Here is a 264,212-nt window from a genome sequence, read left to right as displayed (position 1 = left end):
TGCTGCTAAATGTTCAGTTTTTCAAGGTCTTATTGTAATAGTAGCTCATCAAACCAGGTCTTGATGGAACTGTCCAAAGCAGTAGTTTTTGTGAGTACCAGGTCAGTGAGAAAGAGGACTGTCACAAGAAAAAGCATGTGAATCATTGGGAATTCCCACATTAATTAGACATATGTGGTTGTCAAATGTGATCAGATCTTCATGCTGTCACAATCCCGCTATCTGTCTGTTTGCTGTATTGCAATTTTGTTTCCTTAGTCTTTCTTTCTTTCTTTCTTTGTGACCCTGTCCTGTTTCGTAAGTTAAGTTTAGGTGCTCTTAAGTTTCAGGTCAAGCTTTCTTGAGAAAAGAAAACGCCAGTCTAGCGTGTGTTTTTTCGCAGGGCAGGTAGCTTTAACTAACACCTCGTATTTCATTACATTGATTGGCGTCTATGTTCGCAGACACTGGAAACCAATTAACTCTTTGAGAGGTTATCAACCTTAAGATTTGTACACTTTTTTCCACTAAATGTTTACATGACTGCATTAAAGTTATGAAAAAAAATTTGTGTGAGCCGAGTTTGTCTACCGTTGGGACTTGCGTAAATGCACACATTACATTTTCTGACCAATTTCTGCAGAAAGAAAAATGTCAATTCAAAGTGTCAACTCTTTGCTCTTGCACTCTGTACAGGTGAATAGTCAAACTACCCAGTCCAAAAGCAAATGTAAGATCCATCCATCCGTTTTTCTATACCACTCACTTGTCCTTAAGAATGTCACGGCTGCATTATAGAAAATGGATGGATGGGATTTAAATTAGAACAGATGCGCGTTATCATCTGTGCCAACCCAAAATTACTGCAAGACCTCTGTTTGCAACTTGAGAAGCATTCAAGTGGCTGTCTCAGGCTGTTTGCAAAATGTAACGCTCTGTGAATTAAACCAGAGGACATGAATTCAAATTGCAGTTTGATCGACACATTTAAGTTCTGTTTTTCTCTTAGTAGAAAGGTTTGTGGACATTTAAAAGGAGCAGGGGGGGGGGGGGGGGGGGGTGGAGGCACTCTTCTATGTATGAACACAAAATTCAACTTGACAGAACGGTTGTTTTGGAGTGTGGGAGACTGGGAAAAACTGTAATATTTTTGACATTTCTATCTCTAACTTTGAGTTCTTTGACCTAGGGTGTTCAAACTGCTATGAAAACTAGCTTCAAGTGTCTACTAATAAATGGAGTGGAAAATGCCCGTGGAACACAAACAGATAGCACATGATGTAATCTGACATACTAGACGTGGAATGTTGTAATCGACCCCATGGCTCGGCGCAGTTCTAATCAGAGGTGAGCAATTTACCAATTTCTGCTTGTCCATCTTCCATCCTCCACCCACGACCTGGGCACCATTCCGTCATTGTTGGTCCGTCCTTATTCGTAGTGTAATCATCCCTCCCTGTGTTTTTTGTTTTTTTTATAAGCGCTTCTGTCATCACTTCCGCCATCACGTCCGTCATCGCTTCTGTCATCACTTCCGTCATCAATCCGTCCCTCCATCGTCAATCCATAAAAACAAGTCATAGTCCAACAGATGAGAAACCAAATTTGATTAAAATGGTGGAGTCCATATGTCAGATTAACGGTGTCTAACAAAGAGTTTATAAAGCAAATATAGTTGGTGACCCCTCTAGATTGGAGCGTCAAACCTCAGAACTGTGATGCAGTCGTGCCAAACCTTTTGGCTGTGTGCATGCCTAAGAGTTTGATTGGATTTGAAATGTTGAAGCTAAGAGCTCAACACATTCAGTCATAAAGCAATCTTTGTAGCTGCTGATCGCTGTACTATAATGCTCAAGGACAGAACACACTTAACTATAAACGGCCAAGTACAAGAGACCAATATAGAAGTAGCCTGCAGTTCCATAAAACATACACACTACATGTCGCCTTGACACAAACAGAGGCTGCTGGTCTTGCCTGAAAGATGTACACATTAGAGAGTACTCGACTAATATGTGCAATATGGACTAAATGGCAACAGCAGCTGTAGAAAACTGTTCTTACAATAGATGATGGTTAAAAACAACATGCTGATGTCAGCTAATGTTGCCCTTTAGGCGAGAGCAGCTCACTGTTTTACTTCCTCAGTGATGGCCTGTGTGGTTGGTAAACAAGAAACACAAACAGTTCTATTCGTCTCAACTAACATGATGATCAAATAAAATGCAATGATGTCAACTAGATCAAATGCGCTAAAAGTAGGGCATCATTTAAGGATTCAATATTTACTGTCATTTTAATTAAAAAGTGTATGTAAATTTCTGTTTGTAAATGTTTTAAAAATTATATGAAACTCATGAACTCAGATGTGGAGTTAAGGCTATTGCATAAATAAAATAAAAAAAAAAGATCATTATTCCATGCTGGCAAAGGTTCAAACTGACCAGTGTTATAGATCGACTGTGTATTATACCGCACCATGCACAGCTTGTAGGAGTGTTATTTTGCTGTAGCAATATCCACTCTGAGCTCAGATCCACTAGCGTGTCTTTTGCTAAACAGGTGGCTACCTGCGTTGGCAGCCATGCTTGGCAGTGGCAGCAGTCTGCTCTGCCCCTTTCTTGGCTTTGATGAGCTGGCAGGCGAGGAACTGCAATAGCAGTAGCAGACTAGCCTATTTTATGCGAGAGCTCCAGTTTAGCAAGCAATAATTTTCAGATCATTTTGATTGTTGATGTCATCATGATGGCAAAGCCTGAATGAATTATCGATCAGCACTACTGCACTTGCATGCATAATGAATGCAAAACTATTAGCGCGGTAAAAAGGGATCATGGCATCACATGGAAGATTTCAGAGAGAATGATTGAAACAGTGAAGCGCTCCAATCACATTGTCTTTGCATTTTTTAACACCACTTTTCTGTTGACTGACTCAAAAAGTAGGCTGCTTCACTTGATGATGCCTGCATTTGAGTCAGTCTTGTTCTTTGGGACTACTGAAAAGGGATGATATATATTGTAATCAATCAAAATTTAATTATTGCTACACATTGTCGTGAATTTAGTAGACAAAATAGCTGCTGTAGTATCAAAGTGTGTGTTTGATTTGACCTATCATATCCAACCTTTTTCTAACCCTAACTCAAATGAGAATGGTATAATGAGGCCACACTGATTCTGGCATCACAATGTTTTGCATGGTTTTGTAATTTAAAAACATCATTAAAATTATCCCCAATACTCTGAAAGGATAAATTCATCTAATGGCAAAGGCTATTTGTGGGTTTTTGCCAATTTGCTTCGTTTCTTTGTGTTGAGCACCACTAACAACCCCCTCTCATGAAGAATCATTAACAACAACAACAAAATGGTAGCATGATGCCCCCTTCACATTTTCGCCTGACCCCTCACGTATGCCAGCTTAGAACCGGCCTTGGATTTGACATGACCCATGATCGCCCTACCTACTAGAAAGTCTGCATTGGCTCCTGGTTAAGCCATGCATATAGTAGAAAATTTCACTCCTCACTTTCAAAGCAATTCCTAACCATATATATCAGACCTTATCAATATCACTTCTTACTCACGATCACTGAGACCCATCTGCCTCCATACACCTGTCTGTTCCCGTCAGACAGGGGGGGGGGGGGGGCGCTCAGTGGCTCTAGATGGAATGCACTACCTCCTGATTTAAGAAATTCTGGTGCTATTTTCCATTTTAATTCAGGTCTCCAAACAAACTACAAATGTTTATTCGCCTTCATTTTATTTGATTTGATCTTGTTTTATTTTATACGATCTCCCAATGTTCTTATTTTATTGCTATATTGTTATATATTAACCCATGTAAGTTAACCTTGAGTGTTAGAAAGGCGCCATCAAATGAAATGTATTATTATTATAAAGGCATACAAAGAAACAACAATGACATAAATATGTTGTGTCTTAATCTTTTAACATCCTTTGCAATTTCAGTGATTCAAGTATTTTCTTGCAAAGAACAGCAAAAGTAATCTACAGAATCATCTTAAAACTTGCTGGCACCTGCACAAAAGGTGATTTAGTGTAGAATGGTAATATGATGCATTTAGCGTGAATTCTTTAATTTTAAGTCATGCCACAGCAGGTGGGATGATGAACAGAGGATTAAGGAAGACAAGATTAAATAAAGCCTGATCGGAAGTTCAACAGTGAAAAGCAGAATTCATCCTTGCAGTGGTGCTGGGCTGTTTAAAAACATAAATTGGCAGAGACAGCTTTTAGCTTAATCTACTGTAGCTTCTAATGTCAACTGAGATCTGACTTAAAACCTAGAAAACAACTCTAACCAGTATGTTACAGAAACGAGTTAGGGAGAAATCCTACAAAAACACTGTATAGAAAATGGGTTTTATGTGAATACTAATATTCTGATTCAGAAATGAGCTGTTGCCTAGCAACACATGCTGTGAGTGGAGGAAGTAATGGAGAACATCTGTTGAACAGTTTTTTCTTTTTAAAGTACGTGGATGGAATCTATGCAATATTAAGAACATTATATTTCTTCCTGTATTTTTTTACACGGCTAACAACATTGGTTTTGTTTCAGAAAATGATAAGATGGATGTAAAATGAAAGGCATGAAAAGTACTCTGAAGTACATAAGTGCATTAGTCAGTAGTCCTGAGGGCGATTTCACCATTTTTGCATGGGCTAAGGATACAACAATGATGATGAGTAATGTTTAGCTGGCCAATGTTAACATGATACAATGGAACATTTTTATAAATTCAATATATGCATACAAAAATAAAAAAATCTATGCATATTAAAATAATAAATAAAAAAAAAGGTTAGTGGTGCATTTGAGACCTTGGCCTTCATTGAAGAGTTTAGTGACCCAATCAACTTCTTAATACCACCTCTATCACACTAATATTCTGCTAATTAAAATATTAAGATAAGATAATAGAAGATTTGGCATCCATCCATCCATCATTTGGGGCGGAATCAAATGAACTCTTCGAGCCTCCACTGAACACCCACACTGTGCTGGGGTCTGTCACAAGAGTCCACGAATGGCCAAGTCTCAGCCACTGGTTTTGCAGCAACGTCACAAATTATAGTCCACCAAAGGGAATTTAATTGATGGATGATGCCTCATTTTTTCATCAAGGCTATTCGCCAACTTGACCAGATGTATGACAAAAGTTTAAAATAAATGAGTGCATTTAATATATTTTATTTTTCCAAATACAGTTCCTAAAGCAGGTATAAAAATCATTGCACGTATAAAAGATATCCAACAACAAAGGTTTAGAAGCAAAAACCATAAATCATAAATTACCATTCACAAAGAGTACAGAGCCTTTGAACAGCGACCCAACATTAAGTGCAAGAACTCACTCTGTTTTGTGCATTTTTTCACAAGAATTATTTCACTCAAAACTTTAATATTACTCCCTTCGTCCTGCATGTTATTCTAAATACAACCTAAACCTGGTTGTGAGGAAAAGTTGTAACCACATGGCCTCAAAGTTTAATGGAAAAGCAATTTCAAGTAGAACTGGTACAATGGACAAGGGGCTTTATATAGCCTGGGGAGAACATAACGATTTTGGAGTGGTTCTTGAAAGAGCACCAGAGGTTGTTGTTTTGATTTTTATTTCTTGACCCATCAACTTCATGGAATGAATTTAAAGACTTACAGCAAATCCAAGAAAAGTAGGGCTCGCCAATTCTCTATGGCCTGATTTTATTGTAAGTCAGCAGTGCAAACAATCACAAGCAACAACTTGTCTTTAGTGAACCCATCTCTGTCTGTCTGTCTGTCTGTCTGTCTGCGTCCGTCCGTCCGTCTCATGTATTTTCAATTCTTCATCTCACAAAGAAGACCACACAAGTCCACATATCTGTGGACCACAAATTTGGATGCCCTGGCCTATGTGAATGGGATGGCTTTTATTAGAGCGGAAATACATCACCAGGGATAGGGCTGAGTGAGGATTTGTAGTCACCTTAAGATGCTTTTGTTCTTAATTACACCCTCTGCCCCCTCGACACCCTTGGCAACGTGCTTTAAAGTGTGCTGCATTAAGTAAAATGGAACATGCCACTGAGGATATAGTGTACAGTGCTGCAAATCCATACTGATACCACGATAATCCTCTACGTGGGGCAGATAGAAGGAGAGTGAGTATACCGGAGAGCCGCAGTAACGGAGGAGGAGAGTGGGATCAGAACTCAGCATTCACCTCCAGAACTTGAAGTAAGCACTTTCCTTGCTTTAGATTCTGGAGTCCTGCCAAACCCTAGCCAAAGACCGTCTCACCTATTAAAAGGATTACATGCCTTGACATTTTGACACTTGTATTCATGGGGAAAAAAATTGCATCTTCCTTGCTTTCTTAGTAGGTTTGTTCCCTGGCAAATGAAATACCAGCTGAGGCTTTCCTAAGATCGCCAATGTACTCACAGCACTACTCTTACATCTGGGCCAAGCCTAGAAGCAAAATATTATCTGTGCAGCCATTAAAGTTTCCTAAAATAGAATTCATTGTAGTTTTAGTGCACTCGTTTGATTTCCTCCAGTAGTTGCAATGTCTTAAGGGTCTCTTTTTGTTTGGAGTTTGTCTGAAATTTGGAAAATAGACGCCACGTGCTTGACCGAAAGAAGGCTCTGTTTGGTCTGGATGGCGCTGCCACTTAATTAAGAGACTTGGATCTGGTCTTCTAAGCCCACCCCTCCCACCATCATCAATCAGATATTCCACCACGCTGCACAAGATAGCCTTGACGAGGCGTTGGACTCAGCTAACAGACCAGTGTTCTGCACTTAATATTGTACTGCAAAAAAATGATTGGACATGTGTGTGCTTGTATTAGATGAAGGTGCGTGCAGGTTCAGCAGTTTAATCTGTTTCGCATTACATTGACATGTGGACGGCATGTGCGCTGCGCACAGTGGCACACCAAATGTAATTTAAGATATTACGTTGGTCAACAGTTGGTATGCAGTTATTGTAGATCAGTGGCAAAGCAGCCTGTTTAAAGATTATTTGGATGCTAATTTTCCTAAAAATGATGGTGAATACAATGGAGTTTAAAGCCTTCTTAGTGAGATAATTATTTCTTAGCATGCTGCACACATCAGGGGTCATATCATTGGTGTAACTAAAACAATCTCACATGCTGTTTTCCTGCTGATGTGCGAAGAATCGAAATAATAAACTGTAGACAGGGATAATTACATTTTCTTGCCAGCAGCAAGACTGGCAAGTACGTTTTATTTATTTTTGTTCTTCTAATATTTGTTTTTGGACTCTTTGTGGCCATTAATGAGATTCCCAATTCAACTGTTTATCCCCTTTAGGGTTTTATAATTAAGTGCGTATACAAATGGAGACTTGAATAGCAGTAAATAAAGGCTCCTTGTCCAAAATCGATTTTTTTGAATGACTCAGATGAAATAATGCACAAAGGACCACAGCTAGTGAAAAGCCTTCCATACACACCAACACATGCAATTAACAAATGTGTTGTTGTTTTTCTCAAATCTCTGCTCATTATATTCCACCACACATCTATAACTAAAATAAAGATGTTCTAAATCACATTGAGTTATGGTAGTAGAGTTGAGTCTCCTGTCCTTGTTTTTAAAAGCTCGTCATGTGTACTTATTCAGATTGTATGTCCCTGTTGGTTCTCCACCAAGAACTAAGCAAGTTTCATTAAGGCATCTCTGTAAATAAACTATTGAATGTTATAGTGTTTTACTGACTTGGCCTATGCGTGTGATAAAAACAAGATGTCCAGATGTGTTTGTCAGAGTCATTTACTGCTTTATTTACCGTTGTAAGAACATCATCTGTAAATATTTAACTGCAAGGAAGTAATGCATTCTTGATACTTTTGTTGTTGTTGTCGTTGCATTAAATAATACCCAGAGGTTTGTTGAAATTTATTAGATGTGGCGCAGTCCTATAAAACTATCCACAAGACTCTGCAAAGTACTTTTCTATTTTATTTATTGTGCTCTCTGAACCACACACATCATGAACTGGCGAGACACTAAGATGCACAGTGATAAAACATTTGAACAAATAATGAATTTCACCCTGAATAACTCTGGATCATTTGGAAAAGTCACAATTGAGTGTTTTATAAATTAACGCTAACCTGGTTTGCATTTCTTTTCAACATAAGGGAAGACGCTTTAGAAAGGACACACACAAAATTTACAAGAAAATTTATCAATGATATTATTTAGGCTATCTTACTTGAGATTGTGAATATTAATATTTCGTAGCATGTGTTACATGTATAGCATATGTGTACATATCCATGGTGTGATTACATCACACGGCTTCTCCAACATAAACCTCATCCCTCTGCAGCACATTTTCATCTTAAAGTGGCACAAAATATATATATTTTTTCTAATAACTGGAAGCAAAGTAAAGAATATTTGCATTTGGTGTGCAATATGTCCAATGTAAATGAGCACTGTCTTGACATTTACAAAAGTACAAAACAATGTTGAGTGGGATGGAAAAATGTGTACTCTAAAAGAAGCAAACATTAGGCAGCAGCTCACCTCACTAAAGGTGAAAAATAAAAATAGAATGTTTGTGCGAGCTGAAATTCTCATGAGTAGCATTAAACTGAAACGCGACGAAAGAGTGAGTTGAGTGTTTTTGTTGTTGTTTTAAAGCCAGATGGACAGATGGTCATGACCCGAACAGAACGGGCTCCCATCTCTGAAAAAAATAAAAATAAATAAATAAATAATACATGTTGTCACAGTTAATGTCTTCTGTATTATTTAACACTGATTTCATAATGAATGTATTTATTTTAAAATGCTTGTTTAAGTTAATTATGTACAAGGAGACTTTCAACAATATTCAAACATAAACTTTTGGATCATTCTGTCTGCCCTAACCTGAACCTCTTGCCACACTCCAACTTGGTTGTTAATTATGTCACCATGTCCATAATTGAAGTAAGCAGTTCACTTGTATAATTGATGACAGCTTCTAAATTTTGCTACCTGAATGCTTTTTAACCTCTCCTTGAATCCTGTTAGGGATTAATTCCAAAGCAAGACTGCAATCAAAATAAAATATCAGTCGCAAGCATGTGAAACAGCTACAGTCTGATAAGTATTTGTTCCAAAATACTGTATTGGCCCGAATATAAGACAAGTTTTTTTTCATTGAAACAAAAAGGTGGGGTGGTCTTACATTCGGGGTCTAGACAAAGGCTTTTTTCAAACTTGAGTCTTGAAAAAGGGGGTCGTGTTATAATCGGGGTTGTCTTATATTCGGGCCAATACGGTAATAAAGTCAAAGTCTGCTTTATTGTCAATTTCTTCACATGTCAAGACACACAAAGAGATCGAAATTACGTTCCCACTACCCCACGGTGACAAGATATAGTACACAATATACATACAAGTAAACAACACAAAAAGTAAAAACAAGAAGGCACAAACAATGAATAAATAAGAGTGAGGAATAAATAATAAAAAAAAATAAATAAAAAAACATAATAAATAAAAGAGCAAAAACGTAACGCTCATTTAAGTGCATATTTACCAAATGTAGTGCACTAAAGTTTCTTGACAATCGCATGTTGCCTCTGCTAGAACAACTGAACTGGCACCACTCATAATAGCTCAATTAGGTTTTACTGGTTTGGACATTCCAAGAATGTAATAGGAAGCACACTGACAAAGTGGCAATGTGATATCAAACACCTTTGGCAGGTAGTTGAAGTTTGAAGAGCCAGACATACCTGCTGCCTAATTAGAGTGGCAGCGACATTACCGCTGTCTGTTTAAAGGCTGTTCGCCAGTTTGCCAATGTTTTCTTGTTCATCATTGCGCACGTTCCGGTCATCTGACAACATCTGTTGGGTTGGAAGAAGATTAGCTGCTTGATTTTCCCTTATTTATTTCTTTAGTGTCATTGGAGCCACCTGCATCCTATCAAATATGACTTTAACATAGTAGCTTAATGTTAGAGGGAACGTTAACCCCAATATTTTCTTTGTAATAATGTGTTCTGTGCAGTTCCGTGCAAAATCCACCTGTTTTCATCCATTTTGCCACTTGCTGTCATCTGAAAATGACATCACAGTTGCCTGGTCTCATCCAATCAGGGCTCACCAGTTTTCAGAAACTTGTCCAGAGCGCTTCCATCAAGCCAAGACTTATTATGTTCACGTGAGTGAGTGGTGCAAAACGTATCAAATTTACATTTTTTCTCCATCCTGTCTACTTTGTCTGAAGAATGATTCCGATTGTTTTGTTCACTGAGGGATGAAGCGTTATTCCATTACGTTTGACAAATATCTCCTGCACTTGATCACAACATGATAGAGTGAAGGCTCTCCAGGCTCTGTGAGCTAGGGGAACTTGTGCCAGGCGGGAAACGTTGTCTTGTCAGCACTAATTAAAGTCTTCAAAAGTGCAGCATTCCAGGAGTGCAGTGTCAATCGTTTTGAGGAGTGTCTGACAGGGTCAACTGACGTCTTATGCAGTATGTGCACTTTTGATGCTGCAGACTCACACAGGATGTGCCATTAGTGCAAACCGCCTAAATGTTCACAGGACCTGCCTGTGACTTCTGAATGTCACTTGGCATTCTTACTGTACTTTGTCTGCGTACTCAATAGAGAAAAGTCAAAATAGCGGGTGCATGCTTTGCTTTTGTTTGCTATGCAATCCCTCGAGCGTTGCCTGGAGCGCAGAAAAGGAGAGTAACAGAAGAAAAAAAGAGATTTGACATCATTAGTCAGTCTGTTTACCAGTGGTTGTGTTATGACTATCTTTGTTGACAGTTCAGCAGCTGAAAAGAGGTCAATGCACTCACCATCATCCAACTTCTTTTGCTCAGTCCCAGCAGCTATTGAAAGTTGACTGTCGTTTACCTCACACCGATCCTACATCGTAACATTAAAATGTTTCGCTTACGTTTGGTTCGACGGCAGCCTAGCAGGTCTACAATGCCCCTGATTCTGGGAATTCATACACCTATTCCTTATAGTCCAATGGAAAAAAAGTACCGTCAGTCTCACCCACTTAGCTATTTGAATACCATTTAATTTGGAGAATTCCTTGCAAGCACAATAGACACCCACACAGAAAATTATTGCAACAACACCAATTATGAGACACAGTTATTTATACATACTTATTACATTGAAAGATTGCTCTGTACTCAGTATACCTAGTAATTTCCAAGGATCAAATACATATGTGCACCTGCCCATCCTAATGCACATTCATCATCTTGACAGTTGACACATCAATTAAGAAGAATAGTTTTATGTCGTTGACCTTGGTAACCTTTTGTCTGTAGAGATTATCTGATTTACTGACTAACACCATTGCTTAATGGCAAAGTACCTCTCTCCACTGCTGCTACTGTACAAATTGTTATATTTAAGTGGGTCAACACAAAAACTTTGAGAACTCAAGTTACCAAAGGCTTAAAGCGACACACAGGCAAATAGGAAGGCAAACAGCTTACCCCCCCCCCCCCCCCCCTATCTTGCTTCACTCTCTCCCACACTGGATTAAAGGGAGATAGAGAAGTTAGTCATGGAAATGGAATGATTTATTTAAGACAGGTCGCTCTAGCAGGAGTGAGCACAGTCCCCGGGGACACTCTGTTTTCTGTGTGCTGCTCTCTCTCACTCTCATTGCACACATATTTTACATATGTATGTCCTAAGGAAAAAGCTAATAAAGATCTTATGTGCCGTGATGAATGTGTCTGAGGTGTTATTACTCATATCCGTCAGACTGATTTACTGTCATCATGACTCATTTTTGTCAATTGATGCACTGTTCACGTTTCATCTCTTTGAGCTTGTATTGTTTATAGGCTTATAATTGAAACGCAATATCTTTACGGGGAGAAGGTGTGCTGGACAGCGATTGCCTGGCAACCGGTCCAGAATGGACCCTGGACTGGGTAAATCAACTGAGATAGATTTCAGATTGCATGCAGCCCGAATGAGGAATAGCGCGAGAGAAAATGGATGAATGAAAGGTTTCCTGGAGTGTAATTTGTCAGAGATTTATCATGTCTACTCAGGGATTTTCATTCTATGATTTTTTTTCTCCTTTTTTAATGAACATGGCTGTTTTAAATACGTAAATCAAAACAGGGAAAGGTATGAAGCACTAACTTCAATGTCAAATATGACCCAGTTGTATTTTCACTGTCTTTATCAATGGATTCTTGAATTAAACCATGTTCATTTGAAGTTTGATGAAAGTATTAACTTGCATCATTACCAGTTTTGAATGGACTGGTACAAACTGGCAGAACACCTCCCCATCAATGTCAGCTCATCCATTGCCCCACAAAGTAAAAAAAAAGTAAGGTCATGCCATTAGCTTGCAAAGTTTGAAATGATCTGCCCTACTAAATCTGACCTTTGCTGTTTTATTTAATTTCCTTTATTTATTTATTTATTTATTTATTTATTTATTTATTTATTTATTTATTTATTTATTTATTTATTTATTTATTTATTTATTTATTTATTTATTTATTTACCCATTTTACCCTAATATGTGAGACACTTTTAGCATACAGGTTTGCAAATAGCATCCTTTACTTTGTGTCTCAATTGTTTTGTTTTTGGGTTCTGTTTTACATTTGGTTTATTTGGTTTTATGTCTTGCTTTGTTATGTTGGTATGATGGCTCGTAATGATGGGTATCATTTTTCCTAATGCCAAGGTCACCTAACTTTGTGGGCTATAATATTTATCCCTCCTACTAAGTACTGCACTTGTTCAAACAATACTCCAAAAGTGAACAGCCATTTATAACTTACTCTGACAAAAAGTCATTGTCTTAGATTATTTCTTTTAATTTGGTTGAAAACTTTCATTTGTCCTGCTATCTATTTGTTGTCATTGAAACATTTTTGGGAATATGACCACACGAAAACTTTTAATCATAGCTCATTGTTAATATAATTTTTATTTAATTCCAGGTTATCTAGAAATGTCATTTCACCCATTTCTTCCCCATTATCACATAACCTATGACCTTTTAACACATCCACTCACAAGTGCTGCCTTTGGCATCGTTATCACCACTGCGTAAGTAATTGTAGTGGAGATTTTGTGGCGTTTGCAGTCACAGATGTTAATTGGTTTATAGTACATATCTCGGAGAATATCCTGTTTTTCCTCGGAGTCTTAAAACCTTCTGCAGTACGCTCCTGATGTATGTTTGTGTGTCGTGTGTGAATTGTTTGTTTGAATGATTAAATTGACAAGTGTCGCTGGTGGCATATGATGTCAACTGCAGTTCATTATTGTTAATTGCATAAGTGATTTGATGACAAGATGTAATCAAACACCGCTAATGTCAAGTTTGTGTGCTCTTGCTGCCGGAGCCTGACAGAAATTATTTGGTGGCGGGAAAAGGTGAGAGTGGCACCTTAGCACCACTGTAAATTCATGCTCTCTCTAATCATACTGATGAAAGCTATTATGAAATTATTCTCCTAATCTTGAGGCGGTTGGATTCACAAGAATACTTCAACTGCGTGTTAGTGTTGGCTCGTGAGTGAACGATTTGTCCAACAGAACGATTCTTTTCAGTGAACAAGAGTGAACGAATCGCTTCCTAAAGTGATTGGTTCTTTTTTCATTTCATATGACTTCAACCAGAAGATGTCGGTAGTGCGCATTGAAGCTGGTGCCACCTCGCCGTAAAACAAAACGAAGAAGAAAATGACGTAACTTCCCGTTCACCAACTGAATGGAGCTGTGAGTGAATGAGTCAGTGAGTGAGTGATTTGGATTTCCAGTTCAAAGGGTCTGCAAAAGCATCAGAACTGATCACACTTTTTTACTGAAATGAAGACAAAAGAAGCATGGCTGACAGAAAGGAGAGAAAGGATGATCTCACTCACACCCCTGACTGACTCATACTGGCTGCTTGTCAAATTAGCACTATGTAGGTTACTCTTTTTCATGGTTGTCCATAATGGATGTGACAGACTTGCCAAGTGTGTGTCTATTTTTCTTTTGGTGCTTTCTCAGAGGAATTTGTGGGGGGAAAGAATTACCTTACAAATGACCTTGAGTAGTAGTCCATTTACATGTACAAAGTCAATGAACACCTCTAGAAAAATGCCATCAATAGATATTTTACGTAGTTTGTATTTTCACCAGCGCATTCATTAAATTGTGTCACTACATTAGAAGAATAACATATCTAATCTGGTTGCGTAATAGATTTTCTACTCGTTAGTAGGCATGGCTATTAGCATTTGAGCACAGCATTAATTGAAGTTAGAGCGTTGTCATTGTCAGCGATAGGTATTTCAACAACAACTCTTGCTATTTGGCTTGAGTCTTCCTCTAAATTGTTCCGGCAGCACTATCAGTCCACAAATTGATATTAGCCTCACTTTCTCTTCTTCTTATTGGCTGACATAAAGCTCCCTAGTTTACATCATAATGCCAGAGAAAATAGGGACTAGTGTCTATTGCTACAACCTTAAACTAGTTTACTAGCTATCGTATGTAGTTAATAATGAACTTGTTTTTTAACATTGTTGCAACCAACCTCCTTGGTCCGCGTTCCGCCGTCCCACTGCATTGAGTGGATTAAAATTACTCAAAGGAAACATCAAAGTTTTGATGTTGATCATTGATTATTGCAACTTGAAAAAAAAAGCATGACAGAGGTTCAGCTCCTTTCATTTTTTTTATTCCGCGCATAGTTTAGAGTTTGTCTATTATGTGTTCAAAAGAAATGTTTTTGTTTGTTTTAGCACTTACCCTAGTGCTTTAAAGAGCTATGGCGAATATAATTTTAAAGTGGTAAGGATGCACATGTTAAATGCTAATTAATTAATTAACATGTTAAATGTTAATCGTTAGAAGCTTGACGCCAACTCACAGCTTCAGCTTTCTCAATTAGAATCTCAGCTCTGACCTTCCTGTGTGCAATTTTTGTAAAATCATTTTTTTCCCCCGCAAACTTCCAACCTCCTCACACAGCCAAAAACGTGTAACATCTTTGAATACTAATCACTGCTGGGTAGTAAGAATGAGGAACAGCAGTAAGCCTGGTTCTTAAGCACAAGAGAAAAAGAAGATGGATGCTGGAAAATTGCCTGCACGCACTATCCCTGTCATTGCATGTGACAGAGAATTGGTTGAAGCAATGACAAGAAAAAGAAAATCTACAGCTGCAAAGGTAGCTATATAGTCAACCACTGAACAAAGCATTCTCTCTCTTCTGGCCCGATGCTGCTAAAACATCTGAAGATGAATCCTACTGTCAGAGGAACAAACAGAAAATATAGAATTAAGACTACAAATAAAAATCTATTTCATATCCTGGTGTTATATTGCGGGTGAGTCATAAGGTGTTGTTGTGAAGCACCTCTGATGCCTTATTTTAACTGTAGTCTTAACTCTTCATAGTGCATGTGCACAACACATGTTGTTTATAATGACTCACAGCAAAAGGGGATTGCTGGTGACCCGAGGGAAGCATCCTCTTCCAGTTCAGTGCTCCATCATCACCATTTTCAGCAGTGGCCATGGTGCTTGGTTCGTGCAGGCTATGTACATGTTTCCTCACAAACAGCTGTTTTCTGAAGAGTTTTTCAGCATGCAATTAGTTGTGGGTGTATTGCATTTCTGCCTGTGATACTGTTGGTTAAAAGTACACTAATTGCTTCACTGAGCTGAAGCTACCACAGAGTTGTTAGAGGATTAGAATCATCCTCAAAAAGGAGTCACTTTTGTACTACTGCAGCAAAGAAACTATAACAACGTTGATTCTGGCTAAAATAAAAGCGCACATAGTACCAGAGTCATAGTGTAGAATACTAATCAGATACAGATGAGGCAGCGCAATGGAGTTACAATGAATGCAACAGAGTCGGGTCGCGGGGTCAGCAGCTTCAAGGGGGACGCCCAGACTTCCCTCTCCCCAGCCACTTCGTCCAGCTCATCCCGGAGGATCCCAAAGCGTTCCCAGGCCTGCCGAGAGACATAGTCTCTCCAGCGCGTCCTGGGTTGTCCCCAGGGTCTCCTGCCGGTGGGACATGCCCGGAACACCTCCCCGGGGAGGCGTCCAGGTGGCATACACTGGTCGACTCAATAAGAAAGCCAGAAACATCAGTACTGATCTCACACACGCACATTGCATTTTGACCGCTCAAACGTAGAGACTTGATTAGTGTTTATTATTTAGTATTTTATTTTTGTCTTGCATTTTATCTATATTTTATACTGTCATATATACTATATGTATGTGCATGACCTGGCATGTGGAGCTGCCAAACTGATTTTCACACTTAACACTGCGTTAACAGTGACAATACAGGAATTCAATTCATCCTGATAAGATGCCCGAGCTACCTCATCTGGATCCTCTCAACGTGGAGGAGAAGCGGCTCAACTCCGAGTCCCTCCCGGATGACCGGGCTTCTCACCCTACTTCTAAGGGAGAGCCCGGACACTCTGCGGGGAACCTCATTTTGACCGCTTGTATTTGGGATCTTGTTCTTTCGGTCACGACCCATAGCTTGTGACCATAGGTGAGGGTAGGAGCGTAGAGTGAATACGTGTGTGTTGTTTGATGGTGCCTACTAGAGGGAAAGCGTTGGATCATCATAATAAAATCAATTAACAGCAATATTATTCATCCCAGTCATTTCACCATGCTCCAAATATATATACATATATATATAAAATGACACTGAAATGAACCCATGACATATATTTATATGTGGCTTTGACTATGTTTGTGCAATCACTGCTGTCCTAACTACTCATAAATCGTGTAGAGAGCTAACAAAGTGTTGACAGGTTGCAAAATGTGAGCTGCGAGTCGTCTAAATATGTGCTTTTACATTAAGTCTTTGATTTTTTTTCAGGCTGAGAGGTTTCTCAACGCTTTTTTGAAATAAATTTGGCCACAGCGACTCCCTGAGAATCTATCCTTCCCAGTCTTTCCTCTCTGTCATCTTACATGTCCTCCATGACAACAGATAAATCTCAGCATCAGACCAAGGCTTGTAAAAGATGTCACTGCTGTACAAAAATGCTACGTCTGCAACGTGGCCAGACCACAGGGATTTCACTGAACAAAGTCCAACATGCCTGTTTGTCCCACGAGCGTTAGCCTAACCTCTTGTTCATCGATCTTGAGGGTCAGATAACAGTGATGCAGAGAGTTGACAACAAAGGGCACTAATGCGCCAAGAGAGGAAAAAAGCCACAAGGGCGTGAGGCTTCGACATGTGAAAAGCGAAGAACTGTTTGGCTGCAGTGCCCTGTACTCACAGCAGCAGTAATAATGGAACATGAGTGCTCAGGGCCCAGGTGGTCGTGGAGCCTTAGCAGCAAACATCTCCAGGCGGCTCATGATGAAGAGGGACAGACAGCACAGGGATATTCATATGAGGGGCTGGGAATGCTAAGTGTCCTGGCATGGACACGCGTCTTACTGTGTTCTCATCTTTATTGCAATTCATTCAGAGTTGCTATAATGGTAAGAATATTTGACCTACGACAATTTTTTGGGGTATAAACAAAAAAGTACCCCCCCCAAAAAAAAGGGTGTGACCACCACAATTCTACTGTCAAACGATTGCATTGCAAAAATTAATAACTAGCGATTGCTCAAATCCTACAACTGGAGCCGAGAATAATCAGTGGTTAGGTTTCTTGTTTTAGTACTTTTGTGCACACCGACATTCATATTCATACCGTGGTTATGCAAGAGTTGGTATCCTGATGATCGCATGTTCCTCTCGAGCAAGGATGTGGGCCTCACCCCGAAGCTTTTAAGTTGCCCATCTCTACAGCCATGAGTCATCATGTTAAATACACGGACTGTACACACAGCGTTATACTTCTGCTTCTGGGGGAAACTACTACACCAACCTTACTTGTGCCTATATTATGCTATTTTCTCTGTGGTGTCATTTTATTCCGCTGAATTATTCGTTCTAAATATTGTAGTTGTCATTTTTGAAATGGTGAGGTTACACAAGAGAGGAAACCAACAAGAGATGCAGACAAAACTCCTCAGGTGGAATTATCAAGTTATTTTAAATCAGACTTCATAATATAGCTATCAAGATGATTGTCACTGTCATTGCCTGAATTTCAAAGTTATGTTAAGTTCAAGTTTGACTCTCCTTTTGTGTAATGGAAACCGATTTATTGAATGATACCGTATTCTCCTTTGTCCTATAATGACCATTGGTTTCAATTTATTATATAAGTAAACATATTCAGCAGCTTTTTAAAAATACAATACAAGTCACTCCTTAAGGGCATCGGCAGTAGCCTATACAGCATTTTTACAGCTTGTTTAAGGATAGACCACTGATTTCCTGCAAGGATGTGAATTTAAAATTACCTGGGCAAGCTTTTTTTGTGCTTTAGTCAGATTTCTCTTGGAAGTAGACCTGAGCTTAATAAGCAATGTAATAACCCGACGCATAATTACATACAAATGTAGTCAATTCAAAATGTCTTTTAATGGACATAGATATATACACTTAGTCCATCAAACTGCGCATTATCATGCTATGGATGAGTAAAAGGACAAACTTATTAATTTTTACTGTATTTCCTGGTCAACTTGGAACTTTGAAATACTTGGGCTCATATTTTGGCTCCCTCATATGACCTCAAAAGTATAATCATGTCACCAGTTGTTTTGTGAACATCGCCGGAAGTGTGTTTTTTTGTGCTTGTTATTTCATACCCACTAAGCTTGTTTGCTGTTTATCTATGCAGAAGCTGAATGTGCCCCAGAAGAATCAAAGATGGCCTAATGGAATGTATGCGGCATGGTCTTTGAACTATGGGACTTTCTATCTTGTTTTTTGTGTGTATGACATAAGACACTTTGGGACTGTATACTAAATGATGTATAAGTTCACTTCATTTACCATTTTAATCATATTTGTTGGACTACTACATGTTTTGTTTTTCCAGAGAGGTGTAATGACTCAATTCCATGCATCCATCCATCCATCCATCCATCCATCCATCCATCCATCCATCCATCCATCCATCCATCCATCCATCCATTTTCTATACCGCTTGTCCTCCCGGGGCATGCTGGAGCCTATCCCAGCAGTCATCGGGCAGTAGGCGAGGAACACCCTGAACTGGTTGCCAGCCAATCGCAGGGAACACGGAGACAATCATCCACACTCGCACTCACACCTACGGGCAATTTGGAGTGCTCAATCGGCCTACCAAGCATGTTTTTGGGATGTGGGAGGAAACCGGAGTGCTTGGAGAAAACCCTCATGGGCACGGGGAGAACATGCAAACTCCACGCAGGGAGGCTCGGAGGTGGAATCGAACGAGCACCCTCCTCACTGTGAGGCGGATGTGCTAACCAGTGCGCCACAGAGCTGCCCCGACTGATTCCATTCAGACGTAATTTGTAACTGTCATCAAGAAAAGCGAATTGGGATTCACAGTGTAATTCCAAGATGTACCATTAACATATTGGTTAATTTTCATTTATACCACGGGATGCTAAAATGTGGACCATAATTGCGCGCAGTTTGGACACCCGTGGTAAAACGCGTCAGTCGCTCTGTCCCGCACAGATTGATCACTACTCGCTGAGTTTCCAATCTTAACACTTGTGTTTTTGAGTGCTCCGTCACAAGAGGAAAAAAATGTTGGTGCATTTGTTTGTGTTGCTCGCAAGGGCGTGCCAACGTCAACGTTTACCGGCATTGTGTGAAGAGAATGTGAGACAAGATCACAAAAAAAGCCAAAAGCATCCCCCAGGGCATCACTCTAGTTTTCACCGGGCTCAGTGTGGAGGCGAGGTCTCTGCTTTTATGAAATGTCAGTGAACTAGACAACTGCTCATTCTATCAAAAGACTGGATGTACCAACAGTGAAGAGAAAGCTATTTGCACTGTAAGGACGGCATTCCAAATAGGATGCCCAAGCACAATATCAGACTTGGTGTTGTATCTTGACTCAGTTACAATGTGGGATTATGATTGTGTTTGAGTTTTAAGTATCTACTTGTATGGTGGGTTTCGATATCTAGTCACAAGAATAGATTAACTGCAAGTCAGGCAACACATTAGCCCTCAGGGGCTAAATATGCATGTGTTTTTTCAAATTTATTGATAGAAGGATTTTTTAACCATTTTTGCATTTTTTTATGTTTTTATTTTTGCCACTAAATAATCACCATTCATCCCGATTTCATTTCATGTATGGCTTTCACCTGACTTGTCAAAATGGGAATAGTTTGAAGCAATTCTGCTTATCTAGTCCCGCCACAATTTCATCCAAGGATTTACAATGCCTGACACAATAAGAACACTTTGATGAGATTTTCCTTTGTCTTTCCCATTATTGAATGTTCTTGAAGGTTATGAGATTGTCAGTGTCTTTTGTCTTTTCAGTCACGAAGTCTAGATTAGTAAGGGTTCATTTAGTTCAGGGTTCAGTCGTGGCCTGCGAGGACCCCGGCCGGCCCCAACTGCTCACAGCTCATCCTTCTCCATGCCTGCCACACATTGTTTGTCCATTTTCTTTTTAAGTTCATACACTATCTCCTGATAAAGCATGGACATCATTACTCTGGTCTCGCTATTGTCAGTCTTTAACTTTTTCATCAAGGCCAGAAGATCCTCGTTGCCAAGGAAACCAGTCACTATTTTTTCCTGTTTTCTGTATACTTACAGCACCGTGAGGGTCAAAGAGAGCAATCCGAAAATGATAATAGGGAAGACATATACATCTTCCACATCTTCTGTTTACAGCACACCAAGACACAAGACACACCATTTGCTATACTCATCCATTATGTAGCCTGCCAGAGATAAGGTCTGATCAATTGTGTGAAGGTCCTGCATTGAGTGATTGTTCGGCAGCGCTAGTGCCTATTCCCGCCCTCACAGAGCAGCTCCCAAGGAATTTCAGAGTTGCAGACATTTTTATTTCTGTGGTTAAGTTATTCCAGTATTTAACACCTGCCACTGATGGGCTTTGTATGGTGCTATTAATCATCAAATACATCAACATTCCTCCGAGAAGTTTTCTTGCCTTAGTTTGAATAAGTTCTGTACGTGCTGAGGCATTTGATTTTTGGGGAGTTTATACATGTTTATTAATGAAATATATTTACTAAAACCATGTAGTTTGAGTATTTCAGCATTCAGAAAGAGATCAATTGCGTTGAACTGTTAGGTTTACCGTGTTTATAATTTGTATTTTCAAGTGGCTTTGTCCAAATCACAGCATTGCGTCAACGTTCACGAACTCATACGTATGTTCCGTAAAATATTTTTGCCACCATTCCATTTGAAGCCTCATTCGCCGCAGCATCATCAGTCATTTTGGGATGATTAAAGAAATCATAAACCACACGAGTGTCTACCACAAATTAATGTTAAGTTAAAATCTCACATTTAGACATAATATAGCATCATACAGAGATGGTATTTGACAGTCTTTGAGGGCTGATTACTCGAAATTAGAACAAATGAATGACTGCAAGGACAGTACCAATTAAAACTAATAGATTAATCGCATCCCCTTCTGGAGGAACTCTAATGAGGGAATGGATGACTTGTGAAATTAAATAGTCAGCATCTAATCTCCACGTTTAAAGTCCAAATGCCAGACGCGAAACGATAGATGATAATGCAGCTAATGGATCACTATAAATACATTATTCCGTGAAATTTGCACTGCTCCTCATAAATATAGACCGCAAGTATGTTAAGTTGACAAAACATGGGAAAAAAAGCTGAAGTGATGAAGGAAATTTTGGAATGTGAAATATATTGAAGGCATTTCAGGTTCCAGAAAGAACATTTGTCTGTTTTTGATGAAGTATTTTTAACAATACTGATTCAAATATATCATGTAGGTGTTGTTTCTGTTTGTCTTTTCTTATGCTTTTCTCCTTCTTGCAGTGTTGGCGTACGGTGGCTGAACATTCACAGAGCTGCTTTAGGGCACACCTGATTCCCTTTGCCATACAACTCCTCCAGAAAAGCCTGACTCAGACTCACCACTCTGCCAGAAAATTCCTTTGAGTTCAGTAGTGCTTACATTTGTCTCCTTTCTGGTTTATCTCCAGTGAGCTATTTTTTATGTTGTTTTATTATTATTACAGTTTTGGCTACCTGCTGTCTCAGGGCTTGTCGGTTTGCCTACTGCTTCCTAACCCTCTACTGCTGTCTCCTGCAGAGACGTTTTCCTGCCTTCCTAGTTTACCTTGATTTTAGACTTCAACGATTTATCCTGTTTAATCTAATTGCTACAACCTTTGCTTTCATTTGGTCTGCTCGTTTTTTTCTCTGTAACAGCTTGCTGGGATCACAGTACTGAGTGACTGCTTTCTGATCTACAACAGAAAAAGCTGCAAATGAGTGCTGGCAAAAAAAAAAAGAAGTTGAATTTAACATTATACAAAATGTCTTGTCAGAATTATGACTTGTAAAGAGGTATAATAATTTGACACATGAAGCCGTCCTGTGTTGCAAGTGGTTTGAAAACGAAAGATGGATGACAAACAAATAATCCTTGATTTGTATTTTCTTAAGGTCCTTTTAATTATTCCCATCTGACCAAATGTCTATCTAATATATATCTATAGCTATCAATATATATATATATATATATATATATATGTGAGATATATATATATCTAAGGTATGATAAAAAAAGAAAATCTGGTGATATTCGCTAATAATTACTAAGAGCTTTAAAAAGGATCAGTTGAAAATAATTCCTTAGGGAGCGCTGACAATGGGAATGTACTTATTCAACACTCTTGAGCTGCAAGAGATCATCATGTATAAGATGTCATTCAAATCTGTATAGTTAATTTGCCATAAAGCACTAGTCTAGCAGAATGACTGAAAATTGCGATGAAAGCTCTGCAGTTGCAGTGGAGCAAAAACAAATCCTATTTTGTCGTCACATCGTGTAGACTGCACCTAACACCAAGTACAATTAATCCAATTAACACTCAACTATTAACATAGAACAAGAAAGCCAGTAAGAGGGCCAATAAAAGTGTGTAACTGGAAAAATGTATTATAGAAATGTTCTAAAAGACTTCAATCATCAGTATTATAAAAATGCACCACTAATGCTTTGCATAATTCTAAGTAGTGCTCAACCACTCATGCTTAAGCAGACCCAGAGTGACATTTTTTTTTTTAGGTAATGTAATGTGCATTTACTTCACGGTACACCTTTATACCGACTCCGCTCTGGACGGCGTTACAGAGCGCTGTACGCCAAAACCAGCAAACACAGCTTCGTCCCCCAGGCTGTCGCTCTGATGAACTCACACCACTCATGGAGACTCAGCAACATCACTGTGCAATAATATCCTGCTTTCGCCACTTAAATGTGGTTAGTTACCTGAATGTTGTCAGTCATTTAAATGTTGTACAGAGGCTGAGAGTCAAATTCCCTGTTTGGCATGCACAAACTTGGTCAATAAAGCTGATTCTGATTATGTTCCTTAATTAAGTTCCCAATCATGGTAGGCTAAGCACTAAAGTGGCAAGCGTTTCACTTCACTAGGTTCTTGTCGCTCGTGCATTGCTTTTCTTGAGAAATATCATTAATTAGCACCAAGAATGGCCAGCATTTTCTGCCACCTGAATGGCCTTCTAAATCCAGTGGAACAACAATCTTGATAGTTTTGTTAAGGGTGTGGTAATATAAAGTTTTCAACCAACCTTCCATGTGGCTCTTTTGGACATGTAATCGGTTGTATTAGTGTATTATTGTACGCAAATACAATATCAGCGTTTTCCTTTTAGATAACAAAGCCTCGAATGCTATTTGCTTTTGCTTCCACAGAGGATATTAAAGTACACAATCTGATAGAGATAGAAAAAAAAAATCTCTGATGAAGAGGCTTTGCCAATCATGTACAGCTTTGTTGTCTGGAAAAGACAAGCATCACTAGCCTCGAAGCACAATTAATTACCCCCTCATATTTTGTCCAGAGGGAAGAGCTTAAAATACATTTTGCTGTTCAGTACCGCTGATTTCTGGGGACCTTATTGGTTAAGCAAAGAGCAATTGAAGATTGACAGCCTCTGGTTGTACAAATCCCGTTAATATAAATGTTTCATTTACATATTGTCAATTTGAGCCATCTCTGGGGCTTTTCGTACCGGTTGCATAGTCTCCCGCTGCTTCTTTCCTGGTATACTTTGATTCCCTTTTGTACTTGAAAGCATGCATCTTTAAAGCGACATCTTGCTTTTTTTAATCATTTCAAATAGTTTCCGTGTGTCGTAATATGCTTCTGCAACATGTCTTGGTGTGAATACTCCAAGGATCGCCAATCACAATCCACTTTATAGCCCATTTTAAGCCTCCCTGTACTTTTCTATGAGGCAGCGGTCCATCCTGCCACTGTCGAAATCGGCTCTATCATGGACCAATGCGGAGAACCTATTTCTAAGATGTTTGCCGAGTTCGGGGATTGAATGAGGCAAGCAGCTTCGACTTGTGAAAGCGGAGCACTGAGTGTGGGAAATCAAAATGAGGACCCATTGAATATTCTTAAAAAGACTGCCATACATAGGTCCCAAGCAATAAGCTAAGAAATAATTAATAATTGGTGTTACTATCACTAAGGATGTATTCAGACCAGAAAAATATTTTAGTTTTAATTTAGTTTTAAGTTTTAATTGCTGATTACGCTGGGAAACATTGTGCTGATTCTGATTCTACCATTGTTTTCTTTGTTTACTAGTACATCAGGGTCTCATGATAATAAAAATAATAGAAACATGTACGTGTTTTGTCAGCATCAAAAATGCATTAAGGCAATATAAAGCCATCATTGATTAAAATTTGCTGTTCGCCACTGGTTTTGTCAGTTTCTGGACAAACACCAAATATTTTGACCTGACCCTGAGAGTTGTATTATTTATTTAAATCAGCATCAATAAACTGCTGTAACAATGTAGAAAGCTTCTCTAATCAAAACTAATCAAGCTTTAATGATGTATTCATGTAATGATGTATGCATTCCCTTAGTGACGGGTTTTAATTCTAGCAAATATAACCCAATCCCTTTGAAGATGTTGAACGCCAAGGGCATCATGAGGAGACAAAACTGCATCCATCACTTCCTCTGTCATAATCCGTCCCCCACATGTTTGAGGTTAAAGTGGATTTATACTCAAATTACATCCACCGCTATTCTCTCCATCTCCAGTCTGTGCATCGCCATTAGGGTAGCGCTGCTCGGCTCATATGCACGCTAAAAATGGATTTAAGCACCATTAGTTTATTAGGCGCAAAATGACATTATCTCCTCTCGATGTGAACTCCATTTGGAGATAAATTATGCCACGGCAACACCGCTTGATCTGTCAATCAATTCATTTATCAGTTTTTCTCCCCTGGGTATCACCCATTCATTTCATGATTTAAATGAGTGTAAGTGGCTAATCCAGTGCTTGGTGAGCCATCAATCTAAATCAGTTGGGGATTCTCAATTGTTGTAGAAATAGAGGTTAAATTCTGGTAGGGAGGTCCTATGGGCCAGTACTACTTGGTGTTTGATTTTTCAAAATGACCTTAACCCAAGGTGCCGTTTTCTATTTAGAACAAGTAGTTAACAAGAAACATTGTATTTCCATAGTTTGGGATTGGCAATTTATCATTGTCTGCAAATTTATGTTCATGAAAAATGAACTGTGTTCTTCAAGTATAAAGAGCTGGGGGTGCTTCTGGCTTGCTGTCACATTTAAAGCATTGTGTAAATTCTCTTTCCAGTAGCATATTTAGCACGGCTTTATATGATATATCAGCAACTTCCAGTGTGGCCGTGGCAGAATAAATTGGGAATGAAATAGTGTTTCTGAAGAGGTTTGCTCTACTCCAAATTGGAATCTCTTTTCTCATTGCTTCATTATTGCCATTTCCTCTTTGTGTCTGCTTGGAGGCTAATTAAAGGGGGACAGAGAGAGCTCGAGAAAAAGACGGCGCTGATGGAAAGCCAATGAGGTGGAGCGCAACATGAGAATAGAGGAATTATTAGTTGTTTTACAGTGCCCTTGATAAATACTGTAGTACTGTGCATAGTGCCTTCCTAAAATTGATAAAATATACATATATATATACTTGCCCTTGCGCCGCAGGATGACTAATATGAGTGTATGTAGATGGAATGCGGAGTGTGTTTGCATCTTAATGTGTATGATAGCATGTATGTTAAACTAACTAGAATTAATTATTTGACCCGTCTTTCAATTAACACATTGGGAATGCACTAAGTTTACGTATGTCTATAAAGCAACAGGATCTGCGATTTCTCCCACCATTTTTAACCAAGTCAATTACCTGTGACAAAGATATCCGATTTACAATCATGCTCACCATAATTATGATTTCACTTATCAGCCCAATGGCTTTCTGATGGATGAAACATTTTCTGGAAGTGAATGAGGGGGCTAAAATCATTGTAATAAATGTTTGAGTGTTACCACACATAGCTGGTATAAGTAATCATAAAGCTATTCCAAAACATGTTCACCTATAATAGATTCATTCCATCTTTTGTGTTGCCAATCTGGAGTTATGGACATTGTGGAAAATCCAGTTTAGTTAGTTTGAGGGCAGTTCCATTAACATTATTGTCGCAAAAACATTTTAAGTGTAGACAAGGACGTCTTCATTTGAAATTCGCCGTGATTGCCCAAACAAGTGTTACTTGTTTTTAAATTTACCCAAGTGAAGGAGACGCGACAATATTTTTATGGCAGTTTTATGAGATTTGGAAGGTGACTTTCAATAGCAATAAATCCAACAGTGATATATCAACGATTAAAACAGATGAAATTTACACGCTGTAATATTACTATGAGCGCTACTATTTTCAACACTTCTCCTTGGTATAATATGTACAAAATTAATAGACCCTTGTGGGTATTGACCAAGCATAATGATTTGTAAATAAGCAGATGAATAAATAAATAAATAAATAAATAATCTCTGAAAATAGTCTGGCAGGGAAGCTTTATTGACTAAAGTCATGGGTATGACAATAGACAGTAAGAGAACTTAGCATGACTTGGTTGGGAGACCAAAATTCCATGTTTCAGGGAAACAGGGCTTCCGTGGACGACAGGGACAAACGTGCAAACGTAGTATAATCAGCAGACGAGATTGAGGTAGAAGATGAATTAAAAAGGCCCTTGTACAAATCAACCAAAAAATGAAAGACTGTCCTCCTCGCAGCCATCAAACTCTTGACGCAACATCAAATCTTGTTATTGATCATCAATTAATCTACTAATTGAGGGCTGAGCATAGCATTCAATCAGTAGATTAATTGATTCAGAATGTGGTTGATTGTGTGGAATGGATTCTTGATTAATTCTGTCTTTATGCTATTGAGGTTAAATGTAATGCACTTTGCAATCAATAGATGCAATGTTTATTCAGTCCAAATATTGGAACATTACAATGGACCGGCCACATAGACTCTGTCCGGAAGAAGGCCTAGCAGAGGCTGTACTTCCTGAGACAGCTCAAGAAGTTCAACCTGCCTTCTACGCTGCCATCATCCAGTCTGTCCTCTGCACCTCCATCACTGGTTTGGATCGGCCTCCAAACAAGACAAGCACAGACTGCAACGGACAATCAGGACTGCAGAAAAGATAATTGGAATTAACCTCCCATCTATCCAAGACTTGTACCTGTCCAGGACCAGGAAACATGCAAGTAACATCTCTACAGACCCTTCTCACCCAGGTTGCAGTCTATCTGAACTACTCCCTTCCGGACGGCGTTTCGAGCTCTGTACGCCAAAACCAGCAGACACAGAGACAGCTTCTTCGCCAAGGTTGTTGCTCTGATGAACTCACACCACTCTTAGACTCTCAGAGTCATTTGCTGTGCAATAACATCCTGCTCTCCACACCTTTTTTGAATTGTCTACACTTTTTGTACTATGTGTCCTCTCTGCATCCATTGCAGCCTGGTCATCCTGGAAGAGGGACCCTCCCATCTGTGGTCTCTTCTCAAGGTTTCTCATTTGCCCAAGCTGGAGTTTTGAGTTTTTTTCTTGCCCTCTTGGGAGTTTGAGAATATTTTTCTGAGACTGTAACTTTAAACAGGATATGATGAAAACACTACTCAACAGCCAATTTCAATCAGAGATAGCTTTATGTAGCCCTGAATGCATTTGTGGTGCGGATTTTTTCTTGCACATTAGGAGAGATTTTCACTTTTTTGGGGGGGTTTTTAAGTGTGACCTATGAAAGCATGCGCAACATGGATTTTACCATGTGTTGTAACTTACCTATGGTCTTTTGGGAAGAAAATCCACCTGTTGCTGAACCTAACCCTTAATTCATAATACGTATTACTAAATATATTAACTGGATTTGCAATTTCTGAAAGTCTGTCTTCACGGGGCTCTCTTGCACATAACGGGGGAAATTAAGTGGCCATAACAGCTTTGAATGACTCATCGTTTATGGCCCGCTATATCGCAGATTTTTTGGTGAAACATATCCGTCTGTTGTGGAAATTCACACTGTACCAGGAATACTGCGGTTTTATAGTGCGTGTATTTTTTTTCGGTCGAGAATACTTACTTACTGTATTGCCCTCCCATGCAGTTTTCAGCCACTTATTGAATGTCGGGAGAGCAGTAAAACACAAACACAATGTGCACATTCCATCTTTTATACCGCTCATCCTCTCTTGGAGGGTTGGGACCTATTGCAGCTGACTTTGGGCAAGAGGTGGGGTACACACACAGTGCACATATAGACACATTAAAAAACAATTAAAAGGAGGAGTCACCGAGGTGGTTTAGCCTCCAAGAATCACAAGAAGCCGCGGGCCTTTTTCCAAAAATAGCCCACCAGTGATGGGCCATTGTGATTTTCCACGAATGTTGTAGACGTGATCGTTTGAAAATGCAAACAATGAAAAGGATTTATATGGAAAAAAGGGTTGTTTATTGGTATTATTCTGTTTACTATTGTGAAACAGGATTAACATTATTAATACCTTTAAATAAACGAGTGTCATTGAGTTAAAAATGAGAACTAGGGCGGTCACTAATAAATCTTATAATTAAACCATCCATTATTATCTATTACAATGGAAATCACCTCACCTCACATTTTGAAGCAAAATATTTTTCTCAACCAATTTTGGACTTGGTCAGCCATTTTGTTACCCAGCCCTAATAATATGCAAGAACAAATTATTAAACATAATTTGAGCAAATTTGTTATTTTAATGGTGGAAGGAAACTAGACTGCCTGGATGAAAACCTGCAAGCACGGGGAGAACATACAAACACCACGCATCAAAGCTGGAGGCTGTCATGTGTAGTCCAACCTCCAACATTAAAATTGTCAAATGGATGAAAGAGGCACTCGACCACCATGCCACCAAATTTACTGCAGCATGAACAGTGTTTGCATGCGTAGTTTATTAGCTGATGAACCATTCATGATGCAAGGATGTAAGCAACTTAGTTGATGAACCAACTTAGCTGATGAACCACTCATGATGCAAGGATGTAAGCAACTTAGGTACCAAAATATTAGTTGGTCTCCTTGAAAGATTCAATGTAAGACAAAAAACATGCATGTGAAATCATATTGCCTTACTACTACAACATATTGTTAAAAATACAGTTAACATGAATGTTCTAACTTTTTTTTTTTATTGTACTTGTACTGTGCAATCATATGACGGATTGATGTTGTTCACAAATCTATGCAATAAACAATCCTAGATGAATAGAATCCTATCATGTAGGGTTGCGAGTGTTAAGCACCGACAGCTTTTGCTCATGTTTACTGTATATTGTAAAATGTTCAAAGGTGGACTCGACAGTTTATACTGTCACGTGATTTACAAAGAGCTGTGTTGGCTGAAAAGAAAAACCAAAGAAATATGTTGTTAATACAAACACACACACACACACGGGCTGATGAAAAAAAACAAAGTAATATGCTGTTAATACAAACAGATGCACACACACATACACACACACAAACACACACAGAAGCACACTTAGTTACATAACCATGCAGCAAGCAAATAAAAAGAGCAGGTCAGGATTGGAATCAAGTTTCCCAGAAATATTTCAAACACAATGCATGTCCAGTTCAAACCAATAAAAATACAATTGACAACAAAGAATGAAGGGAGTAATTGTTAGAGAGAATGAAAAGATTCCATGATAGGGTTTAACTAGGAACAGTGCCTTTCACATGTTTTTTTATTCCTTACAGGGAAATATGTTGAATTTATGCAGATTAGTGTTGATGCCAAAGACAAGAATGGAATAAAAAGAACTCATGAAACAGCTTGCCAAGTGCAGAGCTAGGGAAATCTCATGTGATTCAGATCATTTAGGCTTGGAGACAGTTGCAGGTTTTTTTTTTTATCACTGCAAAGTTTGGAATGCATAGATTGCATAATGCTGAATACATAGCTGCAGATTAACAGGCAGGGCACTATAGGTAGATGTACAGAAACATTTAGTCAATATAATATTACTAGTTAGTAGTACGTAGTAGCAGTAATAATAAAAGTAATAGTAATGGGAAAATGTGTTTCAATTTTGCCTCATGGACCAGTTTTGTGTAAAAAAAATTTAACCCTCTTGATGGCATTCTACGACACAGGTCATTGCCATGTAAAAGAACCTTCTAAAACTCATTTGCCGGTCTCTCATGCAGTGAATAAATACCATGTTATTGTACAGTGGAGAAACTTGCCAGTTATCATCCATATACCTACGTTGCTAGTAAAACAAATTTGGTGTGTAGAATTGGTGGTAAAAAAAAAAATAGTATCCCATCTCAGTTCATTGCTGCATAATAGGTAAAGAGTCTTATTATTTCTTCATCATCATTCGGGAACTATTTACAAAATTGGCTCTGTACTGAGTTTGTAGGAATCTTTGCAATCTATTGCTTGAATTTCTTTTGGGAAAACAATTAATTAGTCTAATCACTCTCAAGCTTTACCAATACTATTCATGCATTGCTTGAAACTGTTATCAACTAAAAGGAAATTGCCTGCTATTTCCCTTTCGCTAACCAGTTTAATATCCTTAGTAGTGTGGCTGCCTCGTCATCATTTTATCCAACAAGAAAGAATGTCTGATTGCTTTGGGGCCAACAAAGTTCCACAAAGTGTCTCAGTTGTTGACTTTGGTAAGTCAACCTTTGACGCGCAAATCCTTCTCACCATCTTGTATTTGAAGTGTCAGCGGCTTCACTGATGACATATATTCAGCTCACAGTCCAGCAGACATTAATTCCTCTCAATCTTCACAGTCAATTTAGTCTTGAATGTTCCTGTCACTATGGCTAAGTATTGCAATATGCAGTGGCAAATTATACAAATAACCTCATATTAGCAGGCAGCGCCGAATTAAGGGAACCCACCAACCTAGTAGCAATTTGTGGTGTGAAAATTGATATGGAAGTGTAAGTTCAATTGGGGTCGTGCATGTGCTCAGTGAGTCTGGAGGGGGAATAAGCGTGAGGTTGCATGGCACCAACACATATTACATACATATCACACTTGGCACTATTTCATCTTAACGTAACAATCAACAAAACAAGTGAGAACATAATGCCTGCCTGCACCAGTAATAGTCTGCCCATCACTGTGACCTTTTACAAGATTCAAGTCATGGCAGCTATCAAAGTTGACAAAATGAATGACTTAAGAGAATGGTGACATTTTAATCCCTTCAGAAATTGCATGTGAATAGTGGAGATGATGAGCTCCAATCCTTGCATTGCTGTACATAGCTTTGCTCTTGATTGTCTTGCAGAAAAAGACCAGTGGAATATAACTGATATCTGAAGAATGTGTGGGCTGAGCAACATAATAGCTCCCCTGTCCCAAAAGAGACCAGTTCTGTTCTTTGATTGATTTCAAATCAGATTTGTGCCGCACTTACACGCGGTTACAACAGTACAATCCAACCTAAAAGGGGAAAATAATGTTTTATGCACAAGCGCATGACTGTAGATTCTTGCCCTGCAGAATTGTATCATATTTTGCTATGCAGCAGCTCTACCAAACATAGCTGAGCCTTTTCTTCCAGAACGAGATGTGAGCTAAATCTCAGAATCATTGATCTTTCCATTTCATTGATTGCATACTCTATAAATGTTTGTTGAACATGTTCAGACTGAATTATTTAACAGACTCAGATTCATGTTTGTAATATTGGCAGGCCATGGTGAAATGACCTTGAATTGCACTGTATTATAAAAAATAATTTCTAATGTTTTGGAAAAACCTTCCTTATTCCTATACTGCATTGCACAAGTCCAAGGCACCATTAAATGTGTTGTTTTAGCAATCCTATAATGACCATATGCCAAAGTCATCAGACCCCAAAAATGCCATGTTTGTTGAGTCATTGCATCGTCAAAGAGACGAGAGTCGTTCTCAATGCTTTAGATTGATCAATAATTTGTATAAACTCCTACACATGTGGACTGATCAATAGTTTAGAATCTAAACTTTAGATCCTTCCATCCATTTTCTGAACCTTTCTGAACCTCACGTTGAGAAACATTATGAAATTTGCCAAATTGTGACATAGGATACTCACTGAAAATGAACAATGAGATTCCTTTCAACAATCTTTATGTGTAATTGTGGGACCAGACTGTTTTTTGGGGGGCTGGAGAATAATTAATTAACGTATTTCCAAATGGTTGCTGTGAAAAAGCAAGTAAAAGTAAAAATTGTATCGCAACATAGAAGCTCATCATTGGCACACAGAGAACATAATTTTAATAATAATTGTTATTATGTGGGAAGGATACTCACTGAGCTCACACCTACTCTTCAATTGTACAGTATGATCAGAAAATTGAAGTCATTATGTTCCAGCATCTGCTATTTGATTGTATACTTGTATTCCGGGACCATTGTGAAAGAATGAATGCACATTTATAGCATAGGAATACAGCTGTCAACAAAGTTTGAAGTTTCACATGCGAGTCGGAAATGTTGAAGAGAGTGTCACAATATTTGTGCAAATGTGGTTGACTCTCATCGTGAGCGTATGACATAAACCATTTATATTTTGGGTTTGAGCAATTATGCCGTCCAAATGATCCTATTATCATTGCTCTTTGATTATTTTTAGACATTGGAATGCATTTGGAACAGTATAGCACAACAATGTAAACAAAACAAACAAAACTGTCTATGCTAATTAACAGGCAATTATGGTGACGCAGCCCATCATCCTATCACGTCAACTGAAAGATGTGAAGTGCATCTGTATTCATACTTTTGACTAGATATCAGAGTTAATAACAGTGTGCTCTACATGGAAATTGGATATGTAGAAGATCTGTCGCTATGTCCACTCTGCATAAATCAAGAAAAAGAACAAGGGTGCCCCAAAAAATGACCACTCGTTTGATGAATTATTCGCCGCAATGGACCTCTAATGTTTAACTTTTAATTGGAACGCTTCAAAGTGGGACCTCGTAAACTCACAGGGGGAATCTGGTCTAAAGTGCAGCAATAATACCAAAGAGCTGAATTGACTATGACATAAATTAGTAACCCTAGCCTCAAAAGAATCTACAAACATAAAATGATATTATGACATGACTAATGCATCTCTTGCACCAATCTTTGAATTTACAATTCACAACCATGGTGAATTTGTGGGTTGAGAAAAGACGTTTTCCCTCCCGTTCCAGCTGCCTATTGAGTTTAACTCAGTCAGTGCCATTGACGTCAAAGATATTAACTGGGTTGGCAGTGATTGAGTTAAGTTTCATACGAAAGGTCAATGCTATTATATACCATCAACTCCCCCCAAAACCCATTCATACATTCATTCATCTTCCATACCCCTCCTCCTCACGATGCAGCCTATCCCAGAAGTCCTCCACAGCTATCTCATAATTAAAAACCACCAAGAAAAGACAAAAGCACTTAAGAGTCCATATGAAACATGACATGATGCAACAGATGCGACAAACACCAAAAGACAGCGAAAGCCTCGAGGTTCTCCTAAATAGGAAGTGGGATTGATGCCCAGCGTGTGAAACAGACCACCTACGGGCTGGAAAAGAGGAGACATGGCCTCCTCCTCTAATCAATCGACGGAAGGAAGAAGAAAGAATCCAGACATAACAATTCACAACAAGCAGATGGTAACGTGTCGGCGTGAAATAAATAAACACAAACTAGGTAATCCAGCATCCTTTTAGATCTTAGAACAGAGACATAGGAGAGTGGATCAGTGATGTCGCTGTTTTAAAATACATCAGTCCTGAAAGTAGCTGCACTCAGTGCTTTCATTGAAGATGAGTAGTACCCAATTCAGTTCAAAAGAAGCACATTGAAAATACCACTAGTATGCTGCACAACCTCTTCGAGTTCCTCTCTCCAAGTATTCCCATTCCTCCAACAAGTATTGTGAGTGAGAAAGTTCATGCCTCAGAAAACTTCTAAGGATGGATTGTTCGGGGGACAATTCACCCTCCCAAAGTTGACAATGTAAGCGGAGAAAAGGGTAAGGGATTGGATATCCGTCTAATCAGAAGTGAGGCGCAATCATTTACGTATAAACTGTAGATAAAAATCAGGTGATATCTTTAAATGTGATTACAGCCTATAGGGAGAAAAATTTAATTGGGCATTAAGACTTGCCATGTAAATACAACCTTTCCAATTTCACTCGCAGGCCGGGATTTCAAAGCGTCTACGGGGAGAGGTGATTTCAGGTAGGATGACAGTTAGACCAGGAAGTATGGGCTCAGTGTGACAAAAATGCTCATGGAAGCACTATGGCCAAGGCGTTAAGTGCAAATCTTTCCACTGGGACACAGGATGGGTCAAATCCCCCCCACTCACCCGTGTGACATTGCTGCGTCCCTAATTAGGCGTTCTGACTGAAGCGCTAGACACAGTTGCATCTTTGCAGTCCTGGCAAGCTGTGAAGAGAAGGAGTCAAGCTCAGTGTGTGACCTCTGCTACTCATCCTGTCACTCCAGCTGTCAACGCCGGCCGCAGATGCCCCAACAGATATGATGCTGAAAGTAGCTGCCAAGCAAGGCGCCCTTGCTGCCATCGCATGCACATTTGCCACTGCAACTCACAAGAGACATTAAATAAAAGATCTAAGAGGTCGCCTCGGAGTACTGTATTAGCCATGAGTGAGGAGACGTCATGAAAAGATGTGGGAAAAAAACGAGGTTAAAGAGATGCCCTCTATATAAAAAGCTGAGTTCCGGTAACCGGGATCACCTCAGCATGCACAAAAGTAGCCACCTCCAAGGTAGCTCAACTCGGTTGGAGTGCTCTGATCCGCTGCGTGACTCGCAGCAGGTATCCGTGTCAGAGCTCACTGAACTTGTGGGGGGGAGGAGGTTCCTCCGTTTCCTGGTTAGTTTTTTTTAATTTATGTTTTTTTTAAATCACCTCTTTGTTGTGTATGCCAATATAAAGCTGGTGTTGCTATGAAAATCATTGTTAAAATAAAAGCCCAATCTTAAAATTTGGAGTTTGTCCTTTCCATTTTTCTATTCCAGCTTTAAACTCTTCATCTCATTCCTGTTTGTTATTTTTAATTTCAAAAATAAAAACTTAGAATAATCATCGTACTACAATTCTTTGAAAAATAGATCAAAATAGAATTTAAAGTACATACCAAACTAAACATTTCTTTATTTACGTTTCCCTTTTTAGTTCTGAAAGGCTCTTTTCGTTGTCAACAACAGTTGAAATAATTGTACAGGACAAGCCCACCTGGCCACAAAGCCTTCCTAAGTGCCATTGTCAGCAATTCCATTCGAAATTTCGGGTAGGAATTTTCAAAGTAGTACGTATTATTATTATTACAATAGCAAGACTGTTTGTGGACCAAAAGTAGTGTCTGAAACAATCATATTTTTTCTTCTTAAGTTTCATTCATAAATCAAGGTTCTATTGTACAGAATATTACCAATAATTGCGACTAGATTATGGTCAAGTGAGTCTTATTCTGAAGACTCTGGGCAGATCAGATCGACACAGCAGCGTGCAGAGGAAATGATGAAATCGAATTGGACAAAAAAAATCTCAACCACATACTATGTAGTGGAAGCAGTATAGCCAAGAGAAACGTTACAAAATTCTGAAAATAGAATACAAAGTGCTGAGAGTGGTGTTAAAGCCAGCAGAGGTCTTGCCTGCCCTGATCGGCCATTACCGAGATACTTTTTGAACGGTTTCTTCCTTCTCCCATCAAGTCAGTCAGATGCTTTTCTCAGTTGCTAAGGAAAAATGTATCACTGATTGACTGTTAAACTCAAGGTGGCAGTCAGGGCGGTGATTTAGGTCATTCAGTTTTGCACTGACTTGCACATAAATCAACTAATCTCAGAGGCAAAGCTTTGCATGGAGGCGGATAACAAAATATCAAGTCACCTGAAGGAATGTTAGTGCTGATTTCCTTTGTCTAGCTCCTCTGTGTTTAGTCGTAACATACAAGGCGCTCTTTTACGTCTTTGTAAGGCAGGCTGTAAATAAACTGCAGCATCTAACTCGTCAAATCAAAATGATTAAAGCAACCTTGAAAGGAGAACCTACTATGATTTCCGCTATGGTTTAATTTCCTAATAGCGTAAAACAATGATCACACCATGTACTGGATGACAAAGTGATTGCAGTCAAAACCTGAATATGTTCATAGAAAACATAAATGTGCATCCTAAATATTTAACTTTTGTAACCCTTAAACAAACATCACCTAATCAACTAACCAGTTACTGTTAATGTAAGCAGTAACACAACATGAGTGGTGTCTCGGGTGGTCCATCAATATTACAGATCAATGAAGTAGGTCTTCTGGAATCCCCCTAACAATGGCAGGAACACTGTTTTCTCCTTGTTAAAGCCCGTGTGCATTCAAAATGGTTCTAATGTCGTCATTTTATGGCAGAATTACAGCAGTCCAATATTGTTTTATGTGATGAGGTAGCAGTGCGTAGAGCTTAGCTGCAGGCAGGGTCTTGACTTGCCAGACAGACAGAGGAAGGTAAAACTTACAAGTCTGGACTGTGACAGCCTGGGGAATGAGGGATACATGAGACTACAAATAATTCCCATCACCTGTTAATGCACTGTAAATTGTTTGGCAAAGATCTACAGCAATATATGTTCCTTTTCCCGTGAGTCATACTAAACCAAGGACTGTGCTGGAACATGTAAGTATCATACGGAAGTGACAAAAAGAAATGAAACAAAATTTGGATTAGATAGCAACTGTCTGGTGTTTCTATTTTTTTTTTTCATTTTAATTGCAATTTGTCTTCCAACAGCAAAGCTATAAATCACACGGACAGCAGAAATCATTAATAGGATGAAATTATTGAGAAACTGGCTCCAATGTCTGTAACTGGTCACTTGAGGCAATGATGAGACGGCAGACACGACAGGATCTGTAAAGGTGAAATCAAGTCTAGAGAGAGATAAATAGATGGATGGATGGATGGATGGATGGATGGATGGATGGATGGATGGATGGATGGATGGATGGATGGATGGATGGATGGATGGATGGATGGATGGATGGATGGATGGATGGATGGATGGATGGATGGATGGATGGATGGATGGATGGATGGATGGATGGATGGATGGATGGATGGATGGATGGATGGATGGATGGATGCATAGATGGATGGATGGATGCATGGATGGATGGATGGATGCATGGATGCATGGATGGATGATGCATGGATGCATGGATGCACGGACGGACGGAGGGACTGACTGACTGACAGACAGATGGATCGATGGACCAATGGACTGACAGACTGACGGGTAAATGTATTTGTATGTGACAATCTTGTTTGGTGGTGTGTAAAGGCATATGTGCTGTGACCGCCACATAAACTTTACCTAAATTGATCAAGGGCTATGCTATATAAATAAATATCATAAAGAATAGGGAGCCTAATTCATCAATGTTAAAATGCAGTCAAGCTAGACTATTGCAGGAATTGTTGTAGTGACGTGTGCTTTCTGTTTAGAAGTGTATCAACAGTGCCACCACATGGAAAACCTTGAAAAATAGCTTGCTGGAGACTTCAAATTTCACACATTGCTTCATTCGATACCAACATAAAAGATTGTGTGAGGTCATTTATTTATTTATTTATTTATTTGTATATATTTTTTGTCTGACAAAGAACACAGCCCACCAGTGTGATGTAAATGTATTAAATGCAGTGTCAAATCCACAGGCAAAGCATTAGGAAAATTAAAGTTTCAGACATTTTATTAGGCATTTTATGACATCATATTTATAGGCCTATATATAAATATTAATTCACATTGATTAGTTCATTCCTTGTATGCAAGAAAGAGTTGGCGAACAGCAAACAATTACAAAGCCAACAACAAAAGAAACATTTGCCAGGAACTCTCTTCTGTCTGTCTTGTCCCTTAAGACTTCCATTTCTTCTGGAGGCGTACCCAATGCCACATTTGAAGAATGCTACCCTCGATGAACAACAGATGATACATGGGTGAAATCGGCACCATCTGTAGCCATAACAGACTCATGTGCAATTCCAAAATGCACGGAAACGTACAAGGTCAAATGCTCATCTGGTGCTCCTCCTCAGGCTTTCCAAGGTCTGCAGGAAGCAACGCTGGGCCTGATCCTCCTCCAAAGTGGAGCAGTCGTCGTCCTCCTCTTCTTTAATGATCCCACACTGTAGGCAGCGGAGGCGAGGTTCACGTTGTCCTGCCCTGCAGACACAAGCCGTGGCCAGAGGCTGGGGGAACTCTTCCATCACTAGAGGCAGCAGATGGGCAGGGATCGTATCCATGCGGGTCGCCATGGTGAACCGATATGCGGACAGCAAGCCTTTGCAAAAGCTGTTAGGGTCGCTGCTGTTGCTTTCAATCCTCAGTTTTGTGAGGCCAAAATGATGCAAGTAAGAAAAAAAAGGATGAATCTAATTGAGTCCAGGATGTGTTGTTGGTTGAAAGATGATTCTGTCCCCTTCTCTGAAAATTATGAAAATGGGATTTCTGGCAGCAATTTTGTGTGCATTTGAGAAAACTGTGTCCACGATTACCAATGAGCATCTCTTTATACACAGCTCTGCAAACCACCCATTTCTTCCTATGGGCATCCCCCCACGTACAACGCTTCTCTCACTCCTACATCCTCTGTGATGACACATTTCCGGCACTTTCCATCCCAGTGCGCCGGATATCGTCTCTCAGAAACTGTTGGCATGGGAACCACACAGCAACGCTTGAGAGGAATGAAGGAAAAGCAAATGATTTGTATGGACATTGGCAATGACGATGATAAGAAAAAGTCACTGAAAGGAATTACAAATGCTAAAAAGTAATTCTAACATCCTAACTAATCAAAGAATCAAGCAGCTGTATTGTAATTCTAAAATGTAATTATGATGAATTCTAAAAGCAGAGGGTTTGTGAAAATTATGAAAGGCTAATAAAAAAGTGTTGATTATTTCCATTTAATGGATGCCGTGTGTTTCACAGGTTGTTACGTGCAAACAGTTTCTCCTGTGTGTAGGTGTTAGATGAATACTGTAAGCGGCACAAATATCTGTTGTGACATAACTTTGAATGTGATGGAAATTCAAGAATTAGGAGTCACAAAAAACATTTGAACACAGTGAAACAGGCTAACTGAACCAGAGCGGCCTTTTATGTGAAATAACAAAAAGAGACAACTAACTCTCATCTTGTCATACATTTCAACATACTAATCAACAGCAAATTTGAACAGATATTTTGACCCTGATTTCAAAAATGTACTTTTTGTTGTTGTACATCAGGGTTTTGAGATATTTGTATTTTGCCTTTGACGTATAAAAGCTTGCGCAGTAGTTTCAGGCAAAAATCCACCACTGGCTGAACCTAACCCTTAATTCATAATTAAATATATTTCTATATTACTATTATTAGTGTTTTATTAGTTGTTATTATTAGCGTAGTGTATTATTATATATAAAAAACAAGGCCAGATTTGGGATCAGCCCCCCTTTCCCTAAAAACGCATCTAGAAAAAGTGACTCGGAAATCTCTGATTTACCAAAACAAAGGGTAGAAATATGATGACTAGTGTTATTGGTGAATCACTGCAAAATTGCATAAGTGAGATGATGATCTAATGTTCAAAATAAATGAGCACACGACACATTTGTTGCTTAGGGGTAGGGGGGACCGATAAAAAAGAGGCAAATCCTACTCTATAGACAGGAGATGGTTATTTGCAGCATGGGTGGGGGGAAAATGTATCAATGGTGTGATTTTCACTCACTGACATCAGACAAGAATGGTAGACCCATCTAAAAATGTATACGTAGCACTTCATCTTACATTGACAGAGTAAACATCTTTGGTGGATGCTTTAAGTCGTCCTGTATTATCTCAATAAACATCATGCCTGGAGATAGACACAAAGGTCGACCTTGGAAACGAGGAACCTCCTCACGACCAGCATTGACGGTCCTACAGAAATGTGTTCAGCTGCGGCTGAACCACATCTAGCCAAGCCTGTAACTAACTGCCTTGTAGCCACGATAAGAAGAAGAATTATCTCAATTTCTGGATCTGTGACATTTTAAAGGTCGCACTGCATTTTCAAGCAGGTTCTTTCAACTACTTTCTCCACAGAGAGAATAACATTCACGCTTGTTATTTGTCAAGCAACAAAACCCATCATATGGTCTCATATTTGTCCTGCCAGCTGGAATAAAATCCAGCGATGCCTTTTCCAACTGCTCTATTCCCACAGCAACAAAGCAGGGCCACAAAGAAAATCTGGCAATTTTCTGTAACAAATTATAAAACACACACACACAGAAACCACTAGCCTCTTTTTAGGAGTAGACTGTCATACATTTCTGCACAAATTTACCCAAAACCTTTACAGGATGTTGAGTGTTTTGGGTGTATAAGGAAATTAAAAACATGAATCCATTTCACCCAAATATTTTAATATTGACTTTAAAACTCACTCAAGTGCATAAGACATTGGTCCTTTTTTTTTTACAGGCCCAAAAGGTTACAACTCTCAGTCTGGCAGTTTTTAAATTTCCCCCAAACTGTGTAAGAAATTTCCACAATGGTTGCAAGTAATACTTTAAGTCCTATTATTTAGAACATGACTGTTGCCATGTCGTCAATGCAGGGAGAGACAACATACAGCATGTGTCTTTGGATGCGCCTTATTTTAATAAGACAGATAGTTTGTGTATCATGTAAGTAAAGCGTCTGTCCTCACAAAAACGTTTTGATTCAACCAATCAAAAATGTTTACTTTAAAGTGTATATTAGGCTACCTACTGTGGTGTAGCACCTCATTGCACCATATTGCAGCAATGTCAAGACTTGAGGAATTGTTGTTGTTTTTTTAATCAATCATTTGTATTAGATCTCATTAGATTGTGTACAAGTACCAACATTTGTTACTTGTTTTCATTGGTTTGTCAGATAAATACAAACCTAAATCAAACATCACATTTCAGGGCAGGAAGCAATCCTAGAGAGTCCGTAAGCAAAGTGGAAAAATAGCACAGCAAATTTGAGTCAGTGATAAGAAGCCTATGTGGAGGTCCACATCACAAAAGCAAATAAGTAGCAGAAAAACTCTCCTGATTACGTTTTCATTTTTAAGTGCTTTGTTGGGAATGTTGAGAATGTCAACATGAAGACATTTCAGTCCAAAATGTGAGTTACAACCTGTCATTATTAAGAGCGTTAAATATAGAGTTGTGTAAGCCAAGATGTAAATTCAAAACTATTTTCAATTGGTTGATTAAAGCTGAAAACTAATAATGCGCAGTGATAGGGCTGCCTTGCATTATCTATGACGTGCACTTTCTGAGGGCAAGGGAAAATCGTCTCCCCAGCAACTGTCATCTTTTCCTCTTCTTGGTCCATGGTGATGATGATGGGAGTCAGAGGAGGCATGAGCACAGCTGGTCCGCTCCCGGCCGCCACTAAGCTAGCCCTGCTTCTGCTTCTTGAGGTAACGAGCACGCTGAGACAAAGTCACTCCCATCATGTGTCTGCTGAGAATACTGGCAGGGAGCAGAGCTGTAGTCACCCAGCCCTGCAGAGAGAAATTACACAGTCAGCTGGTGGCATTTACAAATAACAAATTAACATTCATTAATGATTCTCAACCTACAGGAGGAACAACTGCTACAACAAGGGTACCTTTGTGAACGGAACTGAGGGCAAACTAAGACGGTCCATTTGTTTTTCCACTCCGGTAATCAATTGGGGGTAAAACAAGACATACTGCTGCTTGGTTGAGCAGATTTAGGTTTTACCTGAACAATTAAGATGCTCTTGGCTCACATTTGACTGGATTCAATTACTGCTTTCACCTTTTCTTTGCAGAACGAATTATTTTGTAATCCTGATCAAGTGAAACCAACAAATCTGAGACCAATGAGGCAACAATCCACTATAATAAATGCTAAGCGATCCAAATAATTTTGACGATTTAAAATGACATGATCTGTATACAGTAAAAATATTTAACTTAAAGTCAAACCAAAGGAAATTACGTTTGGATCAAGTCTTCTCAATCACGTACTGATTTGATGCCTTAAAGTGAATGACATTGGTGGGAGGAAGTACGATAACAATTTGTTAATTTTTTTTTTCAAATTGGCTGTACCATGATGGCATGAGGCAGGTAACCATTGGTTTGCGTCTGGAGGCCCACAGTGTTGAGCTCAGCGGCGACATAGCGCTCCGGACTCGGCTTGTCTAGGGTGGCCTTTCGGATTTTACTCAGCTTGGTTGCCACAAAAAATGGCAGAACACTCTGCAGAAAAGAAATTTTCAGGTTCAGAACAAATTACCAATGTCTTGTATCAAATCTGTTTTTATTTATCGTAAACATGAAACAACAACAATAAACAACTAAACAAACCTGGATGATGATCCCTTTGCTTTTGTACTCAGCTTGCAACCCTCGTGAAAAGAAGTCCACAAATGCCTATAAAACACAAATATAAACGGATTATAAATTATTACATATGGGGATAATATTGCTGTTTTTGTTGATAATTCATGAAATTTTACATAGGCCAACTGACAGATTAAGTGCTGCATGTCCCCTCTGGTCTAATTATTTTAAAACTTTACTAGGGGGAGCGTAATTTTGGTCCAGGCCTGCTTTATGAGTTGGTTCAATAATTCTGATGAACAACAGTTGAAAGGCTATGTTTGATTTGCATTGGTTAATTTTCATTACACAGGGTCTGACATTAAGTCTTTTTGGGTGATGGCCATGACAGTCCCTGGTGTAGAACAATACTTAACAAAATTCATAATCATATATGGATGTTTACCTATGGATGAAATAGTACAGCGTGTAGTTTCATTGGTCAAAATGTACACGAGATAAGAGGCCTGATTTAAGTGGACAGCACAAAACCTTTTACTATTAGAAAATAAAAGCATGAATGTATTGATTGTATCAATTTATTCAGGAAATTTCTACTGGTGGCCCAGTGGGTCAAGCAACAGCGAAGTGGCCCGAGAGTCATGTGGTGCACCGGGCCATCAATAACGTCGAGCTGTGTTGCATTTTTAATTTTTTTATTACTTTTGTCAGTTTCTAATGATTTCTGTGATCAGTGTTTTTTTATTTTATTTCTTTTTTTATTCCTAGCGGGGTACCAACAAGAAAATAAAATGCAAAATATGCTTTGAACCAGGTTGTGTAACTGATATTTTGAATGTGACCATACTGACAGTTTAATTCATCTACCCATTCCTTTTCTATGCCCTTTATTCTCATGCTTTTAATATGTGGTTATTATCACACCCACGTAACGTCCGAGCACGTACGTTTCATCCTGTTCTGATCTTAGTCTACATCAAAGAGTAAATCTTTTTCTCATCCTCAGGATAAGTGCGTGTTCTTCTTGTAAGTTATCTTGGAGTTGAGAAAAACAGGAACAGGACATATCCTGTTAAAAGTCTAGCAGCAAGACATTATAAATACAAGGTTGATTCTTGACTGTTGCTGTTCTGTCAAAAAGAAATGGTGTGAAAACTGGATGTCAAAATGTCTTATGCTCTATGCACAATCCCATCATTAGTTCAAACCCAGGGAGCCTGGAACCTTTCCCAACTGGCTTTGGGTGATAATTGGGCAATAATTGCTTCTAATACCTTTTGTGTCATTTTCTCCTGTTGACCTTGCAAGTACCAGGTACTCTTGTACTACCACACAGTACGTAGGATCCTCCCAATGCTGATCAAACCCCTGACAAGCCCCTTACTGTACTCTCTCCTACAGTCATGGAGGCATTAGTACGACTGCACACTGCCATTTTGACTTTTGTTCTTGGTTTAATGTAGTTGTAATAAAACATTGTTATATTGAGAATTTAAGCCACTACATTGGAATTTTGCAATAACTGCTTCACCTTGGATGCAGAGTAGACTGTCAGCAGAGGAACTGGATACATGCCACTGGCAGAAGAGATGTTGAGGATAGCGCCCTTCTTCCTGAAATCATACAATCAGTTCATGTTATTTAACTTTGAACCATAAAAAAAAAGTATACAAAATAATTGATACATGCAACAAACTCTTAAGAAAACAGAGGTCGTGTATGAGGGCTTGGCGATTAAGGAAAAAGAATGATTTTATTCAACTACCAAAACTCAACAAATCAGCACTACTATCGAAGCCTCACGCCCACTGAACACTTTATTTTAAACATTATTATTTTCTAGCTATCATGTGCAATTTAAGCCTAATGCATTGCATCTTTACACACATTAAAACTGAATAAGAATCTCCCCTATTTCTGTGGTATTGATTTATCTTAATTAGTCGTTCTATTTTTATTTTCACAAATATTGGGACTTACTGGGATAACCACTGATGAGAAGTTTGCAAAAAAAAAAAGATAGACGGACTAAGCCAGGAAGTGGGTTTTTATCCGTCTCTGTAATCGGCCCTAACCGGGTCAATTAGAGACTGACAGAAACACGGCCGGCTTGTCTTCCATGTGTAATCCGCCAAAGCAGACTAAATCTGACATATCACGACGCGCTGCGTGACTCGTGTGGTGTTTGTATGCGGGGGAGTGACTTTACTTGGCTTCAAGTTGACAAGAGGAGGAGCATTTTCCTCCGTCAAAGACACGGCCAGTCAATCTGGTAACCGACAGTGGTTGTGTTGGCAGCTAAATGCTATCTCGGCTGCCACTTAAGCAGTTGTAAACCATTCAATCCACTCTGATGATACTCCCAGCTGGTTAAGAAAGCTGGCTGTCACAGCAGTGTCTTATAAAAGTTTTCAAATAACCCGGAAGTGGGTCCTGTGAATAGTAAATTAGCCAGCTAATGAGGTTGAAAGCTTTATGGTTGTGTAAAATGAAACCTTGGAATTGATTGGGTTCGGATTATGACTTTGTTTTGTTGTTCTGCATTTTTTTTGGACTGACGATTGACAGACCGGTGAAGGACGCCCTATCCAATGGAGGCCCTATCCAATGACAAGGACGGACGGGGGACAACTATATAATGAATAAGGACGGCGGAAGGAGGGCGAAAGGGTGCTCAAGTCCTGGACGAAGGATGGAGGACGGACCGGCAAAATTCTGTCTCTGGTCCTTTCTGCGACAACCGTGCACGAGCATCCTGATTAGTTATTGTTATTTACAAACATGGAAAGGGGTCTGTAGTTTGGGAGCTGTCAGACTAAATGCACAAGACACGGTAAACAACGGCTACAGTGGCAAATGTCCATTTGTAAAATTGTTGGCTTGGGCAAAAAAACAAAGATCTCTCACCTCTCAGCCATTTGAGGGAGAACAAGTCTTGTCATCTGGTAGTGTGACAAAGAGAAAATAAAATGTCAACAAGTGAAAAAACCAGAAATACAAAAACAAGGATCAAAATGTGTTGGAGAAGTGCTTGTCCATTTGTCAGTGCATGTGTGGGTTGTGTGGTGAGACAAAGAGAATAGATGTGCAGGTAGTTTGAAGATTCACTAAATGACTGTTAGTGGACGTGTTAAGAGAGCAGGAGGGTTGTTGCTCTTGGAACAACCAAAAATGAACAAGAGAAATTGACAATGTGATTCAGTGAATCCTTTTTGCTTGAGTGTGTTAATGATTTCGAAGTGATTTTACTCAAATGTTGGACAGTCACCTCAAAGATAAAGAACAAAGACAGCTGACCAAACAAGCCATGACAAAGTATGACTTTTTTCAAACAAGATTTGACTTTTACAGCACTAACCTGGCACACTGATGTTATGTTGACATTCACCAGCGTGTCAATGAACTGGAAAAAGGATAACAGAGCAAGACATTAAATGTGTGCATTTGGACATAGAAACGTGGCATCCAGAGCAAATGATACAGAACCAAAGAGAACACACTGAAAATGAATGCTTCATATGCAAATTATGTCTGCAGTGTCAACAAAACTTTTGCTTCCATCATAGATGCATGAATCATTCATGGGTAACTAGAGACTAATGATTGGGACACTAACTTACAGTATCCAGACTGGGGACGCTGAGGAAGAATTCTGGGTAAGAATAGGATATTCCAACATTGTTCACTGTTGACATACAAAAAAAAGATTCAAGATTCAGTCGGTTTTTCCCCAATGCAACCAGAAGGGGGCAGCAGAAGACTAAAGAGGAAACATTTGCTGGCAACAGAATTATGGACAAAACATATTCATAAGAGCAGATGTTGATCCAAACTGTTCTAGACCGGAAGGTCGGATCTTACCCAACACTCCAATCTCCAGTCCTGCAAGTGCATCTTCAATCTCGGAGTAAATGTTGACTGAACTGAAATCTGCTGCGATGGTTTTTGTCTCCACACCACATTTGCTCTCTGTGGGTATGAATAAGCAAGTGCACGTTCAGAACTATAAATGTTAGGGACCACCATCACATTTATACCATGAGCAAGTGCGCCCAAAAATCTGACTGCTATTGTACAGTATGTGTGAGAATAAATGCATCAACGAGAAGCTAAAGAAATAGTTCTTAGTCTATGAGGAAAACTCTCCTAGAAGAGGCTGGGTAAATTGAAGCGTACATTTTGATGCCATTCTGTGAAAACTCTCTTTTAAATGACAGTACTCTATTTAGAACATTTATTTTCATTACTCATCTTTACTTTTGGTAAAAGTTCAATTTGTCAAGTTCCTTGGCTCAGACTATGTGGTCGTAACTAATAAATGCTGTGCAGCCAAAATATTTTGTTGCATTCCCCTAATTGAAATGTAAATGTATGTATTCCATTGGTAAATGAAACTGGATACTGCTGGGAAAAATATTAGTTGATCATTAGAAGAAATAAAAATATAAATTCATTTAATTTTTAGGAATATAAATGACTGCAGGTTTTATGGACTTACCAATTGCTTTGGAAACTTCATCCAGCTTCTCTTGAGAACGACTAATCAGCACAATGGAGAAGCCCCTGCGTGCCAGCTAAGAAAAGTACAGCATAAAAATTAGGCCTGGAAATCATACTACACATAGCATATATGTGCGTGTGTGTGCGCGTGCGTGTATACCTCCTCTGCGTAGGCTTTGCCGATACCATCTGTTGCTCCCGTCACAACTGAGAACAAAAATAATAATGTGACTTAGACCTCATTTCAAATCATTTTGTAAAGTCACATAACATGGAAAGAATGTACTCAATCTACAATAAAACTGCTCTTGGACATTATATTACAATAAAGCAGAGACTGAAACAGAGCCCATGTAATCTACTATTTTATTAACACAGTGCATTTTAGCGAGACATATGTACGTGTTTAATTTTACTTGCCTCTAGCAGCGTTCTAGATTCTACTGAGTAGCAGTTCACTTTTAGGATGAGAGAAATAAACATACTGTACATTGAATTTATGCCATGTAAAAAGATCCCACAGCTATTGTCTACTTTCAAGCTCACGTGGGCTTTTTGATTTACATTCACTGAAGAAAATAAATACCAAAACAGAAAGAAAATAGTATAGTTTGCCAAAATAAATCTGTTAATGCTGAAACACGAATGTGTAGGGGTCCGCCGTACTACCAACATCAGAGTGTAGCTATTTTTATTCTTATTGCTGCGGCTAAAACACAGAATTGCGTTCTTTACAATCCTCTCTTTTTTAACCACGACATAGCCTCGGTTGTTTCCATCTCTTGTCAGTGTGGTCGTTTAGAGTATAGATGGTGGCAAGCATTCTCCAGGGCTGCAGTGCGATCAAACATAAGCGAGAGAGGGGGACCGTGAAAGAGAAAATAACAAACATCAACACAGGAGATCCTAGGGGCAGCTAAAAATAGAACAGAGAAAAGGAGTGGGAGAGCGTCTGCAAGCGCAATGAAAGGGAAACAGACGATAGGTTATTTTAAGACGTTTTAAAAAATACAGTTACATGGATGGATGAGGGGAAACATTTTTTGGCAGCTGACTTTTTTTCTTGCTCCAACCCAAATTTAAATTAGATTAGCAAAAAAAAAAAAAAATTCAATAAGAAAGGCAACTGTGATATATATTTAATATTTAATCAGTTTAATCATTAATTCATGAATCAAATAATCCTTTAATCATCAAAACAATTAACATTGACTTCATAGAGCCAATTTTAGGAAGTCAGGTTGCAAGCTTGTATTACAACACCAAAAAATAATGCTATCATTGGTATTTATTTAACATTTCCTGATCTACGCAAGGCAAATGAGAACCAATATTCATTTGCAAGGCTGAATTGGTAGCAGATAGTAAAGTAAAACAAGAAAAAAAAATTTGCTCGACAGATTTGAAGGAAAATGTGTTTTATTACGTTCCACTGTCAGAGCAAAGATGTTTGGGGAAGTAATGGAATTTCTGTTGATAACAGAGGGAACGATTCAAATCGAAACCTCGAGTGAAGCATTGGCTGCATTGCATCAAACTGGACTCTCTACCAGGAACAGAAGCATCACTGTACTAAACTCCGTGCTCATGTTCAAGCCACTGCGCTGACACAATGTGAAACAATGGCGAGTGGTGTCACAACACACTCCACAAATGCAGCAGACGAGCTGCACCGATGTTGCAATTACGGGTGTGCAACTTTCAACAAAAGACAATTTGATAAACAAAAAAAAAATAAAAATAAGCCAGGTAAGTTTTGCAGAATACAGAGCTAAGAACTTTTAAAAATTCACTTCCAGAACAATTTGCCTGAATTTTCGTTTCCTTTTTTTTTTTATTTTTTTTTATTATGTCTAGAAGATGACAGTCAATTGGGATAGTCAGGATAAAAAAATTCTGCATGCTGTTCAATTGTACGACATTACTCTTGAAGCACAATTGGTAATAAATTATGGCTTCATTAGTTATCGTGGGGAGAGACGTGTAATACTTTTTATTACCAAGATGAGAGTATAAAAGCAATTAAAATGGTGAATTGTATTACATTTTGAATGCCCTAGTGAGGATAAGCGGTTTAGAGAATAAGCTAACCTAAATTCAAGGAACTGATGAACCAGGACGCCAAGGATCCAACCCATGATGTGAAACTTTATGAATGGCTCAATTCGTGTTACATAATAAAGCTGTCGGCTCAATCACAACCACTTGAGTCAGGCAAAGTTTGTGAATGAGGACGCAAACGAGGCTAACGGGCTACTTTGCCTCACTGCACACTGACTTGCAGCTCTGCATGCGTAATCAAAAATGTGAAAAAAGAAATTGCCACCTTCTATTTTTAGCCTCACAAAAAGAGATTAAAGTGGACCTCAACTCACACGCTCAAGATTGTCGGTTTCTCCAGCAGACTAATGTGCATTAAACAGATTGTTGATTGTAATATTCATCTTATTACATCAGCAATTTTTTTTTTAGATTTTTTACATTTAGTGGTCCGTTAGCGATATTTAGGTTTATGCACCACAGCAGGCCTTTCAAGGATCCTGCACCTTGTGGTTTGCGGGACTCCAGAGGCACCGGCAACTTCAAATACCTGTTTGCTGGTTTGTATTGGCATTGTAGCAGCTGCTCTCTTTGCCTGGCAGAAACGTTCCTCATTCTGCCCAAACCCATCTGTCCTCTGAATCAGCCACAAATATCTTTACAGTACGATGGTCACACTCATGTTTATGTGAAATAGCTATTGTTTTCATACCTTGTCCAAAGCATTGCACTATTTGATGATTTGCGGCAGCTGACTGATCCTTTTTCTTTCCCACGTTGCAAGAAACCTGTGGCCTGCTTAATAATATGGAACATCATCCTGGTCGTTTTCCTTTACTTGGTGCTTACCTGGCAAACTAATGATCAAAGGTGTCTGAGATTTATGATCATTCATCATTTCGATTTATATACTTCGGGTTATTGGGGTATTCAATCATCATAATTGGTATTTTTTCCACACGATTTATGTGACTGTTATTATTATAACCATTTATATTAAATCAAAGATCAAATGTTACACATGCATTCAAGAAATAAACCAAATAAATAAAACACACACAGACACACATGTGTCTACTACTCACCGGCCCATTCGCCAAGTTTAGCGGGTGATACCAGCTTCCCGTTGCCCAGCACCCACACCTTGACCCCGTCCAGCAGCCGATAAACGGAACACACCGACAGCCAGACCGCGGTCACAGCTCCGAGCCAGAACAGCGGCGTCTCCACGGCCCGAAACACATGTTCAGTAGGGATCATGCTTGCGCGAAAACGCAGACCGATTGTGCTTATTGATAAGTAAGCGTGTCTCGTAATGAACAAAGTGCAAGTATATTGACACGGGATGTAGTATTTAACTTCCGGGTTGGTCGTAATCGACGTGTGATTGGATATTGTTCTTCTTCTGATATTTATTCCAACATTATATACCAACAATTGTAAGCATCACTGCCCTCTGCTGCTCATTATGGTCTCCAGCCAAATGCGTAGTGTCAAAGTTAGAGATATTGCAAACATTTTTGTGAAATGTTACCAATTCATATGGGGTAGTTATACTCCACTTCCAGGGGACATCATGATTGATTTTTATACTGCTCATTGTTACATCAGAATTAATGGAAAGTGACCGAGTGGTATGGGAAATGGAAGGATGGTTGATTGAGTGGCTTATGTATTTCTACACTAATACAACAACACACAAAATACATACAAATTTGTTGAGCCACCCCTCCACCACATTCAACCTCTTGTATATGTGCAGTGTAGCACCTAAACTGGCAGGGATGATGTTACAGCCACAAGAGGGTAGTGCAGATCAAGTTTACATAGAAAGAAATCTTGAAACAGTGTTCTCTGAAAAATCTGCTGGCAAAAAGCAAAAAGATGCATTTGAAAGAAAAATCAACTAATATTACTGGTATTTATATTTATATATATATATATATATATATGGCCACTATCATATCAATTTAAAAAAATTAAATATTTTTAATCTAATTTTCCCCAAATTTTGGTAATGACAGGGTTTATTGACCCCAAGAAACCGTTTGACACCATAAACCACAAATCTTACTGGGGGGAAAATGGAAAAGTATAAAAGTACAGAATCATAGGGATGGAACTTCAGTGCTTGAAGAGTGACAGGAGCCAATTTGCACGCGTGGGTGAGGCCCCATCTCGTCCGACAGACAAAAACCTATAGGATTGCAGATAGGATTGTGTAACTCAGAATAAATTGTTGTTAAATTATGATACATTTCTCCCCTGCTGAAGCCACTCAAACAGATTTAAGTTGGGGGATTTGGAATTTGAAAGAGTGTATGAGAACCATTTTTTATGTGTAATACAACATAGTTGACAACAAACTATATTGGAAATCCAGATAAATCAAGTAAGAGAAAATGCAGAATTACTGTATTAATTAAGAGCATTGGTGTGTTAATAAATGTTCTTAACCATAGAACTATAAAAACCGTTTTATTGTGGATTTATTTTACTCTGTTTAACATATGTTGTGTTGCCAGCAAAAAAAAAAAAAGAGCTATACAAACAATGTTTGATCAAATGACCACAGCAATCCATAATTTATTAAGAAACGGCTATTAATGTTCTTGGATTTAGTGGATCTGAAAACAACACTAATCCTGTTCAAATCACAAAACAGCCTGCTTCATAAAAAGTCTTTTTAAACAAAGAGAGGGTGGTCTCAGAGGAGAATTTTAATTGGAAACAAAACAGAAGTAGCACAGTTCTGAAAATTACCGTTAAGTGTATTTCTGTCCAGGGACTGAAGGTATGGAATGTATTTTGGAATGGTTGAAGTATAGTACAGACACATCTCAACCGACAAAAGGTATAAAGAAACAATTATGGATAGGTATAAAATGGACTCAGACAAAAGTCAAAGAACAACATCATACGTGTTGCTCATACTCACAATTTGAAAAGACAAATAAATATAATTATTTACCGACTCTTGGTAGAAATGACTACAGTACACCAATGTACGCTATGCACAATGCAGCCAAGTAGAGCAGACAGCATGGCTCCATAATGTGTGCGAGAGCGTTATATAAGAGCATTGCTACTAAAAATAGAAATGCAGCAATGGTAAACAGGAGTCTAAACTGTTTGCCTCTGAGCTTTCAAAGGAAACCTGAATGAAAGTTAGATTAAAGCACCATCTCACCCACAAACAGAGCAGATGCTGATTATAACCGTCGGCGCTTGTAGGCACACACGAGAGGAGTGGTCCTCATTTCTCATGTGAGTGAGTGAGTGTGACTGATAAAGTCATCTTGGATTGCCCTGTGACTTTGACAAAACAACACAAGGTGTAAATTCCTAAAAGATGCATCAATTAACCAGAAGATAAGATAAACTATTCCTTTATTTGTCCCAGATGCGTAAAGCTGTAACATTGAGAAATTCAGCACAGTCAAGTTTTCTGTTTATTTGTTTGACTTGCTTCTTTATTTAATTTAATTTTTTTTAAGTAAGATTTCAAAGGGTTTTGGTTTAATTTTGTTACTGCATGGGCACCTCTGCATTATGTTAATACAGCTGAATAACACTCATCTTGAAACAAGAGATTTGGCTTAAAAAAATAAAATAAATAAAACAACACACAATGTATAAAGGCCTTTTGAAATCATTTTATTTCTATTACATGTTTGATGCATAATGGTAATCTTGTTTTTTACTTGCATTATCAAAAATCATCATACGTATAGAAAGACATTCCAAGGTGTGGACTTGCTTTAGCAAAAATACATGAAATTAAACTTAAAGCTCCAAACTATAGATATTGAACAAAAAAAAAACAAAATTAATTCAGCACAATTTAAGGCAGTTCAAAACTGGACAAAAACACTCATGGATTTTATAACCTTGCACCACACTGAAAATTCACATAGCCTGGACAGACTGCCAGTAAATATTTGTTTTTCCTCCTATGAAATGTGTTAGCTACCGTTTTACGCATGCCTGCCGAGCAAGGGTGCCATATGTAGGATTATGAATAATTATTATTTTACACACCAGCAACATGGCCATGACAAAAAAAGTATCAAAACAAGAATTCAAACTTGCAACATAAATTACAAATGCACACTGCACACACAAAACATATACTTAGTAAAACTTAATAACAAAATGTAAATGTAATGATACAGTATAAGTACAAATAAAATATAATGTTTCTTCCGACCAACTATTTATGGTATTTCTCATCTCAACTGTAGTACTTACCATACTGTGTTTCTATTCCAGCAGGGGAACTTCCGAATGTTTGTGCGTCACTCCTTTCCCTATTTCCGCTACTTCACAGAAACCTGTCCAACAAGTGCAAAAATATTGATAGTTCACGGCATAAACCTCAAATTTCCTATATATGGACGCAATGTCAAGAAATTATAGATGAGAGCCTTTGTGCCAAAGCTGCACTGCATCCTTTAATATGTGTGACCTTGGGAGTCAGATAAAAACAAATCTTATCAGTGAGGGATGCACAAAAAGTATTCACAGACAATTATTCTGCAATGTAAATTCCTTTGCCAAAAGCCAAACATACATATGAGACTCAAATAGGTCACACAGAAAAAAAAGGCGAAATGTTGAAAATGTTTTGAGCAGTTAGATGATGTCTATTTCAGAAGTGAGATAAACAACATAAAATCATCTGCTCTGTGTATGTACGTTAAAATAAGACAGCTAAACAATAGACGTTTTTAAATAGTGATTTGTCTCAAAAAAGACATATCCTCTTGAAAAGAGCCAGATGAGCTTTTTGCACTGTCTAGAAAGGATGATTTATATTTAATATGTAGCAAACATCAAGTTCTGTATCATATACATTTAGGAAGACGGGTTTGGCCCTTACGTTTGTTTTTGGAGCATTCCCATTTTGTGCTTCCGTGATTTGATCTGCATGAGTCGTCATCTCCACAACTGTGTGAACCTGTTTGACAAACAGTAAAATGTACATAAAATATTTGTGGATGAATAAAGAGAAACCAATTATGCACAGCTTTTATAGATTTAATAATGCATATGTCGTTCACAAAAAGCTTTTGACCAACTGAAATTTTGAGGTGGGAATAATATGCCACACTACAGTGCTGCACATATCCTTGTGTTTCGTTAAAAGGCCTGGGATCAAATCTGGAGTTATTCAGATTAATTTAAAGATGACTGGATCAAGAAGACACAGATGAGTGTTTTTCTATCCTAAATTCCCAATCATTTAATACTAAATTGAACAATAATATCAACACTTCTGGATCAATGTCACTGTACTGTACACAAATAATGAAAATCATTTCTTTACTAGTTGGTGAGTGGTGTACAATTGATTGAGTGGAATTGATGAACAAAGTGTAATTACGGTGATGTTTACAGTTACATTATTCGAAATAGACCACCTGTCCTACATCTGCTCTTCTATCAAATTACACCACAGCACAAACATAGAATTTGCAGGATTTGATACATTGTGCGCATTCGTGTGACAAGCATGACACGTGCACACAAAATTATTCCTATACGCTGCACTACAATATCTCTGAAAAGTACTGCTGACTTCTACGGTTAAGAAAATACCCACACCATCTTGGTCCTGGAAAGAGTATAAAAGGTGACTAGGACTAAGCAAGAACTAGTATTAAGTATGTCCATGGGGAACATTGGAGCCGATACCCCCATTCGTGTATAATGGTTGGTGTTACTATTAATTGTTTTCACAAGACACCCGGCACCAAGTGTGTGTGTGTGTCTGTGAGAGTGTGCGTGAATGTGTGTGTGCGTGTGTGTGTGAGTGAGAGAGAGACAAAGGGACAGACAGCTAAATAGTGAAAAGACAGACAGACACGTCACTCCCCAGGCCCAAACAGTGTTGTAAAACGAGGTTCACATCCTCCACAAATGCTTTTTGGGGTAAGGGCTTCCCATCTTCATATATGCACAGCAAGCCCAGACCGCAAAAAGATTCGTAAAGGACAACTCCCAGATCCACTTCTTGTCCACGACTCCTCTGGTCTTCATCATCACCGTCATTATTATTATTGTGGTTCTGGAGGGCGTGTGTGTGTGTGTGGTTGTGTGGGTGTGCGTGTGTGAGAGAGAGAAGCCCACTGGATCAGCACCGCTTTTCAGCCACGCAATGTTGTCATTAAAAAAAAGAAGCGTTGTGGACTTTCACATGCGGCTGAGGTTTTCCTGTGATTCCATTGGACGGAACCAATCGTCAACGACCAATTGGAATGCTGCAGAAAAGAGCACCTATTAGCAGATGCTATTAAATATACCTGATACGCATGAATTGTGTACTTATGAGTAACCATGTTGTTTTTAATGATAGGTTGGATCGTTTTTTACTATTTTTACCATTTTTATTTTTTACTATTGTGCAGAAACGCTTGACCCATAGTCCAAATTTTCTGTGTGTGTATAAATATTAACGGTGTATATTTTTTACTTCAAAACCTAGAGCAAAAATTGGCCCCACCCTCTGTCTCGGTTTCCACGGGAGTCGTCCAAGCGTTTTTCATGCGTGGACGAGTCTTTCAGCCGGTCACGATCCAACCCGCCCCACCACTACACCCCCCCCCCCCCCCCATCTGTCTCGAGCTCAACAGAGCCAGACGCCACTGACGCAGCACACGGCGTGCTCACTTTCAGCAGTCACGACTCAAGCCTCGACGCGCACAAAGAGACAAAAAACTGCAAATAAGGACTCAAATGTCACTATCGAGCTCTATTTGAGGCGGTGAGCAGATTTTTATTTGATTATTTCATTTCAGTTTTACCTAAAACACCATCAGAAGTCGGAGGGGTCTTTGTAATCACATTTGAATCAGAAAAAAAGAAAATCTATCAAAACAAATACACCCTAAATGTGTTTGGTGAAAAATGAAAGTGCACTGAATGTATTTGTAATCCCCGGAGTGGTGTATACGGACATTGTGGAAAAGAGCACTTCAGCACCACAATGAGAGGACAGCTCCCCACTCATAACACAAAAACATATGTATTTAAAGCTGTAATACCCGATCTTAATAGCTCATATTTCCATTAAAGAGCTAAAAGCAAACACCCTATTGCCAATGCATGCAATCATCACCACATCTACTCGTAGTATTCCTAATAGGGTGATTCCCTTTGTGGAAAAAGATCCCCCAAACAGTAACATTTACTTCTCAGCTACACAGAGCAATGGCATGAACCAAAACTGAAAATGACACAAATGATGCAAAACAGGAAGACGCAAGATAGAAGGGAAAGGTTCCACAATACTCACCACGCAAGCTTGAGGAGTGTCACCATGTAGGAAAATAAAAGACCAAATTAAACTGTTCTCTGCTTTAAAATGTGCTCGCGCTTTTCGGTTCTTCCTACTGTGCACACACTGTACTCTTGAATGGTGTGCCTTTTATAGGAGTGATGCCCCCTATCTATTTCTGGATCACGATCCAACCCTGTTTCTATTTTTAGCATGCGCGTGATGAAAAAAAAGAGGGAAAAAAAGAAAAGCTCACAGAGGTTCCTTGGAGGAATTTCGTGTGTGCAGCCTTCATCACCCCCCGCCCATTTACCCTCCTCAACCCCCATCCCACCCTCTCTCTCGTGCATGGTTATTGCGCGTGCACAGAGGCGTCTCCTCAACACACTGGGTGGAAATGCATGCTCATCTTCTGCAGATTCAAAATGAAGGCATGGCCAGTGCTTATTAAAATGTACAATTTGCCTCTAAAGCAAAGTAATCATAAATCACTCTAATCTCTACAAATGACATCCAACACAATTGTATCTATTGAACAAAATGTCAAGAAAAAAAAGTGACTTCCTTCTCTAGATGGCTGCGTCAGTGTTGACGTCAGGTGGAGAATCTCCCGCTTTGAAGATGGACGCAGGAGCATCCATGCACAGCTTCTGGGGCCATTGTGGATAAAAAAAAAAGAAAGAGAAAAAAAGGTGCACCAAATGCATGATTTTTTTCTTTTTAAAGGAGCGAGATGCCGTGAATAAAATAAAAGCCCCTCCTTCTCTGCCGTCACAATGGAAAGACCATTTTATTATTTGCGCACACCTCAGGCTTGCCTCAAGATTGGAAGCTCCACAGCGATAACGTAAAATGTTTGCAACATGCGCCTCAGCTGGTGATCATGAGGACAAATACTAAAGCCTTCAGGTTGGGTTTCCCCCTCCAGCAGAGCCATGCACAGGCTCCAGGTGTTGACCCCCTCCACGTGTGATGATGCAGAGCTACAGAAAGAGGTGGAGGGCTGCGGACCCCTCCACCTCAACCCCATCCCCCTGCCTCCCCCTGCACAGGGCAGAATGCTGAAACGCGTAGTAACGGAGCACCGCTTGGCCGACTGATGATGCTATTTTTAACTCCCATCCTCAACATGCCTGCCGCTGCGGCTTTCTCTGCTCAAGGTGGCCTACTACTGTACACAGGGCTGGTGCATGGTGAATGGTCAATAGCGCTGAAAGATGATCGGGTAAAATGACGATCCAACAGCGCATCCGGCGGCTTCCAGCCTTTGTTGCAAAATAGAAAAACACAAAACATGCAATTACTTTCAATAAGTGCTGAAAGAAAGAAAGAAAGAAAGAAAGAAAGAAAGAAAGAAAGAAAGAAAGAAAGAAAGAAAGAAAGAAAGAAAGAAAGAAAGAAAGAAAGAAAGAAAGAAAGAAAGAAAGAAAGAAAGAAAGAAAGAAAGAAAGAAAGAAAGAAAGAAAGAAAGAAAGAAAGAAAGAAAGAGAGAAAGAAAGAAAGAAAGAAAGAAAGAAAGAAAGAAAGAAAGAAAGAAAGAAAGAAAGAAAGAAGCGGCAGTTGCATATACAACAACGTTGAAATGGAACTATCCGTGGTGCTGAAGTCAATACTGCGTTTTCTCACCTTTGCATTTTTTTCCGGCCCATGAAAGGACCATTCAAGTCACAACCGCAAACAACCACGGCAAATTTCACTTGTTGGTTTTAGTAAGGTGAGAGCCAGCCACTGTAGTGTGATTCCCACTCTGTGATTGAAAAAGTGTGAGTGTGAATGCTTGGGCTCAATGTGCCTTGTGATTGCCTGGCGACGAGAGTTACGGGTGTAGTCTGCCTGTTCATCCACATGATGTGATATAAGATTCAGCTTTTTCAAAAATGTATTTACTTACTTACATTTCACTTGATTGTTTTTTATAATTCATGGCATTCCGTTATTTTTCATACTAAAAATGAAATAGTACACACGATCAATACTGTAGATAAAGTACTCATACAAGCAAATCCAATCATTTTGATCCTCTTAAAGTTCTTCTTACTTATACTGTGGAAGTTTCTCCTCCTGGTTATATTATGTAATGTTTTAGTGAATGAAGCAATGCACTCGTGTCATGTTCAGCTCAAATCAGGTCCTGCGCTGTTTTTCTGCAGCAACTATAAAAAGTCACTATCACTGAATTATGTAATACCTTGCAGCAATATCCGTTACTATACTGGGCAGTGCTGTGCTAAAAATACAAGCTCAGATGTGAGACGATGCATTGGAACACAATGATCATCAAAAGTTTAGTGTTGGAAGAAATGCCAAACTTTGGACAGGGGTTTGCCAATGACTTGAACAATGAATGAGGGATCATAACAGGCTCTCCCTTTTAAAAATGTACACTTTCATGTCAAAAATGAAACAACTTTAGAGTCCATGGACAACGTGTGCAAGGGATGCTGCTTGATGTTAATAGGTTACTAAATTCTTGTGAGAGTGCACATTTGTCTCACAAACGCAGTAAGCAAGCTACCTGCCCGAGTTACTCCAGCAGTGAATATACTACCAGTCCGAAAACACTCAATGGGTTCAGAGTCTCACACGCTCATTCAATGCAGTGGCGCTGTGGTGTGCCAAGTCACATGCCTATTACATAACAAGGCTCCTACTGCTGGGCTCAACGTCCCTAACAAATCCATGCATGCTTTGATGCACATGGGCTATTTATATACTGCATCTAAGATAGGGCTGGTCAAAAATACAACTGCGTTCAATTATTCATTCAGAAACATTTCCTTGCAGAGCTGGCACAGAGTTATGTTGGACAGGAATAGACCAAGGGGCTAACAATAAATAATGCACATTAGGAATGCAGGAGTCTGTTCAGAGGGTGGGGGTAAATAAACTTGCATGCATCGCGTTTGTATTTATAGCCCAGTGTGCATATGCTTCAGCCTCTCTGCAACCATCCTGTTCTTTTACTGGGTTCTAAAAATAGCAGACTGCACTGTGCTTGTGCCATTTTTAGGTCTTGTGATTTAAGTGTGTGGGGGTGGAGAGATGTAGCATGAAAGAAAAATGGTTCGCACTTGTGCTATGTAGTTGCACTTGTGTCTGTGAATGAATTCTTTCATTCAACCCAAAGCATTATATTGATCATTTGCTGCCAATTGTGTCTTGGTTTTTATTGCTATAAGAACCTACAATGCCTTACAGTAACGGTCAGTTTGAGGATATGACTGTTAGGTCACAAATAATCATGATGAATCAAAATAAGCAAATCAGCCAATCGTAATTCGGTATGTCTATCATGGGAATTGTAATCTGAAGCATTTCAGATTTTTATTATGACGCAAAATGTAGCATCTGATTTGATTAATGTGTAAGTGATTATGCTAAGTTAGAGGCACCAGGTAGATGGACTGCTAAAGCAGGTGTACTATTTCATGTTACTTGCCAACACTTGTAGCCAACGTTTAATAACTTTGGGAGGATGCAACAATTTGTGTTACCTAACCCTTTCAAAACTAATAGTTTCACCGAGGTCACATTTCAAGACCATTTATTCATCAATTATTTATGTATAGTATGTAATATGATGAGACAATTATATGGTTTCACAATTATAATGACCCTCTAATAGCAGACCAGACTGTGAGTTGTGTGATAGCTGATAACCTGGCAGCCCAAGAGGCCAGTAAAACGGATTTTTATTAAACAGACTCCACAACCTGATTGGCCACTGTGGCACTTTTGGACTAGTTTAAATCCCCCAGCAGAGATTGTTTCTTTGTAGGTATAGATATATGCTCTTTTTGAATACATACAATTGAATTCTTGCCCTAGGGGTGGTCATCAGGGGTGCGGCATCAGCTTCCACAGGTAGACAGATGACACAAAAGTGTCTCCTGATGATAGAATCCCAATTGATACCCTTCATCACTGAATTTTAGATACTATGTCATGCAGAGAATTTCCAAGAGTTTAACCAGGATAAAAAGAGGTCTTGACAAAGTGCAAATATGCTAACAGAAAACAAGAGTGAGTAATTGTATGACAATGTTAAGCTCGTGTTGCACCTAAACTCAAGTACAAACTATGTTGAAATAAATTGAAGCCAGATTGAACTTACATGTTCTGTTCAAACTGAATTTAGGTACTATGATTTAATCAAGGTCATCCAATCAATAAAGGTTCTTGTTTAAAAAGTCTTTATATTACAGCATTTTACAATATGCCAATTGTCTCTGTGCACGGCAAGCACAATTTTCAAGATGCGTCCTTGAAAATGTGCTAAATGTAGCACCAGAACCTTGAGTTATTTTTGAAGCATCTTGGACACTGAAGTAGATCCTCAGCAGGTTTCTGTGACGTAAAATCATTGGCATGCATCCGATGGAAATCACACTATTCAAGACAATTAGCTCATAATATCTACCATATGAGGTGACCTTGTAATAACAAAGACGGATTTGTTTAATGCGAGACCACAGGCGGCAAGCGCTAATGTTTCAAAATACAACTGGATCCGTCCTGGGTTTGAATCAAACAGCGGTTTCTTGAAAAAGTCTGACGGTGCCACCATGTGGTCAGTTCGACGCATACAAGCAGGCGTTCGGCTATAGAGGTAAGCTGTCAACCGGGGTGTTTATGCTTTTTATTTCCCAAAGAGAAATAAATGACGCACAAACATCAGTTGAAATCCACATACTGCCTTTAATATTGTACATTTAATACATATTCCACCTTCTATGGCCAGAAGGAAATCCATTTTTTTCTTTTGTCTGATTACCTTTAAAAGCAAACGCAGCAAAATTAAGTTTTTTTTTTTAACTTTTTCATTAAATTAGCTTTGAGCAAATCTTTTTTTTAGGTCCCATATAAATAGGAATGATGACAAAAGTGCGAAGATTACCGTCCATTTCATGAGCGGAAACGATGAGGGCATATATTGTTGAAAACTATCTGACTACTGAGATTTGAAGCACATTCCACATTCCATCTCAGCAATGGCTTGATGGACATACTACGGTGTTGTAACCCTTTCAATTAAAACTTATCATTAAAATAAATTGAAATCTCCTGCCCACATGGTGCACACATTTCGGTATTGCTGTATTTTGTAATTGTATGACAACTGTTATGGTCTTCCCTTTTATTTTTAATGCCAACTCTTGCATACATATTAAAAGGTCATAATCAATAGTAGGGCATATTTGCCAAATTTGACTTCCCCTCCACATTTTCAAACATTAAGTGTTAGAACTGTGCACTTACTGTAAGTCTTTAGAATACTGTAGCTGTTGTAGCACTTACAAGAGGCTGAATGGAAGTTTTTCCTTTTGCACAAGTTAACTGCAGGCTCTAACAAGAACATACGTGTGCTATTCATCTATTGTGGGTACGATGCTGACAACTTTGATTAAGGATGACGACGCTCTCTCTTGGTAAGAAGGTAACACTGAATGGTTCTCAGGCGGTCTTTGGCAGGGGCAAACTCTGGCTGCAGTTTCAACGTGGACTCATACCAGTGCATTGCTTTTTCAAACTCCTCCTGTCATAAAACAAAAACCAGAAAGAATGTGTCCATATGGGCTCACCCACTTCATTGATCCAAGTGGGGTGAAAATAATGATTGATTTACCATAGCAATGTAGACATTGGCAAGAGTGAAGTGGTTAACTACAAAGTGTGGAGTAATCTCAACAGCCATACGAGCAACTGTAAGAGCATCTTCCCACAGTCGAGCATTCTGAAAGATGTTGGCCAGGCTGATAAGGGGGACATCCTGGTTAAGAGTGGGGGGGAAAAACACATTAGGAACTACAAAACACCAAATGCATGTCAACTTGAAATACACGGATGCTGCCTGTGACTGGGACAACACAGAGTGTAGTTTCATTTTGCAGGGCAAGTACTTTGTTAGTACTGGAATACCACGCAATGGACCTTGAATTGAATTCCATGTTTTTTCAATAAATTTATTTTTCCCGCTACTCTGCGATTAAATACTACTTTCAAGAGAAAATGAATTCTCAGTATTCTAAGTAGGAGTGTTAGGCCAATCCTAATCACATGGATTTGCTGTGCATTTTTCAATTTTAGAGGTGTTGATTTAAGATTACTTTAATAACCAACAGATCTGTCAATTATTTATTCTACTAGTTGATAATTGAACTATGAAAAACGTTTTTTTCCAAATCACCATTGCTGTATTACATAAAAACAAGACATTAATTCAAACTGACTGAGCAGAAAATACACGCACATTTTATTATGATTTATGTTAAGATTAAGTTGCTGATAAGGTCCACAACATGATTGAAAAGAAAGCCAGCAAATTGTCTTGAATACTGTGTATCATGAGTACAACAGACAATTTGTGCATGAGAGGTGCAGTTATCATTTTTCTCCAGTTGGTGTCACCATTTTTGCATACAAAACAACACAATCGGACAAGCTTGGACATTGTTTCTACAACCTAAAGTTGACCCAGAAAGAAATTAATATGAATAAACACTCTGTACGGCCCCACAAAAATGTACTTTTCTTCTGTTTCACCTAAGGGGCTCAGCAGAACAACATTCAAAGTCAAGAGTTCAAACATTGAATTGTCTCCTCTTTTCAGTGCAAAGTCATCGTCATCTGACATGCTCAGCCATTCTCAGACATATGTGTAGGTATGGAAAATATCTATTGAAACATATTTTGATACTGACAATACTGTCAAGATCGCAACATTAAAAGTTAGGTACAATATGGCTTTTGGCAATTAGTTTTTCTCACTGCCTTTCTGAATACAGAGCCATTAAAAATCAATTTCAAGTTGATCCAATACTGCAGAGAGGAAGTTTCACACCACCACGAAGGACGAATGCGCTCATTGAAAAAAATCTGAGGGGAAAATATCTCATTGACTAATGCTAAAGGCAGAGGGATTACTTACCTTCATGTGATGGGGTGCGTAATTGAGGGCCTGTCGTAAGCAGTCAATTGCTCTCTTCCCTTGACCTTTCACTCTCCAATAAAGTGCAGCCATACTGGATAATACCCATGATGTCTGGTTCTAGAAAAGATCATATTCTCAGCAAAACATTTGATTTAAAAGCCCATAATGATCATATTATAGAGTTGTCGCAAAACTCAAATTTTGACTGACACTATACCAGCATATACCGCAATATAAATTCCGACTTACCTTCTCCAATACTTTAGCAATTCGAGTCCCCACCTGTTCAAAGGACTGAGGAGAGAATTCTTCTTTACCAAGGTTTTGCAGGACCTGAGGTCAGGGCCATCAAAATGATGTTACGATAATATACTTTGAGTATTTGATGATGATTTTTTTTTTTCCATTTGACCTGTTCTTTGGCCTACCTCACTGAGTTGGCTCTCTCCTGTGTAGTGGATGGTGGCTCGATTAGCCATGCCTGCGAGGTGGTCAAGGGTGTGCATACTGGCAGCGAGGTTTGCATTGCATAAAGGCTCGACAGCTGGCTCCTGAAGTGGGGTAGCAAAATCTATATGCTCTGTGATGCTGGGGGAAGGAAGCATTGAAAACATTGTCATAACACTAAACCATAGATGTATAGGTCATCCTCCGTTTACAATGGTAGAGCATACTACGGTTCAAGGTTATGAATGGTGTGCAATGAAGTAATTTACACTGCAGCATAAGAATACACTGTCACGTGGCACAGGAAAACACATGATTTGCTTGTTTTATATTCATGGCATATTTCATACACTTATGACATTTATGCCTTCAAACTGATGATCATTACCTTCATTGTTGGATAACGTGGAAATTTACCATCTAGATAACTTACTCGATGTTCTTGGCAGACACGGCGAGCCAAGTGCTCGCTGCAGTGGTGAGGTCAACCCTTCGTGTGCGCTGACACTCCTCTGGCCCTGGCCACCCAAGGCTTGTATAATCCCTCCAGCGGCCTGCCCAAAGAAGACGACGTAGATTTAGGAGTGCAGCACCTTTCAATACTTGTCCTCAATTCACACTGACTTAAGTCAATGGTACCTGGAGGACCTGCTGATGGGATAGTTGGTCCGCTAATCTCCAGAATAGAATGTCCTTCAGACGCTGGCTCCGCACCCTGGCTATCATCAGAGATGGCCACATTGTCAGACCCATCCGCCTTTGCCTTTCTTACTCTCTTTACTTGAAAGGTGATCTGATAATTAACATCAAAGATACAATCAAAAAGGCCAAATAATAGGTTTATTACTGCGGCTTATTTTACGTGGTCAAATTTTATGGGGTAGGAGTTTGAGCCATTACCCATTCTGAACCATCATCATCTTCACAGTTTCCAAAGCAGGGGCCTCCACCACCACGGGGCCCCATCACACGGTCATTCTTGAGCACCCGGATTCCTCGCAAGTCACCTCGTTTGCCACCGACATCCAAAGCCCCCTCAAAAGCTCCCATCAGGTCTTCTTTGAGCTGCCACTCCTCCTCACCTTCACCCCCTCCATCTGCGAGTGAGGGAGTTGTCCTTGAAGAAGGGTGAGCGGCCTGCCGTTTTCCCGCAGCCTCACCAGACCCATTTGTGTCCAAGATGACCTCTGCAGCAGAGAAACAGAAATTGCAATTAGGGAGGAACAAGTACCGATAGCAGGAAAAGGTAGGTATCTGTGCTGATACCACCTTTATTTCAAAGTATTGGTAATAGCGACAGCGGCTGATACCAATATCGGCCGCGCTTTTGTGACCTTTTGCAATTATCTGTCGTTGTTTTAGGAGGGAAATTGTAGGTATCAGAGGCACTAGTATTAGTATTGGTGTCTACTTGAGTACTTGAGTACTTGTACTGAAAAAAAAGTGGTATTGAACCTCGATAATTGCAATCATGTCAAATAACAATTAAGATGATGCCTTATTGGGATTTTAGATATTACTTTGATGAATCCTCACTATTTTCTATAGTTACTGACAGTGACTTGAGATAAAATCCATACTTTCAAAGAGCAGAGAGTCCTCTATGGTTGACATGGAAGTAGTCTGCTGTTTTTCTTCATCACCCCCCCACTCCTCCAGGTGGATGGCAAGTTCATCTTCAGCACCGCAAGCAGAACCCTCTGGACCAACACACATTGGGTCAAAGCCATTAGAAAAAACACTGACCTATCAATGGTCTAGTAACATGATAATATGATGATCTTATCTGCTTCAATAAGTTACCTAATTAGATGTAAAAAAAATAATAATAATAAATACAAATGGCGAGACCATTTGTATCAAAGTTACTCACGTGAGCAGGGTTGTTGGTTTGAAAGATTATAAAGGAAGGGATAAAACTGTAGACAACGCAAAAGAGGTATGCTGGCACGACACTGTTGACAGGCAGCAAAGGATGAGGAGGAAGTCAAGGAGGACACAGCTGTCATCAGTGTGTGGCGAAACAAGGCTAGAGCTCCTGTCACATTGCCCTGGGCCAACTGCAAGCTCACCAAGCTGAGGAGTGCATGGGGCTGGTGGAAGAAAAGTGAAGGTGTTCAAATACCAAAATGTAGTTTTGGTACTGAACACAAGTATGTCTATTTCGAACAGTGTAAATACACACATTAATACAGTGTTAACATGTTTCAGGTTATACACTGGCAATGTACTACTGATTAGTTGGCAGGTGCCAATTTGGTTTGCTGCAACTACAATATTTCAAGAAAGTGACAAACCCATGTGTAGTTACCTCAGTTGCATTGTAAGCCAGCGATTGCTCCACCAGTGTTTGCGATTGGGTGGTCAATCCATAATGTAGCATCAAATTAGCAGCATTCGTGAGGGGCAAATGGCGGTGGGCCGGTGGGGTTTTCATCCACACTTGCCGCAGGCATTGGAGGGCACGACTGCCATTTCCTTGGGCCCGCCAGAATAGAGATGCTTCATTGTAGAGCTGCCAGCTGTACAATTTGTCCTGACAAAGGTATGCATAAGGATAAGGTACATATTGTTAGATTAGCATATCAAAGTATTATGTGTGTTTTATGTTGCTTACTAATTTCATCATTTCAGCAATTCTGGAACCAATTTGTTCCAATGTCCAACCACCACTCCGGAGCTGTAATATCTGTAATCACACACAATGATGATGTTTCAGCTCTCTTTTACACAACTGCAAGATACAATGTTGCATCTAATAGTTTACTTGTGAATTAAACACAGAAAAAATACACATCAGCAGACACCTGGGAGGCATAGGGATCTGGAAGCATCCTGTCTTCCAGAAGCCAGTCTAGTGAAGAAGGCAACGGAGGGGAATGTACTTGGGCGAGAGAACCACACTCTGGCAGGGCCACTGTTTGAGGAGGACTATGAGTCCCATAAAGGAAAGATGCCACTGAGCTGGATGTGCACAGATAGAATACAATTAGTTGCATTACCAACCCATAAAATACACGCAGATCTTGAAAGTGCGTACTTGCCTGTGATTCTTAGTTTCAGACAAAAGGTGGTATGTTGGCAACAAATGTGCAGCGGGGACACTTGGGTATTCACTAATGCAGTATGACCTCTGAGGCCACAACAACTTCTGCATAGCCTACAAAATAAACATGAATTCATGAGGTAAAATCAATTTTACTGAACAACTCAAGACCAAGCTTAATGCAAAGTGGCAAATTTCAATTGAAAAATTCAAGAGGAGTGAATTGGTGAAAATTTACTTGGCTTGTAAAAAGTAAAAAAAAATAAAAAAGTAAAAATAGTTGAGTCTCCGGAGGGTTGGTCCAACTATGAAGTTAAACAAAGCCTGCATCCCTGATTATCTGTTGGCGAACACGTTGTTTTGCACGCCTCACCTTTATCTAGTAACAGGTGATATACTAATTTAAATATTAAGATGAGCAGCTAAGGTTGTAGCAATAAGGAAGCTCAGCTAAGTGATGACCGAGAGCCAATTTGAAGCACTGAACCAAACTGTCTAAAACACTATGTTACAGCTAAGAATACCTGCATTACGGTTTTGGGGGATGAACAGATTAGCTAAAAGTGTTTCGTTTCTAAAAGTGGCACTATAATTACTGTACATTTTTTAACGTACAATTACCTTTCAACTCTCAAAGGTATAGATCTTTATTCAAAGGTATTAGAATTTATCACGATAAAATATCTTCGACACAAAAAGAAATAAAAAATGTTCCAAACTCTGTTCTGCTTAAAGAAATACACATCAACCAATATTACCATAACACAAACACATACTATCTGTAAAATGTCTCTTTCACAATGTCACAATTTAAAGTGTGAAAAGAGAGTTTGCTGTAAACAGCAATCAACTGTAATGACTGTATCCATCTTGCCTGTGTGTCATCATGATGACTGCTCCAGAGGGCAGCAACAGGGTCCTGATCACCTGACACAGAAGGATGGAGCTGAGGGTTGCGTGTTGACTGGTTTGAACTCTGATCTGACACAAGTGCCACACTGGATGCCACTGATATCTCTTCGCCAAACTATGAAGACAGAAAAGCCAATAAGATCAGTCAGTGTTCTTTACTTGATTCGTTATTTTGCCAACAGTTTTTTTTTAATTTTAACCATAGCTTTTTTTGAACAAGTGGGGACATACAGTCAATGAGTGATGGTCATGAAGTTTTAAAAGTTTGTAAAAATACTGAAAGCAATCTACAGGTGCCAAACCACGAGTATGTGTAGCTCCACTGTATGTAATCAGTGACAGGACACATCCAAACTCTGACACGTTGAGAGAAACTGAACCTGTGTCACCTTAAAAACAAGTACACCTTGCCTAAAAAAATAATACTAATAATTAGGGCTGCACACTATATACACTATATATATATATATATATATATAGTGTATATATATATATATATATATATATATACACAAAACATACAAAAAAATCAATATCACAATATTGGCCAATGAAATACGCAGATTGCAAAGATATGCAATAAGTTTCTCACAAAATTTATTTCACTTCAATTTATACTTGACTAGTCAAACGCAAACTTTAATGTGCATCTTCATTCAATAGTTGAACATTATCTAGAATAATTAGAATTCAATAGCAAAGAATAAATTGAGCTTACTTATTTGCCACAACACTTTGTTCATTCGATAATACAAATTTAATTTCTTGAGGTACATGTCAAATACTGCTATATTCAACAACCATATCACATATGGCATGTTTTTCCAATACTGTGCAGCCCTACTGTCAATACTGACAACACTTACTTGGACAAAATGGACATGTTCAAACAGGTCACCACGGTGATAGCGCACAGGCAGATCAAACGGGCAGTGAAGGCTGAGCTGCTGTTGACCCAGGCGGCAAATTTGATGGTTCCCTGTGCCAATAAAATACTTCAGACTTTGATTAAATCAATTGTTGGATCTTTTGTTTTTTTCAAGTATGTTTGCTTACTAATATTATTACATCACTTTTAAAGCATTACATTCGCCTCCAATGTTTGATGTCCATCCATCTATTCTCAAAACCTCTTATCCTGTTCAGGGTTGCATGGGGGGCTGGAGCCTCTCCCAGCTGATATCGGGCAAAAGGCAAACTAAACCCTGAACTGGTTGCCAGCCAGTCACAGGGCACATATAGAGATAAACAACCAGCCACACCTACGTGCGCACGGCCACCGAGCAGGAATCAAATTTGTCAAGTGTACTCCTAAACTCATGTGCTTGATTAGTTATGAAAATTCATTTTAAATTTTTAAACACAAAATATGTCAATTTTGACACCATGATTGGCATTTTACCAAGTTGAGCTTCTTTGGCCATTTGGGTCTCATGGATAATGTTGTGCAGGATCTGCTCTTCCTGCAACAGCTTGTGTTTATCGAGCGCCTCCTGCTGGCGAAGGTAGTGGTCATGCTGCTTTTGGTATTCCTTGAGCTCATTCAGGGTTCTCTGCAGTGACCTATACATAGAGAACCATAATTAGAGCTACGTATACAATCATATAGAAAAAATGTTATCGCTTAACTGCATTATTGAGTTTCACATGATTGTATCAAGAAAAAGACAAGAGAATATCTGTGGTGAAAGTTGGGCAGTGTTTTAGTAATATAGTCATGTTTGCAGCATTTTGGTGGTTTACTGTTCGTAAAGATCGTCTTCACCCAAGACACATTTATGTCACAAACCATTTCAGGTAATCAAAAAACAGAACGAAACACAAAGCACCATTTAGAGGTAAAGCAGTAGCCTAATGAACTATTGCACTCGCAAACTAAAAGTATTACTCAAGTCAAAATCAAATGTAAGCAATTAAAAACAATCAGAGTACGCACTTCTTAAGTAGTTATGTTTAACGTTTGTTAAAATGGACACATGCAAGTTCCTACCTGTGCTGGGCTTCGAGGCGCTGCTCAAGCTTTTGCTGGCACAGCACGGCATGCTTCCTCCTCAAGGCCAACTCAAAGCCTGGCTGGGCCTGTAATGCCTGTTCATAACACAACACTGAGTGGTTGTATTCCCCAAGCATCTGGTAGGACAGAGAATGTCGGAACAAACAGATTTGTAGATTGCACATTGCTGGTTTTCGGTGAACAATAATTCTTAGTATGTAAAAACTGAGTTGTATTTCATCATTCCACTGACCGTAAAAAGAAAACACATTGGTTTGTGCGATATTTTGGGGGTGTAAATAATACTAAGGTAACCTTGTTGTTTTTAGATAAAACTGGCACTAATGCAGTAATGTGTGTCATTTCTAACTCACAGCATAAATGTTTCCCAAGGTGTAGTGACTGGTAAACAAGTCAGAGGGCAGGTCCAAGGCAGCGTGGGCTAGAACGGCAGCATCTGCTGAGAAATGAGCACGGTGCAGGATGTTGGCCATATTAACCAGGGCTATGTCTTTGTGAGGCCTAACGACACACAAAAGGGAGGGAATATGAACATACGTGGCTGCTCTCCAGCAAGCACACTCAATTGATGCATCATTGTGATGAGGTTGACAATACCTAAGGGAAAAGTGCAGAGCGCGCACCACACAATCCATTGCCCTTTGAGGCTCGTTCTTCATACGCCAAAAGAATGAAGCCATGTTGTACAGCACCCATGATGATGTATTCTGGAACATACGGACAGACATGATTACATTTTTGTGTTGGAATACTATTCTGACCTCTGGAGCTTCTTTCTTTTAATATTCCACACAGTTGATAGCTTGCAAACACAATCCAAAGAGCAAGGAGTTTTTCACAATATGTGCTTGTAAAAAAATGTCAAGCGCTTACCCTCAGTAATGCTTGCTGGATGCGATGGCCTACCACGTCTATACTGTGGCCCAGTTTATGTGACAAAGCATTATAAATTGGGTCCTCCTTGGAAAGTAATGGGGAGGTAAGGTTTGCCCTCTCTTGCACACCCTGCAATATACCAGTAAGAATACAGACATGTGAAGTCTGCTCACATTCATAGTCAGGTGCATATACCAAGACCTTCTTGCATAACACAGAATACGTGTTCCTTAACAGTACGACAATAAAGAATGCCATACAACTACAGTAATATTAGAGCTGCACGATTTTGGCCAGAATGGGAATCCTGATTATTTTGATCAATATTGGAATCACTGTCATTCATCACAATTATTCATAATGTTACAAAATCAGGTGTATTTTCAGTGCACTATTTTTCAGTAAAAGTTTATAAACAGTTTTGAGGGCCAATGACTTTTTGAATATTAATAAATATACAAGGAGGGTGCAAAAATATACACCTCATGGGTGAAATTAGTCACATTATATGACGAGTGTGTCTTTTTCAGATTTGATTTATATTATGTGTTTAAAAAGCATTGTGTGCTTTCCCTTTTTTCTTATTTTCTCTTTTCTTCATGCGTTCTCACCCACCTGTGCATATTGTTTAACCCAAAAATTTAACATAGCTTTTACGAACTCCAACACAAGCTTATTCTTTTAACTGATTTAAAAGAAATAAAACTACTTTCAAGAGATACTTAAACTGGACGGCAGCGAATGCAGATTCGTTTTACATCACAACTACTCTAAAATTGTGATATTCTGATGATAAGATGACCATAATACTCACCCTGAGATGCTGGAACGCATGGATGCTATAAGGTAGTTCTAACACTCTTGCACAGTCTGGCTCTTCTAGATCGGGAGGCAGAGCCGAGAGTAGATCCACATGGTCTTCGGGGCTACGCACAAGAGGGCAGAGGTACGATTCATTAAAAACATCTCATGACATCTCACATGTTTTTTTGGAAAGGAAGTGCAAGACTTACCGGATATCTTTACTCTCTAAGGAGACGTAAGTGCCATCATACAGGTCGAGGTCACCAAGAGGTACTTTGGCCATAATGCAATCTGCATCCTCTCTGTAGTGTCGCTGCTCTAGTCCTGTATCCCTGTCCTCATTTTCTTCAATGTGAATTTTTTGTGCCACTAGCAGCTTCTGCTCAAAATTAAGAAAAGGAACAGTCGCAGGTGGTAGAGAGATAATCGTATTCAACTTCAATAAATACAGCAATCCCTTGCAAATAAAGAGACTGTCCAAGTGCAAAGTAAAGCATAATTGACAATGGCTTAAACTAAATTTATTTATGGATTAAACGGCAAATAGACCACAAAGAAGCTACTCAAACAGTTAAAACAAATTCAAAACTTTCTTATATTGGTTACCCTTAAACATACAGTATTAATACAGTAAAAATAAAGTAAGAATTTTTCTTTTTTTAAATTCAGATTGAGTAAAACCTTGGAAGTACTCCTAACGTCCACTAACAACCCAGGCTAAACTTAATTAACACTTGCCAGGTATACAAAGCTTAGCTGTCAATGAAAAGCTATCGGGAAAACTCACTCACCTCCAGTTTCTTGAGGTAGTTAACACGAGACTCTTGTCTCATGAAAATTACCACGTCATGCGGATGCTTGAGATTCATAGGTGAATCAACCTACAAGTTTAGTACGGGGAAAGAAACCAAATATCAAACTTGAGGCAAAATAATCACACTAGTCTACACAGTTTCAATGCTCTCCATCCAAGACTCCCCCACAAGTTGTCACGTAAACAAATCGCAACTGTTAAGCTTATTAATCAATGATTTATAAGCAGCATATTGGGACGATGACAGCTGGTATGTTTTGGTCATCTTGACCTCAACCAACTCTGCGCTTTACTACACATCGTTGAGGCTTTGTCGGCAGGGAAACAGATCTGACATAGCTCAAGTGAGCCAACAAAACTACATGATTAAAACCCGAACAAAGTAAATTAATATACTATATGTTACTGGTAAAGCTAACAGAGATAGCATCTGGAGCTAGCAACAGAGAGGCTCAATGAGCTGTCATACTTGCTGTTGTATTTTTCCATCCTCGGTGACAACCCAGTGGGTCGTAGCGTCTCCGGCGTCCACTATGAGTATGCAGAGGAGAATGAAAAGCTTTCCCCGAAATGTTTTTCGCGAACAGCTGACTCGACAGGGAAAGGAGTCCAGACTGATTTCCTCGATGTCCGCCATTCTTCTGTCTCCTTAGCGCTGTGGCAACAGCTGAGCGACCTCCGACCGCATCGTGGCGCTCAACTCACTTAGCACCCCAAGAGACCGAAACAATGGGCTCTTTTAGCAAAGAAGCACAAATTGTTGTGTGCGTACTGGAAGAGAAATTTGATTGTTTCCATCCATACCTGCAAAAAGTTGCAGATGGTTTAGGGGTACACTTGCCTGTCTTGTGTGCCGATACCGTGAGTTCATTTCTCGCACATGATGCGATGCGAATGTGTGTCTGACAAATACAAGATGATACGAATCTGACACATTTAATATGGCCGCTTAGTTAACGTATAATTCATTAACCATTTTTGTGCGGCTGCGATCTCTATGTTCTGACGTATGATGACGTGTTAAGACAGGAAATTCTGTACAAAGATTAGTTTCCAACTTTCCAAGGTAACATTTTAACAAGGTATTTGTCTGATCTGTTCTGTGTTTCAGTGTGTTCGGAAGAGTTGGGTGCCATAACGTTTTTATTTGGTGTACATATTTGTTTTAAAAATGGTATTTGGATGAGACAGTCCAGACTGCAAAATTAAGTTCCGCATGTGGAAGTTCGGCTAGTCTCCTCAAACGTCTGTATGTTTCTATTGATTTAATGATTATAAGTATCCAACATGCATGTACATAATATTTATGCGAACCAATAGAAATGCTTAGTCATATTAGCCTACGAAACTAAGGTAAAAACAATAAACATGTGTTATAAACAACCGTGTTTCCAGTAAACCACTTCGCCGTTTGTATATTCATGAATAATGAATAATTGTTGTAGAATTCCTCAATAAGTCAAATTCCCCCTACGTCCAGTTATTTTAAAGTGTTTGTGAATGTACGTAAATGATTGGTCAGTTACCAAAATATTGCGCAATATCAGGAAGATGAAATGATTGTATGTCATTGCTCACCACTTGCTGCTTCATCTACCTCCAGATGTCTTGCTCTGGTAGTCACAAAGGGAGTCTGGAGGCGGTACGTTATGATGGAGCTTCTGGTGGTGAGCTGTCCAGTTGTGCCTTGGCAATGCTGGAACACGAATCCCTACAAAGTCCCTCAGAAAAGTCTGGTGCCTCTACTGTTCTCCCATCTACTGCCCTTGTGCAGGGCTACGATGTGGAGTTTGATCCACCACTTGAGAGAAAATATGAGTGTCCTATCTGCCTAATGGCTCTCAGGAATGCCATTCAAACACCATGTGGGCACCGTTTCTGCAAGAGCTGCATTGAGAAGTCAATTCGGTAGGCTTTTGTATTGCTTTGACATGCAACATTAATTTGCTTCATAATGAATTCATTCACTGCAGTCACTGTGTTAATTACACTGGTCAATAGCAAATTTGAATCAAAGATGGGTTTATATGTCCCTAAATGTATTATCGAGACTGATTTGAATTTTTTAAAAACTTTTTTCCCCTCCAATCACATCAGATAATTTCATTTTTTCTTTTTAAGTTTGACCCATAAAGGCTTGCGTAATACCGATTTTACCGTCATTTTTAGCTGACATCTCAGAAAAAAATAAACTTGTTGCTGAACCTAACAGTACTAAATATATTACATATTATATAGTTGTTATGAGCCTGCAACTAACAATTATTTTAATGTTATTTTGTCAATCAATGAGTAATTCTTTTTAAAAAATGTTTTAATTTCCACTCCTTTATTAAAAAATCTGACATTATTTCAAACTGATCAGTGCATACATTCAATTCAGAATGAGCGAAAAATGAATTGAAAACACATTTGCTAATTTCAATTATTTGTTCCACCGCTAAATGTTTATATCATTACTATGAAAACCTGATGCACTTGAGAGAAAAACAAAGGGCAAATTCAGAATCAGCACAAAACATTAATCAAAAAGTTAACTTGCATCTCTGATTAAAAATGTTGACTTGTATTATTTGTCATCAATAGCATGTACAGGTATATGATTGTGTAAATGAAGTGCCATATATTGTTTTCATGAAAATTTTTCTTCCTGAAATAAAGGGACACAGGACAGAGATGCCCGGTGGACAATGAAATGCTGTTAGAAGACCAACTCTTTCCTGATAACTTTGCCAAAAGGGAGATTCTTTCTCTCACTGTCCGCTGTCCAAATGCTGGGTGTACAGACAAAATGGAGCTCCGAAATTTAGAGGTGAGAAAATATCGACACTACATTAGGAAGCCAGCATAAAATAGAAATTCGCCTGATGTAATTCCTTTATGTGAGTTAGCAAGTGCTTTGGATTCAGGTTGTGGTCATTCCCATCAAACAATGAAGTTATGCCCTTTGGACGAGTGAGTGTTGCCTTCTCATTTGCAATTGGTATAACAAATAATCCTCAAGCGTTGATCTGGAGTTTAAGTCCAAACCACATCTTCATGTATGTGATTCTGTAGTGTTGAGGGCTGATGTGATTGTAACCTCTGCTGATCTGTTTGCGATTTCTTCCGCGATGATGAAATGAGCCTCATGAGGCATCGAACCGGTTGTGGTTCAAGAAAAGGTTAATTTCTCCAAGCTTCATGTGCACACAATACCACCTACAGGACATGTGTATAATTACAGGGATCTGGAGCTTAACCACACAAAGGGTCATGCATAGATTTTGACCAGTTCAGAATGTACCCCAGCTATGGCCTGAGGACAAGCTCCAGCATATCCCTGGAAAAGTGAATGGATATACAAAAGATGTTAAACTGGTTTCAGATCATTGTGGTAATGTTTACAGTCCAAGCCGTTACTATAGGGAATTGTAAACCTTTTTTAGCATTGGGCACCAATATTCACAGTTTTAGGCAAGACCTGGTCTATCCCCCCCAAAACAGCTCAAGATGACTGTAGATAACATGTACCCATTCTTGACTTTTCTGCTGTTTTCCTTTCAGAATCATTTGGCCCAATGTCCATTTGCGACTGTGCCCTGCCCACAGTGCCAAGAGGCCGTGAGAAAAAGTCACTTTGAGAACCACAAAACCATAGAGTGCCAAAGGAGACCCATGTCCTGTCCAGACTGCGTTGCGTGCTTTGTATACGAGGAGAGGGAGGTACTTTTTTCTCCCTTTCCTAACCGATTCTTTGAATAAAGTATAGCAACAGCAAAGATTTTTAACTTACTGTACATCATATACCTGTACGTTCATTTTCTTTCAATTTGTCCATTTTCGCTCAGCTTCATGAGCAGCAGTGTCCGTTTGCGAGCATCAAGTGTCAGTACTGTGAGCTGGATCTCATCAGAGACCAGGTACGTTAATCATTTCACAACCACACAAATGAGACTACATAGTTGGCACATAAAAATATTTCCAATCATTCACTTCCTGTCTCACTGTCAGCCTTGTTGATAGTGTTAGTAGCGATTACTATAATTCCCTTTTTTGGGGTCACCCTCACAAATCCCCGACCTAAACTCCAACTCCTTCGGAATTCAGTCGCTCGGGTCATAACAAGAACCCCTTCCTTCTACCACATCACCTGGAGAGATGAACCAATCATAAAATGTGTCCATCTGATTTGTTAACAATTAGGCTGTTAAAATTCTGTCTGAAAATGTTTTTCCATTGCTTTTGTTTCAGATGGAGTCTCATTGTGATACAGATTGTCCCAAAGCCCCTATTGCCTGTACCTTTAGCACTTTCGGATGTAAGGAAAGGGTAAGTGATGGAGTGTAAAACAAATCTTAAAACTTGGACATTCATTTGATATTCCACAGAACATAAATCTTTGCCGTTCTTTATAGATGCAGCGGCACAACCTGGCTCAGCATATGCAGGAATTTACGCAAATGCACATGCGCTACATGGCGGAGTTTGTGCGCTGTCTTAGCCTTAACGGCACCACACCAAAGTCACTTTGGGCTCTTGGACCATCTGTTTCATCTGATGATCAGTGTGCAGCATTTGCATCATCTTGTCGGGGAAGTCCAAGCGGTGGCAGCAGCTGTGGCCCATCCCACCCGAGCGAAGAAAAGCAGAGGATCCGGGATATGGATGGACGACTTGTAAAACAGGATCACCAGCTCCGTGAGCTTGTCATCTTAGAAGAGACTCGGGTATTTTCCTATTCCTTCCTACTTCTCCTCAAGCACAAATTCAGCCGGGATAGGCTATAGCTCACCCTCCACCCTGAACTAGGATTCAATTTAGAATATACGAGCTCATTGAATATATAAGCTCATGGTTGCCGTCTCATGGTTGCTGTTTCCTTTCAACAGGTAGCTCAGCTTGCACAGCTCCAGCAAAGAGTAGCTGTGCTAGAAGAAACAGTGAAGGAGCTGGAGGCTCAACAATGTCATGGCATCTTCATCTGGCGTCTCAGAAATTTCTCCGCCTACCTCCAGAACCAAGAAGCCGGCTTGCCGGTGGTCGAGCACAGCCCAGGCTTCTACACGGGTCAACCGGGCTACAAACTGTGTCTCCGCTTACAACTTCAAACACCCAATGCACCACGCTGTTCCAACTACATCTCCCTCTTTGTCCACACCATGCAAGGAGCTTTTGATGGACAGCTGAGCTGGCCTTTCCAGGGCACTATCCGTCTGGCCATTCTCGACCAGGGCCCTGAAGCTCAACATCATATGGAGGTGATGGAGACTAAACCGGACCTTCAAGCTTTCAAGAAACCCATCATTCAGCGTAACCCAAAGGGGTTTGGCTACGTGACTTTCCTGCACCTGCATCAATTGAGTCAGCGAGCTTATGTCAAGGATAACACCGTCCTCATCCGCTGTGAGGTAACGCCACGTTTTGACATGTTCCAACGTGAGGGACCAGCAATGCAGCCCAGGGGTCCCGAGGCCTCACGCGACTAACTTATACTGCATGTCAGTCATGCTTAGTTTTCTCAAGACTGCCTTGAATGTGCAAATATGCTGGTATTCATCACCAAGTTTCAAATATCTTTTAATGATTCTTACTTGTATGTAGTTTTATTTTAATCAGGTTAGAAATATCTTGCATGTATGCGCATCATTTAACAAGCATGTTCATTTAGTATGAATAGGTTTGGTGATTTTTATATGTAGATTTTCTGCCAGAAAACTGACTGTTACTACCACATAGCACAATAGTTGTTCGTTTGTTTGTCTGTCTGTTTTGCCAACCTTTTTTATTACCAGCACATGCAAAAAGGAAACGTGTACTTGTCAAGCCTCCTTCGCGCTCACACTAGCCGCTTGTGACTAGCGCTAGCTCTGCACAAGTAGTGAGTAGTGCATAAATAGAATAACAATTAGGATTATTGACTGAAAAGTATTATATTTAGGAGTGAAACTTTTTTTTATTATTTAAGTTTTATTCCCAAGTTAACACCAACAGTGTGATTAATTGCAAATGATGTATGTCTTTAAAATGTGCCTTTGCATTTATCTAGTTATTCTCCAACATTAGCAACCACAAAGTCGATTAGTCTATGGCGGTAATAAATAAGAAATAATTAATGATGTTTGCTATGGATGTGCCTTTTTTAATTTCAGTGCAATGTCTTATGTGTTTGAGATAATGTTGATAATCATTGAAATGTGAAATATTGCTCATGGTTTGTTTTGTTTTTTCCCAATAACCTGAAATAAAGATTCATGTCATCTACGTAGATGCATGGTACTTTAATGCAAATAATTTTTTTTACAATAATTAAATCTATCTAACGCCTCATCTAGCGTTGTGAATGGGTATAATGTCTAGACCCCGAATGTAAGACGACCCCCACTTTTTCAGACTTATTTCAATGCAAAAAACACTGTCTTATATATTCGGGCCAATACGGTACTAATTAGAGTCTTTTGGACCAATTTGTTTTCTCATGATTTATGACGGGCAGACATCATATGACAACATAACATTTTCAATGTGTCAAGCCAAGTCCATTTCATTTATACCATAGCTCTTAATCACAAGCATGTCTCAAAGGTCTTCACATCGCCACAGATGACAATTATTCTCAATATCCCCTGATGTGTCTTCAAACAAAGTATCAGTATCAATTTGTCTTCTACATTATCTTCATAAACACAGAAAAATATGGTTATAATTAGCCATCCTAATATCACTGATGACAATGCTTTATTTTTTTCTTTGGTAATGAAACGGTAAACTTAGCTCATTTGGTTTCTTTCTTGGGTTGACTTTGATGGGCATCATTGCTCGCCTTGCAGCCTGCCAAAGACAATGCCATTTGGGGGTCCATTAATTAATTCCATTAAAATGCTTCATTAAATGTGTGTAGTGGTATTATCGTTTTTTACAGAACGTTATTTTGATTGCACACTTGACTCACTTGGTGCAGTTGGAGCTTCTTTGCCACATTTTAGTGTACTCAGAGCAAAGCATTCTGCCATCCAAGACAACACTTCACCACAGTATCTGACCTAGATACAAATCCAGATGACACAAGTATTACACCCGGGCAGGTCACATACAAAATGGATTCCTATTTGAGACATGAATGTCAAGTGGAGGATAGGATAATGAGGGCCATTCACAAGGAATGAACCGTGACCGCTGAAAGCACCTTTGATTGTGCATCTTAATGTCCTCTTCACAAAGGATATTGTGCTACGATAAAACACACCCACAAAGTTTTGACAGCTGAGTGCGGTTTGCAACTAGCCCCGCCCCCAGAATAATTTCATGAATTTGCCCCTAGCTTGTCCAAACATACTTGAGCCTCCATGAATGCCAGACGTTTCTCCTGGTCCTTTATCCCACCGATAATCCTGAGCAAACTCTGAACCCTTGTCAGAAAGTAAAAAAACAAATTGTTGTCAAATTTGTTGTTTTCCAATGTCAGCTTAGTCAAGTTTTGACAACTACTTTGAGGATGTACTCTTGAGCCGCTCCTCGCTGCTCTCCCAATGTTGCCGCTCAAGTTTGGCCAGGTAGTTCTCTTTCTGTACAGTCTCCCATGTAATCAGCCTCTGGTCAAGCCCTGCAGGTAGCTCTCGCTCTAGCACCACACGAAAGAAAGCACAACCATGTAGTCTCAGCAATATATTCAATTTTAGCAATGAGGCCACCTTCGTTGCTTTAATTCATCTTACCGAGATGCTCCTGCTTGGACTCAGGCTGCTTGACGAGGCTGAGAAGGAACTGTGAGAGGTGGCTGATGATAATGAAAGGCGGAGCCAGTGCTGGGCGGCTGTGATACTCAACAATCAGGTTGTACCTTTGGAACTTCCAGAAAATATCAGTGTTGCCTTGTACAACCTGGAACGTGTAGCTGTGCGTCACAAAACACAAACAGCGTATTTTACAAGCAACAACTAAATAAGGTTGTCTGCTCCCGAGGATCGGTCTTGAAGCCAGATGCGTACGAACATCCATCAACCGATTGCTTTAATATGAATGAGATCCTGACCTAAACATGGCAATGAGCAGGTTAAGCAGAAGGACATTGGTCACAAGAAGGAAGATGACCAGAAGGAGGATGACGAGCCAGTTGGCATAGACACTCGGACATGGTGGCTGGAGACCCTTGATAATCTCCTCTGAGTCATTGGTGCAGTTCATTTCGGGCATCCGAGCAGCTGAAAGAAACAAATGGAGCTAATTGTAAAAGAAAATTTGTGTGACATGAGTGTTACAAACCAATATGTTTAATCACGTCTAATCCTAACATTATTGATTCATCCTAAAGTTATTTACCGTCGATTTCCTCTAAAGGAATCTGGCCAAAAATGTGCAGGTAGGGGCGATATAGGGCTCTGCGAAACACCCAGTCGATCCGTGGGTCATTAGGATGGAGGAGAGCCTGGGTAGCCACCCCGTATGCAATGAGCCACACACTCAGGAAGAAGAGGAAGAAAAAGACATCCTTCATCTGCAATGAAAATCATTGTACTGCTTGGAAATCGAAAGTCTTTCACATCTTCTATTTTGGTCACTCACGATTGCTCATTGGAATTTAATGAGACCTGATCCCATAGCTGGCAAGAAAAAGAAAGCGCTGTGACACATACAGTTTACACCTCCAGGACATTCATCCATCAATTTCTGCAGTGCTTGTCCTCATTAGAGTGAGCAGGAACCCAGTTGGCTTTGGGCGAGATACACCATGGTCTATGGACCAGTGAAACGTAGGCAGGGCAGACAAGCACTCATATTCACACCTTTGGACAGTCTTCAATTGCAAACCAACAAAATTGGTACATTATGTAAAAGATCATTAAACCAGAAGCTATCTAGAGACCCAGGTTGATCTAGCAGTGAGTGAATTAGGTCATTCATTCAACATCACAAGTTGAGATGTTTGCTTACCATTCTCTCCACAATGATGATCTTTGGCCCCAACTGCTTATGAATGGCAAAGATGTGGATCAGCCGCAGTGTAAATACCATGAAGTCTATTGCTAGAACAGTCCTTCCTGCCTCGTAAGTATCATCAAACATCCTGGCATACAAATAAACAAATATAGAGTTCTCCATTTTTCTTTTGTACTCGTGTGTTCTGTGTTATTTATACCTGCATGAAACTCCGACAACAAAAAGTGAAATGGCCACCATGTCACACTTGTTCCAGTTGTCCTCTACGTAGAGCTTAAACTTTTTTAAGATGTTCATCTCTTCATCTGAAAAGAAGCTCTGCGACACGACACACATTTTTTTTAAAATGAAACTAAAATTCCCTTCGTAAAACAAAACAGAGATGTGAGGAACGGTATTGTGCAATTTGGTCAAAATCAGTACATGTCATAATTGTCTTCAAAATATTATACGTTATGTTTTATTTTGTCAAAATTGACTTATTGAGGACATCTGATCAAAGACGCTTAAGGAAAGAGTGTTTTTGTCAAACTGATTCATGTTTTTGTGAGCTGAAAATTATAAGACTGATGTTAAACATACATGTACATGCATGTAACATGAAGTATTGCCAGTCTAAAAATACAATCATGTGCAAAGTAATAATGAATGAGAAATGGCATCTACTGTTATGAGAGTCACCTGTCGAAGTTCTTCCAGCACCAGGGTGAAAACCCAGAAGTAGAGCATTATCTCTGGCGCTCCAGGACCAAGCGGTGGCGGTGGAAGAAAGTCCAGCAGGAGCACGTAGGTGAACAGGAACAAGAAGGCAAAATACATGATGACGTTACCAAGGAACACAGTGACCGGAGCGCTCCAGAAGCGACGCCAACGACGAAGTAAGAAACGCCACCACACTGATGCACAGCTCTGGTCTGCTGGGCCAGCACCAGGTGAAGAGTTCCTTCAAAAAATACAGAGGACCGTTTGGATTTTATTCAAGTACTATAGGCCAGGTCTTATCCTAAAAACATGTTTGTCCAACTTTGTCCCAGTCAAAAACTATTTGAAATATCATGAATCATATTTTGAATCACATTTCATGTTATGAAAAGCATCACAATTCCTGCATATCAATGTCATCACAAACTTACCGTGGGCCATCTTCATCTGATAACAGTAAAACCTTTTCTGTTTCCAAACGGTCCAACTCCACAAATGGTTCCTCTCTGCTCTGATTATCCAACTCCTCATCACTACACAATTTCAGCCATAAGACACATTAAAGATACATCTTAGGGGAACAAAATTGTATGAAATCCAAATCATCTCACCAGAACTTTATTATATTGGTCCAAATGAGAGGTGGACAGAAGAAAGACACAACAAGCTTGGAGATGGATGTGTCTGTTCTCATTGCTCCCCACCAAATCTTTGTCAGCAGAGCCTGAAATATAAATAGACAAATAAATGCATACATTTTAAACTGTTTGAACATGCTAAATCTGGTACCTTTGAATTCTCCCACAAGGGGGCAGTGTAAACCATAACAAACATCTACCTTGCAGTCAGATTGCAATGTTCGTCCGTCTGTGCATGGATAGTCAAAATGCAAATTTTCACCATTAATCAAATTATACCGAGGTCTGTGGACCAGCATCCACTTTATCGCTGTGCAAATGCAACATAATTACTCAAATGAGCACCAAGTCTGTTAACATGGGCAGCGTGCTGCTGTAGGGTCAAAATATCAAATAACTAGTAGATTCATGGTGTCTTGTGTCAGTAGAATTCCCATTCTCTTGTGATGGGAAGGGTGAATTTTCCCTCTTTTCATTGAAATTTAGAAAATTCAGTGACATCCAAGCTTTTATACTCTCTGGGCAGGATATGAGTGGTCTTAAGGTGAACACATCTTTTTTGCTTTGCGGGACGTCGATCTGAGGGTCATCCTCAAAGAGTAGAATAAAAATGCCATATTTCCGTAGGACGGAACCTAGTGGGCGGCAAATTCTCAATCGCACCTGAATGTTGAATTGCAAATCAAATAATGAGTAACAGCGCATCCGTCAGTAATACACCAATCTGTGAAAATAGCAAATAACTTGCTCAACACATTGCTTTTTCCACACTGCTGGCTAAATTTTCCATTTCACAATCAAAACTACTCAAGTTGCCCTTCTGAACGTTACCGTAATTTTCGGACTATAAGTCGCACTGGAGTATAAATCGCACCAGCCATAAAATACCCAAAAAAGTGAAAAACAACAACATATATATGTATATAAGTCGCTCCTGAGTATAAGTCGCCCCCCAACCCAAACGATGAAAAAAAAAACGCGACTTATAGTCCGAAAATTATGGTATTTCAGAAAAACACTGCAAACACTTTTAAAAAATAAAGAACATGATTGTATGGTGCACACAAGCTAATTGATTAAAAGCACCAAGAATAATCACGTCTGTCTTTAGTTTAGGTGAGGCACTAGGCAGAGGAAAAAAGCAAAACAACCCCCTAAAAAAAGATGGAATTGTTCTGTTACCTGAACTCCATCGTGGGCAAAGAAGGACTTGGCATCAGCCTCAGTTGCCAAGTTGAGGACCGTCGATTTGCTCCAACATTGTGTTCTCCTCACTAACAAAGCATACGCCCTGTCTTCACTGTTGGAGTAACACTCTCCAAACACATCTGTTATCACACAGGAAGTACATATACAATGTCCGTTCTCCGAGGTCAGAAAATTAAATACATGCATCATTTCACTTTTTTTATTCCTGATCTTGACAGCAGAGTACTCACCAAGGGCAAACTGTTCATACTTGGCCTCCTTCATGCTACGTGCAGACTCAGCCTCAGATTCAAGTCTTGCCATCTCTTTCAGAATCTTGCACCCTGCCAAAGCTGCTGCCACTGCCTCGGGGCCCTAGATGAATGAAATAAATAAGAATCAAAGTTTGTAATCACATCATATATCTTGGTTTGTTGGTTTGCCTGACTTCTTTTTCTATTTATTAACTGGGTTAATTTGTTTGTGTTATAACAATATTGATTCACATTCATTCTTTATCAAACCTGCAGTGAAAGAGGAGCGTAATTGGAAAATAAACATAAACATAGCAAATGAGTCTTATATTAGCCTATCCTATTGGGCAAAATTCGCAATTTCATGAAACTCCCCAGCAGAGGATCGGTTTTCACGCGTCTCTTTTTGATCTGGAGTCGAACAGGATCATGAAACTACTACGTTGGGATGATTCTTGAAAGAGGACACTGAGCTACTGTTTTCTCATTGGGCTGTTATATTATAGGTGCATGAAAACTGAAATGGAATGAAACATCATACAGGCATAAGTTGATCTCTTACCTATAATAGAAATAAACGGCACTGTCAGTTCGACAGTATGTTAGTCATATTTTACTATAAATATAAAGAATATTTACTTTATAGTGTGCATTAAATCACGCAGTGTACATTCTATGAATGCATACGTATATATTAGCAAATTGTGCGACAGCGACTGACATATGCACATAAATAAGATGCAGTATATAGATGCTGCAAAGATAATTACAATATATATTAAAGCTTGCAACATGAGAGGTACTTCAAACGCTTAGAACTGTGCCCGTATGTCGATGGTGTGACCATTAGCTGTGGTGGAATGTGCACATTTTGAATGAAATTACCATAACTTCAGATAATGATTGAAATAAATGCAGGGAAGGAGCACACAGAGGTGACGACTCGAGGAGTGCAGTAATTGGTTACCTCGGTCCAGGAAAGGGCAATAACAAAAATCAAAGCTTCCTTAAGAAGATGCAGAAAACAGAGTTGTTTTAACATTGATTGGTGTCATTTAAACTCCCATGTTTGCCATTGATTCTGATTAAAAACATGAAAATGGGACTTACTGTAAGAGTAGCTGCACATGTCGAGCCCGCATCAAACACCTGACCCATGCTAGAGTATGTCCCCTACATCTCAGTTGCACTGAGCTGTTTCATTCCATGTTTTTGTTCAAATCGCATCACCAGGCGTACACTTGCAGAATGAACCACACGGTACTGATTGAAATGAAATGACAAGACATACCATGGCCCAAAAGTAGTTAGCCATCTGCTGTCGGTTCTGAAGCACAGCCCAGAGGAAAAGATCCCTCCAAGGATGTTGGCAACGCTCTTCCAATTCTGCCAGGTTCTTCTGACTATGGAACAGTCGACCCTTTGCAGGCTTTTCCTGGAGTCCAAACAACACCCAGATGTGGGGCATGAAGTTAGTATAACATTCAAGATTTTGTTTTCACTACTTGCTTTGGCGTATTTAATTCAACATGGGCTAAAGGGATGGTCGTAATATTTAGCCATGATAAATATCCTGTACTGTACAAAGTATAGGAGGACCTGTGTTGGATTGTTGAAACAACCTTTATATGAGCTTTTGTTAATAGTTGTAATATTTAGAGGTGTAATGTATTTCACAATATAGTGTTGTTAAAAAGAAGGTAAAATAATAACTGTCAAGCATGCCTTAAGAATAATGAACTGAATTAAAAAAAAATCATTGGATGATTATTCTTTTATTTCATAGTGGAAATATATTATGAAATAGCATAATCATGTTCTTTGTTTCTGCATTGTGTAGAAATTATGGGCTCTATTTTCTTGCCCAGCACAAGCCTAGTGTGGTGCGCTATCTAACGTGAGTATTTTAATTTTATTTATTTCCACTTGACATATTTCAAAAAGGGTGGTTTGGGCCGTTGAGGGCATGAATACACCCAATTTGATTGGTTGCAAATAAAATAGGCTCTTCATTCCCTTCAAATATGGTGCGGCAAGGAGTGTAATGATAGTAATTGAGTCTGGCAGGAAGTAAAAGCGCCAAAAGTAGGTTTAGAAGGAACTGCAAGCAGATCTCTTCATTTAAAGGTGACCTTGGAGTTTTAGAAAACGACTTTTATTTCTTGAGTGTACTTTTAAATGTGAAATGCTTTTTTTGTAAATGCTATTTAATGGGCTTTTAATTATGTGAAGTACATTGTTGTCTTTTTTTGTATTTTCTCATTTAGGCCTAAGATAAAGTATATCACTCACTGTGGCAATCTTCTGGTAAAAGCCTTTGCAGGCGTCATGAAGAAAGTCTTTGAGCACTTTGGCAACCTCATAAAGTGTGAAACGGGGTTTCCGTTCCCCCTGCTCAGAAATGTGCTGCCCGGGAGGCCCAGGTGTCCTTGCAGTACCAAGCAGACGCTGCTTTTCCTCGTATTTTTTTAGAAGTAGGTTATGCAGGAGACTCTTCTCGGACACGGACCAATACAGCTGCTGGAGACGTCCGTAGGTGAGGAACTCGCCCAGGTTAACACCGTTGTCGACAAATAAACGTACAAAGTCTGGTTTGTCATTGATAAGTGCATCCATCATCATTTCTTCAAGGTCACATGCCTGCACAGACAATGATGTGCAGTGATCCTCGATTAATTGTCAATTGTAACTGAAGACCTTGCATTCACTCACTATGACTAATCGCTTCTGTGCCGTGTTCATGTAAAATGCAGAACTCTACTTACACATTTGTTAAATACTCTGCAGATTTGTGAATTACCTGCCATCTTTAAGGACAATTGAAACAAATTGGGTCGCATAAAATAACAAATTGGGTAGCGTAAACTAACAAATTGGGTGGTGTAAAATAACTGTTTCTCTCACCTTCCACCCCACATCTCCGTTGAAGATCTCACTCTTGGCAATGTCCACTCGGTTCCAAGCCACAGCCAGCTTCAACTCATCAAGAAAATCTTGGGCTTCCTGACTTTGACTCTTGCAAGCTCACACATAAACACACACACAAAATGTCAGTAGTGTCACAACTTGGGAATGGCCGTTATTCTGAATCGCGTTTCTCATAAAAAAGTGCTGTACCTTTGACAAGAGCTTTGAGGATGACTGTGTCCAGCTCAGAGCTATCTTGCTCAGGGTCATGGACAGTGAGTAGATGCCCATGATCTAGTATTTTCTGGATCTGGTTGGTGGATGACAAACACATTTTAGACATTTGTTTTTGTCATACCCGAGTAGACAATTTCTGCTGATAAATGTTGTTTGTTGACTCTTTCACAAAATGAAATAAAACTGTTTTTGTTTTTCTCGTGTTATTCATAATTGGGACATCATGTCCAAATATGGATGAAGGGAATCCTATTTTAGCTGCTCTCTTTCCCATCTGTCCTATTTTTCAGGCAATGTTCAAGCCTCTTGACATTCATAACTGTATGTCTGCCTCTATGCTCAACACATCACCCTCACCAGCTTGACCCAGTTTCTTATGTCCGTGCTGTGGTAAGCATTTGGAAAGGTGTCCAACAGCAGCTCGTGAACACTGTCTGTATCCCAGCAGCCTCTGTTCATGAGTGTGACGAGGATGTCAGCCACTCCTCCCGAGCCTGCCAGAATAAGCCACGGTGTCGAATTGCCAATGCCTTTACAGATCCGCTGCAGAAAAGGACAAATTATTGTTCACAAACTCCTGGTTTGACCCCCATCTTAAAAGATTACCAAAAAAAAAAGGATTTTCTGGCATAATTTATGGCCCTAGTACAAATGGTTAACCTCCTCATTTAGGAATGTCCACATGCAAATAACTTTGTGGCATTTCCTGTCAAGAGACATCACGTCAGTAGAACGGAAAAAAAAAACCTGTAATATAATGTGTTTCTGAGTTGTCTTATGCAACTTCATAAGAGGACACAATCAAAATCCGTCACACGTTTAGCAACTCTTAAGAGCAAGATATGTCAAAATTAAGATAGCGGGAATCATATTTTTTTAAAAGCCCAAAGCAATAATTAACTAATGAGACCAACCTTTAGGATTCGAGGTTCACCGTGGATCAATAGACAGAGAACAGGGATCTCGAAACTTCCTGCACCTTTAAAACAAAATGAAAATTCACACAATAAACGATGAATGTCTACAGACAGCATGAGGTTCTGTGTGTCCTTATGAGTCTGCAGTGCTTTTACCACTCGAAATGAGATATTGTTATTGTGCATTTGTTTACCAATGTTTTTCCTCCCGCGCATTTACCTCCATAGCCTGTGCGCTGAAGAGAAATGTGTTTGAGCAGCTTCACTCTCATTTCACTTGTGGCTCCGGGTTTGTTTGGATCTTCCTCCACCAGGACAAAATGAGAGTGGTGGCTGTCTAGGGAATAAACTGACCCATGGGGCAAGTCCTGCGGCTTGTATACTGCTGGCGCACCCAACTTAAAGAGAAAAATAGACATGACATAAAAACATTATGTTAAGTTGCCAGTGAAATAGGTTCTTTTTTTTTTTTCTTCTCAGTTGTCTGTTGTGTGCACTTTGACACCTTGGCACCGAGTAGTGCTTCTCGGTTGTGGATCATGTTCCAGGGTGCGATGCCGATGGCTACTACACGAACTTTTGCAGAAGTGCTGGCCAGGGAGTGGTCTTGCACAGCCTGGCCCAAATGTTTGGTGATGCCAAATCGAAGACCGTTCGTCAAAATCCATGCCCCTGAACCATAGAGAGGTTATTGCATATGAGTCTCCAATTCATCAATAGTAAACATGTAGTGTATTGAGCGAGTGAAATAGAGATGAGAGAGAAACAAAAACAGGATTCCACTGTTTAAATTGTTTTACAGGACATCAAGTCAAGTGACATCACGTGGTAGTCTGTCGGTGAACTTAGGGACCCTGTCTCTCCATGACTGTAGGATTGATTGCAAGGATTTATACTTAAATTCATGCTTTTGCGACTTTGAAATTTGATTACACAATCCTATTTGATCTGATTTTGTCACAAATAAATAAATAAACGAACAAACAAATAAATGAACATAGTAAGTCACTTTTTCTGCAGCTTGTCCTAAATGCAGCAGGTTATCTGGTTTATCTGGGTCAAATGTGTATTAATATTTTTGACCTCGCTTCATCGGCTTCCTGTCCACAACAGAGCAGAGTTTAAAGTACTGCTTTTAACCTTCACATTTTTAAATGGTTTAGTACCAGTGAGCTTAGATGAACTTGCCGACATTTCTGTTCCCACACGGTCTCTGCTCTCAAAAGGGAGCAACCTGCTAATTGCTTCAAGAGCTGAGAAACTCTTTTGGGCACGAACCTTTTCTCTTCTTTCCAATGCTATGGAATGCTTTCACTGTTCACATTATGCAAGCCTGTTCAGTTGAAATTTTGAAAGGTAAAGAGTTTTACTGTGACATTTATCTCCGTAGATAATGGTTTCTTTTAATGGTGGGCTTATTCTTCTTGTCTCGTTACTGTTTTTATTTATTTGCTATCTACAGGCGCATACGCTCAGACACACACGCACACACACACACAGACACACATGCACGCACGCACGCACACACACACAGAGGTTATTATTTGTTAGTGCCAATTAAATATTGGCAGGTTTGGATCTCATTAGATGTGCAGGTGTTCGCTATGGCTGATGTGAAACTTGTTTGCAAATCAGTTATTTCTAGATTAATTGTGATTAAATCACTCATTAATTATATGAATCGGTCTGGTGCCTAGATCCTTAGGCTTAACACTTGTTTCGCTTTGGAATGCCCTACCGATAGATATTAGAACTGTTACCTCAGTAGAAACATTTAAGACATGATTAAAGACACATTTTTATGACATTGCCTTTCATTAACCCGTGATGGCCGATTCGGCTGGAGTTTGTGTTTTCGCGCCCCCCCCCCCCCTTACTTTTTATTTGGATTATTTTATATTATGTGTTCTATGTGCCCTCTCTGCATCCATTGCAGCCTGGTCATCCTGGAAGGGGGATCCTCCCATCTGTGGTCTCTTCTCAAGGTTTTTCATTTTCCCCCCAGTAAGGATTTTCTGAGTTTTTCCTTGCCCTCTTGGGAGTTTAAGATCAGGGGATGTTTGAGAATAATTGTGATTTTTTTGTACGCGTGAAGCCCTTTGAGACTTGCTAGTGATTTAGGGCTATATAAATAGACTTGACTTGGTCTGAGTCTCATACCTGTGCTTTGTGCTGCTTTCACAAGACCTTTTCTGAGAGTGTCCCTGAGCCAGGGTTTCATCTGAGCCAACTCATCTCCTCCAACTAAAGCAACCACCAGGTGAGGAGGAGCTAGTCCCCACTGCTCTGTCAGCATTTGGAAGACGTGCGCTGGGTCGGTATTGGCTTCCACTCTCATGAACTGGAAGAAAAGTGAAAAGGGTAAATCATTCTATTCATTCCCTAACATTATGATCTTATGGTATGTTCTTTACCTTTCCTTTTGTCTTGGAGGCGCCGATGAAATCAATGTCACCCACTCTTCCCGCTGGCCAGTGACTCTTCATTCTGCTGCTCTTCTCTCTTACATTCTGCAGTGTCTCATCCTGTGTAGAGCAGCATGAACAGCCCTGGAGGACACTGAAAATCGAGAGGATAGGGTTAGGGATGGATGGATGGATGGATGGATGGATGGATGGATGGATGGATGGATGGATGGATGGATGGGCGATAGTTTGACACACCGGGGCTCCTCTGACCATTCCAGCATGTCCCCACATCGTAGGCATTTTGTCTGCAGCTGTGGCCCCTACAAACAAGCAAACATGCCAACCTTAGATGGACTTCCCTAAGTTCACTCTAAACCAATTGTTATTTACATAACAAAATGTTCTTTGAGGCACTTGCGGTCAATGCAAAACTGCCAGAATTTCCATTCATGATCCCATATGCAAAGCTGCTCTTAGCATATGTTTGAACTCAAAATTCACAAAGCACCACTGCTCACTGTTGGATGCCACTCGTGTCTAAATCAAATCCCTAATCAATTCACAAAGTTAGTTTTGTTCAGTCATTTTATGAAGTTAGGTCTCATTTCAAATTACTGTCACAGATTGTTTCACATAAATATCAGATGACCCTTTTGGCTCAGTCTTATTTCCATATGTCAACATTTGTACGCTTAGAAAATGAATTAAAACACTCTTGGGTCCTTCCAATTATCAATGAGTAGGAATGAGCTTGTGGTTAAATAAAGAGCATTTGTTTTCAGTGTGTTGTTAAGTACAGACGCTGGCTGTGGTGGGAGATGGTATTTGACTACAGTTTTGACTCTGATGACCATTGGCTATGCAAATGATCTGATTTGCATGCAATCATATGGGACTATATGACCAGCCATGAGACACGCACACATACACATCTCTCTTCCTCAACATTTAAAACAACTATGGTGAAAGAATAAGAATAGTAGCCCATTAATATTCATGTCCATCTTGCCCTGAGGACAACATGAGTAGAACAAGGATTTGTTCTAAAAATTGCTTACCAGTGATGGGACATTGTCACGAACGAAGAAGAATTAAAACAGAGGAACAATGTTAACATTTATTTATTTAAACTTAACATCATATGTGTTTCTTCTCAACCAAATATGTAGTCTATATTTATTTATCAAATAAATTGTTTTCATGGCTGATACTGATTTTATTTGCCCAAATATTTAAAGAGCCGTAATTTTAATACCGTGACACCACAAAGGTTCTGCTCACAGTTCTCATACCAACCACCTGAATCCAATATCAGATACAGTATGTGAGAATATGAAAATATTGTTTGCATAACATGACAGCAAGACAGTAGATGTCATACTATGTACTTACAAGAAAATTGTCTCCTCTGCCCAGCATCCTTGAACAATCCTTTCCTGCTTAATCCCACTTGAGAAGGTCATAGAAGTTTCCCCTACAAGGATTGAGTGAGACACTAGAAAGTGATAAGGCTCTATCACTGCAACAAGACCAACAACACCACATTTGCCTACTCATTTGCAATGACAAGAGAGGTGACAAAGGACATACCAACAACCTTGCCGTTTTCATTGTGTTTGTTGCCCCTTGGTTCCGAAAACATGGCATTTCCTTCCATTGCAATGTGTGGACCACTCACGCCCTGCCAAGAAGACATTCTAAATTTCAATGTAAACAGAAATAATGTTTTTTGGCCCATGTACTATATCCCACCCTGTTGACTTGGGCTCCCTGGAGTCTTATCTAAACCCAACAGTTTTGAACTTGGGTTTTAAATTGGACAGTGATTTTAAATTGGACCGCCAAATCAGTGCTGTTAAATCCAGCTTCTTCCATCTTGGGTAGCTGGCAAGGCCTTCCTTTGTCAACAGCACTTAGAAACAGTAATTCATACCTTTGTTACATCTCGGCTAAATGAATGTATAATGCCATTTCAGTCCTCCATCAAGCATCACCAGTTGGTCCGAAATGAAACCACCCACCTCCTAACTGGACCTCGCAAGAGGGAGAACCCCAAACCCCAATTCTGGCCTCCCTTCACTGGCTCCCAATACATTTTAGAATGCATTTTATGAAACTTCTGTTTGTTTTCAAATTGTTAAACATATCTCTTTGAACTCATACACAATTGCCCTTGGGCTTGCGACAAGTCAGTTAAACACATTAGTTAATGACGTACATTGTTTACTAGTCACTTATATTCATCCACTTTAACTACAATTGTTACTTTCGGGCTGCTCGGAAATAAAAATAGAGATCTAAAGGGATCTGTTTTTCGAGATAACATGCAGACTCTTGAGACACTACACACTCCTGTCACCTTTCATCTTCCTGATCAAAATACACAACATAAACATTCTGTATGCAAGCAAAAAAAGCAAAGAAAACATTCTGTATGCAAACACATGCATAATAGCATCAAGTCGCAAACAATAAATGCAATCAGGACTACTTTATTTGAAAGCTTAACTATTTTTAGGCTTCAAGATAAAATAATGATCACTACAAATTTAAACAGTATGATTTGATTTGAAATAGCCATGCCATATTGCACTTTCTTGCGCCATATTGCACTTTATGGTGCTAATAATTATGCAAAGGCTTCCTATTGGCTCCGTGACCTATACGTCGCAGCAGCCAATAAGCGCTCTAGTTTTACTCTTTGGTCAACTGACCTTCACCGAAGATCAAAGGGTCAAAATAGATAAATATCCGCACGATGCATGAACTCGTCATAAGTACTGCAAAGGGAAGAAAAGCAACATAAAGAAATACGCGGAGAAAAATGGACTGCAACGTGCGTCGATGTCTCTTTGGCCCGGTGGATCGCGAGCAGCTACACCGAGATCTGAAGATGAATCACCATGAATTATTTCTAGAGGCCTGCCGGCGATGGAACTTCGACTTCCAGATCGACACTCCGCTTCCAGGGATGTTTGTGTGGGAGAAGATTTCCGGTGGCTGCACCGCCACCTTTTACCAAACCCAGCGCAAGTGCAGCGCTCCCGTCTTGGCCGCCGATGACCAAGACATGGAGGGATGGAGCGCCCAGGAGAACCGACCTGGCTTCTCCAACTATCCCGGCGAAGTAACGCCTGTCCGGGGGAAGAGGACTCGCCCCAAGTCCAAAGAAAATGCACAGGTAGGAAAGACTAACTGAAACAAGTATGAAAAGTATTGAGATGGTGGAATAATTGTCACCGTTTCTTTGCAGACCTTGCTGGAAAGAGGAGGACGTCTGCAGAAGGCAAACCCACAAACTTTTATTCCAAGCGCATCGAAGCAGCTTTGTGCAAATCAATAAGATGATCGGATCACACTTCTGGTGGAAAGCGTCTAAAACTGACCAGATAGTCAACCAGATGGTTCTTTCATGTTATTTCCTGTATTTTCTTTTTTGTTCAATTTCCTCACATTTCTTGCACTTTATTTTTGTGTTTTTTTTTATTTAACGTGTGCATTTTTCTTTTTGTGGTGAGCTTTAAAAGCATTCAAACGTTTTGTTTGTTGACATGGTTTCTATAAAATATTGATCGTTTTAACTTGATGACAGTATTGTACAGTTTTGTTGCCTACTGAGGTGCAGAGCAAGTGAAGTAGCAGATGCTTTTAAATTTAATAAATTGTTGCATCTAAAAATTAATATCTGTGTGTCATTGATGGAATGCTCTACTTGAGTATGAATAAATGTAATAGATGTTTGCACACACAAAATATATAGAAAATACTTTCTACATTTCCCTCAACTAATTGTATAATTTATATCGATTATAAAACTTTTAATAACCAAAATCCTCTTTTTTTTTTGGTAGAACATACAAAGGACTCCGTTTCCAGCATAACATTGTACTTTCTCAATATCATACCCATTATGCACTTTGTTACAACATTGGTGCACCATTTTCCCCTTAATGTACATTCTGTCTACTGTCCCACAATAAAATTAATTAGATCCACAGTACTTGCACTTAAACAGGGGGATGTAAACTTTTGATGTCCACCATAAAACAACTTGGTGAGCCTGTTGGACTGTTTAACAACTGAAAGCAAAATACTATAAGACCATTTGTTAAGGTTGAATTATCCATAATTTGTTATTTTATAATGCTTTTCTTTATCAATTAATATTTCACTGGAGTACATTTCTGCTTCCAAGGATATTCGGCCACCTTGATGGTGAACAGTAATTTGATGGATGATTGCAGTCTGCATGATTAAACATTGACAATAAAATACTTTTTAATCAGAAACACATAAAGAATCATATGAAATCGGCAACTTTCAAATTAGCCCATTGCAAGGCCAAGTTCCATTTGTTGGGTTTTCAGCAGTGGAGAATCCAAAAGGCCATCTGGCCAGAGAGCAGGACAATGACCACAAAGCAGAGTGTGCCATCTCTTTCATCTGCAAATCAGGTTTTGTTGCTCCTCAAACCCCCAAGATGGTCTTTCCTCAATTTTACTTTCACCCCCTTTTCCACCTTTCACATATATTATCGCAGACTTGTGCCGGGACATTTCTAAATGTTTGTACTTCATGTCTACTTGTATGTCACAGGAGATTAATCTTATTCATGTTTCAGTAATAAAAAAATCCAAAGTCTATTTGCGTCGTGTAGCTGTTTCAATTGTAAAGATGGTAAATATGAAGTTCTATAAGCAAGTGGATTCACTGAGAGTGAGTATACAATTTATTTGATGCACAGTCAGTAGGTTCCATATGGATCCCAAAGGTTTCCAGCCTCCCACTCACCTCCTTAAGTAAATCCATTTAGATATGTATGATACTCTGCAACTTGTGCAGTTCATCACCAGCGAATAACGCTTTCCTCAACAGTTCTGAGGTGTTTTGATGAAACCGCCATGTTGTGTTGTGTAAACATTTATCCTGAAGCATTTGTTAGACTTAAGTGAACATTGCATGTTCATTGGAGTATTATCCTAATTATAACAAGTAGCAACCACATTTTAAATACATTTTGTTGCTGCTGACAGTCATCCGTTAAATTGTTTCCATTAAATTGATTATTTTTATGATTGCTGTACCAATGATGCATTTCCTGTTTGAGATACCCAAATTGGCATCAATTACCAAGTTTGCAACCCCAATTTCTCTCTCTACTCATCACCCAGTCCAGTCACACTCAGCACACTTTATGTGGGTGTGGCCCATTGTTTCGGTCAACCGAGGCAGATGGTTGCTCACATTGGGCCTTCTCTCCACATGACCTCTTGTGTAAAGGAATCTCTGGACACCCCATGAACGACTTGTGAAGAGAAGGTCACCATCTGCTGCCCAGAGGTCTCTTTTCTAAAGACTAGGGTGTTCTGCATCCTTTAGTTATTTATATATAGTTTTTAGTTATTTGCACACTCCCTCCTTAGGCCACCACTTGATTATCATCTTAAAACATCATCACAAAAAGCAGAATTGTGGACGGAATCCTCTCACACAAGCTGTGAAGCTACCTAACATTTTAATATTGTACATGCTAAAACCCGGAAACAGGTGACAAACAAAAAATGGTATAATCAGCAACAAAAGCGAGTGATCAAGTCATCAATGTTTCCGCAGCACGTAATGATCCCAGTTGCACATGCGGCTGAAGCTGTACAGAAAATGCTGCTAGGCAACAGGACCAGCATCACTTTTTGTCACATTTGTCATCTTGCATGCCACAGATGAGAGCGACTTGATGTACCATAAAGCAAGCTTGTATTTAATATCTTGGAGTCTAGGAACAAATCTACAATGTCTTGTAGTGCCTGAACCAAATGCCAGAGTGGAAATTCTATGTGAATAAAGATGTACTGCATTGTAAACACGCAGGAACATTCAATCCTATGAATCAGATAAATACAAAAGCTGCACTATCACCATTTCTGATCAGACATTCTTGTCATTGTCAGTAAGATAATAATGCTGACAATTCACACTCAAGCTGTTACAACTTATTTTTCTTTTTACTGCACCTAATGGTACCCCAATGGTTTGAGCTCCTTCAAAGGAAAAATAATGTGCGTTTGGAGCAGATTTGATTTTACACAGTCCCAAAGCTTATCTGAACAGAAATACTGGGGTTTTTTTTCTGTGAAAAGCTCAAAGCCAAGGTGGACAGAAAGGTAATGGTGTGACAATGTTATGTTAGTGCCTGAAGCTCAAGGTGCTCTTCTGTTCCAGCAAGTGCTAAATCACATTGCTCTGATGTCGTGCCAACGATGCTTACATATAGAGAACGCATATTTGCTTAGTATCGAAGGATTCCTAGGTGATGCTTTCATGATGTTAAAATATCTGGTTATTTTCCACATTGTTTTAACTAGCTTTTAAGATGAGTAACAGCATCTCTCAGAATATATGCTAAGTTTATTAGGGAAAGCAGTTTGTAGTTGAAGAATATTCAATATGCTTAAATATTGTAGTGTATCATACTGAGTGGAGTTTTTCATCTTTTGTCTTTCTCCTCTCATGTGGCTTAATAAAAACACCTAATCATTACATACACTACCATTCAAAATTTTGGGGTCATTTAGAAATGTCCTCATCGCTATTTTTCCAATGCAGATAACATTAAACCAATTAGGAATACAATACAATAATACAATACAATAATTTCTGATAAATAATTAGGAAGACATATTGTTAATGTGGTAAATGATTATTCTAGCGCAGGGGTGGGCAAACTACGGCCCGCGGGCCACATCCGGCCCACGGGACCGTTTAATCCGGCCCGCCAACCCTGAACAAATTGTATTATTAAACTTTTTTTTTTTTTGGTCATTTTGCCTGCAATGACTGCGTTTCCCCAGTAGATGGCGAAGCGCTCGCCTGCGCATTTACTACCGGAAGCCGTGTCAGAAAGCTCGGTGTACACTCACAAGTGCGTGTACGTACTCAGTAGTACGGACTTGGCGCACTCTCGCTCTATTTGTATCAGTCCCGAATTTAGAGCGTGGGCTTTGACGACAGCATTCTTATAATTCGCGCGCTGAGCTTTCAGATGCAGTTTTGCGCTAAAGCCACCCACAAACCTTCCCCTGGAATCCTTCCATTAAAATGAGTTGCCCAAGGAAAAGCAAGGTGGACACAGTGCCAAGCGTTTAAAAGAGAGTGGCCAATTTGGCTCGACGTACGCGACGTGACGTTCAGCCACATCAACATCAACCCGTCACAGATCAAGGTAAACGGACCAACACCTCGGATCTCGCCTAAGAATTGCCACAACAAATTTTACTCCAGACTATGACGCACTAGCAAAAAAGGGAGACCAACAACACTGTTCCCACTGAAAATGAACGGGAGGCTCTCAAGTTTATTGTAAAAAAACGCATTTTGAATATGATTTGTACACATAGCAGGGATTGAAACTAGCGACCATTCTCATTTTCAAGCAATGCAGGATGCTCAAGGACATTGATGCACCACCTATTTGCGACTAATCTTAACCTGTAAAGTTCTTAAGGCTTACTTTAAGGAGGTGTTTCCCGTTTCCTCACCTCTGTTACCAGGTGTTTGCGAGTTAAAACTCTGCTCTGATTTTCAGATACCCCTCACCGTGTTGCTGTTTTGATTACTTTATTTGGATGTATGCTTTCACCGATTCTTCAAGATGATATATTTGGTCAGAATGTTTGCCGTTTGATGTGATCTCATAAGATAAATATCTTTCATTAATCTGACCTGCAGGCACTGAAGTGATGGACATTGTTATTCATAATAACAGTGTCGTATTTTATGAGAATCACTGATAGCAGTTTTTTAGTGAATTATTTTTTTTTTAATGCTGTTAATAAATGCATTTGTTTTCAAACAAATTGTTTGGAATATCCATGCTTTACTACCTACTAAAAGCCAAGATCTTTTATGCAATGACCTTTACAGGTCGCTTATATGACTTCACACAACGCCTACGTCCATCTGCTCCTGGTCCGGCCCTCCGGTCCAAATTTAGAACCCAGTTCGGCCCGCGAGTCAAAAAGTTTGCCCACCCCTGTTCTAGCGGCAAATGTCTGGTTTTTAATGCAATATCTACATGGGTGTATAAAGGCCCATTTCTAGCAACCATCCCTCCAGTTTTCTAATGTTCCATTGTATTTCCTAATCGTGTTAGAACGCTAATGGATGATTAAAAACCCTTTGAAAACCCTTGTGCAATTATGTCAGTGTTCATGGAAAACACTAAATTGCCTGGGAAATCATACTTTTGGAGTCATTTAGTTTAGCTTGTGACAAGGGTTGTGGCTGACTTTAGACTCATCGTCAGTTGCAGTTCCAATTATACCACAGGCCTAGAGCGTCCACTTGCGGTTTAGTGTAAAAGTAACATGTGAAATGATATAATGTGTTGACAATTTCACACATAAGTCGCTCCTGAGTATAAGTCGTACCCCCGGCCAAACTATGAAAAGAAAAAAAAACTGCGCCGTATCGTCCGGAGAATACGTTAGTATACGTAGTACGTATTGTGTATTACGTACACAACAAAATCCAAAGTAATATTTGACCCATGAGTTACAAAACATAGATCTGTGGTTCTGAATATGAGATAATATTTGATATTTGATTTACAGAACATTGATCAATAGATCAGTCGCTGTCTTGCAATTTTGATGACAGGTGCTCATAGCTTGGTAGACCATCGTGGCTAGGGTTGATATTGCTGCTGGGGCCAGACTGCGGTCCACCCTCCCGCTCGCCCCCATTGACATCTCTCCGGTCCGGCAGAATATTGAGAGAGTTTGCAATGTGGTTCAGCATTTGATCCATGTGTGTGATCTATGAGAAGTGAATGCAATGTATGAATTATGAATGAATCACGGTTAGGGAATACAACATTTTTACACCGAAGGCTCCTGTACATCTAGAACTGCGAGAGTGGATATGTGGTAAGCACTGTGTGGAATTTGTTCCTCCTCTTGCTTGCATGTTTTAGAAAATCTAAATTGGCGTGTAGTGAGTATCAGTGGTTATTTGTGTGCCCTATATTTAAAAAATAAATCAATGGTCTAAGTCAAAGAAGTCAACATTATACCAAAATAAATGATAAACTCTTACCTTGTCCTCCATCCTGCTGAGTCGGGCTCCAATGGAGTTGTTTCCCTTCTCTTTGGTTCGATCTGAAAACGAGAACAGCATTTCAAGACAATGGATATACTATAGGTGGTTCTGCTCCAACAATTAATGCATTCAATAGAGCAGTTAAATAATGAATTACCTGCTCCAGTCTGGAAAGAGGTGGTCTTCCCTAAAGACTGGTCCAGTCTGGAGGCATGAAATACAATGAGACATTCAACAATTTCTAATACGTACGTATATCACGTGTGGATGAGATCATTGTGGGTTCACATTTATTAAGGTTGTCAGAGTGCCGCATTTACCTTCTCTGTATTTCCTTGATCCGCACCATTAGATTGAGATGACCATGGGTGTATTGCTCAATCACATCTCGAACTTCATATGGTTTACGAGCTTGCTATTAAGATAAAGAAGATTGTCAGAGCTATGTTTTATCTGACTTTAACAAATAATATAATTGACCGCACAACACAGAGTTCATTAATGTACTGTAATATGTAATCCTGTGTCAATAGTCATATTTACATAAGAGTTTTTTTTGGTATTGAATAAATCAATGGTCGTATTTACAAAACAAATGTTTTTTGGTATTGAATCACACTCCATCACACTGAGCATTGCAATGCATGATTTTTGCAACCTCAAATTTAATGTCATGAAACAATTTACTTTGTATTCTAGTACACCACTGCAACTTCGAATATATAATGAAATGTATTCCGCTCTCAAAGTGCTGATGTAAATTTTTTTTTGAATATACAAACAATTTCCTACATGCAGGTGTTCTTCCTGTACTGACCTGGAACTTGCTCTTCGCCACAAAATAGCGCATTTTCTGGATCACACGGATAGCTTGTCTATGGGACTTGGTTAGTCTGTTAAAAATGAAAGCTTGTTCATATCGGAGGGAAAAAAAACCAATCAACTAGCCACATATTATTCATCAATGAAAATAAATCGTCGTAAAAATGTGTTTTATTAATGTAAAAAAATAAAATAAAATCATCAAACTTGAAGTTCCCACTTGTTCCAATATAAAATGTTGTCACTTAAAGCGCCACATTAGACATGAATGTGCTGATGGACAATTAAGGACAACAACAAAAAATACGCTTAAAAAAAATCCTGGTTTAAAAATAAAGAAACAGCAACTCAAGGTACAGTGAAATATTTCAGATTTAGCTGCTGTAAATAGAGAGCAACACAATTTTCCACCAGAGCCTCATTACACTGGAAAAACAAATGAATGGTTAAGTGGGAATAAGAGCATTGTGTATTTTATAATGGGGAGCACTTTTGGCTTCATCTGGAACTGCAGTCAACTGCCAAGCTAGAAATAGGATTAGGTTATGAATACTGTGCTTTGTATAATTGCATAATGTAAAAATAATGATGTTGAACACTGCATTGGAATAATATTTCATAATTATGTATCTATCTACTATCTATCATGCACAAAGAATTTAAGACTAATTCAATTGAGGCTTTACAAGAACAATAAGAACAATTTGCAGATACAGTAAATGTGTGTTCTTAGGAACTGAATAATAAAGCTGTACGCGTATTTATATCTGTCATTTATTTTCTTTTGAAAAACGTTTTTGTTTCGGTATAATCATGTTAACTAAGATACATGAGTGATTACAGTAAAGAACACTTTAACTGTTATACTTCTTCCTACTCCTTTTCAGACATGTGAATGTGACTTATGGTTCTTTCCCGGCTATATGTATATGTATGAATGTAGGTACGTCTGTATGTGTATATGCATGTATTTTGTCATGTCCTTTATTGTGTACAATAAGCTTATTCTTCTTTTTTCACATGTTTGAAATAAATAAACGAAACGAAACAATTCCTCCAAAATTTCTGTTCAAGAAATCTGATTAAGGGGATGCATTCACTAGACCTTGGTAGAGAAACTTAAGGCATTTAACACATTGTTTTTTATCATGAAACATTGATGAAATGTGCATAATTTAGTGTTCAATTTTATTGTTTCTTTTATTTGTACTCTGACAGCTGCTTGTTGTTAAGTTTCGAACATTGGTGGATAGTTTTATAAATTGGAGTCTGCACAGCAGTGATTTTTGCCATCAACACTGCTGCAAGCAATTGCAGCTCTGCATCATTACCCCACAATTTAGAAAGGAAGTCCCATGGGTCAAAACTCTAGACCTCATTTGTTTCAATTAATGTTAGATCCTTACATTATAGTGCAGTTACTTAGCAGTTATTTCCTTTGATAGATGCTCTGAAGCTTTCTTGTTCAAGTGCTTGAGCCACCTCACAAAAGTAGCACATTCCCTAATAAGCAGTTATTTCACAGCAACGCTTTTAGCATGACTACATCATATATGATAATTGGAGGACCAAATGCATTACAATTATATTCCATTAGGAACACACGTAGAATGAAAGGCGATACAATGTACGGCGGGGTCCGACATCAATAGCGGCCTGCTGGCCTTAGTAAGAGAGCAATATAGACTAAAAGCCAGTTTAGATAAATACATGGATCTGTACTTTTCCATATTCACAGGCAGCTAACTAGTACTTATTGCTTTTTATGAAGAAGAAAGTGTGGCTACTTTGAGAGACTGCCTTCTCCTTTATTCACTGAGTGTACACGGCACGCTAGGCACATCCCTCGCATGCGTTTGCGTGACAGAGACAGCACGCTTCACAACTTCATCCAAAGGTACATAATTAATTTTAAGTACAATAAAGTATTCTAAAACAGATTTACTGTCTATCCATTTTCTATACCGCTTGTCCCCACAGGGGTCGCGGGCGTGCTGGAGCCTATCCAAGCAGTAGGTGGGGGACTTATACTGTATAAATTGTATTTGGATGGCTTGGTGGCGGCAGGCTGGCTGTGTCTCATTATCTTAAAGCCCAGAAAGTTTTTTTTAAATTGTTTTTTTTATGTGGGAAAGCTCATGTGCATTTTGATTTGCTACCCGATTAAAATTTTGACTCATTACATAAGCACCATGGACCGCTATGCAAGAGTTCAGTCTGGTTCAGCCAGTAGACTTAAGGTAGACATTTTGCAGCGACACCAGTGTATCAACATTTAAAATATGGTCGTATCATGTGTTTATAAAAACCGACATACATCAAGTAGAATGATGGGCGTGACATTTTGTTGTTATTCAGCTCAATTACAACAGTCCATCTGATTGATCACTTACGGTATGTCACAATACATCAGGGGTGCCCAAACTCGGCACTGGAGGGCCGCTGTCCTGCCTTTTTTATATGCTACCCTGTTTCAACACACCTGATTGAAATGATCAGGATGGTTAGCAAGCTTCTTCAGAGCTTGCTCATAAGAGCTGAGCAGCCCTTAAGCGCTGGAGCTGAACCTGATTGCACAAACATGGCCTTTGATCTTCTTTTCTGAAGGTTTTCCAGTGTTTGTGATTGGGATGTCAAATATTAAATGAGATCTTGTTCTGCCCGAAAAAAAAAAAAAATACTAACATAGAAGTCATTATCTTAAGACAGGGGTCAGCATCTCCAGTCTTCAAGGGATCCTATTCACAATGTTTTAGATGCACCCCTCGTTTTAAAATGACCAGCTTGTCATCAAGCTCTGTACAAGGATCCTGATCATTTCAATCAGGGGTGTTGTAGGAGGGACGCATCTAAAACACTGCAGACAGGTACTCTGTAAAGAATTGACTATCGTATTTTTGCAGTTTTTTTCCATAGTTTGGCCAGGGGTGCGACTTATACACTGGAGCGACTTATGTGTGAAATTATTCACACATTATTATATAATTTGACGTTATTTTCACACTAAATCGCAAGAGGGCGCTCTAGGCTTGTGTTGGTAATTGTCTTGATAAGCAACGTAGAAGAGGAAGCACCACCGATCTCCGGCGTTAGCAAAGTTGTTTAAAAGTGACACAGAGGATGATTAAGGATTTAGTGATTTGGAGTGACACGGATGGTTTGGTAAACTTGTTCGCATGTTATTCATGCTATAGTTATCTGAATAACTCTTAATCTGTTATGTTAACATACCAGCCACATTCTAAGTTTGTTGTTTGTGTCATGTAAAGTTAGCATACCGTACAATTATTCAGCCTGTTGTTGCCTCTATTCTATTTTTTAAATTGCCTTTCAAGATGACATCTCTGTTCTTGGTGTTGGATTTTATCAAATACATTTTCCCCCAAAATGCGACTTATACTCCAGTGCGACTTATATATGTCTTTTCCTTCTTTATTACGCATTTTATGGCTGATGCGACTTGTACCCCGGAGCGACTTGTAGGCCGGAAAATACGGTACAACAAAATATGGATTAAAAATGAGCTCATATTGACCTTTAAAACACTAATTTCCACATTCTCACATGGAAATAACCGCAGTGTGACCAAGACTAAACTCACTGAGATGTGGAAGTAGCCGCAGTCAGTGCACAGTCTCGCTCCATCTCCTGATCCAGGTTGTCTGCTGAACTGCATTTTGTCTTGAGGCCAGTGGATGGATCAACATCCAAAAAGCCAAGATTTTTCTCTACAAATGAAAAGCACACACACCATGTTGTAAACTGGACTTTCCGACTTGTGAATGCCAGCTAATCAGGGGATGCAGCATAGTCATTATATAGCTCTTTTTTTTAAACAATTTCTTATTAGCGGTAAATGAGATGATCAACATCAAAAACGACCCTTGAGAAGTACATTGCTCTAATGGGATTGGCAAATGAGGATTGTCACACAAAAAAGAACTCTGTAGTGATGATTATAATAATAGCTCTGTTTTTTTACATTTTGTAAGGCTGAAAACAGTGTCATCATCTTTAATTGTCTAGGAATTTCGAGCGAGTAGCACATTAGGCAGGTGCCTTTTATCTGGGGCTGTATGCTCTCTGCTACAATTAGGACGGCATTTATCTTTTCAAGCAGACAAGATTAAGATAATTCTGCAACTACCATGTCTGCAACACAACTGAATGTCAAATTTAAACTGAAAAAAAAAAAATCTTCTATTACTTTTGCTGTACAAAAATATAAAAGTAACAATGAGTGCAGGAGCCTCTGTGGGATTTCATTTTGGATTTGGATGTGAATGCTCAAACCAAGAATATGAATTTCAGTCAATACGTTCTTCTTGTGTTATATAGATAACAGGTTTGATCAATATTTAAGAATAAACTCATAAAATATAGATATCGGTATGCTGGTAGGCCAGTTCCCAAATCATTCCCAAAGTGGCTTTAAAAAAATTAAGAAATGCTCAGTGAGGGAGTGCCATGGGTCTGTTTGTGCAAGTGTGTGGGATGTATGTGAAACAGGGAAAAAAAAATCTGAAGACGTGACTGGACTGAGAGTGGTGTGAAAAATCCAAATCTTACAAATATACTGTAAATTGCGTCACTGTATTTAAGTTTCAAATCTTTATAAAGACAATAATTAATATTATTTGTTCAAATTAAAGTGACAACAATGCGACAACAGGATTTTCTGGTTCTAAAGCTGATTCAGCCCAAAAATGACTGCTTAAATAGCCCAGTCAATGGGCAATATTTTAAACATAACACCAGCATTGTTAGATTTTTTCCTGGGGCACTTTTCATTTTCTCACCAGGTCCGTCAGCAAATATACTATTCTGTCTACTGCCTATTTGGCTTATCCTCACAAGGGTCACAGGCAACTTTGGGTGAGAGGTGGAGTAAAACCTGGAGTGGTTATGAACCAATCAGAGGGCACATAGAGCAAAATTACCATTGATTTAATTCAGTCTTCAATGAACCTAACATGCATATTGTTTGAAAATAAGAAAGCAGGCAGAGTACCTGCAGAAAACCTCACACAAGCATGGAGAGAACATAGAAACTTCACACAAGGACAATGGAACCAGGACCCAAAACCACAACCTCAAACCTGTCAGGTGCATGTGCAAAACCACTCACCCACGGCAAGTGCACAAGAGCGACTCATTAGAGATTGTCAGTGCATCGCAACTGCTGGTTCTAAAACACAATCACGGATACACAATGAGCTGCTGTGCTGTATTATGTGAACTCGTGGCAAACCAGAAGATTGGACTTGTTGAGCAATAAAAGCTTTCCAGCTTTGTGTTGTATGGATTGTACTCAGAAGAGCATTCGGAATGTATTATCCCCTTCTGATATTGTTCAGTATGTCCTTTCTTCTTTGAAACAGTCCTTTTTCAAGGCTTGAGGCATTGATTGTATTACTTTTTATGCACAGCATTTCAAGATAGAATAAAATGTTAAGAAGAAATGGATGACACTCTGTAAACTATAAACAATAAGAAACACGCAGCTGAACATGAAAAAATTAATGCTTACACGCAATTAAAAAAAAGGACAAAGGATGAAAAGCCTGATCTCATCCGCCACATAGTTTTCAGGCTGGGGCTCCATTTCACATTTTGTTTTCCTGTGTGGAATTTGCATGCTCTCCCTAAACTAGCTATCTTTGGGTATACATTACAAAACAAAGTATGTTAGTTTAATTGACGCTCTAAATGTGATGTCTGTCTATATGTGCCCTGTGGTTAGTTGGTGACCAGTTCAGGGTGTACCCAAAGCCAGCACTTCAGCAACCCAAAAAGTGGATAACCGGAAAAGAAAATGAATATATTGAAGGATGACTTAAGTCCAGGGTTGTGAGCAAGACATACTACGCATTCCCATGTCCAAATGACAAAATTGGGTTAAATGATTTACTTGTAAATGACTAATTGCATCACTGCAGTATATCCTGTGTAGAGTTTTGCAAGTTCAATTGTACAAACTCATTTTTGGTGTGCTTGACCATGTGTAATGTTGAGAATATGTCCCTGATTTCCCCAGATTCCCCAAACCATAATACATTTTACTTTCAGACTAAATGTGCAGTTTCCACTCAAAGGGAAAAGTTATTTAAGTTAACGATAAATCATTACAGAGACTTTTTGTTCACACTAGACTGGAGATATTCTGGGAGCATATGTTTGTACCTGTGTCCACTGTTTTGCATACATCAGAGCTCAAAACGTTGTTCTTCTGACTGCTCGGAATTGTGAGAAAATTTGGGGAAGAGTCTTTCTTTTCCTGGCAATGAAACACAAACATCTCAGCCCAAAAAATGTCCTTGGTAAATAGCATAGTATTGGCCATGTGCATGCAAAACACCCATAGGTGACCCACTCCAGAGTGGTAGGCATTCTAATAGATTCTGCATTTCATTCAACTGTATAAAATGTTCAGATAACAGAGGAAAAAGTCCAACATTTGACTCATCCACTTTCCTGCCACTTGTTCAACAGAAAATGTTACACTTTGTGATACAAAAATATAGCTTATATTAAAAAGTTTTTGGATAATACAGTCACACAGTGGTTAGCACGTCTGGGAAGTTTGCGTTTCCCCAATTTCCCATGGATTTTCATTCACGCACTTGGGCTACGTCCCAAAATTCCCAACCCAATATATTTAAGACTCTAAATTGTCTATGTGTGAGTGTGATTGGTTATTGTCTATCAGTGCCTTGCAATTGACAAACTTAATGCGCATCAAGCCCCAACATTGGTCGTGCAGAAACCAAAAAGGCCATATCAATTCGTCTTTTCCTCCATACACCCAAATCACTACCAAATTATTCATATTAGCTGCTAGTCATTCAATTTTGGTTGAGTCTAAACTAATCCGTTGGCAAAATTTGGTCTGGTAAAAACATAAACCCTTGTTAAAGAAGAAATTATTGATGTTAAAGAAGAATTTATCAAAACAATACCAACCAGTTTCGTAGCTGTTGTGGTCGACAGTGAGTTGAGGGTTTGTGATCTCTTTCTGAAAAACATCTTATATGTGGCTGAATCTGAATTTTCCAATGCAAAACATCTCCATGATGTCTGGGGAGGACAAACATTAGAGATATGATGGCTGGAACGCATTTAATGTACAGTGCCAGTTGTGCAAGGAAGAGCCACAGTCACACCATGTACCGTAATTTTCGGACTATAAGTCGCACCAGCCATGAAATGCAATAAAAGGGAAAAAAAAAACCATTTATATGTATATAAGTCGCTCCTGAGTATAAGTCGGCCCCCCACCCAAACTATGAAAAAAACGCGACTTATAGTCCGAAAATTACTGTAACTACAAATGATACTGGCTTGTTCATATTTTACGGCTGAATACCTGGATCACACTAGCAGCAGCGGGGATTTGTCTGTTGAAATGTTTCCGTCTTTGCTTCTGCTGCACCTGCAGCGCAAAGCCGGAGCCTAAAATTCCCTGTGAAGAAAATCAAAGCTTGTTAAAGTCCAACAGCACAATGGTGGGCTGCAGCGTTGCCCAAAATAGCTCATCCATGGCCAAAAATGTTTCTCTAACAAATAAGTAGCTCATCAGAAAGGTTGATTGAAAAGTTAATTGACTTGAATATAATCATTTTTCAAAAATAGGAATGAACTCCAGACCTAATAAACAAGACATTTGAGTGTTGCAGTGCCTGCTTCCACTTACTGCAGGAAGTGCAAAGAAGGATATGGCAAAGACCGAGAAACACGATGCAATCATTTTCCCAATCCACGTCTGAGGAACGAGGTCTCCATAGCCAACGGTCGTCACTGTTACCTGGTACATGAAATTGTTTCAGTTTTGTCAATCATATGATTAACAAAACAACTTAACTGAGCTCCAACTGCTAGCATGGTCAGACTCCAATAAGTGGACCACATTTTTTTTGCAACAATTTTAAACTGCACAACTACTACGTTATCATGATGCAAAAATCTCTGACACGGCAAACATTGGCCCGCAGGTCAAATCTGGCCCACAGTGTATTTATATTTATATTTGAAGACAAACTGTGACTTTGTGTAAATACTAAAATTACAAATTGTCTTTACTTTTAAAAATAGAGATGTTTCTAGCAATTTTTATTTCCATTCATCTTTTTAAAATTTTGATCAGTTCTTACTATTTCAAAACAACTGATTCAATAGTTTGTTGTGTAGCCTATACTGTATATAATATGAGACATTCATGTAGTATTTATTATATAGATATTTATTATTATATATATAATTGCCTTCCGAAGGAAGCTATGACTACGATACGGCCCGTGACAAAAATGAGTTTGACACCCCTGCTCTAACATATTCTTACCACTCCCCACCACAGAGCATCAGCGTATGTATCAAACGCGTTAACTTCTTTTTCTGCCAGGTAGACAAAGTACGAGGCGAAAATCAGGCACAGAAAGCCAATGTAGAGTGTTGTGATCAGCTCCTGAAATACACATTCACACAAAAAGGCAAAGGTTATTTGAAAAAAAAAAATGAAATTTAGCATTCAGTTATCGCCTTCGTGATTGACAAAAAACTTTACACTTATGTTTATTTCATCTAACTAGAAAAAAAGTCAGTTTCCCTTCCTTCATGGACAAGACGCCAATCTGGGTTTTAAACATATTTGGCAGGACACTTTAAAATATTTTCTTCAAAACGGGGAAGAGGGATGTTCCAGTCATGTGGAGTGCATTATGCAACACAGTATACACACTAGTGTGGTTAACAATTGAAAGCTTATGGACTTATTCTTTGTCAAGGAAAGGAACATAGCACCCAGGGGAGTAGCTTTAGCGTTCATCTGGCAATTCTTTTTTATGACAAATAATGCAACTACAATGCAATATAAACTATAATATGTAATACAATATGTAACGTAATACAAGTAATGTGAGCTATAGCGATTTCATAACATTTTGTGAACAAGATTAAGATCATTAAGAAATACGCAATACAAGAGATTCTTACTACTGTATGGGCTTAATAATGATGGCATTTTCAATGTGCTAGATCAGAAATGGAAGTAGTCATATAGTTAAAACGTAAAAGAAAAATCACCAAGGGGAACTCTTTATAATCAAATACGTAGAAGTTTAGGGTTTTGTCGAGTTCTGTATGATTGGCTGACAAGGTCCAACAAAGATTGGGCCATTCTCCCTAATTGCACTTTTAGCAATTAAAAAAAAAAACACTTCAAAGTAATGCTCTTTCTGCTTTCATATACTGTCTTAAAATTTCACAAGCATTGAGAGTTCTGCTCTTACTGAGTTGGAACCAAATCAGGAAATGGGACCACATGTTTTTACAGCCTGCCACAAAGGAGCAGAGGCAGGTCATTGCATAATGTCTTTTTTTCTTCCTGGCAAAGGTTGTGATGTTAGTAAAGAGTAGGAAACCTCCACCATCTCTAGTAGACCATTGGCATAAAATCTAATAATCCCTTTAAATTCAACTCTTTAATCTTTAATCTCCAGATATCTTTTATTGCATCCCTACATGTCTTCGAGGAGTCATTTCCAAACGTTTAGTCGAACTGGCGACTACATTTAAGAGGCAGTGCTTCCCATCTGCTCCTGAGCCAGTGAGGAGCAACGGTGCAAAATGTGTTTACAAGCCAGATGCATGCGAATGCTATTTAGTGTATATTTAAATTAGGTTATACAATTAGGACTGGATAGTTATTAGAGTTAATGAAACTGAACTGAATTTGAATTTGAACCCCCCCAGATGTTACAACAGAAGGGTGTTTGGCTAACTATTACTATAAAAACAAAATTGAGGATACACTGCAGCATGTCCACATAATAAAATTCAGTCTGTCTTCTGGTACTTATTGTGTGCTGGGGATGTGCAGCTATGGAAAACTAGTAAACCCTCCCACTACAGTGTGCTACTAGAGGAACGGCACAAAACGTGCACGTTCTAGACACATTTAGTATGAAAAATTCTCAATCACTCTTAAACTGGGTCAGTGTGACTATACAAGACTTTTACCTGAGGCTACATGTCCTTACAGAGTGGAATTAATGGCACAATGTGCAACAAATCAAAAGCAAGCACTGGATGGTCATAATATTGGATGCTACCTTGAATGACCATAGCAGTCAACAATCATATTTCATTATCTGTTTAATTTGCTACAATTTCTTTTTTTTTTTTTTTTGTCTTGCTCAACTGTTTATTTGTTTTTTATGCTTTGTCTTGGCAAAAACTTACAGCTATGGAGGCTTTAGCCTTACTTCTGAGACTTGAAGAAACATCTTATGGAGGAGAGTTTTGTCTCTTGGCCGTTGGACACAATGTCATGTAGCTTTGAGAGTGACTCAAAAGTGATATCACAAGCGTTTGTTAGCAAAGAAAAAAAACAAAAAAAAAAAAAACAGAGTGCATCAAATTGCACACTTGGCAACAAGGTGAACTATGCTTCTACATTAATGATGTTGGAGTAGATGTCCTTGATCAAATGGGAATTTAGTGAAAAGACCAAGCTTGCCATTGGTAATCTTTTATAATATCCTTGACCTGGCTGCCATAAATGTTTCAAGCTTGTTCCAGAAATGCATCAGTGAGATGTTGGAGATGCTCATAAAGGTTACCTGTGGTGTCTGTGAACCATAAGCAAAACAGCATGGCATTCTAAAAGCAGAGTGTCTTGGACTGGCTCTCAGCTGTCACAACACTTTGGAACATTCATATAATTTAATAGTTTTAATTGTTCAAGGTATAATAATGACACCAACCTATACTGAAAGCAAGATACATTTGTTATTATTTTTCCAGAGAAAATGTTTACAACTTTGTACTCGTAATTGCAGAAGATGTATGCTACATCAATTAAATAAATAAATATTGTAATTATAGGTTTCATTTGGTGACATGATCTGTTTTTACCTATTCCACCAATTTATTCTTAGATATGTTTAATAGAAATCAAATTTTATGCAAAAAATGGAGCAGTCAAAATGACTGCTATGGTCATGATAGTAGTTTGCTGGATTCTGCAACACAGGGTGTTAAAAGACTACAGGAGCAATTTGGGCATTAGCACTTTGCAAGCCCCGCGCTCAGCGGGAAGAAATGGACTATGTAAAGTGAAACTTCTGCGGTAAGAGCAGGAAATCATAGTCACGTATCTCTGCTGATTACTACTCAGAAGGAAGATGAAAATCTGAAGCCCTAAATATTCTCCACAGTAGCTTTTTTTTTTTTTTTAACCTTTCTTTCAATATTCTTGGCTGTGAAGTGTTTTCGCCCATTTTGCCAGTTCAAAGTGTGGTGATATAAGAGTGCCAAATAAGTAACATGTAAATTTGAAAACCCTAAGGGTTCTGGACTGAAAGGTAAAGTACCTGGTGATGGGCATAGACAACAGACCCCAGGATACGCCATGTACCTCCCTGGCGGTCTACGTGCAACATACGCAGTATTTGCAGGAAACGGATCGCCCTAGAATGACAACAGAGGGGAAACACACCGATTTTTTTTTCCCCACAGCAATTTGACTCAGGGTGGAGTCTTACCTCACAGCAGAGGTTGCAAACACCTGCCCATTGGAACCAACTGCTAGCACGAATATTGAGGAAACGACAACAATCAGATCTGTGCAAAGAAGAATGAAAGGCTTGAATAATTATGACCCTGCCAAATGTACAAAAACATACCTTGCTGTACAAACATACAAAAAAAAAAGTACATTATAATGACAGTTGGTATTTGGACTGACTGAACTAAGAATGAAATACGGGAAAGTTCATAAAGAATACTTTAAAATAAAAAAGGTTTTTTGAAATAATAAATCAACGTAAAATGAAATACACAACATAGCCATCAAATTCTTTTTTTACTTAAATAATTAAATTAATATTGTATTACAATAACATTACAATTACAGAATCATTTTATGACATTAAGAGATAAATAGATGACAGATAGACAGATACTTTATTGATCCCAGAGGGAATCTTCTTTTTTCGATAGAAATCGCACTGCACTATTTTCTTGGTTTTGTGTGCCACATTGTGTGTGTGCGCGCACGCGCATTTGCATGCATGCATGTATGCGTATGAACTTCATACCTATGATGATTATTGGCTTCCTTGCGAATCGTAGTCGTCCACAGAAGCCAACATATATACTGCGACAACCTGCTGACCAAAGCCGGACAATATATTCCAACCCTAAGAAAACCACAACAAAAATTTCCTAGAAAGGGAGGAAGAAAATTAGATTAAAAAGGACAGAAAATGTTGAACAAAAATATGACTGTACTTGTTGTCCTCTTTTAGACATTTCTATATTTAATTCCACAAAATATTTTTAAAACATCTCTAAATAAATACACAATTTTGTCCTTTTCTCAGACTAGATTTTTTTTGTTTTACCATTCCTCAACTTTTATCTTTTGCTGCCTTTTTTTTTTATCAGCATTTGGAAATATGTTGAAAGCATTCATTTCATTCATTCTTGCATTTTTCTTACATTAACTATTTCCTTGCTTCCTTTGTGAAGTGGTAAATCACAATTACCGTTTTTTTCCGTGTATAATGCGCCCCCATGTATAATACGCACCCTAAAAATGGCATGTTGATGCTGGAAAAAAGCCTGTACCCATGTATAATACGCACCCAAATTTTTTTTAAGTCCCAATGATCGTCACACACGCAGGGAGGCAATGGGTCTCATTTTTATAGTCTTGGTCTTAACTAGGCTGGATGTATTTTTTTTTGTTGGCGTTGATTTCTCCGACTGCCCGTAAAGGCACCACCGCGATCAGTGCGGACATGTGAAAAAGGCGTGCGGACGTGAAAAAGGCGGCTCTGTATGGGAGAGGCGTTGAAGAGGAATAAAAACACCCTTGGAAACCAAAACTTGCCCCTCGTCGTGACTCGGAGCCGCAACAAATGTTTCGGATTTGTGTAGGGTACATTGTGACAGCAAACGAGCAGGTGATTGAGCAAGCGTCTGATACGAGAGCATTGCGTTCGTATGGAGCGTGTTTGAAGTGAACAGCAGAGACGAAAGGAACAAGGCAAAGTGTTGTGAAATAAAACATTACCTGTAATACGCATTTTGTTATTTGCTGATTGTATTAAACTATCACATTCATCGCTCATTAGTAAATAGCTGATGTGTCTTGCGCATCTGTTCTGCGCAGCTGACCCATAGTGCGCATGTGCAGTTATACTGCCTTAGAATGACGTCCGGTCCGCGATGGAGATTAAAAACCAAACAATATTTGACAATAACACACCATCAAGGATTTCACCATCGCATCAAACGATGTGTCGTCAACTATGAATTTTACTGACTAAGTGTGTTGGGCAGGATGGCTGAATGCGATGCGCGATTGACAACAAACAAGAAGAAAGGTGATTTCAAGTTTTATTTCGAGGGAGATTTGTCATGTCTCGTCCCCAGTTTTGCTATGTGTCTAGGTTGCCATAGTTTCTGTTCGCGTCGCCCCTCTCTTCCTGTGTCACCTCAATCGATGTAACGTGTTTTGTATTTAAGTCCTGTCTGCCCCTCGCTCACCGTCGGATCATTGCATGTGTTACTGTCACGATGTCTGTTTGGTTTCTGTTCCTGTCTTTGGTAATGTCACCCTGTCTTTTTGTTCCACGACTTTGTCGGTCAGTCCTGTTGTTGGTTTTGTTGTACCATGATTTTCTTAAAAAAAAAAAATTAAAAATTTAAATAGATTTTAGGACAATAAATTAGTTAAATTTTGCGCATTATACACGGAAAAAAACGGTAATTGATTCAATATGACAATCTCTCTTTGACAATCAAAATAAACACTCACCACCCAAAAGAGAGCGGGGAAAACAGAGTCCTGTGACTTGGGGATGGTTGACAGAATGCTGAGAATCAGGCAAGCAATAATCAGAAGGAACCTGATCATGAGAGATGCAAAGAGGAAAATTAGTGCAACATAAGGACTTCACACTTGTGAGATTGGGGGAGAATAATAATAAAAAAAAAAAAATCAGTGCAACATTAGGACTTCACACTGCAAGATTGCGCGAGAATAAAAAATGTGCATGCATTGACAAGTCTGAATCCTTCATTTGGTCCTCATTATAAAGGAATGCATACACATCTGTTTAGCTGCACAGCCCTTGAAAACAAATTGCTATAAAATACTCATGTTGCAGTTCTAAACCTTGATATAAATTCTATGTGAGAAGTTTTAGTTCTAATTTGCACTGCTCTTCCGAAATTACATGTACCCTAGTGCTTTGCAGGGAAGGGAACCATGAATGCAATAAAGTTATAAATATATTTCCGTATCTAGTTGCTGCATCTTTTGTTCTTTAAGTGAAAAATCCGATGACACTCACACGGTGAAGTGATAAACGAAGCACTTCCAGCCGGATGGCCTTTCCAAAAAGTTATACACACGTGTTTGGAGAGAGGCGTGAGTCAGGACAGGTCGCACCCTGCTGCTGTACAGTGACATGCGCCCCGACATAATGCGGGGCTGAAGTAAGTAAGGCTGAAGATGAATTGCTGATGCCTCCATAGTTGATCGGTGGTTGTTGGACGCGCCGAAGTTGCTCTCTCCCAGTTCCCAGTCTGATGATCTCTCATCTGGAGACTTTCGTGTGTTCCCCCGAGAGCGTGCAAAATCCGACATTGTGTCTTCTGTATGTTCTTTCGCCGCTTGGTTAACTTCCCTCCGCTTATTGTTCGGTCAATTGTTGAATACAGTCGCTATTGCGCAACAGCTACTCGGAACAACAAGCATATTCCCTGGACAAGATCCAGGGTGGAGGGCGTGGCTTATTGAGCTGTTTACTACACTACAAGAAAAGGTACTTTTGTGTATATTTTCAACAAATGTTTCTTTATTGTTTTCACTTCTTATTCATGTGAACCTATCAGACAAAACTGTTGAAATACTTGCAGGAATATGATCATGCATTTGTGATTTTGATGCTTTTATCATTTTGAATCTAACGTCAATTATCACGTGTCTTGCATCGTATTAGCTTTCTGTTTTATTCACGTAGGCGTTTTTATCACATTATTAGTCTATTTCCGTATTGCAACATTTCAAGTTTTTTTTTTTTCTGCGTGTGCAAATGTTATATTAACAATTGCATAGCATACAGATACTTACGGAAGAAAAGAAAAGGAGGGGTGACAGAATTTTGACTTTTTCTTTCTTTTCTTACTAATGTCTATACATACATTACTTTTAGATAGTATAAAGCTTTTAACATTATTGCAAATTTTAGAACTAATAGGGTAGTTGTAGAAAAGGTGAATTATAGTTTCAGCATCAGAATTATTATTCGTCATTTTATTCATTTGGCATTGAGTGGTTCTGGAGACTTGTAGATTATTTTGACAAGGTCACTCTACACATTTCTATTTTTGAGAGATTTGCTAAAACAAGTCCAGTGCAGCAGGTTTTAATAAGATGAAGAACATTCATGTGATGACAGGTTCTGTTGCTCGGATGAGTGCTTTTTTCATTATTTCTTTTTTTTAAGTTTTTCATTTTACATTCTATTGTGTTGAGGGTTTTAGACTGACTCTCTGTTAGCAGATTATGTGTTTATTCTTGAGATTTTGATGAAAATCAGCCCACATTTTCTGACCAGAAATTTAAGAAATACCAAAGGGTTTAGATCAATTTTTCTTCCACTGTAACAGCATTCATTCAAACAAATGGATATTGTATTTTACTTTCTATTGAGTATAATTACTCCGGATACATACATATAATGGTGGCTATTGTGCTGTGAAATGACTCATCTTCAATTAAAAGAACACTGTGTGGGGATTTGTGCAGACGAGTATGTGCTCAACTGAGAGGAATGTGCATATCTCTGCCGCCAAATTGGCTCAGCATTACAAGTGTTCTTTGAGATACTGCAATCAAATCACAAATCATCCTGCAATTATTTCCGATAATGCCAGAAATTCATTAACAATTTACCAAGCGCAGTCAAGATTAATCTAATCAAGATGATATTATAAAATTCATCTGTGTCTTGCAGGGACAAAATTCCTTTCACTGTGCTGCTCAATAGGTAATCAAGCATGAGTTTATAAAATATAATAATATAAGTACTGTACTATGATTGTATGACATGACCTAGCCACTAATTAAACTTTAAGAAAGGAACTACTTACTGACAATGTTAACACCCTGACCCTATGAAATCCCATTACATTGTTTTGGTCTGTACATCAGGCACATTCATTAATTGATTATTTCCCATTAGCATCATTATACGATTAAACATTGTCCATATATGTGTGTGTATATATATATATATATATATATACACAAAGAGGAAGAAAGAAGATATTACACACTACAGTACATTTGACCTTTTAATTCAGTATTTAAAAATATGAATAACTTATGTCAAGTCTGCACTGTAAAACGCTTTGTTCATTCTTATTTTTTTCCATGATTTCAAAGGAATTCTGAGAAGGGAATTTGGGATTGTTAATATCTTTATATTTTCAAAAGCTATGATTATAAAAAAAAAAACTTGGGCTGCAATAGTCTTACTCTGGTGTTTTGACGGATGCATTTTTCAGAATGTGCTTTGTTGACTACAAATTCGAGCATTGTTTGCTGTTCCAAATCCTACGGGCGTGTTATGTTTTGTGAGAACATGTTGGCACTACAGCTGGGATTTAATTTTGGATTTTATTTTTGTAATATAACAATTGTTGTGGAATAAATTTGACTGTCAGGCTTGGCTCATTAAATCTGTCCACATGTGCAACACTTTGAGATGTGCATCATGTTGTTTTGTTTTGTCTTGTGCCATGAAGCAGAAGCCGTCCCTTCCTGTGCCTTCTGAGATCACACGCCAAGGCCTCAAGCGGGGATGCTTATGAGGACACCGAAAATGAGAGTCAAAGAGGAGCAGCAGCGAAGAAATGAACATAGCAGAAGACTTTGAGGTGAGAATGTCTCAAAAAAGAACCGCAACATGACTCGGTGTTTTGTTTGAGACTGCTTTATTCTAGCCTGTTCAACAAATCGGATCAAACACAAGTAAATTATAGACCAAACCTTGGTACAGATTTAACTGTATTGAATAGTTTACAACCTGAGTGAATATACATTGTGCAGTGCATTAATGATGTATGCCTCACGGGACAAATTAGTTATGACAAAGCCAACAATTGAAAAGAAATTGAAGAAAAATCAAAGAATGCTCTTTCTGCCGGTGCTGCCTTGGTTTTAAAGAATTTTAATTATTGATTATAAACTACAGAGCATGTCAGGTGGGGATAGATCTTCCCCTGTTCTCAATAACAGATTTATTATACATGTTGAATGTGCGTCTTGCTGGGATAGAGGAGGCCTACTTCGGGTTTGCGCTTCACCCGCTCTGATTTTGATGTAAATGACGGAAACTACGTGGATTGGCTGGGAAAAGTCCATTCCCAGCCCACAATGGCACAAACTTGATCGTTGTGTCCAGCAAAATACAAAAAAAAGATAATTCCACCCATAGGCACAATTAGACTGTGCTTTGTGCTAGACATGTACCCGCAACAAAAATAGGGCCCATTGTGAGAAACAATCTTGTTCGCTGCTCCCTTTTTCAAGTTATTCGGGAGCATGCTGCTGTCATGGCTTGTCGCGTAAGCGGAGGTGGTAAAAACCTGGAACAAAGAATCTCTTCAAATTTCCACGACTGAGTTTTTTAAAATCTTTCCAGAAGCTTAAGATGAGATGTCACTGCTGGGAGTCTTTAAGATGCACAAAGGCTTCAAGAGTGATCTTGAGGTTGACGATGACGCCAAGCCTTTTACGATGAAGACAGTTGAGGCCACTTAAAAAGTAAATCAACTGGTGTTTTATGATCACAAATTGGCAGTGCAATTTGAGGGGCCGGGCCTTTCACCATCTTAAACAGTGTTTTTATTTTCTTTACATACTCTTCCTTCAGGTGAGGAGCACCATATGAGTGTGACAAAAGGTCTTGGCAGTGTGCGGCACAAAAGCCACAAAATGAAATTCTGAGTAATCAAAATTCTATTTCATCCCCATGGATAGCAGACAGTCCTGTCAATCCAGCTGCTGGCCATGGCTAGATAAAGACGTAGTACGTTGCATAACGTAAATAATGCAATATTTTATTTTGGACTGGTAAGAATGATTGAGCGAATCTTTTTGCATAACATGTTTCCCATCCATTGAAAATCAGGACCAAAGATACACCATTATGACTGCACAGTGACTCTGTTAAATATTTTGGTCACTTGCCATGCATGACAATATGAGGATTTAAGACTTTACAGTCACTGCAGCTGTGTAATTTTTTTACAGGGTGGGCCATTATTTATTTTAGTTTGGAGTTTCAGGTTTTGATTCTCTCAAATATGCATTGTTGGTTTTTTTTGGGTTAAAACTGGCGATCATTTATTTTTCAGATTTTTATTCTAATCATTATCATCATGTATTATCGTATAAATAAATAAATAAATAAATAGATAAATAAAATAAGTGATGACCTCACTGTCAAACAGAAATTCAACTAATTCCAGATGGCACTTTCATTTCCTCCCACATTACTGTCAGGGCATACTGACAGGTTTAACAAATATGACAAAATGTGATTGATTTCATGTTCTTTTATTTTCAAACTGTCTCTTACAAGATTTAACAAATACATTCTGTGCAATTTTGAAATAATTGCTTGGTTCATTTATCGTCAAATTTCCCTGTGTTGTTTGTTTTGTTCGTAGCGTTTGCTATCAGATTCTTTCAGCAAGACACAATTACCCCGAGAGACATAAACATAATATTTGGAAACCTACCGTGCAGTCCCATCGTAATGTCTGTCAAATATTGACACCCTGAGAAACTCAAAGTTGTCTGAACAGCATTCTTCATCACATATTTGCAGAAGCATTAGATAAACAGTGGAACTCAAACAAAAAGCCTTATGGAGGATTCACAACATGTTCAATACAACTGAGCTCTCGTTGTCAAATCTCTGCAAGCCTCTCACACTCGTTTTAGCCAAGGGCAAATCATCATTATCATTGTGACAACCCTGGTAACTGGAAATTGACAATATTCCTTACTAGCTTGTGATTGGACGCAGTGTCTGTCAAATTATGTTTTGATGTTTTTCCGGACTATAAGTCACATTTTTTTTCATAGTTTGGCCGGGGGTGTGACGTGTTATTTTCACACAAAACCACAAAAGGGCGCTGTAGGCCTGTGGGATAATTGGAACCGCAACTGACGATGAGTCTCACGTAAGCCACGTAGAAAAGGAAGCGCTGCATCCTCTATCTCCGAAGTTAGCGGAGTTGTTTAAAAGTGACACAGAGGAGGAAGATTTCCTTGTATTTAGTGATTTGGAGTGACATGGATGGTTTGGTAAACTCATTAGCAAGTTATTTATGCTATAGTAGTCTGAATAACTGTTAATATATTACGTCAGGCACGTTCTCAGTTCGCTATTCATGTGTCATGTAACCTTAGCATAACGTATAATTATTCAGCCTGTTTTTGCCTCTATTCTATTTCTATTTTAAATTGCCTTTCAAGATGACATCTCTGTTCTTGGTGTTGGATTTATACTCCAGTGGAGTTTATCAAATAAATGACTTATATTTATACTCTAGTGTGACTTAAATATGTCTTTTTCTTCTTTATTATGCATTTTATGGCCGGTGCGACTTGTACTCTGCAGCGACTTATAGTCCGGAAAATACGGGACAATAGAAAGGGACCCCCCTCTGTTCAGACGAATCTTCCTTTTGGGATAGAAGGTGCCATAAATGTATTAATGTGATATTAAAATCACTACAGTATATGCATTGTAGCCTTTATTCAAGAAATTCCCTGATATTAATTAAGTACTTGTTATCATTATTAGCAGTAGGCCTATGTACAAAATACTTTTCTCCTTTAATTTCTTCTTTTTTGTTTAAGAAACAGGATGCTCCTCCAATTGTTTCTCCGGGCTCTCTCAACGTTTAACCAGACAGTTTATGTAATTAGCATTGTGCTCCTGCTCAGGAGGCTTCAAAACAGCCGTAAAAATGAACAAAAAAACCTGCCTCTATCTAAGAGTTTCTGTCTTGCATGTAAGAGAAGGTCGGATGTGAATATGCATTTTTATACATGGACACATCATCTTGACAGGAAGAAAGAATGACATAATTTGCTTTTAATGGCAAATTAAAACGGTGTACACTGAAGGACACAAGCAGCACAACTTCTGTGTCAATTATGTCCAGTAAATCTGTATATGCACATATCCTTCGCTTGTTATTGCGGCTTTCACAAATGCATTAAGTAATTACAATAACAAAATCTTGAATCATGGCAAAGTTTCATGTGGCTGGTTGGAAGTTCTGGTTTCATCAGCACTAATGTATCTAATACTTGTAGATTAAACAAGGAGTCATAAGGAGTGTTTGAAGTGGATTGAAGACAACAGTGGGTCACATTCTGATAATAACTGCATCAAACATTCTTTTAGAAGTATACTTTCTTTGAAAACTCATGTAATAGTCAAAACTCATTTTCAAAAGAAAAGAGATCATTCTAGCACAGTATTTGAATTCCTCATGCTGAAAAAAAGTTCTTGACATATTGGCCATAGATGCATCTATTCGGTTTGATCTTCTGTTTTCTTTCTTCTGCAAATGATTGGAGTATATTCCCAATGGAATTCGTTTTGGATTCATTTGACATGAATTGTGTTTTATCAGGTCTTTTAGTCCCTAAACTCTGTAACAGTATACAATTGCACGTGTGCTTGGCGTAAAACCTGGTACATATTTTTTGTACTGGGGCAAGTTTAGTTTATCTTGTTTTGAAATTTTGGCAGACTCTGCCTTTCTGGGCTTTCTGGCAGACCAATGTTGATCTCTGACGCACGCCAGGCACAACCGACAATTTAGTGACAGGCAGTAGAATAAACATTAGAGCAGACAAAAGCAGGTCTAAATTGCGGTGCAGGTGGTGCAACATAATATTGAGTAATAAAGGTTAGCTGCTTGATTAATTGTTGACTGTCTGAATATTCTATTTGCCATATGTAGGGTACTTGTTTAAATAGTCAGTCTTTGCTCGTCACTGTAAGATAAGGGATCAAGATTAATTCACTGAAATTTGTTCTTGGAAAATTAGCTCATAGACACATGATAAAATATTGAAATGTACATTTAAAGTACATTATGCGTTATGCAAATTTTGCTAGGTTGCAAGTGTTTTTCTGACACTAACCTTGAGCATGGGTTTGGACATTACTCTCTCTGTTTCATTCTCAATCTCATGCCACTCTTCCACTCTCCTCTGTTGTAAGAGTTATAAAACCCAACAGGATGTTGCACAGTCAAGTGGAACCACTTATGCTACAGCTCAACTCCCGCTGACAAATTATGATATACCGCTATATTATAATAAAAAAGCAATGCTTCCACGTTGTTGGACAGCTTTCAGAGTGTATGCTCAGAATTTCACCATCTTGCGGTTCTTTTAATGCTATGTAGACAAATGAAATATATTAGCATCTTTTTCTTCATGCGTTACAGTACTTGGGATTCCCACTCCATATCACTGTAAACTAATGGAGCTATATTCCTATGTCTAAGATGCAATCGTAATTTCATATGAATTTAGTGCACTGTAGAGAAAAAATGTGAACACTGTTTTTGTAGTCATGGTGACAGTATTGCTTTGACCGTTCATTATGTTGACTCAATTTTCATAGATGGTGCACGTGAAAATGCTTTCTGATTTTCATCCAAGTGTAAGTCTCTGCTCCAGGCTGGGAATACTGGTGTAATGAGGATTTGTCCTTGAGGATTCGCCAGGCGGAATGTCAATTTGGTGGCCAATGATAGACCTTCTCATATTACATCAAACTGGTTATTCTTAACCATACATTTGTGGAAGAAATACAAATCATTATCAATCCATGACATCCCGTTGCAATTGAAAAGGCGTAAGTCACGAATAATTTTAGTGTTCTGCATAAGCGAGAGAGGATTTTTACAAATGTATGTATGGTAGTCTAATCTCGTACCACAGTTGTCTGCATTCACCATCACAAAGCTACCTGACGTGTGCCTGTGGCTTTCAGGCGAGTAAACAATGAAGAATGATGAGGGGGTGTGTGGATGAGACAAATGCCAGCATTTATTGTCTTCTGAAACATACCCAAACATACCTTTGTTTATTACTTACTATTTTTCCAATTACCCACATCCCCAAGTGTAGTAATCTGACCTTGGTCCTTTCACTTGGCCGTGGGCTGCATTCTTAAACCATTTAGTCAGGGCTGCCCGCATTTGCTCATTGCATTCAATTTGGTTGCGTAAAGGCATGCATTTATAGTATTTTCTTAAAATATGCAAAAAGCAATGTTTGTTTAAGGATAGTTAAAGCCTGAATTTAGTCTGTGAATAGAATATTCATGATTTTTGCAAATCCCCCATACCTAACTAATCCCTTTCCATAAACCTATGCCAACCACTGCACTGACTTGATGGGGGAAGTTGTTAGGGATATATGCTTTTTTTAGCAAACAAATAGCTCTATTCTACTCTGCTCTACTTGTGTAGTCGCACTATACAACTTCAAATAACTTATTGTTAACAAATACATGTTTTAATTAAAAGTAACAGGTATGTAAAAACAAATGAGTTGATTTAATGATCCAAACCCACCACAAATAAAAATTTTCGAACATTGCTTCTTTCAGAGCTTATTTTTGGTCCTCATAGTGGACCTCAATGTGAATCTCAATAGGACTACTTAATGTGATTAAACAGCATGAGAAGGCTTAGAAATCACAATTGTTATTTGTACAAAACCTTATGGGCTATAAGCGTCATGATAGCAAGTCTTTTGAGCTAAATGTTGGACAAAACAAGATCAACAAATTCATATATATTTTTTTAAATATAAATTTTTTTCTTTTTTTTTGTCTTTATTTCAGTCCAGCATACACAAGTGCAGTTGAGAGTTGTTTTACCAGCGTTAGAATAACCATTTAGTAGAAATCGACCATTTAGTGGTTCCTCGTTTATCATTGAGGAGCTGAGAAATTACAAAGAAATAGGGAATTAGACGACCAGTGATCCTCTTTTGTCTTCTACATCTTTAGGTGATTTGTCTGAACAATAGCAAATTACAGCCAGATACATCAAGCATGAAAGGTGGAAATTGGATTTCTTATCTGGCTGATTCCCAATGTGTCCTCAGTCATAAGTAGATTTTATCTGGAATTGAGACACAGGAGGTGACAAATGTAAAATGGCCTTGGAAGATTTTATAGATTAAAAACATGATTAGGAATACTCTTAATAATTTGGGTCCTATTCGTACAAATTTCTTTCAAATGGATTTTAAACGGAATGTTTTTCTGGTGTCTGGCTACTCCCATAGAAACGAACCCCAACTCACCTCACGTCCCCTAGACGTATGTATGTGGTTTTCCTGCCACGTTATTCACACCAAAGGTTCTGAGGTTATTTCCTAGCAATGTTACTAATCTTCACCAAGGTGTGTATAAATGTGTGATGCTTTTTGGAAATAGGGGAGCACATTTTGTACTGATGCCAGCACAAGGTCATAACTCATTTTAGTTTATATACTGGAGTGTTTTCATAGAATTCCATTTATTTATTTTTTTGTTCTTTTGAATCAATGCTTTTTCATTTTCTGGGTAACTTGGCGCATCACGCTCCAATAGCTTTAAGTGTGAGTGCCACTGTAGTCCTAAAGTGTGTCCGGCTCACTGCTCTTCTTGGCACTCGGGGTATAAATATGATTATATATCCTTTCAACACTCTAAACATCACTGTTATCACTGCGGCCTTTGACAGTTGCTGTTCACTTGACGGAGCTGCGATGGAGTATCGGAGCAGTAAAAAACTCGTAAGTCATCGTAAATGACTTTTACTGTCAGCTTCAAAAAATCAGACAATGCATTGCTCTTTATTTGTCTTTGCTTCAATAATCAAATTTTGAAGATTTTTAAATGAGAACGGCAAGATAAATGTTACTTCCATTCATGATTATTCTTACTACCAACAGTGAAAAAGCTGTGTTGTGGTTGTTGCAATTTTTGGCTTGGCTCATCAACGATTACCATGATATAATTGGTACAGTCTGCCCTTCCTGACTTAATTATTGGTACCTGGGTATTGGAGCCCTGGCTGGGTATTGGGTATAGGAACAGAATGTCTTTTGACTACAAAGTATTTTGTAGCCACGTGGCAGGAACATTGTACACGGTGGCTCGCCTTGTAGCCCAATCTACCAATTTATGTACCATTCTGTTGGCAGTTTAATAATCCATTGCGTTGCGACAAGAGTATTGAATTGGGGCATTGAACGTACATTTAACGTTCAATATCGTGTTTGTGCTGACTGGCGGTCCCTGATTGCCCAATAAAACCGTGTTGTTTCTCCGCTGCCCAGACTTTATACGGTCAGCTTGGGAAAAGACACAGCACTCCGTTTAGAGAAAAAAAAAACATTGTCTGCATTTTATACATCATCAGATACACTGTTTTTTTCTTTCAGTTATTGAATAATACACACGCTATTTTATTTCACCTTGTGTGACCACAATTCCAAACGGGAAGGGAGAGTGTAACTCTAATGAGGCCAATTATACCTAGCAGACCATGGAGAAATGATGCTTTTGGCTAACTGCAGTGTTGAAAATGTCACTGATGGGTGTAAACATTCACATACATATGGACTGTAAAAGATGGTAGTATATACGTACAGGGACCGGCAAAAGGATCTGACACATTTGTAGGTTGAATAAAATGCAAATAAATTAAAGAAACAAAAAAGTTTAGTTTTATTTTCGAAAACTAACTTCAGAGCTAGTGGACCAGCATTGAAACGAAAACCAACGGGCCGACCTTGCACCGCCAGAACTCCAGAAAATGTGGCAGCGGTAAGACCAAAAATGAAAATAAAACGAAACAAAACAGAATAGCATTACATGTACTTTTTGAAAATAAAACCAAACTTTTTTGTTTCTTTAATTTATTTGCATTTTATTAAACCTACAAATGTGTCAGACCATTTTGCCGGACCCTGGATAAGGAGGGGGAGAGGGAGGGAGAGCGAGAGTGCCAGGGTATTTATCCTCTGACCTCAAAAGCATTGAGGTCAGAGGATATAGATTTCTACACCATTAGTTTTCCTCCCTTAATAACAGTAACTACCACCTCCAATGGCATATTTTTCCTCCCTGGTATGTTTTTTTTCTGTACAGAAAATGGTCAGTTTGAAATGATACATTTTGCTGAGATCATTTTGACCCTTTTAGGCACCCTATGGGGCCCATTATTCCAGGAACTCACAACCTCCCTGCACCACCTCCTTGCCAATGTTCCATCCATCTGGACAATCTAAAGTACCATGAAATAGCATTCATCAGTGAATTAAAGCATTTGAAATATAATTTTAATGTAATGTATTTCTGAACCTGTTGCAAACCTTTCATCGTGTGAGATTGGGTAGGAGTGGACAAAATACGCATGATTAAATATGCATGACTAAAAGATTTTGGAGGATCTTGCAATGTGAGGTTTAGGGCACTCCAGAGACACCAGCTACTTCGAACTCCTGCTTTTTGCTTACAAGTGTTTTTTTTTTTAACAGCTGGTCTCTTAATAAGATACATTTGCCTAACAGAAACTTTCCAACCTATGCCTTTATCGAAACAAACGTGTTTGTCCTCTGAAGTGTACAGCACATGGATGTTTTTTTAGATGTTCAGTGTTTTCATTCCTTTTGCACGTCACTGGACATTTCTGTAGTTTTAATGAATTCAAAGTATGCAGAAACATCCACTTTTTTTCCCTTTTGTTTAAAAGGAGTCATATCCTTACTGTTGCATGGAAACTTGGATAACATTTGTCACTCCTCAATTTTGATTATTCAACCCTTTGGGAACCATTTTTCATTTCTAATGATAATTATATTTTTTTAGGGGGCGCTCAAAAACTATGATTTTGAAGATGCAAGGATCCCTCTCGATGTGTATCTACTGTGTACTCTGTAATAACTTGAAACACAGTGGACTGCAAAGAAAAAACACATTTTATACATTTCTTCAATATATGTGTAGTTTTCTCGATGTTTTGGCATTTGAAAATAATTGCAACTGTAAGGATTCAAGATTTACTCACTTTTTGAAAAACACAGCTATTATTTCCAATATAACTATATTACAAAATAATAATTCTTTCAACTGGGTTATATATATATATATATTTTACTACTCAATTGCGGCATTTTGAACAACTCTTACATACTCAATAAACAATATACTTGCTTTCTCTTTTGAAAAGGGTACAGCAAATGTATTTCTTGAATACATAATTTTCTCTTGAAGTTATATAATTTGCTTAAATCCCATCCATGTTTAGCAATGCAAATAAGAAAAAAATATTTAGGGGGGGGGGGGCAAAAAACATTCAACATTCAGAACATGTCAAAATACCTATTTTTTTGTTGTCAGAAAAGATCACATAATAACTTTTTGTTCTTTTTAGTGTGTTAACATGCACACCTTTTTATTACAGCGTAATGTAACCAGATTAAGAAAAATGACAATTGCATGTCTCCCTATCTTCCTTTCCCATGAAAATAGACTAAACGTCACACCTATCACTATTAATTAACAATCAAACATCTAGCTTGTCTCCAGATTCATCTTCAGTTACCTGTTCAAAAGTCAAGACACATTAGTAAACAAAAACACTTGGTTGTTGGACAGCCAAAGCTGAGTGATACGTATGGCCCTGTCAACAAAAGTATGAAAAGATGTGTATTTCTTCAATCTGACATAAAATGACATATTTGAAATATTACATCCAATCTTTAAAATCCCATGGCCTTAAACTGAAATTAAGAATTTATAAATGCAATATACTAGTTTAATGAAATAATAAATCTATGGTGTTGCAGTCATTGCTACTTGCCATGGGATAGGAGGAATATTTAAGCATACAACAATGGAGTTTAGTCGGTACTTTGTGTTTTATAAATCTGAATGAGTCTTCGCTAAGTTTGTGCTAATAAAAACAGCATTCCTATATCACCGATGACATTTTGTCTGGATGTAATCTGACAGTATTCATTTCTTTAATTTGTGTGGAGACTTGCATCAATTGTGTTTCTTATTGCCAACTACTGTAATTTGCTCGGAAGCAGTCATTCAATTTAGCGGTCGGTATGTGTGCATGTTAACAGACTAGAGTCTTGCCAGTACAATGTTTACATTTATGCAATGTTTTCTCTTAAAGGCTTTTTGTAAAAAAAGAGAGAAAAGTACATATGGACAAGATGCTTTTGCAACTGTGTAATTGCGATTGCTCAAGTACACATTTGAAGCAAAGATAGTGTGTATCGCAACTGGAGTTCATAAGTCTATGGTATTTTTATGGTTCACATGATTTTCATATTGAATTGTACGGGTGTCTCCGGTGGACTAGCCTCCTCTGCATCTTCTTTGCGTGGCACATACTCAACCTCTATACTTGGTTTGGTGTTGTCTTTCCCTCGGCTCCAGAGAAATAGTATTACAAGACAAAAAAGTACAACGCCAAGGAACGAGATGAACCCCATCGTGGTCGCAATGATGAGCGTCTTTACATCAAATGGAAATGGAACTGTGGTACGGGTCACATTCGCACCTTCATCGCTGGGTTGGTTGGAAATAAAGGCAAATGTCTTGTTTGGTTGATGAGGCCAATTAGGAGAGTAGCTATGAACAAAAAGATGAGCAACTTTGGTGTCATTGCCTGCTGCATTACTTGCAATGCACAAGTAGGTCCCGTTGTCTTGGATCTGGGCATACCGAACCTCAAGTCTGCCATCATCAGACACCGAAAGTCTTGACCCCCAAGTTTTGGTGGTGATGTATTCTTTCTTCGGAGAAAGCCACATGATGACCGGAACTGGCTCACCCTCAGCTTGGCAAGTAAAACTGACCGTAGTCCCTTCATCCACATGACTCTCTTGAATCTTGTTATCCACAATCTTAGATTTCTGGCAGATGAAATAATCAGAAGGTAGAATATCTGGGAAGTCCTTAAACTCCCTTCGCTGCACCATACCAGGTGACGCACAGATGGGCTGCTGTCTATTAAAGTTTAACCTCCACCGCCGGCGGAAAACCCAAAGCAAGCGACAGTCGCAGGCCAAAGGGTTGTCATGCAAAGCCAGGGTTTCCAAATTACCCACTGAATGGAAGACGGATTCCTCCAAGGTGCTTAATCTATTACTAGAAACATTAAGAATGTGCAGATGATTTAGTCCTCTAAAAGAGTAAGGCTCAATGACAATTAATCTGCCACCGGCTAAATGAAAAGCCTGGAGCTTTTGTAGATTGTGAAGTTGGTTCCCTTCAACAGTAACAATGGGATTGAAAGACAGGTTTAGAAAGCGTAAATATCTTAAGTGACTGATAGCTTGGTAAGGGATGGCAGTAAGATTACAATTTGTGATTGCCAAAGATGTTAGGTTGATTCCAAACAAGCATTTCGGGGTCATGGTATCCAGGGAAGGCATCTGTGATATTTCTAGTACCCGCAGCCTATACAGCCGCTTAAACGAGTAATCTCTAATGGCAGTGACGTTTAGATACCGTAATCGAAGTGACAGCAGGTTGTGCAGATGGCTCAGGGCATCAGTGGGCACCGAGGACAGCTTGTAACCCTCAATGTTGAGGGTTTCAAGATTGCTGAGGCCATGAAACGATCGTGGTGAGATAAAAACGAGGTCATTGTCACCCACTTCCAGTACCCTCAAGTTGTAGAGCTCCTGAAACATGTAGTCCAGCAGAATGACAATTTTGTTCTCACTAATATCCAGCTGGGTTAGGTTGTTAAGGCCTGTGAACACACCAAGCTGAATGAGGTTCAGCTGGTTGTTTCGCAACCCGAGATTCCGTAGATTCATGAGGTTGCTAAAAGCTCCAGGGTCGATGGACGAAATAATGTTTTCATTCAGCTGGAGCTCCTCCAGTTGGGGGTAGTTGATGAATTCCTCTGGCCCCAGAAGTTTTAGCCGATTCTTGCTCAGGTCTAGGAGCTTTGTTTCAGTGGGGATGCCTTCGGGGAAAGTAGCCAATCGTCTTCGATGGCATACGACCGATCGCTCTTGGGCATTGCAGTCACATCGGGAAGGGCAGCCCGTGGTTGAACCAGACAGGACGGTTCCCAGCATCAGGACGAGGATGGGCTGCCAGCACGCCACCAAGTAGCTGTGCCCCCCTGCCTCAGCAGAGACCATCCTATTGTGAACCTATGGAGATATAGCAAAAGAGAGTTGAGTGGTGGAAGTGAATAGAAATATACCCAGAATAAATATTGCACATGCATTGAGTCACATGCATTATACATGCGTACTACGATTGTCAATATGAAATATTTCTAGAATCGATTGTTCTATTGATTACGCCATTCATTATTCAAATCATAATTTTATTTGTATCAAAGTGATTAGCAGTGTTAAAATTAAATGTTGACTGTTCTTTTAATTTGGATCTTTTGTGTATTTTGACAAAAGCATGTCAGAGGCATTTTATTAAGCCACTTAGGAACTGCTTTGAAAAGGATTCTGAACAGGGAGGAATACAATGTTCTATTCTATAATATATAGTTCTGCCAGCAGCTAATATAATGAATACAGTGGATTAAGAATTTCGTTTTCACTGAGAGGTATCTCAGTTCGCTTCACAAGAGCTACTTCATGTTCAGTCTGTTTTTTTAGTCGCTGTTACATCTGTGCCTGCACACTATTTCAAAGCATCACATTAGGAATAGAAAAGCACTTGGTGAAGCAAATTGTATCTGGAAAATGAAACAAGTTAAATTGATATTTCTATACCAAAAATGATCATATGTGCAAGAGACATAGGGCCTGCCATTTGCTCAACCTGCCTTTGACTTTTGGTTTTGCATATGCATGGCATTAACATTTAGTGTGTATGGGACACTGTTTAATGAATGAAAAAATACAGCCAAACACGTTTTTAAAATGCCAGTTTAACATCACTTTTAAACTAACTGACAAAATGGTAATAGCAACAAAAAGCCATAATTTCACTAAACACAGTGAGCTCCAATTTAAACGAATAAGGCCTTAGATAATTCGAAATAATAGCACTGAGCCAATGCAGTCAGTGACATGTTTATCTCGTTGACACGTTATAATTTTTCTGTGTCAAGACCAAAATATGAATGCGTATGACAATCCCTCCTGCCTTTGCTAATCTAAAGCAAATGAATACAAATGCTGTGGTGATTTTCTTACCAGTGCACATGCATGATTTATGATGCAGACTGTCGTATGGAAGGAAGAGCTATCTGTGTAATCTGGCCTTACAGCACATACCTCACAATAACAGCATTTTGTTTTGACCTTGAGCCACACCTCAGAAAAAGGCAAGCGACAAATAAACCCTCACAAATATGACCGAGTTCTTCATAAACCTATCTTTTTTTCTACTTAGTGAGAGAGAAAATCAATGTTTGCTGTCATTATTTGCCTCAATATATTTGTATTTGTTTTCTCTTCCTTTGAAATGGGTGTACAGGGAAGAACAATAGCAGAACTTTTTCATGCTGACTGTTTGCATTAGTTTCTGTCATTGCCTTCTTAGTTCACATCTACTGTACAATCACATTGCCAAAAATCTGGCCTTTTCTCACAATGCTCCAAGATTTCTGCAAACTTTGCAATGTATTCCAAACCAGTATGAAGCCAGCATTACAGTACTTATTTTTTCAGGATTTTTACTGACTATCTATGTGATATGTTTCACTGCAGTTTTGTGCTTCAGTAATACTTAAAAAGAAAAAAAACATAGTTTGACCCGCATATCAAGAAAATGAAATATCAGATAGAAGAATACGTAATATCTATATTTGTAAATCCATTGTATCATCGCTTATTCTCACCCCAAATACTACTTTTCTGCAACTGTAACTCATATCAGCAGAGCACTTGGACTGAATGTCATGATTATTCACCACATCCATGGTAACAAAGCTAGATGCGGAATCAAAGAAATCTTCTGATGTTTAATTACTGCTACTCAACTCAAATAAGTGACTGTTGTCCAGCCCAAGTGTGACCCATCCTTACTACAGTTTCGAGCCTCAAACCTCCACAAATTGAATCAAATTTTAATAGCTCTTGCACCAAAAGACGTTCATGTTAATGCTTGGCCTTTTTAGGGTAGCCCTAGACTGGTCACTCAAATTCACTGTCATGGAAAAATGAACGTCTTCAGTGAACCCTTTCCCGACTTACTTAGGCTTTATATGTGCAAAATTGATTGCTCATGCAAAAATTTCAAGCTGCTCTACTTAACCAGGAGCACCCATGATTGTGTCTGCCAGATAAATTTCTAAACTGCCATGCAGTTCATTTAGCAAATTCTAGGGGGTACATGCAAAGAGATTCATTTAGCCTGCGTAAGATGTTTTATCAAATGTGAGATTAATTTTAAATACCATTGGCCCAACTTTCGTTCAATCTCGCACATGGAGGGAGTTTTCTTTGTTATTTTAGGGAGACAAGGTGCGCTGTGTTGTTGGAGGGAACCGAGATGGTTTGTTTGCCATCCAATGGAAGCGACTCCCCTTATTTCCTTTAAATTCAGCGCAAGAGAGAAAGCAGGGTCTACATGGTGGAAGGACTTGCTGGAGTCTATCCACAAAACTGACGCTTCAAAAGTACATTCAAAAGGAACAGGAAGAAAATCTTCACTTACAGTTAGCCATTGTGGTGTAGCCATTTCTAATCAGCCACAACGTGGTCTGCCAAATTCGCAAACATGGTAAACCAGACTTGCCTCAGCATGAAATAGAAGATGTGCCGATTTTTACACTGAGTGCATGTGCCAATGTGTGAATTGGCCCTACGTCTGAAAAGCAAATGCAAATGTCACTGTTGTGCGTAACCATGATGAGGGAGTGCAGGCAAAATGAGAAGTGACAGGGAGAATGGAAGAGTGTGATATAACATATTTACCGCAGGTTATTAGGATGTCTGCACATGGTAAATTGTGAAACCAAATGCATATAAAAACACAGCACACTTCTTTTAAAAAGTGCTCTGTAATGGAGTTTTTTTTTCAGGATGCGGATAATTGTTCATATCTTTTAACCAAATCCAATAAAATTCTGACTATGATTTTCCTTCACTGTGGACAACTAAAGAGTGGATTGCTTTGCTCTAAAACCAGACTGAAAAGATTCAAATCGATTATTGGTGACCATGTAATCAATAAGCTGCTGCGCTACTACTTTTTCAAGAATTTTTGCAATGAATAGGAGATTTGAAACCGGCTTGTAATTACTGAGACTGTCCGGGTCGAGATTTGGTCGCTTAAGTAGCCGTTTAAGAGCTAACATTTCAAATCTTATTAGGTAGTGAGCAGACATAACAGTAATGGATGGTATTACTGTATATTTGAGGTTGGCAATCCTCGGAATAATACCAGATCTAAGGTATTTCCATTCTTATGCGTTGCTGCCTGTATGGCTTGCGTAAAACCGAATGTATCAATTATTGTCTGAAACGCCAGAGTAAGTGGCTCTGGCGGTATATTTATGTGGATATTAAAATCCCCCATAATTATTATATTATCCGCATTTGTCACTAGGTCAGCCACAAATTCTGAAAATTCATCCAGAAAACCAGAGTAAGCCCTGGGTGGATGGTCAATAACAGCAAGATAAAACGACGGCAAAGCTGTGGATCGGACAACGAGAACTTCAGAAGTTTAAATCCATTAATCGAACGAGGCCTAAATCAACGATCGGAATTGGAGATAAGGGCTACACCCTTATCTTAGTTCAGCATCAAATAGTTTGAAATTAACAGATGCATCACAAAATGTTCATATACTACTTTAAAGCTTGGTCTATGTTGTAGAGGAGTCCTCTCTCAGCTCAATTTTTAGTTCATTGCCAAAGCATGCACAGAAATTATTTTGTAAGTTATTCCTCTGATAACCTTACTCACCTTTACAGAAAGCACAAGGACATAGTGGTTGCCCTTTGATTTATTTGTCTTATGAAGAGAATGTACAAAATAGTGGATTTTGAGAGACAATACTGTACATCAGATTTGGTGTTAAGAATCGTGGTATCAAGAGTCCAGCTGTAATTACTTGTTGGCCCTGTCTAGATTTGGGAATATGGAAATGCAACACAGTAATTACTAATCATTCCACTGATGGAATCTAGGACAGTAGTGCCAGACATTCAGAATCACAGTATATAACAACCACACATGTGGATGTAGACAGAAAATAACAGGAATTGTGGCAGGTCAGTCTACATGTGCAATATTCAAATAAATCTTAATATGGCACATAGTGAAACCTTTCCTTGTACTGACCTTTAACATTCATATATTGTGAATAGAAGGATGGCACAGAGCAGCGGCAGTAGTTTGATTTTCATTCATTATTACTTTTATTAAATACACATTTGAGTAGCCGGTGGCAATTTCCCTTCATGGTCACCTCACCATTTCAACACAGCACACACACAGCGGGCTCTGTTTTGGTCGATAGCACATGTTAGGCGTAAAAACTGACATCTTCATTTTCACGCCGGGGCAAGTCTGTTTTACCATGATTTGGTATTTGGCAGGTTGTGCTTGCACTGTACGTTCTGGCAGACTAAAGACATTTTCCTGGCGGACCTGACAATTTGGTGATGGAAAGTAGACTCCACTTCACATCTGCACAGCTCTGAGTTGTGACACAGATACTGTAAAATAAGTTTGGTGAATTTGATTTAAAGGGAATGAGCCTAGCCACTTTGATTACCAAAAAACACGTGTTCACTCCCACAACAGCGCAAAACCTCCGTCTGCAAAAAATACTAGAAAGAAAACTTTTAGCTCATCTTGCACTGGGCACCAAAATAGGGCCTAGTGTGCCTTGCAGTCACTTCTTCAGACACGTTCTCCTTTCAGGATGTCTAAAGTTAACATAATCTTAGGATGCAATCCAGGGTGTTCTCCTTTATGGAGCCAAGGGTGATATGAGGAGGCTAAGTGGGATCCTCAAAACGTATTAGGGCATAAATTAATGGGTGATTGCATTCAATAATACATGTGTTCCTAGGGGGGCTTCCATCTGCAGCACTTCTCTGTACTGGCTCTATGCCTTTCGAGTAGCAATGAATAAGATGCATACAAAGTATTCAAGAAGGATCATTCAAAGCAGTCAGAAAATGATAATAAATCTGTTTGTGCAACTTAGGTGTAGGCGATTTTGCAACTCCAACTTGCTCCAACTAAAATGCATGGAAATGTAACTTATCTCTGTTTGTAGTTTTCACGAATGGCCCCGGAGAATCTGAATAACTGCTATCTATAATTATATATATTTTTTTGATCCTACTAAAAGAAACCAAACTATTGTTCAGAGTCTTCTGGACTGCATTAGACGGCATTAGCGTTGAACAAGCAAAAGAAGACTAACAAGTTAAAGAAAACACACACACGCACACACAATTGTTGCGTTTGGTTTTGTTTGTCTTGGAAATTTTCTTTCCCCCCCCCAATTCTCTATTTTGTTTTGGAGAATGAATGAATAAATTATGTTTGTACTTCCTTGCTGAAGAAAAGAAATTAACATAAAAAAGCATCAAGTTTCAAAAGTGAATCCACTCATAAAGAAAAGTATCAAATGTAATATATTTCATTTGAGCACTTTACACATTATTTACAAAGGAATGCGATTCATTAGTATTTACTTGTCATATCTCATATCTAGAGCATTTGATTTTACCATGTTTTATTAGAGTTGTGTTGTGTCAAATATAGTATAATGGAATAATATTGCAAGCCTCAGTCTCAAGCCAACCATTTGCATTCGGGGCTCAAAGTGATTGATTGATTGATTGAGTGATTGATTGATTGACAGACACAATCGACTTTGCTCATAACCAATCACTGAGATCATAATGAGCAGCACGCGTGTATACAGACTGGAGAAGAAATATTCAAACCAGTCATCACAATTAACACCAAGGCAAGAACCTAACATTGACACGAGCAAAGCAGATGCTTGACTCCAAGACTGTCAGGTCTGCATGGGCTGATTATGCAATGTTAAAAAATGAGAGTAGCTGCCTCTTTGCTGAAGTGTTGCAGCCACAGTAATACTTATGCAAATATGATGTGCAGTAGGATTTAAAATTGGAGAGATCATTCGTTTGGCCTGTATAAATCATCAAAGTCTTTCCCCTTTCCCATAAACCAAAGCTCTCTACCTGCACCGCCACCCATTGATATAACCTGATGCAAATCACCCAACAGCAAAAGGTAGCACTGAATAAATACGGTGTGATTTTGGCAGAGTTTACTGGCGTTTGAAGGAACACGAATTTTAAGGAGACGGCAGCTTAGTAGGCATCAACAACCTTCCTTGTACAAGTCAGTGAAGGGGAAAAAACAGTCAGTGCTCAGCTTTACACCTTCATTGTGAGTATTAAAATAAACCAAACAGAAATGCAGGCTGCTACTTTACGTATTGTTGTATATACATACTTTAATTATTATAGTAATTAAAACCATTATTTGAAGAGCTACTCTCAGACCACACAAATGTGCATTCTGCATTTTGCATATAGTACAAAACAAATGAAATCCATTTGGATGACAAAGCACAAATGAGACATGTAACCCTCCTCTGTGGACCGTCCTCCTCCCTCTTTCCATTTCTGCCGCTACCTACTAATTTTATTCCTGAGATCAATTTGCTCACATGGCACCACCACTGCACCATAATAAATCTGATCCAATACCTCGGAGCTTAAAGCCCACCATAGAGACAGAGTACTTACCAGGACTGTCATGCAGAGAATTCTAATTCAAGCAGCTCCATGTTGCCAAGGAAATTCAAAATGCCTCCAAAAGCATGGAGACAGAGATGCAGCAAACAAGACGGGTGCAGATTTCAAAGCTAATAGTGGACGTATGTAGCAATGAAATTCCCTTGTCAATTGGGGCATCCGCAAAATGCCTTCGTCCTCTACAGATGCGCTAAATCCAGCAGCACTGATAGGCTGATATGTAAACACACAGGCGGCTCTGCTGCCTCACACGCTCACATGCATGCTGTACCTAGCAGAGACCAAGAGGAGGAAAGGGGGGGGGGGATGAGAGAGGTGGAAGGAGGAGCTGCAGTGCCCTGGAAGAATGAGAGGACACATGAAGGGAGTTGAAAAGAAACCGAGAGTGCTGTCCTCTCATTGCCCTGGCAGCAACATCACTGGTGGTCTTCCTTTTCGTTTAGGGATTTTTCGATCGTAAATGGAAATGCAGTTTGTTTGTTCGGAGCGAGAAAGTCACATTGGTAGTAGGGTGAGAGGCGCAAGTATACAATACGAGATGGAGATAAGAAGGTGACAGATTATGCCAGCCAAGAGGACATTTTGTCATTGGAGTACAAACAACCAGTTAAACCCAATTAATGGCACGTTTGTTGATGGCAAGCTAGTACAGTCTCGATAAGGATGAGCAAATGATTAGTTCATTGTCCCACTTATAGATGCGTTCCAATTAAAGTGATCATCATCAGTGCAAACCACATTTGCAGACGCAGAAGCTTAACACTACTAATTGCTGTTGCAGGAGTACAAAAAACTGCCAATGCCAAGGAAAGCTCCATCAGGGAGTTTTTATGGGCCAGAGGATTTAGTGAAGTGGCCATGAGGAGCTCCATGCTTCTCAATAAGTCATGTGGCATTATTAACAGAAAGCAGAATGTTGTCATTTGCATTCCTTATTGTAAATTTGAGTGGTAATGATTGGCGGTGAATCAAGTCAACTGTGTTCACGCCCACAACGGCGCGAAACCACCTTTTTGTACTTTTAGGGTGTGTCTTTTTTTGTGAAAATACCTTGCTGACTCGGTTCCACACCCCATAGTTAATGTAGGCTTTACCAATTAACAAGTTCGTTAGAAAACTAGGACACTGACGATTAAAAAAAGGTTAGTTAACCCAATGTGAATCAATAGTCAGTAGGCGAGTCACTGGACAGAATGTGTTCTAGCAGTATGCACTCTAAATTCTTTAAACCTACCCCTCAATTAGTCTGTGACATTAAACAAGCAAACTGAATAACCCTGACAATTCAATTGTAATGTTGACATTTAATCTAGGAATGGATTGAAATGTTTGCTAAATTAAATCAAGTGCCCTTTCAATTACCTTTTTAACCTCATATTAAATACGATAAAATAGGTGTTTCAAATAAATACAGCACTCAAGATGTAAAAAGTCAACATGAGACTATTTTAGTTTTCAGTTATGCTATCTTCGAAATAAAATGTTGTAACCACCAACATGTCCCCACACACAAAACACACAAAGACATTATTTTATCTCTGCGACAACAGTGAGATGTAAGAATTAAATGACTGGCACTTAGCACAGCAGGCTGCTGCGCGCTGTACTCATAACTCCAAGTGAAAGCATAAAGGGCTTTAAAAGCCATTTTGATTTGTATATGTCATGTTTAAATAATGCTGAGCAAAGGGCTAGTCTGTCAAGGTGTGAGCAGAAGAGCAAAATGAGATGGCGCTGAAAAGGTCTCGTGAGGATGATTTACTGCACAGATATTACAGGCATGCTGATTTCAAAGGTAAATACAGTACATGTCTTATCTAATTAAAGAAGTCTGAGTTAATTACTTTGGATTTAGCCACCCTCGTGTCATCACATCTCTGAAAACCTCGTCAAGCCTTGACACCAGAAATTACAGCTTCATTCTGATGAGCTCTGACAGTGATATAAGCATCTGAATATATTTAAGGGGTTTTATATTACTTTTAAATTAGGTGCCACATGCACAGTATGGATCAGATCTTGATCTTGTTATTATATTGACATTAAAGCAAATAGTTTCAAATTATGGTTTTAAAATAGGATTAGGGTTTCAAATTAGGGTAAAATTGTTAACGTTAGGTTTCGAATTAGGGTTATGATTTCAAAGTAGGGTTTGAACTAAGGAAGAGCTTCATATTAACGTTCAAAACTAGGAGTAGGGTTTCAAACTACGTTGGGTAAGGTTGGGAGCAACTTATGGTTTCACACTAGGGTTTCAAATTGAGATTTCAAACAGTCGAATTTCAAACTAGGGGTAGGGTTTCAAGTATGTGTGTAGTGTGGTTAGTTGATAGATGATTGGCATCCACTAATGCAAGAAGACTTAATATTACTTGAGGTTAGATGAAGTGGAACCTCTAACAATATCATAAAGTTCATCTTATTGAGGTTCAGAATGATCTCAGGTGACCAAAATAGAATTTTACACAATTTCCCAGCAAACGTAATTGTAGCCTAACATTGTTTTTAAGACAGTAAAAGAGAGCCACCTTGTGGAGAAGCACAGAAACAGCAGCTTTATTCTAAAGGGAAGAAAAGTACAAACACACACTTCAAAATGCATTGTTATATCAACAATCATCATTTCTGTTATCACTGTCATGTGTAAACTCCCTACACTGTACATTTACAAAAAGAACAAGTCAGTCACTCATACTATTTGACAAATTCAGCTGCTCTCCTCCACAAAATTATTTTACGCCCGGCCGATGCTGCAACATTCAGTTGTAGAGTGTTTACAGGGTTAGGCACTGATATATTCAGTGAACAACCCCCAGAAGAGCCAAAGTAGACAGCTTCCCCCAGCATGATGCTGACTTCACAAGGGCCGTGTCAAAGAAATCGACAGTGTGTGTGAGACTTACTCGAGCACGACATACACAATATGCTGAAATCGTTTTATTTTGCTGCAGCATCACCTGTCTGAAAAATGACAGAAAATACTAATGAACACAGAGGTGATTGTATCTGATTGTTTTAAGTGATGAACCATTTGCAGCCTTCACGAGCCATTTCCTGTGACCTTGTTTTTACTTGTTTTCTTTTCAGCTATCTCCCTTTGACTGTAATAAGATTAATTCATGCATGTTTTTAATGAGGTCTAACTGGGGTCTTATCTCGCGCAGCATTCATAAGAAATGTGTTTAACTTTGTGTCTTGTTTTCTGCACACAATATAAAGGCCTAATTATATCAACAATAGTATAATGAGTAAATGATGAAAACATAAATAAATCTTACTTTAAAAATATAAACAATATATAAAGCTGCTTTTATCAGTCATGTGATTTATTCTAAGATCCGATATAGCAAAATGTGTTTTATTGAGCTCTGCCGTGTGCCTTTTAATTCCAACTTCACCTTCAACTTTGTTCAGCATCTGCCTTTTGTTTTTTGCATGGTTCTCTGTATAAATTATTAGCATTAGCAACATAGAAAAAAAAGCTGTCTAATGTAGACGAAGGCAGATATACCAAAAGCTTGAGGATCTAAAACAGAGGACATCCCACATCCACAGCTTGTCTTGCTGAATAGCAGGCAGTGCTTACAGGCTTCAATGCAGTGTGATCTCCAAGTGTCACTCTAGTAGGTCCAGTTTTATTGTTCTTCTTTCACCAAGGCTGACTGTAGTGAGTAGTGTGGGTGAAGCTTTTATCTCATAGCGAACACACAAAGAAGGACTTTCCACATTCCTAGCAGAAGTGATGACTCTCAACTCTGTGAGTCAGTGCGGTTGTAGAAGAATGTGATGTGTCGAGTTATCACCAACAACAGCTCAGAGTAGTGTCAGTAATGTGTCAACCTTTACATTTAAATGAAACCTGGCACGTTCACCTTTTGTCTCTTTTTAAAAAAATAAGATACCGTAATTTTCAGACTATAAGCCGCACCAGCTAAGATTCGGGGACATTTGTCAGCTGCAGCTTTGCTTCTCATCTTTTCATCAATTTTCCAAGTCTTGATAGTCTCACTGTTGTGCCATATTTTTTCCATGTTTTTTATCCTTTCCACAAACACTTTGTCGCTTCCGGTACAGTCTGAATTTAATCCTAAATTGTTTGTCAAAAGATAACTGAGACATCCATGACTTTATTATACAGTATGTTTATGAGGAGCTACTGTAAGAGTGTGTAGAAGAACATAATTTAGAAATCGAAATTTGGAAAATTTAGAATGCATATTAGAAGTGTCTGAAAACATGTAAAGAGACAGAACAGGCACTTGACAATATCCTTGTCTGTAGTAGTACCCTAATTTTACCAATAGATGATGCTGTTGCTCTGTGCAAGTTCTGCTTATTTGAGCAATTGGGCAATCTGTGGTGACATACTTCTTCCGTCTCACCTATGTATTTCAAAAAGAAATATGTCAGTGAAATTCAGCAATTTGAAAAATTAAAATCACTATTCTGATTAGGTTAAAGAAAATCATACCTACCTCCCTTGACTGAAATTTCCTTGTTCTAAATAATTGTTATACTTTATGCCTCGCATGTTTTCACTTCTTTCTGCTCAAATAATGATGACTTGGAAAAATATATTTTTCATCTGCTTACCTTGAATCTAGTGTATTAACTGATCTCACTTGATAGAGATCATGTGTACTTTTTCAATTTCACACCGGTTCACTCAAACCCCATATGATGAATTCAAATGGTGGTGGAGGAAAGTAAGCAAGTCAGAAAAAAGAAAAACAGCAATTGGTACTTCGTAAGACCCTCTTAAGCTTCACAAAGTGTTTACAGCTGGTCTGGAAGCTATGTGATGTGATTGGTTAGACAGGGCTGCTGACTTCTAATTTAGTCTTTGCTTTGCTGAAACAAAGAGCTTATGTAAGGTCCCATCACTCTCGTTAAACGGTGTGGTTCTACAACAGTGATGGTGTACAGCAGCAACATTCCATGACATTTGCTTAACTCTACTTGCTGACGTTTTCTTCTCGAAGCAGCAATACCTCCCTAATGTCGGTCCCTCGAGGGCCAAACTCGTATATATACTCTGACAGTGTCAGACTGTCAAAGCAGTCAGGGTCATATTCCATTGTCCTCTATATCTTCTTAATAAGGAATTGGACTTTTCCCCTTGTGGGTATGACAGCTTGTTGGAAAGGGTGAGAAACTTTTGCTTCCTGTTATAAAATGCTGGCAAGATGATATAGTTGATACTTTGGTCGTAGGTTTTGCCGGACCGCCATCTTGGTGGTTTTACAGCCTTCATTTTGATAGAAAAAGTGTTTGTAGGTATACGGGTGTGTTTATTGTAATTCATCAGATATCATTTCAGATTCCAGCTGTGGCTAATATCTAAGCGAGGTTTGACAAAATATATGACATTGTTCTGAACATGGCTTCTGCCTACTTCTTCCTGCTAGACACCTGGCAGCGCTTCCTCTCGCATAGCTGAGCCAATATGCCGTGAGGGAGGAAGCAGTTAAGACCCTCAGGAGGGCTTGAAGATGCTCATCAATAAGTCTGGACCTGTACTTGGACTTATTGAAGTTCAAGGTAGAAAAGCGCTTTTCGCACAAGTACTATGTTCTCCCAAAAAGACACATTTGAATCAGCACCGCAAACAACCATTCATATCGAAATCGCGAGCCACACTAACATTAAACTTTAATATTAAGACGAGGGCCGCAAAATATCACGGGTTTGACACCGCTAATTTTAATCTAACAATATCAAACCCAAATTATAGTTACTAAAGCGTATTGCCTCAGGCCTGGTTGCAGCTGTCAGTTCCCATTAGTTTACTCCAAGTGGTTCAGTAGCACTTTGTCCATCTTCATCTATTCGTCAAGCGTGGAGGCTAGCTGATCAGAATGTTTGTGCAATTCCTTGAACTGATGCCATGAGTGGTGTGGTGTTAGTTAGTTTTGGGAGTAAAAGGACTGCCAAATGTTTAAATTTTGAAAGTGTTAATTTGACTGCGAGGGAGTAAAAGGACTGCCAAATGTTTAAATTTTGAAAGTGTTAATTTGGCTGTGAAGATTATGGAGTGATAGACCCTCCCTTTTTTTATTAACACGATTGAACACTGGTCTTTTTACTGTGTCAAATCACATTTCCAAGTGTTGATTTCTGCAACAGTTTGCATGAGGTTCTTAGTCACTATCAAAGATAAAAAGCTTTCTGTTCCATCAAAGTCACTGTTCACGTTCTAAAATGATATTTTAAACAGTTATAAGTATCACTAAATCACACATTAATTTGTTTTTTCCAAAGCGGTACAGAAAATAGATGGATAGAAATATTTTGAGATTCATAAAAAAACAAAAAAAAACAGCACAGACTAAAATGTCATGCAGTGTTCGGAAGTGAAGATCCAATGTAGTTTAAAATCCAACAAGAAGATGGTGGTAAAACTCCACTACAGAATGCCATCTTCATTGGCATGTTCTTCAAAGTGGATGCTTTATTTTTGTCACATTTTATTCTTAAATTATCTTGACATTTTAGACATCAATCCACACGTTAAACAAAAATATAATTTACACAAAAATTAAGGTTACAACTAGATGTAGATGAATCAATGTACCAATATTAGCTCAAAAATCCATTTGCGTTGCTCTGAGTTGACAAAAAAACCCACAAATTAAATAAAACTATATATTTCTGCGATTTAGTTCATACATCTGTACACGTCCATATAAATGAGCACTTCATATTATCTTAAAAGAAAATCATCCACCTGTCACATGACACGTGAAGGTGCTATTTAAAGACAAGTTTAGGAATAGGTTATCATGATGCGAATTACAGGGACTGTCAAGTCAATGTTGATTTAACTACCAACATTCTCTGCTAACAGTTTGGCGGTATATCTTACACTGCTTTCAAAAAAGCAGTTCTTTCCTGACCTGCATACAAACCATGTTACCTTTTGAATATATCATTAATGAATATATTATAAATATAATTTTGTCCAAGACAGTATCACTTCCACAATTCTACTCTTTCCCATTAAATGTGTCATTAACCAATTTCTAATTAAGTAGCCCCAATTGGTCGTTTCACCAAGATCTCCGAAAAGTTGGAGGCATACGGAAAGCCCAAGACCTCCAAAAAGCCAAATGCAAGAAGTCTGCCATTTTATGTTTTCTTTCAAATTTGATTCCATAGCTTAAGGGTCACAGTTTATATCATTCCTCCTAAGATATTTTAGCCGATAATTTAAAACCATAGGTGCTTTGTCGAAAATGTTCAAGGTGAAGAGGAAAAGACAAGCTTTTGATTATGTGGAATACTGTTGCCGTAGCGACGCAGTGTTTCCCAACGTAACTCAAGAAAAATGAGGCTGATGGTTTTAACATATGTGAAGCCATGAAACTGCACACACATCATACATGCCAAATTAATATTCCTAGTTCATTGTGGTGGTTTTGTTGCGCTGACTATGGTATTTTAGCGAAACAACTCCAGTTGAACATTCCCCCACTATCTGCCAAAGGAAACGGCCCAAATCTGATAATAAAAAGTCATCCATGTTTAATTTCGTTTCAAATTGTGCCTCATTTTGGGCTTTTTGTAGAGGTCATATTTTATCAAGTTAATTTTTAATCTAATATACTTTCTTTTCCCAAAAGTCCGATTCCAATGTGGTAGTATCCCACTGTCCCAGTACCCCAACATGGCTGGGCCTCCGAGGGTCCTTTACAGCCACTCGCTGCTCTCATTCTGAAATTGTAATTTGTGAGCCAGGCATTCCGGACTTCCATCCCACTGTTACCATTCAGCAGGCCTAATTTACATAATAATCATCCCCACGCTGAGTGTCAATGAAAGTATCAAAGTTCCGGAGCAAAAGAACCTTTTTACGTGTGCATTGGACTGTGATAGTGTCTGATAAAAATATTGTGATAATCGCCATGGTGGTGGTGGACGTTTGTCTTTGCTGTCATGGGCCAAACAGCTACATGGTTTGATTTGGTGATAAAATGTGACAATCGCTCATTTTCATTGTGTGTGTGTGTGTGTGTGTGTGTGGGCGCAGCACTGGCTTTATGTAAGGTAATCTGTGCTGCAATAAGTGACGTTTGATTTACAGATAAGCACTAGATGACAATGTTAGCTTCTGAAATGCCGCATTGGATTGTTGATTTTGGAGAAGACATGTTATAAGAGATTTGGCAATTGTTTTAAATTGAGAAATCATACAAATGTCTCCTTTAACTTTGAACATTATATACTAGTAGACGTTTATAATGAGCATCCGATTCAGTTGAGGAATTGCTGCAAGCTTTTAAAAAATTGTACACCTGACAGAAAGTGTGCATATTTTTATTATTTATTTTTAAGTTTAGCAGCAGCTGTTTTGGCAGCGATGAAGTGTAGATACCTTTCCTTATGCTAGACTGAAGGGGATTAACACCTAACAGATGACAGAACACTTGTTATGGTTGGCTAGTTCAAATTAAGCCTTGACACGACTGATTTTCTGTTTCTAGTAAACAAAACAAAAAAATATATATTCTCCATTAATTTTCTTTGTGTCCCATGTCTCATCTGTTCTCGTCATCTTTTGCTCACTACTCGTTCCTGTCCTTGTTAATGCTTGCTTTTCTTAAACTCATCTCCTGCTTACACGTCTTCTCTCCTTGATAGCTAACTTCTCCTTTTCCTTTTTTGAATCTAACCTCACTCATCCCTGTGTTGGGAGTTTAAGATCAGTGGATGTTTGAGAATAATTGTCCATTTTTGGACATGTGAAGGCTTTTGAGACTTGCTTGTAATTTAGGGCTATATAAATAAACTTGACTTGACTTGAGCCATTCCAGGCCAACTAAATGATATGTAATATTCGATATTTTTTATCATTAGTCATCATTTGTTTACTGAGCGCATGGTGGATGAGTAGTTAACACATGTTCCGCCTAAGGTTGAGAAGTTTGAATCTGACCTTTACATAAGACAGACACAGAACAACAAATCCTCCCATAATCATACACCACTACATGGAAATTGTTCTGAAACTATTTGTTTTGCACTGATCAGCAAAACTTGCGGAAATTGTTGTAATATGCATATATAGGTAGCATCCCTTTGTCTGTTTAATAATCTTCGTCAGCGTATATGAGCCATTATAGTGGGATATTTCGTCAGCAATACGACTCTCGTGAAAGCAGTAGTGGTGCAGTAAATGCACAATGCTGGAGAGGCATTATAAACACAGATGCTACAACAGCAATATTACTGGTTTGATCATAATGTATTTGTGCAGACCCTGACTGAACACTTAACACACTCCGTCTGTTTTCACAGACTGCTGCACACAAGAAGTGGTAACTTGAATGTTTTTAACGCCTTTGACTTTGACCCTCATTTTGAAAAGTTAGCATGTTTTGGCTTGAAGACACTCATGCAGTAACCCCCAAAGAAAATACTTCTGTCCCATATTATGTATATAAAATAATCTTTCAGGGTGAGGTAGGGTGTGTCCTCGACAGCATTCAATCACAGGCAGAGTACAAATAGTCACACCCCCATTCACACACTCAACCCACGGACAATTAGAGTCTTCAATAAACTACATTTTATGGACTGTGGTGGGAGCTACTTTTATGGAAATAACCCATATAGCCTATGGAAGAACAAGCAACGTGTCACAGAAAGGACATACGGGGAGAATTTAGCATGGAATCTGCTCATTTTGTTTGTCTGCTTTATACTGTGCAAGATGTTGGAAATGCACTGTACAGTAACTTGAATGAAAAACAGCATTGCTTGCTCCAGGTAGGTAGTGCTAAAAAGGATGATGATATCCTCTATGTTCTTGCATCTTCGGGAGCTTAGGTCGCAAAGGTAAAGCCCTCCCTTTCCTTTTTTCCACCTGAAGCGAACCGCACCAGAGTTCGTTTGGAAGCGAACAGAGACCACTTTAAAAAGTGGGTCTCGGTTCGCTTCTTTAATCCGCACCAGGATTCGTTTGCGTGTCTTCACACCTGCACAAAAGGTCCGGACCAGCATTCCAATCGAACCTTGGTCTGTTTAAAGTGGACCAAACAAGTCAGGTCTTTATACACCCTAAAATTCTGCCACTGGCCTCCTAACTGGAGCTTGTCAGAGCAGATAACTCCAATTCTGAGCTCCCTTCATGAGCCCCCAAGAGAGTTTAGAGTTATTTCAAGGTATGTCGATTTGTTTTCAAATTGTTAAATGGCCTCGCCCCAGCTTACTTCTCTGTAAGTGACGGTGTTTCCGGTCTGCAGGCCAGACTACTGGAAGTGCCGAGGATCAAGGGGATCGAGCCTTTTCTGTTGCTGATCCTTCCCTCTGGAATGACCTCCCCTTAAATGTTAGGCAAGCCCCACTCCAGTCCAGTTTTCGAATTCATTTGAAGACTCATTTTTATTCTTTGACTTTTGACTGACTTTTCCCCCCCTTGGTGTCTTTGTGTGCAAAATGCACAAATGTATTGTATTGTATTGTATTGTATTGTATTTATAAGGTGCACTTGCACCGTAATTTTCAGACTATAAGTCGCGGTTTTCTTTCACTTTTTGGGGCATTTTATGGCTGGTGCGACTTATACTCCGAAAATTACGGTACCTGTAAATTGTTCCAGAGCCACTCATTTTCCATCAGTCCAATCAGTTGTTGCATTGTTGACAGAACCAAGTATGAATTAAATTACCTCTTGCAATAATAATGACAGGTTGGGGGAAGCTGTGTTGGCCCATTCAGATTACAGAGCGAAAGTAAACATCCCCCCACAAATTCTTGTCTACACAGAAAACAAGGTTCAGGCCTAATATGGATGTTCTTTGTGGTGCCTGGCTGGTAGCCTGCATCACAATCAAGTGAACAAAGCTGGATGACAATTATTAGGCGATGTTCCCGGTGGCCATGGCCTCCCTGTTTTCCCAAAATATAGTGCGTGCGCAGTGGGATTTGACCATTTTTCTCTCTGAATTCTTACTTATTTTTTGGGGGGGTCTATCATAGTAACCGTGATTGGCAGCTGGGATAGAGGCTGTTGAGTCCTAGAGGCTCAAAGGCTCACTACATTTTGGCCCGCGGTTTACCACAGATGCTGGAACGTTCCTTCTTCGCCTGTCACATTTTGTTGGGCCTCCTCACGTTTTCCCATTCTGTCAAGACTTTTTGTAAATGATTCCTGGATGCTGGGCATCTTTGGAGCATTTATGCCTAGGCGGAGGCAGCTGACCTCCTGCCTGGCACCAGAATGGTCAGTGGAGCACAATTATGATGGATACTGATGTTTTTTTTGTTTTCTTTGGTCCCTAATATCGTCAGGCATTGACGGCAATCATAGACTGTCGCGTTTGCCCGTCCTATTTCCCCTGCGTTCTCAAACTACCATCCCGTTTTGTCAGTAGATGCCTGAAACGTGTCTGCTGTAGCAATAGTGTGAATTCAGCTTTAATGGTTTCACAAGGCTTTTTTTTTTTTCTTCAACAACACCAAATCTTAGGTTGTATTCCATAAAAGAAGCATGCCCTGCTTGCTGTGGTCTTATGGGTAGCGTGGGTGTCTTGCCAGTTCACTGTGTTATGAATGTGGGTGTCTTGTATCTGGCGTGGGTTGACACATGATCTCCTTGGCATCTACTGCAACTGTAATTCCTGCATTGGTTTGAGCTGCAACTATCAAATTTATTGACATAGTCCTTAATCTCAGATTTGGTTCTTTTTTAAATTTACAATTATTTATGGATTCAATCCAGCAGACAGCATTTCAGTTTGAACATTTTTCACACAAAAATGGAACAAATGAGCACAAGCTGTGCCTTTTATTTTTTGTACTTAGGATAAGAGTACTAAACAAGTGTAACTATGAACTATGAAGCCTGCATCATCAACAAAGTCTACTGGTGAAAATGCTCCTAACTCAAGCAGCGTGCCAATACGCCATAATCGCATTCATCTGTGCATAATGAACTGCCTAAAACTTGCACGATACAGCCAAGACTTTTTTTTTTCTGTGTGCTCATGTTTATTTCCTCATTCCTGTTTTGAATGACACATGGGAAAATATGCAATGGAGTGGCGGCTATTGTCCCTTCATGTACAACCCCTCTGTAAACATATCGTGCATAATAGGATCTGGAAATTTCACTGCTTGCTATCTTATCTCCTTCTTATACATATTCATGGTCAGAAACATAGGAGAGGAATGAATTATATCTCCACGACAAACTGTTCTCACTGGAATTGTCAACACAGCAAATATTTTGTCTAGTTCCTGGGGAAAATAAATTTTGACTCACACAGGCAACTGTCAATTAACGTATCTGACTTTGGTTTCGTTGACTTTGGTGGACATTGTGAAAGGCAGCATGGTTGGCACAAATAGAATAAAACACTGCATGGATGTGTGTGTGTGTGTGTGTAAGGTAGGAAAAACAAGAAGATAAATAACAATGAAAAGTAATGACTTTACTTTGCACATCTTAATTGGTTTTTTTTCCCCGACAAAACCAAATCGCTTCGGTCTATTTACATAATTAATTTAATAACTTCAAAAAGCAATATTTTATGGTGGAGAACAATGAGCACATTTCCAACGACTGTATAAGATGTTTGTTTACTTCACACCTTTGAGTTATGTTAACGTAGTGTCACTCCATTCGTCCAAGACATTGCAATAGTAGTAATAGTTTAATTTCAAATGTATCCCCACAGCTGAAGGAGCATCGGTGCACTTATTTAAACTACTTCTGTCATTTTATTGTAGCTTGGCAAGCTACTTTTCTCTAGTGGGTAACTTCAGTGGATTTAAAATGCTTTTAATACAGAGTAACTTGGAGCTTGCCCTGCGGTTGGCTGGTAAACGGTTCAGCTTGTACTGCACCTCACACCCACAGTTACCTGGAATAGGCTCCAGCATACCCACAAGCCTTGTGAGGATAAGCGGATTACAGAGAATGGATGGATCGATAGTTGTAGTTTATCTCACTACATTTCCCAAATCCAGCGGTGTCTTGAGATACGAGTTTAATTTGTTCCTTGACTATGCTCATAACTCAGGTTTGAATCCAGTTTCCAAAAAGAGTTTCCTCGTGTTTATCCTTGATACTCGGAATTTGTCTCAATTTTTAAAAACATGCATGTTAGTTTAAGTCAACACATTAATTTGCCCGTAGGGGTAAATATGACTTTCTATTCGTGTGTTGACTTGTCTTCAATGCACCCATGACCCTGAACAGGAGAAGCAGAAGAAACTAAAAAGTTAGAAGTGTTTGTCCAAGCAAATTTATAGAATACATAATAGATACTGATGGTAATGCCTGAGAAAAATATGACACAGTCATGAAATGAATTCAAATGAAGTCGTGTACAAAATATACAAACCAATTGATGCGACACGCCGGCTTAGCTTTGGGGATTTGACTAAATGTAATCACACTTGATATCAGCAATTCATACTCATCCCCAATAATTATTCTTTACGATACTCATGAGGTTGGCTTAGCTAGCACATTGGCAACTGCAAGAGTGCATTTTACGCAATATATTATTGAGGAGATTCGGGCGGTCTGTTAAGAACCTTCTCCACTGTAATCTGAGGCCCACTGTGGTCCGGCCTACTCATTATAGCCGGTCACCATGGGTTTCCATGCATGAACTTCTAATTAAACCAGATAAATTGGTGGAAATCTTTCATTATGAACAGTAGCCTCCTACGAGGGCACAACAGACTGGAAATTCTATTAAATCTCTAATGGAAATGATTTATCATGCCCATGGTGTACGGTCTGTGACTTTCACCTTTTGTATGGGCTGTTTCATATTCTGCATGTATTTCATGGTTTTTGGTCCTGCTTGCTTGAATCAACTCTCACCATGTTGTGTTTTTGTCCAGGCCAATTTTCATGAATGCAATATTTAATTTGAAATACACTCCAGAGGCAATTGAGGTTAGAGGTTGGGTAGAATACTCTCTACACATTTGGTCAAAGCTGTTTTGTTTTGGAAAGAAAATATTCCTCACTAAGGCTTTCACTATGACCAGTGATGGGAGGCCCCAATTGATTAATTGGCTGGCCGATTATTTCCTCTAAAACATTAGCCAAAATTATCAACATATTTGCCCATTATTTTTACCTTTACGCATTTTATAGCAGTTGTACACAAGTAACTCTGGTAATATGTACCGTATTTTTCGGACTGTAAGCCGCTACTTTTTGCACAAGCTCTGAATCCAGTGTGGCTTCTCATTAGATTTTTCATGATTTTTATGATATTGTATGATTTGTGTGCATATTTTCTTAAATATGAAAATCAAATATTAACACACCTGCGCCTTATAGTCCAGTCCACCTGCGCGTTACTGACCATGTGTTGTTTACCGCCCGTCCTGAGCACCTGTCCGTTACTGATCACGTCTTACCTGTCCTGACCGCCCGCTCGTCTCCGCTACGCTCTGCCCTGCTGCATGCTTGCTCTGCTGTCTTTCCCACCAGCCACAAAATCCATATTGGTCAGGTACAAATATGAACTTTTGACAAAAGTTAGGTACACCAATTAATTAGATATCCAAAAGACTGTGATGTTTGCCTCTTGTGTCAATCTAAAATGGAAAAGGAATAAAACTATGACATCGTCTAATGTGAATCACATTAATACAGTTTGTCAAGACAGATGCTGTGATTTAAAACCAAATGTCATTCAAGGTATTTTATAGTATGAAAAATTCTCTTTTACACGCCGAAATATTTGTGGACGAGGTTTTATTGACTTGTTACAAGTTCAGCTTTTTAACTAGAATCAATTTGTTTTGCAGAAAAGGAAACATTTGTAAATACTATTTCAAGAGTTTTAAGATGGAATGATTGAGCTTTGGCAGAGATCTGCTCTCTGAGTGCTCTTGTTTTAATTACTTGGACTTTTTATTACTTTGGCATGCAGGGTAGCATCACTTTGCTTTGCATCCTCATATTTTCCCTTTTATGAAATGCAAAACCTTGCATTGCCATAGACGATTACATTCCGTTTAAATCTGTTCACATCAGTTCTCAGGACTGTCAATTCAAATGTAGCCAGACTCCGATGGCTACTCTCAGCACTTTCAGTATGCTGCGTTCTACGTCTCACACATTGCAGGTAGTAAACGGACAGTGTGGACTGAATGGGGTACCATAGTACTGGAGGAGCAACTAGCAGCCACACATTGGCAAGGATGCCTCACACCAGTCGCAGAAGCTGCGCGGGTACTGACATCATATATCTCCTCCACATCTTGCTCTCTTGATATCAAGCCACACCCGCTCCTTTTCATCAGCAAGTCGGTCCGTGTCTCTGTGTTATTTAAAACCCAATATCCCCCCCCCCCCCTCGCACAGCCACTGTGTTGCATCTGTCTGCCTCTCCGCATGCGTGAGTGTGTGCGCGAGAGGGTGCGCGTGTGTGTGCGAGGGTGCACTAAAATCCCAAGCAGCCAGTGGGAAGAGAGTGAGGAGAGAGACGCAGGGGAAAGGCTAAAAGCATCTGAGACGGCGGAAAGAACGGGAGTGTGATTCAGCTATGAAATCCATCCAGGCTTTTTGCATGCTGCTTCTCTGTCCAGCTTTGAGTCTCAACACCAGGTAGGCACTGGATGATGTTTTTATTCAACCAGCTACAGACACTCTGAAACAAACCAAAGGAGGGATGTACAACATTAGATTAGTAATCTAAGCCTCTGTCCTGCCCTCTTCAATACAAGATTTTAAACATTGTCCTGGCAAGGACTCACTGTGATTGTACAGTATTTGGCATGTTGATTCAAGAAACTCAAGGACTTAAGCGAGGGAAAAAAAGAGATCATCTGAGCTATTATCTTCCTCAGTTCTTGGTCGGCACGGAGACAGTTGTCCCATTGTGTGTGCAATTCTCTGTATGCCTGCCGGGGTAGTGGTGGGGGTGATCACGGTGCTTTTTGGGACTTTTGCTGCATGCTGGTTTAAGAGCGAGCAAGTTGAAATCAGGTGAAAAGAAAGGTTGAATCCACCGTGCTGCAAAGTGTATGTGTTGCGTGTGTGTACGCCTGTGTGTGTGTGTTTGATGTGATGTCTTTGCATTTAGAAGGAAGACCGGTCATAAGAAAGAAGAATGACTAAGAGAGATGTAGGATTTGCAGAGTTCTCACGATACATGAAATCCTTGAAATCATCATTTCAGCGCCTGTACTGTCTTAACAAGAGTCGTGAGGGGAAATTCAAGGCTTTGATGATACCCTGGAGACTCGGATACAGAAAGACATGCATTATGTTTACGTAAAAATATTCAATAATAAAACTTGCCATTCCTGCTCCCGAGTGACTAAAATGGCTTAATTCTGTTTTCATATTTTCTTTGGGAATAATGTAAATGACAGAAATAGTTTTTTTTTTTAAGAGAGATATTAATAATATGCTAAACTATCTTGACCCTTTAGCAAATCCTAATATCCATTTCCAACATTAACATCACAGAGATGAACTAATGATGTATGGCTTCCATTACTCCAAGCTGTATATAAACAAATGTATCCTCTTATTGCTTGTAATAAGTCTACTTCTAATGTAATGGTAATGTTTACCCTAGGTAAATAGGATTGCTTGCAACACATGACACATCTTTGTAATGCTGTTAATATGATCTTGTTGGAAACAATTGGTTATTTCTAATTTAATGATATCTTTCGTTCACTATTATTTCATTCAGGTGTATTTTTGAGGATATTCATAGCTTATTTTTAGAAAATATACTTGAGTCTTTGGGTGTGAATAGGAGTAAGCAGACATTGCAAGCTACCTCTTTAAATATATTCAAACTTATCTTCTACTTTGACAACATAGAATGAGCATATACATATAGACCATGGTGAGAAAGAAACAACAAAAAACTCAAAAATGAAGTTTCAAGATGAAGGTTATTAGTACAGTAATACATAGATGGCAGTCATGAAAAAATAAAAGTTCATCGACAAATTGTGACTCTATCTGAACAAGTTTTTTAGGATGTAATGACAGAGCCTTAAGTCGTTTGTGAATTAGACGCGTGTTTTGGCGTAGTGTATGTAACCACGCGGCCATGAACGAGCATTTGTCTATGTGCCATGTGTTTGAATAGCTTCTTTGTGACATGTATTGAAGCTAACTATTGTATCTAGAAGAAAAGCCCCAAGGAGTACTTGGTGTCATTTATTACTGTTGTGGTTTTATCAGACAAATATTGACCACTGAACTGCTGTATAGTTCATTCAAAACACGTTCATTTTCATTATGCTCTATTATCGGCACCCTGCTGCTATTGGTGACAGTTTATGTTCACACAGTCTAATATGTTAATTAGTTCTTAGAAGCGTAAATGAATTAACTGCAGATTTTCACGATGTGACACAATTGCAATTGATCACAAACTGTATTTTTTTTTATATTGTTCACATCCAACCAAAACATATTAAAGTGGGATTTCATTTTCGTCGGATGCCACTGATATTCTGCTCCACTGCGGCACAGTACTGTAACATCGAACATTACTGAATGTAAGGCGGACAAGAGCAAAATAAATTGTGACCTGTGCTGCCGAGGCTAGGTAGAATCTGCCTCGCTTTGTTAGACTCACAATCATCACATCAGTGGTCTGTGAGTGAATCCCTTATGTATGTTGAGTGCAACGTCCAACAAGGTATGTCTGCCCTGCCCTGGCTTTGTATTATGAATGCATTAATTCTCTGGATTGCACAGTATTCTAAAATGATGTCCATAGTAGTTATCCGAATCAAAATAGCATGGATGGTAATGAAAAATGTATACCTGCCAGCTTTTCAAATGGGTGTGACTTTAATGAATTGAGTGGGAAACTCCAGCCGCAGAATGATAGTGCAAGGTGTGTGCCGTTGCAGAAATCAATTAGTACTTAAGCAGGACACTAGGCTGCATTGACACCAGCCCTGTGAGATATGACTGTCTATCTCAAGGTCAGGGTTGTGCTGTGAAGAAAGAACTTCTGTATATATTAGACTATTTTTTTTTTCAAACTGCACAGATCAAACAGTCACACCTTTTTACACTTTCAAGAATCATCTTTCAGGGTTTCTCTTAAAACATTTTGACACACTTCCTTGACATGATCTTTGACTTCTCTTGCATCAGCAGGCTCCTCTAAGAAGAAGCTGCTCTTTGCTGGCACTCCACAAAATCCAAAATGTTAGATTGTTTTACATGTCACATGGAAGGGCAAGTGAGAGTCTCGGATTTCTGATTGAGTACATACATCAAACTGTTATTTCAAGTGGTCTTTTTTTACATCAAATAAAACTCGTGGAGTGCCAACCACTTGAACAAGATGTTTAACAAGAAAATGATTGGTCTCTCTGACTGACTTTCACATCCAATTTACTCAAAGAAAATGATGTGCTAAAACGAATTCACATCCATCCATCCATTGTCAGAACCGCTTCCCCTCGCAAGGGTCGCAGACACGCTATCCCAGCTGACTTTGGGGAGTAGGCGGGGGACACCCTGAACTGGTCGCCAGCCAATCGCAGGGCACACATAGACAAACAACCACCCGCCCTCCAATAACACCTACGGACGATTTGATGTTCTTGTGGATGGAGCAGTTCAGAAGATGGATGGATGGATGGATGGATGGATGGATGGATGGATGGATGGATGGATGGATGGATGGATGGATGGATGGATGGATGGATGATTGATTGATTGACATACTATATAGGCAGAAGTCAGGACACACCACGTTGCTTTTTGCTATTATGAATTTCAAATGTATGTTAGTCTTTGTAAGAATAATGAATTTATCGATCTGTAGCAATAAATGTCTGTATGAAACTGAGGATGTAGTGGAGATGTAGTGCAACAACATGCAAGCCACATCATTTTTAAACATTAATAGCTAATCGACATCTTGTTTCATTTTGTACTTTTAAAAAAGATGGTTGTTAAAGTAACATTGTTGTAAAACATGCAAATCTGTCAAAATTGGTCCTTGCTTTAATTGACTATAGTTGAGCTCAATTCAGACCGAAGCACTGACCAAAGAAAAATAACAATGTACAGCACATCTTCATATGCAATGAGTTACTGCAACATTTTCACAAAGGTGTTTGGTGAGTGAAGGTAAATAGCCTTGCACCCTTAAGCATTATTGGACCTTTGTGTGATGGACTGCTTGGCACATATCTCACCCTGAGCTCACAGAAGTTTTGCTCATTTGACAGAGGCTAAGCTGGGACGCACATTTTTGGAATAAATACACACTTACTAAAACCAATATCATACGCATTTTTTACTATAAAGACACTGGAAACTTGGAATGTCTAAACATGCCTCTTTCAAAAAAAAAACAAAGGTCAAAGTTACTTGGTTACTCATCTTAATATTTATAGCACTATTTATTCCACCAAGGGTTCCGAAAAGGAGCAAACAAAAATGCCCTTTTTTACCTTTTCAGTGTTCTATGTTCCGGGTTTCCTGTGCGCAGTTTGCATGTTCTTCCCGTGCCTGCATGGGTTTCCTCCAGGTCCCCCGGTTTCCTCATGTATGGTGGACTCCAAATTGCTCTTTGGTGTGACTGTGAATGGTCGTTTGTCTGTGTGTGCCCTGTCAGTGGCTGGCAACCAGTTCAGGGTGTCTCCTGCCTACTGACCAAAGTCAGCTGGGATAGGCTCCTGCACCCCCGCAACCCTCATGAGGAAAAGCAGTACATAAAATGGATGGATTATTATTATTATTATTATTTCAACCTTGATATCGTGGGTCACAAATCTCACTTGATCTTGTTTTTGCTCTTTCCTTAAATCAAGCATTCTCCATAAGGTAAAAGGTTATCAGTGACAGTTAATTGAATCTTGGTCAGACCATTCATTAAGTTGTTGTTCGTAGAGGTGAAATTTCCAAAGGTCACTGACGGAAGCAAAAGTGTATAAACACCTCAAGATCAAATGTTATGTAATTCCTGAGGCTTTATTGAGGGACTATCATGTGAAGTTATTTATAAAAAAGTTTTTTTTCTGCACACAATCAACAAAATGACACGTCTGAGTTGATGGTTGTGGCCTTTTTGTTTTGTTGTGTCATCACGACATAAATGTAATTGAGCTTTCCTGTCTGCTCTTCTTCTACCTTGTAAGAGGCAAACCTTGACATTGGACACCCTTGTATTCATGGGCAATTTTCTCGATTCATGTTTGGAGATGGCTACGTCTAAGCTGAAATAGCAGTGTAAATGAAAAAAAATCGAATCGTTGCATGGGCCCAATGGGAGCAATGTGATTGGCTCTGACAGTCTCAAGACTCCGTCTAATGAGGCACTTAAAATTACCAGATAGCATGCAGGTTTTCTACCCAACGAAGGCTCAGTTGTTTCCATCTCATAACATGGAAATATTTTAATACTTCTTTTTCACTTTTTAATGATCAATTGTTGTTTTTTAAAGAGAGATTTGATTCTAGTTAGATGCTTTGCCATACTTCTCACATCTTAAACTGTAATTTACGTAGAGTACTGCAAAATAAGTCTATTTGGGCCTATTCTGAAGACAAAAAAAATAACTAATAAAGACATAAAACAATAAGAATGAGAAAAGAGTAATGTATTCAGAGTGATTTTTCAAAATTGGAGTGACATTTACTTAAAGAAAAAGAAAAGCCATAAATTGAAAACAACTTTTACAAAGGTAGCTTCTGAGTAAATGTTACTCGCCAAATGGCCTGAACATTGTTATTTGGTTCCGATTAACACCAATTCTAAAATCTGGACTGACACATAAGCTACTTTCTTGCGTAGCATAGGAAGCAGAAAATGAAAGAGCCTTTCACACACATTGTCCAATACAATTCATCATTTGGTAAGAGGGAAAAGGTCCTTTCTAAAACCACGGGTTGCCCATCCTCCAGCAAAGTTGCCATCTGCCCTGCCATTCTCAAATGGTTACTACAAAATAAATATACAAGCTATTTTGAAAAGGAAAAATCAACATATATGCGTTTTTTTCATTTAACCATTTCCGTTTTATCCCACACACAATGTTCCTGTTTATTGTGCTTTTTCCTCCCTACAGTTTTTTAAAGCCCATCTAAGGAACTTTGATGTGGATCTTTATTGCAGCTTCAACCGGCGCTTGATTGCACTGCTTTGATGCTGTCACTACACATAGTGTTGCGCTGTCAAAATTGCTGTTGTAATTGGCAGAGACTTAATTGCTCTGTCCTTCTAAACACTGATGCTTGTGTTCTCAGAAATGAGTCATTACTGGAGGGCCTGGCTCTTTGTTTTACACTGTAGTGCAAGGCGTATAACTACAATAAACAAAAGCTAGCACCATCCCTTGTCATAATGGCAGCAAATATGAACTGACTTGGTTGTTTTCTGCGTACTGTTGCACTGCGGCTTGGGGTCAATTTGTTTTGAAGCTAAAGCAGCACGCTTGAGTGGTGTTTGGATCTTGTCACATCTGATCAATTGGTATAAATGTGACGCTCAGGGCCTTTCAAAGGTTCTTCAGTGTGGATGCTGGTCATGGCATAAGATTTGAGGCAGTGTCATCATATTGCACGCTTTATATGATTCCTCAGCATCTGACACAGACATCCACTGATCATTCAATACAGCTCAACCAGGAGCTCATTTTTTATTTTTAGCATTCATTTTAGCGATCAGCCCTGCAGCCCCAAGATAAGTACCATCTAATTGGTTTACATATCCGTAAGTGCATGTGACCTTGATAACATTTCAAATTCAAGGTAGTAATGAAATTATGAACAGGGATGTTCATTTTCTACTCACAATCAGGGGCAATTTGGAGTTCTCAAATGGCCTATCAAGTATGTTTTTGGGATGTGGGTATCACTGCACTACACAGTGTTGAAATATCCATCACACTGATAGCATACAATATTTCCTTGTATTCTCTTTTTCCCTCGCCTTCCAGCATTCTCACCTTTTCATCAAGTGAACAGTTTGAACAGACAGTTTTTTTCACTCGCAGCATGTTCGACATTCATTGCTGCTCAGGGTTCATGTTCTCTTCTATTGAAGGTCTGCTCTGTAACATTGTACATAGTTCAAGTCTCAAGGCTGTAAATATCAGATTTTTTCGCAATTTTCATCTTTTGAGATTTGGCTTCCACTCATGATGTTGCCATTGGCTGTGTACATTCACCAGTTTTGTTCTTTTCTACCATCTCTAAACCCACAATTGGCTGACTATCGACGGAACCTAGCTCAGCCGAATTTTCTACAAACCGACTGAGAACCCAGAAGATGAAAATATTTTTTTGGCATGCACAAAAAAGGCTTATAAATTATACAGGTATACACAAAACGCTATGATCATGGAAGACAATGCTAGACCTCTGTGGTTCATCCCTTTCATTATTTATTTTGCTAAAGCATTTGCCTCTTCCATGCTTCTTCACACTGCTGTTGTATTCATTTTTCCAATTATCTACTTTAATACTGAGTTGATGTATATCTTCGTTATTTCAAAGACAGAAATCCCCAGATGAGTGCCACACAGTTAGCTCTACCACAAATCTGAATTGAAATGAATGTCAACTGAGAGTAATTATTCCACACTTGCTAAATTATTGCATGCTTTCATCACTTTAGAATGACCAGCTAAGGTAAAGCAAACTATTGTGTTGAGACTAGGCATGAGAAACTTTGTTCTGCATTCAACAACTTGTCAGGAACATATTTCAAATCTCTGATACATCTTTTTTGTTGGGTGATGGCTGTTATGTTAATTAGAGAAATCATTCAATGCATTGCACTAAATTAAGCAAACTGAGAAACTGAGGTTTAATGTTTGTTGAGAGCAGCAATTAAATGACTGCCTGAGTCTAGGAAGGTAAGTCAACAAAAAGAGAGTTGGTCACCTGTTTAATTAACACTTTGTTCCACACATAAACCAGATACTGCCGGTGAGGTAGGTGACACAAAGGTAATAAGAATACAATCAATATTTAGACAAAGCCTATCAAGTTTAAGAATGTTTTTTTAGAAAATAATCAAACCAAACTGGGCCCATTTTTGTTTGGTAAACAGAGATGTGCAGCCTTGCTCTCTTGTTCAATTTTTCAGAAAGCAAAGTATAGCTTTTATATTATGAAGGCTATGTAAACATGAATCCTTTATCAGTCGCGAACACATCTCTTCAAAAGTGTCTGGTGGTTTTCCGTTATTTTTTATCATGTAATTTCCTGAGCATAGTCTGGTGTCAAGATCCATTTTCGATGACAACCCCAAGTCCCAGATGTCCCTTATCATCCTGTTCATTCAGTGTTTTACCAAGTCACCTGGTGGATGTGTCCCTTACTACAGCATGTACAAGGAGAACAATTTTCATTGGGTCCTTTGCATTTAGAACAACAAAGCGCTTTACTGCTAAAATGTTTTGGTTGTAATTATTAGCATTCAGTGCCACTTCTGAACTGATAATTATCTCAAGGACTTTACTCAAAGGAGCAAATATATAGTACACTGCTTAGAGGCACTTATAGAATGAATGGCAACACTCAGGGGGAAATTTGTTTTCATTGGACATTTATTGCATCACATTTTGAACATGCTACCGTTTTTATAGATTGGCGAATCTCCAACATATAAAATAAGACCGTAAAAGTACCATTCCAGGGAGATTATACTGACCTGGAGATAGTGCTCTGGGAATAATGCTTCTGGGATTAAGGCTGTTTTGTCACTTGCCAATCAATCTCTAGTGCCGTGTGGCACCAAATGGAAACCCACTCAAGCAGTTCACCTTCTTGCTCATTGCATCTCTCTCATCAATCTCTGTGTCTTCAGCTTTTAATTCTGTATTCCAGCAATGACTAGAGTACCAAGATAAAACTGTATAACATACAGAATGCAACCCTGCTTTGTTTGGGTGTGCATGTACCGTATGTGCAATGAACCTCAATGTTGGATTCAAAAGGGATCACTCGAGAGTGTTATGTTATCAAAGTTCACCGTTCTGGTTTGCCTGTCTGTCAGATGTCTTGCTTGGCTGAGTTCCACACAGTGATGGTGTTGATAAAATGACAGGAAAGGAGCAGTCTACAGTGGATATTAGGTAATATGGCCCCAAAACATTGTTTCCCCGCAAATGCTTGTGCACCTACCCCAAACACACTGAAAATAAGAACAAGAAAGCAGTAGAAAAACAAGCACTATAAATGATATATGAAACAATTTTCAGTTGCACAAAGCTTCGAGGGTCACATGCGTGCTAGTCATCATACAGTCTGAGGTCTTATGCACATGAGATATTCTCTCACCAAGGGTGAAATTACATCCCGACTGCAAATTATACAAACAATTAAACTTCGAGATGCTCCTTGGCTACCTCTCGATCTACTAACAGTGTGGAGAGCTTGTATGTCTGTCATGTTTTTTTTGTGCTTCTAGAGCTTGGATTCAACCTGCTTACAGTCCTTTTGTTGAAGATTGTTTGCATTTGGGTAGTAGGGCTGCCACCAGGGAAGTATTTCACCACTCCAATGCTGCAAATGTTAGTCAGTCATGGGCCCTTGGACTTGTCATCAATTTTCTTGCAATTACAGTGCCACTGCTAGGAAGCATTCAAATATTTCTCCAATTTGTCCTTACACTGAATTGGAGGACGCCTGGGGAGTTTTTGTTAAAAATACCAATATATTACTGACTCACATCAAACATCTCCATCTTATCACAAGTGTTAAGTGACAGAAAACATCCCTGGTTGTATATTTTTTCAAATTAGCATTTGACGACAAAAGTCTGGATTAACGCTGATTTAATGAGCGTTAAGAAATTCCCTGGAGGATGAATTTGGGGTTTGGGGATTACTGACTTCCAGAATATTGTTAAAACGGAGCATTTTTGCTCTAAATCTATTAAAAAGGAAGACAGGAACAGATCTATTGTACCGATGCAAATAAACATGACTGCTGAGTCCAAAATGGAAAGAATCTTGGGAGTCGTCATAATAATTGCATGCAAAACTGGGGGAAACAATTTAAGAAGACAGTCTTTCCCAATTCAGTGAATCTTGTGACCACTGAGCAGAAAACACATTTTCAGGGTAACAAACTTTTTTTCGCCATCACTTATATTTTCGTATTGATGTTCATGTTTGATACTTTGCTTTTGAGGAATCCAATTCGAACAGCAATTCAATATTTGAATGCTCACTGAAACTTTTTTAGAAAAACAAGCCATGCATTCTGTGCATTTTCTTGGTAATAAGACACATTGACACGTAAATTCTATTTAGCGCGTGTGTTTTATTCATTATTTACTTAGTAGCCGACACATATTTTGAATATATCGAACTACATTCACTCTGATGAAGGCGGAAGATTCCGCCGAAACATGTCAGGTAAATGAACCTAAAACAAATTTGTTTGATATAGAAGAACCAGAGAAGTAATTGAAAAAGAAAAAACAAGATGAACCTAGTACAACTACATTCAAGATGATCGAAAAGTAACTAAAAACAAAAGTCCAGTGCGGATATTTGTACAGGCAGTGAACAGAAACAGAAACTATTAACTCAGCATCAGCAGTGTCCTGGTGGGTCCATGACCATTATAAAGTAGACCATGAAGGTAACTGACCTGATGTTATCTTGTCACAAGTCAATGTACCATCAGAGTGTTTACATATTTGTTTTCAAGGCAGTTTTACTACTACAAATCAGTTAACACTGCGAAAACATGGAAATCCGGACTCGGACGGGATGTCGGAAAATAAATTCTATGTCTTCATTTAAAATATATTCACTGACAAAATAAATTAAACAGGGCTGCACGGTAGGGCACTGCTTAGCTGTCCGCCTCAGAGTTCAGAGGGTGTGTGTTCGATTCCACCTCTGGCCCTTTCTGTGTGTGGAATTTACATATTGTCCCCATGCCTGCGTTGGTTACTATCCCCAGGCACTCCAGTTTCCTCCCACATCACAAGAATATGCATGGTAGGCTGAGTGAGCAGTCCAAATTGCCCGTAGGTGTGAGTGCGGATGGTTATTCGTCTCTGTGTGCCCTGAGATTGGCTGACAACCGGTTCAGGGTGTTCAGGGTGCCCCCCACCTACTGCTGGGATAGGCTCCAGGATGCCTGCGACCCCTGTGGGGACAAGCGGTACAGAAAATGGATGGATGGATTAAATTAAACGTAGTGGAACTTTAACAATGAGTCATACAGTGTTGGTTTGCTCTTTCTTTTCTTCTTTGTTGTAGTTCACTTTAATTTAGAATAGAGAGTAACAAAGGTCATGGTATGTGCTTTATTCTAAGTGAAATTCAGAATTGAGAATGGACTTGTTTAAAAAAACATGAATGATCCTCTTTGTGCATTCGCTTTCGTCTCTCCCTCACCTTTTCCATTCCACACAAAAGGTCTGTAGAGTCGCCCGCTCTGGGGATTGACCAAAAATGATCAGAATCCTTTCTCACTGTTTTTCCCCTTAATGCTACCAGATCCTCACATTGAGGAACCTCCTTCAAAACCCAAACTGTACTCAGATGTAGGTTTTTTTTTGGTTATTGAAAATCCATCCATCCATCATTCTGGTTTCAACTATTGCATATTATTTTTTTAACCACTGAAATAAATCCCAACAGTGAACATTCTGCAGCGACAAATCCAATCATTTTGTGGTTCTCTAGCTCCAACTTTACATCCCATGAGTCTGTCAAAGCTTAGGTAATATGTTACACAACTAATTTATCCAACACCTCCAAGCTTGAGTTAACAACAGGTTCTTCCGAATATAGCACTCGGCTGTGTAATGAGCAGAATCCTTTTACTTAAATGGATAGGACTAATAATGCATAATGACTTTCAACCTAACCGCATTACCAGTGATTTTATTCTCTTGAAAATGTGTTGAATTCCTTTTCCATAGAAATACCCTTTATATACAAGCTTTTAAGCAAGTTGATCCCTCTGTTGCCAATGTGTGTTATTGGAATGGAGATGGAATATTAATATACTAGGTAGGATCTTGGTGCAAAGAAGGAGACTGCGGCATCTCACTGTATAGCTGAATTAATGTCCCAGACAAACAAGTTAACACAGCCAGGAATGACTCAGGATTGGCGAACACAATTAATTTGAAGACTGAATTGAAAAGTCACATTGGAATGAAAGAGTAACTGAATAGGCAACCAAGACAAATAAATCTAGTCTAGTAAAGTCATCGTTAAATTCCAAGTTATGACCCACTGACAATATTTGTGACTTGGCTGTGAGTTTTCATGCTATCAAGCTTCCACCAGTGGACAATATTTGGAAAGATCTATAAAATGCGAGGGCAGTCATGTAAAACTAAACGATCAGTCGACTGCCAAATTGTAACCTAGTTCTAATTTCAGATTATTTTTCTTTTACATTTTTGGCGCATTTTCATCTACAGCTCCAGAAATACAGGCTTCTTAAATTCATTACGTCTAAAGCATTCAGCTACAAAAAGTAAAAAAAAAAGTCCTTTGAACATAAAACAAAATGTGAAGTCAAAACAAATAAATCAATTCAGACGAAGTGTTTGAGCTGCTTTTTGAAGTCCTAAATTACTGTTGTTTTAGTCACAGCAATTTTTATTTTACATAACCAATTTAAGGTACATAATGTGAAATTCATTCTTGACACATCTTCCTACTAATCGTGGTCACACATACCATTCGCCATGTTCGGTTCCAACAAAAATGTGTGAAATAATTGCTTCTTTGGTTTATTTATACATGTGATTTGTAGTGTCAATCATCCATCTGTCCGTCCATCCATCCATCCATCCATTTTCTCTACCGCTTGTCCCCACGAGGGTCGTGGGCGTGCTGGAGCCTATCCCAGCAGTCATCGGGCAGTAGGCGGGAGACACCCTGAACCGGCAGCCAGCCAATCGCAGGGCACACAGAGTTGAACAAACATCCACACTCGCACTCACACCTATGGGCAATTTAGAGTGCTCAATTAGCCTATGGTGCATATTTTTGTGATGTGGGAGGAAACCGGAGTGCCTGGAGAAAAATCAACATGGGGACAATATGCAAATTCCACACACACACAGGAAAGGCCAGAGGAGGAGTCGAACCTACACCCTCTGAACTGTGAGGCTGACCTGCTAACCAGTGCGCAACTGTGCCGCCTAGTGTCAATCATGTTAGAAAAATAATTTAACTCACAGATCTTTCAGTACTGTTACCGCTGTAATGCATGTACTGAGGTCTGCTTGGTATAGCTGTGTGTCGGCGTTCCGTCAAGTATTGGTCGTCCACATTGCGTTATATGGCAGCGTGTGTGTTTGCAATGGCAAGAGAACACTGTAGAATTAATGAAAGGTGGTCTGGATCAAATGGTTTCCACTCTTGGAAGTGTTTTGTGTTTTCATTTTTAGTTCATTTTAATTTGATTTAACTTTGGGTCGAATACATAGGCAAAGCGATATAATTAATTTGAAGCAAATTAATTGTGTTTAGAATGAATGCTCCACTACAAACAATAGCTATTGGATTAGTAGTCATTTAACAAGGATAAAAAGATTTATTTGGTACGTTCAAACAAAGCAGACTTCCTGAAATAAATGGTTGAGAAGGGGTGGATGAAAGAACACAATGGTGAGAAAACGGTAATCCGTCATAATTTCCACCTTCACAAATGGTTAAAAAGATACCATTGTCAGATTATTTAATAAAAACAAATTGTGTTACTAGAGGGCCCAAGTACATAATAATATAGAGAACATATTTCACAGGAATGTCCCCAAAATCTATGATGTTTCAGAAAAAAACTCATTCCTTTGTGAGCATTTAAACCTTAATGCAACTAAACCAAGACGAAAAGTTTAAATAAGTAAAAGAAGTCTATAAAACTGTCTAAAAATGACATGCAGACTTATTGTCACTCAACACTCAACATAGGATGTACTTCTCCCTGAGGCACCTGAGCCAGTATTATCTCTCAGATGCCATGTTGCTACACTCTCATTTCCTGGCACATTTCCACTAATTGGCATTTCCCATTACAGAGATGGAATCTCTGACAGTTGTCTTGCTCCCATGACAATAACAGTAGACTTGCAGGCAAGTACCTGTTGTGTAAACATATCATAGGTGGATTTATTTCGGTATCAACTCTGCAATTTGACTTTTAAAATGATCAACTACCCATGTGGAGAATATGACTTAGAAAAAATAGTTTTTGTTACTTACCCATCGATATAACGTTATATTTATCACATGTTTAGTTCTTAAGGAACTAATTAATTTCAACTGTTTACTATTTTACACAGCAATTCAATGGACTCCATGCATGCACCTCTTCATCACCTGTGATACCTCGACACGCTAACACCTATCACAGTTGTGATAATACCTTTTTTCCTTCTCTTTTAATTTTCTCTTTAATATGTTATAACTTGTATCGTATAACGATGACAGGGTCGATGATGTATTATCTTTCTAGTTGATCCAGTTATCCAAGTATCCACAAAACGATCAAAGCATCCACATCTGATTTATTGAGCCATTCACAATTTCACGGAACATAGTAGTGTGTGTACTAAGACTTGTACAGCATCATCTTTGAGACACTCTATTCTCACACACAAAATTCCACTTTGTTATGTAGCGCGCAAAAACCACCACTGCTGTAACAAAGGGCTGAAAATGCATAAATCCAAAAAACGGTTCCGTCATTGCTTCCATCAGTCTGTCGATCGTCATTCACCTGGATCAGTAATTCCCAAATCCTGAATAGTGTTCCAAATAAGCAATGAGCAGAAATTGTGAGCAGAAAGTAAAGAATGCTATGTTTTGCTAAAATAATAATAAAATAAAAATATCTAAGTTAAAGCGAGAGGTCATAATAGCTGAGCTTAGGGCCCTAACTTGACTTTATGACACGTAATGTATTAAAATGCTACTAACGTTTGATCCAAATGGGCAGGAGCCAGACGTCTCTCTCTTCTCACTACACATTATTGAGGTTACCAATTAATTTGTCCACATTACCTACATGGAACTGTTTAATTCAATTTACTTTTCTATGACTCATTGAACATTCGATCAGCTTTGCTGGGATGTCCAGCCTCATTGCCTTCTGTAGATCCAAACAACTGCTCTGTGTGGCTGTTTACCTGCTGCAAAAAAAAACTTTCAAAGCCAGAATATGAGCAATAAGCTTCTATAATCATGTAAAAACCCAAATATGCTCAAAATTGCATTAATAATACAAATACAACCCCTGGGTTATTCCTTCTTTTTACCTGACTCTTTAGTCATATAAACACATATTGGAAGACCTCCATTGAAAGAAACATTCTAGCTGCTCATGCGACTTCCAAGCAATGGTGGTCATTTAAGTGCATGAAGCACTTGTATCTGCTGCGTCTGGCACATAAGCCACCAGAAATACAAATCTTGTCTTCTCATTTCCTTCATCGTAATGCATCACTGTTAAATGTGTTGGAACAAAAAGCCGGATTGAATTCCTACATAATAAGCACCAACAAAGAGTTAGTTGGAGAAGCTATCCCTTCGTCTTTAATGGATGACCCCTCCCCTCTTAGTCCATTAAATAGAGTGAGGATCCACTGTACTTATTATACAACCCCACTTCATCACACATTCGATGAATGAAGCTCTTTTTCTGTTAGATGGCATCCCAGTAGCTTGAAACGGATAATAAGCAGAAACCAGTGCCCTACCTAATATTGACCTTGTAAATGCTCAACGTGTACGGAATTAATGTACACTTACAAATTCAGCACTTTTCAGGAAGCCCCCACAAAAGCAGCAAATTTGGTCAACCATGAACATTTCTGTCAGCCTACCCACATGTGAATGCATGAATATTGTATCCAGTGTAAAGCATCTTTGAATATCCAGAAAAGCGCCGCAATGCTACATTGTTATTATTATTGTTATTATTATCGGACAATAACTGGTTCCGTATTGTATTTTCTTTGCAAAATGCTACATAATTGATGCTATTTTAACCCAAGCTCCTTTTTGGATGAATACTTTGGGGATTTTTAATCAAACAGGGGATTGTGCATCCCTTGTGAGCATCTCATCGTAACAAAGTTTGAGTCCTGAATGATGATGCATTTGAGTCATGAGTATCGTGTAAAGGTACTGCAGTTGCTGGGTTCAATGTGACGAAACTATCATCATTCTTAAAGCATGCTCGCAGTAACACAGTAAGTCTAACAGCCGAAACCTGGGCTGGTAAAGTGAATGGTTCAGATGCTCCCATTGTATCTTTACAGATACATTTTGCTCCACCTCTGCAGGACTTCACTATTTATCTGTGTTACAAGAGGTCTGCAGCAAAGAATGATATCGGATTGCTATAATTAAATCCTCTTTAACACATTAAAACACATTGTATGTGCAGTGGGTGCATTGAAATTCACAGAACAAATCCAACGTGATATGTACTGTATGAGACTATGAAATCCCTTCTAATTGAATTTTTATGAAGGCCCTGTGCCAATGTTTCACAATATTCAGAAAAATAGTACCGCCATTTCATATAATCTGAGACTTAAGTAAAACATGTGAATGTATCTCTTAAGAATGACTCATGCATAAATCTGTCCTCGAGATAAATTTGAGGAAGATTTTAATTTTTTCCCAAAGCACTCTATTCGGTCACATTGTTAATACAAGATAAAGAAACTTTGAGGGAACAAAGAACGGTGTGTGGGGCAAGATATAAAATGCACCATAACAATTTCATACTACTCTCTTTACTTTTTATTAGCAATACCTTGAATGTCGCAAGGCAGCTTCATTTTTGAATTTTGAAATCTACCAACAGCTGACTGAGAGCCAGCAGAAAATGTTAGCAGTCGGTAAATTAATTCCTTGCTTGTTAAGGCAAACCCCACCTTGCTTGAAGAGATGGTATTTCCAGAAAATTGACACAATGTCAATATATTTCACTGAGTGAAAAGCACACACCTCAACCATCTCGACAGTGACAGGCTGAAGGGCCTATCAACTGACCAGATGGTTGGCAGAGTTCCACTGAAAATATCTCAGCATTCAGAAATTGCATTTTTTGTAAAGGTTAATCAAGAAAGTTGTGCTTTAGTATCTCTGATTGTTGCTTTAAATTAAGTTACATTAAATTAAGTTTCACCAAATACTCCTGTGTGAATAATAACAGATTTGGATGCTCAGCAGCAGGCTTCTTGTCTTTACCAGAAATATCCGACAAGACATTCACAAAGCACAGTACCTTTGTGTTCTTTCTGCTGCAGTGATGTGTTACTACGGTTAAACCATGCAACTGTCACATATTATCAGCGTCCGTTGCCCGGTGGCTGATCTCATGTGCTGCAAAGGTTCATTATCACACCTTCTGCTGGTGCTGAGAGCCGCCAAAGCTTGCTGGTCGAGTGAGAATAAAGCAAGTCAATTTCTTGTTTAGTTTATTACCCATGTTTTCCTTTCGATGGCTCAAAGATGATTTCTTTTGTCTTGCCAATGCTGAAGTCCAACGCTGTCTTTTTGGTGTTGATGTGACCTTGTTTGACTTTGATCTCGGCAATTCCAGGGTAGGCTGGTGGATAAATAGTTAATTATCAACGTGATTGTGTCCAATGTGGGCGGCACGGTGGTCGACTGGTTAGCACGTCCGCCTCACAGTACAGAGGTTGTGGATTTGATTGCGGGTCCGACCTTTCTGTGTGTTTCTCCTGCGCTTGCGGGCACACATTCCAAAAACATGCATAGTAGGCCGATTGAGCACTCCAAAATGCCCGAGGGTGTCCATGTACGTGTGGATGGTTGTTCGTCTATGCGTGCTCTGCGATTGGCTGGCAACCGGTTCAGGGTACTCCCCGCCTACTGCCCAGTCAGGTGGTATAAGGTCTAGCATGCCCGTGACCCTTGTTTGAGAAGTGGTTCAGAAGATTGATGGATTGCGTCCAATCTTTTGAGACATCAGGTCTCATTTGTCAATTGTCCATTTCCCTTGACAAATACTTTGAGGCAGTGCCTTTTCATATCCAGCATTGCCATCCTGTTCATCAGTATAGGCGAGAAGCATCTTTCCCTGAGTCTCGTTGCTAATAACCGTCTTGTGCTAATTAGCAGCCCATCCTCACATTACCGTAAGGAGTTAATGAAAGATGTTGAAAAATGGCTTGTGGAAACATGGAAATCGGAGATTGCAGGCCAGTGTGGTGATGCTGCCAGTAAATGGATGGAGGAAGGTAGAGGCACAGTTGCCAACACTGTGTTCTGATGAGTATTTACCTACAGGGGGTGTGCTCATTCTTTCCATGTTGTCTCAGCAAGCACATATGGTCCTCGGACTGTGTGTCTTCCAAGGAATGCCTTCTATTCCATGTATGACAGTAGTAAGAGTTTTCCATCTGGGCTTTTCAAGTGTTTCAATTGCATGTATTTGGTTGTATTGGTTGTTTTTGGAGAAATATTTAAAAACTTTAACATCCATGTCTTTCAAACTGCATACCGTAATTTTCGGACTATATTTTTCTCAAGGAATATGATATGATATTTAATTTAAAAATGCCTTTATTTGGATCAAAAGGCAGAAAATTCACTGGAGTCCATGCATGAGATCAGCTTGTGGAAAGTACATTTCAAAGGAACTGTAAGATCCCCACTTGCGAGTGATGTTAAGTTGGCTCCTGTGAATTGGGCACTTCAGAACAACTGTCACGGTATTGTGCGTCGGTGTGACGGAAATAATTACCAAAATGAATATGCGGCCCTTTTTATGCTGAAGGCATGCACGCCTGTCTATGAAAACAAATCCCTGCTTGAAAGAAGAATCTGTATATTGGTGGATAAGGTGAATAGCATAAACTTCTAGGGCCTGTTGCAAGATGCAAAACATGATTGCATTTTCATCGGAAACGACTTGGGACATTTAAGGAAGCCCTGAGACATTTTCAATATAATCTATAATTATATTGTCATTGTCAAATAGTTTTTACTGTTCTGTTTAGGAGTCCAAACATGAATCTATCAGACCTGAACCTCCAAGTCTTCTTTCGACGGTTGTAAATTATTTTTCTTGGTTGGGTTCTCGCTAAGCTACAGTAAAAAGTCACAGACTCTCAGAAAGTTTCCTGATTATGTTGCCTTTGGCTTCACTTCCTGTCAGCAAATTCTTCAATTCTTAGATGCTTATTGCTCATTGGTTTAAAAAAAAATTGGTGGTAAATATTACCATGAGTTGGTCTTTTTGTTTGGATGTGAATTCTATAAAATTTGTATTTGTAAATTACTATTATTAAATGTGGTGAGGATTAGGAGTTCAGATGATGGATGGATGGATGGATGGATGGATGGATGGATGGATGGATGGATGGATGGATGGATGGATGGATGGATGGATGTTGTAATTGTTATCCCTCAAGGAGAAATTTAATTAACACAAATTTTTGCACATCATATTAGAACCAGCTCACGCACACGTAGGCTTGCATGGAGTGATATCAGAGTGATGGGCATGCAAGTGGTCCTGCCCTCCTGAGGTGACTGTGGGACGGAGCATGGTACCTTGCTCAAGGGCACCTCCACAGTAGTTTCCAGCAATTAGCTCCAATTTACTTGAAAAATTATTACACATTAACCGACCAACTAGTATTTCAAATGATTCATTTTTCAGGTTTGGGGATAAAATCCAAATTCCTGTACGTTCATTTTACTCTAAAGAACCCCTTGATAATAAAGCCTGATTATGTATGTGAGAAATGGGGACAGTTTCCTTCCCTTGCTGTAAACCGTGCAACTTTAAATAGCTCTACTGATTGCGGCTGAAAGCCATGAGATCTATTTGATTAGTTTGGTGCCAATAGTTGGAATTACATTATGACAAAAGTATTCAGAAAGTGACATTGTGAGGATTTGCTTTGTACGCTTGTGGATTGGTTATAGCAATAGTTATAGCGTTCACTCATATTGTATGGGGTATACTGGATAAGTGCCTCACAGTTATGAGTTTGGGGGTTAGAATTTCTGTGTGGAGTTTGCATGTTCTCCCTGGAGTTTATTTTTTTTTCTCCAGACCGTCCATCTGCTCCCTATCACATTCCAAAAACATGCATATTAGGTTGACTGAGGATTCTAACTTGTCAATAGGTGTAAATGCTTTGTCTATGTGTGCCCCACGATTGACTGACCCTTTCTTGGACTTTGGTTTACTTGGGATGTCCGTCCACCAGGCAAATAGTGGCCCACGATTACTGGATTATTGGATAAAGGAAGCTTTCATACACAACCCTTCATTATGGGGGACCAAAGAAACACATGCAATGCCGCTTTTAAGTTAAAGGCAGTTGATTTGGTTCTTAATGAAGGAAATAGAGCTGCTGCATCTACTGTAGAGGTTTCTTCCAGCCACGAGAAAACAATGGGCTATTATTGATGACATCTTGTTGTGTCACCCTTTTCAGTATTTTTGTTCCGGGTCTTGTCTTCTCCGGAGCGTTACGCTCTCAAGACGCGCTTTAGCTTGTCGAGCCGAACCGAATGTTGTTTCGGGGACGCGGAGACACCGTCGGCTAGCCTCGACTCAGCTCGGAAACCTGCTTGGAGTCAGGTGTTTTGTTTGGTTCGTTCGAAACAGAGGGTCTGTAGTTGCCCTAAAACAACCATTGCAGCATGACCGTCAAAGGTGCATTTATTTTATTGGTGTTGTGTTTTTATTGAGCCTTGTTTATCTGGCTTGTATTTTAGTTTTTAAATTTGAAAAACAATTTGTAAGAACGGTATACAATAAAGGTATTATAGGGAAGTAAACAGCGTTCTCAATAGCAGCCGTCTCTTACTGTGGTCCATACAAAGCATATTAAGTGTAACTGAGCACAACAATTCTCAATAGGATTCTTCCTTTTTAGTGGGGCAGCTTTTGAGTTTCATTTTATTAGCTCACATCTGTTCAATTGGTGCACAGGGACAACACTGAATGAAAAAAGCAAAACAAACGCAAGCCCAATAAAGCATGAATAGTATGTAGATCAATAAAGAAAAAGGCCTTTTAAAAGAAAGTACCAAGTAAGAATAGAGCCACTTATAATTTGTGGCCAAAACTCGTTTAGCTGTTACGTCAATGTTTCCTCCATTCTTTAATCTTTACTTGTCCTCTCATGATACTGGGGCTTCAGCACATATTCTCTGCTCAAGTATGAATAATCAGTGGATTGTCTGGTCTTAATTGGAAAACTGGGTTAATTATACTCAACCCTGTGCTCACCCAAACCTCCCTTGAGACACTCTTGGGATTGACGCATAGCTTGAACACAAACCTGCATTGTGGAGACAAATGATGGCGTGAGAGCAATCTGGCCTGACGTGTCCCCCAACGACTGCTGAGGACAGTCAAGCAAATACAAATCAAGAAAATCCATCATCGTTTCCCGCTGCCTGTAATCACTACATTTTGTGAAAGCAATGTGTGCTGATTCTTCCTCTGGGATTTCACCAAAAAGGGAAAACAAATCTGTAGTGTGGCCCAAATCTGAATCAATATCACAGAATGAAAGACATTAATCTGTATTTGAATATCTGATCAATATTCGTACACTGTATGTATCCCACTTGCAATTGACAATAATGTTAAATGCTTGTAATGCCAAGGGTGGCAGACTTTGGGCTATAATTCTCAGTGATGGAAATGCAACCCAACAAGACACTTTCTATGCAAAATCTATCACAAAAGCCAAACATTCTAATTATAAATATTTATCTTGAACATATTCAAAACATGAAAAATAGAGAGAATAAATCAAATAAAGTAATTAACACTTTAAAGCGCCATATCCTCTGGACATGTCCTCTGTCACCAGGATGACATAAAGGACGAGAAATTTGATCGATGGATTTAAAGATTTGGAGTGACACAAATGGTTTGATAATATTTTTGTTTATGTGAAAACATAGCTTATATATCGTTGTATGGGCCTGTGGAATAATTTGAACTGCGGCGCGGCACACGGCATTGTTGACAAAGGACGATCGATGGATTTAATGAATTGGAGTGACACAGATGGTTTTATAAACGTGTTATTTATGTAATATTTTTTTTTAAATAACTGAATGTTACGTCAGGCCCGTTCTCAGCTCCCCGTTTGTGTTTGTCACGTTCGCATACCGTATCGTTTAGCCTGTTGTTGCTCGTTCATGTCTGTCTTGGTGTTGGATTTTGCCGAATAAATTGCCCCCCAAAATGCGACTTATACTCCGGAACGACTTATATATGTTTTTTTTCACATTTTTGGGCATTTTATGTCTGGTGCGATTTATACTCCGGAGCGACTTATAGTCCAAAAATTACGGTAGTTATAATTATCTGAAGCACTTTTAGTTGCATGTTTATATGGGAGGAGTGCTGTATAAATAATACTGATGACTTATACATAACACCTCAAGGCCATGCCTCTCTAAAAGGAGAAAAAAGGCCCGATTTTCATGCCCAACGCAAAGTCCAGTCTAGCTGTGCACATATGAGTGCAGTTCTCTTTTTTGACTAGCGCAGACAGAAAACAGCATTTGTTGCACCATGTGGAGTTGTGAATGGGAACACAGCCGACTGTCAATCGAAGCGGCTTTTCTTATTCCCTCTCAGTTGCTATAACGGACTCACAGTTTGTGCAGTTGATCGGAATGCATAAAGTGCATTTACATTTAAAACAAACTGCAAGTTCTCTACTTCCGGATGACGTAAAGTTGACTGCTGTGGCTGGGCACACTGCCTTCCACCCCCGTTGGACTGCTTGAAATTGCCTGAAATGAAAACAAAGCTGAATTTGACAACAGCATTAATTTACTGATCCAATTTTAATTCACTGTCCAGTTTAACCCCCAAGTTCAAGACTGTTGGCCCTAGATAAGGTGCCAGGGGCCCCAAAGTCAACAGAATAGAAGCAGTCATCGGGCAGGAGGCTTTGGACAAGTTGAACCTGTTGCCAGCCAATCGCAGGGCACACAGCGACAACTATCCACACTCGCACTCACACCTACAGGCAATTTGGAGTCAGCCTACCATGCAAGTTTTTTTGGGGGGGATGTCGGAGGAAGCCGGAGTGCCTGGAGAAAACCTACACAGGCACGGGGAGAACATGCAAACTCCACACAGGGAGGGCCAGAGGTGGAATCAAACCCGCATCATCTGAACTGTGAGGCGCTCTTGGCCAAGACTCATTTACCAATATTTGGGAGAATGTCTTTGAAGAAATGCAGAGCCACAGAATCATATAGGAAGCCAGATGGCTTAGTCTGGCAAACCACATCTTCTCAAAACTTCAAGGAAACAGCTTCAAAAGAATTTAAAACCGCTGAACACGGAACATGGACAGACAGGTCAAATGTGGCGTTTGAGGCAAACACCAAGAGCATGGGTGCCTGTCTAAGAAAACAGGGCCCAAAGTCTTAGCATATTACCCATTAAAATCTTATTTGAGAATTTTGATTTAACTAACTAAATCAATTGTTGATTACAAACTTTAAAATCAAATTTGAGCATTTTGATTTAACTAACTAAATCAATTCTTGATTACAAACTTTAAACGGTACGTTTTACATGTCTGGCTACAATTTGTTTTATCTTGTACATGTAAAATATTTGTTTGCACCTCTGACAAACTGTTGAAATGCCTAGTCTGTGTAATATAAAAGGTGAGGTGGTGACGTCATTTTAACTTTCAGTGCTTTTCAGAGCTTGACTTTCCTTTTGTTGTCTACAAAATAGTGTGTATTCCATGACCAGATCCAAGGAGATTACCATCTTCAGCCGAGTTAAGAATAGCAGATTCAAAAGGGGAAGCCTGTTCAATAGAGATATGCAGCCAAAGGGACACTTAATGGCAAGGCTGCTTTAGAAAATTGCTGAGAAAGAAGAAATGGCCTTAAAGTGATTCAAATGCTCTCCTGGTTCTCTTCAGATATGTGTGAAAATTGGAACCTTGTAAGCCGACTGACCAAGGGGGCGAGGGCTTGAATGAGTTCGTCCTCACATCTGTACCTCATGCACATCCACCGTGTTATCATGCACTGCAGTGCAGCCGGCTATGAATACCAAGCCTGAATCCACTGCATACCAAAACACTTACCAAAGAACTGCATTACGGATACGGAACAGTCTTTGTGCAATCCCTCAAATCAATCTGACAACAGAAATATTTCCTGGGGGGGGATTTGGCCAAAGATGCACTGCATTCTAGTACTTTCTAAAGTTGGTCTGAGTAATCTTAAATGGCTTCTTGTATGTAACATTACATTTATCACACTGCTGTTTACTGCTTTGAACATAAATATATGAGGATTCATTCTTGTAATGCGTTACTACAGTAACAATACAGTAACTTGCAATAATTAATTGCAAGCTACTCATCAACACTGAGTTGTTTCTTTGCATTCAACTTTTAACACTCCAATACACACCAAGATAGAGCAGCAGATGTGTCCATCTTCCTTGCTCTCAGTTCCTCTGCATCAAGACATTTCCAGCTTTTGTTTTTTAACTTAATATGTAATTGTGTTATTCTACACCTTCAATTTTATGTGTGAAAGCTGAAGCTTATGCCTACCAATCCCAAAAATTCTCATATACAACAAACATTTTCTCCATTTACAATACCCACAAAATATCAAATGATTAAAATATTATTTTGGTTTTCTTCTCTAATTTCTAAATTTTTTAACTGATTCAAACTCTAAAAATACAAAGTTCAACTGTTCAGCATATCCCTACGATGTAAAAAAAAAAAATCCATATTTACCAAGGATTCTCTATTTTGCCCAATAACAAACCATTCCAACTTCAACATGTTCAAGTCGTTTTTGGTTTTTGTATACTATGTCATTCAATATTATTTGACATCATTCAATATTATTTTTTAAATAATTCCACATCTTTTTATTCAACCTCTCAGTCTTCACACACAATTTCTCCAGAAATTGCATTCTCTCTCATTCCACATCTCTCATGATCCTCGAAACAACCAATCAATTAATGAGCGCATGCTAATTAAAACAAGTCTGTGAGACCTGCCCCAATACATAATTGATTAAAATATGCAGTATCATCTGCATCACCACTTTCAATGCCATTATTATTATTATTTTTATGTCAATACATAAAAGACAGAACTTTGCTAATTAACAACAGGATTGTATTTCTGTCTTAGTTGCACATTGCATGACCAAGTAATTACATTTATTATACTGATCAGCGCTATGAAATTAGCACTGGTAACATCTCAACGTTAATGATTACGTAATCTAATTTTCCCCCGCTAATATATGTATTACAGTATTTGAGTATTACAGTACATAATACTATTTGATGGCTTGTCTTGATTTACATGGATGCAACACATATTCTAGGGTAGAGATTTGGTAGTAATTGACCTCTGTGACAATGAATTGTCTTTAAATTTTCAAGTGTTTCAAGAAGTCATGTTTGAATTGAAGCTCAATTATTGATCACTGAAAGATTATACATGTCCTTCAATGAAGTAAAACTTATCATCCAATGACATAATATAATTTGCACCCAGAGGTGGTTGGGGGCTCATTTAGACATTGGATGTTCAAGGTGATGAAATGCCAACATGTTTGTGCATCCACCTATATTCTACATTGTTTTGTCTCATTAGGATCAAGGGTGAGCTGGTGTTTGTCCTAGTTGACTTTTCTAATGAGACATTATATACCCTGGACTGTTTGCTAGACAATCAAAGGGGACACCTAAATGAATGGTTATTCACATTCATTCAAACCTCTGCGCATCTTAGACTTTTCCAATCACGTTTAATGTTTTTGTAAGGTGTGAGGAAGCAAGTGCAGGGAAAGCATGCATATGCCACACACGAGATTGACCCTTAAAATGGATGGGTTAATACTCATTGGTTCTCAAATATTTAACTAAAGTCAAAGGGAAGATCATGGGTTAACTATGGGCTAGCATAGAGATGATGCAATTATATTATGGTGTCACCTCAAAGAACTTATTATCACATTGCGCTCACATGATCCTCATAGTGCTCAAAGCGCTCCACATTTCAGCTTCTATTTGAGGATTGCTACTATATTCCTCGAAGTGCTATGCAGCAGACTAGCTCCCAAGTAATTTTTTCTTTGCCATGCAGCTTTAGTTACAGCACTGCTTGTGCCGATTTCTGGAGGAACTGTTTTTCCTTCTTCACTGAAAGCATCACTGTGTCCAACCATAAGTAGACTTCAGGGCAGACCTATATGATCATTGTATTTTGGAGGAAATAATGCCTTGCAATGGTAGTGTTAACACATCATGAATCATGTGAGTCACTCCTTAATATAAATTGGACATAGAAAGTATCAAAAGGCTTGTGTCAGAACTAAGGAAATAGCACTAGCCAACCACTGAGTTGAAAAATAATGTTCAACAATGTTCTATTGAGGGCAAAGTGAATGTACTTAAATACACATTAATATGTACATGCTTATATAGATATTCCTACCTACGTACCTACATAGCTACCTACTTAGTTACCGACCCACCTACCCATCTACCTACCTACTTACCTACCTACTTACCTACCTACCTACCTACCTACCTACCTACCTACCTACCTACCTACCTACCTACCCACCCACCTACCTACAGTACCTACCTACCTACCTACCTACCTACCTACCTACCTTTTATGTTTTATTGTATTTTGCTATTTATTTATCTTCGGTATTTTTCACAGAAGGTTGACATATTTAGTGTACAATTTTACTAGAACTCACCAATTTGTTTTAACATTTTTCAATGTAAATAGAAATCAACAAAATGTGTTTAACCACAAACGATAAAATAAAAAAAATAAAAAACTGTGTAAAATACCTGACATCAGTTCAACCTTATAACTGATTTTCAGATAACTTACTTTAAGAATTACTGTAACTGTCATTCTGAATTTTCCAAAACATTTTCAGTAAAACTGAATATTACACTCATTTGATTATTATTTTTTTTGCTGTGTTGCTAAGATTCAAATGTAGCTAGTAAATTCTATTGTTTTCTCTATTCAATAAGTCACTTCATTTTATTTTCAAACCTTCTATTCTGTTAATTTGGTTTTCAGACAGCAAAAGAATGATTGACAATGAATTAGTTCTACACAAAGCAAGAAATTTAGGTGTGATACACGTCATGCACTTTGCAGACTCAATAAAGAATTCAGTGGTGGCAGCAAGTATAATTCAACTAATTGCATAGTTCCGCTTTGCTCAGTGTGGCTGTTTTGAAACAAAACAGGTCCTCTTCTATGCTTTTGTTATATCACTATGTGTTCACTGCTTGTCCATGCTTATTTTGCTTATAGAACATGCATAAATTGTTCTCCCAATTACTAAGGCATGTAAGCTTTATTTATTTATTTCTTATTAATATATCTATTTTAAATTCTTATTTTATCAGCCATCTCTTTTTTTTTTTTTCTATCTTCCACAACATAAACTGTTTAATCCATTGGACTATGAATCTGCACCACTGTTCTTATTCAAACACGCAATTTGGAAGCTTGGCCACAATATCTGTCTGGCTAATTGAGAAATACAACCCGTATGCCATACTGCGGAAAGATCAGAGGGTGACTTACCAAACAAGTTTGACCTACTGTATGATACACAGGGGATTCGACTTCTTAACACGCTTTCCAACTTGCTGACTTCCCCTCTCACCTATAGTTATCTTTATCTTACCAGATAAAAGTACGTGCTGCATCACCTTCCCCTTCTTGCCTTGGCTTGTCTTTGATTTAGGACTTGACATCACCTTCTGTGAGGCAGTCTCATAACTGATGATCGGGTGATAGGATTACTGGTCTCCGGTGAGCTGTATTAGCCTTTGTCGTCATACATTAAAACATTGGGGATTTATGTTTCTATTTAAATGTTGCTTGGTAACTTGTAGTAGATGGAATAGGTGCTATTTTTTAATACAGATATTCTCCCGAGAACAACCAGGGGCTTTCTGTCACAATGAATGTCAAAAGACAACTGGGACAAGACACAAGGCCTGATTTATGAAGATCTGAACTAGTGGACAGTAAATTGTATGCAAACAGACTGTGCACACTATTGCTGGGTGTGTTGTGGATGATTTACTAAGATTGTGATCTATTAGTAAGGTCTCAATAAGTGGGCGCAAAATCACGTGTTTAACAGATTGCACGGGACGATGGCAACAGATGCCATCGTAGTGGAGAGTGCCATACTTAAAAGAGATATTTGCACTTTTATATCTGTAGTGTTCACCCTGGAAAATTTGGGAGACCTGAGCAAGAACAAACTAAAATTTGAAGTGATGCAATTGGAAGTCTTGGTACAATCCCATTGATAATTTCGGGGAAGCCCGCAACTGCATAGAAGTCATGCAGCGTTTGATTTGACTCGGATTTGGATGTTCAGGTATGTGCACATCCCGACAAGCGCTGTGTCACACACGGACACAAATGATGGTGGAAGGAGGGCTGGCTCTAAGTGCCCAATTCAAATCAGATATTTGATCTCAATTTCATATTACCCGGTCGTGGATCCGCTCATTGGATGCTTGTGGTTCCTTATAAATGTATTTTTCACGCCTTGACCTCCCACCGGACATGAGCAAATCACTTTCACCTTTAGCCATGTCAGTGTGCCTCTTGCATTTTAAGGCATTAAGAGGGCCCGCCTCCACTGCAGATGATTCCTTTTAATCTACCCTCTTGTGATAAAATACAGTACATTCCCTCTTGTGCAATATTCATTTTGCATGCTAAATAATTCAACTTGCATAGATTCCTCCCACAATGCACAAATGAAACTACACAGCAAATTAGTCCATTTGATCGACACAATGCTGGTTTATTAGATCAGCTAATAATCAGATAATACCAGCTCAAATAGGTGGGGGGGGGGGGAAAGAATAAACTGTAAACTTTTAAGACCAAAAGCCATTCAATAGGTGCATTTATTGTCTTGTGTATTACAGCTATTGGGCCAGAGAAGCTCAATGCACAAAATTTTTGTCAGTACATATACAGCTTAGACTTCAACAGAGGCTATTAAAGAAAAAAAAATTTAATCATATTCCATGTTTATATATTCCACCTGCCAAAAATCAAAAGCCCATTTGTAAAAACCTAAGGGGTCATTTCAAATCACGGATGAGCAGTCAGGGAAAAAACAAAGGCTTATTTATTATCATGTGCGGCTTGATAAAGATGTGCATCGAGCAATTAATTTTCACTTTTCACTGTTTGAGTCACAGTAAATGGAATATTTCACTCAGAGGAAAGGATAACGGCACAATACTCATTTTTTTATATTGATCTCGGTGAAGCAGAAAGTACCTTGCTAAATAACAAACAAACAAACACAAATATATGTCTTTCACTAATATCCTTGGTGGTACTCTGTGCTCTACTGAGTGTCATATGGTTAGCTTTAGCTAGTGATGGAAAAATAAAACTTCAAATTTCATGAACCAGTTGTATCTTATGACTCCTCTAAATGGCACTTTCTTTTCAACAGTGGTATACTGACTTACCATTCCTTAATCTCTTTTAATCGAACCAACTGTCCCATCTAGAGAAGTAAATACAAATGAAATACAACAGCTGGTTCATGAAGCTTCATCTACCCATCCATAATTTTAGTTTCTTTGGTGCACTCTTAGCTTTCAACCAACACCTACATAAATTAATAGTCACTTATTTTTTTCATGGAAAGCCTGGGTGTACTTAAGTTAAACTGGGTCAACCACACAGTTGGGCATATGCATTATATATGACACGGCTCCAATCGTGGGCCCACTTCAAAGAGGCCCACTCACTTGGGTCATTTTAGACTTGAGCAGGTCGTCAATGTTATGCAATACATGGTTAAAATTGAAGAGAGTGTTCTCCTGCAAACTTTCATCAATGTCTCTCTAGAATTGGCACAGAAAACTGCGGAAGATGTGTGTCTGATCGAGGTAGTTTATTTGCCTTACTAACAGTGCAATGGAAGCCACAATAGTGGTTGAGCCCATTTTTTTTGTGAGCAGTACTACTCGTTTTTCTTTTTTTTAATGGTGCGTTGTCATTTAGGGTTGTTAGATTGCATGTAATGCAAATTTTATCAGCAGACTAGATACCTTTCATCAGAGGGAGAATGTCTGTCAGATCTTTCTCTGAATATTAAATGTACGTAGGTAGTCCTATCACTGTGCAGCCATTCATTATGAAACAACTTTGGAGATTGATGTGATACTTTCAAATCCAAGTATATTTTTTCAACTCAGTGTGCAAATACATGTTTAGAACATGTGCCCGAAGTCAGCTGGGCTAGGCTCCAGCGTGCCCGCAACCCTCGGGAGGATAAGAGGCTAAGGGAGTGGTTCTTAACCTTGTTAGAGGTACCGAACCCCACCAGTTTCATATGCACATTCATATAATATAATAATAATAATTCAAGTTCAAGACGCAGATGTTTTTTACTGGGGCACAAAATGAGCCGTGCATGATCATCGCCTTTTTCAAAGAACAAAACCAACACAATGCATGAACTCACAACAAACTACATACCTGTAAATCAGTGTGCTTTTGCGAGACCAGTTCAGATATGCGTTATCACGAATTTACACGATAAATCAGGTGTGTTCGGACCTCCGCAGTGGAGGAAACCCCTGAGACCGACTCACCGAACCCCTAGGGTTCGACAGAACCCAGGTTAAGAACCACTGGGCTAAGGTAATGGATGGATGGCTTAATATGATCAGTAAAAATGCTTCGATGCTTCTCCTGTGGAAAAGTCACAAGAGACAGAAAGTGTGGTTTACCAATTGTCAATCATTTGTTGTGCACTCACGGGCACCCTCATTGTGACCACTCCCCCAATTGCAAACTCCTACTTGGCATCCAAATGAACCTGTCCTCTAATCCCATTATAAAAAAAACTATCGATTTCAGGCAAGCTATTTAGAGATCATTGTAAACATTTTAGAATGCATATAATTTTATAGCCTATACAGTAATCCCTTGTTTATTGCAGATAATTGGGTCCAAGACCACTCGCGATATGTGAAAATTTGTGAAGTAGTGTCACTCTTTTTTTAAACATACTACATACAATGTTTGTGTATCAATAACTGTATATTAAACCATATAAATGCATATGTTATCATTAGAACATTAAATAATAGTTTCAAACATGTAAATATTATATTAATATGTAGTACAAATGACATACAGAAAATAATGTATAAATAATACGTATATATAATTATGATGCGTTTGTGTGTGTGTTTTTTTTTTTTTTTATAAAAAAAGTCAAGTATGTTTACTGCAATTGTGTGGACACTCCCTGCCTTCTGCTTGCGTGTGGGCAACCTTCGTGCCATATTCCACAATTTAGAAGGTTTATTTTTAATTTGTGAATTAATTTTTTGGGGAAAAAAATCCCTGATGTACTGAGGCCAGGATAATCGAACTGCGATGTAGCGAGGGATGACTGTATATGTATATGTATATGTATATGTATATATATGTATATGTATACTATGTGTTATATATATATCATTATTGTTGTCTTATAAAGAGTAACATACTTGTTTTTCCCTAACACAGTGACAAGCTCAGCAGCGCAATCTCACGATTAATCATGAGTGTTGCTTTATTTTGTCTCCACTGAGACTCTCTTCCACATTGCGGGGGCTGGTAAGCTGACAGCATAACATTTGAAAAGAGGTTGATAGGTTGAGCAAGAAAGAGAAAATGTTATAATTCCCCAAGTTGGAAAACATCTTGTCTTTTTAGTTTTTCTGACATTGTGTAACACCTGACAGAACACATTTGCTGCTGCTGTGTACTGGTGAAAGGAACTGTGAAAGTAAATTATTTCCATCTTTTTTATTAATTTTCATTTCAAAAATACATCACAATGTGATCTTAACTGTTTATTCAGGAGTGAGTCATTTCCATGGCAACAGCAGATCACTTGGAATTTAAATATTAGATCAACCTCTGGTGACCCCCCATGTATTTTAACTCTATAACATACACCAAAAATGTTTAATATTCCGTAGGTCTTTCATTTTACTATTTCTTTCCCAATGATTATATTTAACTTTGAACTTGTTTATGCTTCTTGACCCATCACACCCACTCAAAGCTGTTGGCCTATGAGTCACAGATCTGTTGACAGGCTCTCTGTTGACTTTCGGCTTTCTGTCGGCAGACCTTTTACAGTCAGTTGCAGTTTGCAGGTTCTTTCAAAATCTTACTGATTGAAGGGTTCCTGTCCTTCATCTGAGAAGTTTTGACAATGGCCCCTTTCCACCAATCATGACAAATAGGATCAGATGAGACAAATATTATTAGTAATATTCAGTTGTGATTTTCGGCTTGTATCCTCAGGGGTGACCATAGTGAATCACTTGTGCTGTTCAGTGATGTTGGACTAGAAGATTGGCAGGCAACTTCCATTATTTTTACCACCCAAGATGCGCAACAATAGTTTTTCACCGCAGTTGCTCTCACAAAAACAAAGTGAAAAGCAAATGGTTGACATCAGAGGTTACATTGATGAGAGCTTTGTTGATGGGGAGAAGCAGCTGGAAATGACGTTTTTTTGTGCGTGTAATTACTCAGCAAATTGACAAGAGAAACAACTACAAATCTGTCTGATTATTTTGTTCTCTCATCTCATGTCTTTAAAGATAAACAAGCTTGTTCCCCACGCGCTTTTCCTCAGAATTCATTATCAGCATGATATTTTAATCTGCACACTAGCCCACCCAATGATCCCCTCAAATCAAAAAGGTAGCAGTGAAAGAAAGATTATCGAAAAGTGGAAGATAACCTTGGCTTTAATCTTAAAGGTCACAAATGAGTCCAGAACCCAAAGCAACAAGACCTGGATTCCTCCAAACTCTGACACACATAGAAAGCGACCCACAAGCCGAGAGGGAGGAGGGACATTTATGGTCCAAGCCAACTCTTTCTCCTCTGCATTTGTGAAGAAATTGAAACATTATGGCGAGCTTCCAGCAAAAGTCTAGTTGAGAGAAGCATGCCCACTCTAAAGTGATAAACGCGGCATTCTTCTTGCTGCAGTAGTGATCTTTAGCTATTGTCTGTCTCACTTCATCACAAGCTTAAGATCTTGTTCCCTTCAATCTTCCAACTGAATGTATCAAAATGTTAATAGTCTAGTCTGGGTACGAAAAGAGCATCCAAGATGTTGCTGACTCAGCTGATATCTGAGGTAGAATGGCTAAGACTCTGCTTTAGCTTTTAGCAGGACAGGCAACTCCTTTGGGGAAAGTGACTCGAGCTGCACACAGCGTGCCCCATATTACATATGACATATTCAAATTGCATGACTTATTATGCAAATCATATGGCAAGACATGAAAAGAGGTTACTTGTCAGCAATAGTCAGAGGGCTTGGACTTCTACATTGTTGTCATTTAAAGGGAATGTGGTTGATAAAACCCCTTTAGTGTAAACTTAGATCACGAACAAGATAAATGTGTGCTTTCAATAATATAGTTTCACATGAGTAGTATTTTATGACTTATTGACAAAGTTGTATTTTCATCCCCAATGGGTGTAGTTTTCTTTTATACAGTGAATGGATTTAAATTGACATGTTATTATCATTAATAATAATAATTTCTCAAAATGTAGTATTATAAATATTATTATTATTATTATTATTATTATTATTTATTACTCACAAAGTACTAAGTTTAATTAATCAACCTTTGTAAAACAGCTGACATTTTTCAAGAACTTTTAATGTAGACTTAGTAAATGTTTTTTTTTTTCAATTGCAATCTTTAAAACAATTATCATTAGAACCATAAAAACATTTGCATTATTATTATTATTATAAAAGTTACAATTGAAAACAATTACAGTCTACGTTAATACTTGAAAAACGCTTTACCATGGTTTGTTAATTTTACTAAATACTATATTGCTAAAGCTAGAAAGTGGTTGATTATGATTGTCGAGTTGCTTTGCATTTAATAAATGTGACTCATTTCGGCAAGTGATTTATTTTTAGCCACGCTCAAATTGAAAAATGCAGATGAGACATCATTAAAGACTTGGCTGGAGAGAAATGGTTTCTAATGCACAGCAAGCAGTCCTTCCTTCCATTTATGTGGGGGTCATCAAACATACGGCACATTTATTAATTGTTCTCTTCTCAAAAGGAAAATGACAGTTTAATGACTGTGAATGATTTGCAATGTTCCAACCAGCGTGTGTGCTGTGCTCATTGTTTCTGATGTTGCCTGACAGACGGTTCCACTAAAGATGGAGTTTGCATGTTCTTTCATTGCTGATTGGGTATTTCAAGAAGTGAAGTTGAAGGTTCATCAGAGACATTACATTTTGCTTGGATGGGTATTTCAAGTATTTCGGTGTCAACAGTTTTTCTCCTGGTGCCTGGGTCCTTCTATGCACCATCTAATATGGTCATTGCAGTATCATACTAAAATTTGTCACATAATGTCAATACAATGGTTATATCATATGCTAACTTTACATTCTGTGGTGACGTAGTGTTGCACAGACAAATCACTATTAGTTTAATAAGCAGTAAAAAAAACAAAAAACAAAAAACTACTAAAAGTATTACAGTGAAACAATGTAGTCAATAGTCTGTGTGTGTATGTGTGTTTGCAAAACAAAATTGTGCCCCTTGGACAAAAACCCATCGCCAGCTTGGCCCTCCCAGTAGTAAAATGAGTTGATAATTAGTCAAAAATTGCCACTGGCACTCAGGCACTTAATCGGTCAGTAAAGACCCAATACTCTGAGAAATATTGTCGACTAGTTTTGTATTAAATTCAGAGTGATTTTTCCCCGTTCTGCGGTTCTTTTAAGTACACAAATTGTCCTTTTTTTTTTTAACCTTTATTTAACCAGGCAAACAATTAAGAACAAGTTCGTACTTACAACTGCGGCCTGACCCAAAGAACAGTGGTTCTTTGAAGAGGGTGGGGGACAGGGTGCTTTTCATACTATTTCCTCAGACCTGTTGTAATTTTTACTTTGAGTTTGCCATACTTTACCAATGCAAAAGCCGCATGTAAACATTCATTCCCAAGCTATATGTACGTATATACATTTAATAGTGAGCTGTAAATTGATTTCATCCATTCACACATCTGCTGTTGATCTGCTTATCGAATGTTCCACTCGTTGAAATGCCTTCTTTCTCACTGCCTTGAGCATTTTCAGAATTTGTATTCACTTATTCAGGTATATGCTGGTAACCTGCTATCAATACATGATATTTTTTATGTGCATAAAATGCAGCTTCATATTAAAAGCATAACCATAAAATGAATTTGCATTATTCTTTTTTTAATTAAATAGCAGGGTTTCATGGGGATAGTAAAGCCCTTGCAAAAACTATTTAATTTACTGTAGATGCCTATAATCACATATACTGTAATATAATGTAGACACATTTACATCAATTACATTATTTAGGCCTCTCACCAGTTGGCCGGCGGTTAGTTCTCCAAAATTGAACCCTGCACCTCAGAACTGTCAGGCAAATGTGCTAACCAGTGCTTCATCCTGTGCATGTAGAAGATTTGATATACAATTAAGGAATTTTAAACTGTTCCACAGCCATGGGTATAAAGGCTTCCCCCCCAACACAAATAATTAAACAGTACAATCTCTCGACAAGCAATTTTACTAAACTTCAATGTGGCGTCATTCAAGTGAAAGATATACAGAGCCAGCGCTGCAATATAATGAGATGGATGCTTTTTCATTGCTGATTTGTGTTTAAAGACACACGCTCGGCAGATGCAGCACATTGAAGGTGGTAACTGTTGCTTTAGAGGCCAGGTACCAACCGTGACAGACAGTTTGACGGTTTCACTGAAAGAGCTGAAGGATTACAGTTGCATCAAGAACAAAGCAGAATGAAAATGAGCTGCAAGCCTATGAGGTGCTCTTAGAAAGTCACCTCAATCTAAAAATAACAGCACATTTACTGCAAACAATGCTTAAAAGATTGTGCCAATTTTTCAGTTACTTTTTGGCAACATTGTTCAACTTAAAACATATACTACAACATTTGGGCGTGTTGCATTTTGAAATTATATTGTAGTACAGAGAAAGAGTGATGGTCTAATGGTCTTCACACTTTTATTCATATCCATCCATCCATTTTCTGTACCGCTTATCCCCACAGGGGTCGCAGGCGTGCTGGAGCCTATCCCAGCCGTCATCGGGCAGTAGGCGGGGGGACACCCTGAACGGGTTGCCAGCCAATCGCAGGGCACACAGAGACAAACAAGCATTTGCACTCGCACTCACACTTAGGGGCAATTTGGAGTGCTCAATCGGCCTAGCATGTTTTTGGGATGTGGGAGGAAACCGGAGTGCCCGGAGAAAACCCACGCGGGCCCGGGGAGAACATGCAAACTCCACACAGGGAGGGCTGGAGGTGGAATCGAACCCGCACCCTCCTAACTGGGAGGCAGACGTGCTACCCAGTGCTCACCGAGCCGCCTCTTTTATTCATATAATACATCTTATTTCGCTAACTTTATAACTAATGTCAGCATCACAGAAAGTAAGCGATTATATGGGAGGAATTGGATTTTCTTCATACAAAAGTGTCATCTTGTGTGAATGATCTGGTTCGTTTGCTTCCATGGCAGCATCCTCCATCATCATTGGGAGAACGGGTGAATGGGGCTACATTGTAAAAAGGGCCTTCAGTAGCTTGAAGGTGGAACGGTGCTCTATAATGCAGTTAATTTACCATGATGACATCTGGAAGAGCCCCAAGCCAAGACTGGCCAAATCCTTCAATTGCAGTAGTGGCGTCATGCAGGCCCTGCAGCACAGAGAAACAATTTGACACAACTTAAATCTTCATTATGAGCTGCTACAGCTTTTTTAAGATCCCTTTTGAACCATAATTAAGAACCCTCTCCTTTGTTTACGAAATCCAAAATATCTTATTTAGTTTTACATCTTACGTATAACAGTAATAAATTCTACTGTTTTAGTTTTACTCATAGATAAAAATACATAATAAAAAACTGAGAAAACTGAACGGAATAAGAAATAGCCTCCAAAGAAATCTTAAAAGTATCTCAGAACCACCTGGAGGAATATATATTTTTTCTTTTCTACACTCTTGGAGACTCCAAATACACAAGAAAATGAATATAAAAGCAAAAAACATGGATTTTCCATGATATGTACCAGTATATTGGATTAAGGGACATTTTCTCAGATGACCTGCTTATAAAAATGACTGCATCTATCTTTTTCAGTCATGTGATATGACTTCACAGAGTGTACAAGAGGGGTTCCACCTTCGCCCACAGAATGATGATTATATGAATATAATGTGACTGCAGACCATTCGCCCATTTACGTAAGTCACTGGACAGCTCAACCTTATATACGGAGGAGGGGTGACACCCAAGTGCATGTCAGACACTGGTCACCATTTTAATCACGCCACAAAATTCAAAAAAACTACTTGGGCGGGTTAAATGTTACATGTAATTTATTTCTCATGTTAGGCATTTGTCTATTTTTATTTCTTATTAGGCATTTGTCTAAATTTTTATGTGTGCACGGCGACCTTGAGCGCCTTGAAAGGCGCCTTATAAATAAAATGTATTATTATTATTATTATGTTCTGAATTGGGATACATAAAGGTACTTATCCACCGAAATAAAGAGCATTGGTATGCAGAACCAAATCAGTTTGTGACAAATGGTTACCACGGATTTGTAAACAGATTAATTTTACCTAATTTTAGGTGACATGAATAAATATGATACAATATATGAATGAACAATTACGGTACAATATGATTGGAAACCTCTCTCTAGCTCAATGATCAAACTTTTAATTTCCTGCTTCGATGCAGCAACCTTGCTGTAATTCTAACAGCTGTCTTTGTTTAATTGCACAATACTACTTGATTCATTGCTAGAAATGTTATTATGAAGAGGTTTCTTTTCATATGCTTGTACAAATATTTGGGCCTCTCGTGTGTTTTTCAGAGTTTTGATGAAAACTTAAGCCTTCTACGCTTCTGTATATTTAATTTTGGTGTTACATGGCGAGGCAAGGGATGCAGTAGGCGTTAGATGATGGAAATGGGAAACGTGGTTATACCCAATTAAAGTTATGAAATAATTAAATGGCTTTATTTCGTATTAAAGAATGAAGCGATAGAATGAATTAAAACGTATCAGACATAAAATAGCACCCATTTTCTGAACATCTGCCAAGGCAAGATGGTAAATCTGTTAAGGATATTCACTATACATGTGTGAAGACTCTCTCATACTTGTAACTTGTCCTTTTTGGAAAGTAGCAATAAACATCAGAGAATACAAACGCAAACAAGTATCCGGTTGAATCCGTACTGCTTTCCTCCCCTCATAAACTGAACATTTAATAAGATATTTTAGGTGGGTACTGTGCAAGATATGAACAAGGTATGCTTTTCATGAATACAATAACATTTTGTTCATGTTAATTTGACATAAGAGAGTTGAAAAAAACAACAACAAAATTGGCCAATAAAACGACTCAGTGTGATTTAATGGAGATTTTTCCTTTAAAATTAAAGGTGATTAACTTCTTCATCACAAATCTAGGAGCCAAGTCAAGGGAATGAAAATTGTTGTTTTAGACTCAAGTTTCACTTGCCATACCAGTATAGCAAAATCTCGATTTTACGTGAACTTTGGGGTCCAGATAACCCCGACAGCGTGTTGTATAGAAGGTTTTAGGCGCCAGTCATTTAGCTTTGTACGGTCCTCATATTGTCCATTTAAAATACTACTTGAAAATGTATTTACGACGAAGAAAATTGGGGTCCATAACCAAACTGCATTAGACATTTTGTCTATGCTGTCACCCTTCTGAATAATTAACAAGGTTTTACTCAGTATTGCTACGCTTTATCATCAACAGTGAATTACAAAGCATACAGAGATGAAATTAGAACCAAGAAAAGTTTTAAATGTGTCTCTTCACTACTCAAAGCTTACTCCTCCAAATGAACATAAAAGCTGTGAAATGTTTTAAACATAACTTAACTTATAAAAAAAAGATTCACAGATCTCCTATGAGCTTTATTGTCAATTTCACAGCGATCAAAATCCCCATCCATCAGTCATTCCTTTCTATTCTGCGATCTTCTTATTCCTACTGTGACAGAAACAGTAAGGCCGCATGTTGGATTTTTCTTTGCATTTCATCATGCCAGTCCAAACTCTAGCCAGCGGGTGAGTTTAAGCGGGCCAGACGACTCTGTCACTGCAGTTGGTTCAGTATCGTCAAAGAATTTGAAGATGACGCTGGACACAAAATTTATGTGCATAAGTCTACCTTCAATGAAACAAATTAAAATAAAATCTTGCACACATAATAAGCTTGTGGATTTGTTCTTCAGACTTTCTCAGAGTGTGGTGTACCAGACGGCCATAAAAATATAATAAAGCCACATCTGTCATTTGGTTTTCATTCTGTACCTCGCTCTTGCTCCTTTTTTTCCTCCAGATGGCTTAACTTGTTTTCTTAAGAGACCTCACAGACTGTCCATGATGTGATTTGGACACATACTGTGGGACCTGCTCTATATCAGCATTCTGGAAGCCCAGTTCACAGTTAACTTTAGCAAGTAAGGGCAATAGCAGCCGCTGCTCTCATTTCTTGATAGAACACGTATAGTACATATACAGTATTTTCTGAACTATAAGGCGCACTGGATTATAAAGCGCACCTTCATTGAATTTTTATTCTAGAAATTATTTCATATATAGGGCGCACCGGATTAAAAGGCGCATAAAAAAGTACTACTAGATCAAACTAAAGTTGACTAGGGTTACGGTATGCATCCACTAGATGGTGCTGTCCTAAAGGGAATGTCAACCCAGTCAATGAAGTAAATTCCTGCGTTGATTAGCTTTGATGACGGCCTTGCGTTATGTGCTGTGGTGGTGGAGGGGGGGTTGGGGTTTCACTGTGCTTGTCTCGCGATAGATTTACCCGTATGTCAATCAAGCGATGGGATTACAGCGATTCGGTTTGGCTTCTTTCTTGGTCCAGCAACCCCACTCATCTTTACTGGTCATAAACTTCATTTAGTTTAAAAGAAAGAAGCAAGTGCATGCAGTGATGCGTAATGCGTTGATTAGCTTCTTAGCTTTGATGACGGGCTTGCGTTATGTGCTGTGGGGGGGGGAGGGGTTCACTGTGATAGGCTTACCTGTATGTCAATCAAGCGATAAGATGGATTCTAGCCTATAGGTTGCCGTAATGCTGGGAAGCGATGGAACCTTGTAATTTACTAGTCGTACTAAAATGTACTGAAACATTTTGGCAGAGCGCTGTTTACAACCAGTATGGATCAAATAATTAATCAATTGAATCATATATATGGTGCTCTGCATTATAAGGTGCTCTGTGGTTTTTTGAGTAAATTTTAAGTTTTTAAGTGCGCCTAATAGTGCGGAAAAATACGTTATATTCAGAATCTGCAGTCATGAAATAAATCTAAACATAATAATAGTACCGTTCTGTAACTTGGAAATGGAAACCTGATTCACATAAATATAAAACAATCCAATAAAAAAATGTGAGTTCTTCTTGTTCTTTTGCCACATGATAACACATTGTTACACCCCACACCATTCGTGACCTCGAAATGTCATAACTGTCATCAAGTGAGAATGTTGTGAAGGCAACATGTTAACACATCGGCATGTTCCAATAAAACATTAACATTCTGACATCATCACAATCAATTATCTTGCACAAATCCACAACTAGTTACCCACCTCCACACACACACATAGACATTTAAAATGAGCTCCCCAAGAGATTTCACTACCCATGAAATCAGCATTTCATCAACATGTTGAAGAATTGCACTTGACAGTTAAAGTAGTAGCATGGTGCATGACATCACAGAAATACAGCACCTTCACCAACACCTCAAATAAACCAGGACAGAAATCTAGTTCTGTAAAGTAAAGGTAGCGGTGTTCATGTCCCGGGGATATTGATGATACCTCAGGAATAGCCTATTGTTTTTCCTCATTTTTTTGACACCTCGATTAAGAGTACAAAAAATCTCTGAGGGAGAAGGAGGTTGAAGGCTTCACATACAAAAGTGATTTCATCCGTTTTCAACAGCAACAAACAACACTGCAGGGAATGCCCATTTGCGTGGGAAGAAACTCAATCACGCAAGCAGTGTTTTACAACATTAAAGAGAACATTAAAGACAAACATTGAATAGAATCTGGCAACAATGATTCTGAGGTTTTTTTACATCAATTATGGTGAGACAAGTGCCTATACCCGTAAAAAAAAAGTAACAAAGTTTTGTTTCGTCTTATTCAGCACAAAATGTCAAGGGAATATAATTGGTGTCAAGTTGTGCATGAAAATGTTTCTTAGTAAATAATTCATTTAACATGTTAATTATTTTACTTTCATTGTCTTGATGCCCCTTTGTGCAAGTTTGTATAGATAAGTGATGAGAGAATTGCAAATCACCCTTTTAAGTATTGAATTAATTTATTTGGATCAGTTTCATATTACAATTTAAAAGTTCAATTTGATTGTTGGAGTAATCTGAATAGTAAAACATTTTGATGTCAGCAGGGAAAAATTTGGGGGTCAGGAACATCCATCCATCCATCCATCCATCCATCCATCCATCCATCCATCCATCCATCCATCTTCTATTGAGAAAATGTATTCATAAATACCTGACTTTCCTATTTATTTCAAAACAGTTAAACCAACGTAATCACTCATTCCTCAGCAAAGTTTTACAACATAACCTGGTCACAAAGGACAGTTTTCTATAGTTATTCTACTGGGTTCAGTAAAACAGCAAGCCAAGACAAACGTGTTGTCTGTGACACTAGACATACCATACATTAATTCCCTGATGGGACTTGGGATCCATTGAATAAAACTAGTTATTTGTAAACCTCCTAATGGCATAATGAATCTCGCTTGAGATTGGAAATACATAAACCCTGTCTGCTTGCAATCTCCTTAATTGCAAATAAACTACTGTATTGACGTTTATTGAGCATGCCACCACTTGGAACTGTGTCAATCCAGGTACAGGTTTCCTCCAGTTCCTCTGTATTAGGTTTACTCAAGACTCAAAATCCAATAAGTTGATGGGTTTGTAAACAATATCTTTCCAATATCAAGTGGATGAAAAGCAAATTAAGCAGCACAAATAAACACAATTCTAGACAATCTATTCTGGCAGGTGGCTCGGTGGCGCACTGGTTAGCTGCTAACCAGGGTGCCAGTTCGATATCACCTCCGGCCCTCCCTGTGTGGAGTTTACATGTTCTCCCCATACCCACGTGGGTTTTCTCCGGGCCCTCTGTTTTCCTCCCACATCCCAAAAACCTGCTTGGTAGGACGATTGAGCATTCCAAATTGCCACTGGGTGTGAGTGCGGATGGTTGTTCGTCTCTGTGTGCCCTGCGATCGGCTCGCAACCTATTCAGGGTGTCCCCCGCCTACTGCCCGATGACTGCTGGGATAGGCTCCAGCAGGCCTGCGACCCCCATGGGGACAAGCTGTATAGAAAATGGATAGATGGATCTATTCTAGGCTTAACACAATAGCAAATAGCTGGGTGCACTTTTAAAGAACAACTCAAGCACATTATACTCCCTCAAGTGGCTGCAACTAGAAACGTGGTAAACCAAAGGGTGGTCAGATCTGTTTGGATTGCAGCGATTGCAGCGCAACAGTTTCCCATCTTTTTTGAAGAGCGTACAGCTACTCAGTCAAGCAGCAAATGCTTTGCTTCACTCCAGCGATAAGTCCACTTCATGTCTTTGTCAACAATTGCATTATACGATTGACATCTTTTTTTAATTCCATGATTGTATCATGCGATTTGCATTATGAGATTGCATTTGAGTATTTTAGAGTGCCCTTCCACATAAGTCATCAATTTGAAGAATTCATTGGATGCTCCAGGACCTACAAATGGAAATTGGCAGTGATGTGGCAGAAATATGGTTCAGCATATGCTACAATATAAGAAATATGGGAGGCCATTGCAGCATTTGCAAATTTGTGTTCCAATAAAGCTGAAAGTATTTCTTTCTGTGTTAACACTTTAATCATATTCAGGCTTACAGGCTAGCCCTTGTCAACAAGGGACCAGAGCCAACCTCTGCAGTTCCTTTTCTGAGACATTCTGTGACTCTGGGCTTCTTTTATTGGGGCATTGCTTGAATGTTGTTGGTGCTTAGTCAGTGGCATTGCTTTTATTCTCTAAAATGATATTTCCTACTGGAGGGTCAGCCCTGAACAACTGCTTCGACTCTGATGGTTCCGAAATATTTGTCCTCTGTAAGAGGATTCAATAAATGGAGCCGCCCCCTCAGCCTAGAGACTGATGAGTTTCATGACGACAGCCTGAGCCTTACAAACTGCAGATGTCTGAAGAGAAAGGTTTCATTATTTCACTGCCTCTGCTTTAAGACCATTTGTTTGTATGCCCATACATGGCTTTGTTAGTCATTGTATTTGTCATGACGTCATTTCTGCTCTCTTTTACAAATGGGATTGGCAGTTATGCACTTGATCTGTTGCCAAGGAATGGAATGTAAAAATTTAAGAATCTTTATACACGCGCTCTTTAGCCAACAGTCACTAAATAATCAGAGCAATCTTTCACCTTCTCTTCTCCTATTATGTGACCCAAATACTTTTCCAGTTGATGCTACTGGATTACAAGTCATGTGTATGGTTTGACAATAACCCATAATTTTTTTCCAGGTATTTTCTGGTAGCTACTCATGTGTTGTTTTTCTGTTGCTTGGAAACATTGAGGAGAGTGTGCAAAATTTTTGAATAAAAATAGAGATTTGGATTATGTTGTGTACTGAAGAGAAGAAAATACTACTTGATTTTACTGCTGTACTTAAGCCTTGCTGTCAATAACCAGTGTAAAATGCTGCAAGTGAGGATTTAAGAATATGAAAATTTTACTGACCAATTGCGATTCATCTCCTCCTCAACTTCTTCCAGTTCTGTTTTGGAGGGTTTACAATAAATTTAAAATACCCAAGGTGGCATAGTAATCGCATTTATTTACCTCTCACTAACAGGTTAATTGCATGGGCATACACGATTTGAGAAACATCCCAAATGAGCTGTTGTCTGTAGTTAGTAAACAAGGATGTGAGATTTAAAGAAAATATTATTAAGTAACAGCCAGTGAGAGGTGCACTCCCGGATTATGTTAAATGAGCCACAAAATAAATGTGGTGGGTCACATGATCATAGCTCTTAGTTCACTCGCGATACAGTTTGTACTGTTAAATTGTACAACATGTGTCCAAACTTCCAGGTAGTACCTCTGGCATTTCAGTGGGTGTCCGTGACTATAATGGACATTTTTTGCCATGGCCTTGAGTAATTGCAAACATGTTGTGAAGTAGCATTTGACTTTTTTTCTGAAAGCTCAGTGATAAACACCCCAAATCTTTCTGCAGTATTGTTCAGTGGAAGCTCAGTTATACAGAGACACATTACGCCCATCACCCACAGGATCCACCCACTCCTGCCCCCTCTTCTATAATAGCTGAATGGACACCGTCCATATTATAACGGAACAGTAGGGGCATGCCTCAGGTCAACAGCTTTTAAACAGATGTCACTCAAAGCATTGGTTGAATTACCAATGGGAGGTATTGCACATATCCATTTTTTCAATACATCTCCTTCCCTGGTGTCTGTGCTTGCCAGATTTTTTTTCTTTAACATTTGCTCCACAACCTGTCAGTAAAGGCTGAATCTCAGCCAGCAGTACACATTAAAACTAACGTAATATATTTTTCTCTCTTGAAAGACAAAGCTACCATGAGCTGGAAAAGAAGCTAAAGGAAGTCTTCACCGAAAGAAGCAGCATCTTGCACCAACTCTCCAAGACATCTAAGGAGCTGGACAGTATCAAAGGCAACATTCAGGTTGGACATTTTCAGTTTCTTACTGAAAGATACTGAAGAGTACAAGGCTTTGGCGACAATGAATTTATGAGGAAAAGTGCTTTTTCACAATTATAATTAAATTATATTTTAAGAGACTAAATGGACTTGAAGAAATGGGAAAGAAGACCGAAATTGAACTATTATTATCGATTTGGAAAATTACAATGACATTGTTCTGGTTATTACCCTGTACGGCAGTCCTCCTCAACAAATTCCCCCAATGCAACATTTCAGTGAAAAAAATTGAAAACCAAGGAACGTTAACCTTGATGCGCTTTTTTTTCCTTTTTTTCCAACACAGAAGATAATTGAGATCCGACTTAAAATGCATCCCCTTTCAGTGCCTCCCTTCAATTCTTATGATTGACTGATGGCTTTCTGTGTTTATGGCTCAAATGTAAGTATTAGTAAATTGGTTATCAAAGAAATGATGCGCGGCCAGCAAAGTGTGTGTGGGTGCACTTAGTCCTAAATTTGGCTCTCATGTGGCTTTCATCCTGGGCCCTGTGCCAGCATAATGAACAGGGCAGAGATTGTGTTTGGGAAAAGAAAATTTGTGAGAAACTAATCAACACACAAAGAAAAGAAACAGAATTGTTATTTAGAAGAGAATTGGTTTGTTGAAGCAGATTTGAATTAGCCAGTGTTTATCAGTTGCCTTCAAGTTTCAGGTTTACTTTCTAGGAACGTTGCTTGATTGTTGTTGTTTTTTTTACTTGACAGTCATACCCAATTCCATGTAAATCAAGTGAATAACATAATATTTAATAATTTTCTATTTACATTACATACTTTTTTTTTTACATATTCGTCAGTGGTCCACTGGTTAGCACTTTCGCCTCACAGTTCAGACGGTGTGGGTTCGATTCCACCTCCGACCCTTCCTGTGTGGAGTTTGCATGTTTTTCCCGTGCCCGCGTGGGTTTTCTTCGGGCACTCCGGTTTCCTCCCACATCACAAAAACATGCATGGTAGGCTGATTGAGCACTTCAAATTACCCGTAGGTGTGAGTGCAGATGGTTGTTCGTCTCTGTGTGCCCTGCGATTGGCTGGTAACCGGTTCAGGGTGTTCCTCGCCTACTGCCCGATGACTGCTTGGATAGGCTCCAGCACGCCCGTGACCCCGTGGGGGACAAGCGGTACAGAAAATGGATGGATGGATGGATGCATGGATGGACAGACGGACATATTCGTCAGCACAAATAAAATTTACAACTCAGGCTCCACAACCCTGCTCATCCACCACAAACCGCTGTAAAACCCGTGCGCTGATTAAAATAGCCTACGCCAGAAACATAAAGTAAGTGTTGCCAACATTATCCTGCGTATTAAAGAGCTATATTTCACACTATCTGACTAGCCCTCTAGAGTTGAATCTTTAACTTGTTGAGTGACCTATCATAGATGTGACAAAGCTTGCCCTTTTCCAAACTGGTATATCCTAGTTTCACTTGTGAAATAAACTGCTGCGAAGTAAGCGTCCCATTAGCTATGTCAGGTTTAGTTTACCTGCCTTGCCAAGATAATTTGGCTTTTGCAAGAAAATATTCTTGCCTATATATTTTTAGGACCTAATCACTCCATCCACTCTGGACTTTAAGCAGCAGAGTAATAGATGAACTAACTCGCATGTTGAAGACCTTACTTGCAATGTCCTTGCGCAACACTCAACTACCCCGAGGTTACACCTGACATTGTACTCCATGTGTTACACGCTTTAGTGGGTGTTCGTGTGTGGACATTTCAGCAGTGTGCAGGTCGGTCCCTTGCCTTGCCGCAGCGAACTGTTTAAAATAAGCATGCAATGTGGGACATTAAGGTATTGATTTCTGATGCAGAAAAACCGTCTGTTTTGTAATCATTTGTTTTCATTCTGCTCCTCCAAGATCAAACATGTAACAAGCTTTCTGATTATACCAACCTTTAGAAAAATTGAGCTATCGATTGTATGAACACAATGACAATTCAAACTTTTTTCTTCCATGTGTGTAAATTTATTTGAATATGTTGATCATTTTAGATATGGGAACAGGCTGGGGTTATTTATTTACTGGAGGAAATATCAGTTCTAATATTTTTATATTAAAAAAAATATATCTTATTCATACAAATATGAGTTAACGCTTGTTGTCTCCCAAAATGTATTCAAAGCATTCAATTTTCCTTACATTTTCCTTTTAAAATGTCAAAATCATTATTAAATTACTTAAAACCTGATGAAAAAAGGAACTTAAAAGTAACTAAACCTATTTAAGTTATTAGTCTACACAGATTTTGTTTGTAATACTAATTTAAAATGCAAGTAACTAGTAGTATGAAATATATTGTACTTGGGAAGTCACTAAAGGAAAAAGCAAATCACACATAATGAATTAATAATTAAGGGTGAGGGGTTCACACTTCTGCCTCATAGTTATGTGATTTCTGTGTCTTCCTGTGTGGCGGTCCACATGTTCTCCTCTTGGTTTTGTGTGTTTTCTAGGGATCCTCTTACTTTCTCCCCAATTCTAAATTTCTTAATTGCCCACTAGTTCAAAGGTTTGTTTGTACCTTACAATTATTTGGCAATCGATTCATCTTCCCCAAAATCAGCTGCTGTAGGCTACAGCTCACCCATGATCCTAATCATTAGGACCTAATGAGAACAAGGGTCACAGAGGATACATGGTTGTTGAACTGAGGTTGCAATCAAGTTCACTGTAGTCTCGTGTGACATGTTCCATTATGGTGGTTCAGATGCAAAAAAATTGTGAGCGGCGTAACTTCAGAAAATGTGGGTCACATTGCAAATTGTACGAAAAAGGCTTTGCGAGGTCCCACTGTAAGTCATAACAGGTTTCCTCCTCCACTTGCATAGCTCAAAAGGGCTTTGACTAATTTAATATTCATTTGTCAACAGTGCCTGCTTTATCCCTGAACATTAATGTGAATGAGGGCCCTTGGAGACACTAAAGAAGGAGAAAACATCACTGCACCACCAATGGAAATGGGATTTACGGAAATGCAATATTAATTGCCACAACATTTACCTTCAAGCTTGTTTTAAAATAAGCTATATCATCTTGGAGTCTTATTACTGTAGGATTTTCTGCCCAATTCATAGCAATCGAAATATCTTCAAGGGAGAATCAAGCAATCAGAGGCCTGATTATTCCTGGATTACCCATCGGGCAGACGCTTAGGCACCAGTAAAAAAAAATAAAAACATCAGTCCTTCTCTCTTTACCCCTTGTTAAGATTATTCCAGACTTCATAGCCAGATTGTTGGAGGCTATATTTTTTTTCTGGGGCGTCAACAACATTTGAACATCTGCTGCATAATTCTATGTTCATTAACATATTCATCTTGATTATTTTAAGATTCATCCGTTTGTGCTATTATTATGTATTCAAAGATTACCTTGCTTTAAAATTTGTTTCCTACATACAGCATGAAGCGTGCTTGTTTAACACTAAGGGCAGGTCATTGTAAAATATGCAAAAATCTCTTTGTCTCTTTTAGTCATTGAAAAACGATGACTCAGTCGCCAAGAAGGACGTACAGAGGATTTTGGAGCTCAGCCACAAACAGCGGTAAGGACACCAGCACTATTGCTTTTAAGATATAACATATTTAAAATGTAAGTAACTTGAGTTAAATTTAAAGTCCAAAACTGAGAAATACCTTATCAATCCCTTCACAAACAAATCAAGTAATCATTTGACAACAGCGCTGTCTTGTAAATCTATACACAACATACGACTTGGAATTGAACCACAAACTGTGTGAAATAAGAGAGCCATACTTGAAAAGAACTCTTCCTGGGTTAGCAATATATCTTTTTGCAAGCGAGCTGGAAAACTGTTTACTTAAAGTCCCCCACCAGTTAGGATTGTCTGATTAATGTTGTGTGTAATGAGACTGTTAATGATTAGGAGTCATCTGTGGCCTCCTTGCTCTCGGAAATGTCAGGCTGATTAAAGTCCAGCCTCCTACATGCGGCACCAATCAATAGCCTATCACCAACGCATAGCAACGTTCACATGATGAAGCTAAGAACCATAGAGCTTGGCTCCATGTTGCTTACCAAGCACTGAATCGCAATTTTAGTAGCAAGTGTTATTAATCCGCCTGTGGAGTCCCACTTGTGCTAAGTGTAATCATTAGCCGGTTCCATCATGACAGAAGACAAATGTGATTAATCACAAACAACTGATTTTTGACAACTACTCCATATTGCAATTCTCGGACTCTACACTGATGGATTACTCTCAGTGGTTGCTTTAGATTTCATGAAAGCAAAGGAAGAAAAACAACAAACCAAAAAAAAAAAAAACCTGATGATTTCCCCTTTTATAAACCTATTTGGCCTCTTTTCCCACCTCCTCACTGTTATGTACCTCTGTGTCAGCCTCACAGTCATCGTGGCCTTTCCTGTCTATGTGGGCACGTTTTGCTTTTGTTACAGAAGTGTTTCCAAGCAAGGGACACAAGAGATGAGAAAAAAAATGAAATGCAAAAGCAGTCGTGGGTGGCTGGTGGCTGAAAAGGAAATCTTTTCTCAAGGATTTTGGCAATGCCAAAACACAAACCCACTAGCGTATAAAAGTGCTTTGCAGCTGTTCAATCAAAGACATTATTTCAACACAAACAATGCAATTGGCATTTTGCCTTCCAAGAGACCGCTGCTAAACTCAGTGCTTGTCATGTAAGGTACAGCTGTGCTTTGCAACATCAAATACATTGCGCTGCTTTCTACATTTTTGCCATGCTACCAAGTCTTAAGTTAAACTGTACTGCATCACTGTTACAGTGTGTGAGCATGAGCATCAAACTGCAAGAAAATATTCATCATTAGCATTCATGTTAGTGTTACAAATGCTCAAAGGGAGGTACTTTACAAAACACAATGGATACTTCACACTATGTCATCACCATCTCAAATGGCCTCTATTTCATTTACATTAGTCAAGGCTCCTTTAATTAAAAAGAACTTTATTATGACTTGGGACTAACAAGCCACAGGAGTGAGAGGATGTAATAATGCATTTGATTTGTCTGCCGGTAGGAAAGTAGATGGGAAACCGAGGTCCTGACACTGCAGCAGATAAATGTAGAAATTTATTGGAATAAATGCATAACCGAGGGCTGACTAATTGAACAAGTTCACTTCAGGTTGTTCAACATCTCTTCACTCACAAAGTGCCATGTGCAAAAACATCATGTTTGTATTATTCATCCCGAAAATGGAAATGGGACTAAAAATGTTGATGTACTAAGAATGTCACAAAGAGACCAGACATTTCCCAAATCTTCAATTTGTAATAGTTACCATCACAACATGTATATATTATTTATGTTCACCAACTGCCTTGTAACTGTACTTGTGACTCACAGTCATGTAAAACGAATCACATTTGCTGGTGGCATTAGAAAAAGGAAAAAAAAGATTCATTTGTTCTACACAAAATTGTAAGAACGAATGTTTTACCAAGCATTGCTTTTCTGAGAATAGCCTTTTACTGCTAGTCTACGTCATTCAGAACATGTCTAAAGTGTCCTAACAGTATCTCATTTACTCCACAATTGACAGAGACGAGATGAAGTCCCTCCAGGCCGCATTGCAGAAGCAGCTGGATGAGGCCAACGAGAGAGCCGAGAAGCAGCAGGCCACAGTAAGACAGACCCGACCTGAACATCAACATCCGGTCGTTTTGAACCTGTTCTGTCACCTGTCAACGCTGACCTAGGCTTATTAGCCAGGAGCGCTCTCTGTCAGCTCCTTCACTCAACACTTGACACGCTTATAAAATGGCAAGAGAAAGTGGTCTGTCTCCTCCATTCAATCCCCAATTTAAGATTAATAAAAGCCGGCAAGGAGAGCACAATGGCCCAGTGGTTAGTGCTGTTGCCTCTCTGCAGCAAGGTTGGTGTCGACTTGGGCATTTGTGTATGGCACATGCTGTTGTCAGGTTTGTCTTGGCTGCTCCAGCTTCCTTCGGCAGTCCAGTTAGATATTGAAAAAATGGATACAGTGAAGTGGGGGGAAAAAACTATAAATAATAGATCATTAGACACCAACCTATTAAGATCAATACAACGCTAACATTACTCTCTCTTACTTTCTGCTTTTTTTTGTAGTAAATTAAAAACAAACACAGTCCAGCCATTATTGGATTATTACCTAAAACTAAACATAATTTGTGCTCCATCAAATTCACATAGCTATTTGTTGCGAGTCACAACATTTTGAGAAAAGCATGTCACAGACATGTTTATTTCATACCTGAGAACTGCTTTTAAATGGAGTGAGGGGAAGTCTCCTTTATTGTCTACTCCAACTAATGTCACACCATTCTGTCTAATTTCATGAGGGTATTGGGATGCAGGCAGATTGCAATACTTTTATGAGCATTTGGTGTGTATCATCCACTAATTGCTTTTTAGGCTGAATGAATGATTAACAAGCTTAGATTTAATCACTAAGAGGAACACATGTTCCACCAGTCTCATTCACATTCAGCTGACCAATGTGAGCAGACATTATACTGTCATCAGATTTGTACCCCTGGTCCACGGCCAAAAGAAAACACAAAGGTTGCTCTGCTTTAAAAGTCATTCAAATGGGAAAGTTATAAAACAAGTACATACTTCAAGCTGTTGCTGCCCGAAGCGTACAAACTTGTCGTTTTATTTCCAGTGTATGCGAATTTGATGTGCCCATCGTGTATAAGACTGAGCTCCAGATGTTTTGTGAGTTCATAAGGCTGATGGATTGTAACATTCCCCTGCAGGAAATAGAAACTAGTCAGCATAACATTCAGCTGACCAATGTGAGCGGACAATATACTCATCAGATTTGTACCCCTGGTCCATGGCCAAAAGAAAACACAAAAGTTGCTCAGCTTTAAAAGTCATTGAAATAGGAACGTTATAAAACTAGTACATACTCCAAACTGTTGTTGCCCTAAGCATACAAGCGTCTCATTTTATTTCCAGTGTATGTGAACCTGATCTGTATAAGACTTAGCTCCCCATGTTTTGTGCGTTCACAGGGCTGATGGATTGAAACATTCCCCTGCAGTAAATAGTAACTAGTCAGCATGAAGTTTAGTGCAAGACAGAACGCTGCTAGAATTTTCCATTCAGTCTCATTAAAAAAAATAAAAAAATCTGATGACTTTTTATGCTTGGTCAGGTGGTGATAATGCACGGTAAGAAATTGCAATAAAATTAAAAACACCCGCTTTCTACATACAGTAGATTGAGTAGTAGATGAAAACAAAAATGCAGTGCAGAGGTCATAGGATGTCTCTTATTTCAGTGTACTACAGCTTGCACAATTTTATTGAGTTTGACATGTATGATGGTATTACCGTGATTTCTTGAGAGTAACACACAAATCAATATTATACATGTGAGTATCATACATAGGTTTATGGGGGGGGATTCAAGTGTGCAAAATCACGGTAATAACCCATATGAGTCTTGATCAGAAAACACAGCGTTTGTGAAATTCTGTCTGTAGACAACTAATTTGGAGAATTCGGTATACTGTAATTGAAACATATTGTGATTATTTGATTTCTTTGAATCTTGTTTTTGTGTTAGATTATTTTAATGTCTCACCCTAACCACTTTGAATTTGAGGGAGACTAGCAACCAGGCCAGCCCACATTGCAACCAATTTTAAGTGATGCCCATTCAAATGCATTAGAAAATGAAAATTAAATCAAATACTGATAAATCTCCAATCTGTGTTTTCCTCGAAAAATGGAGGTTGCCTCATTACAGAGTACAACAACTAAAATCACAAAATATTTAAAAAAATCTAGAAATAAATCTTTGACAAGTCTATACAGTTTGTTGACTGTATGCAATAGCTGATAATAAGCAAAACAAATCTGATTTTGCCATTGTCTTGAGTTAGGCTAGATCTGGCAACCGAGCCCACCGGGAATATGTCCAGCCTTCCTCTGAGTCCTAAACAATGAATTTGATCTATGTTTTTTTTTTGTCTGTCTAGCCCTCGGTGTCACGTAGATTAGCTAAAGGTACTCTTTATTCAAATACCTCTTCATTTTGTGGTTGGTACGCACCCATTCAAAAATTACAGAACGGTTGGGCACCTGCATCTTACTGCATCACCTGCCAACCTTGCAGGAGAAGAACAAATGGCTTCAATTTAGTTTTGGAGAAATTGTGTTTTACAACAATGTTGAATTACATATTTAATTTATAACGTGGATTAAATAGGTTAATTGCAGTGACTGTGGCTAAAATGTTCACCAGCGTTGGTTATATTGAAATGAATGGGAGCTAAGCGAGCTATAGTAAAAAACTGCCTTTTTTTTATTTTCAGTCACGACATTTTTCTGTAGCCACTTGATTCTTCCGTGATTATTATTCTATATTTTTATGGTTTGTTAATTTTGATAATTCATCAATGCTCTATGAATGCTGCTTTGCAGTAATGTACGACTACCAATCAAAGGAAAGCTGTTTTCCATATTCAAATTGAGAAGAACACTGACAGGGTCAAAACAGTGTTTATTTACATATGAAATGAAAATGAGGAATTCTGAAATAACCTTCACTCATTTTAGGGTGATAAGAGGAGGGTGAGATAAGGTGTCCTCTGTATTTCCAAACCATATAATCTAATCAAATAATCTATTTCAAACAAAAAGCCAAAAAATAATGCAGAATAAGACATTTAATGGGTAGAGAATGTTATTTAGCAGTAAATGGATTCATTTATTCAAAAATGTTCCCATGGATACTTATTATGAGTCATATGTGATGATTATGTGTTCTTATTTGAAGGATAGAGGTTGAATGTCACTAAGCAACAAAGTCCATGCAGTAAGAACAATGAAAAGAACATGGGATTTTAATACAAAAGCTGGCACACTTGATGGTTTAATTGGTTTTCTAAGTGTTTATTATCCACATAATTTGACACTTTGACAAAAACATTATTGAAGGGCCATTAAGATCAACAGTGAGGCACTGTGTTGTTGTTCTTGACTATAAAAGCCAGGATCGCTTCTTGAATTCAATCAGGAAAAGGCATGACGAAATAAAGTACAGATCAAATACAATATTCTTTTTGCTATTCCTGCATACAGTACATGCTCATTATAACTTTCACTACATTTCAAGTAGCTTCTGACTGATCCAGTTTCTGCAAGCGGAGAAAATCCATCAAAATACATGTTTGTAGGTTTCATTAAATAGCAAGCATAATTTCTACAATTGTCAAGCAAGATATTTTTCATCATGTTTTCTTTTTTCTTTTAATGGGGTTGATAACCTTTTGTAACAAAGCAGTAAATAATAAAACAGTATAATATAGCACAAGGAATGTCAGATTTACAAAATGTAAAAATGTGTTTTATGTTTTTATTAACCAGTCCCTTTGGCTCTGAGACTGGAAGGCTCAAAGATAAACCCTGTTATCTTGCCATGGAATGCGAGTCAACTGGCAGGGCTTAATTTACAATTGCCTAAGGTGCATTCCTGTTATGAGGTTACCAACACCATGATTATTGGCTTATCTTGACGACTGACCTCTTTCAAGGACTCTCAAACCATTAAAACTGCTTGCACACCACAACGTCTCTCTCTCTCTCTCTCTCTCTCTCTCTCTCTCTCTCTCTCTCTCTCTCGCTCTCTCTCTCTCTCTCTCTCTATATATATATATATATATATATATATTTATATAGAAAGAGAGATAGATATATAGAGATAGATATATTATCAACATTATTCCAGGATTGGTACCTTTCACCACATTCATTAAAAGTGATTTAATTCTTAGCATTCAAAGAGCATTCTTTTTTTTTTTCTTTCTGCCTTCAGGTTAAACTGATAAAAGCGGAGATGGAAAAGAAAACCAAAATCATCAAGGATTTACAACAAGAGGTGAGTCATCTATTCAACATTCGAACACTTGCAAGTGCTACTTTTACTTTTATTCTTCAGTTTTTAACCTATCTGAAGTAAACTGAGGTCAAATGTAAACCACACCAGAATATAAACCGTGCCAGCTAAAATTTGTGGAAAATACTATTCATATGTAAGCTACACCAGACTATAAACCGCAGTTGTCCTCATTTGTATTACCTGTATTATCAAAACAATTCCTTTTACAATATCACAAAAATCATGAAAAATCTATATATAGATAAGTCGCACACACATATATATGCAACCCTTTATTTACAAATACTGTAGTTTTTAGAATATTGCAATTAAATGAATGGCTGTTATTGGTCATTCACTTGGTCAGTCATATTAAGTATTACGCTCATTGACTTGGCTCTCAAGTGCTTTACCCATTATAAAGTGATGAAAACAATGATTTGCACAAAGGGTGACTGTGCATGTGGATGGTATTGCACACTAGATCTGTTTAAGTAAATGAATGGCCAATAAAGAGGGCCATGATTTGCCTTGGTAATGGACAATTAAGTATTCCTTTACTCTCAAACAACATGGGACTAGAACAAATAAAGTGTTTGACACCAATTGTGATTGTTATTTGTTGGGGTGAAGCACATATATGAAATGGCATTTTTTTTCTTTCACATAATTTGATCTTTGGTTAATAATATTTAAATAATAACACAATCAAAACTAGTGCTAATACAAATTTAGGCACAACAGAGAGCTATATCCCAGAAAAGAACTGTTGTCAGCAGTTTATTCTTCATTAATAATAACTGAGCAGTCACTTAAGACACCAATTCATTGTATTATAAGAAATTAATGGACTTACCTTGAAATATCAACTGTGGTAGCTTTATTGAGTTGATGTGAAATGTGTACGTAATGTATCAGGGATGCAAAAACAACCCTCCTTTAACAGACTTTGGGTTACCCGGAAGAATCTCAATCAATCTGAAATTGAAATAATATTTATTTGAAAGAAACTCCTCCTTCTTCCATTGTATCAGAAGCATGGTTGGAGCCAGCAGCAATTATGGCTAAGAGTATTACTGTACTTTTGTCAAATGTTTTACATCTTCTCCATTACATGTCCCCAATGCTTAGGATTAGCAAGCCACTGTGCTTGCACTGCTCTGGCAGATGTCTCAACCAGTTGCTCCATCATCATATGACTAATAATAATTGCTGACATTTGCTATCTTTCCCATCCCAGATCTGCATCACTTACTTAGTAAATGCCCTTCCAAGGTTTCTGGGCCAACATAATCACATACAGAAAGGATCGTTTGTGCTCAGCAGAACATCACTGACATCTGTGATGACCTGACATTTAAATTGGTTGCATGCACAGAATCTATTACAGTGTCTTACTGAAATGTATTGCATTCAGGAAGTCAAAGAAAAATAATCTTAAACTATTACAATAAAAGCTTCAAAGTTTGCCACAATCCATTGAGCAATGCCAGTTGAATTCCAATTTCTTCATCCCCCACCCACAATTTTTTTTCAATTCTATTTCATTAAATCCACTACACACCTAAACTGTGTCCATGTTGAAAGCCTTATTAATTTCACAGTGAATGTTTTGATGATACAGTAAGTCACATGCATCTTTAAATTTAAACACAGCTTTCATATGTATGCACTTCATTGATGCTTTAGTGGTACATTCACTTGACTTTGGTGCAAGTTTGAATGGCTGTCTATCTACAGTATATAGAGTATGCCCCCTGCGACTGTCCGCTGACAAGTTCAGGATGTAGTCTTCCTTTCGCCTGAAGTCAATTGGGATAAGCTCTAGCACCCCAAGACCTTGAACAGGATAGGCGGTATTGAAAGTGGATGGATGGATATTTATATCCAAACTTGATATGCATACTAAATAACAAATAGTCAAACTGCTACATAACTGCAGGGAATGAAAATGTCAAAAACAGGAAAATGCATGACAGATGAACTAAAAATCACATTTAAGAAAACATTCAAATCTGCAACGATGCACAAAGCAACTGAGACAGAGACATGTATTTTTTTTTTCTTGTGATAATACTCCACTGTGCCATAAAATGACACCCATTTGTTGTGGAATCACAAAAGAACTCAAAGACAGAGAACTAAAAGACTGGTATTCATCATTGAATCCATAATGCATTATGATTACTGGTGCAATACTTATCTTATTTTCCACACTGTAAAAGCGTTTAATTTTCTCAAAAGCCAAAGGTGCGTCTTTTAATAATGTGCGCCTTTTGTGTGGACCGAATTCTAAAATCGGTATGTTTTTGTGTGGTGAGAATACGCAAAATACGTAAAACGACATTTGAATTTGAAATTTGAGTCCGACAATGATGACTTAGCATGTTTAATGGCAAGCTAGCCCAACTATTTTATTCAGATCCAGAAGATAAAGACTTTGCGTATGAATATCGTATAAACAATAATATCACTACAGTACAGTACATGGTTAAATAGTAGAATAAAGTACAACCAAACTCACTGTCATGCTTTCGTGATTTTTTTTTTTTTTTTATCGTAAGTCATGGCATGCAAGCACTGCGCCCAATAATGCGGTGTCCCCTTTGTGTGGATTAAGTACAGAATAGCCCCCACAATTGAGTCTGCGCCTTTTAACCCGAAGCTCCTCATAGTGCGCAAAATACGGTAAAATAGGGTCAAAGGAGAATGACTTGCATGCAAACTTGGATCCTACTGCTTTTCATCAGACTTACAGAGAATTTAAATGGATAATTTGCCAACTCACTCCAATACTTGCAAATTATGTTTCGAGCCTAAATATTTTATTTTATATTAATTAAATTGTGAAAATGGGAAAAATTTGAGCCGTCCGTTTTTCTGGGGTGCCAAAATACTGATGAAAATGCGTTGTCATTGTCTGTTTAACAACTGAGTCCATTAGTTTCTTACTGAAATGGCAAGCCAGCAGGAAATTATCTTTTTGCAGTGAAAAAAAAATGAATAGGAAAAAATGCTTTTCTTCTGAGAAATTCACAAAAACACTTAGCTGCAGGATATTAACAGCATGATGAACAAATAGCTTTCTCACGTCTGAGCTGGTATAGTCCTCAATGACTGGATAACCACAGTATTAACAAAAGTAGGGTCTCAACACCATCGAGACTCTGTCAAAAGTAATTTCACACGTATGATTGCTGACCTGATTTTAGGAGGGATAGTGCACTGACAAAAATGGAGCTTTAAGTGAAATGGAATGAGAAGTGGTAGGATATTGCCACTTACTTAGAGAGGACAGGTTATACAGTATACTGACCAGCCTGATTGACTTCATTTATAAATGAGAAATAGTAGGGCTCTTTTGTTATGCATAGGATGGGGTAGAGTTTGCTAAATGGGAGGCGTCAAATCAGGAAGTTATATCACGTTAAAAAGCACCATTTATATTTATTTGGATAGCTGTTAATATGTTACGTCAGGCACGTTCTCAGTCCCTCGTTTATTTATGTAATATTAGCATACCGTATCGTTTAGCCTGTTGTTGCCTCTTTAAGTCTGTTCTTGGTGTTGGATTTTGTCAAATAAAGTCCCCCCCAAAAATGTGACTTGTACTCCGGTGCGACTTATAGTTTTTTTTTTCTTTATCAAGCGTTTTATGGCTGGTACGACTTATACTCTGATCGACTTATAGTCCGGAAAATACGCTAGTTGCCTTTCAATATTGATGAAGTACAATTTTTCAGTGACATAAAGTATTAACGATGCTGTCTCTGAAGGTAATAGCCGACATTTATTTTTTGTCATTGTTTAGGCTCTGCCTGAAGTTATGAGAAATTTGGAATGGCAGAGGCTCTACGATCAGAAGTTGTGCAGACTAGAAAGTCTGTGTTATTTTAAGCAAGAAGTAAAATTTTCTTGAGCTTGTCTGTAATGAAATCTGACGTGGCAGTCAATCCTCAAAGCTGACTGACCAAGTTGTGGCGCAATGTCTAAGACTAATATGATGACATATGAGCTCAGCATGCCAGGGGGCTGATTGTATTAAATCTGCAATTCCACCACCCAAGTGCTTTTTTATAGACTGATAAGACAAATGGATGTTTCTGTGTTTGTAATTTGCATATAATATGCATATTTTAGTTCTGTCATTTCATTGTCTAATAGGCTGGAATCCATAAAGGATTTTGCAAATCCATCCATTAATTTTCTGTCAAACTTACTTCTTAAATCAACATACAATCATTAAAGTGCTGGGTTGAAAACTGGACCAAGCCAATTTGATCCAATTTAAGATTAAGGTTAACCAATTTGTTGGGGTTTTTTTGTATAAAGATGTGTCCAATTTCTAACCAAAACTATCTTGATTGTAACCTATCATTTTTAAGAGTGTATAATCTATGGCAGCAAGCAATACAGAAGATTTATCACACCCTGGAGTAAGCAATAACTATAAAGTCATATTGGCCAAAAAGACAACTTTCACAAAATTGCAATATACATACAAATTTAATCCATCCATCCATCCATCCTTCCATCCACCGACCCAGATATGTATAAAATATAAATAATTTGGTTGGGTCTCTAGAGTGCCTGACCACCGAATAACTGTGAAATTCAACAACCACGAAAACCTTTACTTGGCTTTCCATTTCAGAAAATGTGAACCCGCACACGGTGTTTGTTTGCCAATGATATGACCAGCGAGGCTAGAAGAAGTTCCATACATCAAAGCAGTAATTTCTGATAACGAGTGCATATTCAAAGTAGTCAACATGGTTGTTTGGGTTAAGTGTGTTCGGTAATGTCATGGAGCAAACTGCTACATGCATTGAACAGTGTGATACGGCAGTTTCATGATGAAATGCCGCCTTCACTGGTGATTATGCGAAAGGATCTCTATGGGTGCTTACTTTAAGTGTTTCTGGAGGAGGTAGTATATGGTTAAATTTGCCAGTGACGGCTTCACGCCAAGTAAAAACAGATGCGGAGAGCTTTGGTGAAGCACAGATTAACGTTAAAGCAGTGTTAGCTTGTGATAATCAACATTTACTTGGTGCAATGTGCGGAGGTTGTGTGCGGAGGATGTTTGGGAAAGTGTCAATGTGTCACGTACATTGAATGAACGGTTGCCTCCACAAGATAAAATGCTTTCATTTTCTTAACACTAAGGTCACTGGCTTTCTCAGTCAACTCTTTGGTCTCTGCTTTTGGAAAATCCAAGCGGCAGCATGCCACAAACACTCACCACTGAGCAAGGAAGAGGAGGCTACACAAGCGAGAAGGGGAGACAAATAAAACCTTGCCCCACTGGCTGTCAACCCAGCTCATTGGCCCAGAAGTAGATGGTGTAGGATGAGGGCTGACTTACTTGCATGAGACGGCTGATCGTTTATAGGGTGAATAAAAAGTGATATTATTGTTGGTCCTTCGGTATTTTCATGAAAGCACGGCACACAGCAAGACGCCTAGAACCTATTGCATTTGTGGGGGGAAAAAATTGTGCTTTCGGTGTTACATTTAGGTATGTACGTGTATATATGTATATAGTATATAGTATATATGTAGACCTATATATATTTTCAATATAGTATATGCTGCATTGTGATTGCCCCAAAACTGTGGAGACTACAAAGGACTAAGCCACCAAAGCCGGGGAGGCTGTGTAGTTTTTGCACTCTAGCTGTTGCTATTATTCTACTTCTTATTGTTGTTATCTCTCTCTGACATCCCATAACATTACAATTAAGACAAATACAACACTTGAAACCTTCCCATTTCATACGAGCTCAAAATATGTTTGGTGAGAGAATGCAGCACATCTTATGTTGTGAACTAAAATATATTCTTCACAAAAGGTAATGTATTTTTTAGGTTGTTACTGCGCTCAAATAGTGCTAGAGCTTCAATTTTGAAATTAGGATTTAATGTTTATATAATAGATTAGATCAGTTATTTGTTTCCTGACTGCATAAAGGTTGCAAGTTTAATCCCTCAGTTCTTTAATGGATTGTCAAAGACCTTGACCAAGATATTACAAAGAATGATGCTGTTTCATTAGTCAAATAACCTTTTATTTATCGACTCAACATACCATTCATTATTCATGAATGAAGTGACTTTGTAAGAATCAGTTTGAGGACTTTGTCAACTTAAATCACAATCTCTTGTGTGATGGACAGCTTTTTTGGGAGAGGAGGCATTCGACTTTGGACACCAAAGCAAATATTTTTATACTTCATCTTTACGTCTTAATTAAGGTGTGATGGAAGTGGGATGAGGATTGCTTCCTGTGAAGAAATCTTTATGAATAAAGAATGAGCAACCAATCATAATTGACATAACGTGACACGGTGGACAACTGGCAAGCATGACCGCCTCACCGTTCAGAGGTTTTAGATGCTTGCATCCATGCTCTGGCTTTTCTTTTTTTTTTTTTTTACGGGTACTGTGCTTTCCTTCTACATTCCCAAAACATGGATGTTGGGTTAACTGTCTAACATAACAGTCCATAGGCGTTAATGTGAGTGTATGGTCTCTATATGTGCCCTGTTATTGGCTGGAGACCCATTCAGGTTGTAGCCTGCCTCTCACCCGAAGTAGACTGGGATAGTTTTTTGTGCACCCGTGACCCTACTGAGGATAAGCAGGAGACAAGAGAAAGGTGGATGGATGAATCACATAAAGGAAGGAAAAATAAGACACAAGTTGCAGAATAATGTTATATTCTGGGTTAAAACTCTTAAAACTGAAGGGCAAATTGTGTCGTAGGTTCTATGCGTACTATTGTATTGGCCCAAGTGGAAAGGACAACATGTAAATATGAAAATAGTCTTTCACTTCTAGGTCCGCATATTTACACTGCTCCGGGACTAACACGTTTGGACATTTGCAGCTCAGAGTATTGAATTTTGCATAATGCGCAGTGACAGACAGGCTCTAGAGGATCTCATTTTCACTCAGAGTATGTCCAGGGGCCTAACTACATCACATTTTTTGACAGCTGCCAGTTGTACATGTCCTCATATGGTGCTCCCTATGTAGGAGCGAGAGGAGATGCAACTGTCTGGAATTGATACTTGTCCACTTTTTGCCTCACTGGATCACAAAAGTGTTGCAGTGCCAGCTCATTACCTCGGTTGCTTTTGTAAGCTTTACTTGAATGTTAAATACAACTTAACAGTGTCTCGAGTTTTTGACAAACTATGGAATTATTTAGATATTCACTTATTTGGTAGAAAGCCTGAAGCATTAGGTTATGGCAGCGGTGGGCAAACTACGGCCCGCGGGCCACATCCGGCCCACGGGACCGTTTAATCCGGCCCGCCAACCCTGAACAAATTGTATTATTAAACTTTTTTGTTTTGGGGTCATTTTGCCTGCAATGACTGCGTTTCCCCAGTAGATGGCGAAGCGCTCGCCTGCGCATTTACTACCGGAAGCCGTGTCAGAAAGCTCGGTGCACCCTCACAAGTGCGTGTACGTACTCAGTAGTACGGACATGGCGCACTCTCGCTCTATTCGTATCAGTCCCGAATTCAGAGCGTGGGCTTTGACGACAGCATTCTTGTAATTCGCGCGCTGAGCTTTCAGATGCAGTTTTGCGTAAAGCCACCCACAAACCTTCCCCTGGAATCCTTCCATTAAAATGAGTTGCCCAAGGAAAAGCAAGGTGGACACAGTGCCAAGCGTTTAAAAGAGAGTGGCCAATTTGGCTCGACGTACGCGACGTGACGTTCAGCCACATGAACGTCAACATCAACCCGTCACAGATCGAGGGAAACGGACCAACACCTCGGATCTCTCCTAAGAATTGCCACAACAAATTTTACTCCAGACTATGACGCACTAGCAAAAAAGGGAGACCAACAACACTGTTCCCACTGAAAATGAACGGGAGGCTCTCAAGTTTATTGTAAAAAAATGCATTTTGAATATGATTTGTACACATAGCAGGGATTGAAACTAGCGACCATTCTTATTTTCAAACAATGCAGGATGCTCAAGGACATTGATGCACCACCTATTTGCGACTAATCTTAACCTGTAAAGTTCTTAAGACTTACTTTAAGGAAGTGTTTCCCGTTTCCTCACCTCTGTTACCAGGTGTTTGTGAGTTAAAACTCTGCTCTGATTTTCAGATACCCCTCACCGTGTTGCCGTTTTGATGACTTTATTTGGATGTATGCTTTCACCGATTCTTCAAGATGATATATTTGGTCAGAATGTTTGCCGTTTCATGTGATCTCATAAGATAAACATCTTTCATTAATCTGACCTGCAGGCACTGAAGTGATGGAGACTGTTATTCATAATAACAGTGTCGTATTTTATGAGAATCACTGATACCAGTTTTTTAGTGATTTTTTTTTTAATGCTGTTAATAAATGCATTTGTTTTTAAAAAAAAAAAAAACTTGTTTGGAATATCCATGCTTTACTACCTACTAAAGGCCAAAATCTTTTATGCAATGACCTTTACAGGTCGCTTATATGACTTCACACAAAACCTACGTCCATCTGCTCCTGGTTCGGCCCTCCGGTCCAAATTTAGAACCCAGTTCGGCCCGCGAGTCAAAAAGTTTGCCCACCCCTGGGTTATGGCATCCGTGGTAGTCTATGGGCTGAAGTGAAACGTGCCTTCCTCTCAATGCCCATCATATCCCCTGATTGACCATGAGAAAACCAAGCAAGACTTTATTCAAATGAAATCACCGTTAGTGAGAACAAGTCACAAAATTCATTGTGCTCAATGTTTATACCAACTCTCTCCTTTCCCAAAGAGCAGGAGATATATTACCAGCAAACATTTCCTGACACAACAAACTAATTAAAATTGAACATCATAATCCTTGTAAATGCAGAATGTCTTTTTTTGTGTGTTTTCTATAAACATTCTCAGTGCAAGTGGTCAAAAGGCCAATGCCAGTTGGTGCGTCATGCTCTATCTTCACCTAAATGTCCAAGGCAGCAAGTCTGATGACAAAACCACAAAGTCAATCTTTGAACTGCTGCCAAAGGTGTGCTGGTGCCAAGTGCACTTATAGACACGTTTATGCTTGACCATGATATTGCTTATGGACATTCCATGAGGAGCACATCAACCAAGTTTTGTTAGTATTGACTCAGCTTGACTCACTGTGTTTACTGAGGCTGTTTTATTTGTTGCCGCATGAGTTGATGCAATGATCTTTTCAGGAGTGAGACAAGCAAGAAAATTGCATTTTGGATCATTACCCCAAATTGCTTGTCATAATAAAAGTATATATACAGTACATAGAGGTGTGTGTGGGGTGGTCGTCCTCGGAAGGTATGCTTCTTGATTTTATGTTGCCATGTCTGCAACTGCATTGTTGTTTTTTTACAATGTGATTTGAGAGGATTCTTTTTACTGTTTGTAATTTACTCTTTTTTTAATCACCCATGTCTTTCAAGGGTTACTTGAGGGGCGGAAAACGATTAAAGTCATGTCACTAGAAATATTGCGTAAACGCAGCCTTTGAAATCCTTGTTTTCGATCAAATCTTCCCAATTAAGCCCTTTTGAATTTCAAAAGTCTGAATTTACATGCATTACTCTTCTCAACATTTTTCTAGCAGTGTTCCAGCTGCTTTTGTATCCTGCATGCAAGCTGTTATATTCAGAGAGAGGCCACTAAATCTATTCTGACATTGAAAGACATCAAAGCACTCAATGTCAGAGTTCTGACCCAGCCTGAGAAAGCGAGGCTCACTGAGTCATAAACTAAACAAACATGTAAAGGTACATAAACTACCAGACAGCAATTTCATCATCTCTTCTCTCATCCTTTTTCAGAACAAGAGCTTGAAGAACAAACTTTTGTCGGGGAATAAGCTTTGTGATGCTCATGCTGAAGAGGTAAGTGCACATTCAATTGAAGAACAAAGAAATACAACACAAACTAAGACAATGCTGAAACATAATTACAAATGAATAGCAATTAATTTGGGTCTTTGGCAAGCAAATATGTTTTGTTTGGTAAATTGTATTTCAATGGCATTGCGGGGGGGGAAAAAGTATTTAGCTTGTGAAAATCCAGGCCATTTGGTAGTTTGTGTCATATTCATATTATGTTCTATAAGTCACACTTACCTGTGCTTAACAAGACTAAGGTCGGATATTACAGTTTTATTTTAGTTATGGAACTTTCAGCTATGACATTTGAGTTGTATACGATAATACATTTTGGCCACTGTGCAAGAGTTCCTAGTGCAACTGTTATTAGTTGGTTGGTGTTTGCGTTGATAAGTCTATTCAATCTCCTCATAGCAGCAGTTCAAACAATGCGTTGTGGATCATTTGGGTGTCCCGAAGCAGCAGTTAAGTGGTGTTTGTGTAGTAACTTACTACTAAGCATTTTATTACAACTCCCGTCGACAATGATGAATGATGTCATTGACATTTTCATTACAGCCTCTGACTTTATTTTACGTACTGGGTCTTTAAGGTTTCAATCACTGTTGTCGCAAACCCCTTGTTTCCTCCTTGAGCAGGATAAAAATACTTGATAAGCGACTAGTTGACATCATGCTGTAAACATCATTGTGGAGTGGTCAACTCGACAATCATACCAGACTGTATATCAATGTAATACAGGAGCGCTTAACAACAAAAGCTATAATATATATATATATGAGTTCAATTTCTTATAAGGATGTGTTTCATTTGATAACATGGGAAACCTCTGTTGTAAAAAAAACAAGCCCAAATACATTGGTGGAAACACCTATGAGCCTCTTTTCCACTCTCAACACTCAAGCCAAGTATTTCTGAATTTTATCCAACAAACATGTTGCTTTTCCCAGTCCTAATCATGTTGGTAAACTTGAGGATCTGGCTACAGCCCTGGAGAAAAAGCTGGAAAGACAACAAAGACCGAAAGGCCATAATTTAAGTTCTTAATTTGTCAATCAATGCAGAGCCAAGAATTTCCTAGCAAGTAAGAATGAGTGCGTCAGCTCCGGAATTACATTACAGAATCCAGCAATACATTTATACTGATCTATTTTCGGAGCTCTGACTCTGAAGGACTGTGGAAAGATTCAAACCCTCTTGTTAGGTTTCTTTTATAGCATAAAGAAAAAAATAAAATAACATTGTTTAATCAAGTCGCAAGTCAACGATGAAATGTCTTCTCAACGCTTATCTGTTATTGAAGTGTTGTCCTGAAAAGTTGTTTTCTGTCCAAATGTATCTGGAGAACTGCTTCAAACAAACAAAAAGTGTGCTCTTTGAATCTATCCACCCGTGATCATTAATTTAAATTAAGTCTTGCATGAACTGACGAAGGCTTGTCAGATGAGCTGCAAAGCGTTTTCTAGGGCAAACAAAACATCTCCGGCAGACACCAAAGCGGCAGTGTTTTGTTGTAACCATGATAGGTCCGTTAATGTTTTTTCTGATAAGAAAATAGCGAGTTGGTCCTTTGGGCTCCTACTGTTTACTACCTGCGCGGCGCACGCGCAGTTTGCTGTTCTAAAAAATAGAAACTTTGGGGTAATTGTGACAAGCCTTATTCAATGCCTTGAGAAATAAATAACCTGAATGAACAACAGAGAATATCCACAAGCAAATACAGTAAAAAAAAATAGGATACAGTATGTGATTAACTTTATGCAGGAAAAAGTTCAACCTACATGCTAGCCTCAAGAAATTGTTTATGCTCGAATATTATAATCTGCTCTTCAAGCAAAAAATATTTCCACTTAGAGCTCCAACTAAGTAAAAAAACAAAAAACAAAGCTTTTGATAAAATCTTAAATCGTGGCTTTGAAGTATGGCCAAGAGCCGAAATGAGGTTACAGCTTTTTTAGAAGGACTTAGATAAACTTTTTGAGCATCAACGTATTGTGTTACTTGCAGTAGGCCTACATTTGGAGGGTCTGTGTGAGTAAACTTCTTTATCTACTAGTGTGATGTGCAATCTAAGAGTTTTTTAAATTGTTTTTGGGAGAGCAGAGTTTATTCAATTTCAATTGTGTTTTCTTAAGCAGTAATTATACCAGTCTTTAAATTTTAACACCATTGTAAACGACCATACCTCAAATTACTAATTGTGTTTTTATGTGTGCATCTCAAAAATACAGCATACCTTCAGAGATAGTCTGGTCAGTGCTGACTATTAACAGATTTATATAGAGTATATACAAAGATGAATAGAATTTAAAAAAAAGTAGAAACCCAGCTGCTGCAATGAATGTAGGCTTGCTTAAAGTCCCTTTCCAATCAATACTCCTCTTTTTAAAGCAACTTTGCAAAAGCAGCTTTAGACGTGAAAGGCAGAACACGTGCTGCTACAAATTACAATTTTGGATTTAACGTCTCGGTTTCTCACATTTGAGAGCACTTTTACAAGACGTGAAAAATGATTATGTGGCATGGCAAATTGGAACAGACTGCTACGGCGAGTTAGGTAAACAACTAGCGTTTATGTAACGTCACTCGACAACTGACAACGTAAGTTCCGTGTAAACAGTTGTCGAGCCAGATGGTCATATGAATAATCTGTATCCTCTTCTGCCTCGGTTTACCGTATTTCCTCACTTGAGGTAACTAAGACTCTCTGATTCCAGCTGAATAATGTCAGCACAGTTTTTCTCATATGAGCAAGCAAATCGGCTTAGGTAATCATAATAAAGAAGAATGTGTACTCAAATTGCAAGGAATTAGTGTAGAGCATGAGTAAAGTACATTACAGTTTGCTGCCCTAAGCTTTTATTTGCAGCATGAAAGACTTTTATACTGTATGCGTCTCAAACAATAATCCAGGATTCTCTTTAAGATGAAAGGAAGCTCAGTCAGCTGGCTGTGAGATGACAGCTGTTGGTTCATTACAAAAATACGATCTAGCCTTTCAGAAGTACGTATTTGACTAAATTCTCAAGGGAAACATCTGACATTGAAAAAGTCAATAAATCTGAGTCATACAGACCTTTGAGGAGAAGGGAGAGGTAACAGGCATTACGTCTGCAGTATAATCAGTTAGTATTATTGTGAGGACATGCACCCAGTGTCTGTAAAATAGATGATTTTTTTTTCTGTATGGTCCTTTTTAATTACAGATGGCGCTATGCACAAATATGTCATCTGCATCGCCACCACAAAAGGCAAATAAAACATTCCTTAGTTTCAACATACTAAGAGGTGTCAATGTAACATGATTTGGGTTTGAAGTCTGTTTTAGTTCCATCCCTTGTCTCGAGGGAATCTCATGAACTGAAATTCTCTTCAAACACTGTGTCTATGGATCCTGTGGGGAAAATAAGCTTAATACATTCTGCAGCTGTGCCTGTGGCATAAAATACTAATTTTAGATCATCCTTGAGTATCAAATTAATATGCAAAATTGTATGATGATTCTACTTGTAGAAATACCTTAATTAATGCTACTGAGACATTAAATCCAGTGTTGACTGAATAAATGATTGAATGAAATGTGCTTCTGGCACTAATTTCTCTTGCAAAGAATGTAAAGGCAGTTGTCAAAGTCTGATGGCCATATTTTGTATATGCAGTTGCAGTGAAGCACTGGTAATATGCTGGGTTCGATTCCCAGCCAGTGACCCAGACCCAGCCAAGATGGTCAGTCCCAAACCCAAATTAAAATGTGTGCGTATTGGGTTAGGAAGAGCATCTGTCATAAAATCTGTGCCAAACAAATCATGCGAGTGACTTGCTGAGGCGACCCCTGATTGGACAGGCCTAAATTTGCAGCCAAAACAGCATAGTGTAAGGTTGAAGTGCAGAGAAAATTTTATCATAACAAGTCATCAAATAGTTTTGTAAGGTCCTTCAATGTTTTTGCAACAGTCAGATGCTCAGTCTCTAGCATTTGGAACGTTTACATTTTTTTTTTCAATCTACGTTATCATGGATTTTACCTGACCCAGATCAAAAGACATCCAGTGAAACCATTCATAACGCAGCTATGTTACTTTATTCGAGAAAATGAGTCACTCTATCACAAACACTTCTCGTACGTAAAGGTGATTTGGTTTGACCCTCCAACACTGCCTTACACAAATTTGAAAAAGCCAAGTGCATACAAACTTCTGCAATCAGGAATACATTAGTCAACAAATATTGGAGAATAGCAATGTGTTTTATTATGACACCTTGCACTGTTTTTGTTTAGTTGCTATGGTTGGAAGACAAGACACAAAACTAAAACAACTTGACAAAATCATATGACTCTGCATACAAAACCAGTTGTGTTAAAAGCACTGAAGTTCAATTAAAACAAAAACTAGATGTTTGGCTGCTTTGTTAATTCATTGTTTTGAGAGATGTGTGCTGCACAAGGCTTCACTAATGTATCCTGCAATACAATTAGTTAGGAGCGCAAGACTATTTATGTCAAATAAAACAATTTCCCTTGTTCTCCCTCATTCACTATCTGTATTGAATAATTCAGACACCTGAAATGACTGTAATGATTAAAATGAAATTTACTTCTCCTTGGCGGATTATGGCGAGTCTGCATCAGCTGACTTGTTCTACAAAGTTGAGCACATAGACTATGTGACTATATATCTGTTTAAAGGCAGTGCATGCGTGTGTGTGTGTGTGTGTGTGTGCGTGTGTGTGTGTGTATGTGCGTGCATGCGTGCGTGCGTGTGTATATTATGTCATCATTTCTACATCTAAATTTAAATAGTCACCTTTGATCAACTTTCATAAAAATCTTGTTTTTGGAATGTGGGAAGAAGTTGGATTAGTAAAGTTGTAAATCCTTTTATAAGAACTTTACTATAATGAACTGAGATTTTTTTTCCGATGCCCTCAGTTAACATTTATTTCAGTGTTATTAGTATGTTGACTAAGCCAAAACTGATTTTTAGAATAAATTACACCCTCATAAAAATGAAAAACTACACAAAATACTACTCAAATTAACTTTTAACTTTTATTATTAAGATGTGTTAAAAAGGCAAATGTTGTAGTTGTTGATTGTGAGGAAATAGTCATTTACCATATTTGATCATATGTGTCTAAAAATATGTGGCATCCAAATGCTTCCTGACTGCATCATACTTTCATCCAAAACTTCCATCCAAGACATCAAGATTGACATGGCGCTGTAATTCCCGAAGGATCGAAGGAGGTGCCTTGCATGACCTATTGAGTAAATAAGAAGCCTATGCTTTGGCAATGCTGGGAGTGCAGCATATTAAAAGATACAAATATTTGCATTTCTTTGTCAAGTTCACTTTCCACTGTGCAGCTTCTCGGTAATTTATTCTTGCAGAGCCTCATAAAAGCTTCAGATGGATTCAATTTGTTATTAATTAACTTCTTTTCTGGACTTGAGCGGCACCACAACAAATTAATTGTTATGAGTTTGGAATTCAGATCTTATTCATTGTGCTAATTTAAAATCGGCAACTTGTTGGTGACCCCTGCATTACACTATGAAATGAAGCAACCCCATACAGTTATAATTATATAAAAGTGAAAAATGATGGTCTATCCATCACTTTCTTAGCCTTACTGCTTTTGCTCACTCTTTGTGACTCAGACACTCAGAGTCATTTACCTCTGCAAGCAAGGTCTCAAAGAAAATGTGGACTACATTTTAGTGATATAGACACACTCAGTATGATTAAATGGAACAGACCGAATAACGGCACACAGCAAGGACTGTCGTGAAGAAAACCCACAGATAAATTATTGTATCTAAGCGACTACGGTATTTTCCGGACTATAAAACCAAACCTAACCATAAGCCGCACCGGCCAAAATTGGGGGAAAATCTTGTAATTACTATTTGTAAGAGAATAATATACACAAAAAAGATTGTCAAGAAAGAGATGGTTATTTGGGGACGCATACGTTTTATTAACATAACGTTTATTGGCAGAGATGAAGGAGCTCTGCAAACATACAAACATGTATAAATCTCAGCGATGACCATAATAGACTTAATGTGCAGGGAACACTAGAAACACACAATTAATAATAAATAAAATGGGACCCCTTACAGGGGCAAAGTTAGCAATGCGATACGAGCTACACGTAAAGCTCCGGAGGAGACATGACCTGGAAAGAAATATTGAAAAGGGTGACGCAATAAGATGTCATCAACAATAGCCCAGTCCTCTCTAGTGGCCGGGAGAAACCTCTACAGTACACACAGCAGCTCCATATCCTTCGTTAAGAGTCAAATCGACTGACGGCCTTTACGCCACACTGGACTACAAGCCGTAGGGTTCAAAACTTGTGCAAAATGTAGCGGCTTATAGTCCGAAAAATACGGTAATGATAAGATATGTGATGATTTATTTCAATGATTTTCTAGCCACTTTATATTGAAGTTTTTGGTACTTTTTGTAGAAAAAGAATACAAACTGAAATAAAATATCTATTAAAACATGCAACCAAATCTGGGACTTAACAAAGTTTTAGGGGCTCTTCAGCACCCCAAAAATAGGCCTAATGTTGCCATTGCCTGCAGCCTGTTGTCACAAAGGTACCTTCATACCTGAGGTGGTGGCATTATCGTGTGTGGTGCGGGTGATAATTCTGCAGTTGGCATAAAGCCAGCACATGGCTGCATCACTGTTTGGTTTGTCTTTGCAGTTCAGTGAAGGGGAGATTTGATATTTTCCTTCCCACAGTAATGCTGTTCTTTTAGCTGGCGCTTTTGCCCTGGGATCACTCACAAAGAAGTCTTCTGCTGCTACTGCCAGAATCCTGCTACGTGATCCAAAACCAATTTCACAATTTGAATAATCTGAATAAACTTATTTTCTTATCTTTCTCTTGCAGTCCAAAAAAATCCAGGCTCAACTGAAAGAACTTCGGTATGGGAAAAAGGATTTAATTTTTAAGGTAAGCTCCACACCAGAGTTAATAGGCATTGTTTGAGACCACCTTGGAAATGTGGCTTCATCACAGACGATACCCCAATTAATTTGGTCTCCAATGACAAAATCCCTTCTAGCAAGGCAGTGGATTGTACAGTCAACTGGCTGGCCCGCAATCTGCATCTTGTTTAGCCCTTGTTTATCTTCTGCAAAAATCCATACCTTGTGAGGAGACGGTGGGAATTATTTTTGCGGCTCAAATATATAGGGACCCGTCGACAAATTAAGTCTAAATTTATTTGACAAAAGAGTCTAGCAGCATACAGTATGTTTTCAGCGCATTTATGACACACTGAAAGCATCTGAGATTAATTTTGTTTTAGTTAGCCTTCATGATGAATTGACTGTTTCGTGTCATGTGACCATTTGTAAATTGTTGATTCAAAAGTGTTGCTCCATGTCACCCATATGTACAAGAAGCCTTAAAAGACTATTCTTTGGGCATTTACGGAAATCTGACTAACTTTGATGGATAAAATCCAAAATGGGTACTGATGCTTTTGTTAGAGGAAAAAGTGTTTTTTGCTAGCTTTCTTTTCAAGATTACATCTATCTATATCTTTATTCCCCAAATCCAATGATTGAAAGCCTAGCAGGGGACGACAGGTCAGATGTGACGAGAATGCGGGGAAGAGTCACTCAAGATTGGAAATGTCATCAGCCTCAAATGGGGGATGTCAGTCAGAGCACCCTGCCCTCAAGGAAATTGAATTGGCTATAACAGCTGTTGTACCAAAACAAAATGCATTTTGTATCATGACACCACAGAAACATCACAACATTTGCAGAAAATACAGACAATAACAACACGAACCACAATGGGAGGGTTGTATTTTATAAAGGTACACACTATTATGGGTCAAACAAAATGACAATATGAAAATTAAGTAAAATGACAGATGAAGACATCATCCTCTAAACACTTTTTTGAATACAATTATTTCAACTTGAGATGGCACGCATGAATTTAATTCTGGCATGCCATGACATGCTCAGACCTAACATTGTGCCCAAAGAATTCACCCTTTTTCTAAGGCCTCCATCTAATCAACAGTGCACAATTGCATTTTAGCTTTTGTTTTGGTCTTGGGTGATCCTAGCAATGCACCGCTAACCTCCGAACATGGCCCCTGAGTCTCGAACTGACTGAAATGTCCAAAACGACAAGATGTCAGATTAGTTGACCTGCTCTATTATCTATAAAAGAGTCACCGCAGTCAGTGCTAAAGTGTAAACAGAATACCCCGGCAGGTTGGTCTCCACTTCCTCTCTCTGTGATTATTCAAAGCCCTAAGAGAAACTGCCCTTCCCAGTGTTGCGTGGCAGCAGAGCCTCCACTCTGCAAGTCCCCATTCAACTTTACCTCGGGGCTGTTTCTCCACCGGCTTTCAAAAGTAAATGAAGAATGCTGGCTTGATGTAGTCGCATGCCTCATCTAGCGAAATGGCTTGTACCTCGCTGACCTCACACCTCCATAATGGACTGACACATAAATATGGAGCTTTGAGTCAGTAACCCTGAAAGTCAGCATTTCTGGGTCAGTCACTGTCTGCCTGCATTCCTCAGAGAACTATCTGCTGATGATGCACGAAGCAATGGATGTAATGGCTCTATAATGCAACACAGTCACTTGCATGCGTACGTGCACACATTATTCTTCTGTTGACCTTTAAAAGTAATCCAGAGAGCAGGTTGCAAATTCCTATGCTTGTTAGCAAATCCAACCTGGACTCGTTATTTAGCTCATCGCATTTGTGCTGTTTCATCTGACACACTGAGCATCACTTTGTGTCTGTATTATTTGCTGTGATAAGATGTAAACATTATGTGTGTTTTCTCTTCTGTAGCATCGTATGAAAATCTCCTTTGATATTGTTCTGACAGCAAAAGTAGAAAGTATCACAGGCTCCTTTGAAATATGGCGGTGGAATGTTTTTTTTTCGAGGTGTCGTCTGTATTAGTCAAATGTATGGGCTGACTTTTTAATGGCTGTGGCTATCCATCCAGCCATCCATTTTCTATACCGCTTGTCCCTACGGGGGTCGCGGGCATGCTGGAGCCGATCCCAGCAGTCATCGGGCAAGTAGGCGGGGGACACCCTGGACCGGTTGCCAACCAATTGCAGGGCACTCAGAGACAAACAACTATCCGCATTCGAACTTACACCTTGGGGCAATTTGGAGTGCTCAATCGGCCTAGCGTGTTTTTGGGATGTGGGAGGGAACCAGAGTGCCTGGAGGAAACCCACACGGACACAGGGAGAACATGCAAAGTCCACACAGGGATTGCCGGAGGCGGATTTGCTAACCAGTGCTCACCGATCCGCCCAGCCGTGGCTATATTTTATCAAATGTTCCATGCTACTATAAACCCACAGCAAAAAATAAATAAAAATTAAATAGGTTTTGAGAGCTGTGCTTTTCCCTTGTCTCTAACAGGCTAAACTTAAACTAAAATCAATTTTATTTATAAAGCCTACTCACAACAAATGTAGCTCAAACAAAGCACTTTACAAAAGACCTAAAATAATACATCAACAATAATACAAACATAACAAACCAACGACATCTGTTTCTCCACTCCTACATACACCTTGTTGTTATAGATGAAAGAAGAACGATTCAAAGACTCCTTTCACCATTCAGTCATGATCACAGCACCCATGGCATCTCTCAAGTCTGCTTTAAGCTAAGTTTGAAAGTAAACAAGCAACTGTAACATTTGTTGGTGTATAAAATGCACACATTCAGAAACGGTTCATTTCTCCAGTTCTAAATAGATCCTCATCAGCCTTCACTTTACTTTAACTCTGACTCCCTTCCACATCTCCTCCGGGCCCATGTTGATGAGGCGCCTCGCTCCTCCTGAACATGTTGATTTATGTGCCATGAAATTATGTGAAAATGTGGGAAAAAAAAGGATTTTGTGTTCGGTCGATCTTATCTTAAAAAATTAATTTCACTTCACTCCTCAAATTCAGCTCCTCCAGCGATCCATCCAGCCAGCCAGTTGTACCTTGGCAGACAGTCCAACAGCACCAACATTGCCGTTAAACAACATAGTGTTGCAAAAAATGGACCCCATCTAGGCGCAAAATCAAGAGTCCTGTGCCCACAAATTGGCAACGGTTGAATCGTGGCAACTTTTCTCTCAATAGAGAAACTGAGAATGCAGTATGTGCTGCCAAAATGGCACAAAAATCAAGCAGAAATATTCTCCTTAAATGAATGTCACGGCCAAAAATGCCCAAAAAAAGACAGTCAACACGACTTAAACATTCAATGACAAAAAGGTGGAAGCAAACAAAGTAGGGTGAAAAATTATAGCGGAGGTTTTGTTCCAGGCTAGTAACGCAAAGGTGCCATCTTTGAACTCAATAACAAACCTCAAATAACTGACCTCATTAAAACTATAAACTTGTCCTCTGATACCTGCATTGTAATGAGGTAGATTTTGCAAATACTTTATTGGATGTTTCAACACTGCGACTCAATATCGATGCGGGTACAATAATACTATTCAGAATTATAACAATACATTGCGCCTCGTATTTGATGGCTTAGCTGACCTTTGAAGCGCAAAGAGTTTCATTTCAAAAGACCAGTAAAAGATTCATAGTAAAAGATAATGATTGAAAGCAGACCACCAAGGTCAGTTTTAGTTTAACGCAGTCTGCATTCAAATTTTCACAATTAGTTCCATCGCAATTGTCAAGCTATTACGAATGGATTCATTTGGTTTTTCTGTTGATGGGCTTTTTGTGTGATATAAATGCACTCTTCTTTGTTATTCAGGTCAGAGATTATACTTGAACAATGATAGTAATTATGGGTCTTGTGTTTTATTTACAATATGAAATATATAAACCAATATAAAAAACAGCGCTAAAATGTTGAATGTAATATTGTAACTCTCGGACAGACAAAATGCCTTTTTGTGTATATAGACTAAGGTGTTGTTGATGGATGATGAGGGTTGAATCTTTGTGTGTGCGTGCGTGCGTGCGTGCGTTCGTGCGAGCGAATGCGTGTGTATTCATAAGGTCAATGAATGCCAACTACATTTCTACACTTTCAGGAATTGGACTTGGATGTGATAGGGCTACGGGGAAAAAGATGCTGAAAATGTTGCTGTGATTCAAAATCTATGTATTTTTCTAGGGGCAACAGTTAATGGATTTGGAACACAAATTAACCATAGCCAAGGAAGAATTAGAGAAGACTGCTCTTGACAAGGTGAGTCATTTTCACGCTTTAGTAGGGCTTCTTTTTTATTTTAAAGCTTCTTGAAAACTCTCCTTGATTTTACAGTTGTTACTTTAGGACGGCCTGAAGAACATATCTGAACAAACATCAGTAAAAAAAAAAAAAAGGTCATCAGGTGTCAGAATGTTTTTATCAAGTTTCTAGAATTACACTATTTGACTTCAGGTCTAGTAACCTTGGTAAGGAATCCGGAAGGGGTCCAAGGAATATACAGTGGACACCCAGATGCCTACGCTTCGGCACCTGTGGATTCATCTATTATCTGACTTCTCATTTTATTTTATATTTTATATTTTTATTTGTTGTAACCTCAATTTTTCTAGGTTATTTTAATTTTTGTAAAAATATTTTTGGTTGTTATTTTTGCTGTGCTATTTGCTTGCCAGCCCAGTCACTATCGCCCTGGAATACCCAGGGATCCACTGTACTAAAGGAGAACTGGCCAAAACAGTCTAAGATAAAACATAAACCTTGCAAGATTATACAACGGCAGTCTGTGTACCTGCCCTCTGCTTTGATACAGTGTTTAGTCTGAGGTGCAGGCTGGCCTGCAACAAAGAATCAGATAGAATAAATATTTTGTCAACGAAAACAGATGCAGCAATCAATCTGGAGGAAATATGAAGACCCGGCGATATAGTAGTTAAGTGAGGCGACAAATAGAATTAAATAGGACAGATTTGAATCATTCTTTATGCATTTGCTTTATTCCCCAATGGACAAATATATTCCAACTCAGTTAGTAGCCAACACAAGTACGTATAATGTCATGCATGATGTAATCACAAGATTAGAATTTCATCATCGCAGTCTGCAACATCTCTGATCCCGGCATCCTCGTGCTGGTCATTGGAGACCTCAATCTTGCTTTTGTCTTTGACCTACAAGAAGCATCACACAGCATGTGTGCAACATGGAGGAAATAAAATTCTGCAACTCCTATATGCTAAATATTAATATAATAGGAGCTCTTGAAACATTTGTTGTTTTATTTATTTAGGTATTTATTAAGCACTTTAGAAAGGAGTGCCTAACCAGTCAATTACGGTCGACTGGCAGACCACAGACCAACATTCATGAAACTGCATCTTTGGACGTTGTTATGGGTCAGCACTCATCTTGCAGCTAGCTTGTATCTGATTTATTTTTCAATTTTGTTTATGTTAGGGCCAGTTATGGCTACTGCTCACATTGTGCAGACTGCCTTGGCGGGCATGACTTGGGTGGGCACCATTTGTTTAGACCTTTGCATCTCATAAAATCGATTAAATGCATGCATGGCAAAAGAGATGGAGGAATTGAAAAATGATCCTGTGTGTAATCTCTTTTGGGAACAGGAGTCTCAGATGAAGGCGCTAAAGGACACTGTTCACATCTGCTTCTCAGCTGTCCTGCACAACCAGCCCAGCAGCAGCCACAGATTTCCCACCTCTTCCTCCCATTTGTACAGATACTCATCACTCATAAACAGCTCCAGAGTCACTTTTCAACAGCCCCATGCCAAGGTAATTCAGTATTTCACTCAGTGCCATCTGATTTAATGCTTATTCAAAAGAACCACTTTTGTTATCAAATTTGGCCCAATAACATTTTATTGCAGCGATACTGAAGAGTGGTTCTCAGCCGTCCTTGAACTAACAGTGTATGTCATGAACAATGCCAAAATGCGGAAAGATGTAACAAAGATCAAAATTTATTGCTGGCCCTGGAAATTGGTGGTCCTACTTTTAGAGGAAAAAAGTTAAACAACTGTAAAAGCTTGACATTTTTAGTGTCAATCTACCAACTGCATCGCTTCCTCATAAGAAATGAACAAGGGGAATAAGATGCGTCAACTAGCATGACACTCCCATTCGGTCTGTAACTTTCAAAGAGGACACGCGCTAACAGGTACCGTGGAAACAAACAGTTCCAATGATCACATTATCTCATCAGAGTACTTTAATTATAATTTGATTAATAATTGCCCACTCGTACGAGTAAACAAATTACCAGAGGCGGGCATTGTCCTCTACCCCCCGAGGTTCCATCTTTTAGTTTCCACCAATATTTCATCCTCGTCTCGTTCGAGTCAGCCAAACGCTGTCGAGAATGGACAGGTGCTGCTTACTTGACATGCAGCCAAATAACGAAAGAATTGAAAGAAATGAAACAGTTGTGCCCCTTTTGGTTGGACTGGTTAGATGTCTAAATGTCACTATCCATAACGATTTCTCAAATTCCACATTCTATTAGTTCCATAAATATAGAAATACATAATGTGCATCTGTATTGCTCCACAACACATACATCACACCACATTTTTCGTGTATTTTCACAATACCAAACACTTGAGTCAAGTCCGATCAGAGATTGTGCAATTTGTGATTTCTGAAAAGCAGTCACTGCAGGCACTTTGAAATCATTTGGTTGAACACAGCTCTGCTATGCTTTCTTTATCTTCCGTGATTCCGGTGAGCAATTCTGTGTTTAAGAGGCTTTTCTCCCATCAAAGCAGTGACAATTTGCTCGGCGTCCCTTCAATGGGTGCCTTGGAGATTTGACATGCTACGAGTTTTTTCCGATTCTGTCCTTTATCTTGACTTAGTTTCAACACCTCTTCCAGTGTCTGTGAAATTGTGAAAAACAACAGTTTGAGACGGTCGCTGTTGCGATAACATTCAAACAATTAAAACAGAATGATACCAGACAAGTGTATTTTTTGGCCACCTTTTATGGTTTCTTGGTTTGTGTTAAAAATAGCTCCACTCCACTTGCAGGTAAAGATTCTCGCTCTATTATCGCCATTATCTCCTTTAAGCGCTGTACTCTTTGACTGGCTGTCTGATAAATCTGAGTCAGACCTTGCTGTAAAGATTACTGGGGTGCTCCATCTGTCCACCCTGTCTGCTTACATGGAGGTGTGCCAGATCTCGTTGAAATCCCTGCCAAATTGTTCTAAAATTATGTGTTTGGATTACCAAACAATTGCGCTCACTGCGCATTGGGAACAATGCTCCATAACTATGTTTGGGAACAATAGAACACTCTGATCAAACTTGGCAGAAATGCTGTTCTATAAATATTAGAAAATAAAAGGAGGCGTATCTCAAGCACACCAGAAGAATCGGTTGAACATCCAGGAGGGAAAACTTTTAGGCGGTTAGCTGTAGGAATTGCCGTTTTTGATCATCTGTTTGAAAAGAAAATCTTCCTTTGCAAAGAGAAAGCCAATTTTCCTCCAGATGATCTTTATGTTTTATAAGCACACTCCAGCATTTCACATCCAAGGAGGATAAGTGCAGGGTAGTTTATTCATGCTCAGTGACACCAGTCTGGGGTTATTATTTGAGCTAATATAATGAGGCTTAAGTTCTCATCGATGCCATAGAAGGGGCTCCTGTGGACTTGGCCTCTCCTCCATTCACAAAGCTCCACTCACTGCTGAAAGATTCATTAGTTTGAGGAAGCGGAGATCAGCAAGATTGCAGTGGAAGTTGCTTCATATTTAAGGGTCTTGGGGAGAGAGCCACGGCTTGTGGCCCAATAGCATGCAATTTTCATTTAAATAATGGAAGATCATGTCTTAGGATTTGGAACACTGTGTTAGAAGAAGAAATCAGTCATTTGATTGCTTATTTCTCCAAGATAGTCTGGCTGCAGCCCCCCATTCTCTGGCCCCTCCTTCCCAAGTCCCTACAGACCTCAATTCTTTACCACCATCAGCCCAGAAATAAAATTTACGCTTATATATGGGAGTTTCAAAACAAATGTACCGATAACCATCATTTAACATCAATAAAGCAGATTTCATTTTTAATGCTCAAGTAACGCAAGTGTGCTCGTATAGATATGTACAAAACTGTAAATTGTGCAACATAAGTTGTTTTGTAAATTAGTAGACATACATTCACTGTACAGAAGTAATCTCTGTATTTTCTCATGATGTACAAGGATTATTCCTTATCATTCTAACGCATGAGTAAAAGCAGCATTTTAAATCTATTCCTTCTCCTATTGCTATTTTACTATGAATTGATTCTGATGGCGGCTGTCAAGATGTACGAAATAATGCATGAAATGCTTATCCCCCCTAACTCCCTGTCTCTCCTAAAAGTCTTCTTGACTCAGCAGACCCCCAAAAAAGTAAGAAGAAAAGTTTTACAGTGACTTTAAAAGCGTTTGTATCTATCTTAAAAAATGTTTTGCTTCCTACTCTCAGGAGACATTGAGGTCCAGTGAAAGGAACTGCTGTATAACAGCCCTGAGGAGTAGGCTACAATAGGTTTCTTAATGCTGAAGCTTCTTTCCCTTTTGGTATGGACATAGAGTCTCTTTAAAAAAAACTGTCAACATTGATTTTCTTTCTAAATGCTCTTCCCCCTAACATTTGGTTTCAAAAGAATTACACACCTAATGTCGTCTGATTAGGTTCCGTATTACAGTAAGGATAAAAACACAAAACAGCATTAATTTTATTTCAACTTGTATGCAGTAGTGTTCTTATTTTTGCATTCAATGCTTGTGGGTTACAATAACAGAAATCAACACAACAACGGCCTTTGCGGATCCAAGCTGGACAACCCTGGCATACACCATATTGTTCTTCTTGTTCATCACTGCTGTTCTGCTTTAGGAATGCATTTGATTATTCAAATTTCAGAAATTGTTAAAAGAGCAAATAATGAATCCATTCTGAGTCAGACATGTTTACTTTTCAGGTTGCTCAGATTCCATTCTGCAAGTAACGAGCCATTTCTACATTTTATTTTTAACCCCAGGCTATAATGTTTGTTTGTTTTTTTACTGTTTTTTTTTCCCCCTAATAGGATATCTCTAAAGTTCAGAGAGTCGTCATAACCAGCAAAACACCCATGAACATCAGCGTAATGAGGAGAGAAATTGGTGGAGTTAAAAAGTGCCAGATGGAGGAGGTGAGCCTTAACAGTAATTAAACCAGAATGCAACCCAAGGGCCTGAATCCACTTGCATCCATTCAAATCCCTCACCAGAATTTAAAAACATAGTTTGTCTTTATTACTGTCATTATCCAAAAAGCTTGTGGAATGACGAAATAAAGAATTTTTTTTTCATCCACATAATTGTCACATAAGTGACAAATATGTGTGATAATCAATAATGTGCGATGATTAGTGGTGTGAATATAAACACTACTGTATATGTAATATAAAAATATTTGTAACACCAAAGACTGATCAATTTAGCCAAACTAATTCAAGGTCAGTGGTAATCTACCCCGCGTGATTAGTGATGGTTAGTGGTGTGAATATAAACACTGTACTGTGTTTTTTTGTAGAAAAAATAGTTTTAAAATCAAAGACTGTTCAATTTAGCCAAAGTAATTCAAGGTCAGTGGTAATCTACCCCGTGTGACTCAACCTGTGGTCCAGCGTCTGCTGGCTCTAGCTTCGTATGACCCTGCACAGAATAAGCTTTTAGCGATAATGGATGGAAGGAATAATTCCATTAGGGTATAATTTAAAAATTGACACTTACAGAATAAAAGCTCATCACTGTCAGCTCCACTGTTCTGGTTTCCAAATAGTTCTGCTGGAAGGCTTCATTTGAACAAAATCTGCAGCTGAGTGCTGTGCTAAATTGAAAATGAATTTGAAAGCAGTTACTGCAAGTGAGAAGATATAGTCAATTATTAATATTTGCTATTCAAATTTTACTTAATTTGCTGCTTCACTCCCACTTGCAAACATCTCTAAGATTCAGGCAACTGTGACAATTGCTTTGAAGGAGCCTACGCCCTCTTATGTTTTGTGAAAACCAAAAGGGTTCTTGGAAAAGTCACATGAAAGGAGTACCACAGGTAAACATTGAAAAACATTGATGCCAGGAGACGATGGTAAAATGTCAAAGTGGAAAATTGCGATTGTAAAAAGTATCTCAAGGAGATTGCTTGTAAAATTGTGCAAATTTCAAGTTTCATCAGTGTACTTGTTGTGTACATGCAATGTTGACATGGGCGTCAAACTCCTGCAGTTTGGGAGAAAAATTGTGACATAGATAAAATACAAAGGCAAGGGTTAGGGTTAGAAAAACAAGTTGTTTAAGTTGGAACAGCCAGCACTACTGATTCTGAAGGCATTGGACAGGTTAGATTGACATGGAAATACTGAAATCTGATTGGACAAAAAATAACTAAATCTCGCATCAACCTGGATGTAATAGTGAAATGATTCAAAATCAAGACAATAGACTTTTGGAAATAAATAAATACAACTTCATGGAACAAATGTTGAGATTTCGACATTGGCCCGTTCTTGTAAAAGCCTTTTGACATGCAGACAAGTTTGCTAGGGCTGACCGCTCATCAATGATTTTGTTTCATTACGTTTCTGCTTCTCTTTGGAAAAAAAAAAAAAACTATACTATCTGACTTCACATTGACAACTTTCAGCATTAAATATATGATGCTCTTTTTAGGCTACTGTGATTTGTAGATATTTCGGGAACTAATATTGTTAAATTAGCCCAAATGTGCTTTCAGACACAGACCACGCTTGGATCACATGCACACGCAAAAAAAGATCCAATATCCAAATATTGTGCCTTTACAAACAAAAACAAATCAAGTCACTCAGCGAGATGTTTTGCAAAGTGATATGTAAGACTTTTAATCGTGTGTTTATTGTTGTGGTTGTAGGTTGCAGTGGTGTACAGAATATTTGATAAGGCTATTTTATTGGCTACAATTATATTGTGCAAGCAGTCATAATGTGGCTGCTCAGTAGACAGTTTAATGATGTTGTTGGTTATAGTGCCAGTTCCGGTGCCAAGCCCAAGCGTTTATAGGTATAGCTCACCCGGGGAGAAAAGAAACAATGATACACATGACTTGCTTTGACGATAAAAAAAAAAATCTGATTTTTTTTTCACCACACATGTAGAGCTAAAAAATGCTATCTTTTCTCCACCCATCCACAATCAATACCGCAAATTATGAATTACAGATAAAGTGATGTGCTTCTGATTTTAACGGCAAGTTTGTATGACTGCTACCTAAATACATTATGATTACGAGTTAATGAGAGATAAATACATTAAAAAAATTAATGTACCATTCAGGTTCATGATAGTTTCCATTAACATGGAATATATTTAATAAGCTTGTTACCCAAGTTCATATTATGTACTTTCAGATGTTTCCTTTCTCCTCCAATAGATTGGGAGTGACTGCTCCCAGAATCAGACAATGGAATTAGCTCCAGAAGCAAAACAACAACCAGAACCACATCAGGTGAGACTGAGGCCAAAACACTCGAAACAAAGCCTGTACTTTTAAAATTCCACAGATTTCACACTTGGTAAACAATGAAAGGATTCCCTTAACAAATAAAAATCTCATTTTTGAATCACATTGGATAGTTACTTGGGTTAATTACCTTTTTGGGATATTGAAATAGCTTTGATGATCTGGAGAGATCTTTTTGTGTCTAGTTTGCATGTTCTCCCCGCTTTTGTAGTTTACTCCAGGTACTCAGATTCCCAAGACATGCTTCTTAACTAAAGATTCTGAATTATTCTTAGGTGTGAATGTGACAGTAAATTGATGTTTACTAGCACCCAGTCCAGGGTCAGCTGCGGCTGAACTGGACAAGCAGTACAAAAAAATGGATTAATGAGAAGACAATAGCATTTTGATTGTCTTAACTGAGCATTTATTTTGACACAATCAAATATGTGTTCCATCTGAAATGGGTATGAGAGATTGAATGAAAAAAAAAAACTAAAGAGAAGGTGAAAGTTCAAAATACTGCATAGAAAAATAAAGTACAAGATATAATCCTGGCTTCTACACTAAAGCATAACAATCTGGAGCATCATATTACTGAATTGAGTCACACCTGCCTGGAGCTGGCAGATTGTGCACAACACATTGAATTCAGTACAATCATGTCAAACTGAGAACTTGTCATGCATTTCAAATGTATGCATTTCACTTTTAGACACATTCCATTTTCACAAAAATGAGTCAATATCTTACATACCCGGAACATACCAGAAAATATTCAGTGACTTATTCAGATTGATTATCAATGCCATACATTAGATTGTATCATTGATTCATAGTCAGTTCTATTGTTGCTTTACACACAGCACTACCACATTGAGTATAAGGCGGCATCGTGACAATAAAGCGGTACACAAAAGTGTTGGCTGAAGGAGCTATTTCCTATTTCATCTTTGATCAGTAAAAACCTATTGCTGCCATTTCAACCTTGAATTTACCTGTTACACAATCCCGGGTTATCACACATTTACCGGCAGAGGTTATTTTTCAGATAGATAGCATCCCGATAGCTTGTAATATATTAACAGCAGAAAACGTTATTCCAACTGACCTTTCCGCAATAAATCCTGAAATAAGCATAAGGTCCATTTTGTCGTACATCTGTAATAATCTGACCTTTTTTCCGTAAAGCGTATCCTTTTAGACACAATTTTATTTTCAACAGTAAATCCTTGATTCAATCTGCGTTGAATCACACCAGCAAGAATTTTGTTTGATTAGTAGTGATTTGCAGTCAGGTAGCTCTTGGTGAGTCTGCATTGTTCAATATTCCTGCTACAGTAGTACTTCAATCACGCGTCCTCATCTCAGAGTTTTAGTATTGCCTTCCCCGATCTGCAAATGTTTTGCAAAACAAAATAGTATGCTGAAAGCCACAAAAATAGAGCAGCTGGCCTGTTCAAAATAATATGTCCTCTTCTATTCATGCATGCCTTCCAGCAGGCTGATCACAAGAGCTGGAGTTCTCACACATTGTGGCTTTAGCATCAATAGTTTGACAGCTCAAGTCACTCACCAGACAGAGTTCACTAAGATTCTGTGAAATGTCAGCATGTGAAAAAAAAACACAGTATACATGGGCATGTAGTTTTTAGGCTTAAAATATAGAAAATAGCTGTACAGCCTAGTGGAGGCAGAACAGTAGATGAGCCATTTGCACATCAGCCTCACAGTTCTGATGTTAGCTGTTTGAATTCGGGTTCTGACCTCTGGCATCCGTGTGCGGAGGTTATATTTTCTCCTTGGGCCTTTGGGGGTTTTCTCCAGGGACGCCAAACGAATAATATAAAATAAAAATATGTTTTTTGTCTTAATTGAATATGAGCATCAATGGTTCTTTGTCTATGTGTGGACTGCTAAATTATGCTAATTTAAATGGACTTTCCAGTGTGCCTACTGGCATTTTGTGAATAGTTGTTGAGAATTACATGTTTATTGAAACATTAGTTTTCGTTTATTATTCCCCCATAGTAATAATGTGTTTTACCTACCTATTACCGTAATTGTCGGACTATAAGTCTCGTTTTTTTTTCATAGTTTGGGTGGGGAGGCGACTTATACTCAGGAGCGAGTTATATACATATATATGGTTTTTTTTCACTTTTTTTGGCATTTTATGGCTGGTGCGACTTATACTCCGGTGTGATATATAGTTCGAAAATTACGGTACTATGTCATTTTGTTTGTATCATGATTAATGATCTGTTTAATGACAACCTGTCTGTTCTTATTTACCAATTACTGAAGAAAAGATGTCATATCCAGTTCTGACAAAAGTTTATTTGTAATTTTGCAGCGTGTCAATGTCTAGGATTTGTCTAAAATTAGCAGATCAACTTGGTTGAAGTAATTTTATGGTTAAGTTGATTTATTTTGAAACAAGCTGGTACTCAGTACGTTTTGTTTTATGTTCAGCCCCCAACAGTGTGTTTTGAATTCGGTCCCTTGTGTGATAGTGTTTGACAGAGCTCTTCTTGTGTATTTTGCTTTAAGTCACACTTTGCTAAGGTGAGTGGTGTGTAAATAAATTATTTGCAGCCACGAGTATAAAGGCATTCCCAAAAGTGTCATACGGTAGGTGCTTTACTGAGAGAAATGCTTTCTAGTTTCCGTATGTTCTGTCACGCCAAATGATACGCTGCCAAAATGTCGAAAAATTAACTAAAATATTCAGACTACCAATGAGAGCTCAATTTGATACGATACATTACAATGATCCTTCTTAATGTGCAAACTACACTGTGCTCAACTCCTGTGACTGTCAGAGCTATTCCACAAAGAATGGAGTTTTCATCCCACATGGTGGCTAATGGTATGCATTATGCATTCCTCATTCACCCTTTGTCTGGAATAAAAGACAAAAAAAACCGATGAATTGTGATGTTGATGGGCCTCAGCCATAAACAAGAAAATGCATCTCATCTAACATCACGTTTGGCGTTCTCAAGCTCGTAAGGCTAGTTCGCTACTGAGTATATAAGCGAACGTGTGAGAGTAATGTAGGGTACATTAGTGTTCCTCCGTATAGCTGCACAGGGTGCATGAATGGACAGTAGTCAGTGTAAGGCTTCTGATAAATATTAAAAATTGATCAGTCTTTTTAATAGAGCCTTGGTTGTCTAGTCGGTGCATCGTTTCTTGACATTCTGTGGTATTAATGAGCCATTGCCCATACATATCAGTCAAATTATAGACTACTGTATGGCTGCAATGAAATATGACCGTGGCTGTCTCGTTTATTATTCATGTTTATCTTTTGAACCTCACAGCAAAGAAGCCAAGGGCAGCCCGGGAGCTCGGAAAGCACTGAAAAGCGCCCGGATGACAGCGAGGACGAAGGGGAAAGCAGCAGCAGCAGAAAGATAAAGCCTCAAAAATACAACTGAGCGGACAGCGTATCATGAAAAATACAAAACTCTTGCATTCCTGCAATGATATTTCAAAGAGCACACACATCTGACGTACTTTTACAGAAACACACACACACGCGCGCGCACACACACACAATATCAGCATTGCTTGCAAAAGCTAAGAGACTGGAAATGTCAACACAACAACATGGCATGCATTATACAGTTTTATTTTGAAGGTAGCAATGGCACTGGCGACTTGTTTCATGATTGTTCATATGATGTTTACTTATCAGACTCTTATTCTTAGTGAGGTTACCTGGTTACTAATGTGTGATCTTTGTAGAAAAATCCCTTTGCATTGATTGGTAAGGTCTGGACACTGTATAATGTGATGAGCATATGAATTTACTGATGCCTGTTCTACACTGAACACTTTTTTGCAGTCATCAGTCACTCGTTTTCAGAATATTCACATTATGTGATGGATCATACTTTGAATCTAGGCTACAATTTTCAGGGTCTTAACGCAGTGTCTTTGCATCATTAGTATGGGTCCACCACAGGTTGTTGTTGTGACTGAGGCAAAATGTTGCGCTCACATAGTGGTGTTTTTGTTGTGACTAAAAGAACGAATAGGAAAGTGTGGCCAATCTTACAAACGTTGCTCAAAGTGAGTCACATTATTAATCTGAGTTTTCATATGCAGTTTCTGCTAATGATAATGGCTGTGAAAATGATATTTATGTCATTTCATGGTGTGTTTCTTTTCTTTGGTTTTCTATCTGCGATCGTGGCGTCAGAAAACCTGTGAAATGATTTTCCCTCAATTTGGGACACTGCTTGATGTTGGTCGCACTCCAGTTTTTGTTGCCTTATTTCATTTTCCCATCAGAGGTGGTCGAAATTGTACAGTGCATTCCGGGCTTTATACAGAAAAAAAATACTATACTTCTATAACTACTACCAAATTTAGACTATTGTTTGTCACGCATAGTAGCAGGTTAATTTACTCCTCTACATTTTGGAATATTAAGGCTCAAGTTGGCTGGCCAACTGTTCAACATTTAATCTTTCTGCACTCTTTCTGCCTTTACCACTTCAGAGGCAATGAGCCAAAGACTCACAATGGGTCGTCTCCCTGAGAATGTGCCATGCACTGAGTAGTAATTCCTAGCTACATGTATCTGTGTTCTCTGACCTTTATGTGTATTTTCAATGAACTGTAATTTTCTGGACATTTGTGAAGAATAAATGGATCTTTGTGGGAAAACAAACATGAGCCAGTATGTTTGTGATCAACACAGCAAAAGGTTCCTCAATCTCCAAACTCTATATGCTGTATGAATGTTGAATTAATTTTGAACATTTCATTACAGGTTTTGATTTAAGTAGATGATGTGTACTTAGTCGTAAATATTCTCCTCACATTTTAAGATGTCAAAGGCTTCCTGAATAATTAAATGAAACAACAGGAGTGCCATCAATCACTTTTATGCTTTTCTATCATATAAAGGGGCCAGAAATGCGGGGGGTCTTTGCGTCTGTGTGTGCAATGGAGAAATGGCTGATGGTATTTTATATACTACATTGGGGAAGCTCCTGGTGGTGTGTAGACATACCACCATACAAATCAAGAATTTATAGTAAATCCCTCAGGAGAATTCTAAGGGTGGGAACATTTGTATTTGTTGTAGGGGGGGTTTGCAAATCAGGGACTTCATTTGAGGCCTTTTCTAATTTTGCGGATCATTTTCACCCCTGCTGGTTAGTCCCAGGGGCCTGAAGCAAAAGGTTATTGTAACATATGACAATTTCACAAACTAACTTTTTGCATAATCAAAGATTTTTTCTTGAATTAACATTGTGTTCAGCAACAAACTGTATTTTCTAGTCCGGTAGCAAAGGTGATTAAAAAACTAAATCTAGGATGTAGTAATTTTGACAACTTTTACATATACATTTATAGGCAATGTCTCTTTATCGATGTACAGCTACTATAATTCCTTTCAGCACCTTGTGTCAGTTTACTTTTTGGACTTCCATTGGGTAAAAAGACACATTTATGTGAACCTGAACAGGGCGAACAGTCAAGAAAATGGATATAATAATCATCCCTATAGCATTATTTAGTGTCACCGTACCATCCAAGTATTGTGGGGCATATATATCACTATCATTTACTATCATCTACTGACAAGCCTACATTTGACAGAGAAAACCCGATGTTTGTCTGTTTTTTTTTAAACTGGCAGCTCAACCCCGTCTATTTTTAGCCCCAGCAACCACTCCGTGTGACATTTGATATGACCACAGGATCTTTGAATGTGCCTTTTTAAAGATGCTATACGACAAGGCCAAAATCCTTCTTTTTGTGCAAAACAGAGTGACTCCCATAGGTTAGGTCAGCATGTTGCAGTATCTTATCAAAAGCAATCAAGGTTTGGCGAGGTAAGAAAAATGTGTGACGCTGTCTTTTAACAATACCCCTTTGAGGAAATGGGGTAATAAGGGGAAATAATGTGATTGCAACAAGGTATTATTGTGCCAATTTCATCTTGACACAGACACGTGAAAAATCTGAAGCTAATTATTAAATGTCTTTATTTGAAGCTGAGATCCTTTCGAATTCAACAGACCAACAAGAAGTGATTTGCAATTTATTTGGAAACAAAGGCTGTAGATTATCTCGTTTTATTTAACCCTGTCCCTATACAGCTGTATAAACAAATTGATTTTTGTGTTTTTCTTAATTAAGATAAACTCAGACAATATGAAATGGCTTCACTATTTTATAATCTCTGAGATAAATAGGGGATGGTGGTTTAATATATTTGTTAAGCACAGTTCATCAACACAAATATTGAAGAACCCAGCAGTAGTGAGTTAATTACAAAAAATAAAAACATGAATTACAAAGCAATTTTGCTTCAATAACTCTGGTCCCTACTTGGCTAAAATTGAATAATTTTACTTTGACCTTAATTTGGGCAAGCCTGAGACAAATCCCTGTTTGGAAACAAACCAACTTAAAGGGGGAGAAAAAAAATTCTGACCCTTTTTAATTTTTATCTTTTTTTTTATTCCACATCAACAAAACCAAATGAGCAAAGGAATTAAACCGTCTTCCCATTTTACAATGCTGCAGGTGTTTGGCAATGCTCATTTAAATGCACAAGTTTGTTAGATGACTCATAGTCATTGTTTTTGTCTCAAAAACACAGCAAGCCTAACAGGCAAATGTGTTGAGTAAATTGTCTTAATGAGGTCGGACTGTCCATTCTAGTCCCATCAATTTTAAAATAGTTTTTGGACAAAGTCTGCCATTTGTAAGTAAAAAGTAAATGAAATAAAGTCAATAAAAAGTAGCACAGACACTAAGGCCAACTAACAAAATCACATTTGTCCTGACCTCTCAAAGTGTCTGTTTTGAGCCATGGTGCAGTAGTCAGTGCAGGTTACACAGACCAATGCGCATTAGGCTGTCTTATTTTATTTGAACTACTTACTTGACAAATGTCAAAAGAAAAAAATATAGAAGTGATTTCAGACATGGTTAACCTTGGAGGATATGCTATCATGAAATACAGGGGCATTGCATGAGTCTGTTTGATTACTGACCTTATTTAGAGACCGAGCCATTGCAGCATTGACAGGTTTGTGGCATAGCCTTTATCAAATAAGCTGTTTCAAGGTTTTACTGCCTCCGAGAAGAAAATTACCTAGAGTGAAAAGGCTGTTAATCAATACCAATGAGCCGAGTAATATACAGTATAAAGGACACTTTTATTTCATGGACGTGCATATGCTAAGTCTGAGAATGTCAATGTAAAAGTAATTATCTTATCATAATTACAAAGCAGTGACTAGCTTTCGTAAATATACACTGACCGGCCACATTGTGAATCTGTAATTTCCAGTCAGGCGTGAGAAATCAGGAGTGGTCACAAACCTGTAATTAGTGGGAATGTTATTTATGAGGTGCAAATACATTGTTAACCTATCAATGCCAGCAATGTAAAGTGACAAACAGAGCAATTTAAATTACTCTTCAATTAGCAAGCAAATGGTACCATAAACCTGTTTCCATTTTTATGGTGACCTTACAAGAATGAGTTATATGTTGTGTTCAATTAAACATGCCCAGATTTCACGTTGCGTAAGTTCATTTGTTGAGTAAATTGAAATGAGATCACTATTGTAGCATTCATGCACTTTGTGACATTTATTTTTTTGTATTTTTGTAATGTCAAATGGGTGCTTTGGCTCAATAAATGCTGGGAAACACTAATGTGGATGACCTGCGCTATGTCTAATATTTCTGTTGTTTCTATTGGTTACAGAGCCAGAAACATTCAAATATTAATTCTCAACTCACCTCATTTTTACCTTTTACATCTTTACTAATTCTGCCTCATTCTCTGATTGTGCCACTGCTCTGATTGACTGGTGAATTCACACATTAAATTAGCTGTTATTGATTTCATTTTCCCTGAGCCCTTAAACAAGATGAGCTGTATTGAAATGTAGGATTGATCAAATAATATTTTTGTATGTGCAATAGACATCACTTTGACATTTTATTATCGAAGGAATCAGCAGTAGTGGGCATATTCCCCTGCGTGCTCTTGTAGCAATTATGCTATGTTCAGATTGAATCCAAAATATTATGACTCATTGTTTGTCTCCCGTGTGTTTGTACGCAGGGGTGACTTCACTGCGGGTTTCTTTGAGGCAGACAAAGGGGGGGGCACATCTCTGACAGGAAAAAAAAAAATATCAGTCAGTCTGCTGACCGATGGGGGTTGCATTGGCTGCTATCTTGGCCGACAGTTCAACAACAATTCAGGTCACTTACAACAACCCCTCCATCCCACGGAGCCCAATGATATTGTTGTCTCATATAGTTTTGATTTCATCACATATGTAGGCATGTTTTCTTTGTTTACTTTATTTGGCTGTGTCTACTTGTTGATGAGCATGCACGTGACAGTATGTCCTCATCACTGACTGGTTGCCACTGACTGGCTGTCGCCGATGCACCGCCACCAAAAGTTCACTTCAGGCTATATGAGCGGAATGGGCTAAGGAGGAACATTTGCGCTTGGAAGACTTCAAATGGGCCACCGCTCAAGCAACCGTCCGTGCCTGACCGCACGAACTGGATTGACTTTACTGTATATGGTAAAGCGCCACTAGGAATACTAAGCACCCATTTGGCCTCCACGTAGCATTACACTTCTTTCTTATCAAATTTCAAGGCGCAATTTTCCCGTCAAGGCCTCTGACACACCCACCTGCATAACCGGTGAAGGCCCATGCGGCAACCAAAGAAGTGTGACCCATTGGAATCTGATGAGGCATGCAAGTCCTGGATTATGAAATTTTCCTGAGACGTGAATACCATAGAGATACATTTGGAATAAATGTCAATCTTGAAATGATAGACTGACTTGCGTATCAACCTGGAAGTTGTTTAGTGATTGTCCTCTGTGACATGCATCTCATGGGCTTCTTTGAAGGAGCATATACCGTATTGGCCCGAATATAAGACGCTTTTCTTCCATTGAAATAAAACTGAAAAAAAGGGGGGGGTCGTTTTACATTTGTCAAAAAGTCTACAAGTCAAAAATTTTGCCCACCCCTGGTCTAGACTAAGGCTTTTTTCAAACTTGAGTCTTGAAAAAGAGCGGGTTGTCTTATAATCGGGGTCGTCTTATAGTCGGGCCAATACGGTATAGGCTATTTGCACTCTGTATTTCATAAATACAATAAAGGTAATTTAATCATTGCTCAAGACCAAAGGCATACTTGGAGTTGTTCCATTTTTTAAAAGCCGGCGAGCTGTTAAAGTGTTGCCTAGTAACACTTCTTGCATGCTCTCATGTGAGCGCAATACTTTCACGACCGGCATATGTCAAACTAGAACAAATTATTCAAAATCGAGCTCCCCGTCGCAAACATTACAATGACTGCAGTTGTGAGCTGCGCCCCAGACAGATTCCAAGCCACCAGCACGGTGAAGCACCAAAGCAGTTAATCAAATCAAAACATGTACGTAATGTGATGTTTCTTCTTCAAGAGGCACTAGTCCCTAGTATGGCATCTTGAGCGAGCTAGATTTAAGAGAGGACACCCTCATTTAAATGTCGTTCCGCCTACATTTCATTAAGATGTGTAACTGAAACAATTAAGGGAGAATCTGCACAGTCCCAAAAGTGTGTCTCAGTGCACCTTTTCTAACTTAAGCACCCAGGAGAATATGCCTCAAAGGGGCTTTTTGATTTCAGCATTGTTTCCAATTTGTTCAGCCTTATTGTGTCTAACCTGGACTGAGAAGAGTGTAATCGGTGGCCACAAATCCTCAACCAAATAATAGACAATGGGTTTTAAAATACTCCATCCGCAATTACGTGGAATATTTGAGCTAAAAGCTTCAAGAGGGTTGCCCACGTAGTGGTACGGTGGCATAGTAGTCATGATGTCGAAAGTTTGGGGTTTGCAGTTTAGCAGGTGTCTGGAGCCTATCCCAGCAGTCTTTGGGCGATAGGAGGGGTACACCTTGAACTGGTTGCCAGCCAATTGCAGGGCATACAAATGCAAACATTTTTGGAATGTGGCAGAAAACCAGACTACCCAGATATAACCCACACAAGCATGATGAGAACATGCAAAGCACACAGAATTACACATGAATTATGAGACAGTTGATATGTTTGAATCCATGCAATTCAACTTTTAAAATACATGCCAACGGGTCATACCAAAGACTATAAAAATGGGACCCATTTCCTCCCTGCTTGACACTCAGCATTAAGGGTTGGAATTGGGGGGTTAGATCACCAAATGATTCCCGAGCGCGGCACCGCTGCTGCTCACTGCTCCCCTCTCCCCCAGGGGATGGATTAAAATCACACGGAGATGGGTTAAATGCAGGACAAATTTCACCACATCCAGATGTGTGTGTGACGATCATTGGGACTTTAACTTTAACTTTTAACACTTTAGTCTGTCCATGTTTGTTTAGTCAAAAATCAAAATGCAATGATGGTTTTGCATATCTGAATCTGTTTAATTGACATGTTGTCGTTAAAGATGACTTGTTTTTAAGCAAAGTGCAATCTGATGCTTGAGTCAAGTATTTTATTTCCACAGCAATTATTCTAGTAATAAATGGTTTGTGGTAGATTAGATAATCCTTTATTATTCCCTCCATGGGGAAACTCCTGTGTTAGCAGCAGTACACTTAACATATACACACACACACACACATGCGGGGAAGGGGGTAAAAGATTTAAAAAAGTAAATTAAAAGATATATATAATTTAAAAAAAAGAAAATTGTATAGTGAAACAGAGTGATGCTAGTCAGCTGGCAAAGGCTAGAGCCTTCCAAACCCAGGACCCAACACAAATTCACAAGTCCATTAAATAAGAGATGGCTGCTTGGTTCCATTTTACTGATATGGAAATGCACTCCTCAAAATGCAATAATAAACAGTCAATTTGAGAGAACCACATTGCAGTGGAGGAAGAAAGTGTGAAAAGTGCCAAGATAGACAACAGCAGGGTGTAAATGAGAAGGTTATTGAGTGGTCCTTTATCATGTTTAATCCCTCCTTGACCGCTAAATGTGCACCCTCTGACAAGTGCTTTCTCTGATCCTGTAATAATGAGATTCCATGTGTTATCGCTTATCAGCTCAATCTATTTCCCTTTTTGAACTAATTCAGCCTTGGTCACACCACTACCTTTACTTAAGAAACAATAAAAGTGCAAGGGCTTCATAGTTATGTATTATTTTATTTTTGCACTTACTTATATCTCAGTTTATAAAATATTTCTTGTTCACTAAGTCTGTGGAGATTTGAAAAATGATGTAAATTGAGACATGCATCATATTCACACTTATTAACTCATCTGAGGTTAGTCTTACAGATCAAAGACCCTTGTCTTGAAATCTAAAATAATGAGAAAGGAAGGGGGGGGGGGTCTCCCAAAACAGACCAGACATGCCAGTCTTTTAACGTCACATGTAGCCTTTATTTCATGTACAATCTGCTGGGCTGGGGAAAATATGGAACACATGCTGAGATGGAGCCTAACAAAAATGGCTTGAGATTTACAACAAAGGCCTGAGATATGGACATGAGCCCATTTATTTAGGGTAGAATAATATGTGGTCAAATCATTTGAATTGTGAGCTCACCTTTAGCTCTTTCATTGGAGCATGCGCTTCCTATTTGCACGTCCCCATGGTTTCCATGGAAACAAGGAATCTACTCCTCCTGCTTCCTTTCAAAGTGCTGCAGTCTTACAGCAGTTTGAACCAGCCCCTGCCACACTTTTCTAAGAATGCGCCACTGTCACATTATATTCATATATTAGCATACACTCCACACGGTGATATTTGTGGCACATACAGTAATAAATAGAACCATCTGAACATCAATAATAGTTTGAACACCAAAAGTATGCCCATGTCCTTCATGGAACAGTTGACATTCACAGAATAAAATTCTCCCTCAATAAACGGTGATGAAATGTTTTGAAGTCTAAAAGAAATTCATACATTTAATTAACTATGCGTTAAAACCAGGACTCTGATTTATATTTGCTTTTTCAGACTTGCAGTCCAATTAAGTCTGTTTTTACAAGTATATCAGTGACCATTCCAAGACGGGAAAAATTTGTAAAAATGTTACCTGAATCCACTCATGTTGATCATTCCATATCGAAGCTTGCTAGAGTTTATGTCGTATCAAATTACATACGTAGGTCATGGGTGACTTGCAAAATTCAGATTGACATGCACGCCCGCAGGCCTCGTGAGGTTAAGCGGCTAATATAGTGATGGATGGATGGACGGACGGACGGACGGACGGATGATAGAAGTAGTGGATATCTGCCTATATCAACAGCGTCTACAAAGACAGATCACAAGCTGTAAAAACATTCAACATACACTCACACAACAACATAAGTACTGCAACCAAGTCTTAGTAAAAACCGTGCCCCTATAATGTCAGAGAATTATTCCCACATGCATCATCGATCTTGGTAACCACTGGCTTTACTGGAAACTAATGGAACAACTGTTGCTTTGAAACAGCTCCTCTGTCAATTATTGAACCGGAGTTTAGTGGAGCACACTAAATACCTCAATGCAAACTAGTTCACTATCACTTGTGATTCTTAATGTCAGTGCCTAAACAGCACCCAACAAAGTAAACTTTAGTTAGATTTTCTTGCAAAATCCAACAAAGCCACCAGCTGCTTTTCTCGCTTGTGACAACAACCTAGCCTCGATATGTAACCCCTCGTCCAGACATTACTGGTTTACTGAGTGCACTCTGCGTGGGAGGGTGGCCATAGGCAGACATATCAAATATTCAAAGTGAATTTTTCAGTGGACAAAACTTAACACTGATTCTTGGCTGCTAGTATATAGTTGCTTTCATGTACATTTCCCAACGGAGAAAGAACTTCTGAGATAAAGCAACAAACAGTATGAGTAAATAAAAAGCATGCGAGGTAAATGAGGCTGAGCCTTGAAACAAAAGAGAGCAGTTCAAAGCTCGACTCTACATATATATATATATATATATATATATATATATATATATATATATATATATATATATATATATATATATGAATAAAATGAGAGTTTGCCTAGCTTTTTGTGTCTTTCTTTAAAACATTTTACCACTGTCAGACTAAGACTTTGTCAGTGTGAGTTTTCAAGTTTAACTTGTTCTTTTTCTCCTTCTAACTTACTGTCAGTGTATTTTCTCTATTACACAAAAAGGAGTTTCTTGCCGAGCTGTGCCCTCACATGTCACTAATTCCTGGTGTCATCCACTTTTATCTCATCCTTCTGTTCCAAGGCACTGTAGGCAGGCAGTGAAGAACAAAGGAGGGAGATCAATAAATTTTGTAACCGAATTGTCAAAGTGCTCAACCTTCGGCATTGGGAAAGATCTTAAGGATTTCCTCTTGATCATTAAAAGAAGATCATATCATTGCAGGGACAGACAATGTTTTTTAAGTTCTCTAACCTTTCAGCATGTACTAGTTGATTTCTTGCTGAATATACATAGCTGTAATAGCATTAGTGTCCTGTTCTACTGCATCTGTGTTGACTCGCAATGTTTACTAATGTATGGTAATGCTATTAGTTCAACCTGTCAGTGCCGTGAGTGGTCTATAACCTACAAGATAATTTGCACACTAATAGAGGTCGGTGACACTTGTATAGTCAATGCGCTTGTCAAAATCGCAAAAATTTGACAGGTTACCATACTTTGACAACAGCCATAGATAGCTTGTCCACTAATTATAAATACAGTCACTGCAATTGTGATCTGGAGTTGCATTCAATATCATTATGTTCAAATTCTTACGTTTGTTTGTTTCTATCCTGTTGTCTGAAAAGGTTTATGTGCACGCCCCCTTCATTGTCTCTGCATCACTTGGTGAGAGACATTTTCAAATTTCAATACTTTCGTCTTTTTCCATTGATTTCAGTGCTTTGTTCCCTTCTGACCATCAGATTATACTCAATCATTATTCCTTAACCACATTTTTTTTTCTTTTTCTCATTGTGATGAGACAATGTCACCTTGACATGAAGGAAAAAAAACATTCTGTATTCCTTCTACCTTTCTATTTATGGGCTGAACTGTGGGTCGCAGGAAATTCTCAATAGAGATGGACTTGCAGCAGAGAGTCTACCTTTATCTAATTATATGACAACTTCAAGGGAGGGAGTGGTGGCACGCCATGAATCCCTCGTGGTGCCTAATATCCCATTCTTTTTCATATAAGAGCTTTTTGTTCAAAGCAGTTCTTTAATACTCCCTGCATCCATCATCACCGTGGCAATGGGAAAGAAGGACAAAGTAGAAAGGGTATCAACCAATCGAAGAGCAGCATAATTAAGGAGAATAAAAAGTTAAATCTGCATGGGCAATTTCGATTCCAATCATTTTCCTTATGCAAAATAAAGAATAGATATAATGAGAGGGCTTTGTGTTTCCTAGAATCCCCATAATGGTACAGCTTTTGTTTTATTGACATATGTTTGGAGTGAACCAGAATTGTTTGCACCTAAACTTGAGTAGCTAGTATTTAGTGAGTTTCCATGTGGTGCTGAGAACAAACAGTTTCGTATCCAATTTGTATTGATGTTTTGTTTCCTTGGCTTCAAGGGAATGGAAATGATGTAAACGTCAGCTTCTATTTCTTCTTCGATAGGCTTGACTATAACAGGAGCATTCCCCAAACTGTGCCTTGCTGGCCCAGAAAATGATCCAATGGGACAATCGGTGTCCAATATTGACCGGCATGATGAGGAGAGACCCAACGAATTGTAATCATGCTTTAGTGGCCAATCACACAAAGCGGGAAATTAATGAGAGGTGCTTAATACAGGTGCTTAATCCATCAAACCTATAAATATGGCGACAGACCGGCAGGCCTTGATTTTGTGTTTTCCTTTTTCTTAGTCTTATGAGAGGAAGGGGTATAATCCCTCATCTGGGACTGCCAAAACAAGTTCATTTATTGACAATTTGATCTACTCACCAGTCGGAATATTAAACCGTCAGTTGCGTTTAGCACCATAGAAATCAGCACATACACTGGAAAGCTGTTCATATCATCTTAAAGTGAATTTTCTCTATTAGAAAAACAAATGTAATGCATTTGTTTTACAAAGTTGCATCCATCCACTTGCATTAGTTTACAGAGGACTAATCTACCACGGGTATTGGGGAATTCACCTCACAATGCAAACTAAGTATAAAGATTAGCCAAGATGTATTACAGAGGTGTGTAGGCCAAATCTGTCACCCACGTGGAAATGTATGCATAAACTTTAAGAAATCTTTGCTGAAAGTTGAACGTGGCACAGAATACAAGGTGTTGTATTGAAAATCAAGTGTAGCATGCTAGATTGTGACAGGTTGTGGCAGGGGAAAGAACATAACAGCTCTACTGCTATGTGCCGTATTATGTTGATAAAAGGCTAGATGACATTGACTGGAGGGGGTTCTTCAAGCTGTGAGTCAAGGATGAAACTGTGCATCTGCAAAAGGCAAGAAAAATAAGGAAAGCTATCTGTCTCCATTGAGAATACCAAATGTGTCTCAAGAAATGTAGTGCCAAAGCTCTAGAAATATGAGGCAACAAGTCTTCGACTTGCCGCATGTGTCCTTGCACATATTCAAGGATGCAATTATGGAGTCAACAAGTTAATGGCATAAGCATTTTTTAAAGGGATACAGCAATTAATTAAACCTATCTGGGTGCAGCAAGGTCATCACTTCCATTTAAAAAAAAATCAGTTGCTATCAAAAAACTTAGATGCTGCATATTTTAATGATGAAAGATTTTCCCTGGACCAAACATCAGACTCAGTTATCGGTTATAAGTCATTCAAGCTTGGGGGACTGTTGTTTTAGAGTCACGAAAGACACTATTTCTCAGTGTAACACCTTCAAGAGAAAATAACCCATTCTTCCCAAAGTGGAGTTTCAGAGCAGTGTCTAACAGAATAACTTGTTCAAATCCACTTCAGGTCACTACTGCCTCAGGAGAGTACAATTCTAAAGGTTCCTTGTTGCCATCACAATTTATAGCTCTCCAGACAGACATTGTGTGGTCATAGCTCTGACAGAAAAGGGGTCATTTGAATGCAGGGAATGAACCCAAGCTAACTGCAAAGAGATTCAAACCTTTGCATATTCATTGTCCACATGTAACATCTGGGGAATTTCCCTCTAATCCTGATTTCCACACTCACGTTGATGTTCATTTTATGTCCCAGTGAAATACGGTCTGAAAGGTCAAGCGACACATTCAGGATAATTAATCTGACCTTAGCAATGCAGACATGCAAAGTTTAAGTAGGAACGAATTGTGTCGTGACCCTGTTTGTTGAACTGCTTCTGTTTTATTTCTCTAGGCTGATGAATGGGCGGCTTTTCCAGTGCACACCTGCTCCACATAATCACTTTTAAATGGAATCTGATTGCTAAAATATTGTTTGATAATTGTCATTTGCTCATATCGATCACATGCTTGTGTTGCTTGTGTTTCTCTCCTGAACAGTTTTCTAAACCATTGTACCCTTTTTTGTCCTTTTTTCCCCACTTCTTTTGCACTATAAGTATAAATAGGTATGTCCTTTACGGCTGAGTATTTCCGTTCAGGCACATTCAACTTGGATTTATTTATTATTCATTCATTTGACATCGTGGTCTTGAATTAATTTATTATTTATTTCTTGGACATCCGTTCAACATGGACTCTCGTTTATTCATTCATTCATTCATTCATTCATTCGTTCGTTCATTCATTCATTCATTCATTCATTCATTCATTCATTCATTCCTTGGACGTCGAATGGGGCATCTTGATTCTGCTTTACTTATCACACATGCAAAGCTCAAGCACCATGGTTTGGCCAGCTTCCAGAGCTTTGCGTCAGAGCTGGCGACTCAAGGGAATTTATGTGTGCAGCTTGACAGTGAATGTCTGCACAGGGTATTTTGACAGTTGCCTGTCAGAATTTGACAAACACTTTCAAGATTTTGGCTACGTTTACACTGACCCATTTACCCTGATTAAAAGTCTGATTGGAATAAAAATGATCAATTCGAAATATTCTGGTGGTAGCAAGCCCATTCCAATCAATATTGTATTTATTATTGTCTATATTATTGTATATAATGTCTTATATTATTATTATTTATTATTTCGATTGATAATCTGATTGGCCCGCATGAAAACACTTATTCCAACATTTTGGAACAAACCGCCTTTACCGCTCGTGTCTGTGACGTCAGTATACAGATTTCCGTGATTTCAGGAAACTGCTTTTTCTTTCTTTATTATCGCATGCAGAAGAACGTAATACTGGCCTCAGTGTCTCTTGTTGTAACACGAGGCAAATTCACAGACTAAAACCAGGGTCACACTGCAGAGATGGCTCTTTTCATGGCCCTCGTTCCCTTTGCTCATTAAATTCAGCTCAAGATGTTTATTTCTGCTCTCCAAGTGCTCCTTACACTGCCACACATGCACTTCCCATGCACACATGTTCCCTCCCCGTGTCGACTCGACTTTTTAGAACAAAATGCTGCATGCAGCAAGACTGCTGATCACATTACCCTCACACTGGCCAATTTGCATTGGCTCCCGGATCACTTGAGATGTGAGTTCAAGATTCTGTTGCGGCAGTACTTAATACCTTCTTATCATGCTGACTTTACCGTACATTCCTTCCCAAAATCATTCACTCACAACACGCTGCTCTTTTAGTGATCCTTTTTTCTTCGTATGGAGTTTTTGAGTTTTTCTATGACATCTTGGAGAGGTTTAGCTCAGGGGACATTCTTAATGTTTGTCATTGAAGGCCTTTGAGATTCTTTTGTGATAAAGGGCTATCCAAACAAATTTGACTTGACTTAACTGCTCTAAAATTAAATGTATCACTCTTTGAAAATGTCCGACAAACACACAATGAGCACATAAAGAAGCACAAGAAAGAATTGAAAGGTAGTGGCTTTTTATAGGTACTGCTGGAATGAATAAGTGTGTCGATTGGCAGGCAGCATAAGAACACATCTTGAACTATGTATTTGCTTTGAGTTTTTAATATATTCGACAGTATATACTTGTTAATCAAGAGGATTTGGTGTGGAGAAACATAAAAAAGATGGCACAGAAAATGTGCTGCAAGCCTATCTGTTAGCTTTCAGGGTAGTTGTTATAGCCATTACATTGCACTCAAGTTTAAAAAAAAACATTATATTTTTACCAAGCTGAAGTCTCACAAGATTATAAATGTCACATAGGATTGACATTTGAGTTATATTCTCTCCATTAAATCTTGGGTCATCTCCAAATTGTTTCAATCAGTCCGTCTAATGGACTCCAAAACTGGCTAGTGAAAAAATCTCTAAAATCCAACTCAAAGCATGTTGACATAAAGCCAGCGGGAATTCTTCGAAGGCTTAAAAAGCCATTATGATGTTGTATCAGAAGTTGCAACCTTTTGTATTTTCAAACCCTTGAGGATAGGACAAGTTTTTCATTCTCACTCAACGTGTTCAAGGTCACAGCAAAACCTGGAGGCTTAGGTTTAATGGTTCACTACACCCTGGGATTGTCGCCAGTCAGTCTGAGAATAAATTGAGAACATCAGTAAAGGATTGAGTGGAAATTCCTCCTGCACAAGTTGCATCAAAGTCAGCGAGTTTATGACTCTAACGGCGAAGTACTTGTGAAACACAAAAGCCAAGTATGTTTGACTCTAAACTGGATGTATTCATTTTTACAGTTAATAAACAACACTTAGTTATGTTGCCTTAAATTTTTCAATCATATCTGCCAAATAATGCATCTATTTTAAATATGAGATCTACTGTGTTCACAGCTCACAAGACAACTCAGGACTCCAATTCGCATGGCTTCCCCATCCTTTCTTAATGACCACTCGTCATCCCGTTGTGAGAATGATATTCAGAAGTGTATCTTATTCGCCAACATGGAGGCAATTATTACAACGTGTTTAACCACATTAGTAACCAGCCGAAGATTGTTGGCTGCAATCTTAGACCAAGCTTGCCATCCAGTCCAGCAAAGTATGTTTAGATGGTATTTGTTTTTCAGAACCATGTAAAACGTCAGGTGTGATTTAAGATGTCTGCCTTTATGGCTTGCATGAGTAACATTCAACCACGGGGCTGCTAATCCAACCGTCATTACTAAATGCACTGGGAGTCACATTAAAGCGTCTTACCGTCATAGTGCTTAGCATTTCTTCCAATTCATAGGCTGAGGCAATTACATTTATTTTGAAGATTTGCCAACCTTAATTTACATCTAGTGCCAACCTACGCTGTGTTTGTGACAATGTTGGAAAATGACGTGTGCGGAATGGAAGTGAAAATAGAAATACTGTCATTTTGCCCTTATGTCATGTCACCAATTGTGGGCACATGTTATTGATTCTGGCCAAAATAAAAAGTGCCAAAGACATCTGATGTTTGCACAATCATAAGTGAAAATGTTGTCGGTGTCTGAAAAAGAAACCAAATACAATCTCATCCTGTGACAGATGTCATTCTCATACAGACGGCTCCCTGTTCTGTAGTTGAAACAAACTTAGATGTGTCTTAATCACAATGAAATACTACATACATGTCAATCACGTTCAGAATGCTAGACTTTGCCTTCAAATTGATTCAAAGAGGATATGCTTATGTTTTGCTTTTGTCAAGAGATTTTTTATTGTTAGAGCCAATTTATTGGAAAGTGATTTTGTTTTTGGGGTGGTTTAATAAGGCAGAGGGATGTTTAGTAACGCTTTAGACTAGGTTGCTATGGATACGGGTCCTTTAGTATAAAAGATGCCCCGGAAGAAGGCAGATTGTCCGTATCTGGTGATTTACGAGATCGACGGTGTATGATCAAGTGAATTTGCTTTATTATTGGAACCTTCGCATGTGTAGTATCGACATGACACTCAGAAAATACATTTCAGCGAACGATCCTGAAACGCTGGAAACAAACTGTCAAACAATTGTTTGGAAAGTAGCCACGCACTGGGCGCGCACGCCACCGCGCATACAGCAGCGCAAGACGATCGTGGACAGCAATTAATAAAATCAAGGCGTTCAAGAGTGAAAGAAAACAAAAAGAAACTCAACTGATCCATGAGTACACCGATGTCAAGACGGAAATGCATTGAATAAGGATACGAGTCAGAAAACTTTAAGCTGCCCGCATAAAGTGGTTCAATTAAGGAAATCTATGAAAACATTTTTTTCCACTAGTTATTTTCTATTTGTTTGTTATTTATAGGTCAGAAAAAAATCCTTAGTTTAAAACAGGTGTCAAACTCGAGGCCCGGGGGGCCAGATACGGCCCGCCACATCATTGTATGTGGCCCGCGAAGACACATATTTGACCAGTTTTTACTCATCTGATTTAAAAACGAGTTATTTGTCAGTTTGTTTTGTAGCTTTTATTGTATATAATATGAGGTGCTCATACATTTATTTGGGTTGACAGTCATAATGAAAGAAGCTATGACTATAATGCGGCCCGTGAAAAAAAAGAGTTTGGCACCCCTGCATTGACGATCCTGTTTCCTTTCTATTTTTTAGTTCATTTTTTTTTTTGTTCTTTTTTTTTTGCAGTCTCTCTGTCACACTACAGTGGTTTGGTGACACTGCTCGAGCTGCTGCCCTGCAGTGAATGCTTTCTAACATCTTTTAATACTTTATGATACACATCATCGTAGCGTGTAAGCAGCTCTTTACACAATCGGTGGTCCCCTTTGAAGTGCTGCCTTGTAGAGTCCCTTTTGTCAGCAGCTCCAGGCCACAATCTTTCTCTACATTGGTCTGTTTATGACCACTGTACTTTCATAAACTCTTCTAATCCAGTCTCTTTACACAATCGTGATTTGCTGTTGTATTTGACTGCACTGAATCGGGTCTTCCTTCAATGCTTCTTCAAGCTAACTTTCAAGTTCTTCCAAAAGACCCTAAGTCTGATCTTTTAGTCCCAGTGATATTTTAGTCAAGCATTTGCAACCATATTTATTCTACTTGCACTCCTGTAAGACACCCTTAAAGCCATATTTCTTTCTAAGTGCATTTGCTGCATATTGATGTCTCTTGTGAGTTGCAAACCCATTATATTCCCAGCCAGCTTTTTCATTTTTTTTTATTTTTTTCTTTACCTTAAGCTATTACTACTGTGATTGTTTTTGCAAAGTCTTCCAACAGCTGTCAGCAACAATAATCACAGCAGTCATTAGATTGATCTCACCGAGACATTTCTTAACCCAAGACTGAAATAAAATAAATGTCACATTTTACCCTGTAGACCAGAATGTTTGGATTTTGCAGACCTGAGTCCAACAGTGGATAACTCCTGAGGGGCAGTACAAAAAAAAAATACAAAACACAAGTATTAAAAAGAAAAGAAAAATCTGAAATACTTACTGACTGCTCAACAGGCAACATTTAAAAGTTTACGGTTGTGAGCATCTATAAAGGGCCTTCACAAGCCATGTTAGGGTACTGGAATATAGCACAATCGGATAAATTCTTACAGACGATCCCTGTAAAAGGTCACAAATGGCACAAAGTCAAAGCAACAGACTTCCTGTTAAAGTACATTTAGAATATGGCTCCCAAATACGTTTGTGTAGGTATTGAAAAGTTCAACCAATAATGCTTTCTTTAAATTGTAGGGGTATTAATTGAATTTGCACAAGAAAATATTTTCTTTTATGCTTATTGCAGGGTTTCGTGTATTTTGCATATTTAGACCCTCCACATTCTGCGATCATCTGGCACGAGTTGCAGCAACTATGCTAATATGCGCTATGTGATTCCAGTTATCAACATTTCCATAAGAAATCATATCGTTCTATCTCTTATGAGCTACTATTTTTTCCCCTAACAGCTATGTTGGCTCTCATGTGGTCCACTTTGGAACATAGTTGCGACTCCAGCCCCTCTGCTCTTTTTCCATTAGTACTCAAACTTCATCTCTAACGCATGCACTCCAGTGGCTTTCAAGAGCCTTTTCTCTGAGCTTGCAGGCCTCAGGCTACGCGTCTGTGGTCGATCTCCAAAGTGTATGCCCTGCTGTTCTAAAGAGTCATGCCATCTGCCTCATCTCAGGTGTCCTCCTGCCAGATGACCTTTCACTCTAGATTTACAGCTTGGTCAGAGCCTCGTTGTCTTTAAGTGGTTGACAGATTCTATTGATGCTTCCCCACTCAGTCTTGTTTTGCTTCACCCGTCACATTTGCTTGTTCTTTTCTCCAATTTTTTTATCTAGACTTTCTTTTTCCCTGAATGTTTTCCTCAGGTTGAATGAACAACACAGAACTTCCTAAACTCGCAAATACGAATAAGCACTTCCAGGACCAGAATAGAGTCACGAGGATCTTGTGGGTGTCCTGTCAGTTCGTGGTGGAGGCAAAACATCCAGGGGACACTTTTGCCGGTGCATCATTGAGCTGTCATCCATAAAGATTACTTTCAATAGACAGTTTGGAACACATGGTTTGCAGATTGGTACGTGAAATAAGAAACTTGCCTGAAGGTAGTATGTTTATTCCAGGGTCGGCTATTCACTGGGGTTGGTGTGTCCCCTAAAATCAAATCTGTGCAAGCTTCCTCAATTGCGTCTCCACTTTGTGCTGTGTGCCAGCTATCGCTGATTTACTGTCTGTAGTCAGACTTTAATAAAAGAGTACCAAATGACCACTGAAAATGCTAAGGTCAATACGCTCATTGTGTTGCAAGCCGCAGCCATTCACCAAGAAGGCTGCAAAATTCTTAAATAGCTGTTTGTTACTGGATACTCCCGTAGTTGGCAGGATCTGAGGAATAACAATAAAGCAGCTGTGATAAAAAAAGAAATTTTGATAATACAATATATTTTCTACTAGCCCAAATATTTTGATGAGATCTTTCCTGGCTTTTAAGTAATTTATAATCCAAAATGAAACGTGATATAGATTGGAAGAAGGACTAAAAGTAACAGTATGAGGGATACCAACCCTTTCTTATCTGGTCTCAGGTCAATACTAAATCTTGCACCAGTACTTTATGTATTTGTCTGTAGCTGCAAAAACTCCGAAAAAAAAAACCCAAATACACCTGACTGTAAAAAAGAAGCTGCAAAACACTAACACATAAACAGTGGAGATATTGTTGGTGCAAGAGTTGTCAAGGTGTGTTGACATAAAGAGCAAAGTCATAAATTTGAGTAGACGTCAGGTTTACAGTAGCCGAGTATCTGCAGGGCTCTTGGCCGTAGGGAATAGAGTGGCTGTCAAGAAATTAGAACAGTGCTCTCCTTGAGAAAGATGCTGCACTGTTTCTGTGTTGGCAATGTCAATGTCTCTGCTAAGGGTCAAGAGCAGAATACATTTATATTTTCTATCACCATTTCTTTATGAAGGTGATTTTCATGGGTCCCAAACAAAAATGTGAAATAGTAAATCTTAATATGTCACATTTTTTTTATTATTATTTAAAGAAATGGAGTGAGAAATTTACCAAAGTCTAAAGTAATATTCTTGGGTTCTGCAGTGAAGTCTTAGGGGAGAAAGCGAGGCTTACAGCCAGGGTTCTTTTATTACAAAATGTAGGAAATTATTTAAAACTACAAAAGGTGGCCCAACACTGTAAGTCTGTCCTGGCTTGTAACAAAATAATGTTGTGTGATATCTCAAATTTATCAGTAATCCACTGAGGGCAAGTATCAGTTATAGCTTTAATATTAATAAACACTAAAGTTAGAGTCGTATGCGCTGTACTGAATCACAAACAGAATAGAAGGAAATAGAGCGAACTAAAATATTACACATGATTTATTTTTCTCCTTGAACTAAAATCTTGCTTGAGGCACAAGACAAAGTACTCCTGAGACAAAATAGTGTGTCACAACACAAGTAGTGGGTGGACAAATGCACAGCAAAATAAAAGTACATGTACGTACATATACATTCTTGTCTTTTAATTCTGGTTGCATGGCAAACAATTCTTTCAATAATTAAATAAAACACGTTCAAGTTAACTTGTGGGAGGAATTAAAAAAATGTGGTAAGAGTAATACCTGGGCTGAGTCCTTTCTGGTGTGGTCCAGAGATGGTCCGGTTTATCTTTGGCCTACAACATATTTTTTTTTAGGGGTGGTGTGGTTAATTTAAGTTTCCAAAGACACAACTTGATGTTGTTAAAATGAATTATGGATAACATTAAGAGTAAAATGTTATGGGCAAGGGCAACTTTGTTTCTATAAATACACTTCTTCATCTTTGATATTGTGCCCCAGGTGTCAAGATGCATATTGCATCATCTTTTATTGGTGAGATGAACACATTTCTGATTAGTCATGGACCAGTATGGACACACCGTTATACTGTACACTCTACCTTCGGTCCAATAATATCGTACTATGTATAAAGAACAAAGATTGTTGAATTGGTGAAAAGATACAAAAATAAAAGATACATTTTACCGTACTTTGTCCATCTCAAAACACTTTAAAGGGTAGCTTACATTCTCTGTATATCAATGATGACTTTCTGTTTAATACCTTTTATGGCAGTCATTAAACATTATCAGTGCACAGTGTGCGCTCACATCTTTAATGAACTTCCCACAGAATTGTCAGTTTTAGAGCAGATGGCTCATCATTCCTGTACAATGGATTTGTGTTAATGATTTTACCCAGCAGTGCCTTAGGACTCCAGCTTTCAAACAATGAGCAATCAGATCGTCTTTCTAGACTTACATTGCATTTCGTCCCTCTCAAGGTTTTCATCATTTCCGCTGATCTTTTTGTAGCAGGGTTTCCTGAAGCACTAATTGGTTATTAGCTGTGAAACCATTGGAGTATCAATTAACGCTTATGTTTTTCAATTTCATTCTGAACTGAACACTAAGTACAGATCTCTACAGAGTCTGTCAAAAATAAGTCCTTTATGGCAAATACGGGACACGCACGCAGTGTATTGGAACGATTTGTGTCCGGCTCCCCCCTTTCGATAAAGGTCAGCAAAAGACTGATTATCAACTGACTCAAACAATAAATAAAAAAATACTGTAAAAATACAGAGTCATTTCTTTTCATATGCTTGCCTCAGGAATGCTGTCCTGCACGGCCTTTGGCCATGATGGCCTGTTTGGTTCGATTCGATGAACTGTATTAAATCCAAACTGATTTTCCGATTCAAACCCGGTTTTTGCTATGTTCTTAGTATCGTTGCAAACTTTGTACATGCAACAAATGAACTGAATATACAGTTTATGATCAATGACAGCATATGTACTAGAACATAAACTGTAAAATAGCTATGATAAAAATAAGAATATTAGTATGCTTGACCCCTTTGGACGTTGAGCAAGGAGAAAAGTGACCCAGTTTCCGGAGCATGTCAAGTCATTATATTCACCTGACCTGTATCCGCTTCATCTCTGTACTCTTTCAATGGTTACATCAGCCTACCTCTTTCACGATGATGCCCCGAGGCAGCACTGATGTGGTGCAATGTGCTGTGAAAATGCTTCGGAGAATCCCTACAAGCTTCTCGATCAAAAGCTTCCTGTTCCCCTAGCAGGAGTCGACGTGGTGGGGAGATGAATTACCTCTCTAATGTTCAGATACAGCTCACTAGCCACTGGATTATTTGCATGAACACTGATAATGACCTGCCACAGTGTCTGGATTAAGACAAAGCCACATTGAGACCCACTGATATGAAGGCGGTCAGAGCAAGCCTAGTCATTGAGAATTTAAACTGTAATTTGGTATAACTATCAAAGAGACTAGAATGGACGTATATGAATTAATCTCGCTTTTATGATTGTTATATACAAATTATTTTCAATTCATTTTTATTTCATTTTATCATCATAGTTTTTTGTGTACAATACAATATAATACGACTTTATATAGCGCAGGGCAAAAATCATTATTCTTAAATTAACTTCAACCAGTTTGTTTGCCAAAGCAGCTAACTAATAACGACAAGAGATGTGCATCATTAATTCATGAATTATGGGGGCGGCACTTGAGATGAGTTGACAACTCAAAAGATGGTAATTAAACAGATAGAGTTGTTTCCACACAGTCAAGCTTGCTTTGCACAGTGGTGCCATGGGAGATGTCTGCTGACACTCATGAGAGCCATTAAAATGAATACAGCCCAAAAAAATCACGTATTTAATATATCAAATCATCCTTCAAAAAGTGGACAGAGGAGATGCGGTGTGGTTGGTTGATCATCAAATATGTTGCCATTATGGATATGTCACATTTTTATCATATCTCGTAATATGCTATCATAAAAATTACCAGGAGGATAAAGATTAACTGTACACTTTACACACCCTATTTCTTGCATTGCCAAAAAGAAAGTCATCATCTAATGGTGAGTGGGGATTATGTTACCGTAAGAGCTACGGCCAGTGTTTTTTTCCCCTCGTGGAGGCAGCACTAAGCAGCAAAATCTAATAATACCTGAATTAAATTACTGTGCAGATCTGCTTACCTTTTGGTTTTGTTATGTGGTTTTATTCCCCTTTGCCCATACAGCAAATGAATGGCCACCACAAGCATTAGGCAGAATTGCAGAAAATCTTGTTTAAAGTAACCAAACAACAAAAGATTCATTTGGTTATTTTATTGCATTTGTTTATTTCCAGTGAGCCAACTATTTGTATGTAAACAATTAAAAAGTAAAATTTCCAAAATGGCCTCATTAGGATGCTTTAATCGCCCAAGCATAATTAGCCAGTATTTCCATCTCTTCTATCTCCCTGTTGAAGCAAAGTATAAAACTGGCCCATGACGTGACACCATCTTCCTGTTCCTAATAACCCAGCTTTTGCTCTGAGTCCAGACCGAACTTCTGACTGAACTATGAAGCAAGCCACTCAAAAACCTGTGGTCTCTACCGAAGAAACATTGACATGTCTGAACTTTAGCTCAACAATTGCTTGACCCTTACCCAAACCCATGTACAAACAGCAATACCAGATCCACCTGTCAAACTGGCTTTGAAGTTCTGAGAAGCTGCAGGGGAGGAGTGGGTGTATGGATAGATGAATGAATGGATGGATGGATGGATGATGGATAGGGGTAAATTAATGGATGGATGGATGGATGGATGGATGGATGGATGGATGGATGGATGGATGGATGGATGGATGGATGGATGGATGGATGGATGTTTTGAACAAAAAGCTTTCAATATCTGGTCATTCTTATCGCATTTATTTCAAGGTATGTATCTGTACCCCACGGTCCGGTTTATATCATTCTTTTTTTTTTCATTTTCCCTTATCCAGTTGGTGTTGCCTTTCTGACTTCATAAAATCGACTGGGAATAAGATATAGTACATACGTAAATAAAAGTAACAAAACTGAAAAACCTAGGCATGCATGTCAAAAGATATTTCTCAGAATTGTTGCTTCAACAGAGGTTCAGCAATCTGAGACAAAGAGACGCTATTGTAGCATTTCCTGACAGTGCCCGCAGCCCAGCATTAACAATTGCTGCACCGAACCATTCTTGTAAAGAAACCAGTCAACAGTACGACAAGGACAGTCTCACACATCTTGAATCATCTTGACAGATTCTGCGCTATGTTTGTTTTTATTTGCTCTGGTTAATGTTCATTGCCTGCATCTGAAAAATGTCCACTGGCAAAATAAAAAGGCTGCACCAATAGATGTGACAACATTTTTTTTGCGTCATCCTATTTGAATAAGATGCCAGAAAACTGATGCAACAACAAATGAAAAATGAGAATTCAGTCATAGATTGTATTTCATTGGGATAATGTGTACTGGTGTCCTAGTAGAAATTATTTGCAAAGGTTAGGTTATCTTTCCAGTTGTGCTGTGGATAAGCAAAATGAAAAATGTGACTTGGATCTCCTCAATCAAAAAGACAGAGAGGGTAGTGTCACCCGGTCTAAAGGGGGTCAATGTCAGAATGACTGCAAGGCTGTCTTTAATTATACTGTTAGATAGCAAGTAATTGTGCTGCCAAGGGGTTGTTAGCCTTCCTCCCCCTTGCGGCTCTCCCATCTAGAACTGAAACTTTTTAATGGAGTGTGGTCTATGGGCAAGGCTTTACTTGGTCAGCATAGTGTAATTCCTCATGGAGGATGTGTGATGGGCCTCGGTGCAAGGACTCCAGCAAAGTTCCATTATGTGGCATTAATGGGCTTCTAATTTAAGTCAAGGTTTATTAGATGTCAAACACAATGGCTTTTCAAGATGAGTTGCACATGAACCTTCTGTCAAAAGAGACACATGCCTTATTGCTATCCCTGTCTAATTGAGGTTGCAGATTACATCAGAAGCTCAAGGGGAAAAAAAAAACAAAAAGAAAAAGCACGAAGCTTGGACTCAGTCAAAACTGAATTTATTGTTCATCCCAGAAAAAAAGTGAATAGTAACTGAACTTGGAAATCAAAGTTTGCCTCCATGCTGTTGTGGGCTCTGATTGGTTGACTGCGTCTACATATTACGTCTACATATTGGACTCGGACTCACACTAAACACGGCAGGCACACAACAACATTTACAGATCTTGGAATTTGGTCCACATAAAAGGCTCACCTTATTAAAAGGCGCACCTTTGGTTTTTGAGAAAATTAAAGGCTTTCAAGTGCACCTTATGGGGCGGAAAATACGGCGATTAAACAAGTTACTTTTCCACTTGAGCGCTTTAGATGCTGTAAGTCAGATGTCTTGGAGCGCAAATAAATCACTTGTGTGATTTAATTTGTGCATTAACTCAAAGAAACAGACAGAGACACATAAAGTGGAACAAAAGGTCTACATACCCCTGTGGGCAAGGTTTTTGGTGACATAAAAGAAGGAGACCATGATAAAGCATTTCACAATGTTTTATATAATTATTGTGACCTGTAACCCAAACAACCCCTTCCGTTTCACACCTTGCTTATGTTCATTAGAGTCAAAGCTGGACCACCCAACTGACTTTGGGTGAGAGAGGGCACCCCGCATTTCCTCTCCTCTCTTTCTGCCTGTTGCAGCGTTGCTTGTACCAGAATTATTGGTGTTACTTTTGCGTTGGTCTCAATGCTCGCTGCTACACGCTTTGCCCTAAGGTGATACAATAGGCTTGAAGCAAAGTGGCATAAGCAATGCATTTTTGTTCCTTCCCTCACATTGTTAGCCTCCTGGTCTGGTATACTTGCGTCAATCAATGTATGTTGAGCATTTGTGTTATCAGTTTGCCAGGAATTCGAGCAGTAAGAAGATTTATGTGTTGACTGCCGCAATGAAACAACTTGATTATTTCGATTCCATTTATT

General features: G+C 38.7%; 8 protein-coding genes and 2 long non-coding RNA genes across 16 annotated transcripts; 4 read left to right on the top strand and 6 right to left on the bottom strand.

Annotated features, from left to right (window-relative positions):
- Positions 1 to 41,002: 41,002 nt before the first annotated feature.
- hsd17b12b (hydroxysteroid (17-beta) dehydrogenase 12b) lies at positions 41,003 to 50,870 on the bottom strand. Its single transcript, XM_061277052.1, has 11 exons — positions 50,577 to 50,870; positions 47,612 to 47,658; positions 47,450 to 47,525; positions 46,813 to 46,920; positions 46,572 to 46,636; positions 46,310 to 46,354; positions 45,859 to 45,893; positions 44,483 to 44,564; positions 42,976 to 43,041; positions 42,718 to 42,867; positions 41,003 to 42,141 (listed from the first exon to the last, which is right to left on the bottom strand). The coding sequence occupies exons 1-11, from the start codon at positions 50,749 to 50,751 to the stop codon at positions 42,034 to 42,036; spliced, it is 957 nt and encodes a 318-aa protein (XP_061133036.1). The 5' UTR covers positions 50,752 to 50,870; the 3' UTR covers positions 41,003 to 42,033.
- A 2,562-nt stretch (positions 50,871 to 53,432) lies between these two features.
- On the bottom strand, positions 53,433 to 56,977 carry LOC133152239 (uncharacterized). The gene is made up of 3 exons (XR_009714096.1): positions 56,789 to 56,977; positions 54,374 to 54,451; positions 53,433 to 53,825 (listed from the first exon to the last, which is right to left on the bottom strand). It is a non-coding gene; the product is annotated as an uncharacterized LOC133152239 (long non-coding RNA).
- A 4,471-nt stretch (positions 56,978 to 61,448) lies between these two features.
- On the bottom strand, positions 61,449 to 73,409 carry ttc17 (tetratricopeptide repeat domain 17). The gene is made up of 25 exons (XM_061276172.1): positions 73,084 to 73,409; positions 72,592 to 72,681; positions 72,010 to 72,179; positions 71,811 to 71,922; positions 70,994 to 71,125; positions 70,718 to 70,827; positions 70,474 to 70,621; positions 70,097 to 70,236; positions 69,509 to 69,669; positions 68,973 to 69,085; positions 68,069 to 68,221; positions 67,193 to 67,308; positions 66,956 to 67,112; positions 66,766 to 66,837; positions 66,460 to 66,684; positions 66,022 to 66,241; positions 65,729 to 65,848; positions 65,049 to 65,335; positions 64,788 to 64,941; positions 64,582 to 64,702; positions 64,130 to 64,289; positions 63,951 to 64,034; positions 63,699 to 63,818; positions 62,397 to 62,540; positions 61,449 to 62,306 (listed from the first exon to the last, which is right to left on the bottom strand). The coding sequence occupies exons 1-25, from the start codon at positions 73,249 to 73,251 to the stop codon at positions 62,175 to 62,177; spliced, it is 3,609 nt and encodes a 1,202-aa protein (XP_061132156.1). The 5' UTR covers positions 73,252 to 73,409; the 3' UTR covers positions 61,449 to 62,174.
- A 127-nt stretch (positions 73,410 to 73,536) lies between these two features.
- Positions 73,537 to 78,878, top strand: traf6 (TNF receptor-associated factor 6). Of its 5 annotated transcripts, none has more exons than XM_061276179.1 (9): positions 73,537 to 73,680; positions 74,218 to 74,281; positions 74,389 to 74,522; positions 75,276 to 75,426; positions 76,161 to 76,319; positions 76,445 to 76,516; positions 76,848 to 76,925; positions 77,012 to 77,323; positions 77,486 to 78,878. In XM_061276179.1, exons 2-9 carry the CDS (start codon positions 74,264 to 74,266, stop codon positions 78,080 to 78,082), a joined length of 1,521 nt encoding a protein of 506 aa, XP_061132163.1. In that variant the 5' UTR covers positions 73,537 to 73,680; positions 74,218 to 74,263; the 3' UTR covers positions 78,083 to 78,878. The 5 variants fall into 5 exon arrangements, with proteins under 5 accessions (XP_061132163.1, XP_061132159.1, XP_061132161.1 ...); XM_061276180.1 differs by having other exon boundaries at positions 73,619 to 73,696; XM_061276175.1 differs by having other exon boundaries at positions 73,541 to 73,680; positions 74,218 to 74,522.
- Positions 78,879 to 79,060: 182 nt separating this feature from the next.
- On the bottom strand, positions 79,061 to 92,497 carry trpm5 (transient receptor potential cation channel, subfamily M, member 5). Of its 2 annotated transcripts, XM_061276174.1 has the most exons (27): positions 92,372 to 92,497; positions 92,174 to 92,255; positions 91,037 to 91,101; positions 90,788 to 90,932; positions 90,534 to 90,714; positions 88,879 to 89,045; positions 88,594 to 88,771; positions 88,371 to 88,435; positions 87,814 to 87,999; positions 87,430 to 87,529; positions 87,217 to 87,335; positions 86,605 to 86,952; positions 85,604 to 85,747; positions 84,310 to 84,433; positions 84,053 to 84,198; positions 82,844 to 82,956; positions 82,664 to 82,765; positions 82,212 to 82,473; positions 81,730 to 81,848; positions 81,525 to 81,657; positions 80,913 to 81,087; positions 80,626 to 80,794; positions 80,309 to 80,487; positions 80,082 to 80,214; positions 79,930 to 80,002; positions 79,546 to 79,636; positions 79,061 to 79,424 (listed from the first exon to the last, which is right to left on the bottom strand). In XM_061276174.1, the coding sequence occupies exons 2-27, from the start codon at positions 92,198 to 92,200 to the stop codon at positions 79,369 to 79,371; spliced, it is 3,600 nt and encodes a 1,199-aa protein (XP_061132158.1). In that variant the 5' UTR covers positions 92,201 to 92,255; positions 92,372 to 92,497; the 3' UTR covers positions 79,061 to 79,368. The 2 variants fall into 2 exon arrangements, with proteins under 2 accessions (XP_061132158.1, XP_061132157.1); XM_061276173.1 differs by lacking the exon at positions 92,372 to 92,497 and having other exon boundaries at positions 92,174 to 92,349.
- A 1,010-nt stretch (positions 92,498 to 93,507) lies between these two features.
- On the top strand, positions 93,508 to 94,953 carry LOC133152484 (cyclin-dependent kinase inhibitor 1B-like). Its single transcript, XM_061276111.1, has 2 exons — positions 93,508 to 93,962; positions 94,035 to 94,953. The coding sequence occupies exons 1-2, from the start codon at positions 93,606 to 93,608 to the stop codon at positions 94,122 to 94,124; spliced, it is 447 nt and encodes a 148-aa protein (XP_061132095.1). The 5' UTR covers positions 93,508 to 93,605; the 3' UTR covers positions 94,125 to 94,953.
- A 3,146-nt stretch (positions 94,954 to 98,099) lies between these two features.
- kcnq1.1 (potassium voltage-gated channel, KQT-like subfamily, member 1.1) lies at positions 98,100 to 115,355 on the bottom strand. The gene is made up of 16 exons (XM_061276107.1): positions 115,060 to 115,355; positions 114,522 to 114,612; positions 112,795 to 112,921; positions 112,240 to 112,318; positions 112,069 to 112,165; positions 109,038 to 109,160; positions 108,393 to 108,503; positions 108,066 to 108,161; positions 107,663 to 107,776; positions 106,883 to 106,976; positions 104,301 to 104,427; positions 100,695 to 100,770; positions 100,198 to 100,292; positions 100,035 to 100,081; positions 99,875 to 99,936; positions 98,100 to 99,595 (listed from the first exon to the last, which is right to left on the bottom strand). The coding sequence occupies exons 1-16, from the start codon at positions 115,353 to 115,355 to the stop codon at positions 99,407 to 99,409; spliced, it is 1,824 nt and encodes a 607-aa protein (XP_061132091.1). The 3' UTR covers positions 98,100 to 99,406.
- Positions 115,356 to 115,394: 39 nt separating this feature from the next.
- Positions 115,395 to 119,111, top strand: LOC133152485 (uncharacterized). The gene is made up of 4 exons (XR_009714134.1): positions 115,395 to 115,533; positions 117,521 to 117,652; positions 118,420 to 118,541; positions 118,651 to 119,111. It is a non-coding gene; the product is annotated as an uncharacterized LOC133152485 (long non-coding RNA).
- Positions 119,112 to 126,830: 7,719 nt separating this feature from the next.
- On the bottom strand, positions 126,831 to 136,856 carry lingo1b (leucine rich repeat and Ig domain containing 1b). The gene is made up of 2 exons (XM_061277558.1): positions 136,583 to 136,856; positions 126,831 to 130,010 (listed from the first exon to the last, which is right to left on the bottom strand). Exons 1-2 carry the CDS (start codon positions 136,592 to 136,594, stop codon positions 128,151 to 128,153), a joined length of 1,872 nt encoding a protein of 623 aa, XP_061133542.1. The 5' UTR covers positions 136,595 to 136,856; the 3' UTR covers positions 126,831 to 128,150.
- A 15,183-nt stretch (positions 136,857 to 152,039) lies between these two features.
- Positions 152,040 to 239,586, top strand: luzp2 (leucine zipper protein 2). Of its 2 annotated transcripts, none has more exons than XM_061276108.1 (12): positions 152,040 to 152,174; positions 196,464 to 196,581; positions 200,105 to 200,175; positions 202,176 to 202,257; positions 206,447 to 206,509; positions 216,322 to 216,384; positions 223,294 to 223,356; positions 227,552 to 227,626; positions 228,994 to 229,161; positions 232,465 to 232,569; positions 234,831 to 234,905; positions 238,229 to 239,586. In XM_061276108.1, the coding sequence occupies exons 1-12, from the start codon at positions 152,113 to 152,115 to the stop codon at positions 238,343 to 238,345; spliced, it is 1,062 nt and encodes a 353-aa protein (XP_061132092.1). In that variant the 5' UTR covers positions 152,040 to 152,112; the 3' UTR covers positions 238,346 to 239,586. The 2 variants fall into 2 exon arrangements, with proteins under 2 accessions (XP_061132092.1, XP_061132093.1); XM_061276109.1 differs by having other exon boundaries at positions 234,808 to 234,905.
- Positions 239,587 to 264,212: the final 24,626 nt, after the last annotated feature.

This window comes from Syngnathus typhle, linkage group LG4 (assembly GCF_033458585.1).
Source record: "Syngnathus typhle isolate RoL2023-S1 ecotype Sweden linkage group LG4, RoL_Styp_1.0, whole genome shotgun sequence".
Lineage (NCBI taxonomy): Eukaryota > Metazoa > Chordata > Actinopteri > Syngnathiformes > Syngnathidae > Syngnathus > Syngnathus typhle.
The sequence above is the reverse complement of the archived record's forward strand: the minus strand, read 5'-3'. Positions and strand labels throughout refer to the sequence as shown.

What these genes read in the sequence shown, in the direction of transcription:
- LOC133152484 (XM_061276111.1), top strand. Translation starts at nt 93,606, where the DNA reads ATGGACTGCAACGTGCGTCGATGTCTCTTTGGCCCGGTGGATCGCGAG. An exon ending in AGTCCAAAGAAAATGCACAG is followed by an intron (nt 93,963 to 94,034) that starts GTAGGAAAGACT and finishes GTTTCTTTGCAG; the next exon opens with ACCTTGCTGGAAAGAGGAGG.
- luzp2 (XM_061276108.1), top strand. Translation starts at nt 152,113, where the DNA reads ATGAAATCCATCCAGGCTTTTTGCATGCTGCTTCTCTGTCCAGCTTTG. An exon ending in CCGAGAAGCAGCAGGCCACA is followed by an intron (nt 202,258 to 206,446) that starts GTAAGACAGACC and finishes TTCTGCCTTCAG; the next exon opens with GTTAAACTGATAAAAGCGGA. An exon ending in AAAAGTGCCAGATGGAGGAG is followed by an intron (nt 232,570 to 234,830) that starts GTGAGCCTTAAC and finishes CTCCTCCAATAG; the next exon opens with ATTGGGAGTGACTGCTCCCA.
- ttc17 (XM_061276172.1), bottom strand. Translation starts at nt 73,251, where the DNA reads ATGGCGGACATCGAGGAAATCAGTCTGGACTCCTTTCCCTGTCGAGTC. An exon ending in ATGGAAAAATACAACAGCAA is followed by an intron (nt 72,682 to 73,083) that starts GTATGACAGCTC and finishes CTAAACTTGTAG; the next exon opens with GTTGATTCACCTATGAATCT. An exon ending in CGCCTCGAAGCCCAGCACAG is followed by an intron (nt 69,670 to 70,096) that starts GTAGGAACTTGC and finishes CTCTATGTATAG; the next exon opens with GTCACTGCAGAGAACCCTGA.
- traf6 (XM_061276175.1), top strand. Translation starts at nt 74,218, where the DNA reads ATGTCTTGCTCTGGTAGTCACAAAGGGAGTCTGGAGGCGGTACGTTAT. An exon ending in TGCATTGAGAAGTCAATTCG is followed by an intron (nt 74,523 to 75,275) that starts GTAGGCTTTTGT and finishes CCTGAAATAAAG; the next exon opens with GGACACAGGACAGAGATGCC. An exon ending in TGGATCTCATCAGAGACCAG is followed by an intron (nt 76,517 to 76,847) that starts GTACGTTAATCA and finishes CTTTTGTTTCAG; the next exon opens with ATGGAGTCTCATTGTGATAC.
- trpm5 (XM_061276174.1), bottom strand. Translation starts at nt 92,200, where the DNA reads ATGCTGGGCAGAGGAGACAATTTTCTT. An exon ending in CCTCAAAGCTCTTGTCAAAG is followed by an intron (nt 87,336 to 87,429) that starts GTACAGCACTTT and finishes TTTATGTGTGAG; the next exon opens with CTTGCAAGAGTCAAAGTCAG. An exon ending in CTAACTACTTTTGGGCCATG is followed by an intron (nt 84,434 to 85,603) that starts GTATGTCTTGTC and finishes TCATTCATCTAG; the next exon opens with GGCCCCGAGGCAGTGGCAGC.
- hsd17b12b (XM_061277052.1), bottom strand. Translation starts at nt 50,751, where the DNA reads ATGATCCCTACTGAACATGTGTTTCGGGCCGTGGAGACGCCGCTGTTC. An exon ending in GCAAAGCCTACGCAGAGGAG is followed by an intron (nt 47,526 to 47,611) that starts GTATACACGCAC and finishes TACTTTTCTTAG; the next exon opens with CTGGCACGCAGGGGCTTCTC. An exon ending in CTCCCTCAAATGGCTGAGAG is followed by an intron (nt 44,565 to 45,858) that starts GTGAGAGATCTT and finishes GTATGATTTCAG; the next exon opens with GAAGAAGGGCGCTATCCTCA.
- kcnq1.1 (XM_061276107.1), bottom strand. Translation starts at nt 115,355, where the DNA reads ATGTCGGATTTTGCACGCTCTCGGGGGAACACACGAAAGTCTCCAGAT. An exon ending in TTCGTTTATCACTTCACCGT is followed by an intron (nt 114,613 to 115,059) that starts GTGAGTGTCATC and finishes TCTCATGATCAG; the next exon opens with GTTCCTTCTGATTATTGCTT. An exon ending in CCACAACAGCTACGAAACTG is followed by an intron (nt 106,977 to 107,662) that starts GTTGGTATTGTT and finishes TTTCATTGCCAG; the next exon opens with GAAAAGAAAGACTCTTCCCC.